Source organism: Lagopus muta, chromosome 7 (genome assembly GCF_023343835.1).
Source record: "Lagopus muta isolate bLagMut1 chromosome 7, bLagMut1 primary, whole genome shotgun sequence".
NCBI lineage: Eukaryota > Metazoa > Chordata > Aves > Galliformes > Phasianidae > Lagopus > Lagopus muta.
In genome coordinates, this window is record NC_064439.1 from 937517 (window position 1) to 1217078 (window position 279562).

At 50.9% G+C, this 279562-nt stretch overlaps 9 protein-coding genes, 2 long non-coding RNA genes and 1 pseudogene across 25 annotated transcripts; 6 read left to right on the forward strand and 6 right to left on the reverse strand.

The window, feature by feature from the left end:
* The first annotated feature begins 1443 nt into the window (after positions 1–1443).
* ELP6 (elongator acetyltransferase complex subunit 6) lies at positions 1444–18469 on the forward strand. 2 transcript variants are annotated; one of them, XM_048951949.1, is made up of 7 exons: positions 2612–2725; positions 6102–6180; positions 7579–7649; positions 13202–13329; positions 14800–14992; positions 17023–17169; positions 17742–18469. In XM_048951949.1, exons 1-7 carry the CDS (start codon positions 2672–2674, stop codon positions 17865–17867), a joined length of 798 nt encoding a protein of 265 aa, XP_048807906.1. In that variant the 5' UTR covers positions 2612–2671; the 3' UTR covers positions 17868–18469. The 2 variants fall into 2 exon arrangements, with proteins under 2 accessions (XP_048807905.1, XP_048807906.1); XM_048951948.1 differs by lacking the exon at positions 17742–18469 and having other exon boundaries at positions 1444–2725; positions 14800–17134.
* A 3990-nt stretch (positions 18470–22459) lies between these two features.
* Positions 22460–71747, forward strand: LOC125696381 (SREBF chaperone). The gene is made up of 23 exons (XM_048951907.1): positions 22460–22562; positions 32236–32449; positions 42319–42448; positions 43522–43679; positions 47451–47671; positions 49063–49168; positions 50103–50275; positions 50982–51108; positions 54998–55110; positions 56095–56189; positions 59301–59399; positions 59798–60016; positions 61313–61746; positions 62205–62399; positions 63400–63601; positions 64440–64555; positions 64843–65413; positions 66239–66324; positions 66719–66801; positions 67841–68007; positions 69500–69580; positions 69821–70027; positions 70477–71747. The coding sequence occupies exons 2-23, from the start codon at positions 32328–32330 to the stop codon at positions 70720–70722; spliced, it is 3951 nt and encodes a 1316-aa protein (XP_048807864.1). The 5' UTR covers positions 22460–22562; positions 32236–32327; the 3' UTR covers positions 70723–71747.
* An 85-nt stretch (positions 71748–71832) lies between these two features.
* PTPN23 (protein tyrosine phosphatase non-receptor type 23) lies at positions 71833–86788 on the reverse strand. Its single transcript, XM_048951354.1, is given in 28 exon segments — positions 71833–72568; positions 72649–72759; positions 72843–72981; positions 73093–73197; positions 73410–73594; positions 73705–74748; positions 74915–75110; positions 75203–75892; positions 76100–76311; positions 76742–76896; positions 77022–77082; positions 77084–77152; positions 77154–77347; positions 77584–77729; positions 78042–78107; positions 78311–78425; positions 78650–78729; positions 78966–79024; positions 79629–79685; positions 79972–80019; positions 80126–80257; positions 80683–80763; positions 81227–81358; positions 81756–81805; positions 82428–82504; positions 83078–83205; positions 83876–83950; positions 86599–86788. Coding segments are annotated over 28 exon segments (5037 nt in total). The 5' UTR covers positions 86683–86788; the 3' UTR covers positions 71833–72022.
* A 4404-nt stretch (positions 86789–91192) lies between these two features.
* On the reverse strand, positions 91193–92338 carry LOC125696102 (GTPase IMAP family member 7-like). Its single transcript, XM_048951356.1, has 2 exons — positions 92318–92338; positions 91193–92175 (listed from the first exon to the last, which is right to left on the reverse strand). The coding sequence occupies exons 1-2, from the start codon at positions 92336–92338 to the stop codon at positions 91420–91422; spliced, it is 777 nt and encodes a 258-aa protein (XP_048807313.1). The 3' UTR covers positions 91193–91419.
* A 6428-nt stretch (positions 92339–98766) lies between these two features.
* LOC125696219 (GTPase IMAP family member 7-like) lies at positions 98767–139563 on the forward strand. Of its 3 annotated transcripts, none has more exons than XM_048951660.1 (3): positions 98767–99053; positions 99341–99392; positions 99744–102222. In XM_048951660.1, exons 2-3 carry the CDS (start codon positions 99371–99373, stop codon positions 100388–100390), a joined length of 669 nt encoding a protein of 222 aa, XP_048807617.1. In that variant the 5' UTR covers positions 98767–99053; positions 99341–99370; the 3' UTR covers positions 100391–102222. The 3 variants fall into 3 exon arrangements, with proteins under 3 accessions (XP_048807617.1, XP_048807618.1, XP_048807616.1); XM_048951661.1 differs by lacking the exons at positions 99341–99392; positions 99744–102222 and adding exons at positions 137754–137805; positions 138755–139563 and having other exon boundaries at positions 99022–99053; XM_048951659.1 differs by lacking the exons at positions 98767–99053; positions 99341–99392; positions 99744–102222 and adding exons at positions 137181–137467; positions 137754–137805; positions 138755–139563.
* Positions 101900–103926, reverse strand: LOC125696224 (GTPase IMAP family member 9-like; annotated as a pseudogene).
* Positions 106254–132062, reverse strand: LOC125696196 (uncharacterized). The gene is made up of 15 exons (XM_048951585.1): positions 131812–132062; positions 131473–131524; positions 129947–130500; positions 120716–120767; positions 119137–119741; positions 117196–117241; positions 116323–116927; positions 114380–114431; positions 113424–114028; positions 111482–111527; positions 110609–111213; positions 108666–108717; positions 107712–108316; positions 107592–107643; positions 106254–107209 (listed from the first exon to the last, which is right to left on the reverse strand). Exons 2-15 carry the CDS (start codon positions 131492–131494, stop codon positions 106590–106592), a joined length of 4521 nt encoding a protein of 1506 aa, XP_048807542.1. The 5' UTR covers positions 131495–131524; positions 131812–132062; the 3' UTR covers positions 106254–106589.
* LOC125696232 (uncharacterized) lies at positions 124728–128857 on the reverse strand. Of its 2 annotated transcripts, none has more exons than XR_007378237.1 (3): positions 128798–128850; positions 128459–128510; positions 124728–124766 (listed from the first exon to the last, which is right to left on the reverse strand). It is a non-coding gene; the product is annotated as an uncharacterized LOC125696232 (long non-coding RNA). The 2 variants fall into 2 exon arrangements; XR_007378238.1 differs by lacking the exon at positions 124728–124766 and adding an exon at positions 127471–127483 and having other exon boundaries at positions 128798–128857.
* A 2822-nt stretch (positions 139564–142385) lies between the features above and the next one.
* On the forward strand, positions 142386–167918 carry LOC125696226 (GTPase IMAP family member 8-like). Of its 7 annotated transcripts, XM_048951681.1 has the most exons (9): positions 146659–146717; positions 147620–147671; positions 153940–154567; positions 155367–155375; positions 155945–155982; positions 160850–161477; positions 162277–162285; positions 166824–166861; positions 167198–167918. In XM_048951681.1, exons 1-9 carry the CDS (start codon positions 146682–146684, stop codon positions 167833–167835), a joined length of 2076 nt encoding a protein of 691 aa, XP_048807638.1. In that variant the 5' UTR covers positions 146659–146681; the 3' UTR covers positions 167836–167918. The 7 variants fall into 7 exon arrangements, 1 of the variants encoding a protein (XP_048807638.1); XR_007378227.1 differs by lacking the exons at positions 146659–146717; positions 147620–147671; positions 153940–154567; ... (3 more) ...; positions 166824–166861; positions 167198–167918 and adding exons at positions 142386–142475; positions 144909–145251; positions 163365–163380 and having other exon boundaries at positions 155931–155982; XR_007378225.1 differs by lacking the exons at positions 146659–146717; positions 147620–147671; positions 153940–154567; ... (3 more) ...; positions 166824–166861; positions 167198–167918 and adding exons at positions 142386–142475; positions 144909–145251; positions 156784–156836 and having other exon boundaries at positions 155931–155982.
* Positions 147691–148976, forward strand: LOC125695703 (GTPase IMAP family member 1-like). Its single transcript, XM_048950532.1, is given in 3 exon segments — positions 147691–147700; positions 147914–148026; positions 148101–148976. Coding segments are annotated over 3 exon segments (999 nt in total).
* LOC125696228 (uncharacterized) lies at positions 161517–178179 on the reverse strand. 2 transcript variants are annotated; one of them, XR_007378232.1, is made up of 3 exons: positions 178077–178179; positions 175696–175801; positions 161517–162248 (listed from the first exon to the last, which is right to left on the reverse strand). It is a non-coding gene; the product is annotated as an uncharacterized LOC125696228 (long non-coding RNA). The 2 variants fall into 2 exon arrangements; XR_007378233.1 differs by having other exon boundaries at positions 175628–175801.
* MINDY4 (MINDY lysine 48 deubiquitinase 4) lies at positions 178121–252470 on the forward strand. Of its 4 annotated transcripts, none has more exons than XM_048951602.1 (18): positions 178121–178331; positions 180783–180902; positions 181991–182199; positions 185231–185489; positions 186652–187067; positions 198869–198927; positions 199333–199442; positions 200534–200650; positions 202426–202514; positions 205584–205685; positions 206852–206915; positions 208308–208373; positions 208963–209030; positions 226827–226890; positions 227056–227217; positions 236900–237080; positions 241826–241892; positions 246226–246496. In XM_048951602.1, exons 1-18 carry the CDS (start codon positions 178269–178271, stop codon positions 246395–246397), a joined length of 2388 nt encoding a protein of 795 aa, XP_048807559.1. In that variant the 5' UTR covers positions 178121–178268; the 3' UTR covers positions 246398–246496. The 4 variants fall into 4 exon arrangements, with proteins under 4 accessions (XP_048807559.1, XP_048807560.1, XP_048807562.1 ...); XM_048951603.1 differs by lacking the exon at positions 246226–246496 and adding an exon at positions 252160–252470 and having other exon boundaries at positions 178122–178331; XM_048951605.1 differs by lacking the exon at positions 246226–246496 and adding an exon at positions 242080–242387 and having other exon boundaries at positions 178122–178331.
* Positions 252471–279562: the final 27092 nt, after the last annotated feature.

The following is a 279562-nucleotide window of genomic DNA, read 5'->3' on the forward strand; positions in this document are numbered from 1 at the left end:
AGTTTTCCACTCACACCAAGAAGCTCACTGCTTTTAGTTATCCTTCCTAGCCACACTCTTGGGAATCACCTCAAACACTGCAAGATTGATTGTTTTATTTAGTTGTGGGTTGTTTTTTTTTCCTGCTGTTGGTCACAAATTGCTTTTTTGCTGGTGGTCTCACGTAGCACACAGCTCAGTTGTCAGCAGCATTGTTACCTATGGATGCCATATGGCTCCTCTGCGCTCCACTCACGAGGTCTGCTGCATTGTAAGTGCTGCAGATAAGCGCGGAGCAGACGGGAGGGAAGGGGCAACAGTTCCAACGGCGAAATCCTCGCTGCCTTTGCGCGGTCATGGAATGTGCGAAGGAATACATTAAGAAGGACAAGAGGTGTTTTGAGAGACACAGCTGCACTTTGCATGCGTCTCTGCTCCTCTTCCCTCTGCAAAGAGAAAAAGATGAGATTTTACATTTCGTTCACATGGCACCGAGGGTTCTGCAGCTCCCGAAGGGAAGTGCTGCGGGGAGAGAAACCGAGACCAGACCAGGTTCCCAGCTCTGGGAAAGGGTTGGAAAATGAAAGCAAAGAGATGGAAGGTTTCAGCTCAAGCTTTTCCTGAAGCAGAGCCATTGGAGGGAAGGGAGAAAGCACTTTCCCAGCTCGGTCACTGGGTGGGAGGCAGGAGGCAGAGGCTGACACAGCAGGGAGGGGTTGCAGGCGGATATCTGGGGCTCTGGGCTCACCTGGTGCATGCCAACATTTTACAGATACTGCATGTGTGAACACTGGAAATAAAGAACAGAGAACAGCTGCAGTGATTCAGTCAGACCTCTGCCAGCCCACCCTCTCACTGCAGCAAATATCCACATCAGAAGATGGGAGAAGCCTGGAGCTAAGGCTGCTCGTGGTCCCAAATCTCCTTTCCTACGCCCCAAAAATGTGCATCTCAGGCACCCCCTGAGCTGGTGACAGCCCTCAGAACACCTCTCTTCCATGGATCCGTTCCCTTCTCCCATCAATCACCCCTCTGAGCCCCTCATAAGCTTTCAATGGGGACAATCTGTGTTTTTTTGAGCACTGTGCTGTGCCGTGTGTTCCCTCACTGCCGTGCAGCATTGCCCATTTATCAGCATCGTTGGATGCCCCCTAATGCTCACAGCAGATGAGGCAGCACGGGGCACACGCTGGGCCTGCACACCTCCCTCAGCCTGCAGTCCTCACTTACAGCACAATAAAGTTACAAAAGCAAAGGCAAGGGAATAACATGGAAAAGTGCTGAAAAAACAATGCAAATTCAGGCAAAAAATAGCTCCACGCAGTTCAGATGTTCATGCTTGCTGGCTGTAAATTAGCTGTTACCACTCAGCAAAGCAGGGAGCTGCCACTGCTCTGTCTTTGAGAGCCAAATGACAGCTCAGCAGTGCCTGGATGTGATGGTAAGCTGGTCAGAAACATTAAGAAACTCAGAGAGCCTTCCCCAAAAAGGCAGCGTGCCACAGAACACCATGGGTAGTGACCACAAGGGTGCTGGTCCATGGCACAGGGTGCTGCTCCATGGTGTGGGGGGCTGCTCCATGACAGGGTGCTGCTCCACGGTGTGGGGTGTTGCTCTGTGATCTGGGGTGCTGCTCTACGGCACAGGCTGCTGCTCCATGACATGGGATGTTGGTCCACGGCACAGGGAGATGCTCCATGGTGCAGTGTGTTGGTCCATGACATGGCATGCTGCTTTATGCTGTGGGGTGCTGCTCTTCTGCACAGGGTGCTCCTCCATGACATGGGATGCTGGTCCACAGCACAGGGCGCTGCCCTACGACACAAGGCACTGTCCCATGGTGTGAGGCACTGGTCCATGGCATGGGGTGCTGCTCCACGGTGTGGGTTGGTGCTATGTGGTGAGGTGCTGCTCTATGGCACAGGGTACTGCTCCATGACATGGGATGCTGGTCCATGGCACGGGATGCTGCTCTGTGACACAAGGCGCTGCCTCATGACGTGAGGCACTGCTCCATGACACAGCTCCATGTTGCTCCATGAAGAGCCCAGCCGGAGGCCCCAGCGCTGAGCCCCAGGAGTGTTGCTGAGTCACAGGACCACAGAATGGTTGGACAGAAAGCACCTCCAAGACCACCCGGTTCCAATCCCTGCTGCAACAAGGCTGGCAGCCCCGAACCCGGGTGCAGCTCAGCTTTCTGAGCAGCCGCAGCCCGCGGGCAAAGGGCGTCCGGGCTGCGGCGCGGACAGCGCTGCCAGCAGGGGGAGGTGGGGATCGCAGAATAAGCGAATGTTTGGGTTGGAACAGAGCGAAGGGCCCTTCCTACAGCAGAGACGTACTCGTGTCCCTGCCCCTCAGCGGGTCCCCTCAGCCTTCCACTGTCTCCTCAGCGTGTCCCCTCAGTACGTCCCTCTGTCCTGAGGGCAGCCCTCAGGATGCCCCTCAAGGGATTCTCTCAGTCCCTCAGTGCGTCCCCTCAGTGTAAGCCTTCACTTTGCCCCTCTGTCCTCAGCGTGTCCCTCAGTGCATCCCCTCAGTCCCTCACAGCGCCTCTCAGCGCGCCCCCTCCGCGCGCCCACCAGGACAACATGGCGGAGGTGTGGGGGGGCTGGCAGCGAGAAGGCGGCCCCTCCCGGCGCATGCGCGGCTCTGGTCGCTCCCCCCACTCACTACGCGCGCACACACAGCCGCCATGCTGCAGGAGTTGAACGAGCTGCTGGACGCCGCCCCGCAGCGCCCGGACACGGTGAGGGCGGGAGGCGGGAAGGCGGCGGGGGCGCGGGGAGGCGGAAAGGGGGCGGTAGGCGGTGGGCTGTGGGGCGGGAAGGCAGGAAGGCGGGAAGTCTGGAAGGTGGGAAGTCTGGAAGGCGGGAAGGCGGGAAGGCGGCGGCGCGGGGCACGCTGGGAGCTGTAGTACGGGCGGGCTGCGGCCGTGGCGCCATGAGGAGGGAACGGCCCTTCACGGAGCTCGTTGGGATCTGTGGGGCGGACGGAGCAAAAGGAGGGGATGTGAAAGCGTTGTCCCTCCGGGGAGAACTTAGAGCTGGATGGGAGCTGTGAGGGCCATCTAGTCCAGCTCCCCTGCCGTGCACAGGGACAGCACAGCTCCATCAGGTTGCTCAAGGCCTGATCCAGCCTTGGAAGTCTGCAGGGTTGGAGCATCCATCGCATCTCTGGGCAGAAAAAGTTTCTGTTCCTTTAGGAGGCTGCATGGAAGTGTTTTGTCCCTGCAGTTTTGGTGCTGAGCTGTGGTTGCTGAGCTCCGTGTGGAGCTGTGGCACGTTTGGGTCAAACGTTAAGAAAACACCTCCACGTGTTACAGAGAATGGGATGTATTTCCTGATACGTGCTATGTTAGGCAATAAAATTGTATATTTGGAGGGGCCATTTTTTTTGTACAGCTGCAGAACCCATGGAGTTCCCCATAGCTGCTATGGGGTGTTTGGGGTCTGTCACCCCACACCCTGAAGGAGTGAAGACTTTGAGGAGAGAACATGTGAGGTCCCTGGGTTTAGAGTCCCACAGTCATTAAGTTTGGAAGAAACCTCTAAGATCATCATGTCCAGCTGTCAGCTCACCTCCACTATGCCCACTGCCCACGTCTCCCAGTGCCACATCCCCACAGTTCTTGAACACCTCTGGGGATGGTGATCTCCCACCCCTGGGCAGCTGTGCCAGCACTCAAATGCTCTTTGGAGAAGAAACTGCTCCCAGCATCCAACCTGATCGTCCCCTGGTGCAGCCTGAGGCCATTACGTCTTGCTTGTTCAGCCCAGAGCAAATGAGGCTGAGGTGAGGCCTCATGGTGCCCTACAGCCCCTCATGGCTCTACAGATCCTCACAGGGAGCAAAGGGGCAGCTTTGCTCTCTATGACAGCAACAGGACCCAAGGAAACAGCATGGAGCTGTCAGGGAGGGTTGGGAAGTGGGGGGTGGGGGGGTATGAGGGAAAGGCTGTGCCCCACAGGATAGTGGGCATGGAGCAGCTCCCCAGGGCAGCAGGCACTGCCCTGAGCTGCTGGAGCTCATGGAGCACTGGGACACTGCTCATAGATATAGGGTTTAATTGTTAGATAATGCTGTGTGACGCCAGCAGATGGACTCAATGAACGCAGGTGCAGGACGGGAATTCAGCAGAGCAGAAGGAGGTTATGCCTCAAAATCCTGAGTTTTGATGTGGCAGCGTGGGCAGAACCTGGAAGCAGTGCTGAACCGAAGACTCAGATTTGTGTTGGCTCTTTCCTCCTTCCATCAGCTGAGAACATGGAATTCCATCCACCCACTTGGACGTCCTGCCACTCTTGGGCTACGAATGCAGGCCAGAAATCCTTCTTAAAAAGCATCAGCCCTTTGCAGGTCTCCTTTTCCCTTCTCTGCCGTATCGTTTCTGCATGTCTGCGGTTAAGCCTGTGCCATTTCACGTTGGGTGTTAGGAAGAATTTCTCCTCCAAAAGAATGCTCAGGCACTGGCACGGTGCCTAGGGAGGTGGTGGAATCACCATCCCTGGAGGTGGTCAGGGACCGTAGAGATGTGGCACTTGGGGGCATGGTCAGCGGGCATGGTGGAGCTGACAGTGGGACACAGCCATCTGAAAGGCCTTTTCCAAACGTGATGATTCTACAGTTCTGTGATTTTTCAAAGAACTGACTGCCGGGCTGGGAGGTGGAAGAAGCTGCTGCCTTTGTGGGTGTACTGACATGTCACCACCAAATGCTGTCACTCCTGCCGCTGCCCTGCCAGTCGATGTTGGCAGTTTCTAACACGTAGCTGCAGCTTCTGCTCTGTAGCCTGCAGGTGGACAGAGTGTGAAAGCAGAGTGCTGGGCAGACAGAAGGAGAAGGCGCTGCAGGAGTCTTTCCCTTGAAGTGCTACAGACATGCTGAGCAGCGTCTTCCTGGGCTCGGGAAGGGTGTGTGGACTGGGTGGAAGGCAGGCAGGACTCTGGTATTTCCAGGAGTCCTGGGTGCAAAGCCAGCAGTGCAGGAGGTGCACGGTTCAGACATTCCTATCACTCGCTAGCTGGGCATGGAAACATCAGAAATGGAGAGTTTTGAGTACTGAGCAGCTGCAGTGCGACAGCAAAGTGAGAATCATTGAGACTGAAGGTCAGTAACTGGAAGTTCTGAAGGAGGTAAATCACATGTGCACTCCATGACAGCATCCCACCGAGTCCCGCACAGCATGCGGTAGCAAAGCGCACAGCCTTCCAAGCAGGCAGGCTTCACTTCACTGTGAGCAAGGAGGGGAAGAGGGGCTGCATTCAGACTCACAGTGTGCAGGAGAGTCCCAGGGGATGAGAGGAGCTCGTGGAGGGGCTGAACACAGAAATGAGGATCTTGTGCTGATCCTGAGACCGCTCTAGGCTTACAATACTGACATCCCTGTGAGCCTCTCACTGGGTGGTGCCTCCACTCTGCTTTGGGTGGAAAAGTGCTCTCTGGCTGGGGCAGAGCAGCATTTCTGTACCCTAAACTTCATTTTGCATTCCCTGCAGACGGACTGAATGTTTGTCATTCTGTTAGCAGCTCTTTACAACACGTTATGCATGGGGGTGTTAACTGATAGATGCCTTACAAATCACCTATGGGCAGATTGCTTGTTGCTGCAAAGAGCTTTTTTTTTTCTTGTAATAAATTGAAAAAAAAAAAAGCAATGATAAGTTTAGTGATTAAAAGCAACCCATTTATGTTTTGTACTGATTAGAGGAAAATCTCAACTGACATTTTAATGGAAACAAATGCCTTGATGAGTCTAGTGCTGATAACAAGTGTGCACTGATGAAGTGAATTCATTTCCTGCCCGATCAGAACAAGGTAGTGTACTTTGTGCAGGGTTCTGCTCCTGTAAACACATTGAGATGCTGAGGCTTCCTGCTCTGAACGTGGCATGTCTCAGTGAGCCTGATGGTGGCTGAGGTGCTGCCTGCGCCCTTCCTCCTCTGGTGCCATAGAACTATGGAATAACCAGAGTTGGAAGAGACCCCTAGGTATCATAGAGTCCAACTTCTGTACCTGCAGAGCCTCCCCTGGCTGCAGGCATCGTCTCCCAAGGCACAGAGCCAGGAGCTGTTCATACCCTCATCTTAACCCGCTTTGAAGTTTCTTTGCTGCTTCTTTTCCAGGGTAAATTCACACTGCTGCGAGACAGCAGAACGGATGGCAGCTTCTTGGTGCACCACTTCCTCTCCTTCTACCTCAGAGGTGGGTGAGCAGCAGGACTCTGCAAGGCAGGGGTTTGTCCTCACCTGCTCCTTGGAAGTTCCTTCTCCACAAAGTGTTTCTGCAAGAGCTGATTCTGAGGGGAGCAGGGCATCCTCCCATCATGCAGGGCTTCTGGCTCCCAGTCCTGACTTGTTCCTAGGCCTTGCTCTCGAGCCCTTCGTCTCTGTGCAGTGATGTCATTGCACAGTGAAGGCCGTAAATCACTTGGGCATCTAAGGGAGAGCTGCCATGTGTGGGTCCTTTGTTACTGAACATTTCACAACGTTTTGTAACTATCAGGAACAACCGGCAGATAGATAAGATAGCAGTGAGTAAACAAACAAACAGAGTTGCTGGCAAGCTGCCTCATTGCTCTGCTGCTGACCTCCCAGCCCCAAATAACCTATCGGCCTCTGTGGAGCAGCCACCCGACTCGCAGACTCCAGTTCTCTGCTGGTAAACCTGTGCAGAGTGAAATTTTGCTCGTGGTGCTGTGTGTGCTCCCCCACAACTGCCACCTCCTCAGCTGCAGCTTCATCATTTCTAAGGTTTGGTTTCCTTGATTTGCTGAACAGAGAGGCACTGCAGGAAGGCATGGGCTGAGCAGGGAGTGAGCAGCGGGAGCCGGATGGGGGGCAGTGCTCCTTTACAGCCTGCCATGCCGAACTTCAGCACCATCCTGCCCTTGACCCAGTGCCCAGCTGGTGCTCAAAACATTTGGGAAGGCCCAGCTGGCACCGCAGACCTTGCTGCTCGTAATCTAAGGCCACAGACCTTGCCACTTGTGATCTGTGTCCTGCACTCTGGCAGGGAGAAGCAGCCGCGCCGCTTTGGGTCTGAACCAAAGCACAAGGCCAGGTTGTCATGCGCTGGGTTTTCCAAAATCATGTTCTAGTGAGATATCTTTGTGAAAATTGCTGGTTCTTTGTGTGTGTTTGCAGATAAGGTCACTTGCCCTGGGAGAGCCAAAACAGGGACTCTTGGCAGGCCTGTGATTTCAGTAATTCGTGTCATGGTCGGCCGTTGGCCTCCTTGCAGTTGTACCAACAAACAATGCAGGGAGATCCCTGGGCAGAATGGAATGGGACAGAAAAGAGGCTTTCTAATTTTTCTTTGTCATCTCTTTCTTGTTCCTTCTGTTTATTTTTAACCTGGCTACAGCTTTCACTAAATTGGAAAGCTCAAAGAAAAGCAAGAATGGAAAACCCATAGAAAGGTAAGAATGGAGAGCCATTCTGTTCCATTTCAAGCTATGAGCAAGTGAGAGGCTGCCTACACCTTCCTCCCTTCAAGGCCTTTGCAGGCAGATTTATGGCCTGGCTGCTGTGATTTATGTGCCGCAATAATGGCAGTTTACAAGTGAAGTAATAACAATGTGTCTTTTGTCTTCTTCCCCAGCTGGCTGTAAGGTTTGCTTCCTGGCCCTGGTCCAGTCCTTCAGTCACTATAACATTGTAGCACAGAAGCTGGTAAGTCTCCTGGCACAGGTTGGTAACTGCGGGCCCTGTAGACAAGCCCACACCTGTGGATGCAGTTTCAGTGGTGCTCTGGGGAGGAAAGCCCTCTGGTATCTGTGTCCAGGTACATTCAGAGGGTGCCTGTGTGCTGCTTCTGGCCTCTGGGCAAAGACATGGGTCTGAGCCATCTGAGAAACCACAAGCACCAATTTCCTTCCCATGGCAAATCAGGGAAGGATTACACGTACCACAGAATGAGGACGCTAAGAACCAAGGCCATTCCCAGTGTCAGAGCACCCCTCTCACCTGTGGGTTGAAATGCATCTCTCAGCTTTTGTGGAGAGCTCTCTTACAGCCATAGAATGCTCTGGGTGCAAAATCCAGGTGACCTCCCAGAGCTGAAGGGATTGCACTCACCCTGCTCTGTTCTGCTCAGCAGTGCTTCAGCTTGCAGAGAAGGTACTGAGGAGCCAGGTGCAGTGATGGTCTGTTCCTCACTCTAATGCTAGACAGCTGGTTTTATTTTTAATACTCAGTTTTCACCTTCTGTCAGGAGGAGATAAATGGCCTGAGGGCTCAGACTTAAGTTAACTAAGATGGACTGAGCAAACAGCATTTTGATGTGAAGCTTTAACTCTCGGTCAGGTACTGAGCGTGCATTTCCCCTGCAGAGCATTTCCCAGAGGAGGAAATGTGGGTTGGAGATTCGGCTGTTCAGTATGGGAACCTTGGCTGCACTAAAAGCAGAATCATATTTGCTGGTGTGTTCCTGAAGATGGTGAAATTTCCCATTACACAGCTCCAGCGTGTGCTTTTAATAGGTGGTGGTGTCATCTCTCTGGTGGGAGAGTCTGAGAAGTGGGAGAACAGAAGGATTAGCTGGAGCCCATGTGCAATGCAAATCAAAGTGCTTTGCTGTCTGATGCTTCCAACACAAAGATTACTCTTGTGAAGGAGTGATAAGAAGAACAATGCAGTTTGCTGGGGGAGTTGAGGGAAGGGATTACATTTGCCTACAGCAGTGAGCTGACCCTGTCCTGTTGGTTTCAGGTCTCTGAATCACTCTTATTATAACTTTGCAGGTCTGTGTGTGTGCGATTGGTGTGAATTCTTTAAAGCAGTCAGTGGTTCTGTTGTCACTTATTTGTATCTGCATTTCTGTAAGAGCTTTGCTTTAACCCTTTTCCCAGATGATCACGGCAGGCTCTGTTACTCTGTTTTAGCAGAGTGGTTTCACTCAGGCCTGTTTACGACTGGAGACTTGATGTTGGGAGCTGTCTCTCTTTACAGTCTGGCTGTGCTGCTGTAGATGCCTGCTGGAGGCAGCTGGGATGTCACTGCTGCAGCAAGCCCTGGTCTCAGGCACTGCTGTGAGCAGAGCCGTGCTGCTACGAGGTGCTGCGTGCTGCAAACACCCAGCTGGTCCCTGCCTAGCGCCTCTTCCTCACTGGGAAGCTGTGGACCTGGGCTCACTGTGTTGGCTGGGTGAGCTGCAGGGGGACAGATCTGTTGGAAAAGGCTGCTGAGCTGCAGCATTGGCTCCATGGGTTCAATCTCCCATAGCATTCCTTTCTAGCAGAAGGTTATGTGCTAATGAAGGGCTGCAGTCAAACAAGCCAGCGATGCCCAAAGCTGGGATGTGAGCTGTGAGCACCTGGGCTGTGGGAGATGTCCCTGCTGGTGGCAAGGACTGAGGCCTGGTGGGCTTTAAGGTGCTTTGCAACCCAAGCCAGTCTGTGGTTCTAGGATTGACTCTTTTCTATCACAGTGCCTACAGATTTCAGTGCAAGCTGAGAACCTGGCTGTCGTTGCCAGGCTGGAAAGCGTGCTCTGACCTCCCCAGAGAGTGTGCTGCTGAAGTATGATGCAGGCTTTACAGTGCTACCTTGCAGTCCTTGTAGCACCTGGTGGTGTTGCTGCTTCCCAGCAGTGCTGCCAGGTCTCATCAGACCCTCACAGCTTAGCTAAATGCAGTTTCCCTGGGATTTTGTGCCTGTGCTGCCTCGCAGTGCTGTCCTCACACTTTCTTTTTTTTCAAATTCCACCCTTCGTTTGTGGATCCACACTTAATTGAAGGGACAGTTAACGTTAATGTTGTTTGTCATGACCTTCTAGAGAACTGCAGCAGGACTAATGACACGAGGGCAGCCTACCAGCTGGTGTTCCCACTCTCACTTGTCCAAGGTTTGATTTGTTTTGAAGGAAAAACATATTTATTTCCATGTGGCCTCCCTCTTGCCTGCTCCCCATTCCCAGCGCTGAGGTTGCAGACCCAAGGACGTTGCCTGCTCGCCCCTGCTGTCCCCTGAGGGTACACATGCTGGAGAGGAGACCTTGGATGAGTGCCTGATCACAGACTCGCACTTTGTACCGCGGTGCCATCCGCCGTTGGAGCTGATGGAGCTTAATGGAGCTGCCTCACGTGCTCCATCATTCCTTCTCTCCTGCGGATAGTTTGCTTTCCATTATGAAGTGGCCGACAGCAAGCAGCAGGTTTGGTTTGGAGGAATGTCATGGCTGCAGGCTGCTGGGACCCTGCAGGTGCTGCCTGCCCAGAAGCATTGCAGGCTCTGCAGCTGTGCCTTGTTGGGAAGCTGTTGGTTCCAATCTCCCCAGACTGCGATCTCGGAGGCATTTCTGGGCTGGATCGATGAGTGACAGATTGCCAGAGATAATGTCTGTGCGTGGTGATGGAGCGCGGTGCTGTGAGATAATGAGGGCTTTCAGGGTTGGTAACGCATGCTGCTCGGCACTGTGGCCCTGCAGCAAGGACGTTTTAGTGCCTCTGATCCTGCTGGCACTCAAGCAGATGCCATTGGCTATTTTGGGTTCATTTTCCATCACCTTTGAGCTCTCCTGGCTCCTTCCTCTGTTGTCCAGGCGGGCCTTGCTGTCCTAGAGCTGAGCTGCCAAGTGTTTCAAGGAGGAGATGATGGTTCCTTGCTGCTCTGCTAGGGAAACAGCTGAACTGGGAGGCTGGAACTATAAATGCTCTTTTGAAGTCCCTTCCGACCTGAGCCATTCTGTTTGAAGTACACAGTTTGCATGTGCACAGAGCAAAGCAAAACTCCATTTCTGGGTGACCAACATGAAGAGTGACTTCAGGTGCTGCTTTGGCAAAGCACTTAACGATGAGCCTGAGTCCTGTGAGCTCCAGACGTCCAACAGGGGATCAGTGAGCCTGTTCCTGCAGCCGCCCTGCAGCACAGCCCTGCTTTGTGGCATGTCAGGTATTTGCCAGCTGATCCACATTCCTGCTGCATAAAGCTCTTGTGTTCTTGGCGAGGGATTGTTCCATGGTGTGGCCTTATTATTGCCTAGGAGGCTAGTGCTAGCTCTGCACTCCTGCCCTGCTTCCCATCAGGGTTTTAGTGGGTAATTATCACCTGCAGAAGCTGAATTCCTGTGCCTGAAGCCCACGTGCCCTGACGGATGCTCCCCTGAGAGCTTCAGCAAAGAGAAGAAATGTGGTGTAAATCTGTCATTCCTATCATCAGCAGCAAACATGTGGCCACTGATAAGCCTTGCAGGGCTGGGGGTTAATCTCCTGGAAGGGGCTTCTTCCTTATCTACTCAGACCTTCTCTCTCTTGGGGTGCTTGTGTGGAAATGCCACGCTCCCAAAGCAGCCTCGTGTTGGTATGTGGCATTGATTAGATGTCTGGGCTGTAGCTTTCCAATCTACTAAGAATTAAAAAAAAAAGGAGGAGGAGGAGGTGAAATGCTGGCTCTTATGGGTTGATGTCAGAGTAACAGGAGGGTCTGGCAGGTGGGATATGGGGTGGGAATCGGGAGGCAGAAGTGGACATGTGGCTTTGTGCATCTCCTTTGTGTGTGAGCAAAGAGCTCATGGGTGTCACTTGGAAAACCTCTATAAAGCAAAGGGGGGAGTTGGGCTGGTACCAACTCTGCCCACCTGCAGGGATCCTTGTCCCAGTGATCTGCTCTCTCAGGATCCTTGTTTCTGGTTAGAATTGTGGAGTCATTTGAGTTGGAAAGGCCACCTAGTCCGGCTCCCCTGCAGTGAGCAGGGATGTGCACAGCTCCATCAGGTGCTCACAGCTGCTTCCCAGCCTCTGTCTCCCTACTTTTGCCTCTTGAGCAACCCTGCGCTGAGCTAAAGCTTCCTGAACTCTTAGTTAACCACGTCTCGCCATTTTGGCCAACTACCTGCTGCCTTGCACAACAGCCCCATTTCCAGAGGCTTTGTGCTAACGCTCCCCAGCTCCATTTGAAGAGATTACAGTCCGTTGTGAAATGTGGGAAGCAGCCCACGCTGCACAGCCAAGCAAACTCATGCTTCTTCCCACAGGGAAACTGGCGGTTTGACCACGGTGAGCTGTGTGATGTATCTTGATGGTTACACAAAGTACTACATTTTCTCCACAAAGCCAAACTGGTGCAGTTACCAGTAAGCTAAGGAACAACAGAATTGCCAAAAGTTGCCCTTGATGATTAAAAAAAAAGAAAAAAGGACGAGGAGCTGTTTTGTGAACTGTGTCTCCAGCTGGGATCTCCATTCAGGATCTTCTGTATGAATCTGCTGCAGCTCTGCCAGGGCTTTCTTTGTCGGTCCTGGAGGTGCTGGATGTGCCCTGTGCTTGGCTCTCAAGGTAGAGCAGGAGATTGGCACAGGATGCCCAGGGAGGTGGTGGAGCTGCTGCCTCTGGAGTGCTTGAGAGCCTTGGAGATGTGGCATGTGATGACAGGGTCAGTGGGCATGGTGGGGATGGGCTGGGGTTGAACTCGGTGACCTCAGAGGTCTTTTCCAACCTGAATGATTGTATGATTCTGGGAGATCTTGGCCCCAGGTGGATGCTGAGGCTGCTTTCCCTGGGAGCTGTGCTGTGTGGGTGTCAGTGCCTGGCCTTGGCTTCTTCCGGACCGCACCTTGCTCGTGTGCGTGGGCTGTGCTGAGGAGCTGCCAGTGCCAGGCTGTCAGTGTTGCCACATCAGTGATGTGAAGATAATAAAAACCATTAGCTTTCACCTGCCAAGAAAGGAAGATGAAGAAATTGCTCCCTGCTAATACCCCATGCCTATATTCTCCCTGACTCTGAGCAAGAATTATTTTCTCATGCTGGGCAGCAGTGATGCTGCTGTTTTCCCAGGAGTGATTCCAGTTCATTTGAGCACCCCAAACCCCACTGCTTGTTTATCATAGAATCACAGAACGGCCTGGGTTGCAAAGCAGCACGATGCTCATCCAGCTCCAAGCCCTGCTGTGTGCAGGTCGCCAACCAGCAGCCCAGGCTGCCCAGAGCCACATCCAGCCTGGCCTTGAATGCCTGCAGGGATGGGGCATCCACAGCCTCCTTGGGCAACCTGTTCCAATGCCTCACCATCCTCTGGCTCAACTTCCTCCTCATATCCAACCTAAACCTCCCCCGTCTCAGTTTTTTCTCCTCCTTTTACAGCCACTGTGCAGGAGTCATTCAGGCAGTGACTTTATTAGCACATTTTGATGGGACTTGATATAAAAATAGTCTGTTGATCTGCTTGGTTCTGTTTGTACCCTTCCTCCAAAGCAGTTTGCTCTGCAACATAATGTTTTCCTCTCTCTAGGGGATCAGTCTAACAGCTGCCAAGGAACAGGGGCAGCTTGTCTTTTTGGAAGGCCTCAAGTCCTGCCTTGACCTCGTGTTTGGGGAGGAGGAGCGGTCAGGACAGCCCAGTCCTCTTCAATTTATAAGGTAAACCCATCCAGCTGGAGGAGGCAGAGGTGGTTCTGTTGGGGCTGAGCATGCTGAGCATTTCAACTCTGGGTTCTCACATCTCCTGCCCCTCCACCCAACATGGAGAGCAGCATGAGCTGAGGCCAGGCCCCTTTTCAGCTTCCCTGCAGGGCCCAAGGGCTCAGCAGGTGTGCACTGCGCTTGGTAAGGGAAATACCAAAACGTGCATGTTGTGCTTGTCCTTCCCTGCCCCTCTCTGCTGCTCAGGGAGGGGTTCTGTCCTCTTCAGCATTTTGGAGCAATTTCTCGCCCCATCCTCATTGCTTAGTGTGCTACAGGGCTACAGAAAATTTATTCCAGCTCTCAGCAGGCTTGTCTCCAATAAAACTCCATCCAAGCCGTTAGAGCACAGTGCTGATCTGGCCGTGTTGGTTTCCTTTTTGTGCCCACTGCACTTTTCCATGTTCCTGACGACTTGATAAAAGTGTACCAAACCCTGCATGGAGGAGAGGAGTCACTCCCTCCTGTCACGGAGGAACAGCAGCACACACAAAGCAAGAGCAGCGAACCTGGTGCCCCTTCAGGCACAGGGACTCCCTGCTATGGGATGGTGGGCATGTGGAAAGTGCTGTGGGGCAGCAAAATGCACTGAGAGCACCTGAAAGGTAACCACCTCGAGGGGAGCATGCTAGAGGAGAGGCTCAGGGCAGGCAGTGAAACCTTGTAAGGCCCTGTGCTGTGGGATCCCATAACTTTTGGGATGTGGCTTGTGGGTGTTGCTGCAGCATGGCATATCCCTTGAGCAAGGTATGAGGATTTCCCTATGCACACAGAAGCGAGGAGCATTGACTGCAGGTAACCTCTGGATCTGGGAGATCGAGGTTGGGCGTTAGGAGAGGTTCTTTAACCAGAGGGCAGTGAGGCCCTGGCATAGGGTGGGTGCCCCATCCCTGGCAGCACTCAAGGCAGGGCTGGATGGGGCCCTGGGCGGCCTGATCTGGTTGGGGACAAGCAGTCCATGGCAGGGTTTGGAAACAGATGGTCTGTCAGGTCCCTTCCAGCCCAACCAGTCTGTGATTCTTTGACCTGAGGGATGTCATGGCAGTAGGGGTGCTGCAGGCTGGCATTGCCTTTGTTGGGTCAGTGATGCTCAGTGGGACATCAGCAGGACAAGGGGAAATGGTTTGGAGCTGAGGGAGGGCAGCTGGAGGTTGGATGTGAGGGGAAGTTGTGTGCTGTGAGAGCAGTGAGGGGCTGGAACAGCTGCCCAGAGAGGCTGTGATGCCCCGTCCATCCCTGGAGGTGTTGGAGGCCAGGTTGGATGGGGCCCTGGGCAGCCTGGGCTGCTGTGAAATGGGGAGGTTGGTGGCCCTGCATTGGTGGGGGGTTGGAGCTTCGTGATCCTTGGGATCCCTCCCAACCCAACCATTCTGTGATGCCGTGATCTGGGTGATGGCAGCCCCTCGAGATCTCCTCTTTCCCTTCCAGTGGGAGCGTTTCCAACCTCAAGGACCTGTTTCACTTTGTCCGGACGTCCCTGACGCCCACTGACAGCGACTGCTGGAAGGGCCGGGTGCTGCTGGTGGATGACCTCAGCGTGCTGCTCAGCCTGGGTGCTGCGCCAGTGGACGTGCTGGACTTCATCCACTACTGCAGAATGGTGGTGTGCTCTCAGCTCAAGGTACTGCTCCCTCTGCACACAGAAGCAAAGCCTGGCTTTCTCTTTGTTCCCCTGTGCACAGTAGAAGTGCAGAAGGCTTTGTCTCTGCGGGAAGTTCAGACCTTCGCTCCATGGCCCTTCCTGGGGAGTTGCATGAGTCCCCGGGGTACCTTTGCAACTGGTTTCCAGGAGGTGCTGTGCAGAGCAGGGCTCTGGGGTGGAACGCACTGCTTTTTTCAAGCTGTGGCACTTCAGAGATGTCTGCTCACAGCCGTGTTTGTGTGCATGCAGGAGGAAACATTTCTAAGGTGACAAGGGGCTGACGAGCTGGGGACGTAGCTGAAGGTCTGCTCGGCTCCTGGGGTGGAGGGGACGTGGCTCTCTGCTTCCAGCAGTTTTGCACCAGCTGCTTTCTGAGGGCATGTGACGATGTGGCAATTCTACAACAATCTCCCTGGCGATGCGCTCGTCCTGGAAGCATCACAGCCAAAAATCATTAATCACATCCATCCTTTGCTGTTTACACTGCAGCATCCACCACCTCAGCCACTTCTCTCTTTGCTTGAGTGAGAAATAAAGTAGATGGTGTCAGGTTTTGTTACCCTGCGCTTCACATGTTGCTGGGGTGTTTGAGCTGTAAATGCTGACAGGGGATGTTCTGCTTGCTGGGAATACTTACCATCAAAGCAGCTGGAAAAAAGGAAAAAAAAGGTAAATTTTGCTAACAGGTTTCTATTTCTGTCCAAGATGTTCTGAAGCTTTAAAGTACATTTTACTTGTTTGAGAATTGGATGTTATTTTAAGTCCACAGTGAGCTGCCTGTGCTGAGGCAGAGGCTCCTGGGATATGGTTAATGGTGGTGGTGTTGCACTGGGGAGCTCTTCAGGAGCTGAGAAGGTTTGGAAGCACAGCTCTGGCTGCAGCCGCTCAGCTGTGTCTTTATTTAGCTGTTCTGAATTCATCCAGAGAGCTGCTGTTTGCATGGCCTGACAGACAGGTTTAGCTAGATAGCTTGTAACAAAGGCTGCATGTATTTTTAGTCTAGATACGTCTGCAGATACTACAGATGTGTGTGTTTGTGTGTATACAGATCTGTACACATGCACACACCAAGCTATTTCAGAGATGTGTGTATGTCTTCAAGAAGGCCAGGTGCAAGGTGCTGCCCTTGGGTCAGGGCAGTCCCAGATATAAGTATGGATGGGAGAAGAACTCAGAGCAGCTCTGTAGAGAAGGACTTGGGGGTTCTGGTGGTACAAAGCTCAACACGAGGCAGCAGTGTGTGCTCACAGCCCAGAGTGCCAACAGTGTCCTGGGCTGCATCAGCAGAGGGGTGGCAGTGGGCAGGGAGGGGATTGGCCTCTGCTCTGCCCTCATGGGACCCCATCTGCGTGCAGAGCTGGGACCCCAACCCAGAAAGATGCAGAGCTGTTGGAGAGGGTCCAAAGGAGGCCACGAGGATGCTCAGAGAATGAGCATCTCCCCTATAAAGACAGGCTGGGGGTGTTCAGCCTGGGGAAGAGCAGGCTCGAGGGAGGACCTCACTGCGGCCTTCCAGTGCTTAAAGGGAGCTTATGAACAGAAGAGAGAGAGACTTTTTACATGGGCAGATAGGGATAAGAAAGGGGAAATGGCTTTAAACTAAAAGAAGGGAGATTTAGATTAGATGTGAGGGGTAAACTACTCAGGGAGCAGTGAGGCCCTGCCACTGCTGCCCAGGGAAGTGTGGGTGTCCCATCCCTGGAGGTGCCTGAGGCCTTGGCTGGGCCCTGAGCAGCCTGAGATGGGAAGGGCAGCCCACTGCAGAGCTGGAAAAGGATGGGCTTTAAGGTCCCTTCTAACCAAAGTCGTTCTGTGATTCTGTGATACATGCCTCATGTTGATTTTCCCAGTGGGTTTCGGTTGAGCACCGGCTGGCATGCTGGCAGATGTTTGAGTGGCTTTACTGGCAGGGCACTTGGACACAAGCTCCTGTTGCTCCCTGCCTGGCCTCACCTGGAGTGACTTGGAGCCAACGAGAGGCTCAGCACTGCCAGCTGTTGTCATTGCAGGGGAACATTGTGGTGCTGGTTCACGGCAGCGAGGATTCAGAGGATGAGGAGAACAAGCTGGTGGTGACCTCCCTGTGTCATCACAGCAACCTGATCCTGTGGGTGGAGGGGCTGGCAACTGGCTTCTGCAAGGATGTTCATGGGGAGGTAAGGCACGACGGGGCACTGGGGGGTGGCACATGGCAATGTCACACAGAATTGACAGTGTGGGGACGTGCTCTGTCTGCCCTGCAGGATGCTCCAGGATTAGCCTGGTCTACAGCATGGCTAAGGACTAACACAGCCTTGCTGCAGTCACTGGGACCTGCTAGGACACCCAGGCTCCTGCAGGATTTGTCTGGGGATGTTTCGGTGACATCCTGCACGCTTCCCATTCCTGGAGGATGGGTGAGGTTTGTGCAGCATCACAGTGCAGGCTGTGTCCTCCACCAAGGTGGTGGCACAGGAATAAGATCTGGTTCTTGGGAAGCTTCCCCAAAGCACCACGTGCACGGATCCTGGCTGTAGCTGTGGTCGTTTCTCCTGGGCTGGGGTCGCAGCTGTGCTGCTGGCTGCTGCTGGCCTCTCGTTAGGGGCTGCCACGAGGGTGAGCTGCCTGCAGCACTGCGTGATGCTTCTGTAACAGTGGTTTTGTAAGGGTAGCATGGAGGGGCAGGGGGTGAGGATGCTGTGACTGTGGCATCCCAAGGGATGACATTCCTGTTTCTTTCCGTTTGCAGATTAAAATAATTAAGAGACTGTCCTTGGAGTCAACAGAGAAGGACGTCATCCAGATCTACCAATACAAGATCCAGGACAAGAACGTCTCCTTTTTTGCTAGAGGGCTGTCAGCTGCTGTCCTGTGATGCAGTGACACCACACAGAGCTGTGAGAGCACTGCAGCATGAGGAGAACCGGTGCTGATGGGTTGGAACCTATAGATTGGTACCTACAGATCGGACACGCTGCAAAACCAGCCTGCTTGCTTCCTCAGCGCCTTCCAGGAGCTGTGCAGCAATGTGGCCTAGGAGGGAAGCCTCAAAGCATCTCGAACTGCATGCAGACAAGGGCATCAGCTTGTCAACAGCTTGTTGATCCCTTTGTCATCCCAGCCGTTCCCAACACACAAGGCCACCGAGAACCAACTGGGCTGGATGTGCCTGGCAGCAGGTCTGCACAGGCAGGGGGCGTGCCCTGAGGGCTGGGCATGCCTCACCTTTTCCGGTTGTGCTTGGCTGCTCCACCCTGCATTTAAAGAGATGACACAGAGAGGGCGGAGGCAGGGATGGCTTGGGAACGTGTTGCAATTCTTACCTTTCTTCCAGCTCTGGCATGGGAGAGATTTGCTCAACTCCCAGTTGACGCAGAATTAAACAATCCGTGGCTCTGTATATAGCTGCTCTCCTTGCTGATGTAAGACTTGGAGGCCGCCTCGTTTGGGTTCCTTGCTTTTTGTTACTTTCCCCCTTTAATATAAAACCCCTGTGCCTATGTGTGTCTCTTCAGTGACTTCTCCAGCTTGTCCTTGTGCAGGCAGCGTTTGCACATCAGCCTGCATCTATCACTGCATCCAGATCACAACCACTGATGCTTTATGACCTACCAGTTCGTGTCATGAAGTGTTATTAGGGGCTCGTGGCCGCTCATTTTAATTAGATAAAGGATACAGGCAGTATGTGGCTGTTACTGTTCTGCAGCAGGTTGTTAGGAACATCCCCGTGATGGTGGTGATGGGGAATAGATGTGTTGGGCTGTGGGATGAACCCTGGGCTCTGTTCTGGAGGCTCCTTCGGTGGCAGGGCTCCTCAGGCTTGGCTGGTGTATGACCGTCTGCTGCAGCACCAACCAAAGGCACGGCCTGAATTCCCCTGCAATGGCCTGCAGTGATGTCTGATTGAAGCAGTGCCCGTGTGACGAGCTTCCCCTCGAACAGAAACCCAGACATCCCTGCTCTAGGGCTCTGTTTCCCTCCTTTCTCTCTTCTGAAATGGTGATATGGTCGGCACACCTCACTGCTGGTGGCTTTTGCTGGCGTGCCACTGAGGTGTGCAGCAAAGCAAGGAGCTGCTGGAGGCTGCACAGAGCTGGTTCAGGGCAGCACAGCCCTGGGACGGGCGCCCTGTGAATGTCGCAGAGCCGTGCCGTGCGTCCCCAGGCTCTGGGCTGTTGTCACAGCAGTGCTGTGCCCAAAGGAGCAAAGCCTTTCCGAACCAGCTTTACTCTGATAGCTGTTTCCTAGCAGCAGCTGCAGCCTGCTATTTCAGCATGCCTCACTTCTGCCACGCAGCAAAAGCGATTGTGGTGATTGCTGACAGCCATGGTGGCTCCTGGTTTGCAGCAAGGTCTGAACCCGGTGTTTCCCAGATCCCCCACCTGCCCTTGGCATGTGGAAGCTGGAGGCCGATCTCGTAGCTTTGCTGAGCCACAAAACTTGGCGCATCCACGGCTGAAGCGAGACCTTGCTGCAGAGCTGACGCTGTGGGAAAGCCAAGAGTACGGATGCAACCGAGGGCAGAACACCGCGGCCTTGTGCAGGGACAGCCAACATCTGCGTGCTCAGGGTCACTGCTGCGAGTGGCTCTTTGTTTGTCAGCCAGGGCCGTGTTTAAGCAGCGCGGTTGATGAACCAGGCGGGGTCCCTCTGGCCTTGGCCGGGCAGCGGCGGTTCCAGCGGGACGCGGGATGCCTGGGCAGCAGCACAGCCAAGCCCAAACATCATCGTGCTGCCCTACCCGTGCCTGATCTGTCTCCAAACCATGGAGCTGCTGCGGGGCCCTTCCCGGTCCCCCTCCCGATCCGCTCTTCCCTTCCCCCCGGAGCTGCCCGCAGCCCCGCGCACTCCGTTCCGCAGCCCCGCTCCACGTGCTCCCGGCGCGCCGCTTCTACGCTCTCACGTGGCTTCCGGCAGCCCCGCCCATAGGGGGCGTGTCCAGGCGGAAGGGGGCGGGGCCAACCGAGGCACAACCGCGCGGCGCGCTGAAGGAGGCGTGGCCACGGGGGTCGCGCATGCGCGATCGAGCCGGGAAACGGCGCCGAGGGGGCGGGCGGAGCGCGGCGGAAAGCGCGAGGGGAGGATTGGGGGAAAGTAAAGGGACGGAACGGCCGGGACGGGGAAGGAAAACCGCGGGTACGGCGCCGGTAAGGAAGGGAGGAAGGAAAGGAAGAAGGAAAGAAGGAAAGAAGGAAGGAAGGAAGGAAGGAAGGAAAGGCGTTCTGCGCGTTCCCGCTGAGAAGCGGCCGGCCGGACCCGCGGCGGAGCAGCGGAGGCCGTGAGGTGCGGAGCGGAGCGGAGGCGCCGCCGCTCCCGGAGCGCCCCGTTACCGCGTGCGGCCCCGCGGCCCCGCCCCGACCGCTTTTATCCCCTCGGAGCGATTTTTCTCCTCTGTTCTCGGGGATCGCAGGGGTTGAGGGCCGCCGCGGTCGGGGCGGGCCCGGGGGTGCGGCCGAGGGGCGATAAATGGCGGCCGAGGGGAGGGGGCGGGCGGGGGGAGAACAAAGGTCCGTGCGGGGCTGCAGCGCATCGTGCCGTGCCGCTCGCTGCTCGGCTCTGCGCGCCGCTGCCCTGCGTGAGGCGCGCGCTGCCCCGCGGCCCCGCTGAGCGCCGATGCGGCGTGGCGGAGCTCCGTGCGGCAGAGCGCTGCGGAGCGCGGGTGTCCCAGCTCCGTGTGTTTAATGGCAGGTGTTCGTAGGGGCTGCGGGAAGAACGTCCTGAGAGAAGGGCTTGGGGGGTCCTGGTGGAACAGAAGCTGGATATGAGGCAGTAGATTGTGATGGCAGCCCGGAAGGCCAGCTGTGTTCTGGGATGCAATGAAAAAGGGGCGGCCAGCAGGGACAGGGAGGTGATCGTCCCCCTCTATCGGCTCTTGTAAGACCGCATCTGCAGCGCTGCATCCAGGCCTGGGGCTCCCAGCACAAGAAAGGCACAGAGCTCTTGGAGCGGGTCCAGAGGGGCACTGAGGTGCTCAGAGGGCTGGAGCAGCTCTGCTTGAGGAAAGGTTGAGGGAACTGGGCTTGTTGAGCTCGGAAAAGAGAAGGCTGTGGGAGACCTCATGGTGGCCTTCAGTGCTTGAAGGGAGCGGATAAACAGGAGGGGGAACGGCTGTTTGTGAGGGTGGATGGTGATGGGACAAGGGGAATGGTTTTAAAGTGAGACAGGGGAGGTTTGGGTTGGATATGAGGAGGAAGTTTTTGAGCCAGAGGGTGGTGAGGCACTGGCACAGGTTGTCCAAGGAGGCTGTGGATGCCCCATCCCTGCAGGCATTCAAGGCCAGGCTGGATGTGGCTCTGGGCAGCCTGGGCTGCTGGTTGGTGACCTGCACACAGCAGGGGTTGGAGCTGGATGAGCATCGTGCTCCTTTGCAACCCAGGCCGTTCTGTGATTCCTGAGGTTGGGCTGAAGCTGAGCAATCTGCATCCTCACACAAGTGTTGGTGTGTTGGTCCTACAGCCAGGACAGAGCTGTGGCCTTAACACCAAAATAACCCTCAGCTCTTTTCTCAGAGCCTCCCTGTAGAAAGTGAAGCTTCCTTTTAGCTGTGCCATGAGCTCTTTGCTGCTGTAACTGCCATAGGTTTCACATACAGCTGTGATACACCCTGGGTTACCTATGCAAGGCAGAGGCCAGGCTGCCATTAGGACAGCTCTGAGCCCACTGACAGTGGTGCTGTGCTGGCTGTCTCTCCAGATGAGAATCAAGCATACAAATGGCACAAAAGAGCAAAGGATCCATAGTGGTTTTTCTTTTTTTCCTCTCAGGAGCATTAAAGTAGTGTTGAAGTGCCAGAGTCTGAGTGATGAGTGAAATGTGACAAGTGTTCTCCGCGGAGAGCTGTGCTTACTTGCTGTTGGTTTATCCGGTGGATTGCTAGGCATGTCAGTTCTTAAAGTTCTTGTAACTGTGCTTAGAGAATTCACCTTAATCTTCTTTCATTAGTAAAGGTATTGAACAGTACAACAGGTACAGGTTGATGAGCAGAAATACTCACCTGTCTACAGTGCAGCTTAATGGAGTGGAGGGGGGGGTGACATAGAATCACAGAACGGCCTGGGTTGCAAAGGAGCACGATGCTCATCCAGCTCCAACCCCTGCTGCGTGCAGGTCGCCAACCAGCAGCCCAGGCTGCCCAGAGCCACATCCAGCCTGGCCTTGAATGCCTGCAGGGCTGGGGCATCCACAGCCACCTTGGGGGTCAGCCCTTCCCACCTGCGGTTACACTGGGGCTGCTGTGCTCTTTCCTCTTGCTGCCCTGTGCTGGCATGGTGCGTTGAAATGAGGGTTTTAAGGAACACGAGGAAGTTCTGCAGCACAGCCCTCAGCTGCCGAGTCGGTGAGATGTTATTTCTCAGCCCAAATTCCAAAAAGGAGGGGAGGGTCAGAGCATGGGGGTGATGTCCTCAGGGTGTGCTTTGTGTCCTCAGGGTGTGCTTTGTGTCCTCAGGGTGTGCTTTGTGTCCTCAGGTGACCACACAGCGCTGACGTTTCGGGATGGCCGCTGCGTTTTCTGCACAACTGGATTCCCTTGGGAAGAGCATGGAATTCTGAGGCTCCTGCCCATTGAACAGTGAGTTACAGCTGATGCGAGGGAGCAGTGATGAATGAAGAGAGGATCCAGGCTGGATGTGGCTCTGGGCAGCCTGGTCTGGTGGTTGGCGACCCTGCACACAGCAGGGGGCTGGAATTACGTGGTTACTGTGGTCCTTTGCAACCCAGGCCATTCTGTGCTTCTGTGAGAGGAGGAGAGTTGAGTTTTGTTGGTAAAAGCTGCATTAATCTTGTATGGAGCATTGTGATAAAGATAGGTGGGGATAATAGCTGGGCTGTTCTCAGAAGACAATGCTGGAGTCAGACTTTGTTATCTAACAGCCTCATTTGGGGATTGTTTCGCTGCTTAATGGTTTGCCAGCCCTGTCTTTTAGTGGTGCCTTATTAGAAAGGAAAATATTTAGTTGTCCATGATGCTGGAGATAACAGAAAGCTCCCTTTGTCCTATGCTGACAGCCCTGCTTGCTTGTTCAGCCTTGCCAAACGTTTCTTCTGTAATCTAGAACCTGTTGAAAATCAATCCCATGCAAATGAGTCACCTTACAGATGCCTGGATTCCCTTGTGCCTCCTCAGCACTGCAGATGTTAAGGAGCTCTCTCGTCTTTCTGTAACGAAAGTGGCTCTGATTAATGTATTTTGTGGCTTTTATTTTTCTGGAGGGAACAACGCAGGGAAATGCATACGGAGTTCTTCATTTCTGCTTCCCGTTTCGCAGGGTATGTGGTCACAGCGGTGTCAGTGGCTCTCATTTCTGTCACTTGGCATCCTGCCTGTGAATAGCTGCTAATTAGCAGGCAGCGCTTCCAGCCCTCCAGGGTTCAGAGTGAGAATGCCACTGAAGCTGTGGGAGTTGGAGGGCGGCTCTGCGTGGAGCAGGATGGGCAGCACCCCACAGAGCCGTGTGGGAGCGCTCCGCTCTCCTGCTCCAGGAACTCCTTGCATGCTTTCCCTGACAGCTGTGGGAGGCAGGAGCCAAACTCCCACCTGAAATGGGAACTCAGAGGGCTGCAGAAGCAATGATGGAGACGTGGTGGTGCTTGGTGTGGGCAGTGGGGAGCTGTGAGGGGAAGGTGCCTGAGGGAGCTCTTCAGCCTTCCTCGCAGCCGGCTGTGCTCTCTGGATGGTGAAGTGTTTCTTATGCCCATATAGCTGAGCCATCTCCAGGTTCTCCTGCTGGCTGTTCTGTGGATTTTACCCTTTATCAGGGAAGTGTTCTTCTGAATGAATCACTTCAGACCCCTCACGCTTCTGCTTTCCTCATTCTTTGTACCTCCTCAAGCTTTCTCTCTGAAGCAGAAGAGCTTTCGAGGGGGAAGACTTACAGATTTCCTGGTAGCAATGGATCGATGCAAATGACTGCTTAAAACTGCTAATCCTCTGCCCAGACTTGTACCTGCAGGTCGTCGTGGGTGCGTGCAGAGAGTCTGCTGAGTGTGCACAGTGCAGGAGGCTGCAGCTGAGCTTTGCCTGGCAGGGCTCTCAATCCATCCCCATCCTCTGTGCCTGCAGGCAAAGTGCTGGCCTTGGAGAGAGCAGTGCTGCAGTGGGCTGTGCATTCTGGTGGATGTGCTGCTCGTTCTGTGCACCTTCTGAAAATGCTGTTCAACTCCCACGTTTCCTCCAGCAGCTCTGTGAGGTGTGGGACGTTAAGCATTCACTGTGGCACAATGTCTTGCAGTATGTGCTGTGGAAGGCCCGTTTAGCTGTGCAGAGCAGTTCTGGGTGGGAAGCAGAGCTGAAGAACATACAGTTCTTCACTTTGTTTTGAATCGCAGAATGGCTTGGGTTGCAGAGGACCACAACGCTCATCTATTTCCAACCCCCTGCTATATGCAGGGTCATCAACAACCAGACCAGGCTGCCCAGAGCCACGTCCAGGGGCCACATCCAAGTAGAGGTCATGAATTCCAATTTCTGTCTTGATTCCTCTGACCCAGGAGATGCATCCTGAGCAGTGGATGGATCCCCAGCCGTAGGGAAGGGATCTTTGTTTGATGATGGCAGTGAGTAACAGCAGCTGCAGAACGTTGCAGAGAAGTGGATGACTGTTGGATAGGTGCATTGGCAGCAAACAGCTGCTGTCAGTATTTCTCAGTTCCATGAACAGTGTCCTAAAAGTGCTGGTTGAGGGTGGGTGGTGATGGGACAAAGGGAATGGTTTTAAAGTGAGACAGGGGAGGTTTGGGTTGGATATGAGGAGGAAGTTTTTGAGCCAGAGGGTGGTGAGGCACTGGCACAGGTTGCCCAAGGAGGCTGTGGATGCCCCATCCCTGCAGGCATTCAAGGCCAGGCTGGATGTGGCTCTGGGCAGCCTGGGCTGCTGGTTGGTGACCTGCACACAGCTGAGGTTGGAGCAGATGAGCATCGTGCTCCTTTGCAACCCAGGCCATGCTGTGATTCTGTTACTGGGAAACGTCTCACACAATGCTGGGGATGGGTTTTGACAAAGCTTGGTCACTTGGACATCCAGCACTACCCTGTGGATTTCATGTTGCAAGCAAAAAGCCTGGGCAAAGTGCTGATCTTGCAGAGAGGTTTAGAAAATGGCATTCGTAGAAACAGCCATCGTGGCAGGAGCACAGATGTGGTGTGGGCCTGTGGAGGCTGAGGGGTGCCTGTGCTCCTGGAGTGCTGTCTGAAGGTTGGGAGTGACTGCTGTGGAAGGATGATGGCTTCCTGAGGAGGAAACAGAAAGGGAGGCACAGCCACTTCACATTGCAGCAGGGGAGCTGTAGGGCCACGGGTGAGGGATAACAACACTTGGAGCTGTGTTGTTTCAGTAGGAATGGCTGATGTCTGCACTTCAGAAATCTCAAAGTAACAGGTTTGATGCCCTGTCAGTGCATTCCTATAGGATATATCCTGAAAATGATGGAAGGTTGTCTGTTGGTTCCTGTCTGCATCCTGCAATCAATGCTGCTCCATCTGGGGTCAGAAGATGGTGGAAGCCTCTGCTGGGCAGGAGCACTTGGCTGAGGTGAAGTGGGTTGGGACCCTGACACGTAATGGTGGAGCACTGCTGTGTAATGGCAGTGGGTGTTGCATCAGTCCTTGATATTTATAGGTGAAAGCAATTCCGTGTCCACTCGAAAAGCAGCCACATCAGTAACAAAAAGCAGCAGATGATTCTAAAAGCAGCCATGTGAGGTGCATGGCACAGGAATGGCTGTGGGTCAGGCTCAGAGGTCTGCTTGGCTTCATTCATAGGATCTCAGAGTCACAGCATGGTTGGGTTGGAAGGGACCTCAAGCATCACGAAGCTCCAACCCCCCACCAATGCAGGGCCACCAACCTCCCCATTTCACAGCAGCCCAGGCTGCCCAGGGCCCCATCCAACCTGGCCTCCAACACCTCCACGGATGGACGGGGCATCACAGCCTCTCTGGGCAGCTGTTCCAGCCCCTCACCGCTCTCACAGCACACAACTTCCCCTCACATCCAACCTCCAGCTGCCCTCCCTCAGCTCCAAACCATTTCCCTCGTCCTGCTGCCATCTCCCCTTTCAGAGTTCCTTGTTCCTGAGTGTGGGTGCAGGGGAAGAGCAGGAACAGAGTGAGTGTGTGCAGGCACAGGGCTCTGGGGAGGTGTGGAGGGGCTTCTCGGGCAGAGGATTGCCTGCCTGCTGTCCCTCATCCCTTTTTTTTCCCTTCCTTTTTTCCTTAAATGCTGGGTAGTTGTTTTTTTTTAACCCATGGGATGTAGTTGATGTCCTGGGGTAAAGATTTCACAGCTGAGCCGTGTGTTCATTCCCAGCTGATGCTTTGTAGTTCTGTTGGATGCCATGTAGTCCTTGTGCTGGGGGAGCAGCCCTTCTCCTCAGTGTCCTCTGCTGCTCTCTGCGAGGTCTGTTGTATCCATTGGCTGATAACAATCTTTCCCACATCGAAAAGCTTTCCCATATTGTTTGTGTTTGGTTTTAAGGAAGCTGCTCTGTATCTTTAATCTCCTGTTCAACTCTTCTGCACCTTTTTCCAGTTCTGCTGTGCTGCTTCTTTGAGAGGAGAAGGAGGAGGGTTGGCCAGCAGGACCCCAGGATCTGATCTATCAGTGGCAGCAGGTAGTTTAGAATCATAATCATGGAATGGCCTGGGTTACAAAGGCCCACAGTGCTCATCCAGCTCCAACCTCCTGCTGTGTGCAGGTCACCAACCAGCAGTCCAGGCTGCCCAGAGCCACATCCAGCCTGGATGCAGCATGAGCCTTCCTTTGCCCATGATGTTACCCATGTCAGTGTTGCACCTGTTTTTCAGGTAACTTGTGTGTTGAACAGCACTGTTCCCTGTGGGACTGATTAGTTCCTTCTGTTAAAAGAATCAGACTCTCGTTGTGATCCTTCAGCCTCTCTTAAATCCATTTCTGTCCATATGCAGCTTACTGACTTCCAGTCTACGTTTTTTTCCCTTTGCTGTTCTGCAAAGCAAGTGGGTTTTTATTTGGGGCTCATATTCCTGGAAAGACATAACTTCAGTTGTCCATTGAGATTTTCATGTGAATGCAGACTCACTGTCCAGGCCTGCTGCTCTGTGCTCAGCTTGCTGGGAGCTCTAAATACAGAGATAATTCCAGTAATGCTTTGATCTGATCCTGTTGGGTTGGTGCCACGTGGGAAGGAAGTCTGACCTCGTGCCATCTGAACAGATGAGAGCCCTCATTTTGTTCTTTATTATGATTCCTGTTGAGCTCTGTAAGGAATCACACTGCAGTGTAGCTGTGTGTGCCCTGCCTGCGCTGGGTTGGTGGGGTGCTGCAGAGCTGTGCAGCAAAGCTGGTGCTGGGAGAAGCTTTAGATGGCTGAGCTGTAGCAAACTGCTGCTGATCCAATTGATGGAGAGATTCAGGGATAAATATGTTGGGCAGTAGTTCTGAATGCTTCACGTTCCCTGCTCGAGTGGATGAACTGAATTGCCACTGCATTCGGTGGAGTCTTAGATTGTGTGTGGTCAGGTATGTTGGAAGAAGTCTTTTGGGAAAGGCTTTCTGGCTCTCATTTGTTGGAGTTCTGCACATTCCTTGTCTTTCCCAAATCTCCTGGCAGTTCTTAGTTAGTTTGTTATAACTGTGGCTTCTGTATCATTGAATTGCTGAATTCCTGACTACAGCAAAACCATGAAAAGCCAATCCCTGCAGTCTGATGAACCAAGCCAGGACTACATAGAGATGCTCAGAGGGCTGCAGCACCTCCCTACAAAGACAGGCTGAGGGAGCTGGGCTTGTTCAGCATGGAGAAGAGAAGCTGCAGGGTGACCTGAGTGCAGCCTGCAGTGCCTGAAGGGAGCCTGCAGCCAGGAGGGGAGTCAGCTCTTGGCAAGGGGAGATGGCAGCAGGACGAGGGAAATGGTTTGGAGCTGAGGGAGGGCAGCTGGAGGTTGGATGTGAGGGGAAGTTGTGTGCTGTGAGAGCGGTGAGGGGCTGGAACAGCTGCCCAGAGAGGCTGTGATGCCCCGTCCATCCGTGGAGGTGTTGGAGGCCAGGTTGGATGGGGCCCTGGGCAGCCTGGGCTGCTGTGAAATGGGGAGGTTGGTGGCCCTGCATTGGTGGGGGGTTGGAGCTTCGTGATCCTTGAGGTCCCTTCCAACCCAAGGCATTCTGTGATTCTGTACTTCAAAAGAAGCTGTTTCCTCCTGTGCAGTGAACAGTGGGGACCAGGGCATTGGTGGCGATCAGTAGGTTGGGCAAGAGCTCTGATGCTGGGAAGGAAAGATTGGGAAACATTTTCTTGTGGTTGGCAAGGTGCTTCCTTTGGTGAGTGCAGGAAGAGGAGTAAGCTTTGCAGTCCTGTTTTCTGAAGTTTTTGTAGTGATTTCTGTAGCATCCCTCTTGTTCTGTGGTTCTTCACAGGGAGCAGCCTATCCCTTCATCTCCAGCAGGAAGGTGCTACCTAATGCACTGCTCTGTAAGTAAGGCAGTGGAAATAAACATTTAATAGGGAATGGATACAGGGAATTGCTGTTCACAGAGCCATAGAATAGCCTGGGTTGCAAAGGAGCACAGTGCTCATCTGGTTCCAACCCCCTGCTATGTGCAGGGTCACCAACTACCCAACCAGGCTGCCAGAGCCACATCCAGCCTGTTTTGGCTGATATCTGTGGCATGGAGGGAAAGTAGCCTGTAGTTCAATTTATTGCAGAGTTTCTCCTTGCTGGATACAGAAAGAAGAGCCCTGGGCTGAGGAGGTGCAGGTTGCCCTGTGCTGGAGGCAGCCCCAGCCTGCAGGGTGAGTGCTTTGTGCTTTTCCCATAGGAAGCCTTCTGTTCCCTGTGACCTCCGTGTCCTCTGGCAGCACAAAGCACGTTATTCTTCTCATGGGAATGCAAATGGAGAATAGGAACTTGTGTGAGAGCTGATTGTGTAGCGTTTCTATGAAGGAGGTTTGTGTCTTGGGCAATGTTTCTTGCTTTCCCATCTCTGAAGTCCTCAGGAGCGTTTGGTTCCTGGCCCTCTCTCTGCAGGAGAACTCACACATCAGTGGTCAGAATCGCTGCAGAGTGTGGAAACCGTGGAGTGTTCCCCTCTTTCTTCCCCTTATCCCTTTGCTGAGACCAGGATGCTTTGGGCTGGGATGTGAGTGCTCCAGCAGCAGCTGCACTGCTCCTTCCACTGAAGGGACCAGAGGCTGACAGCATCCAGCACTGCAGGGAGAGATGGGGAGACCTGTGCAGGTGGAGCGCGGATGGAAGCTCAGGCAATAAACTCTTCTCAGTGATCATCTCTCTGGCTTCGTGTGCTCTGCAGGAGTTCCTGCAGCTGTGTGTGTGTCCCTGGAGGACATACAGGTGCTGCTGTGTGCAGGAGGTGGCACAGGGCTGGTAGAGGGCTTCTCCTCACTGGGTGCTGTTCTGTGGCTCAGGGTCTCGCTGCACCCTGCATCAGGTCTGTTTTCACTCGTGTGCCAGAAGGCTCCTGTTGTGCTCTGGCTGCCTTTAGTCTCAAGCAGCATCAGTGCTGCTGTCTCCTCTTATTTTGTGCAACTTTGAAGTTTATAACTAATGCCTCTGCAGATGGAAGCTGCTTGGAAGTCCATGCTGGATTGATGGATCTGATCTCCTGGATGCCCATCCTGCCTCTGTGTGCTTACAGAACAGCTGTTGGTGGTCTGGTGGCAACAGCCCAGAGCAACCAGGGTACTTCTATGCATCTCTGTTCTTAGTAAACCTTCTTTCATAGGATCACAGAACGGCCTGGGTTGCAAAGGAGCACGATGCTCATCCAGCTCCAACCCCTGCTGTGTGCAGGTCGCCAACCAGCAGCCCAGGCTGCCCAGAGCCACATCCAGCCTGGCCTTGAATGCCTGCAGGGATGGGGCATCCACAGCCTCCTTGGGCAACCTGTGCCAGTGTTGTCTGAGCAAATAAATAGCAATTCAATTCAACTTCAGTTTCCTGTACTCTGTCTCCCTGTGCCCCCATCTCTTGTAACTGAAGGGGACGAGGTGCACAGTGTGCTGTATGGCAAGGCCTTAAGGAATCACAGCATGCTTGGGTTGGAAGGGACCTCAAGGCTCACGAAGCTCCAACCCCCCACCAATGCAGGGCCACCAACCTCCCCATTTCACAGCAGCCCAGGCTGCCCAGGGCCCCATCCAACCTGGCCTCCAACACCTCCACGGATGGACGGGGCATCACAGCCTCTCTGGGCAGCTGTTCCAGCCCCTCACTGCTCTCATAATAAAGAACTTAAGGAGTTGTCCTCTGCTGTTTGCTGCTATTCAGACCTTGTCTTGGATTTGCAGTCATGCAAAAAAACAACACAGAAAGTCTTCAGAACAGGTTCTGTTCTAATAGTTGTCCTTATATCGGGTTTTATTTGAACGATTCCTGCTTTTATCCTTGTGAGCACTGCTGTTGTGCAAAGCTGAAGAGATTTCAAAATGGGGTGTTGGGCTCTCAAACAATCAGTAAGCAAATATTGGATGTGGAACAGCTGAATTTTCTTGTTAATGCTGATGTTTCACAGCAGGTGAGGCAAGTGAATACTGCCTTTTCCTCTTTGCATTTGGTAGAAGCTGTTCCAGTGCAGTGCTGGTAGCCAGAATCGCTGTTGGGAAGCTGTGCATGTGTGATGTTTTTTGTTGCAGGTATGTGTTGGTCCCAAGCTGGGTTAAATGAGCAGCCCAGAGCAGCCAGCCAGCCCTACAGCAAGGCCCTGTTTGCTCTGCCATTTCTTTTTAGGTTACAAAGGCATCCAAACCTTTCTGGATAACCTACCCTGCAATTGGGGCAGGCTCTGTTTGTGAGTCCCAGCATGGTTCCGTGTAGCTCCAGCCACGTTCAGGATGAGAAGGATCCCCAGTGAGATGAAGTTTTGGGTCCAGTTGACTTTTTTGTCATTTCCTTTCCAGTTCCATCAACGCAGACTGAGTTTCCAGTGCAGGTACTGCTGGATATTCAGCAGGCAAACGTGTCTAATAACCCCTTACAGTGTATAAATGACCCTACATGGATTCCCTGCCTGTGGGCCTCCCCAGCCTCTGGTGTTGTTTCCATCGAGGGTGATGAAATGAGTTCGAAATGCTGGATGAGCAGAAGCTTTAAGCCTGCATTAAGGCCTTGCATTGAGCTGTGTGGAGCAGCCACGAATAGCATCTTGGTGTGGTCAGAGTGACTTATCTGCCGTGCTTTGGGTCTCCTGTTGCTCTCAGGAGGCTGGGAAATGTCATCATTTCCTCTCAGATAAAAGTACAGCTCTTGGGTACTCGCAGCTTTGAACTGCAGGAAAATGTGTCCTGCGTTCAGGGCTTCCCTTCTGGGTGCACTGCTGTGAGCCACATGCTTTGCATTCAGCCCCTGCAGAGACAGAGGAAGGAGTTTGAGGACGGCTTTGTTTGCTTCACCTTTTCTAGAAAGCCACTGTTTTTAGGGCTTTTGATGTTGTATGCTTTATTCTTGGTGAATGAGGCAGCTCACTGACCAGTTCTGACACGGCAGTTTGGGTTGCACTTGGTAGACGTGGTCAAAATGCACTGTGACAGGAGGCGTCTGCACTGGGTACCTTGTTGTGCAGTGTACTCTGGCTCAGCCTTATGCACTGTGGCTACTTATGCTTTCCCCTCCTCCCTCCTTCATCTTCCCCCAAGCAAAAATAACTTTCTTTAGATTGTCTGAGCTGTAAAAGCTGTGCTAATCCCTTTGTTGTGTGTCAGAGCCCTGGTGCTGGAGGTGCTCAGTGTCCAGGAGCCCTTCCCTGGGAGTGCTGTCACAGCTATAGCCTCGGTCCTCCTTTTCTCACTGGCATTTTGGCACCTCCTCGGAGTGCTGCTGAATTCTTTCACTGCTAACCTTCCTCTCCTCTCCTCTCCTCTCCTCTCCTCTCCTCTCCTCTCCTCTCCTCTCCTCTCCTCTCCTCTCCTCTCCTCTCCTCTCCTCTCCTCTCCTCTCCTCTCCTCTCCTCTCCTCTCCTCTCCTCTCCTCTCCTCTCCTCCCCTCCCCTCCCCTCCCCTCCCCTCCCCTCCCCTCCCCTCTCCTCCTTGGTTCCTAGCTCTGCTGCTGCAGCTCATGGCAGCTGTGCTCATTCTTAGATTTTCTGCCCTTTCTTCTAGGCAAAGCCCAATAATTTGATCCAGCTGCCTCTGTGCTCATACAAACTCTCCCTTTCTTCTGAGGAGCTGCAAAGGTTTCCAAAGCAGGTAATGTTTATGTCAGTGGTAACGTTTATTTTCATTTTCCTTTTGACCTTTTTCCCTCTCTGTTTGTAGGGGGATACGGTGCCTTGGAGGTGCTGCACATGCTGGATCTGCTTGGCTCCCTGATGTGCCTGGGGATGGCAGCTAGGTGACAGAGGTTGAGGATGACCCTGACTGAAAAGCTGCGTGAGAGGATATCGCGGGCCTTCTACAACCACGGGCTGCTGTGTGCTTCCTACCCCATCCCCATCATCCTCTTCACTGGCCTCTGCATTCTGGCCTGCTGGTGAGTCCTGCTAAGTCCTGCTTGGCCTGGGCTGCTGCTCTGGAGGAGCATTCATAGCCAGGTTTCATCTTTCCGTGTGGGATAAAAGAAGAGAGGGAATGAAGCATCTTCATCTGATTTCCTAACTAAATAGGAAGTGAAGCTGTACCTGCAGTGTTGGGTCCAGCTCTGGATCTGGGCGTACTGAGGAGAATCCAGCACAGGGCCACCAAGGTGCTGCAGGGCCTGGGGCAGCTGTGCCGGGAGGAGAGGCTGAGAGGCTGGGGCTGCCCAGCCTGGAGCAGGGGAGGCTCAGGGGATCCACCATGGCCATAAATCCCTGCAGGAGCTGCAAGGGGACGAGGCTGGGCTCTGCTCACTGGTGCTGGTGCCAGACTCAGAGGTAAACAGGCACATAGTGGAGCACAAATGGTTCTGTTTGAACATAAGAAAATGCTTTTTACTGTGAAGCTATTGAATCATTGGAGCAGGTGTTCCAGATTGCTTGTGGAGTCTCCTTCTTGGAATCATAGAATGGCTTGGGCTGGAAGGAACCCCGAGGATCATCAAGCCCCAACCCCACTGCTGCATGCAGGGCCACCAACCTCCCCATTTCACAGCAGCCCAGGCTGCCCAGGGCCCCATCCAACCTGGCCTCCAAACCTCCAGGGATGGATGGAGCATCACAGCCTCTCTGGGCAGCTGTTCCAGCCCCTCACTGCTCTCACAGCACACAACTTCCCCTGACATCCAACCTTCTGGAAGCAGAAGCTGCCTGCACGTGGCCCTGTGCCTCTGTGGCTGACCTTACTTTTGCTGCTGTAGCCTTGCTGACTACCCTCAGCTCTTAGGGATTGTCTGTGGGCCTTTTTTGATCTATGAAGTTTAGGAAGGAGCTGTGGAATGCTGTGTGATAAACAGGAGTTGTTTTCAGGAGCTCCTTTAGCTTTCTCCAGTGTAAGAGCTGTGTTCATTTATCGAGGTATCTGGAGTGCTTCCCTGTTGTGCTTCCTTTCTGACAGGTCATCTTCTGCATTTTCAAGTTGAAAAAGGAAGTGGTGCTGGAGGAAGCACACATACTCTCATGTCATTTGAGGGCAAGGAACTCCTGTTTTCTTGGGGCTTAGTAGCTTTGCAGGTGCAATCTATGCATTGTTTCTGCACTTAAAACAAGAAATAAAGCTTATATTTACATCCACCTACAATACAATGAGGCCACGTTAACTGCTGTATTGTTTCAGGCTCCTTGGCTTGAGCTAGAATTGGTTTGTATTCTTGCCATAGCTCCAGGTCAGGGGCTCCTCTACAAGGAGCATCTCATAAATACAAGAGGCAGCTCCTCCTTGCTTGCTCTATGTGGAATAATCTGACCTCTGTGGTGTGTGGGTGCACACAGTTAGCTCTGTGGCCATCACAAATGCAGCTGTTGAAAGCTCATTCCCTAGCAAATGGGTAAGGACTGTGAGGGTGAGAACCTGGAGCAAGCTGGTCATTAGCTTTTCAGAATGCCAAACTAAAGACTGTAATTTCTTTTCTTAATCAGAGTGCCTGATTGTAGGAAATGGTGCCAAATAATAGGAGCAAAAGCGGCCAGCAGTCACCTCAGTGGCTGGCTGTCTATGAGAAGGGCAGTGAACTTCAAAAGCATTGTAATAATCATGTAGATGTGTTTCTAGCTAAGATGCTAACTCACTGAAGGCTGAAGTCGAGTCTTGGACCTGTGCTATGTGCTGTGCTTTCCATTCCCTGCACACTTAACTCCATTACTCCATTTATCATCAGGCTGACTGCTGCATTTTAAACTCTGTCCATGCAAACAGCCTTCCAGGATGCAAAAGGAGCAGCTGCTGGGCCTGTTCAGCACACAGTGTGGAGTGAGTACTGTTTTGGGAGCCATTGCGTGCTGCTGTTCACAGGAGTTGGTGTTTGCTTCCTGGGGAAGCTTTCTGTTGGGTGAGGTGAGGCACTTGCTGATGGCTGCGAGTGTCACATCTTCCTTTTGTTCTGCAGTCGTACTGCAGGGCTTTGAGTAGCAGTCCTTGGCACCAACTCATTGCAGAGGCGTCCCGTTTTCTTAGAAGAAATCTCACTGATTCATCCACCTCAGTTTAAAAAAAAACAAAGAGATGTGCTGAAATCTGGAGAAGGAAGGCGGCAGAGCAAATCAGGGCCCAGCATGAAGGTAGAAGCTCATCTAGGCAATGTTTTGGTCCTGCGTGGCTGTTAAGAGGCCCTCAGCACTGTTCACAGTGGATCCGTATCCAAGTCAAAGATGGCACACAGGTGGTGTGCTCCAGTGTTCATCAACAAGGAAGGAGCTATAGCATCTTTGGTTTGTCCCTGAAGAAATAAGGTGGAAAAGGGAAACAGCAGGAACAGAAGGACATAACACGTTCTTCAGTCTCAAATGTGGTTATATAGACACAATCATACTTAAAATGCATCGTATGACTGAAGTAAGAAAGGATGCAACTTGAGATCTTGAAAGAGAGAAATGAGTCTTCTCATCTTCTGTACCTGTATGCATCCAGCATCCCTGCAGGCATTCAAGGCCAGGCTGGATGTGGCTCTGGGCAGCCTGGTCTGGAGGTTGGTGACCCTGCACGTAGCAGGGGGTTGGAGCTGGATGAGCATCGTGCTCCTTTTCAAGGCCAGGCCGTTCTAGGATTCAAGGCAAGCTTGTGAAATTGTGCTGCAGAGGAAATGAGGTCAGTTGGAGCTGCTCCTCCCCAGGGCAGAGCCCTGCAGTTCTCTTCCTTGAACTTTATCCGGCGTCAGTTCTGGTTCTTACTGCTGTGACAACGGTTACCATGCTGGTGTTCCTCCCGTTGGGATCAGGTCTGGAGGATCAGGTAGCACAGTCCCTATCAAGTACGTCAGGGGTTGTTTGATTGTATTCTGGTGAGGCCACTCCTGCAGTACTGCCCCAGTTCTGGGCTCCTCAGTACGAGAGATAAGAGCTATGGGAGAGAGCCTGACTTGGTGCAGCTGGATGGAGAGATGAGGGCAGATGTTGTCTTCCTGGCCTTCAGGGTTTTTGAAACAGTATCCCATGATATCCTCATAGATGAACTCAAGAAGCCTGGACTAGATGAGGGCAGTAAGGTGAGAACTGGCAGTCCTGGGTCCAGTCTCGTTTAACATCTTCGTCAGTGATGTGGGTGAAGGAATGGAGGTGAATGCAGAGCCTCCTTGGCAAGTTTGCTGCTGACAGAAAACTGGGGACGGTGGCTGATGGCCCTGAGTGCTGTGCTGCTGTTTCTAAGGATCTCAACAAGCTGCAGAGATGGGTGGAGAGGAATCGACGAAATCAAGGGCCCTGCAGACGAGGAGGAACAACCCCATGCCCCAGCACAGGCTGTGGGCTGACCGGCGTTCAGAGCAGGGCTGGTGGATGCGAGGGGACAAGAGCCAGCAGGGCGTCTGTGGGCAAGAAGGCCAATGGCATCCTGGGCTGCATTGGGAGCAACGTGGCAGCAGGGTGAGGGAGGGGGTCCTCTGCTGAGCAGCACTGAGGTGGCCTCGCTTGGAGCCCTGGGTTCACTTGTGGGTCCCTGGTACAAGAGAGACCTGGGTGTAGAGTGGAGTGAATCCAGTGAAGGGCTGCTGAGGTGACAGAGAGCCTGGAGCAGCTCTTGAGGAATGTTCAGCTTGGAGGAGACTTGAGGGGGGATGTGAAGGGGGGAGGAGGAGGATGGATGGGGCCAGACTCTTCCCAGAGGCTGTGGAGGTGATCTCCAGAGGTTTCTTCTAACTTCAGCTGCTCTGTGATCTGTGTAGGGAAGGTACTGCAGAGCCTGGGGCAGCTGTGCTGGGAGGGCTGGGGCTGCTCAGCAAGGCTCAGGAGATCCACCATGGCCACAAATTCCTACAGGAGCTGCAAGGGGATGGAGCTGGGCTCTGCTCAGTGGTGCTGAGGCCAGGACGAGGCACTAGGCTCAAACTGGAGCCCATCAAGAGGCACTTCTTTACTGTATGGGTTATGGAGCCCAGGCACAGGCTGCCCAGGTAGGTGATGGAGTCTCTGGATATCCCCAGAGCCATCTGGACGTGCACTTTTTTCAAGGCTTAGTTCTGCTGAGAGGCTTGCACTGTGCTGTGTGATAACCAGAGAGCTGAGTGGCTGACAGCTTCTTCATGCTCCAAAGGCACAGGGAACACAGCCTCCCATGGAGTGCCTGATGGAAGCTCTGTGTAACAGCACCTCTCAGCAGAAAGAAAACTGGGGGCAGGACAGGGACAACCTTCACTTGTGCTGCTCAGATTTTTGAGGGCCCTGGCAGTGGGAGACGATGCAAAGCAAGCATCATTTGATCAGAGGCAGCTATTGGTTATGTGCTTAGTAATGCTAAACAGGGAACTGTTGCTGCCAAAGGCCTGGCTTCCTGTGCCTATTGGCAGAGCCCTTTTCCCAAAATTTCTCCTATTAGCAGTGGGTTTTCAGATTTTCCTATCCTTGCAATAGCTGGGTTAGGCGTGAAACAGTTTAAAAGCTGGTTCTGCAGTGAGCAAAATGGAGGTGGCAGCTATTTTAAGGCAGTGGATCACCACCCTCTGTTATCTAAGAGCTGGCAGCTCTGCTTTCCTTCGTGTTCTCCAGCAGAAGGCTGTTTGGGGGTGGTGGTGATCTCTGCTTTGATGCTGAGAAGGAGGAATACGCAACGGTAGGGCTTGCAGTTCTGTGGTGCTGCCAGCTGCCTCGGGCTGCCCTGGCACCTCTCCCTCTTGGCCCTTTAAGCTGTCTTGAAAATATGTAAAGTAGCTGGATGAACATTTTTGCCTGAATCTACCTTGTGCTTGGCAACTAGCAAGCGCTGGTGCTTGAATTCAGCCATACTGACTCACAGGCAATCTGTTCTCCTTTTGCATTTGCAGAGGATTGGGGTGCATTTATGTGAGCATCTGAAAAGCCCTCCTCAAAACCAATCCTTTTTTTTGTTTCCTTTGAACTTTCCTGTGGCCCATTTTAGATCTCCCTTTCCTCCCCTCCTTGCCCTGTGCTTTCTGGTTGGGTGTTCACCTCCTTCCGTGGTGCTCAAACAAATCTTTAGCACAGGGAAGTGTGAGAGGAGCGAAGCTGAAGGCTGGAAATCGCCATCCTGGAACTTGCTGGCCCTTCTCACGGGGGGTAAGAAGTGCAGAGGGAGCATCCTGCTGTCCTTGTCATGTTCAGGGGCTGTGGGATGCTTCTGACACCTCAGGAGCAGCTTTTAATTTGATTTTACTGTTTTTTGCTGACGTTGGTATCTGAAATAGAAGGCTGGAGGATTTCTTGGTGGCATGGTGTTATTTTTCCACTTTCTGCCTGCTGGTCTCAGGTATCACTGATGAGATCCACTCATGTCAGCATCTGAGGCTAAATACATTGAAGAACTCATCTCCTAAAGTCTTACTGAAACAGCTTGCAGTAAACGTATGCTGGCACGCACATCCTGTGTGTTCTGTCATCAGACATCAAAACTTTGCATAAACAAATGCTCAAATATTCACCGAATCACAAGGGTTGGAATGGCCTTCTGGAGATCACCGAGTCCAAGCCCTGCCCAAGCAGGTTGGCATCCAGGCACGTCTTGAGTATCTGCAAAGACCAGACGGCGCAGTGTCTCTGGGCAGCCTGTTGTGGTGCTGTTATTGTGCTCTTAGTAAATATATACCCCCCCCTGCACCCCGTCCTTTGTTGGGGACCTCCATTTATGCTGCATCTGGCTCAAGAGGAAGAAGCTTTTGGTGCATGCTTACCCAATGTGAGTCTTGTTCCTGAGCCCTGCTGCAAAACAGCAGCATGAGCAACCTAGGCTGCCTAGCTTGTGCTGTGGCAAGCTGTTAGAGCAGAGCTGTGCCCTGTGCTGGTCGCTTGGTGCCTGTGCTGCAGTGCTGGCTGTAAGCACAAGGCAGGCAGTCCTGGCTGAATTGCTCTGTGCTCCTTTAGCAGTGATGGGCATTAGAACCAGGGCTCACTGACCTAAAGGGAGGTGAAGAGGATTATGTGTTACTTGGCATTATGGCTCTGCTTGTCTGGGCAGCCTGGGTGCAAATGGAGGAACCCATCAGTGTGACCTGCACAGAGCTGTGGAGGGGACAGAGAAAATCTGCTTCATGTGAGAAAGAGGCAGCCTGAGTGACCTGCTGTGTTAGATGCTGCCTTCCCCTTCCTTCCCTGCTATAGGGATGGGTTCAAAACATGCACTGGAAGGGGCACGTGGATCTCTTCTTACAGCACCAATCCTGCTCCATAGACTTAATTTAAGCCATGGAGTTGCAGGGAAGAGCTGAGCTCCATTCAGATTGCACTGAGCTCAGGCCTGCAGGGGGTGGAGGCATATGGGAGCTGTGGCTGTGTTGGCTGCCCTGGCAGCTGCAGGAGGATGTGCTCCTTAGCTCCTGGGTGGCTCCAGACCTGGTTGTTCTTTTTTTTTCATATAAAAATTCCCCCTTTGCTCATCCCCTTGTTTTGTTGCAATGATCCTGCCAAAAACCCCCCCCCCACCGTTTGCTCTTTCCTGTGTTGCATTTGTGGGTGCTTCTGATTTGTGTGGACAAATAGGAGAGTCGTAACATGAGGAAAAACAACCAACCAAGAAGAAATTCACCTTTGTTCATTTAAAAATAGCCTTTCAGGAGCTGTGAGTTGCCATGCCCAGCGTTCTGGGAGGTGGCTTGCACTTCAGGATGGGAGTGGTTGGCTTCTTCCCCTGCACAGAAAACAACTTTTGCAGCAGAAAAATAAACCAATGACTGGATTGCCACCAAATCTCTGTACAGGCTGCAGCCGAGCAATCTGTGACGAGTTGCATTTGCTCTGATGCCACTTCATGGCCTCAGCACAGAGGGGGCATGGCAGAATCCAGAACTGCTTGCTGTGATGTGCTCAGTGCTGGAGAGCCCTCAGTGTTGATGACCAGGTTGTTGTTTTGCAGACTGCTGTGGAAATTTGGGTCCTTAAGCCATTTCCCAGCCGTTCTCCTGTCTTGTTGCTGCTTTCATAACTCTGCCAGCAGCTCTTATAAGTGCTCCCCAATCCCCAAAGTTTAACGTTGCTGTTAAGGACCTGGGTGAGGGACCTTCACTCAGTGCTTCTGGAGGCATCCCTTGGCTGTGTGCTGCACAGCCCTGCACAGGGACAGCAGCCCTTGGGGATCTCCCACCCCTCACCATGGGGCTGGGCACCCTGTCCTGAGGGTCCATGCTGGGGTGGGGGGGACCAGAGGGACCCTGAGGTGCCCCCAGCTCAGCCACACCGTAATTCTGTGCACAGTGAGCTCCTACCCACATTGTGAGTGTGCCAGGTTGGGGAGAGCCATCCGTGTGGTGTCTGCTTTTGGAGACATGTGGACAGGTTGGGAAGATTGAGGTGAACCTTGGAAAGCTCAGTGAAGACGAAAAAGCAAATGCAAAGTTCTGCATTGGACAGAATAAGCCTTTGGAACTGTGCAGACCAGATTTTAAGGCCAGATTGGATGGGGCCCTGGGCAGCCTGGTCTGGTATGAGATGGGGTGGTTGGTGGCCCTGCATGTGGCAGGGGGGTTGGAGCTTTGTGATCCTTGAGGTCCCTTCCAACCCTGGCCATTCTGTGAGCTGGAAGGCACCTTTGTAGCCTAGGATGAGTTGGGCAGCGTGGCCCTGCAGCTGAGCAGCCAACTGCATCCTGGGCTGTGCTAGCAGGAGTGCAGCCAGCAGGGCTATGGGGCAGTTCTCCCCTTGTTTGGCCTTGTGAAGCCACAGCTGCTGTCCTGCAGCTGGGCTGGGGCTCGGAAACATTGCTGTGCTGGCATGGATCAAACTGAGCTCAGCGAGGAGGGCATCAAGGTGGGGAGGGGGCTGAGGAACCACAGAGCTTCGTTCCAAGCAGATGCAGGGGTGATCTCCCTGCTGCCCACAGCAGTGGGTAAGAGACATGTGGTGTGGATGTAAGGGAAGATCTGTTAGTTAAGAGAGCAGTCAGTTATCAGAATAGATGCCCAGAGAAGCTGTAGGACCCCGGTCCTTGGAGATATATGTAGCCTGATGGCATGGCCCTGAGCAAAATGCTCTTGCTGGGCTTGGTTTCAGCAGGAGGCTGCAGCAGAGCCCTCAGATCTCTGATCCATGTGGGTCCTGCAGTGCACAAGGTCCCTACTTGCAGCAGGGCTGAGCTTGGGGTCAGGCTTAGAGCCTGTCTGCTTGGCTTCCGAGCATCTCCAGTGATGGAGAATCCACAGGAGGCTTCTTCCCCAGGTCAGGCATCCTCCCAGGAGCTCATTGTGCCCCTTTTAATTGTTTTCATCTTTATACAAAATAGTTCTCACCACCTTCTGGGTGCTGGAGCTTCTCTTGAGTTGCACCACCAGGCTCTGCTCGGTTCTGTTATCTGACAGCATCAGCAGGACCTGTCAGCACGGTCACCTATTGAGCTATTCAGCTTTGTGTATCTCATCTTCTCTATTCTAATTGACAACTGTCATAGCCTGGCTCAGACACGCAGTGCTTGCTCTGTGTATCTCTGCAGCCTCTGCTTTCAGCTGTGACAAGCAGTTGTCTTTTAAAAGGGCCAAAACTGATTTCTGCTTGGGAAAGGAAAAGAGGCTGTGCTACATCTCCAGATTGGGGCTTTTGTTGGGCATTTTCGCCTCTGATGCATTATCACATCATTTTATTTCATTTTTTTCCTCTTCTTTTCCATTGCACAATGGAACGATAATAATTAGATGCTGTGGTTTTGTCAGGCTAATAAAATAGCAAATCTGACAAGCTTTGCTTTTGATTCCATTACTCTTTTTCAGCTTTTGTTGTTCAGTCTGAAGCCTTATCTTTAGCTGCTGCTTATCCGCTCCACGGCCTTTGATGATGCAAGCTAATCCCTAACAGAGCCAGCAGAGCACTGCGTGGAAACAATCCCAAGGCCTTTATATTTATGCCAACAGCGCTGCCAGAAAAGCTTGGCTATGCTGAAAGATGTGCCAGGAGTTCGAGGCCTGATAGGTTGACACGCATCTCACACAAAAGGGCAGGAGCAGCAGAGTCACAAAGCCCTGGAAGCTCTGAGCTCTGCTTTGTGCACCACTGCGGTGGTTGGACGATCCCTGGCGAGCAGCAGGCTTGCTTTTTCCATCAGTTCCATTCTCGGATGGTTTTAATGACTTTAGAGACTCTCCAGAGCTAAATTCTGCTTTTTATCAGAAATGGTGGAGAAACTAAAGGTAATAACTCTCTGAAACCTCAGTATTTCAACTTTCAAATAGTTTCAGGTATTTATTGTGCTGTACTGATCTGAGGATTGCAGCGGCAAAGGAGAAAGAAGATAAATGCTGCCTCGCTGTACTGTTAGCTGATTGCTGCTAGGTCAGGATAGGAGCCATCTAAATACAATAAATGATCTCATTTTTCACCCACAGGGTGGTGAGGCACTGGCACAGGTTGCCCAAGGAGGCTGTGGATGCCCCATCCCTGCAGGCATTCAAGGCCAGGCTGGATGTGGCTCTGGGCAGCCTGGGCTGCTGGTTGGCGACCTGCACACAGCAGGGCTTGGAGCTGGATGAGCATCGTGCTGCTTTGCAACCCAGGCTGTTCTGTGATGTGATGATTTTGTGCAGGCTGTGGAATAGCAGACACAGCTGTTCCCAGCACTACCAACTTTCCTTTTATCCTCCCAGGATTCTTGCCTGTCCCTTTCCAAGGGAGAGAACCTCTCCTGTGTGTTGGAGAGATGTGTAAAACTATTCCCACAAGAGCTGAAGCACTGTTATATTGTGTCTGTCTCTTCTGTCCTGCAGAGATGGGTGTAAGCTGGGGTGGGCTCCTGTTATTCTGCCCTTTGAGCTCTTCTGGGAGACTGTTTAAAAGCCTGGCTTGAAAAAACCAACCAACCAACCACCCCAAATGACAATGTTTCTCACTTGTGTCTTAACCACAGCTACCCGCTGCTCAAGCTGCCCTTACCTGGAACAGGACCTGTGGAGTTCAGCACCCCAGTGAAGGATTACTTTCCACCCTCCCCAGATGTGGGCTCACAGCAGGGAGATCCCAGCGAGCGCCCTGACTGGGTGAGTGTGTGTGGGGGGCTGCGTGGGGCAGCAGCAAGACAGCCCTGCTGTGCTGGGGTAGCTGCCCTGCCTGCAGATCTGTGCTGATCCATGGACAGTGTGCTTTGGTTCGGGTTGCTTTGTGTGGTTGCTGAGGTCAGGCTGTGACACCAGTGGTTTTATCTGATTACAGTCTTAGTCTGGAAGAATAAGAGTTATTCTTACTCCAGGCTGCCCAGAGAGGCTGTGATGCCCCGTCCATCCGTGGAGGTGTTGGAGGCCAGGTTGGATGGGGCCCTGGGCAGCCTGGGCTGCTGTGCAATGGGGAGGTTGGTGGCCCTGCATTGGTGGGGGGTTGGAGCTTCGTGATCCTTGAGGTCCCTTCCAACCCAACCATTCTGTGATTCTAAAAGGAAAAAAAAACAAAAGCATGCTAGGAATTTGGAAGAGTTGAAAGCTCTGAAATGCTGTGTGAGGCCTTGTTCTGCAAGGTTGACATGGATAGCTTTGTTTTAGGGCAACTTAATGATGAGTTCTGGGACGGCTGGGCCCCGTTTCCTCATGCCATAGGAAGGCGTGCAGCCCAGAGCAGCAGCCAGTTGAGTGGTACAAACCACAGAGATAAACTGGGCTGAGATTCTGATGTTCAGGATGAGGAATGAATGTTTCTTTGGCATGAACAAGGAGCAACCCTGATGCTTTCCAACAGGGCTGATAACCTGATCCAGTACATCAGGAAGCCGTTCTGAAATGATTCTTTGCAACCCGTGTTGTTCTTTTTCATTCCAAACTGTGTAAAGGGGAAGTTGCCCATTGGCTTACTATTTCTCTCTCTACTCTCTCCGTGCATGTTCTTATTGTAATCGATATCATTTACCTTCTTGTACCCTTCCTGGTGCAACAGAGAGCTTTTTTCTCATGCGAATGACTCAAGTTGATAATAGGTTGCTACTGCTGTGTTTCCCCTCTAATTTGGGAGAGCAAAATAAAGTCTGGCAAACCCCTTCCTGAAAGCTTGCCAGGCTGTGATCTGATTCTGCTCAGCAGCTTCCTGCTCACCGTGTGCTCCCATTCTCCCTCTGGTTTCCCTGCAGTACGTGGGTGCTCCTGTGGCCTACATCCAGCAGATCTTTGTGAAAGCCACTGTCTCCCCGTGGCAGAAGAACTTCCTTGCTGTGGATGTCTTTCGTTCGCCGCTGTCCCGCGTCTTCCAGCTGGTGGAAGAGATTCGGAACCATGCCCTGAGAGACAGGTAAGCACTGCTTGGGAAGGCTGGTGTGAAAGGCAGGACTGCACACAGCCCTCTTCTCAGTTGTGGCCCGTTGAGTCTGATCATCAGCTTTGAATTTGTTTGATTCTCAAAATGGCTGCCCATGAGGGATGGCACAGCAGTCCTGCAGCTTTTGTGCTGACCTTCAGCCTGTGCTAAATGGCAGGAGCCCTCTGCTTACAGCCTTAGGATGAGAGGTCAGCAATGGTCCTTCAAGGTTACTCCTCCTGTAGCAGATATCAGTGCCATATAATCCTTTCCATAAGCATGCAAGATGTGTATTAAAGCAAGTTCACTTGATGCCACCGTGTCTATTGTGAAACTCTTCTACAATTTCACATGATCAGGATCTTCCTCCTGGCTTTCCACTTCATCTGTGTTCAGGGCCAGTTTATACCTGCTTGTTTTTCTCCTGACACAGCATTTGTGCAAAAATAGCTCTGATATTTGCAGGGAAAACTCATTCTCCCCAACCCAAATCCCTGGTTGTTAAACTAGGCATAGGAAACTTGTGGCTCACACTGGGAAGGTGGCTCTGGTTTCACTTGGTTGCATTGGTTGCTTTTCCCCACACATTCTTCTCAATGTTTCTTCCCTGAACACAGGAGATGAGGACTGCATGCACAGGAGTTGTCAATGAAGTCTCATTTGTTCCTTATTTTCCCTGGAAGTCCCTTTTCTGAATGCAGTTAGGTTGCAGCCCTGGTTGGTCACATCAGCATTGCGTGTTGGCCGGGTGGTTGGTTGGCATCTCCCTGTCCACCATTCTCTCATTTCCAGCTGATGAGCTGGAAATACAGCAGAAACTCATTTTAGTCCTCCAAGTGCATGGGGATTTTGTACTGCCAAGAGAAATGAGATTAAACGTAACCCAGCCCTTGCATTGCCCACTTCAGACATTCTGTTCCCCTCTGTGCTAGCAGTGCACCTTTATTTGGTGTCCTTCACAAATGTTTGTGTATCTTGCTCCAAGGTTAGCAGTAAAAGCACGGAACAACTTTGGTTCTGAGCTGCCTGTGAAAAGTCCCACTCTGCTTCCTCCAACCTCCACCACTGGCTCCCCTTTCAGCAGCCCCACGGCTGCTTTCCTGTTAACTTTGTTCTAAACTACGTTACAGTCTTTGTGCCAGCTTCTGTCTTTCCTATGAACCAAAGCATTTTCTGTAGGTGTCAGGGGGAAGTTTTTCACTGAGAGGGTGGTGAGGTGCTGGAACAGCTGCCCAGAGAGGCTGTGATGCCCCGTCCATCCGTGGAGGTGTTGGAGGCCAGGTTGGATGGGGCCCTGGGCAGCCTGGGCTGCTGTGAAATGGGGAGGTTGGTGGCCCTGCATTGGTGGGGGGTTGGAGCTTCGTGATCCTTGAGCTCCCTTCCAACCCAACCATTCTGTGATGCTGTGATTCTTTAATACATTTCATACCTGTTAATTTGCCTCTTTTTCTTGTAAAATGTTTTCCTCTGAGTTACGAGTTCTTATTTGCTGTCAAGTTCTTGACTAGGTTTGCTTTCTAAGGGCAGAGAGGCTTCCTGACTTTTCCTTCTAAGCTCAATGAGAATAATGACGGTGAGAGCAGGCAGTGTGGTGAGCTTGGAGTCTTTGATCATCTCCTGGCTTCCTTCATTCTTTGTCCTCTAATTCATATGGCTGGTGATCACGTACTCTTTGTTCATTACACATTTCCCTGGCAGCATTCTCCATCGCTTCCTTTCTGAGCATTCACTTTACCACTCTACCTGATGGTTTGTCCTCTTTTAAGAACCAATCCGTGTCAGTTAGCTGTCTGCTTTCTCTCTGATGCTATTTAGAAATGCCACTCATGCTGTTAAATATAGAGCTCTTTGCTTCTGCCTTGGCGTTCTTTCTGTTTCCAGTTCATCTCCATCTCTATCATATGTATAATTTTAGATAGCAATCTTTATGTAGCTGCCAGTTACAAGTCAGAAACTTCCTCCTGCTGTGTGCACTGTCTGCTCGTTATCTCCCCTTTGTGTGCTGCCCTTGGTGAGCCATGAGGCAGATGGGGGCAGAACCAGCCTCGCACAGAAGACAAGGCAGTGGCTTAGGCCTTTGGACCTGAGCCTTGGGATGAGGGCTCCCATTTGGTGGCAGGCTGGGGATTTCCAGAAGCTTTGAGATACATCCTGAAATGACCTCAGAACCCATTGTCCATTTCCTCCTCACCAGCTGTTTTTATCAGTATCAAAGTTAAGCACAGATCATTTTCTTGCTAGGAAATAAAGCATTCTTTGATACTGACACACGAGGTGGGACAGAAGCAGCAGCAGGACGTTGAGAACTGGATAGGAAACACAAAGTGATTCTATTTTCGTTATTCTTGGCATTGATCTCTGCACCTACAGTGCTGGGCACAGGGGCCAGATGCATTCACTTCCTAAAGGAAAACTCACAGGCTTGTGTGCAGTGTGAACTGTTGTCTCCGTTATGTTTCAGAGTTAATTAAAGCCTTAATATAGAACAACAGTCTTCTTCCTTCTGAATCATAGAACGGCCTGGGTTGCAAAGGAGCTCAATGCTCATCCAGCTCCAACCCCTGCTGTGTGCAGGTCACCAACCAGCAGCCCAGGCTGCCCAGAGCCACATCCAGCCTGGCCTTGAATGCCTGCAGGGATGGGGCATCCACAGCCTCCTTGGGCAACCTGTGCCAGTGCAAAAGGCATCACTGCATCAGTTCTTTTGGATTCTCTCTTGGAAAGTTTCTGTTCTTACACACAAGCACAGTATTGTCTGATGTTAATTTGACAGCTGTGGCTTTTCCTGCCCTGCACTGATGGGATATGGATTCTGGAAGGGTTGTTTGCAAAGCCATAGCTTGATCACTGTTGGTTCCATGTGTTCTCCTTGTGTAAAAAGCCCTCAAGGGAAAGCATTTCAAAACAGGACTCTGACTGATTTGTCTTCTAGAGCACTTTCCTCTGTTATCCTTGGGCTGGAGCCAGGCAGGGTTGTTCTCCAGAGCCTTAAATTGGCCTTTGTTAAATAGCCTCTTCTGTGCAAACACCACTGATGGCCCTTATGGTGTTGAGGGAGGTGTTCTCTTCTGGATCAGCAGCTCTGGCTTGTCTGGCCAAACGTTGTGCTGATAGGTTGTAACTGAGCCCTCCCAGTCAGGTGCTGTTGGAAGCCCAAGCTGAGTCTCTCCTGAATTACTGCAGGATAAGGGTTATGTGTCTGTGTCACAACCCCAGGTTCCACGTCACACCAGGTTTTGGTCTTACAGCTCCATTCATATCCAAACCTGTAAGGCATTTGCTAACCCGTGAGCACAGAGCAGTGCTGAAAACAATTTGCACAGCAGCAGATATTGAATCCTTTGTGTGTTTTCAGAGAAGTCTTACCCACCTCAGGCAGGCTAATAGGCATTCCTGTGCAGTGCCCCATTCAACAGATGTGCAAGGAACTGGAGCAGTTTAAGGTCTTTGAGGAGGAATTTCAGGGAGCCAATTTCTCTGTGGCTCGAAGAGCAGTGCCTTAAATGTGGAACTGAAAGCTGTGGCATCTCGGATGGGTGAGCAGGGAAAGCTATGAGGCCAGAGAGTATGCAGAGCAATGATAATGAGGTTCTGCAGATTGCACTCCTGTCACAGTGAGCTCCTGGTCCGTGGCCCAGGGCTCTTGATCCTTGGTCATTAGACAAGGCAGTGCAAGTCCTTGGGTTGTTCATCACAGAGGTTTTGCCTTTTGCTTGTGAGAGCTGCACCTTACGCAGCCGTGTCTGATCTTTGTCCACATTTCAGCTCTGGTGTCAAAAGCCTGGAGGAGGTTTGCCTTCAGGTAACAGACCTTCTTCCTGGCCTCAAGAAGCTGCACAATCTGCTCCCTGAACACGGCTGTCTGCTGCTGTCTCCAGGGAACTTCTGGCAGAATGATCGAGAGCGATTCAATGCTGACCCAGACATCATCAAAACCATCCACCAGCATGAACCAAAGACTCTGCAGACGTCAGCTACTCTCAAAGGTAAGAGGCTGAAGTGCCAAAGAAGCTGTCAGAGATGCCTGCAACTTGCACTGCTGTTTTGTCCTTGCTATTAGATTGCTGCTATTACCAAATTTTGTGGTATTTTGTTACTCACAACATCCAGAATGAAGCTACCAGATATATTTCATCGCTTGCTTCATACCCATGTTTGAAGTCCTTTCTTTATTTGTGGAAAGCAGATCATTCCACTCAGTGAACCCCCTTACTTGGGTTGGAGTAATCCCAGACACTTATACAGACTGGGAGAAGAGCTCCTTGAGGGCAGCCTGGCTGAGAGGGTCCTGGGGGTCCCGAATGTGAGCCAGCAGTGTGTGCACAAAGCCCAGAAAGCCAATGGTGTCCTGGGCTGCATCAGCAGAGGGGAGGCAGCAGGGACAGGGAGGTGATTGTCCCTCTCTGCTCTGCCCTCATGTGTCCCCATCTGCAGTGCTGCGTCCAGGTCTGGAGCCCCCAGCACAAGGAAGACAGGGAGCTGTTGGAGAGGGTGCAGAGGAGCCACAGAGATGCTCAGAGGGCTGCAGCACCTCCCTACAAAGACAGGCTGAGGGAGCTGGGCTTGTTCAGCATGGAGAAGAGAAGCTGCGGGGTGACCTGAGTGCAGCCTGCAGTGCCTGAAGGGAGCCTGCAGCCAGGAGGGGAGTCAGCTCTTGGCAAGGGGAGATGGCAGCAGGACGAGGGAAATGGTTTGGAGCTGAGGGAGGGCAGCTGGAGGTTGGATGTGAGGGGAAGCTGTGTGCTGTGAGAGCGGTGAGGGGCTGGAACAGCTGCCCAGAGAGGCTGTGATGCCCCGTCCATGCATGGAGGTGTTGGAGGCCAGGTTGGATGGGGCCCTGCACAACCTAATCCAGCACTTGATGCAGTGGCAGCAGGGGGTTGGAGCTTTGTGATCCCTGAGGTCCCTTCCCACACAGGGCAGTCTGTGATTCCATGACAGCTGCCTGCATGTATCCCTGTGTGCTGTTCAGGCCATGATCTCAGTGGGATCAGAGACAAGGAGGGGCAGCTCACAGCACTGGAGCACTGCTGGGGATGGATGCAGGCTCTTCAGGAAGGACAGGCTGGGAGATGAGGGGAGCTCTGCTTTGTGTGAGGGAGCATCTGGAACACATGGAGCCTTGCTTAGGAGGAAGTGATGAGCTAGCTGAGATGTCTCTTGGGTTAGGATTAGAGGGCAGACCACTGCCCCCATCATTTATTTCCCTGCATCAGCCATTTGCACACATCAGCAGTATCTCAACAAAGCACTGAGAAGGTGTTTCCTATCAGAGCACTACATCTAACTCAGAATTTTTCACTCCAATTGTTCTCATATCCCATCTTGCGTGCCTGTTTTTCTGTTACCATTCGTGACCCACGCTGTGTTTTTGCAGATCTGTTGTTTGGACTCCCTGGGAAATACAGTGGGGTGAACCTGTACAACAGGAGGCGAGTGGTGTCATACACTGTCACACTGGGTCTCCAGCAGTATGACTCCAGGTAGGGAGCTCTGGCTGTGCTCTTTTAATGTTAGGACACCCGGACTCGTTTCTTGGAAAGCTTGCTCTTGTTTTTTCCTGCTCTTGTTGTTGCTGTGCTGTTGTTTAGTCTCCATTTCCTTACGTTTGGGGGATCTGCTGGAGGTGCTGTAGAAAAGCAGGGTGCTCTTCTGGGGAGAAACGAAATACTGTCAGCACTTGGGTTCCTTCTAAAGAACAGTAGGTATAATACCCAAAGCTGGCACTGGGAGTTCCCCTGATGATGGCTTCATCTGCAGATGGAGCTGTCAGTTGTAGCAGCCAAGGCCCAGCAGGTCTGCTTTGACCCAGTTCCTGCTGCACAGAGCTGCAGTGCTTTGCTTTCCAGCAAGCACTAATTCAGCTGGTACCGACTGTGAAACCCCCCTGGCAGTGTTGGCAAAGCTGGTTTGGCTTGAGCAAACCTGAGCATGAAACAATCTGCTCAGTGCTGCATAGAATTCCCCAGGGAATGCCTGGGACACAACTGGCAGCACAGCAGCCAAACCTGTGCCCATGCAAGAGCCCTTCAGCCTCAAGGACTGTCACGTAGGAGCTGTAATTACTTAAAATGTAGGGGATGTTTGAGCCTGCAGGATGTTCTGCTCCCTAGGGCCAAGGTTTTTGATGACCAGCCCTCGCTTTAAATAGTTTTGCTGAATCTTCACAGTTATCTTTGAAGCTTTACAGAAATCAAGGTGTGGGAGATAGATAGCCACAGTGCAGATGTGCTGGATGTGGTTTGGGCCCCGGAGGAGCAGAGTTAGCAGTCAGACCTGGAGAGAGCCGTGTTTGGTAAATCTCTATGGATCTGCGGAGCTTCTTGTTATTTGAACTCATGGAGCTCCTGCTTGGAATCGCTTGCTGGCTGTTTGGTGCAGTGTGGAGCACAGCCTGCTCACTTCTCTCCCCCCCAGGTTCCTCAGCAGCCTCCGTTCTCGCCTCAAGCTGCTGCATCCCAGTCCAAACTGCACGCTGCGGGAGGACAGCATCGTTCACGTGCACTTCAAGGAGGAGATTGGCATTGCTGAGCTCATCCCCCTCGTCACCACCTACATTATACTCTTCGCTTACATCTACTTCTCCACACGTAGGTTTGTGGGGTGGAGAGCCTGGAGGGGAGAGCAAGCTAGTAAGCCACCTGTATGGCACTGAAGGGACGGGTGGTGGGGTGCACTTCCCCTGTCCATAGCACTGCCACAGCACTGCACACACACACACTTAGCATTTAGCTCCACTGACTCCCATAGCACTTAGGCACCAGCTCCCTCCTGTTTCAGCAGCAGAGCTGATGCTGACATTTGGCCGTGGTCACGTGGAGGATTCACAGCCTTGCTGATGTGGTTTCTACTCATTGGCTCCTTTCAGCCAACGTGTTGTTATTCCCTGTGATATCTTCTGAGCTTTTCAGTGTCTTACATAGTATCTGCCATAGTAGTGATGCTTTTTACAATTTGGACAGACTGATTTCTGGTCATACAAATGAAACACATGTGGTTTTAGGCTTACTAGTCGTATTTAAGTTCCTTTTCTCATGCCCCAGCAGTGCTGTACTGGAACTGGTATAAGCTGCAAGCCAAGTGCTGTCCTGTGTCCCATCCTTGTGAGTGTTCTTACACAGTGGGAGTTTTGGGACCTGTGTTTCACACACTGACCCTGAGCTGCCACCGGCCCTGGGCTGCAGGCTGGTAAATACCTGCTGCCACAGATCAGGATGAGGATCTGTTCTCCTTGATTTGTATTAGCATGTCATTTTCTTCTGCCTGCTAATGGAGACTTTGCATTCTGCTTTTCAGGGAAGATCGACATGGTGAAATCAAAGTGGGGTCTGGCCCTGGCAGCTGTTGTGACAGTGCTCAGCTCTCTGCTGATGTCAGTTGGGCTGTGCACACTGTTTGGTTTGACACCCACTCTCAATGGAGGGTAAGTTTCCAGCACCAAACCTCTTCCTAAACAAGGGCAGATGGAGGTGAAATCCTTTGAAAACAGCTGTCCAATGTTTAGTCATTAAGTATTTTTCACCTGAGGTTACATCGTTTACTGATACTGCTGTGTAAAATTATCAGCAGGCCCCTCCTGAGTTGAAGGGCCGTGTACTTCTGTCTGTCCAGCAGCAAGACCTTGCTAGATCACAGTGTTCCCAGAGCTGCCTCGGTGCTGAGCAGTTGCCTCTTCAGCCTCAAGCAGAAGGAATTGGCTGGGCCAGCTCTCATTCCTGAACGTGATTTCCTGGCAGTGGACTGGGCACCCACATACCTTTCTCCTGCAGTGACTTGTCTTGGCATCCAGAAGGACTCACTGCTTTTTCTCTGGTTGGCTTCACTACATTTTGCTGGGAGAAAGTGTGTCAAGGTGTCAGAACTGACCTGCACTGTCTGCCTGCTGGCCAGCACGAGGGAGCGTGCACCCATTGCTCATCTCTGGCAGCATCTCTTCTGACTGGGGTTCCTGTGGGTGCTCAGACTTTTGATGTGGTTGTTATGGTTGTTACCACTCGTGTTTGTGTTGAGAACACCTGAGAACTCAATTAAAGTTCAATTCAGAATCTTTTGGCTTTCAGACCCCTTCCCTAAGTAGCTGAGGAGTTACCCATCATTTTTCTTCCCATTTCTCCTTCCAGCTGCTGAAACAATTCAGGTCTGACCAGGAGGGAGATCTCTCAGTGCTGGCAATAGTTTACCAGGAGCCAGACCAAGAGAGGGGAATTCCTCCCCAAGAAACCTAAAAGAGCTGTGAAATGACTTCAGAAATGGAAATATTTGTTCCCTTTTTTTTTTACCTCTGTGGTAATGAGGAGACTTAATTACGGATCAGGATGAGCTGTACAAATAGAGCAGATAGGATCCACGGGGAGTTTATGCTTTTAACTCAACCTGCAACACAGTATTTGGATGCAGATGTATGAGTGGAATTCAAGGGGGTTTTAACCTGGTTTTGGTTAGCACAGTGAGCAAGGCCTTTGTGTGCTGTTAGCCTTACAGTTGTCACACTGAAGGGCTAAACTAATCCAGCCATTCCTTAATTAAGGCAGTCCTTATTTCTTAAAGTAGCTTTTCTGCAAAAATTCTTTGCCTTAAAATGATTGCATGGAGGGTTTCCTTTGGAGTTCAAGCTCAACTCTTGGAAGCTTCATTCCTGCAGTGCTTTATAAATGCTGTTTAATTAGATGGAGGATGCTTGGATTCAGTGGTTCTGAGCACATTGGGCTTTCATTGACTTCTGGTGGCTCTGACAGGGTGGCTTTTTGGCAGGCTGGTGCTGCTGGTGTAGGTAAATACCATGCAGCACTGTGGTGGGTGCATTTGGTGTAAGGACTCTTGTAGGGATGGATCCCACAGAGGGGATCTGCTTCCTCTCCTGAGTGAGCATCACCATCCCAAAGTGTGCTGAGCCTGCCCTGTCAGCTCTTAAATGCTCATCATTTCCTGTTCTTGGCAGCTGCCTGAGGTGGGATCGTGCTGAAATGTGAGGTGAAAGTAGGATTGAGGACTGTGTGGAGGATGGGTTGGGAGTGAGGGTGCCAGGAAGATCCTTCGACCTGTCCTGCATTGCCCAGTGTCTGCCAGAGCGCTTTCCCTCTTGCTGTCTGCTTCCAGTGTTTGTGCTGTGTCACTGCACCAGCTGCTATCATGCTAGGGTTTGCCCAGCCTCAGCCTGCAGTCAGACTGCCTTGGCTGGACTTTGATCTGACTTATAGCCTTTTTTATCCATTTTGACTCCAGCAGAGCCTTCTGGATATGGGTGTGTTGGTTTTAATGGCACTGCACTCACGATAAGCCCTTTTCCCTCACCTGTTTTTGTAAGAGAGCAGTATTGACTTTTTACTATCGCATGATACGTAAACCAGACCTTAATCATCATCAGCCTTCTTTTATCTTTCTTTGATGATTTTCCCTTGTCTTACAACATAGCTCAAATATTGATGAAATGAAATAATTACAGGTAAGGTAGACGTTAATCTCATATTGCAGAAAGGGAAATTCAGTGGAGGTCAGTGATGTGATCTGCCCAGGATTTGAGGCTGAGCTGAGGCAGAATGCTTGGAGATCATTGAGAGAGGGCTACGTGAGAGCTGGAGGATGTGAAGGCCTCACCAGCAGCTGCTATCTCACCTAGATTAGAGCAATCACAATCTCAGATAATGACCCACTGCTGCTCCCCGTTCAGTGCTGCTGTTTGCAGGGTGTGACAGCTTGTATCTGACCTGCACAGCCTTGCATTGCTCTGCAGGAGAAGCTCATGTCGGATTGCTCTTAAGCTGCTTGTCGCCTGCAATGAAAACTGCTGACTCTTCGAGGACTATTTCAGCTCGTAATCTGTGCCTAATAATTAATTATCTTCAGCAATTGAAGCGGCTGTCGAAGCAGGGCGTAGTTGAGAGTTGTGGATTTCCTCTGCCAGGTTTGTGCTGCCTTCCAAAGGCTCACTGCAGGCAAGGCAAGGCAGGTCTGCTGTGCCTTGCAGGGCTGTGTGTGAGGGCAGGAGTCTGCAAGGCTGTGCTTTTGGGCAGCCTGCTCTGCATATGTGTGCAGTGCTGTGCTGTGCAGCACCCCTCTCCCTCGTGGCTGTCTCTCATTCCCTTCATTCAGCAGTTTCCATCCCTAAGGATTCCAAAGAGATTTTCTCACATCTGCCTTCTGTCCCGAACCACTGCTTGGAGGAGTGACACAGGTTATGAACTGAAAATGCCTTTAGATAAAGGCAGAACTGAGGGCTTGCTGCATTTTAGGTTCTGTGACACGTCCGAGGAGCCCCTGATGTCCTACGTGTCTTTGTGTTCTGTCACTTGATGTGGGAATTCACCTCCTGTGCAGGTCGTGGACTGGATCTGGAGGGAGTGACACATTGCACAGCCACTGATAGAGCTGGCATTCAGATAGGAATCCTGCAGGTTTCGTGGGTTTTGTGTGTGTTTTTTTCAGTAATCCTTCTTTGAATGGAGCTCTTGCTGTTTCAGCTTGCCATTTGTGCAAGGAATTGAAGGACCTAGCTGAGTTAGCAGTGTTTCCAGGCAGGTGTTTTTTCCCCATTGACTTTGTAAGGTACAAGCTGATGGCAGCTGCCTGCCTGCAAATTCTGCTGAGCTGTAGGCAGCTGGAAACAGCCCTGGGAAGGTGGTTTCTGGTAGTGGCAGGAGGCAGGTGTGCTCCTGAAGCCTGTTGTTCAGCTGTCTGAGCTGTCAGTGAGTTGCACAGGGCTGAGGACACAGGCACAGAGCAGCACAGCACACACCCATTCCCCTCCAGAAGCATTTTTGCTTACATTCAGCTGGAGGGAGATGAAGAGATTGATGATCTGCCTTGTTTCTGGCATGGAACAGCTTTTCCCCCCCCCCCCCCCCCTACTGATCTGAACTGTAAGTAATTAAAAGAGAGAAAAAAAAAGTCACAGTGATGTCCTTGAGCACTTGTTCTCTTCTGAATGTATTCTGAAGGGCAGAACCACAGCAGTATGCATTCCTGAGCAGTGGGTGCCAACGATCCCTGGGAGGATTGGTTGGTGTGCAGTTCCTTTGTGCCCTGCACACTGTGCTGTGTGGTGGCTTCTAAGCAATCAGCTCCTTGGTGGTGGTGGGACAGGGCTCTGACCTTCACACTGCAGTGATGTTCCTAGTCCATCTTTGTCTCTGAACCTCTTTGTCTCTGAACCTCTTTGTCCTACGACTCCTTGAGGGAGAAGAAAGAAGGGATTTGGCCAAGAGTAGTGGGTGGTGTTTCCTGCCTTTGGCTCCGGGGTGTTTGCAGTTTAGCCTGCGTTCTTCCCTTGTTTTCACCAAAGATTTCATTCTCAGTTCTGTTCCTGTGTCCTTTAGAGAGATATTTCCATACTTGGTTGTTGTCATTGGCCTGGAGAACGTGTTGGTCCTCACCAAGTCTGTTGTCTCTACGCCCGTTGACCTGGAAGTGAAGCTCCGCATCGCCCAAGGTATGCAGCCTGCATGGACTCACAGCACCACAGAATGGCTTGGGGTTGCAAGGGACCCCAAAGACCATCAAGATCCAACCCCCCTGCTGCAGGCAGGGCCTCCAACCCCAGCATTTAACACCAAACCAGGAAGGGTGGAAGGCTGCTGAGAGAGAAGAAGTAGGGTAATGCTGGGTCTGGGAGGTGGGGAGTGATCATAGCTGTGCTCTGTAGTGGAAACAAGAGCTGTTTGTGTTGAGTGGGAACTGGGAGTTGAATCCTAATGGTCTGTCTTGGTATTTTTATGATTTCCAAGAACTGATGTAAGCCTGTAATTGCGAGCACTGCTTTTTGCAGCTCTTGGGTGAAGCATTGGCTAAATAGGGTGAAAAAAGTGCTGGTAAGGGAGAGCTGCATCCCCTGGTGAGGATATTTAGTACCTTTTCCTATTGTGTCATGGATACTGTAAGCACAGCTCACAGTTCTTCTTAAGTTCTGCTGAGCATGTGAGAAAATGATCTGCTCTCCAGCAGGATTGCAGTGTGCTCAAACCACGGGTAAATGGGGTTTGCAAACTTCACAACTATTTCTAAGCATTAGAAGTCCTTACGAAGGGACCTCTGAAGGCCATTTAGTCCAGCTGCCCTGCAATGCACAGGGACAGCACAGCTCCATCAGGGCTCAGGGCCTCATCCAGCCTGGCCTTGGAAGTCTGCAGGGATGGGGCATCACTGCATCTCTGACAACCTGTGCCAGTGCCTCAGCACCCTCGTCATCAGGTGGATTAATGATAACCCATCTGAAAAGGACACTGGAACATAGAGGCCAGCTATTTGACTTGTAAGTAGATATCCAAGACAAGTCCCATGAATTTTAGCCTAAAAGTGCCCTTTTTTTGTCTGTTGGGTAAAGATGCTGAATGCAGCAGGCAGTCCTTTAAGCTGTGCTCGTGCCTGTTCACCTGCAAGCAGCCTCCTAACCTCTCTGTGCATGTTATTTCCCCAGGTTTGAGCAATGAGAGCTGGTCAATTATGAAGAATATGGCCACAGAGCTTGGGATCATCCTGATTGGGTATTTCACCCTTGTCCCAGCCATCCAGGTGAGTGTGGCTGATCAGTTTGAGCACGCAGGACAGACTGCAGGCTTGTAGGCAGCACAAGAATGTGGTGTGCAATGCTTTGCATTAGCTGTTCAGGAGCACCCAGCTGCTTCATGGTGAGGAAGGGAGGAATCTGTGCCACAGCAGGAACGTTTCTCTGGGAAGCTGCCATGGGAAAGGCAGTGGTGCCTTTCGTTCAGTCAGTGCCAGGCACCTGCTGCAATCTCCTTGTGGCAGCTGTGTGTAAATAGCATTGTCCTTGGGGCCATCTGAGTGTGGGCTGCCACTTGGGCCACACGTAGTTCTGAGATTGCCCAGCAGATGCCTTCTGCTGGGGGCCTCAGTGCTCACAGACCTTGTGTGGATGTACTGCAGATGTGTCTGTAGTGATGCTGTGCTCCAAGGTTACGTGTGCAGCAGGTTGTATAGAAGGAGGAGTACGATTTTTCAGAGCCAGTTGATACAGCTGGGATCAGGAAGTTTGCCCTTGTTTTGTGTTCATTTCTTGGCCTAATGAAATGCCATCTAACACAGCAACCCTTGTTTCCTGTGGCTTTGCTGACTTTGTGATGCCTGCAGCTACCTGCCCTTAGGTCCCACCAGCAGGGAGGATGAAATGCAGGCACACTCATCCACAACATGCCTATAATGCACTCTGCCACACAGATTAAGACAGAAACACTCAGCACCCCGCAAGGCCAACAGCTGCATCCCACAGTTCCTCAGCCTGCCTCTCAGAAACAGGAGGATGACAAGAGGAGCTATGCTAGAATTCCCCATGCCATCTCTGGCCACACGTTGTGCCTTGATTTTTGTGCGTGAAGCTGATTTGCAGACACTAGCAGGGTTCATCCTTTGGGTCTAAACTGGGCTCATTCATTTGCCATGTCCTTCTTTCCCTTCGCTATGGAGGAGCCTGTGGAGTGCACTGATTACAGGAGACAAATGGGAATGAGGCAGAGGCACGGAGCTGTGTAGAAGCATGGCAAGAAGTGACGCTGTTCCTCACATCCACATGCACTCCTGTCCTTCACAGCATTTTGAACTGGGTGCTGACATCCATTCTTGGCTCTCTTTGCCTTTCCTGGGCTGCTTGTTTTCTCCACAGCAGGAACCTCACAGGGATGCTGGCTGTCTGCTGTGTGCTCTTACCTGAGTCTGTCCCTGGGAATGAAGGATGCTGTGCTCTATGGTGTTGCACAGACCAAGGAATCCTGCAGGAAAAGAGCCAGGCTGCGTACATCCAGCAGGGACCTTTGCTCTGTGCTGTCAGAGAGGATCACCAGGTCCTCTCTGCAGGGAATGGCAGAAGAGCTGGAGGCCCAGGGATTGTAATGAGACCCCCAGTCTCATTGCATTGTGCCAGTGGAGGCGCTGAGCTGCTGCAAGGTGCCCTGAGAGCCCCTGCTGTGTTCTTGTCTTGGCCACTCCTTTGTTCTGAAGCTCACACATTAATCCTGCACTCTCTGAAATCGGTTTGGGTTTTGCCACAGGGTGTGCAGTATCCAAGTGTAAGAAGATTTCTGATTTCCAGGGCTAGCAGTTTCGGATATCTCTAATCCTAAGTGGAGGTATTAACAGAATTAATGTCTCTATATGCAGAGCTTGCCATTTGTGCAAGCTGTTTGCTGAGGTCTGTGTGCAGTCCAGATGGATGTTGCTTTCCCTCTGCTTTTCTCCTTTCCAGAGGAACCTGGGTTGTGTTTTCAGCCCCCCACCCTTCCAAAACTTCATGTCAGATGTTGAAGAAGGGATCAGAGAGAACTCAGAATCCTCCTCATGCTGTTTGTGCTGGAGGCGTGGGGAGGGCTGGGCAGCTGACCTGCTGGGTTCTCTCTTTCATATTGCACTGATTCTCAGATAACAAGCAATTTGATTGCTTACGTTTCAGGAACAGTTTGAACAGAGGCTCCAAGGTTTGTTCAGAAGTTCAGGATGGCTTGTCAGGCTGTTTGCATTTCACTGTGCTTCTGTTGGCCTGCAGCAGGGAGCTGGGGCAGAGCTGGGCAAGAGGAGGGCAACGGAAATGCAATCTGCTGACTGTGGGTGTCTGCAGGGATGGGGCACCACCACCTCTCTGGGCAACCTGTGCAGTGCCTCACCCCCTTACTGTACAAAACTCCTTTCTTCCATCAGTCTAAATCTCCCCTCTTTCGGATTGAAGCCATTTCCCCTTGCCCTGCCACACAGACCCTGCTACAGAATCAGCCCCCTTCCCTCTCACAGCCCCTTTAGGCACTGAAGGCTGCTCTCAGCTCTCCCTTCAGCCTTCAGCCCCAGCTTTGCCAGCCTGTTCTCACTTGTGATACATTCTGTTCTCATGCTCTCTTCACATTTACGAGATCTTGCTTGGGACCTGACAGAAATCTGTACCTCCAAGGGGAACGAAACTCCTCCAAAATGCTTTAATTTGATGTTGTGTGAAGTTTAAAATGGAGAGGGGATGGCAGCACTGGTGGGAACTGGGAACGTGTGTTTGTTTTATAGAGGTGGTTTGGGAGTTGGCTGTTAGTGCTGCTGGGTGAACCTGCTGTGCTTCTCATCCTTACTTCTGCAGAGGCATCTGCTGGGGAAATGGGGCATTGCAGGAGGATTAGAAAACACTTCTGCAGGTGTTTCTCGTGTACTTGGTTTTTAGAGACATCAAATAGTGGGTATGGGACTTCTCCATAGCCTGGTCTGGTATTAAATGTGGAGGTCGGTGGCCCTGCATGTGGCAGGGGGTTGGAGGTGATCCTTGAGGTCCCTTCCAACCCAACCATTCTGTGATTCTCCAGGGCTGTAGGACTGGAACATGTCCATCAGATAAGGATTAACCAAGCACATGCTTTAGCTGGAGCCCTAAGGAATGGCTGCAGGTCATACAGTGCCTTTGGTGGTCTTCCTCTGGGGAGTGACTGTACCCCACTCCTGGGCTCCCCATGTTCCTGGGGGAGTTTTAAATAGGAGGGAAAGCTCACTGGTGATCCTGGCAATAGGATTTGTCAGTAAAATGAACTCAGGCCTGTGCTCTGGGCAGGGCTTTGCTGAGCTGCCTTTTTCTGAAGCTGAAATGTTTAGCATTGCAGCTGTATCTCTCTGCCACAGCTAACGCCTGTGTTCTGCCTGCAGGAGTTCTGCCTCTTCGCTGTGGTCGGCCTGGTGTCTGACTTCTTTCTGCAGATGCTCTTCTTCACCACGGTGCTGTCCATCGACATTCGCCGCATGGAGGTAAGGAAGGGCCTCAGGGTGGCTTTCTGCTTTGGGTCTTGCTGGTGTGGAGAGACTAAAGGAAGCATACCTTGTGGGTTTCGTTCTCTTAGGCATAAAGGATTGGGTGGTAAGAGCTCTGGGGCAGGGCTTGCTGGTTACACACATGGGATTGGGGACGGGACTTGGGGGGCTTGGATGCCCTCAGGTGTATAAACATGCAGAGTTTGGATAAGTGGGCTGGAAGGAGAGCTGGTCACAGACAGGTGACTGCAGGAGCGTGCGTGCCAGGGAGAAACTGGGCCAGACTGAGCAGAGAGCGCGTGTGGGAGCTCAGGGCCAGCACTCACCCTGTCCAGGTGAGTGTGGATGGCTGGCTGCACGCCATGCCCATCGCTCCATCGCTTCTCCCTTGGCAGCTCGCCGACCTGAACAAACGGTTGCCAGCGGAGGCCTGCCTGCCCCCAGCAAAGCCTGCCGGCCGCTCGCAGCGCTACGAGAGGCAGCCAGCCGTGCGACCTGCAACCCCGCACACCATCACCCTGCAGCCGTCGTCCTTCAGGAACCTGCGCCTGCCCAAGAGGCTGAGGGTCATCTACTTCTTTGCCAGGACCCGCCTGGCCCAGAGACTCATCATGGTGAGCTGCAGGGTGGGATTGGATGTCCTGCTGGGCTCTGAGCTGACCCAAATGGGCTTCCAAGGGAAAGGGAAAAGAGAAAAGCTGAGCGTTTGGAGGAGAGAAGGCTGCGGGGAGACCTCATGGTGGCCTTCAGTGCTTGGAGGGAGCGGATAAACAGGGGGGGAATGGCTGTGTGTGAGGGTGGGTGGTGATGGGACAAGGGGAATGGTTTGAAAGTGAGACAGGGGAGGTTTGGGTTGGATATGAGGAGGAAGTTTTTCCCCCAGAGGGTGGTGAGGCACTGGAACAGGTTGCCCAAGGAGGCTGTGGATGCCCCATCCCTGCAGGCATTCAAGGCCAGGCTGGATGTGGCTCTGGGCAGCCTGGGCTGCTGGTTGGTGACCTGCACACAGCAGGGGTTGGAGCTGGATGAGCATCGTGCTCCTTTGCAACCGAGGCTGTTCTGTGATTCTATGATTTTCATGCATCTTTGTTCCCCTGCAAGACTTAGATTTCCCCATGGTAAATAATTCAGGAGCAGCTTCTCTAGGAACATCCCTCTGCATACAGCAGCCTCAGGGCTTTGTGTTTGCACAGAGTGTGCAGGTAGCAGACAAGTTCCTGATATTTGCTTTGAGAGGCTTTTATACGAGCAGATCTTGAAGGACTGTGAAAGTGGAGAGAAAAGGTATTTACAGAGCAAAAGCCCCGTTTGTTCCTGCAGATAGTGTGGAATAAAGGCATGGAGACACTTCTCTCCATGAAAGCCTAATACGTTCCCTTTTACAGGTGTGACTGCAATGGTTGCACAGCACTGCACCTATTTGTCCTCTGCAGCTCAGGTCTGGATGTTTGTAATGCAAACAGTGCAGACTGTGCATTCCTTGGCTCTGCAAAGCACAGCCCAGCCTGTTGCCAGCTAACACTGATGGCAGTTGGTGCATATCTGAGAGGCATGGCTGTGCCACGTGTTGCAGAGTTAAAGCAGAGCCCTGCTCTGAGCCTCCCCAGCACTGTCTGAGGATGGCAGATGTGCTGATCTCAGCCGTCAGTGAGAAATCTCTTCCCTGCTGTGCATTAGAGTGGGCCAAGTGGAGTTCCTACCATCAGGCTGAGTCAGATAGCTCCCAGAAATGCAGCTCACATTCGCTGTGTTCTGTGCAGCCTCTCCCAGTCTTCTTAAAGGATAAATGTCTGGGGTAAGAATGTCACTGAGGGCTGGGATGTGCTGAGCAGCTCAGACGGCTCGCAGGGCAGGAGGGGCTGCATGCAGGGCCATGCACTGAGTGCTGTGTCTCCTTGCTCACGGTGCAGGCTGGGACAGTGATCTGGATTGGAATCCTGGTTTATACGGATCCTGCCGGTCTCCGCACCTACCTCACATCACAGGTCACTGAACAGAGCCCTCTGGGTGAAGCAGGCCTGCCTCCTATGCCCGTTCCTGGAGGGGTCCTTCCTGCTGGAGACCCCAAGATTGATCTCTCAGTCTTCCCATCGGACCCCATACAGCTGTCAGAGAACCAAACCCAGCAGCGCGAGCAGCAGGCGGGGTTGGAGACCCTGGGCAGGCTGGAGACAAACCAGCACACTTGGGCCCAAGGACCAGAAGGCAAAGGGAACGGGCAAACGGATCTGGGAACTGAAGCAGAGGTCACCTGGGGAGCAGAGGATGAAGAGATTTGGAGGAAGCTTTCCTTCAGACACTGGCCATCCCTCTTCAGCTATTACAACATCACTCTGGCCAAGAGGTGGGTGGGCTGGCTCCTCCTGCTGCTGGGCAGTGGCAGCGAGCTGTGCGGGGCTGCCTGTCTGACAACGGGGGTTGTGTTTCTCTCTTGTGCTCTTGGTTGTGTTGCTGGCTCTTTGCCTTCATCCCAGGTGTTGTATTTTTGGGAGAAGACGTTTAGAATTCTGTAAAATGATGTGTGGTTGTGTGTGTGGTGGGGATGGTGCATCAGGAATTGAGTCAGTTGAGTTGAAGAAATGCTGATCGCTTCTGGTCTGTGCTGTAGAGGAAACTGTGATCATTTTCTCTCTACTTAAATCAATGTGATCCATCTGAGGTCAACAGTAGCACACTGCACTGTGGGCAGCCTGCCTTGGCTGCTGAGGAGAAGAGCTGAGGGTAACGAGAAGGAAACCCAGTTGGGTTTTTGTGTCTCTTTGCGCTTGGTGACGCTAAACTCTCCTCATCTCCATCCTTCAGGTACATCAGCATCCTGCCAGCAATCCCAGTCACGCTGTACCTGAACCCACAGGAGGCCTTGGAAGTGAGGCACCCCCAGGAGGCCAACCGCTACCAGCCCTTCTTGTCCTCCAGCGGTGGGAGGTTGAATGCTGAAGCTCAGCCCGACCAGACATCATCCAGGCTGCAAGGACACCGGGATGTCACCCTTTACAAGTAAAAGAGGCCTTGCTGCAGCCTCCTGACCACCCTTAACTCTCTTGAGACACAGGTTGCTCTTTGGCTGTTGGGGAACAAAAAGGAAAATGATGAGATCCATGTCAGGCTTCAGTGCAAAATCCTGTAACGCTCAGGGCACTGCAGCTCTGCTCACACAGCCCTAAATGCATCCTTGCATTGCTTCCCTCTGCTGAGCTCCTCAGCAGGATGTGGTGTGTGTGGCACATAGCACACCTTGCTGCAGGTGGGGTGCAGGGCACTTGGTGCCTGTGTCCGTGGATGGCTGTGGGCAAACAGTGTGCAGACACTCGTGTGCAAGTGTTCACTGCCATATCCTGAGCGTGGTGCAGTGAGTCCTGCACCTTGGAGTTACTGTGATGAGTTTCAACTGGGTGGTTTTAACAGTGAGGTGAGTGGTGTTACTGCTGGCACCGCTCGTTGTGCAGTGTATTGCTGGGGAGCAGGGATACTCAGCTTTGGGGATAGATGCTGGGACTCAGCAGTGCTTTATTGGGTGTTACATCAAGCTCCCATGCAGCAAAGAACTTCCCTTCCTACTGAGAACAAGCTCTCAGAGGAGCCCCCAGCTCTCCATCCCAATCTGTGTTCTCCCTGGGCTTTGTTCAGCATTCCTGGTGTTACTCTGATCCCCACCTCATGTTTTTCTTTCTGTCCTACTGCTCTTCTTCTAGAAAAGTCTGGAAATCTCTTTGAAATCAACGTTTTCCTATAAAAATACCCTTCATTTTCCAGAAATCACTGTCGAATCACAGAATGGCTCAGGTTGGAGGAGCCCTCAGAGCTCACCATGTTCCAGGCCCCTGCTCAGGGAGTGCAGCCAGCTGCTAGACCAAGCACTGGATCAAAGCAGCACATACCTTGCTGCAAATGCTCTCAACAAGAATTTAGACCAGCAGCACGTGTCAATGTATTCCAGCAGAGCAGGAGTGAGCAGCCAGGCCTTCGTCTCACCCGTTTTCTCTTTCTGCCTGCACAGGGTGGCTGCGCTGGGCCTGGCTTCAGGCATTCTCCTGGTCCTGCTGCTCTTCTGCCTCTACCGACTGTTGTGCCCCAAGAACTACGGGCAGAACGGGCTGTCGCACAGCAGGAGGAGGAGGGGGGACCTGCCCTGTGATGACTACGGTTACTCCCCACCCGAGACTGAGATCGTCCCCCTGGTCCTCAGGGGGCACCTCATGGTGCGTTAGCTGGGTGGTTGTCAGCACAAAGGCATCTTAATCTCTGCGGTGTGTTGGAACTGCAGCCTTGCTGGGGGACAGGCCTTGCTGTGATGCAGCCTTGGGGGCTGACAGCAGGGGTGAATTTTATACAGGGAAATCAGGGCGAGTTTTTTTGCCATCGTTGTTATTCCATCCCTTTGTATGAAGCTGCTGACTGACGGGCTGTGCTGATCCAGCCTTCCTTGCTGGGGCAGCTGTAGATCCCCAGTTATGTCATGCCTACTGAATCTTTCTTCTAAATGCTACTTGCATAGGTGTGAGCTGTTAAATATTGTTTCCAGTGCTAAATCCATCCTTGAGCATGCCCAGAATGGTGCTGCTGCTCAGCTCACTCATGTTCCTTGATGGAAGAGCTTTTTCTTCCGCTGTGAGACAAAACAAAGCTCTGAGGCACCCATCCAGATCGAGTCCCATGGAGGCACTGCTGAGTCACTGTGTCCTGCAGAGCCCGCTGTGTTGCCCCTGTTTTCACCATCCCTGCATCTCCTGTCCGTGCTGTGCTCACACTGGGTTGTGTGGCTGCAGACATGACTGATCCTACCATCTTTTTTGGGCTGTACTTTGTCAGGGGAAGGCAGATGGAGCCTGCTTTGCTTGTAGCAGCCTGTGGTGCACAGCTGGGACTTGGACCAGAGCGTGTTTTCCTTCGAACACCCACAGGCTGCTAAGCCAGCTGTGGGGTTTGGACATGAGATGTATCCTCTGCATGGTTTCTTGATCACACACAGAGTGACTGTGAGAGCCCAGAGGCCCTGCTGGTGCCACGTGCTGAGCTGTGCTCCTTTTCCCTTCACAGGACATTGAATGCCTGGCTAGTGATGGGATGCTGCTCGTCAGCTGCTGCCTGGTGGGACAGATCCGTGTGTGGGATGCTCAGACTGGAGACTGCCTCACTGTCATCCCCAAACCCAGGTGAGTGGCTCTGAACCAGCTGCACACATCAGGCTGCTGCAGACCTCTGTGCCAGGAGGCAGCAGTCACTGCCCTCAGTGCAGCCCTGTCACAGAATCATAGAGTCACAAGGTTGGAAACGACCTATAAGATCATCTAGTCCGACCTCATCACCCAGCCCTGCTCCCTGCCATCGCTGTGCTGGTGATTTGTGGAGGGCAGGCTTACTGCCTCGGTGTTCCTATCCACCCCAGCCCCTCTGAGGCAATGAAAACAGAAGAGCTGACCCTTTTACCACCATCTTTCAGGTTACGAAGAGACAGCAGTGGCATTTTTGACTACCAGGAAAGCTGGGATCACAGCCCGGATGGCAAAAACGGTCTGGATGACTCTTTTGAGGGCAGCCATCAGCTGAAGAGGATGCTGAGCCCTCCCCAGCCCCCCCTCTTCTGCGACCAACCAGATCTCACATCCCTCATCGACACCAACTTCTCCGAGCAGGTGAAGGTGGCTGAGTCAGAGCCGCGGCTCCGTGCCGTGGGGAGAGGCCAGAAGGAGGCCGGCTACGATTTCAGCAGCCTGGTTGGGAAGGTGTACGAAGAGCACAGCACTTCCAACTGCATCAACTTCAGCGGCCTCTCAGCCCCACACGGGCAGGCTGGGTTCTGTGTGGGGGGCAGCGCTGCTCGCTCCCTGGGCTGCGGCGGTGAGGAGGGCGGCTGCGGCGGCCGCAGGAGGAGCCTGGGGGATGAGTCCCTAACGGGGTTTGACAAGTCGGCACCTCTTCCCTGCTGGGGAGGAGACTTTGAGAGCTCTGTCTGGAGCCTGGATCTGCAGGGGAACCTCATCGTGGCTGGCCGCAGTAACGGCAAGCTGGAGGTAAGCAGGGCAGCCAGCACCGGGTGAGCAGCGCTGGGCAGGGCTGGGCCAGAACCCCCAGCAGCAGGCAGGGCTATGGGATGGGGCAGAAATCTGCCCTGAAAATCTCGGTGCTTCGGTTCAGTTCTGTTGTATAACGGGGCAGGAGTTGCGGTGTGGTGTCTGCTGTCACCCAGAGCAACTTGGAAAGAGCTTCTCCTTCGTCGGTGCTTGGCTTTATTCCTCAGTCTTCAGTGTAAGGAAAATAATTGCTTCATGTAGTGCGAGGTAAAGCAGTGCTCTTGGAGACTGGGGAAGCTCTGAGGCTGCCGTGCCACTGGGCAATGGCATAAAGGAGGATGGGAAGGGGCTCTGTAGGAAGATTGCTGGCTTAGAAGCAAGCTTGAATTGGGAATTCAAATCTCCAACTTTCAGAATTGGTTTAATCTGAATCTAATTTTTGGTAAGTAAGCCAGATTTTTCCTTCAAATAAACGCAGCAAATGTTCTTCTGATGCACTTCTGAGCTGCTGCCATGAGCTCAGTGCAGGATGCACGTGTAGCACACCAGCATTTGTTGTGACCCCAGTAAGAAAGGCACGCATTGATCACAGATTAAAGCATCATTTATTAGAAGTAATGCTAGAAGGAAGAAGAGGACAGTGTGGCCTTACATCCCTCTGTTCACTGGGATCCCCACGCTGTGCTGCACGGGGCAGTTTGCTGCTCACACAGCACCCCCAGTCGTGTCCATGAAGGGTTTGTGCCTGTAGGATCTCTGGGAGATCAAACTGCTGGGTGATGATGCTGGGCTCAGCATCACAGCACAAAACCTTTCTCCTTCCAGGTGTGGGATGCTATCGAGGGCACCCTGCGCAGCAGTAATGAGGAAAGTCAGTCTGGCATCACAGCCCTCGTGTTCCTGAACAACAGGTAACCTGTGCTCGTGTTTGGTGGTCCCTATAGAGGAGGAGGATGTGGAGGGTGAGCCCAGACCCCCAGTGTGACCCCCTGTGTGCAGGGCACACAGCCCCAGCCTGGCAGGCTCCCTGCAAGGTGTTTGCTCCCTGCTTCCACTCAGTCCCAGCAGTCACTCTTTCACACTCAAGCTTTCTAGTGATGGAGTATCCAGAGTAATTCTGACAGCTGTGTCTTTGGGTGCCACTTTCTGCTCAGACCTGAAGCATTTCCGTCTGCTGCTGGTTGATGCAGTTTCCAAGCACGAGGAGCTGGCACAGTTCGTGCTCTGCCTGGGGAGGTTCACCTCGGGGCTGTCACCCCTGGAGAGCAGGGAGCCCTCTGCTCATGGAGCTCATTTCTCCCCCAGGATCGTTGCTGCTCGGCTGAATGGCTCCTTGGATTTCTTCTCGCTGGAAACACACACATCCTTGAACCACCTGCAGTTTCGAGGTGAGCAGGCATCATCTCACAGCCCCTTCCTGAGCCTTTGCATCAGTGCTTCATTCCAAAAGCGCTGCACGATGCCACATGTGATACTGAGCAGAAGGAGGCCTTCTTTGGGAATTCTTTGAGGAGGGAAAGCATTCTGAGCACTGCACAGCATCACAGAATGGTTGGGTTGGAAGGGACCTCAAGGTTCACGAAGCTCCAACCCCCCACCAATGCAGGGCCACCAACCTCCCCATCTCACAGCAGCCCAGGCTGCCCAGGGCCCCATCCAACCTGGCCTCCAACACCTCCACGGATGGACGGGGCATCACAGCCTCTCTGGGCAGCTGTTCCAGCCCCTCACCGCTCTCACAGCACACAACTTCCCCTCACATCCAACCTCCAGCTGCCCTCCCTCAGCTCCAAACCATTTCCCTCGTCCTGCTGCCATCTCCCCTTGCCAAGAGCTGACTCCCCTCCTGTCTGCAGGCTCCCTTTAGGTACTGTTCTCCAGTGCCTGAGTGTGAAGAGTGGAGCTGTGCTTTAGGGTCAGCTCTGCCCTGCGGCTCTTTCCTCTCCCAGCACTCAGTTACTCCTTCAGCAAGGTCTGCTCCAGGCACTGGCTCCCCACATGGCACTGCTGTGACACACAGGAGTTGAAATACCACTGGTGGTATCTGTTCTGCACTGTGGTGGCTCATTTGCTTCTGGGATGGCTTGGAATGGAGAGAAGCCATTGCAGGGGGATGGTTTCACTCCCTGGGGTCTGCGTGCTGTGGGAAGGAGGAGCAGGCTCTGTGGGAAAGGCCTGGCCATGGAAATGCTGTTTCCCTGCAGGGCGCACAGCTGTGTGCTCTCTTTCACAAGGACAGCCACAGTGCTTTTCAGTTTCACCCTTCTCAGACTCGCCAAGGACTGACTGTGGAAGGCCTGCTGATTTGCTCAGCTCTTTGGTGCCCAGGCTCACATTGGGTTCAGCCCCAGGCATCCTCGTTGTGCCCAGCTGGCTGAGATCACACGCAGAGCTGCAGTGAGGACTTACTGTGCTCTCTCACTGCAGGAGCCCCAAGCAGAAGCAGCATCCCATCCTCCCCAGTGTTCAGCAGCAGCGATGTCATCGTGTGCCAGCTCACCCACACCGTCTCCTGCGCCCACCAGAAACCCATCACAGCACTGAAGGCTGCAGCAGGACGGCTGGTCACGGGCAGCCAGGACCACACTCTGAGGGTGAGCAGCCTCTTGGGTGGGGGTGAGCTCCATTCGTGCACAGTGGGGGCGATGCTGGCACCTGTGTGTGTGCAGGAAGGCAGAGCGTGCCTGGGTGGTGTGGTTGGTGCAGTGCAGTGCAATGCATTCCTGAAGTTGTGCTCATCTGCATGGTGGGGGCTCCTTGGTGGTAGAATGGCAGAGCTCTGTGTAAGGTATCTTAGTGAACAGAGCATGAGATCGTGGAGTCACAGAACTGCAGGAGAATTGAAAGGAACATCTGGAGATCCCCCAAACTCCAACCCCCCCCCCAAAGCAGGTTCCCTGCCATAAGCTGTACGAAAAAGCATCCAGGTGGGTTTGAATATCTTCAGAGAAGGAGATTCCCCACCTCTCTGGGCTCTGTTCCAAGGCTCTGCCCCCCTTATGGGAAAGGTGTTCCTCAGGTTCAGATGGAACTTTCTGTGTTCCAGTCTGTGCCTGCTGCCCCATGTCCTGACATTGGGCAGCACCAAACAGAGCCCAGTGCCTCCCTTCAGATCCCCATCAGCACTGCTCAGATCCCATCAGCCCTGCTCAGATCCCATCAGCACTGCTCAGATCCCCATCAGCACTGCTCAGATCCCATCAGCTCTGCTCAGATCCCCATCAGCCCTGCTCAGATCCCATCAGCACTGCTCAGATCCCCATCAGCACTGCTCAGATCCCATCAGCCCTGCTCAGATCCCCTCAGCACTGCTCAGATCCCCATCAGCCCTGCTCAGATCCCATCAGCTCTGCTCAGATCCCCATCAGCCCTGCTCAGATCCCATCAGCCCTGCTCAGATCCCATCAGCCCTGCTCAGATCCCATCAGCACTGCTCAGATTCCCATCAGCCCTGCTCAGATCCCCATCAGCCCTGCTCAGATCCCATCAGCCCTGCTCAGATCCCCATCAGCACTGCTCAGATCCCATCAGCACTGCTCAGATCCCTCAGCCTTCTTTCCACCATGCACACAGCCCAGGGCTCATCCTGCCCCACCAGGAGGTGCTCCAGGCCCCACCACCCCACAGCTGGGCTCTCTGCAGCAGTTCCCATCTCCTGGAGCCGGGCGGCCCCGCACTGCAGCGCTCCTGATGCGCCCCCCAGGGCAGAGCAGAGGGGAGGAGCAGCTCCCTGCCCTGCTGGCTGTGCTCTGTGCAGTGCATCGCAGGGTGCCTGGGGCCTCCTTGGCTACCAGGGCACGCTGCTGGCTTATGGTCAACCATTGGTCAACTGTTGGTCCACCAGGACCCCCAGGTCCTTCTCTGCAGAACTCCTCCCCAGCAGCTCACCAGGTTCCTTGGTGCCCAGCTCTCAAGCTGTGCAGCTCCTCCTGTGTGGCAGCATCACAGCCTTCTGATATGGGAGACCCTCCTGCCTCTGGGCTGGGTGATTTCTGGGACAGTGTCTGGGTTGGGGGGTGTCCCCATTCTCCCCTGACCCTTCCCTGTGCCCCGCAGCCCCTCACCTCTGCCCCTCGTGTCCCACAGGTGTTCCGCCTGGAGGATTCCTGCTGCCTGTTCACACTGCAGGGCCACTCAGGAGCAATCACTGCTGTGTACATTGATCAGGTGAGCTCAGCCGGGGTGGGAACCAGGAGAGCATCCCTTATGATGGCTGCTGAGCCAGAGGGGCCGTGCTGCGTGTGGAGAAGTTGGCTTGTGCTCCTCTGAGATAGCAGAGGGAGCAACCCCTGCTGTGGGTTTGCTCTATGTCCCTTGGGAAGAGGAATGAGAGCAGGGAGTCCTGGGTGGTCCGGGTGGCTCTGCTGCTCTGCTCTGCGCTTCCTGACCCGGCTCTGCCCCTCACAGACGATGGTGCTGGCGAGTGGAGGGCAGGATGGGGCCATCTGCCTGTGGGATGTGCTGACGGGCAGCAAGGTGAGCCACATGTATGCGCACCGCGGGGACGTCACCTCCCTCACCTGCACCACGTCCTGCGTCATCAGCAGCGGCCTGGATGACGTGATCAGCATCTGGGACCGCAGCTCGGGGATCAAACTCTACTCCATCCAGCAGGTCGGTGGCAGTGGGGGGAAGGAGGGAGGCTGGAGGGTTCCCCAGCAAACCCCACAGAGTGTGTGGATGTGTGGGCTGAGGGGGAACAGCTGGTGTACAAGGATGGGTGGTGATGGGACAAGGGGAATGGTTTTAAAGTGAGACAGGGGAGGTTTGGGTTGGATATGAGGAGGAAGTTTTTGAGCCAGAGGGTGGTGAGGCACTGGCACAGGTTGCCCAAGGAGGCTGTGGATGCCCCATCCCTGCAGGCATTCAAGGCCAGGCTGGATGTGGCTCTGGGCAGCCTGGGCTGCTGGTTGGCGACCTGCACACAGCAGGGGTTGGAGCTGGATGAGCATCGTGCTCCTTTGCAACCCAGGCCGTTCTGTGATTCTATGATACGATTCAACTCCAGCCCCACTCCTGGCACAGTGCTGGGGCTGAGCCTCTTCTGCTTCACTTCCATGCAGGAAATGGGCTGCGGCTCCAGCCTGGGCGTCATCTCCGACAACCTGCTGGTGACGGGCGGGCAGGGCTGCGTCTCCTTCTGGGACATCGGCTACGGCGATCTGCTGCAGACTGTCTACCTGGGGAAGAGCAACGAGTCGCAGCCCGCGCGGCAGATCCTCGTGCTGGAGAACGCCGCCATCGTCTGCAACTTCGGCAGCGAGCTCAGCTTGGTCTACGTGCCCTCAGTGCTGGAGAAACTGGACTGAGGAGGGACGGGTGCTGCAGGCCGGGCGGTGAGCGCCGGGTGGATGCGGCGGTGGGAAGGACCTGGATGTGCAGCTCTGCAGGGCTCTGCTGGCTCTGCTCCGTGTGAACTGCTCTGTGTTGGCCACCAGGCTGCAGGCACTGAGCCCTGCAGCCTCCCTGCGTTTCCTGCACTGCTCCTGGGCTGCATGGGATGGTCAGAGGTTGGTGTGCGTGCTGCTGAGGCAGCATGCTGGAGGCACTGTGGTCTGCTGCAGCACCCTGCGTGGGACAGGAGCTGCAGGGCCGCTGGCTGCAGCAGGAAATGCAGCTGGGGCGTGTTGAGGTGGTTCCCTGAGCCGGGCAGCTGGTGAGGAGACAGAATGAAAGCAGTGGGTGTGGAAGCGTGGAGGTGGGGGGCTCAGGTGCCTGCCTTGCTGCAGCACGGCCGGGGCCCCATTGCCTGCAGTGCTCTGTGGGGCAGGAGGCCGCTGCACGCAGCGCAGCTCTGTGGCTGTAGGCAGGACGGCTCTGTGCTGAGCGGCTCCACGTGCCTTAGCATGCAGGCCGGGCCCGGGCAGCCCTGCTGTGTGTGGGCTCTGTGCTGCAGCAGTTCCTGCCCTATTTATTTATATGCTGTATATATTTATTTATTCTGGCAGGAGAGTGCGGGAGCTGCCCCGGGCCCCATCTGCAGCAGTAGCACCTTCCTCCTCCTTCTCCTTGGACTGGGGGAGAGGGGCCCAGGGCGCACATTCTGCTCCAGGGATGCGGGGCCATTCCCCAGCAATTCCTAATGCTCTTTTTGCTCAAGTAAACGACGCTGTTGTCTGTTCCTCAAACCCCACTGATTGTAGGGGCAGCGCTGCAGCCCGGGAGCAGCTGCAGGGGGGGAGGAGGAGGAGGACAGCCCCGGCCCCAGCGCCCGCCCCTCACCTCGGGTGGCCTTAGCGCTGCTGTACGCTTTGTGCTGTACAGTGGGAGCATTTTTGTACCAGATCGTGTTTTATATGTGTACAGACACCTCCATTAAACACAACTAACCCGAGTGTGGCTGCTGCAAGTGCTGACCCATCGCCCCCTCGCTCAGCCCCACGGCTGCGGCCAAAGCCTGAGCGGAAGATGCGCTTCAGTGCCAGATCAAACTCTCTTTTATTTTAGTAGCAAAGAGCTGAAAAAGTCAGTTCTGCTCAGAGTGAAAGGCTGCGCTGAGCGCCCGTGTGACACTGCACAAAGCAGAGGGTGGGGGGAGGCCGTGCCCCACCGGGCCCCATAGAGCTGGGGGCTGTAGTGCTGCTGGGGGAGGGTGGGCTGAGCCACCCCTCAGCTCTTGTTGAGTGTCCAGAGGGGGTCGAGCATGCTGAGCGGGTCATCGCTGGGCCGGGGTGCCCGCAGCCCTTCTCCTGTCTGTGCCTGCAGGAAGTTCTGTTTGTTCATGCGCTGTTTGCCCTTCAGCGACGCGTCCAACGTGAAAGCCTCAGGAGTGAGCGAGGCGAGGAGCTCCAAGGAGGAGGTGGGCGCCGGGGGGGCAGGGGGGGCTGGCAGGGGGATCTCCTCCACGTGGTTGCTGCTCTCAGTGTCACCCGGCGGCTCTGGCACCAGCTCAGGGTTGGGGGTGCAGACACCATCCACCGCCGTCCCTCCGTCCGTCCCTGTCCCTCCGTCCGTCACAGCATCAGGCAGCACGGGCACAGGCACAGCCTCCACAGCAGCAGCATTGGGCACAGGGGCGATTTCCGGCCCCCAGCACCCCCCTCCTTCCCCCCCGCCCGGCGGTTTGATGCTCAGCTTGGCGATGGTGGCCTGGATGGAGCTGATGGGCACATCGCCACCCAGCACCAGATCCTGCGGGTCCTGCTGGAAGTAGAGCTGCGGGAGAAGCTCCGTCACCCCCCACGCTGTGCCACCCCCACCGCTCCCCCCCCCCCCCCTAAAGCCCCCACACCCACCTTTGGGCACGCGCTGTTGGCTTTGGGGACGGCCGGAGCGCCCACCCCGTGGCGGTGCAGCAGCTGCTCGGCGTGCTGCAGGACAGCCTCATAGCAGAACTTGAGGTGCAGCTGCAAGAGGAAGGTGGGAGCACGGTGAGCACGGCACCGGGCTACGACCACCCCCCTGCCCCCAGCCCAGGGCCCCCCGGTACCTTTTCCTGCAGCATGTGCTTGCGCTGCTGCCGCATGCGTCTCACCAGCTGCGCCAGCTCAGGGATGCCGTTCCCCGCCTCCACCTCCTGCACGGCCGCGTACAGCAGGCAGAACGCACCGGTGCGGCCCACGCCGGAACTGCGGGGATACGGAGATGAGGCCGGAGGGCACAAAACCGGCACGGCACCAAAGAGATTCCCTCCCACCCCTCCGAACCTCCCACCAAGCCGAGCCCGCAGCGCCGCTCACCTGCAGTGCACGACGATGGGGGTGTGCAGCGGGCGCTGGTGCAGGTAGTGGCCGTGCACGTCCTGGATGAAGCGCAGCAGGCTCGCCTTGCTGTCGGGCAGACCCCTGCGGGGAAAGGACGCTCAGTGCGCGCTGGGGACCCCAATTCAACCCCCACCCACCCCCCGGTCAGGGCTGCCCTACGCAGTCTCTCTCCCCACGCTGGAGCTGCACCGGTGGGGAAGGAGCAGCTCCCTCCCTGCTACAAAGCGCCCCCCCTTCCCCCCTCCGTCCTCCTTCATCCCCCTCCCCCCGGCCCCCGAAGCCCTTTGCCGTACAGCTCCGGCCAGGAGGTGAACTGCAGATGGATGACGGTGCGCTTCAGGCTCTGATCGCGATACTGCAGCGTTATCATCCGCTCCACGTGGGTCGGGGCCGCCTTCACGCTGCTGAGGACGAGAGTGATGGGACCCTGCACCACCGGCTGGCCCCGCTCCGTCGGGAAATACCGCAGCACTTTTTGCTGTAGGGATGAGACGGGGGAAAAGGGTCAGGAGTGCCTCGAGATCTCCCCCCGTCCGCGTACCAAGCAGTGCAGGGACAGCCCTCCACTCCCCCATGGAGCAGCCCTACCTTCTCCAGCTCCTGCTCCGACACCAGCATGACAACCACGGACACTTTCTGCTCGTAGATCATGAGCCAAAAGTCGGCGGCGGTGCCGAGCAGCGGCGCCTGCGTGGCGATGATGGTCGGGCAGTACGGGGACAGATCCTCCACCCTGCTGGCGTTGATGTAGTCGTCTTTGCCCGAGCGGAGCACCACGCGGTTCCTGTCGTAGGGCATGATGTCCTGGTGTCGGTTCTTCATGGAATAGCAGCGGGCGATGGCGATGGAGAGCTGTCGGGCGTCGCGCTCCTGGGCGTCCTGCAGCTCCTTCCAGAGCGCGTCCAGCTCCGCGGCGCCGCCGGGCTCCGTCTGCTCCAGGCGCTGCAGCAGCGCTCGGAAGCGCTCCAGCTCAGCCCGCAGCCGCAAAACGCGCTCGGGTTTCTCGTAGGGATCGTTCTCGATCAGCTGCACCGCTTTGGGCTTCTGACCCTCCTTGGCGTCCGCCTTGGTGGGCTGCAATAGGGGTTGCCCCACGGCCGCCTTGGAGCCGCCGTGTTGGCTCTCGGGACTGGAGGACAGGAGGTCGTCGGTGGAGGAGCTCTGGCGCTGGAAGGCGGTCTCGGCTGTGCCCGGCGCGGGGGTCAGCGACGGCGGGGGTCTGTGAGGCACCGCGCCGGGCACCAACGGCTGGGGCTGCACGGGTGGCTGCGGGGATGGGGCCGGGGAAGGGACGAGAGGGCACGGCACCACCACGGGGCCTTGAACCTGGCTGAGGACGGGGCCTGGAGATGGGGCGGGGGAGGGCTGCGGGGGCCTCATGGGGGCGGCGGGGTGGCACGGAGCGGGGCTGGGACAGAAGGGTAGAGCCGGAGAACCGCCGGGCACGGGCTGCAGAGCGCCGTGCATGGGCTGCGCCATAGGGCCGCTCTGACCGGGGGGTCCGGGCACCGCCGTGCCGAACGGGAGGGACCCGCCGTGAGGGGGGAGCCCGGGGGGGCGGCAGTTTGTCCTGCCCGGGGGGCAGCTGGTAGAGCTGGGGCCGCAGCGGGGGCTGCCCGGGAGGCAGCTGCCCTACGGGGCCGGAGAAGGGCTGCTGGGCAAAGGGGCCTTGGGGGGGCAACGGGGGCCGGGCCGGGGGCTGGAAGGGCAGTGAGACCTGCGGGCGGGCCGGGGGGAGGAAGGGAGCAGCTGCTGAGGGAGGGAACGGCTGCGGGGCAGCGACGGCCGGGGGGCGAACCGGGAGGTCCGCGGGGGGAGGGAAGGCGGCGGGGGGCTGCGCCGGAGGGAACGGAGCCGAGTGGCCGAAGGGCGGCTGCAGCCCCGCCTGGGCATAGGGGGGAAAGGAGGCGGCGGGGCCGCCCGGGCGCTGCGGGGCCACGAAGGCCCCCCCGGCGGGCACCGCCGGCCCCGGGAGCCGCGGAGGGGCCGCACAGCTGGAGATGGGCGCCTGCACGCTGTCCACGGTGGTGGTGGCCGGGCGCGCGGGCGGGTTTTGCTCGGGGACGGCCACGGGGGTCGGACCTACGGCCGGGGGTCTGACGGGGCCGGGCGGGGGCAGCCCCGGTTGGCCAAGGCCGTAGGAAGCAGCGGGAGCCGCAGCGGGGGCCGTGCTGCGGGGAGGAGCGCGGGGGGAAGCAGGCGGGGCACCGCGTAACCGGGCTGCGCCAACGGCGGCCCGGGCTGCACCGCACCCCGCAGCAGGGAAGCGGCGGGGAAAAGCTGAGGGGCAGAGGAAGGGGCCGAGCTGGGGGGCGGCCCGCTCACCTGGGGGGCGGAGGGCTGCAGGAGCTGCGCCGGCACTACCGGAGCTCCGGAGACGTGGGGAAAGGGAGCCGGGCCGGCAGCGGGCGCCGGCGGCAGCCCGTAATGCCCGGGGAGGGCGGGGAAGCGCGGCCGGGCGAAGGGCTGGCCGGGCTGCAGCGGTGCGCTCGCCAGCCTGGGGGCGAAGAGGTCGGGGCCGGGGGGCCGCAGCCCCGCAGGCAGGGCGGGATCGAGGGCGAGCGCGGCCAGCGTGGAGGGCGGCAGGCGGGCGAGATGCGCGGCCAGGACGTCGGGGGGGAGGCTGCGCAGGTCCTCGGGCAGGTCGGCCAAGGCCAGGGAGGCCAGTGGGGGGAGGTCGCCCACCTCTGGCCCCTCGGCTTCCAGCTCCAATGGCTTCTTCTGCAGGGAGGGTTTGGGGGCTGTGGGACGAGGGGGTGGGTGCTTCTTCATTTCCCTGCCAGGAGGGAGTAGGGATTAACGTGGGCAGCTCACCCTGAGCCTCCCCCATCTCCACCCAGCAGGGTGCTGACGCTGCCCCTTGGGGTGAGGAGAGTTCACAGGGCTGTGGCACCGAAGCCAGAGCCTCCACCCCACAGCCCAGCGTGCTTCTCTCCCTCCCTGGCTGTCCCACTGCATTCCCTCCAGCCCCAGCACCACCTACTTCTCCAAGATCTGCTGCCTGTTGGCTTCAGCAGCCTGGCAGGCCGCCCGTGCCTTCTCCAGCAGCTTGGCAGCTTTCCCCTCCAGGTCGGTGTAGAAGTCCTTCCCCTCCTGAGATTTCTTCATCAGGTCCTCGTGAAGGACTTCTACACGACCTGGAGGGGAAAGCTGCCAAGCTGCTGGAGCAAACGGCACGGGCGGCCTGCCAGGCTGCTGAAGCCAACAGGCAGCAGATCTTGGAGAAGTAGGTGGTGCTGGGGCTGGAGGGAATGCCAAGTGGGACAGCCAGGGAGGAGAGAGAAGCACGCTGGGCTGTGAGGGTGGAGGCTCTGGCTTCGGTGCCACAGCCCTGTGAACTCTCCTCACCCCAAGGGGCAGCGTCCAGCACCCTGCTGGGTGGAGATGGGGGAGGCTCAGGGTGAGCTGCCCACGTTAATCCCTACTCCCTCCTGGCAGGGAAATGAAGAAGCACCCACCCCTCGTCCCACAGCCCCCAAACCCTCCCTGCCAGAAGAAAGCCATTGGAGCTGGAAGCGAGGGGCCAGAGGTGGGCGACCTCCCCACTGGCCTCCCAAGGGGCTGAAGGCTCTCACTGCGGCCTATACTGGGATACGTGGCACAAGGAAGGGCTGAGGACACCCACCTTCATCTCAGAGCGATCAGTGGTGACCAGTGAGGTGGTGATATCGTCCTTCTGAATCATCTCACGCAGCTGCTGCTCCAGGGACATCCGCTGGTCCCTCATCTCCTGCACCTTGCCCAGGATTCTCTTCAGGTTCTGCAGCACCTGTTTGTCATCTGGGGGATAGGGAACGCTGAGTGACTGCGGTGGAGCCACGCAGCAACCCCAGCCCAAACCCAAAGCAAAGGGAGGGGAGCTGCAGGGGGTGGGATGGGGGGTGGGTCAGCAGTGCGCTTCTCACCTTCGCTCAGTGTGGGTGAGGGCAGCGCAGCCCGGACCTGTTCCAGCGGCCCGCTGAGCAGGCCGCAGGTTGCCAATGTGCAGGTTCATGGCTTTGTGCAGCTCTGTGTTGGTGAAGCTGGCCTTCTCGTTGCAGCTCCATGTACTTGGAACACTCCTTGCTGACCTCGGCCAACCCCTGTGGAGGATGGTGGTGGCGGGGAGCCCTGTGGCACTGAGCCTTCCCCAGCAGCTCCTGCAGCTTGCGTTCCTGAGCCTCGTCCTCCTCAAGCAGGTCTCGGATCTCCTTCAGCGAGGCCTCCACATCAGTGAACACCCCAGAGAGCACTGGAAGAGCAACAAAAAAGCTGGTTTGTGCCCAGGAGGGGCCTGCAGTGCGCTCCAGGAAGCACCAAACCCCTCTGCTGCAGGCAGGACACTGTCACCCCACCACAGCCAATGGGAAGGAAGCTTTGGGGGTAAGGAATTTATACAGGCAAGAAAATGGTGATTGGAGATTCCCCAGCTGCAGCCAGGGGGAAAAACAGACAATCCCAGCCCCTTGCTGGTCCCAGTGAGCTCACCCTGCATGGACTGGACGAGGTTCTTGACGGTGTCGGGGCGCACGCTGAGCGCGGCGCACTTCTCCATCAGGATGGGGGGGATGTGGCTGTACATGTCCTGGTTGTCCACTGTCTCAGGGTCCAGCTGCATGGAGTCCATGAACTGGCTACAGGTGGAAAGAAGCTCCTGAGTGATGGCACCTGACCACCCCCAGCATCCCCATCCCACACCACAGCCACTTCAGGGCATGGTCCTAAGGAATTGTCCCCCAGCAGCAAAGCTGGATGAATTGGGAACTGGTCACTGACCAGAGCTGGGCAAACTGGAACAGACTGTGCTCAGCACGAGGGCAAAGGGCTGAGAGCTCAGAGGTGTCTGTTCCCATCAGCAGCCACCCCATGCCCAGCTCACTGCCCTACACCCGGGTCTGGAGCAGGGGGAGAGGCCAGGGCCCCATTCAGGTACAGCTCACACGTACTCCAGCACTTCATTCTTGGCTTCAATCTTTGCCATTACGTCTCTCAGCAGTTTGGCCTTCTCCTCACTGTAACAAAGAGAAAAATCCTTCAGTGCTGCTGTGAGACTCAGGAAACAATCATTGTAGGGGTTGGAAGGGACCTCTGGAGATGAGCTGCAGCCCAGCCACCCCTAAAGCATGAGGACATGAGGGCTCTCTGGGGACACAGGCTGTTTGTGAGCTCAGTCCTGGAGGTCTGCACACAGCTCCATGGTTGTCCTGGGACACACCTGTACAGTGAAGAAGCCTCGTGGGCAGCCATGGGCACCAGCTTGGCAAAGATATCAGGGCCAGTGACAGCAGGGTCTGTGGGGTTGACAGGGAGGGCTTTCACCAGTGGAGCACCTGCAGTTCAAACACAAAGCACGTGTGGGTCTCGAGCCTCCAGCAGGAAAACTGCTCTGTTCCAAAGTCAAAGCCTCATTCCTAGCAGATTCCACAGAGAGGAGGGCATCTCAGCACAAAGCCCCACAGAGGTTTCCCACATCTCCACAGATCCGCCATGCATCTCTGTGCATGCCCCCGCCTTCCCTTAGCAGCTCACAGGAGGGGGCACTGCCCATCCTTACCTTTCACAGACTGCAGGGTGTCCAAGGCAGGCACAGCTTCATGGTAGATGAAATCATTGTCTTTTTTGGCTGAGTTGTACCTAGAAACAAGAAGTGATGAGAAGCACACATCACCCCTGGCTCCCTGATTGTGGTCCCCACGGGGTCAGGTTCTGCCCCTCCTGGGTTCTGGGAAGAGCCAACAGCCTCAGGCAGCACGGGGGGGACACAAGACACTGCTGTGCTGAGGCTCCTCACTGGCTGCTCAGGCTATGAGGTGTTTGTGGCCCATAGAAAAGCAGGACAGTTATGGCTGGGGCAGCCTGAGCACACTCACTTGCCACCGATCACATCCATAGTGAATCTCAGGGCTTCCTGGACAGTTTCTGGCTGTCCCTGCACAAGTGACAATAAAAGCAAGTTAGCACAGGCAAGGCTAGGGGACTGCTGCCCCAGTGCTGACTGCAGCTGTGTGACTGCAGGTACAGTCAGAGCGTGCCCTGGGAGCAGCAGCAGCACCACCAGCACCACCTCATCACCGTGCCTTCCCTGTGGGGCTGCTGGAAGGTAACAGAGCCTTGGAGAGGGCTGATGGGGGTCCCAGAGGGGAACACTGATGCTCTGGGAAGCCATAATGTCTGCCACTCCAGTCAATGGGCAAGGAAAGCTCTTACATTGGCACCACCAACTCTCATCCTTGGTATCTCACTGCCCACCAGCAGTGCCCAGCCCTCACCCCCCTCACCCTACACCTGTGTGACTCAGTCCCCATTTCAAGGCACTGCACTCCAGACTCACACCAGCAAAGCAAAAGTCCCTTGTGTCACTCTGTCCCTTTCCTCAGGAGTGGACAGCCTTGTGTCAGCCCCAGAGGTTTCCCTGAGCACTGCTCCTAGAGCAGGGATGTGAAAGAATCATGCCCAAGGGTGCTTCCACAAAGCAGTGACACACTGAGGGTTTTACAATCTGGTTACTGTTACCAGAGAAAGAAGGAATGTACCTTTGCCAGCTTGATAGCTTCATTGAGTTTATCCAGTGCACTCTGGAAGTAGATGACCTGCAGAGAGAAAAGGAATTAGCCCCAGGTATGTTAAAAGCACCAGAGTTGGCCCAGAATTACGTGCCTATTCCTTGCACCACAGCCAGCCCCAAGGGCTGCAGCTTTGTTCAGTGCAATAGGGTTTGCCAAGAACACCTGCGTGGCACCAAAACAGCCCCACGAAGCACCAGCACTCTTCATAAACTCTTAATGCAGAAACCCCCATCATTAGCACGACAGTCCCTCCCAGGACTCAATCCTAGCAGGGCAGGAGCTCAGCATGGGTCTGCACAGCCACACTTACCCTTTCCCCAAACTTCTGCTGCTCTTCGGCCTGTTTTCCCATGTGCAGCTGGAACAAAACACAGCAGCAGCGTTAGGGATCCTTCCAATGACAGAAATCTTTCTGGCAAGCAAATCAAGGGCTGGTCTCACATGGTGCCACTCTTCTCACTTACATGGGCCACGGCAGCAAAATAGTAGATCTTCATTTGAACCAGCTTCTTCCAGTCCTTCTGGATCTTTCCCAGCAGTGAGGCTGTCTCTGAGTTCTCCAAGGCCCGGCAGGCCTCTTTGTAGTAATCCACCACCTGTGGGGAGCAGGATGGGCATCTGAAAACTCCACAGACAGATCCCAGTTTGAAAGGAAAGCAGCAATGGAAAGGATTCAGTGAGCTTGGTCTGAGATCACCTGGCCAGCACAGCGAGATGGTGGGCATCTTATTGATGTATTTTGGGTCAGAGCCAGAGACTACAGCCATCCCTGTGCTAAGTTTTCCCCAGAAGGTGTGTTAAAAATACAATTTTCTTTGTGGAAATTTGCTGTTCTTCTGCTTTGAGGAGCTGTGACAGCAGCCCTGTGTGGCTGCACTGATGCTGTACAGGGTCTGGACAAACCCTTCCAAGCTCCTCATCCCAAGCACCACTGCCATGCACAGAGAAAGCGAGGCTGTTTGCTTACAGCAGGTGCTTGTGGAATCAGCAAGCATTCAGCAGAGATCCTCCAGTGCCTCACCTGAGCGCTGATCCGGGCCACAAGGAAGCTCTTCCTGTTGTCCAGCATGGACTTCTCCAGCAGACATTCCTGTGCCTGGCCCTGCCAAAGTAAGAAGGATGTCTGAGTTTTCCTGTACAGGAAACCCTCCTGGACTCACTGGTAGCAGTCCCTTTCTTGACACACAGCCCAAAAAGACAATCCCCACAGCCCCTGGGCCCAGCAGTGTGGCACAGAGCTCTTCTTTACAGTTTCTCTAATAGTGGTCAGGCACTGGAAGAGTTGGAGTCCCCATCCTTGGAGGTGGAGATGTGACCCTTAGGGACATGCTGAGGATGGTTTGATGGTCGGGCTCGGTGATCTTAGAGGTCTTTTTCAACCTTCATGATTCTATCTTTCACATCCCTGCTCCTAGGAGCAGTGCTCAGGGAAACCCCTGGGGCTGACACCACGCATTGCTTCCTCCCAGCTCCACTTCCAATCACACAGCAGCTGCCCCAGGGCCTGCAAGGAGCCATTCCCACTGCCCCACTGCTTCCCCACCGCCCCAGAGCCCACTTCATACCAGCATGAGGTTGATGTTGAGGTTGAGGATCTGGTGGCTCATGTCCACGCTGTAGGAGTGGGGGAAGTGGTCCCGCAGGTAGGTAAAGGCACCGGCAGCACACTGGAAATGGGTGCACGAAACCTTCATGCCCTGAGCAGACAGGAGAACACGTGTCATGCATGCACACAAGCCAAGCCAGTGGATGCAGGGAGGTTGTGGAAGACTGGAGAGGCAGCATCCTCCCTTCACACCAATGGTTGGGGTGATAAAATCCAGCTCAGCAGGGCTTAGATGTTTCCTGTGCTGTTTGTGCCTCCCTTGAGACTCCCAAAAGCAGCTGCCACAGCCTGCTCTTAGGGCCAGCTTCAATCTAGAAAGCTCTCAATGCATTTAATGGTGGTTTTAATGCAGGCTGTGCATGCACTAAATTGTGGCTGGGTGATCTCTCCCCTCCCGATCCTATGTGCTGAGAAAACAGCAGACATCCAGAGCTGCTGTGTGACATGGATGCTTTTAACAACCCACACTGAAGAGAAGGGACTGTTACCTCCTCAGACACTCTCTTGTCCATGGCGCCCAGCATGGAGTGCAGCGCACCTGGGGAAAGAGGAGCACAGCTCAGTGGAGTGATTTGCAGCTGGTCAGCCCCCACGCAGCCCCACATGCAGTGCCAAGGCCAGAAGCTGGGTGCCCCTCGCCAGTGAAGCCCAGATCTGGGTGAAGTTTCACTAAAGCCCTTTGTTGCTGAACAGAAAGCAGTCTGCAATGCAAGGGGCAGCCCCAGGCACAGGGATGTGAGTAACTTCAGCTGCATTGGAATGAGCGTGACCTTTCCTTTGGGTTCACAACAAAATCCAAGGCAGGAGAGCAAGAGGGCAACAAGTGTTGCATCTGTTGTTTTTAAACATATTCTGAGGGATGCTGCATGACACACAAAGTCTGACTGGGTCACTGAGCTAGAAAGAGCCTTCTTCCTGCAGCAAGGAACCTGCAGCCCAGCTGTGACTCAGATGCAGGGCAATGTACAACTGGGGTGCTCTCAGATAAAGAGGAAAGGGAAAGAAGTTTCTGGCAAAACCCAAAGTCAGCTTCCTGTGCTTCTGCCGGGCTGCTCCAAGGAGGGAACACAGACTGAAGGCAGGGCAGAGAGGAGGGATATCCCTCATGCCCAGTGAAATGAAGGATGGACCAGCAGGGCAGCTGGTCTCTCAGGACTCACCCAGGTTGTACAGGATGCAAGCCTGCTCATACTTGATGTCCTCATGAGTCACCGTCTTGCCTGAAAAGATCTCTGTCCTGCAAAGAAAGAAGGCTGTTCACCAGCTATAGGTGGAGCTACAGGCTCTGTCTTGCATCTCCTTAGAGCCAGCCTCTGTCTCAGCTCAGCCTTCCTGCCAGCTTCCCAGGGCAGGATGCCATTTCCACAGGGCTCCCAGGAGCCCCCTGTGCCAGACACAGCTGTGCTTCAGCAGCAGGGGAAGCTGGCCTAAAAGTGCCATCACAAAGAGACCAGTGACTGCACTGCCCTCCTAGAGCTTCTGGGAAGCAGATTCTCCCCACCAGCCTCCAACCCCAGGGATCTCTCTGCTATCTGGAGGCACGTAGGGCACTGTGCCTAAAGGGTCTTTCACATAGATTAAGGGGAAAGGTGCAGTGCAGGGTGGAACGTATCAGATGCCTGTAAAGGACGTGCAAAGTGACGAGGGGGCAGCTGTTCTGGTTTGGGGCAACCTCCCCATTTCACAAAGTGCAGCAGTCAATTGCAGCTCTCAATCCTCCCATCCTTAATGCCCCAGCCTTGAACGTACAGGAAAACTGTGCACGAAGAGGAGGCCCCTTTTCCCCTACCGCAGCACAGCAGCACCTCACCATGCAATGGGGACTGCAGCCTCCTGCTCGGCGCCCATGGGGATCCTGCTTTGCAGGTAGTGGAGCTGGCCAAAGTATTTCCTCAGTGTGCTGCAGCCCTCGAAGTCCCTGGGCACGTTCACGGCGCTCTGGGGGAGACAGAGAAAGAGGAATCACCTGCCCATGGCTGGGCAGCACACTGGGTGCGATGGCAAAGGGCCCAGTGCCTGCCTGGCTTGCAGCAAGGTGTGCAGATGGGAGCAGGTGCCTTTCTGCAGGGGAAAGCTGGGCTCACACATTTGTTGGCACCCCCACGATAAGCACGCTGAGAAAAAGATGTCTGTCTGCCCCCAGATTATGCTTTATGGAACCAATTTACGGATCCAGAGCAATGAGATCAAGAAGGAAGAACCCGTGTTCTCCCTGTCACAGAGTGAAACAAGAAAAAGGAGGAATTTGAGAGCAATTGGAAACATCTCATGTCCCTGATCGGATGCAGTGGGGGGTTTCTGCAGCCTGCAGGGCTGTTAGAGCTGTTCCTTTACTCCTGAAGGAAAAGACAGGCTGCCCTGCCAGCACTTGTACACACACAAAGCCCTCTGGCTGCCAGGCCAACAGCTCTGCCTCAGCCCCGTGTGCCTCTCACCATCCCTTTTCTTGGAGGCTCTCAGTGAGGCTGTGGCTGTCATGCTACAGAGCCCTAACATCCAACCTCCTCAAGCTCTCAGGGAGCCCAAATCACCTGAGGGGTGCAGGACACAGCCTGGCTGCTGAAAGCACTGCCATTGGGTGATGCTGAGGCCAGCAGTGCTGACTTACCTGCCGCAGCACCTCCAGCTTCCGCAGCTCCTCGTTGTAGTTCTCTGGGTTCTCCCCATAGTTCTTCAGGACAAACTGGAAGGGAGAAAGAACAGGTGAGAGCCCAGCCCCATCTGAGAGCAATACCACAACCACTGCCTGCCCCACATCAGGCAGGGCCTGCAAGAATTCCCTGTGTTGTTTCTGAAGGACACTTTGCCATGGAGCTTGTTCAGAGGGCAGCCAGGGGATGGTGGGAGGGATGTACTCCTACCCCAGGGTTCTGCCAGGAGTGGGGAAGGCACTACTGGGGAGGATTCACATTTTCATACTCATCTGTGCCTAACTCACGTGCATTAAGGAAAAGCCTCTGCTGAGCACCCAAGGGTGAGGCAGCTCATAGTGTCGGCCCAAAGGGGACACAGGACAGCTGGGGAGGGACTCTTTGTCAGGAGCACAGAGGTAGGACAACAGTAATGGCTTTAAACTACAGCAGGGTGGATTTAGTAACACAACACGCAGCCCAGAGCAGCTGTGAGTGCCCCGGCCCTGCAGCACCCAGGGCCAGACTGGATTGGAGCTGCTCCTACCCATGGGAGGGGTTGGGTCTGGGTGGGCTGGGTTCCTTCCAACCCAAACCATGCTATGATTCTTTTGGGTTACACTTTCAGCAAGCTTGGCACTTCCAGACTGAAGAGAGCTCTTGTGACTTTGTATACTACACTCCTCCAAGCACTTCTCTGCCAGGATAAAGCAGTTCAGTACATCTGAAGCACTGCTAGCCCCCCTTGCCACTGAAATAATCTAAATCTCCCACTATGCAATGAATAAAATATAAAAATAAATCCATACATAAAACTCTCAGCCAGGCCAGAGCTGCACAATGCCCAGGGCTGCGGGGCATGACTCAGCTGCATGGTGACAAAGCCACTCCCGGTGTCACCCTGTGTCCCCTCCCACCCCACTCCTTTGTTATCAACATCCCAAATTTCAGCAGACAAGCAGGTGGTGGCACCAGAGGAACACCTCTCTCCATGCACGTAAATAAACGAATTTGTAAACCAACAAGGTTGTAAATCGAGGTTTCCCTCTATAGGTAGCACTGCAAAGTGCCAGCTGGAGGTGGGGCTTCTTGTTCATAGCTGATAATTAAGTCCTGAATCTCCCTCCACTTCATAAAAACAAACTGAAGGACAGAGAGGTGACAGCCCTGCCAGGACAGCCCACTTATGCAGCAGGTAAAGCTGTATGCTCACCGTAACATCATTCTTTTCAGTCAGAAATCTTAAATAATAGGCAAGAGCTTTCACAGAAGCAAACATCACAAAGGCCTAAAACCACATTCAGATGAAGGTGGGGATGGAGCACCCAAAGCACAGCGCAAACAAGTTTGAAGGGAGAGGGGCTCAGCTCCCCTGCAGTCAGAGTGACAGGCAGGGTCTGCAGGAACTTTTCCTCCCTCCATGTTTTGCTTTGGACAGGGAACACATTGATCACGATGCCCTTTACAGGCACAACAGATGCTTGCTAATCTTTCACATTTCAGCTCCAAGGTTGGCAAATATCTTTCTTTTCCATCAGGGCAAATACCACGTTGCTCCCTCAGAGGAAAACACACATCCCATGGGCAGGGGATGAACAGGAATGGTTTGGGTTGACCTCGACACAGGGCAGCAGCCCTCAGCCCATCAGTTGGCTCTCGGCCCATCTGTTGGCTATGGTTTCTGCATGTTTCTATCCCAGGACAGGACTCCAGTTCTGGCTGTCCCACTGAAGGAGCCTTTCACTAGCAACAGAAGCACTCACAAGCACAATCCCACTTCTCTTTTCAACTCCTGATGGGTGCTGGGCAGCTCCTTTTGAAGGTCACTACAACTCTGCCATACTTGTAGCTTCCCTCAATCCTTACTGCTGCACATCAGGTTAACAGAGCTTTGCCAGCAGTGGGGCTGTCAGAAATGGGAGCACCAGCACACTCTTCCTGAGTGTCGTCCTCCGCCCAAAATCCCCAGCAACAGACAGAGATGAGGAGAAATTCATCTGCACACAGCACTGGGCTTCTGACACACACTTCTTGATGACAGCAGTGCCCATCACAGTTATGAACCACGAGTGCAGTGCTGGAGAACACTGGGTCTGAGGAAGAACACGGTGCTGGGAGCTGGTCACGTGCTGCAGGGACAGAGCTGCCAACTCACCCCATAGCTCTGGATGGCTCCTACTGGGTACTGCAGGGCTTGAGGAAGTACTAAAGCTTCCTCGCATCTCAAACTCTGCCCCCAAGCACCTGCAATAGTTACCCACTGCCCCAGTGATGAGAGCCATGGAGAGTCCCAAAGTGGGCACAAAGCCCTGGGGTGACAGGGCTGGGACATGCCAACAGCCTCACTTCCAGCCCAACACCCCACACCACACCGATAAGGCGTGGTAGCCAGGATAAGGTGAGCTGACCCACAGAGCCCCACAAACCCTCCCAGCCCCACACCTACCGCAGCCCTAGGGACAGCCCAGGACCTCTGCGAGGTCCTGAGCCCACAGGGCCTCCCCACACCGCGCACAGAGCCCCGGCGCTCCTCTCTCTCACAGGCCCCTAGCCTTCTCCCAGCTCCCACAGACACCCGACTGATCCCTCATTGGCCCCTCAATCCACCCACGGGCCCGTAGGCCCCACACGGTGACCCGGGAGCGAACCCGGAAGGGGCCTCGCCGCCTCCAGCAGGCCTCACGCAGGCCCCGACCCCCACCTTCTTAACAGCAGCGTTGAAAGCGAACTCCCCGGCCTCCTTGAGATCCAGCCAGATCATGGGCATGCGGGGCACGGCCTCCATCCCGGCCCAGCCGCCGCCGCCCCGCCGGAAGCGAGCGCGGGGGCTCACGGGAAGCAGAGTCTTCCAGCCCGGCCGTGCCGGGGCGGAGCCAGCTTCCTCTTCCGGTCAGCTGAGACGCCCCGCCCCCCTGTGCGTGCCTGGCGTAGTTTCCATGGCGACGCCCCGCTTACCCAGAGGGGCGGGGAGCGTTGTTGCCATGACGACGCCTCGCTCGCGGATTGGCGGAAGTGACGGTTGCTATGACGACGCTCCGCCTCTTGACAACGCGGAGCGGTTCCTATGGCAACGCCCTGGGCCTGCTCAAGGCTGCGGCCTGGCCTACCTGCAGGACCCAGCAGCCCCCGCTCCACACCTCGAAGCCTCCTTGTTTCCGGATGGTTTCTGCCTCCCTCAGCTGAGCTGGGCCTGAGTGTCCTTTTAGTAGGGCTGCAGGTGGCTTCCATCCTCCCCGAGCAAGCTGTCCTGCCGTGAGCCCTCACAATCATTCCTGCGCCACACGTGGATCCACACATATTTGTTGTAGTATAAGTCATACCAAAGGGTTGATCCTCATGGCTCCCTTCCAACCCAGGTTATACTATGAATCTCTTCTTCATAACACACCAACTACTCTGTGTTGTCACGCGGAGGTAGCATGCGTGCACACACAGCTTCCAGAAAGCTTCTTCCTCTTCTGCATAAAGCAGAAATACTGCAGTGCCAATATTCATTGCCTAAATATATACATATGGAAGTTCCCAGCTCCTTTTCCTCAATATTTAGCACAGAGTGGGCAGATAAGTCCTTAATTAGGAAACTAGCTAAGTACCCCCCTACAGACCCAAAACCTTCCTCAGCAGCTGTCTTTGCAGCATCTGTGGTCCATTCCTCTATTACTCTTCCCCCAGAAACACGCTTTCCACTTTGGAACTTTCTTCCAGACATTTTTTGAGATAGCAGGCTGGTATCAAGGTTATAATAAAGAACAATGTGGAGATTACATTGGCCACGGTAATACTTTGGTGAGCAGCCTTTGAAGCTGCCATAGCAGTAGTGCTCAGCGAGGAAACTGATGCTCAAATTTCCACTTCTGCCAACTGAATCAGACCCTTGCTATCACACACACTATCCAATTCAATTCAAGCATATTTATATTTCAAATGTGTGTATTTTTTTGGAAAATTGATCGATGGCCACCAAACTACCTAAACTTGCCTGACTAAGTGCCCCAGTGCCGGCTGTGCCTGCGGGGATGGGATGTGGAGGGCTGGTGCCCGTGGCTGTGGGCATGCAGGCTGCTCTGGAGGATGGCGGGGATGTGGAAGGGGAGCTGCCCTTGGTGCGAGAGCTGAGGTTCTCCAGCAGCCTTTGCTCCGAGATGTGTTGTGTGCACTGCTGGAATGGAGCACGCTTACGGGAAAGGCGTCTGTGGGACCTCGGGCCTCAGCTGGCGTGTGCAGGTGATGTGGGCGCTCTGCAGCTCGGAGGCAGCAGCAGGACGGGCAGCACATTGCTGGCAGAATGGTCAGGATGAAACGTTCAGCACACAGCTACACACGCACACAGTGCTGGGGGTGAAGACCGGGGCTCCGGGATCTGGGACAGGGGGGCACTGTGCTGGTGGCAGTCATGGGGGGTTCCGCTGGGCTCCGTGTCAGGGCTGATTCTCTTCAGTCTTCTCTCCATGACTGGAAACTGTCACTGAGGTGCACTGAGGAAGGTTGTGGAAGACACTGCACTGCCATGAGCTGCTGACTCTGTCAGGGGTGAAGAGGCCTGGCAGAGAGAGCCTTAGTGATGGCAGGACCAGGCAGTGTCCAACAGAATGGAGGTGACCAGAGCAAGAGCTGCATTCTGCACGTGGGATGGGGCTGTCCTGGGTGTATGTAAAGAAACAGAGGCTGGACGGCAGCCCTACAGAAGGGATCTGGGGGCTCTTGGTCAGCCAGGTGGATGTGTGCATGCAGTGCCCTGCAGACAAAAGATCCCATCCCCTTTGCCCAGCAGTGTTGTTGAGGGAAGGAACCGTCCCCTCTGCTCTGTGCTTCAGCCCGACCTCGAGCACGGGGTGCAGGTTGTGTGCTGTTGTGTCAGCATCCAAAGGAGGGCTGTGGAGATGGTTCTTCAGGGCAAGGGGTGTGAGGAGTGCTAGGGCCCTGGGTTTGTTGGGCACAGAGCTGAGGGGAAGGCTCACGGCTCTGCAGCTCCTCATGGCCATGCAGACCCTCGTGGCCCTGTAGCTCCTCACAGGGAGTGGAGGGGCATTGGTGAGCTCTGTGACAGCGACAGTGCCTGAAGAAATGTGATGGAGCTGTGTCCAAGGAAGTTTGCGTGGTGGTGAGGGAAACGCTTTGCCGCAGAGGGCAGTGGGCATAGTGCAGCCCCCCAGAGCAGTGGGTATGGCCAAGTGCCCCAGTGCTGCCTCAGGAAGGGTAGAGCATCGGTCTGCACTACTATATAGGTGTGTAGAGCTAAATTCAGAGTTCTTGAGGCCAAAGAAAAGCACCAGAACATCACCATGGCGAGCAAGTTCCTGCTGTCCATCTGCTAATGTCTGGAAAAGCCAGTTTGCCAGCAACAAGGCAGTTTGCTGTGGTACCACAATGACTTTGGCCACCTTTACAGCCTCTATGGCTCTTCCCCCAGATATCTGCTTTTCTTTCAGGAACTTTCTTGATGCCAGTATCAATGTTACAATAAAAAACAATGTGAGGATTATATTGTCCACAACACATTAATACTTTGGTGAGCAGCCTTTGAAGGTTCTGTAGCAGCACTGCCCTGTAAGGCAACTGATGCTCAGTTTCCACTGAATTCACCCACTCAACCACTTCCTTCTCTTCCTGAGTGATTCGTCCCAGCTGCATCACAAGGATGATGGCACGAAGCCCTGATGAGAGCTATTGAACACCCTCCTTGATCTTTTCAGCTGTTTCGTGTTGGCTTCTCTAGTGTCAAAAAGGCCAGGGGTGTCGACAACAACAATTGGTCGTCCAAAGAGTTGGCTCACGGCTTTGTTGTAGTCGGAGGTTACTGAGCATTCTGACAGCTTAGATTCAAATGCCTTTGTCCCAAGGATGCTGTTCCCTGTCGCACAATTCCCACTCCCCGTCTTCCCCACCAGGATGATGCTCAGCTGGGATCCTGCGGACCAAGCAGAGACGAGTGTGAGCCCCGCGGTGCCGGGACACCCCCTGCTGGCCACGGAGTGCCGGGGCCACGAGGACCTTTATGAACCTCCAGTCCTCAGATATGAGGCTGTGCCCCCTGCTCTGGCATGTGCATATGTAATGCGTGTTAATGGCTGTTTGTAAACAGCCGTATGTTAAGCACGACGTGGTGATGTGGAATAAGGGATGGAATGTTGTGGTTCTGTGGTGAAATTTAGTAATGCCCACTTCCATGGGCTGCTGATGTTCTGGTACCTGGTTGTCAGAAGAGAAGAAAAACTACGTACCCTGGAGGACTTTGCATTCTGAGGAAAAGATAAAACTGGCATCTCATGAGACTCTTTTTCTGCTGTCATCCTGGCAATGCATCCCCCAGCTGTTTTGCCTTCAGTTCAGAGTAAGACCTTTGGTTTCAGACTCTCTCTCTCTCATTTTATTTAATTTATTATTCTCGATTCCACTTATATTGTTAATATATGGATTTATCTTGCATTCCAATATCGTATTCAGTAAATTAGCTTTCCTCAGATCACTGCTGCTGTTCTGTTTTCAGGCCCACCTCCCATCTCCCTACTGTTTCCTTTTTATTTTTCCCCCTTTCCCAGGGCATGGGTCCGTGGATCCCCTGCCCCATCAGTTGCAGAACCAGGCCTACCTGGCCCATAAACCACAACACCCCCCCATTTTTATTTCGAGTCAGTGGATCTATGGGCCTGCTGTTCCCCTGTCACGGACACAGACAGATCCCGAGGTTACTCAGTGACAGTGGCATCCTGGCTTGCATTAGGAATAGCATTGCCAGCAGGAGTAGGGAAGTCATCGTCCCTCTGTACTCAGCACTGGTGAATCCACACCTCGAGTACTGCGTTTTGGGCTCCTCACTGCAAGACATTCAGGCCCTGGAATGTGACCACAGAAGGGCGACAAAGCCAGTGAGGGGTCTGGAGCACAGGGCTGATGAGGAGCAGCTGAGGGAGCTGGGATTGTTCAGTGTGGAGAAGAGGAGCTCAGGGCAGACCTGACTGCTCTGCATAATTTCCTGATGGGAGGCTGTAGGGGGCTGGGGGTCGGCCCTCTTCTCTCGTGTAACTGGTGATAGGATCACAGGGAATGGCCTCAAGGTGTGCCAGGGGATTCCTAACATCAGACTGGATGTTAGGAAATGCTACTTCTCTGAAAGGCACTGGAATGGGCTGCCCAGGTGGTGATGGAGTCGCCGACACTGGAGGTGTTCGAGGAAAGCTTGGATGTTGAGTTGAATCACAGAATCACAGAATCACAGAATGGTAGGGGTTGGAAGGGACCTCCAAAGATCATCGAGTCCAACCCCCTGCCAAAGCAGTTCCCTACAGCAGGTTGCACAGGTCAGCATCCAGGCAGGTCTTGAACATCTCCAGAGCAGGAGACTCCACCACCTCCCTGGGCAAAGGGCATGCTTTAGTGAGAACTATTGGTGATTAGTGGATGTTAGGACTGGATGATCTTGTAAATCTTTTCCAACCTAGGTAATTGTATGATTGTATGATCCCATGATTCTAGAAATGGCACGATTGAAGAGACATCTCCTCTCTGACCAACCCCTTCCTGCCTACAGGATGGTACCAAATTTATTAGGATATGTCTTAGGTTTCTCCAACATTTTTTGTGTGTAACGCGGAGCATCACGATTCTGCTCTACCATGGCATCAATCATGCTGATGAGCTCTGCAACCTGCCGATCCCTCGCCTCCCCAGTGGCTCTGTTGCTGAAACCGAGGTACCGATTTCCACACTTGGCTGCCAGCTCCTTGAGGTATTTGTTGTCTTTGATTAAACCTTTCAGATCTTCAGGCTTCTCAAGATCTTCAGCTCTGGTGAATAACAGGATTGTGTACCTCTGTGCTTCAGGATGGAAAATCTTGGTCACCCACTCAGCCACTTGCTGGCATTCTTCAGTGACTTGGCCCAGCTGCATCACCAGGACGATGGCATGGACCCCACCATAGAAATTGCAAAGGGCATTTCCAATCTTTTCAGCTGTTTCTTGTACAGTGACACCTCCAGTGTTAAAAAGACCAGGAGTGTCAACAACAGTAATTGGTCTTCCCTGGATGACACTCTCAGCTTTTTCATAGTCCGGGGTTATTGAACATAGTGAAACCATAGATTCAAATGCATTTCTTCCAAGGATGGTGTTCCCTGTCGCACTCTTCCCACTTCCTGTCTTGCCCACCAGCAGGATGCTCAGCTGGGACCCTGCGGACCAAGCAGAGACGAGAGTGAGCCCCGCGGTGCCGGGACACCCCCTGCTGGCCACGGAGTGCCGGGGCCACGAGGAAAGGTGTCCCCGAGCCACCGCTGTGCCCTGCGGGGACGGGACGGGGCACGGGCTGGAGCCGGCTGCCAGCAGGCACGCAGGGCTCGCTCGGCCCCGTCCGCCCTCAGCCTCGCTCTGTGAGCTCTCAGGGCAGAGATGGGAGGCAGCCTCAGGACGCCGCCGAGGCCACGGCCTCCCACAAAGCCCACATGAACTCCCCGTGCTTCCCAGCACTCAGCCAGGAGCCCGGCTGGGCTGCGCCTGCCTGAGTGCGGAGCTGAGCGGCTCACCTGTGCTGTGATGTCCTGCCATCGGGAGAGCGCTCACACTCACATGGGGAGCCTGGGAGGAGAGAGATTTTAAGTGAGAGTGGCACAAACCTGCCCTGCTTCCCTCCCTGTGCCAATGAAGGTGACACAGATGATCTCTGGGGACTCAGGTCCGTCCCACAGCCGGGTGTGCATGGAGAAAGCCAAATGGCATCAAAGTTACCCATCAACATTGACTTTGCCTTTGGAAAGAGATACTGGTTGACCCTCATTCATGGAAGTCAGAACCCACTCCCTGAAAGCAGATTCTGCTGCCTTGGAATTTGTTCCGGCAGTGGCAGCAGAGCTGCAGCAACTCACCAAAGCAGCGCTGCGCTGTGTCCCAGCTCTGACTGCTGCACTCGTGCTGTTGCTGCTCTCGTCCCGCACAGCAGCGCCGGGGCTGGAAGCGCTGTGCAGCTCAGCAGCGCTTTTAGAGGCGGCGTCGGGAGGAGGGCAGTGCTGGGATCACACGTAGCGCTGCTCCACCATTGGCCCCATCTGAGCTGCCCCAGTGCGGGGACACCGCCCGCTGTGCAAAGCCACATCCAGCCTGGACTCGGGCGCTGCCAGGGATGGGGCATCAGCAGCTCTTCCGGGAAACTTAGTTATGGCCTCACCACCCTTGTCTTGAAGAATTGTTTCATGATACCTAATCTAAACCTGTCCTCTTTTACATTCAAGCCATTCACCTTTGTCCTGTTGGTACATTCTCAGATAAAGGAATTGTTGTGCCGTGCAGTGCTGCTGCCGTGGTACAAGGACCCAGACAATGTAGGGTCTCCTCTTTTGAGACCTCCATTGCCGCACACATGAGGCTGTGCCCCCTGCTCTGGGTGTCCCTGTGCAGGCAGGGCAGACCAAATCCCACATCCCCAAACCACAGCTCACCTGGGCTCAGGCATTTCTGCACACCGCCCGCTCCATTTATCCCCGCCCATCGGTCCCCCATCGCCCGCTGCCCAGGGCTGTGTCCCTTTGGCTGTGGAACCTCTGCAGGGACGGAGACCCACCTGCACAGATGGCAAAGGGAGTGCTGATGTTTCCTGCAGAGTTCCTGTGCTTCCAGTCATGCAAATTGCCTCAGCTCCTTCTTCCTCGAACTGGCTGTGGCACCAAGGAAGCTGTGGCTGTGCTTTGGTGATTGTGGGTCATGTTTGGCAGACCTTGCTCTGAGGTGCACAGCTGTTCAGCACATTGCAGGCCTGGGCGTGGGGACTCATGGCTGGCCATGGGCACACTGGACTGGCCCTGGAGACACATTGCTGTGAGTACACACGAGGGCATGGGCTGCTTCATGGCAAGGACAGCAGCCGTGCAGACCACTGCCTGGGCCTGGGAATGGAGGCAATGCTGCTGGTGCGTGGATGGATGCCCATGAAAAGCCCAGTGCCCATCACACTGCTGCCATCCCTGGCCCTGAGCAGTGGGGAGCGGCCCCAGCGCCCCGAGCCACAGCCTGCACTTTCCATATTGCACTGCCTGGAGCTGGGAGCATTTCTGGGAAATGCCTCTTTGTGGGACCTTTGGACCACGGCTCACAGCCTGTACTGGGATGGCACTGTAGTCATAGCAGCATTGCTAAGGCACGGCCTGCCCAGGGTGGGGGCATGGAGCATCCCTGTGCTCCTTCTTGGTGCCACACTGTGTGAGGCACAAGGTCCACAAACAGCCACTTCCTGTAAATGCACTCACCTCTGTGAAGTGCGGATCTTGGAACTAAGAGCAAAGGGGAGATGAGGCCCTCAGTTCTTGCACCTAAGGCAGCTCCCCAACCCACACAGCCGCCATCCCCAGAACAGCTTGAACGACCTTGTGTGCTGTCTCCCCCCATCCCATCCCTACAAACCCCATTTAAGAGAAGGGTGCATGGAGTAATGCATGGAGAGGTACAGAGTGCGTGGGGAAAGAAGGCCATTTTTCAACTGTAAATCATACAAGAGAGATCTCCCAGGCACTGGCAGCTCTTCCTGTCACTGCAGTGATTTTCATGTTTTTTTTTTATCTGGTAAGAGATACGAATCCCACCATCCCACAGTCCACAAATCACTCAGTCCTTGGGGCTGCAGGCACACTTCCATCCCTGCCCATGCTTCTTCCACTGCCCACTGCCCAGGCCTTTGTCCCTTTGGCTGTGTAGCCTCTCCGGGGATAGAGACCCTAGCGCATCCAGATTCTGCATCCAGATGAAGGAAGTGGAACTGTTGTAGGGGATCCAAAGGAGGCCAGGAAGAAGCCCAGAGGGCTGGAGCACCTCTTCTGCGAAGACAGGCCGAGGGAGCTGGGGGTGTTCAGCCTGGAGAAGAGAAGGCTCTGATGAGACCTCACTGCAGTCATCTGGTACCTGGAGGGACCTTATAAAGTGGAGGGGGGCCGACTTTTTCCATGGGCAGATTGTGGGCAAGGGGGAATGGATTTAAACTAAAAGAGGAGAGATTTGAAGTCAATGTCAAGGGGAAATCCTTCACTAAGAGGGATGCCCCAATCCTGGAGGTGCTCATGACCAGGCTGGCTAGAGCTGTGGGCACCTGAGGCGGTGCCTGATTTCAGGGCTAGCTGTTATGGGACAAACGGTGTCAAAAGTAATTTTGGAAAAGAGCATTCCAGATTGTATTTTGACTCACTGGAGAAACGTCACCAATGAGCCAGGGAGGAAACTGACTAAGAAACCGAGAACATACGTGAAGTAACAGAGCCAGTTTTTACAACTGTGAGTTCTAATCATGAGACCAAGTACTGTGCTTGTGGAAACTGAAGAACTTTGCAGATGATACCAAGCTGGGAGGTGGTGTTGATCTGCCTGAGGGTAGGGAGGCCCTTCAGAGGGATTTAGACTGAACCACTGGGCTGAGGTGAATGGGATGAGGTTCAACAAGGCCAAGTGTCGGGTCCTCCATTTTGGCCATAACAACCCCATGCAGCGTTACAGGCTTGGGGATGAGTGGCTGGATGAGTGTGAAGAAGAGAAGGACCTGGGGGTGTTGGTTGATGCTGGGCTGAACATGAGCCCACAGTGTGCCCAGGTGGCCAAGAGGGCCAACGGCATCCTGGCCTGCATTAGAAACAGTGTGGCCAGCAGGAGCAGGGAGGTGATCATCCCCTGTACTCAGCACTGGTGAGGCCGCATCTTGAGTGCTGTGTTCAGTTTTGGGCTCCTCACTACAGGAAGGATGTTGAGATCCTGGAGCGTGTGCAGAGAAGGGCAACAAAACTGGTGAGGGGTCTGGAGCACAAATATGAGGAGTGGCTGAGGGAGCTGGGATTGTTCAGTGTGGAGAAGAGGAGCTCAGGGCAGAGCTCATTGCACTGTACAACTTCCTGAAGGGAGGCTGTGGTGAAGAGGGATTTGGCCTCTTCTCCCAGGCAACGAGCAGCACACGCAATGGCCGCAAGTTGTATCAGAGGAGGTTCAGGTTGGACATAAGGAAGAACTTCTTCTCTCAGAGAGTGGTCAGGCACTGCAATGGCTGCACAGGGAGGTGGTGGAGTCGCCGTCCCTGGTGGTGTTCAAAAGGCGTCTGGATGAGGAGCTGCGAGAGATGGTTTAGTGCTTGTGGTGGCAATGGTGATGAGGAGACGGTTGGACTGGATGATCTTATAGGTCGTTTCCAACCTTGTGATTCTTGTGATTCTTGTGATTATGTAATGATGAGAGTTTGGAAAGTAAATAAAAGGCTGGGAAAGATACAGGGTGAGGAAGGAAAAGACGAGCAGGGTGTAACAGGGACATCAGGAGTGAAGAGAGGTGAACAATATGGAAAAACTGATTGGGAACAGGGATAGTAAGGAAACTGTGAAGAACAGCAGCAGCTGCTGGTGTTGTTGCACTAGGGTAGAGCCATAGGACCCAGAGATCCCCTCAGGAAGAGTTTAGGGGGGGGGGCTGGAAGAGCCCACGGATGGTTCCACCCCTGCTGGGCTGAAAGCAGTGTGCAATGCAGGGAAATGGGACACTGGTGGAGAAATCCTACCGAGCTGAGTGAGAGGGAACCATCTCTGATAGCAAAGGCTGAATGGTGGGAACCTGGGAAGTTTACCCTAGGAGATGCTCTGGTTAAATTGCAGTAGAAAGATGTTTATTTTCTGGTGGACATGGGTGCCTCTTACTACCCACAGATGATTTTTGTAACAGTAGTAGGAGCTACTGGCCAACAAGAAGAACAGCTTACTTTGTGGGATGAATTGAACACAGGCTGGGAGAACAAGTAGGAATACATAAATTCTTGTACATGCCAGGTTCTCCAAAACCGTTACTCGAAAAAGACTTCTTAGCACAAACAGATGCAGAGATCAAATTCAATAAAACTGGAGCGAAGGGTCAATCAATTTCAATCACTGATTGAAGATTTTAAGTCCGGCTTTAACACAAACTGGGGAAAAAAATGCTGTCCCCCAGAAGTCACAAAAATCTTCAGTTGGATATACTTGGGTATCAGAGATGCCTGGCAGAGCCAAAAATGCAGCCAATAGAAGTTAAAAGCAGGAGCCAGCCCAGTCGGGGTAAAGAAATGCCCTTGGAGGATACGAGACTGTAGGAGCTGCTGCTCTCCCCTGCACTTTTGCCTTGGATCATCAGAACAGCATGCAACAGGACGCTGCTGGGGCTTGGTGGTGACTATCCCCTCTTTACGTCACTCTTGCTTCTTTTCTATCTTTCCTATGTCCCTCCTTCCTTAAGTTCTTTACTAGGAGAGTGGTTAGGCCCTGGAACGGGCTGCCCAGGGAGGTTGTGGATGCCCCGTCCTTGGACGTGTTTAAGGCCAGGTTGGACGGGGTCCTGGGCAACCTGATCTGAATGTGGATGTTTGGTGGCCCTGCCAGGCAGGGGGGTTGGAACTACATGATCCTTGGGGTCCCTTCCAACCCGGGTGATTCTGTGATTCTGTGATTCTGTGATTCTGTGATTCCCTTTCCCATCGCCCTAATTCGTAATGGTCACTGGCCTCCCCTTCCCCATCTCCCTGATTCATTAAGATTTATAACAAACTGACTGGATCGACATTTGAACCGTGGTATCTTAATCTTAATAAATATATCAAAGACCTCCTCCTGCTCCTGTAAATTGGAGAGAGACACTCAGTCACTTGCAGGAGGAAGTACTCATCAATTCCAGTGACCTATTGGATTGCATACGGCAAGCTGTGATGTCCCTACAAGAAATATAGGGGCGGGTGATGTCCATCATGTAAACATTTGGGAATATGAAGCTACTGTTGTCTGTTGGTAGAGGCCATAGCCATGCAACAGCATGCACATCTCTGCCTCATCCAATTCCAATAAATCAGTGTACAGCACTATGCCCCAGCTGCTGGAGGGGTGAACTCCTCTGTGATTCTCAGGAACCCCTCAATTGGGGTGATCCTGCTCCCTCCTCTTGTCCAGTGCTGGACATGAAACCCACCAAGCTGCCAGAGCTCAGAGCGCTGGAACACCACTCCCTGACATAGGATTTGGGTTTGGCACGTCCAACTCGGAGCCAGGGGCCCCTTCCAACATGGGACATTCTGGGATCCCAACATTCTCATAGAACCCAGGAGGAGCACAGGGATGCTCCATGCCCCCACCCTGGGCAGGCCGTGCCTTAGCAATGCTGCTGCCACTATGGTTCCACCCAGTACAGGCTGTGAGCCGTGGTCCAAAGGTCCCACAAAGAGGCATTTCCCAGAAATGCTCCCAGCTCCAGGCAGTGCAATATGGAAAGTGCAGGCTGTGGCTTGGGGCTCTGGGGCCACTCCCCACTGCTCAGGGCCGGGGATGGCAGCAGTGTGATGGGCACTGGGCTTTTCATGGGCATCCATCCACGCACCATGAGGTTTGCTCTGACTCTCAGCCCTGGGCAGGGGTCTGCACGGCTGCTGTCCCTGTCATGCAGCTGCCCATGCTCTTGTGTGTCCTCGCAGCATTGTGTCACCAAGGTGGGTCCACCATCCCCACAGCCGGCCATGAGTCCCCAGGGCCAGGCCAGCAGGGAGCTGCACAGCCCTGCTCCTCAGAGCAAGGCCTGCCAAACATGACCCACAATCACCACGGAGGTGCCTGTGGCCCCAGGTGAGCTGTGGTTTGGGGATGTGGGATTTGGTCTGCCCTGCCTGCACAGGGACACCCAGAGCAGGGGGCACAGCCTCATGTGTGCGGCAATGGAGGTCCTCATAGAGGAGAGGGGTCTCTGTGTCCTTGTGCCAGGGCTGCAGCACTGCACAGCATAATAATGATTCCTTTATTTGGGAGTGTACCAACAGGACAAGGGTGAATAGCTTGAATGTTAAAGAGGGCAAGTTTATATTGGGTATCAGAAAGATATTCTTCAAGACAAGGGTGGTGAGGCCGTAAATCAAGTTACCTGGAAGAGCTGCTGATGCCCCATCCCTGGCAGCGCCCGAGTCCAGGCTGGATGTGGCTTTGCACAGCGGGCGGTGTCCCCGCACTGGGGCAGCTCAGATGTGGCCAATGGTGGAGCAGCGCTACGTGTGATCCCAGCACTGCCCTCCTCCCGACGCCGCCTCTAAAAGCGCTGCTGAGCTGCACAGCGCTTCCAGCCCCGGCGCTGCTGTGCGGGACGAGAGCAGCAACAGCACGAGAGCAGCAGTCAGAGCTGGGACACAGCGCAGCGCTGCTTTGGTGAGTTGCTGCAGCTCTGCTGCCACTGCCGGAACAAATTCCAAGGCAGCAGAATCTGCTTTCAGGGAGTGGGTTCTGACTTCCATGGATGATGGTCAACCAGTATCTCTTTCCAAAGGCAAAGTCAATGTTGATGGGTAACTTTGATGCCATTTGGCTTTCTCCATGCACACGCAGCTGTGGGACTGACCTGAGTCCCCAGCGATCATCTGTGTCACCTTCATTGGCACAGGGAGGGAAGCAGGGCAGGTTTGTGCCACTCTCACTCAACATCTCTCTCCTTCCAGGCTCCCCGTGTGAGTGTGAGCGCTCTCCCGATGGCAGGACATCACAGCAGAGGTGAGCTGCTCAGCTCCGCACTCAGGCAGGCGCAGCCCAGCCGGGCTCCTGGCTGAGTGCTGGGAAGCACGGGGAGTTCATGTGGGCTTTGTGGGAGGCCGTGGCCTCGGGGGCGTCCTGAGGCTGCCTCCCATCTCCGCCCTGAGAGCTCACAGAGCGAGGCTGAGGGCGGACGGGGCCGAGCGAGCCCTGCGTGCCTGCTGGCAGCCGGCTCCAGCCCGTGCCCCGTCCCGTCCCCGCAGGGCACAGCGGTGGCTCGGGGACACCTTTCCTCGTGGCCCCGGCACTCCGTGGCCAGCAGGGGGTGTCCCGGCACCGCGGGGCTCACACTCGTCTCTGCTTGGTCCGCAGGGTCCCAGCTGAGCATCGTCCTGGTGGGCAAGACGGGGAGTGGCAAGAGTGCGACAGGGAACACCATCCTTGGGACAAAGAAGTTTCGCTCCACTGTGTCAGCAGAGTCGGTAACCAAAGAGTCCCAGAAAACTGAAGGCCATTTTGCTGGAAGAGCAATTACTGTTGTTGACACTCCTGGCCTTTTTGACACTAAGGAAGTCAATGAAAAAACAGCTGAAAAGATTAAGAATGCGTTTCAGGATTTCTCTGCAGGTGTCCATGCCATCGTGCTTGTGATGCAGCTGGGACGAATCACACAGGAGGAGCAGGAAGTGGCTGAGTGGGTGACCAAGATGTTTCATGTGAAAGCAGAGAGATACACAATCCTGTTATTCACCCGAGCAGAGGAGCTGGAGGATCCAAAAGGTCTGAAGGGCATCATAGAAGAGAGCCCATACCTCAAGGGCCTGGCAGCCAAGTGTGGAAATCGGTACATTGGTTTCAACAACAGAGCCACTGGGGAGGCGAGGAATCGGCAGGTTGCAGAGCTCATCGACATGATTGATGTCATGGTAGAGCAAAATCATGATGCTACGCATTACACACGAGAAATGCTGGAGGAAGACACACGGACATTCCGTGAAAAATATTGTACCATCCTGTAGGCAGCGAGGGGTCGGTCCCAGAACAGGGACCTCCTCTGCTGTGCTGTTCCTGCTGTCTGTATGGGGTGATGTGAGGCAGGGTGTGTGGTGATGGGCCTGAAGGAGCTGTCAATAAACACTGAGCATTGCTGTGTGGAGGAGCATCCGTCTGTGCCCTGGGTTCTGGGGTGCTGAGCAGTGCTGGCAGGAGGTGGTCGCACACACGGTGCAGTGGGGACGAGGCCCAGTGCCGGCTGTGCCTGCGGGGATGGGATGTGGAGGGCTGGTGCCCGTGGCTGTGGGCATGCAGGCTGCTCTGGAGGATGGCGGGGATGTGGAAGGGGAGCTGCCCTCGGTGCGAGAGCTGAGGTTCTCCAGCAGCCTTTGCTCCGAGATGTGTTGTGTGCACTGCTGGAATGGAGCACGCTTACGGGAAAGGCGTCTGTGGGACCTCGGGCCTCAGCTGGCGTGTGCAGGTGATGTGGGCGCTCTGCAGCTCGGAGGCAGCAGCAGGACGGGCAGCACATTGCTGGCAGAATGGTCAGGATGAAACGTTCAGCACACAGCTACACACGCACACAGTGCTGGGGGTGAAGACCGGGGCTCCGGGATCTGGGACAGGGGGGCACTGTGCTGGTGGCAGTCATGGGGGGTTCCGCTGGGCTCCGTGTCAGGGCTGATTCTCTTCAGTCTTCTCTCCATGACTGGAAACTGTCACTGAGGTGCACTGAGGAAGGTTGTGGATGACACTGCACTGCCATGAGCTGCTGACTCTGTCAGGGGCAGAAAAGCCTTGCAGTGAGACCCTGAGCGATGGGAGGACCAGGCAGTGCCCAATGGAACGGAGATGACCAAGAGCAAGAGCTGCATTCTGCACGTGGGATGGGGCTGTCCTGGGTGTATGTAAAGAAACAGAGGCTGGACGGCAGCCCTACAGAAGGGATCTGGGGGCTCTTGGTCAGCCAGGTGGATGTGTGCATGCAGTGCCCTGCAGACAAAAGGTCCCATCCCCTTTGCCCAGCAGTGTTGTTGAGGGAAGGGACTGTTCCCTGTGCTCTGTGCTTCAGCGTGACCTCGAGCACGGGGTGCAGGTTGTGTGCTGTTGTGTCAGCATCCAAAGGAGGGCTGTGGAGATGGTTCTTCAGGGCAAGGGGTGTGAGGAGTGCTAGGGCCCTGGGTTTGTTGGGCACAGAGCTGAGGGGAAGGCTCACGGCTCTGCAGCTCCTCATGGCCATGCAGACCCTCGTGGCCCTGTAGCTCCTCACAGGGAGTGGAGGGGCATTGGTGAGCTCTGTGACAGCGACAGTGCCTGAAGAAATGTGATGGAGCTGTGTCCAAGGAAGTTTGCGTGGTGGTGAGGGAAACGCTTTGCCGCAGAGGGCAGTGGGCATAGTGCAGCCCCCCAGAGCAGTGGGTATGGCCAAGTGCCCCAGTGCTGCCTCAGGAAGGGTAGAGCATCGGTCTGCACTACTATATAGGTGTGTAGAGCTAAATTCAGCGTTCTTGAGGCCAAAGAAAAGCACCAGAACATCACCATGGCGAGCAAGTTCCTGCTCTCCACCTGCTAATGTCTGGAAAAGCCAGTTTGCCAGCAACAAGGCAGTTTGCTGTGGTACCACAATGACTTTGGCCACCTTTACAGCCTCTATGGCTCTTCCCCCAGACATCTGCTTTTCTTTCAGAAACTTTCTTGATGCCAGTATCAATGTTACAATAAAAAACAACGTGAGGATTATATTGTCCACAACACATTAATACTTTGGTGAGCAGCCTTTGAAGGTTCTGTAGCAGCACTGCCCTGTAAGGCAACTGATGCTCAGTTTCCACTGAATTCACCCACTCAACCACTTCCTTCTCTTCCTGAGTGATTCGTCCCAGCTGCATCACAAGGATGATGGCACGAAGCCCTGATGAGAGCTATTGAACACCCTCCTTGATCTTTTCAGCTGTTTCGTGTTGGCTTCTCTAGTGTCAAAAAGGCCAGGGGTGTTGACAACAACAATTGGTCGTCCAAAGAGTTGGCTCACGGCTTTGTTGTAGTCGGAGGTTACTGAACATTCTGACAGCTTCGATTCAAATGCCTTTGCCCGAAGGATGGTGTTCCCTGTCGCACAATTCCCATTCCCCGTCTTGCCCACCAGCAGGATCCTCAGCTCGAACCCTGTGGACCAAGCAGAGACGAGTGTGAGCCCCGCGGGGCCGGGACACCCCCTGCTGGCCACGGAGTGCCGGGGCCACGAGGAAAGGTGTCCCCGAGCCACCGCTGTGCCCTGCGGGGACGGGACGGGGCACGGGCTGGAGCCGGCTGCCAGCAGGCACGCAGGGCTCGCTCAGCTCTTCCTGGCCCCATCCCCTCTCTCAGCTCTCCCACGGGAAAACTGATCGTGCCCAGCAGGAAGCCAAGCCCAAACTGAAGGTTCTGACCAAAGGATCCTCTGCAAAAGGGACACAAAGCCCCACGGCTGCACTGAAATGGGCACAGCACGGCTCCCACCGCCACCTTCCCCACTCCATGGAGAAGCAGCTGGGGACTGCGGCCAGTGCAGCAGCTCCTCTGGCTTTGGTGCCACACAGACAACAGCGTCTCCTCACTGCCACAAGATCGGCTCCAGCTTCAGCCCAGCGCCAACAACACGCTGTGGGCAGCCCAGCTCCCCCCCTTCCGGTGGCCTCCGGCTCCATCAGGAGGAACGCGTGGCCCTGAGGCTGCCCAGGAATGTCCGTCCCTTGGATTCCTCAGAGGGCTGCACCCAGTGCTCCTCCAAAAGCAGGAACAGAAAGTGAAAGTGATCTCACAGCAACCCGAGTCCCAGCACTGCGTGGAGTAAGAAAAAGCCCAGGCTGAACTGCTCCACTTCCGAGAATTCAGGTGCTCAGCAGAAAACGCAGCAGCGTTTGTGCAAGGTTGTTTTTTCAGCCCCTCCCTGCCCTGCACGGCTTCAGTGAGGCATGGCAACAGCCACAGAGACAGCAAGGCTTGCCGTATGCCTTTCCACGCCCTCAGCCGTGCTCTGTGCGGCTCTCAGAGCGGGGAGATGGGAGGCAGCCTCAGGAGATGCAAGAGCGCGCAGGGGGGGAGCAGCTCACCTCTGCTGTGATGTCCTGCCATCGGGAGAGCGCTCACACTCACACGGGGAGCCTGGGAGGAGAGAGATGTTGAGTGAGAGTGGCACAAACCTGCCCTGCTTCCCTCCCTGTGCCCATGAAGGAGACACAGATGATCTCTGGGGACTCAGGTCAGTCCCACAGCCGGGTGTGCATGGAGAAAGCCAAATGGCATCAAAGTTACCCATCTGCATTGACTTTGCCTTTGGAAAGAAATGATGACTGTCCCTCATTCATGGAAGTCAGAACCCACTCCCTGAAAGCAGATTCTGCTGCCTTGGAATTTGTTCCGGCAGTGGCAGCAGAGCTGCAGCAACTCACCAAAGCAGCGCTGCGCTGTGTCCCAGCTCTGACTGCTGCACTCGTGCTGTTGCTGCTCTCGTCCCGCACAGCAGCGCCGGGGCTGGAAGCGCTGTGCAGCTCAGCAGCGCTTTTAGAGGCGGCGTCGGGAGGAGGGCAGTGCTGGGATCACACGTAGCGCTGCTCCACCATTGGCCACATCTGAGCTGCCCCAGTGCGGGGACACCGCCCGCTGTGCAAAGCCACATCCAGCCTGGACTCGGGCGCTGCCAGGGATGGGGCATCAGCAGCTCTTCCGGGAAACTTGATTTACGGCCTCAACACCCTTGTCTTGAAGAATTGTTTCATGATGCCTAATCTAAACCTGTCCTCTTTTCCATTAGGGCCATTCACCTTGGTCCTATTGGTACACTCTCACTGAACAGAAGCACAGCCGTGCCGTGCAGTGCTGCAGCCCTGGCACAAGGACCCAGAGGCTGTGGGGTTTTTTCCTTGTGCACATTCAGCCCTCACACATGAGGCTGTGCCACCTGCTCTGGGTGTCCCTATGCAGGCAGGGGAGACCAAATCCCACCATCCCCAAACCACAGCTCACTTGGGGCCTCAGGCACCTCTGCAGACCACCCACTCTAACAGCTCCATGCCCTTCTCACGCAGCAGCACCCCATGTTCGAGGTCAGGCTGCAGCACAGAGCAGAGGGCACAGTCCTTCCCTCAGCAGCACTGCTGGGCTGCTGCACCCAGCTGCTGGGGCTCTTTTGGCTGCAGGGCATACTAAGGGCTCACATGCACCGGGCCGTCCCACAGCCCCCAGAGCCCTTCTGTGTAGCTGCTGTCCGACCTCTGCTCCCCCCCGCCCCGTACTGAGAACCCAACCCCAGTCTCTGAAGGGAACACTGGAGAGAATCAGCCCTGAGATGGAGCCCTGTGGAGCCCCCAGTGACTGCCACCAGCACATCTCCCCCCGTGTCTCAACACCGCCAGCCCACCATTCACCCATCACACCGTGCCCGTGTGCAGCTGTGTGCCAGGCGTTGTGCCTGCAGCTTCCTGGGAGCAATGCTATGGAGGCACTGCAGCAGCCGAAACAGCTCTGCATCCAACCAGCTGGATCCCCATGAGCAGCTCAGTGGGTGACTGCTGGACCTGCACACCGAGTTCCCAGGACAGGTTTTGCCCCTCACCAGCCCGCGTTGGCTGCTGACAATGACTGCGTTGTCTCTCAGCTCGGTGTGCAGCTGAGGGCAGCGGTCCCGGGGCTGCAGAGACCCCCCACAAGGGGAAGCCCCCATCCCCGGCCGTCCCTTTGCCTGCTGCACAGGAGCAGCAGGAATGCTTTCACTTTCGGTTGTCACACAGCCCACAGCTCAGCGCCCTGCGCTCCCTTGGGGGCTCGAGTTCCCCCTGACGGCTTCAAGGAACAACAGCTGCACTTTCTCCTCCCTTTTCCAGAGGCCCCTCGTGGGGATGGGCTCTGTCCGGGCTGTGATTCCCGCTGGTTTCAGAACAGTGCTGATGCTGCTGACAGCGCCCTGGACCGCTGGGAGCAGAAGGAAGCAATGCTGCATGCAGAGCGCTAATTAAAACACAAATATTACACTAATTACCGTAATTCTCCTTTAGTCCCTCCACGTGCCATGCTCAGGGATCTGCCCAAACCCTGCGCCCACCCCGCGCAGCGCGCAGCGGGCGACCTCGCGGCGGCACCGGGCGCTGCGCTCCGGCGAGTCGAAGGCGTCGGGCGCGTCCACCGCGTGCACGCCGTAAGCCCTCCACGAGCCGCTCCGCCGCTCGCTCCTCCGCGCCACCGCGGCAGCCCGGCCGGCTTTTATGTGGGGTCGCGGGGTCGGAGCACGACGGGCCGTTCGGGGGCAGCCCGGGGCGCAGAGTCACGGGGAGCAGCCGGGGGTTGCCTGTCGCTCCGCGGGGAGCGGCCGCCCCGCCGGCAGCCGGGCCGAAGGTGGCGCATTCCTTAAGCGCCTTTCCCGTCAACGCGCCCGTTTCCTGTCAACGCGCTCGGTTCCCTCAGCGCCGTCCCTGGCAGCGGAGCCGCGCGGTACCGCCGCCCCGCCGAGCGCGAACGGACGCCCCGCCTCCCCGCGCTCCCGCAGCGCCGCGTCCCCCAGCCGGGCTCCTCTGCGCCGCGCGGCCCCGGGGGTCGCCGCCCGCCCTGCCGTCTCCGCCCTCGCCCCGCACCCGGGCCGAGCTCCCGGGGGCTCCGGGGTGGCCGGGCGCTTCCCGACCCGCCGCGACGCTACGCGCTCCGCTGAGGGCTGCCGGCCCGACGGGGAGCGGGGCGGCGGACGGCTGCGGGCACGGAGCGGCACGCGGGGCGCCGCCGGCACCGGGGCTGCTCGCGGGGCGGTTCCTCGGTGCCCGCACTCACCCCGCTCCGCTCGGCCCCGGCCGCTGCAGCGCAACCGTTGATGGGAGTCAACGAGGCGACGCGGCGGCTCCGAAGAATGAGCTACAACTCCCAGAAAGGCACGGCGCTCCCACAACGCTTTATTTTGTTATTTCCATCTTCCAGGGGGAGGCAATGACAGCAGAACCCAAAGCTCACAGCTGCGCTCTCCTTTGCTCCCTGTGTGTCCCAGCTGCTGCAGCATCGGCACAAGAGCTTTGCGTTTTGGAAACTCTCGTTTGTTCAGTAGCTTCAATTCCAATTACATTTCACTCCTACAATTAGAAAACTAAGTCCTTCTTTCCTTAGCTCATTGCCACCGCTTCCCTTGTCCGGATCCACCTTCCTTCCCTTCCCCTCCCCTTTTTTGGGCATGGACCCGTGGGTCTCGTCACGCTGATTAGATCTTAATTACGGCAAACACAACCAAGACCACCCCCCTCGCTCCTCGCTCTGCCTGAGGGCGATGCTCTCAGCCCTGTGCAGCACCTCATCAGCCTGCACATCCCGGTCCCGCCTCGGCGCTCTGTTGCTCACAGCACAGCACTGCTTCCCGCACGCCTTCACCAGCTCCCGCAGCGCTCCGTTCTCGGCCGTCTTCACGTATTCATCCAGCGAGCCGCCCCCCAGGTCTTCCTTCCTTGTGAACACCACCATCATGCGCTGCTTAGCGCCCTTCCCAAAGAGCTTCTGCACGCTCTCCTGCACCTCGCGGTCCTCCTGCGTGTAACGGCCCAGCTGTGTCACCAGCAGCAGCACGCAGGGCTCATTGGCAGCGAATCTGAGGCAGCGCTGGCGCTCCTCGGCCAAATGCTGCTTGTCGCACTGAGAGCCCCCGAAAATCGCCGGGGTGTCCATGACCACCACGCACCACTTGTCCCAATCCCGCCTGCCGTCTTTGCACGTGGTGGTGACGGGTTGGGATGCCAGCCGGGACTCGAAGCGCTCCTCGCCCAGCAACGTGTTGCCGGTGGCGCTGCGCCCCGCTCCGCTCCGCCCCAGCAGCACAACGCGCAGCTCCGGCCGCCGACCTGCGGGGACAGCGGGACACGGGTCGGACGGGACGGACAGCTTCTCCTCCAGGGACTGCCGAGCCCACGCCGAGCTGCCATGGACCCCGTCCCGTTACAGACAACACCCTCAGAGCCAGGACCCCGCAACCGGACAAGGAGACTGGGCCCCAACCCAGCAGGCACACAGGGCTCGTGGGCCCCATCCACCCTCAGCCTCGATCTGGGCGGCTCTGAAAGCAGAGATGGGAGGCAGCCTCAGTACGCCCCCGAGGCCACGGCCTCCCACAAAGCCCACGCGTGCACGAGGCTGCACCAGGATGCGAACCCCCCGTGCTCCCCAGCACTCAGCCAGGAGCCCGGCTGGGCTGCGCCTGCCTGCATGTAGAGCTGAGCAGCTCACCTGTGCTGTGATGTCCTGCCATCGGGAGAGCGATCACACTCACACGGAAAGCCTGGGAGGACAGAGATGTTGAGTGAGAGTGGCACAAACCTTCCCTGCTTCCTACACGATGGTACCGACCTTCTCCAGCATTTCTCGCGTGTAACACGGAGCATCACGATTCTGCTCTACCATGGCATCAATCATGCTGATGAGCTCTGCAACCTGCCGATCCCTCGCCTCCCCAGTGGCTCTGTTGCTGAAACCGAGGTACCGATTTCCACACTTGGCTGCCAGCTCCGTGAGGCATCCGCTCCTTTCTATGAAGCTCTTCAGATCTTTGGGATGCTTCAGCTCCTCTACTCGGGTGAATAACAGGATTGTGTACTTGTGTGCTTCAGTATGGGACATCTTGGACAGCCACTCAGCCTCTTTCTGCTCTTCCTGTGTCATTTGGCCCAGCTGCATCACCAGGACGATGGCATGGACCCCTCCGGACAGGCACTGAAAGGCTTTTTTAATCTTCTCAGCTGTTTTCAGGTTGTCTTCCACAGTGACATGAAAGCCAGGAGTGTCGACAACAACCAGTGACCGTCCAGCAGAGCAGCCTTTGACTTCCTTGCACTCTTGGGTTACTGACTGTGGTGACAGACAAGATTCAAATTCCTCCTTCCCAAGGATGGTGTTCCCTGTCGCACTCTTGCCACTCCCCGTCTTGCCTACCAGCAGGATCCTCAGCTCGGACCCTGTGGACCAGCAGAGACGAGTGTGAGCCCCGCGGTGCCGGGACACCCCCTGCTGGCCACGGAGTGCCGGGGCCACGAGGAAAGGTGTCCCCGAGCCACCGCTGTGCCCTGCGGGGACGGGACGGGGCACGGGCTGGAGCCGGCTGCCAGCAGGCACGCAGGGCTCGCTCGGCCCCGTCCGCCCTCAGCCTCGCTCTGTGAGCTCTCAGGGCGGAGATGGGAGGCAGCCTCAGGAGGCCCCGAGGCCACGGCCTCCCACAAAGCCCACATGAACTCCCCGTGCTCCCCAGCACTCAGCCAGGAGCCCGGCTGGGCTGCACCTGCCTGCATGTAGAGCTGAGCAGCTCACCTGTGCTGTGACGTCCTGCCATCGGGAGAGCGCTCACACTCACACAGGGAGCCTGGGAGGAGAGAGATTTTGAGTGAGAGTGGCACAAACCTGCCCTGCTTCCCTCCCTGTGCTAATGTAAATGATACAAAGGATCAATGGACTGTCCCTGGGGATGCATCAGTGTGAGAACGCACGAGGACATGGGCAGCTGCATGACAAGGACAGCAGCCCTGCACACCCCTGCCCAGGGCTGAGAATGGAGGCAGTGCTGCTGGTGCGTGGATGGATGCCCATGAAAAGCCCAGTGCCCATCACACTGCTGCTGTCCTTGGCTGTGAGCAGAGGGGTGCAGCCCCAGCGCCCCGAGCCACAGCCTGCACTTTCCATATTGCACTGCCTGGAGCTGGGAGCATTTCTGGGAAATGCCTCTTTGTGGGACCTTTGGACCACGGCTCACAGCCTGTACTGGGCCGGCACTGCAGTAGCAGCAGCACTGCCAAGGCACAGCCTGCCTAAGATGGGGACATGGAGCATCCCTCCATTCTTCCTGGGTGCCGCGAGAGAGGTGGGATCACAGAATGTCCTGAGTTGGAAGGCACTCCTGCTTCCACGTTAGACTAGCCTAACCCAAACCCTACGTCTGAGAACGGTGTCCCAGTGCTCCAGCAGCTCAGCCCATGCCACTGCCCAGGGGAGCTGCTTCATGCCCACCACCCTCTAGGGTACAGATTTTCCCTCAGAAGCACCCTACACTCTTCTAACAGCTCCATGCCATTACACTGTGGCCTGTCAGTGGTGGAGAGAGCTGAGCTCGGCGCTGCCCATCCGCAGCCTTTGAGGAGCTGTAGGTCCATGAGGAGCTGCAGCTGCAGTGAGCCCTCCCCTCAGCCTCCTCTGCTTTGGGCCCAATAAACACAGGGCCCTCAGCTCTCCTCACACCCCTTGCCCTGCACACCCTTCCCCATCTCCGCAGCCATCCTTTGCATGCTCTCTCACAGCTCCGTGTCCTTCTGACACAGCAGCACCCAACCTGCACCCTGTGCTCCAGGTCAGACCGCAGCACAGAGCAGACAGGACGGTCCCTGTCCTCACCAGCACTGCTGGGCATTCTCCTCCCCCAAAACGGGAAGGGGCCCTTGTGGCTGCAGGACACTGTGGGCTCATGTCCACCGGGCCGTCCCAGAGCCCCCAGAGCCCTTCTGTGGAGCTGTCAGCCACCCTCTGCTCCCACACTCCATACTGAGAAGCCATATCCAGTCACTGAAGGGAACACTGAACAGAACCAGCCCTGAAATGGAGCCCTTCAGAACCCCCAGGGACTGCCACCAGTGCATGCCACCCATGTCCCAGTGCATGGGCAAGAGGCATCAGCCCAGCTTTCACCAATCTCACGGTGTCTGTGCCTGTCTGTGTGCCGGGCGCTTTGTCTGCAATGTTCTGTGAGCAATGGTATGGAAGGAAATGGTATGGAACAGAAATACGAGCAAAAGGAGGGAGAGAGCACCTCAGCACTTGCATCATGGGCCGCTCCCCCTCCCCACCAAGGGCTTGCCTCATTCTTGCACTCAGGACCAGGGCGGATGGCCCCACAGGGACAGGGCTGCTCATTGGGCTGCCCACAGAGCTCTTCTGCTGGCTGCTCTCAACAAGTGAGGCGCGAAGCCTCGCATCCACGCACTGCTCAGCACTGCATCCGTGTGCCCCAGCATGAGGCTGTCAGCACTGGGCCTGGTCCTGACCACATCAAATGCGCAGCCACCCCCTCCCAGCACTGCCCAGCACAGCAGAACCCAGGGCATGCGCAGGTGCTCAACCAGACAGCGGGGCTCAAGCACTCCTTGAGAGCTCCTTCAGGCACCACACTCCGTGCCCCACATGTACCGCGAAGGCGGGGAACGGCACGGCTGAGGAGGCTGTTTCCTCTCTGACTGAGCCCTTGCTTCCTACACGATGGTACCGACCTTCTCCAGCATTTCTCGCGTGTAACACGGAGCATCACGATTCTGCTCTACCATGGCATCAATCATGCTGATGAGCTCTGCAACCTGCCGATCCCTCGCCTCCCCAGTGGCTCTGTTGCTGAAACCGAGGTACCGATTTCCACACTTGGCTGCCAGCTCCGTGAGGCATCCGCTCCTTTCTATGAAGCTCTTCAGATCTTCGGGATGCTTCACCTCCTCTACTCGGGTGAATAACAGGATTGTGTACTTGTGTGCTTCAGTATGGGACATCTTGGACAGCCACTCAGCCTCTTTCTGCTCTTCCTGTGTCATTTGGCCCAGCTGCATCACCAGGACGATGGCATGGACCCCTCCGGACAGGCACTGAAAGGCTTTCTTAATCTTCTCAGCTGTTTTCAGGTTGTCTTCCACAGTGACATGAAAGCCAGGAGTGTCGACAACAACCAGTGACCGTCCAGCAGAGCAGCCTTTGACTTCCTTGCACTCTTGGGTTACTGACTGTGGTGACAGACAAGATTCAAATTCCTCCTTCCCAAGGATGGTGTTCCCTGTGGCACTCTTGCCACTCCCCATCTTGCCCACCAGCAGGATCCTCAGCTCGGACCCTGTGGACCAAGCAGAGACGAGTGTGAGCCCCGCGGGGCCGGGACACCCCCTGCTGGCCACGGAGCGCCGGGGCCACGAGGAAAGGTGTCCCCGAGCCACCGCTGTGCCCTGCGGGGACGGGACGGGGCACGGGCTGGAGCCGGCTGCCAGCAGGCACGCAGGGCTCGCTCGGCCCCGTCCGCCCTCAGCCTCGCTCTGTGAGCTCTCAGGGCGGAGATGGGAGGCAGCCTCAGGACGCACACGACCAGTAGCAGGGGAGGCACTCACCTGTGCTGTGACGTCCTGCCATCGGGAGAGCGCTCAAAGAGGGAGCCTGGGAGGAGAGAGATTTTAAGTGAGAATAGCACAAACCTCCTGTGCTTCCCTCCCTGTGCTTATGAAAGTGATGCAAACGATCAATGCACCGTCCCTGGGACACATCACTGTGAGGACAGACGAGGACATGGGCAGCTGCATGACAAGGAAAGCAGCCCTGCACACCCCTGCCCAGGGCTGAGAATGGGGGCAGTGCTGCTGGTATGGGCATGGACTCCCACGAAAAGCCTTCTGCCCATCACACTCCTGCCATCCCCGGCCCTGAGCAGTGGGGATCAACCTCAGCACCCCGAGTCACAGCCTGAACTTTCCATTCTGCACTGCCTGGAGCTGAGAGCATTTCTGGGAAATGCCTCTTTGTGGGACTTCTGGCCCATGGCTCAGTCTGTACGGGGATGGCACCACAGTGGCAGCACTGCTGCCAGGGCATGGCCTGCAAAAGCTGGGAACCTGGAGCATCACTGCACGCCTCTTGGGGCCCTGAGACCGGCAGGATCACAGAATGCCCTGAGTTGGAAGGCACTCCTGGCTTCCACACTGAACATTCCAAACCCAAACGCTATGTCTGAGAACGGTGTTTCAGTGCTCCAGCAGCTCAGCCTGTGCTCACTTCCCAGGGGACCTGCTCCATGCCCTCTGCCCTCGGGCGAAGCCTTTCCCTCACCCGCAAACAACACTCCTCTAACAGCTCCATTCCGATGGGGCCTGTCACTGTCAGAGTGGAGCTCAGTGCTGCCCCTCTGCTCCTTCTCAGCAGCCATAGGGCCATTAGGAGCTGTAGGTCCATGAGGAGCTGCAGCTGCAGTGAGCCCTCCCCTCAGCCTCCTCTGCTTTGGGCCCAATAAACACAGGGCCCTCAGCTCTCCTCACACCCCTTGCCCTGCACACCCTTCCCCATCTCCGCAGCCATCCTTTGCATGCTCTCTCACAGCTCCGTGTCCTTCTGACACAGCAGCACCCAACCTGCACCCTGTGCTCCAGGTCAGACCGCAGCACAGAGCAGACAGGACGGTCCCTGTCCTCGCCGGCACTGCTGGGCATTCTCCTCCCCCAAAACGGGAAGGGGCCCTTGTGGCTGCAGGACACTGCAGGCTCATGTCCACCGGGCCGTCCCAGAGCCCCCAGAGCCCTTCTGTGGAGCTGTCAGCCACCCTCTGCTCCCACACTCCATACTGAGAAGCCATATCCAGTCACTGAAGGGAACACTGAACAGAACCAGCCCTGAAATGGAGCCCTTCAGAACCCCCAGGGACTGCCACCAGTGCATGCCACCCATGTCCCAGTGCATGGGCAAGAGGCATCAGCCCAGCTTTCACCAATCTCATGGTGTCTGTGCCTGTCTGTGTGCCGGGCGCTTTGTCTGCAATGTTCTGTGAGCAATGGTATGGAAGGAAATAGTACGGAACAGAAATACGAGCAAAAGGAGGGAGAGAGCACCTCAGCACTTGCATCATGGGCCGCTCCCCCTCCCCACCAAGGGCTTGCCTCATTCTTGCACTCAGGACCAGGGCGGATGGCCCCACAGGGACAGGGCTGCTCACTGGGCTGCCCACAGAGCTCTTCTGCTGGCTGCTCTCAACAAGTGAGGCGCGAAGCCTCGCATCCACGCACTGCTCAGCACTGCATCCGTGTGCCCCAGCATGAGGCTGTCAGCACTGGGCCTGGTCCTGACCACATCAAATGCGCAACCACCCCCTCCCAGCACTGCCCAGCACAGCAGAACCCAGGGCATGCGCAGGTGCTCAACCAGACAGCGGGGCTCAAGCACTCCTTGAGAGCTCCTTCAGGCACCACACTCCGTGCCCCACATGTACCGCGAAGGCGGGGAACGGCACGGCTGAGGAGGCTGTTTCCTCTCTGACTGAGCCCTTGCTTCCTACACGATGGTACCGACCTTCTCCAGCATTTCTCGCGTGTAACACGGAGCATCACGATTCTGCTCTACCATGGCATCAATCATGCTGATGAGCTCTGCAACCTGCTGATCCCTCGCCTCCCCAGCGGCTCTGTTGCTGAAACCGAGGTACCGATTTCCACACTTGGCTGCCAGCTCCTTGAGGCATCCGCTCCTTTCTATGAAGCTCTTCAGATCTTCGGGATGCTTCAGCTCCTCTGCTCGGGTGAATAACAGGATTGTGTACTTGTGTGCTTCAGTATGGGACATCTTGGACAGCCACTCAGCCTCTTTCTGCTCGTCCAGTGCGTTTGGGCCCAGCTGCATCACCAGGACGATGGCATGGACCCCTCCGGACAGGCACTGAAAGGCTTTCTTAATCTTCTCAGCTGTTTTCAGGTTGTCTTCCACAGTGACATGAAAGCCAGGAGTGTCGACAACAACCAGTGACCGTCCAGCAGAGCAGCCTTTGACTTCCTTGCACTCTTGGGTTACTGACTGTGGTGACAGACAAGATTCAAATTCCTCCTTCCCAAGGATGGTGTTCCCTGTCGCACTCTTGCCACTCCCCGTCTTGCCCACCAGCAGGATCCTCAGCTGGGACCCTGTGGACCAAGCAGAGACGAGTGTGAGCCCCGCGGTGCCGGGACACCCCCTGCTGGCCACGGAGTGCCGGGGCCACGAGGAAAGGTGTCCCCGAGCCACCGCTGTGCCCTGCGGGGACGGGACGGGGCACGGGCTGGAGCCGGCTGCCAGCAGGCACGCAGGGCTCGCTCGGCCCCGTCCGCCCTCAGCCTCGCTCTGTGAGCTCTCAGGGCAGAGATGGGAGGCAGCCTCAGGACGCCCCCGAGGCCACGGCCTCCCACAAAGCCCACATGAACTCCCCGTGCTCCCCAGCACTCAGCCAGGAGCCCGGCTGGGCTGCGCCTGCCTGCATGTAGAGCTGAGCGGCTCACCTGTGCTGTGACGTCCTGCCATCGGGAGAGCGCTCACACTCACACGGGGAGCCTGGAAGGAGAGAGATTTTGAGTGAGAGTGGCACAAACCTCCTGTGCTTTCCTCCCTGTGCTAATGTAAATGATACAAAGGATCAATGGACTGTCCCTGGGGATGCATCAGTGTGAGAACGCACAAGGACATGGGCAGCTGCATGACAAGGACAGCAGCCCTGCACACCCCTGCCCAGGGCTGAGAATGGAGGCAGTGCTGCTGGTGCGTGGATGGATGCCCATGAAAAGCCCAGTGCCCATCACACTGCTGCTGTCCTTGGCTGTGAGCAGTGGGGTGCAGCCCCAGCGCCCCGAGCCACAGCCTGCACTTTCCATATTGCACTGCCTGGAGCTGGGAGCATTTCTGGGAAATGCCTCTTTGTGGGACCTTTGGACCACGGCTCACAGCCTGTACTGGGCCGGCACTGCAGTAGCAGCAGCACTGCCAAGGCACAGCCTGCCTAAGATGGGGACATGGAGCATCCCTCCATTCTTCCTGGGTGCCGCGAGAGAGGTGGGATCACAGAATGTCCTGAGCTGCAAGGCACTCCTGCTTCCACGTTAGACTAGCCTAACCCAAACCCTACGTCTGAGAACGGTGTCCCAGTGCTCCAGCAGCTCAGCCCATGCCACTGCCCAGGGGAGCTGCTTCATGCCCACCACCCTCTAGGGTACAGATTTTCCCTCAGAAGCACCCTACACTCTTCTAACAGCTCCATGCCATTACACTGTGGCCTGTCAGTGGTGGAGAGAGCTGAGCTCGGCGCTGCCCATCCGCACCCTTTGAGGAGCTGTAGGTCCATGAGGAGCTGCAGCTGCAGTGAGCCCTCCCCTCAGCCTCCTCTGCTTTGGGCCCAATAAACACAGGGCCCTCAGCTCTCCTCACACCCCTTGCCCTGCACACCCTTCCCCATCTCCGCAGCCATCCTTTGCATGCTCTCTCACAGCTCCGTGTCCTTCTGACACAGCAGCACCCAACCTGCACCCTGTGCTCCAGGTCAGACCGCAGCACAGAGCAGACAGGACGGTCCCTGTCCTCGCCGGCACTGCTGGGCATTCTCCTCCCCCAAAACGGGAAGGGGCCCTTGTGGCTGCAGGACGCTGCAGGCTCATGTCCACTGGGCCGTCCCAGAGCCCCCAGAGCCCTTCTGTGGAGCTGTCAGCCACCCTCTGCTCCCACACTCCATACTGAGAAGCCATATCCAGTCACTGAAGGGAACACTGAACAGAACCAGCCCTGAAATGGAGCCCTTCAGAACCCCCAGGGACTGCCACCAGTGCATGCCACCCATGTCCCAGTGCATGGGCAAGAGGCATCAGCCCAGCTTTCACCAATCTCACGGTGTCTGTGCCTGTCTGTGTGCCGGGCGCTTTGTCTGCAATGTTCTGTGAGCAATGGTATGGAAGGAAATGGTATGGAACAGAAATACGAGCAAAAGGAGGGAGAGAGCACCTCAGCACTTGCATCATGGGCCGCTCCCCCTCCCCACCAAGGGCTTGCCTCATTCTTGCACTCAGGACCAGGGCGGATGGCCCCACAGGGACAGGGCTGCTCATTGGGCTGCCCACAGAGCTCTTCTGCTGGCTGCTCTCAACAAGTGAGGCGCGAAGCCTCGCATCCACGCACTGCTCAGCACTGCATCCGTGTGCCCCAGCATGAGGCTGTCAGCACTGGGCCTGGTCCTGACCACATCAAATGCGCAACCACCCCCTCCCAGCACTGCCCAGCACAGCAGAACCCAGGGCATGCGCAGGTGCTCAACCAGACAGCGGGGCTCAAGCACTCCTTGAGAGCTCCTTCAGGCACCACACTCCGTGCCCCACATGTACCGCGAAGGCGGGGAACGGCACGGCTGAGGAGGCTGTTTCCTCTCTGACTGAGCCCTTGCTTCCTACACGATGGTACCGACCTTCTCCAGCATTTCTCGCGTGTAACACGGAGCATCACGATTCTGCTCTACCATGGCATCAATCATGCTGATGAGCTCTGCAACCTGCCGATCCCTCGCCTCCCCAGTGGCTCTGTTGCTGAAACCGAGGTACCGATTTCCACACTTGGCTGCCAGCTCCGTAAGGCATCCGCTCCTTTCTATGAAGCTCTTCAGATCTTCGGGATGCTTCAGCTCCTCTGCTCGGGTGAATAACAGGATTGTGTACTTGTGTGCTTCAGTATGGGACATCTTGGACAGCCACTCAGCCTCTTTCTGCTCTTCCTGTGTCATTTGGCCCAGCTGCATCACCAGGACGATGGCATGGACCCCTCCGGACAGGCACTGAAAGGCTTTCTTAATCTTCTCAGCTGTTTTCAGGTTGTCTTCCACAGTGACATGAAAGCCAGGAGTGTCGACAACAACCAGTGACCGTCCAGCAGAGCAGCATTTGACTTCCTTGCACTCTTGGGTTACTGACTGTGGTGACAGACAAGATTCAAATTCCTCCTTCCCAAGGATGGTGTTCCCTGTCGCACTCTTGCCACTCCCCGTCTTGCCCACCAGCAGGATCCTCAGCTGGGACCCTGTGGACCAAGCAGAGACGAGTGTGAGCCCCGCGGTGCCGGGACACCCCCTGCTGGCCACGGAGTGCCGGGGCCACGAGGAAAGGTGTCCCCGAGCCACCGCTGTGCCCTGCGGGGACGGGACGGGGCACGGGCTGGAGCCGGCTGCCAGCAGGCACGCAGGGCTCGCTTGGCCCCGTCCGCCCTCAGCCTCGCTCTGTGAGCTCTCAGGGCGGAGATGGGAGGCAGCCTCAGGACGCACACGACCAGTAGCAGGGGAGGCACTCACCTGTGCTGTGACGTCCTGCCATCGGGAGAGCGCTCATAGAGGGAGCCTGGAAGGAGAGAGATTTTAAGTGAGAATAGCACAAACCTCCTGTGCTTCCCTCCCTGTGCTTATGAAAGTGATGCAAACGATCAATGCACTGTCCCTGGGACACATCACTGTGAGGACAGACGAGGACATGGGCAGCTGCATGACAAGGAAAGCAGCCCTGCACACCCCTGCCCAGGGCTGAGAATGGGGGCAGTGCTGCTGGTATGGGCATGGACTCCCACGAAAAGCCTTCTGCCCATCACACTCCTGCCATCCCCGGCCCTGAGCAGTGGGGAGCAACCTCAGCACCCCGAGTCACAGCCTGAACTTTCCATACTGCACTGCCTGGAGCTGAGAGCATTTCTGGGAAATGCCTCTTTGTGGGACTTCTGGCCCATGGCTCAGTCTGTACGGGGATGGCACCACAGTGGCAGCACTGCTGCCAGGGCATGGCCTGCAAAAGCTGGGAACCTGGAGCATCACTGCACGCCTCTTGGGGCCCTGAGACCGGCAGGATCACAGAATGCCCTGAGTTGGAAGGCACTCCTGGCTTCCACACTGAACATTCCAAACCGAAACGCTATGTCTGAGAACAGTGTCCCAGTGCTCCAGCAGCTCAGCCTGTGCTCACTTCCCAGGGGACCTGCTCCATGCCCTCTGCCCTCGGGCGCAGCCTTTCCCTCACCCGCAAACAACACTCCTCTAACAGCTCCATTCCGATGGGGCCTGTCACTGTCAGAGTGGAGCTCAGTGCTGCCCCTCTGCTCCTTCTCAGCAGCCATAGGGCCACTAGGGGCTGTAGGTCCATGAGGAGCTGCAGCTGCAGTGAGCCCTCCCCTCAGCCTCCTCTGCTTTGGGCCCAATAAACACAGGGCCCTCAGCTCTCCTCACACCCCTTGCCCTGCACACCCTTCCCCATCTCCGCAGCCATCCTTTGCATGCTCTCTAACAGCTCCGTGTCCTTCTGACACAGCAGCACCCAACCTGCACCCTGTGCTCCAGGTCAGACCGCAGCACAGAGCAGACAGGACGGTCCCTGTCCTCGCCGGCACTGCTGGGCTTTCTCCTCCCCCAAAACGGGAAGGGGCCCTTGTGCTGCAGGACACTGCAGGCTCATGTCCACCGGGCCGTCCCAGAGCCCCCAGAGCCCTTCTGTGGAGCTGTCAGCCACCCTCTGCTCCCACACTCCGTACTGAGAAGCCATATCCAGTCACTGAAGGGAACACTGAACAGAACCAGCCCTGAAATGGAGCCCTTCAGAACCCCCAGGGACTGCCACCAGTGCATGCCACCCATGTCCCAGTGCATGGGCAAGAGGCATCAGCCCAGCTTTCACCAATCTCACGGTGTCTGTGCCTGTCTGTGTGCCGGGCGCTTTGTCTGCAATGTTCTGTGAGCAATGGTATGGAAGGAAATAGTACGGAACAGAAATACGAGCAAAAGGAGGGAGAGAGCACCTCAGCACTTGCATCATGGGCCGCTCCCCCTCCCCACCAAGGGCTTGCCTCATTCTTGCACTCAGGACCAGGGCGGATGGCCCCACAGGGACAGGGCTGCTCATTGGGCTGCCCACAGAGCTCTTCTGCTGGCTGCTCTCAACAAGTGAGGCGCGAAGCCTCGCATCCACGCACTGCTCAGCACTGCATCCATGTGCCCCAGCATGAGGCTGTCAGCACTGGGCCTGGTCCTGACCACATCAAATGCGCAACCACCCCCTCCCAGCACTGCCCAGCACAGCAGAACCCAGGGCATGCGCAGGTGCTCAACCAGACAGCGGGGCTCAAGCACTCCTTGAGAGCTCCTTCAGGCACCACACTCCGTGCCCCACATGTACCGCGAAGGCGGGGAACGGCACGGCTGAGGAGGCTGTTTCCTCTCTGACTGAGCCCTTGCTTCCTACACGATGGTACCGACCTTCTCCAGCATTTCTCGCGTGTAACACGGAGCATCACGATTCTGCTCTACCATGGCATCAATCATGCTGATGAGCTCTGCAACCTGCCGATCCCTCGCCTCCCCAGCGGCTCTGTTGCTGAAACCGAGGTACCGATTTCCACACTTGGCTGCCAGCTCCGTAAGGCATCCGCTCCTTTCTATGAAGCTCTTCAGATCTTCGGGATGCTTCAGCTCCTCTGCTCGGGTGAATAACAGGATTGTGTACTTGTGTGCTTCAGTATGGGACATCTTGGACAGCCACTCAGCCTCTTTCTGCTCGTCCAGTGCGTTTGGGCCCAGCTGCATCACCAGGACGATGGCATGGACCCCTCCGGACAGGCACTGAAAGGCTTTCTTAATCTTCTCAGCTGTTTTCAGGTTGTCTTCCACAGTGACATGAAAGCCAGGAGTGTCGACAACAACCAGTGACCGTCCAGCAGAGCAGCCTTTGACTTCCTTGCACTCTTGGGTTACTGACTGTGGTGACAGATAAGATTCAAATTCCTCCCTCCCAAGGATGGTGTTCCCTGTCGCACTCTTCCCACTCCCCGTCTTGCCCACCAGCAGGATCCTCAGCTCGGACCCTGCGGACCAAGCAGAGACGAGTGTGAGCCCCGCGGTGCCGGGACACCCCCTGCTGGCCACGGAGTGCCGGGGCCACGAGGAAAGGTGTCCCCGAGCCACCGCTGTGCCCTGCGGGGACGGGACGGGGCACGGGCTGGAGCCGGCTGCCAGCAGGCACGCAGGGCTCGCTCAGCTCTTCCTGGCCCCATCCCCTCTCTCAGCTCTCCCACGGGAAAACTGATCGTGCCCAGCAGGAAGCCAAGCCCAAACTGAAGGTTCTGACCAAAGGATCCTCTGCAAAAGGGACACAAAGCCCCACGGCTGCACTGAAATGGGCACAGCACGGCTCCCACCGCCACCTTCCCCACTCCATGGAGAAGCAGCTGGGGACTGCGGCCAGTGCAGCAGCTCCTCTGGCTTTGGTGCCACACAGACAACAGCGTCTCCTCACTGCCACAAGATCGGCTCCAGCTTCAGCCCAGCGCCAACAACACGCTGTGGGCAGCCCAGCTCCCCCCCTCCGGTGGCCTCAGGCTCCATCAGGAGGAACGCGTGGCCCTGAGGCTGCCCAGGAATGTCCGTCCCTTGGATTCCTCAGAGGGCTGCACCCAGTGCTCCTCCAAAAGCAGGAACAGAAAGTGAACGCGATCTCACAGCAACCTGAGTCCCAGCACTGCGTGGAGTAAGCAAAAGCCCAGGCTGAACTGCTCCACTTCCGAGAATTCAGGCGCTCAGCAGAAAACGCAGCAGCAGCGTTTGTGCAGGGTTGTTTTTTCAGCCCCTCCCTGCCCTGCACGGCTTCAGTGAGGCATGGCAACAGCCACAGAGACAGCAAGGCTTGCCGTATGCCTTTCCCCCTGCGCTGTGTCTCAGGCTGCACCCACCGCACACCGCTGTCCCATCCGCCCTCAGCCGTGCTCTGTGCGGCTCTCAGAGCGGGGAGATGGGAGGCAGCCTCAGGAGATGCAACAGCGCGCAGGGGGGAGCAGCTTACCTTTGCTGTGACGTCCTGCCATCGGGAGAGCGCTCACACTCACACGGGGAGCCTGGGAGGAGAGAGATGTTGAGTGAGAGTGGCACAAACCTGCCCTGCTTCCCTCCCTGTGCCAATGAAGATGACACAGATGTTCCCTGGGGACTCAGGTCCATCCCACAGCCGCGTGTGCATGGAGAAAGCCAAATGGCATCAAAGTTACCCATCAACATTGACTTTGCCTTTGGAAAGAGATACTGGTTGACCCTCATTCATGGAAGTCAGAACCCACTCCCTGAAAGCAGATTCTGCTGCCTTGGAATTTGTTCCGGCAGTGGCAGCAGAGCTGCAGCAACTCACCAAAGCAGCGCTGCGCTGTGTCCCAGCTCTGACTGCTGCACTCGTGCTGTTGCTGCTCTCGTCCCGCACAGCAGCGCCGGGGCTGGAAGCGCTGTGCAGCTCAGCAGCGCTTTTAGAGGCGGCGTCGGGAGGAGGGCAGTGCTGCGATCACACGTAGCGCTGCTCCACCATTGGCCACATCTGAGCTGCCCCAGTGCGGGGACACCGCCCGCTGTGCAAAGCCACATCCAGCCTGGACTCGGGCGCTGCCAGGGATGGGGCATCAGCAGCTCTTCCGGGAAACTTAGTTATGGCCTCACCACCCTTGTCTTGAAGAATTGTTTCATCATGCCTAATCTAAACCTGTCCTCTTTTCCATTAGGGCCATTCACCTTGGTCCTATTGGTACACTCTCACTGAACAGAAGCACAGCCGTGCCGTGCAGTGCTGCAGCCCTGGCACAAGGACCTAGAGGCTGTGGGGTTTTCTCCTTGTGCACATTCAGCCCTCACACATGAGGCTGTGCCACCTGCTCTGGGTGTCCCTGTGCGGGCAGGGGAGACCAAATCCCACCATCCCCAAACCACAGCTCACTTGGGGCCTCAGGCACCTCTGCAGACCACCCACTCTAACAGCTCCATGCCCTTCTCACGCAGCAGCACCCCATGCTCGAGGTCAGGCTGCAGCACAGAGCAGAGGGCACAGTCCCTTCCCTCAGCAGCACTGCTGGGCTGCTGCACCCAGCGCTTGGGGCTCTTTTGGCTGCAGGGCATACTAAGGGCTCACATGCACCGGGCCGTCCCACAGCCCCCAGAGCCCTTCTGTGCAGCTGCTGTCCGACCTCTGCTCCTCCCCCCCCCCCGTACTGGGAACCCAACCCCAGTCACTGAAGGGAACACTGGAGAGAATCAGCCCTGAGATGGAGCCCTGTGGAGCCCCCAGTGACTGCCACCAGCACATCTCCCCCCGTGTCTCAACACCGCCAGCCCAGCATTCACCCATCACACCGTGCCCGTGTGCAGCTGTGTGCCAGGCGTTGTGCCTGCAGCTTCCTGGGAGCAATGCTATGGAGGCACTGCAGGAGCCGAAACAGCTCTGCATCCAACCAGCTGGATCCCCATGAGCAGCTCAGTGGTGACTGCTGGACCTGCACACCGAGTTCCCAGGACAGGTTTTGCCCCTCACCAGCCTGCGTTGGCTGCTGACAATGACTGCGTTGTCTCTCAGCTCGGTGTGCAGCTGAGGGCAGCGGTCCCGGGGGTGCAGAGACCCCCCACAAGGGGAGCCCCCCACCCCCGGCCGTCCCTTTGCCTGCTGCACGGAACGGGACGGGGCCCAGAGGGTCCGTGTGCTTTCTGCTCAGCGTGTGACTTTCGGGAATGGGAGCGGCTCAGCCCGGGCTTTGGTTCAGCCGAGGGCAGCAGGAGCAGCAGGAATGCTTTCACTTTCGGTTGTCACACAGCCCACAGCTCAGCGCCCTGCGCTCCCTTGGGGGCTCGAGTTCCCCCTGACGGCTTCAAGGAACAACAGCTGCACTTTCTCCTCCCTTTTCCAGAGGCCCCTCGTGGGGATGGGCTCTGTCCGGGCTGTGATTCCCGCTGGTTTCAGAACAGTGCTGATGCTGCTGACAGCGCCCTGGACCGCTGGGAGCAGTAGGAAGCAATGCTGCATGCAGAGCACTAACTAAAACACAAATATTACACTAATTACCGTAATTCTCCTTTAGTCCCTCCACGTGCCATGCTCAGGGATCTCCCCAAACCCTGCGCCCACCCCGCGCAGCGCGCAGCGGGCGACCTCGCGGCGGCACCGGGCGCTGCGCTCCGGCGAGTCGAAGGCGTCGGGCGCGGCCACCGCGTGCACGCCGTAAGCCCTCCACGAGCCGCACCGCCGCTCGCTCCTCCGCGCCACCGCGGCAGCCCGGCCGGCTTTTATGTGGGGTCGCGGGGTCGGAGCACGACGGGCCGTTCGGGGGCAGCCCGGGGCGCAGAGTCACGGGGAGCAGCCGGGGGTTGCCTGTCGCTCCACGGGGAGCGGCCGCCCCTCCGGCAGCCGGGCCGAAGGTGGCGCATTCCGTAATCGCCTTTCCCGTCAACGCGCCCGTTTCCCGTCAACGGGCTCGGTTCCCTCAGCGCCGTCCCTGGCAGCGGAGCCGCGCGGTACCGCCGCCCCGCCGAGCGCGAACGGACGCGCCGCCCCGCCTCCCCGCGCTCCCGCAGCGCCGCGTCCCCCAGCCGGGCTCCTCTGCGCCGCGCGGCCCCGGGGGTCGCCGCCCTCCCTGCCGGCCCCGGCCTCGCCCCGCACCCTGTCCGATCTTCCGGGGGCTCCGGGGTGGCCGGGCGTTTCCCGACCCGCCGCGACGCGACGCGCTCCGCTGGGGGCTGCCGGCCCGACGGGGAGCGGGGCGGCGGACGGCCGCGGGCACTGAGCGGGGCGCCGCCGGCACCGGGGCTGCTCGCGGGGCGGCTCCTCGGTGCCCGCACTCACCCCGCTCCGTTCGGCCCCGGCCGCGGCAGCGCAACCGTTGATGGGAGTCAACGAGGCGACGCGGCGGCTCCGAAGAATGAGCTACAACTCCCAGAAAGGCACGGCGCTCCCACAACGCTTTATTTTGTTATTTCCATCTTCCAGGGGAAGGCAATGACAGCAGAACCCAAAGCTCACAGCAGCGCTCTCCTTTGCTGCCTGTGTGTCACATCGGCACGAGAGCTTTGCGTTTTGGAAACTCGTTTGTTCAGTAGCTTCAATTCCAATAACATTTCACTACTACAATTAGAAAACTAAGTCCTTCTTTCCTTAGCTCATTGCCACCGCTTCCCTTGTCCGGATGCAACTCCTTCCCTTCCCCTCCCCTTTTTTGGGCATGGACCCGTGGGTCTCATCACGCTGATTAGATCTTAATTACGGCAAACACAACCAAGACCACTCCCCTCGCCCCTCGCTCTGCCTGAGGGCGATGCTCTCAGCCCTGTGCAGCACCTCATCAGCCTGCACATCCCGGTCCCGCCTCGGCGCTCTGTTGCTCACAGCACAGCACTGCTTCCCGCACGCCTTCACCAGCTAACGCAGCGCTCCGTTCTCGGCCGTCTTCACGTATTCATCCAGCGAGCCGCCCCCCAGGTCTTCCTTCCTTGTGAACACCACCATCATGCGCTGCTTAGCGCCCTTCCCAAAGAGCTTCTGCACGCTCTCCTGCACCTCGCGGTCCTCCCGCGTGTAACGGCCCAGCTGTGTCACCAGCAGCAGCACGCAGGGCTCACGGGCAGCGAATCTGAGGCAGCGCTGGCGCTCCTCGGCCAAATGCTGCTTGTCGCACTGAGAGCCCCCGAAAATCGCCGGGGTGTCCATGACCACCACGCACCACTCGCCCCAATCCCGCCTGCCGTCTTTGCACGTGGTGGTGACGGGTTGGGACGCCAGCCGGGACTCGAAGCGCTCCTCGCCCAGCAACGTGTTGCCGGTGGCGCTGCGCCCCGCTCCGCTCCGCCCCAGCAGCACAACGCGCAGCTCCGGCCGCCGACCTGCGGGGACAGCGGGACACGGGTCGGACGGGACGGACAGCTTCTCCTCCAGGGACTGCCGAGCCCACGCCGAGCTGCCATGGACCCCGTCCCGTTACAGACAACACCCTCAGAGCTCGGACCCCGCGACCGGACAAGGAGACCGGGCCCCAAACCAGCAGGCACACAGGGCTCGTGGGCCCCATCCACCCTCAGCCTCGATCTGGGCGGCTCTGAAAGCAGAGATGGGAGGCAGCCTCAGGACGCACCCGAGGCCACGGCCTCCCACAAAGCCCACGCGTGCACGAGGCTGCACCAGGATGCGAACCCCCCGTGCTCCCCAGCACTCAGCCAGGAGCCCGGCTGGGCTGCGCCTGCCTGCATGCAGCTGGGAGTGGCTCACCTGTGCTGTGACGTCCTGCCATCGGGAGAGCGCTCACACTCACACGGGGAGCCTGGGAGGAGAGAGATTTTAAGTGAGAATGGCACAAACCTGCCCTGCTTCCCTCCCTGTGCTAATGTAAATGATACAAAGGATCAATGGACTGTCCCTGGGATGCATCAGTGTGAGAACGCACGAGGACATGGGCAGCTGCATGACAAGGACAGCAGCCCTGCACACCCCTGCCCAGGGCTGAGAATGGAGGCAGTGCTGCTGGTGCGTGGATGGATGCCCATGAAAAGCCCAGTGCCCATCACACTGCTGCTGTCCTTGGCTGTGAGCAGTGGGGTGCAGCCCCAGCGCCCCGAGCCACAGCCTGCACTTTCCATATTGCACTGCCTGGAGCTGGGAGCATTTCTTGGAAATGCCTCTTTGTGGGACCTTTGGACCACGGCTCACAGCCTGTACTGGGCCGGCACTGCAGTAGCAGCAGCACTGCCAAGGCACAGCCTGCCTAAGATGGGGACATGGAGCATCCCTCCATTCTTCCTGGGTGCCGCGAGAGTGGTGGGATCACAGAATGTCCTGAGCTGCAAGGCACTCCTGCTTCCACGTTAGACTAGCCTAACCCAAACCCTACGTCTGAGAACGGTGTCCCAGTGCTCCAGCAGCTCAGCCCATGCCACTGCCCAGGGGAGCTGCTTCATGCCCACCACCCTCTAGGGTACAGATTTTCCCTCAGAAGCACCCTACACTCTTCTAACAGCTCCATGCCATTACACTGTGGCCTGTCAGTGGTGGAGAGAGCTGAGCTCGGCGCTGCCCATCCGCACCCTTTGAGGAGCTGTAGGTCCATGAGGAGCTGCAGCTGCAGTGAGCCCTCCCCTCAGCCTCCTCTGCTTTGGGCTCAATAAACACAGGGCCCTCAGCTCTCCTCACACCTCTTGCCCTGCAGACCCTTCCCCATCTCCGCAGCCATCCTTTGCATGCTCTCTCACAGCTCCGTGTCCTTCTGACACAGCAGCACCCAACCTGCACCCTGTGCTCCAGGTCAGACCGCAGCACAGAGCAGACAGGACGGTCCCTGTCCTCGCCGGCACTGCTGGGCCTTCTCCTCCCCCAAAACGGGAAGGGGCCCTTGTGGCTGCAGAACGCTGCAGGCTCATGTCCACCGGGCCGTCCCAGAGCCCCCAGAGCCCTTCTGTGGAGCTGTCAGCCGCCCTCTGCTCCCACACTCCGTACTGAGAAGCCATATCCAGTCACTGAAGGGAACACTGAACAGAACCAGCCCTGAAATGGAGCCCTTCAGAACCCCCAGGGACTGCCACCAGTGCATGCCACCCATGTCCCAATGCATGGGCAAGAGGCATCAGCCCAGCTTTCACCAATCTCACTGTGTCTGTGCCTGTCTGTGTGCCGGGCGCTTTGTCTGCAATGTTCTGTGAGCAATGGTATGGAAGGAAATGGTATGGAACAGAAATACGAGCAAAAGGAGGGAGAGAGCACCTCAGCACTTGCATCATGGGCCGCTCCCCCTCCCCACCAAGGGCTTGCCTCATTCTTGCACTCAGGACCAGGGCGGATGGCCCCACAGGGACAGGGCTGCTCATTGGGCTGCCCACAGAGCTCTTCTGCTGGCTGCTCTCAACAAGTGAGGCGCGAAGCCTCGCATCCACGCACTGCTCAGCACTGCATCCGTGTGCCCCAGCATGAGGCTGTCAGCACTGGGCCTGGTCCTGACCACATCAAATGCGCAACCACCCCCTCCCAGCACTGCCCAGCACAGCAGAACCCAGGGCATGCGCAGGTGCTCAACCAGACAGCGGGGCTCAAGCACTCCTTGAGAGCTCCTTCAGGCACCACACTCCGTGCCCCACATGTACCGCGAAGGCGGGGAACGGCACGGCTGAGGAGGCTGTTTCCTCTCTGACTGAGCCCTTGCTTCCTACACGATGGTACCGACCTTCTCCAGCATTTCTCGCGTGTAACACGGAGCATCACGATTCTGCTCTACCATGGCATCAATCATGCTGATGAGCTCTGCAACCTGCCGATCCCTCGCCTCCCCAGCGGCTCTGTTGCTGAAACCGAGGTACCGATTTCCACACTTGGCTGCCAGCTCCGTAAGGCATCCGCTCCTTTCTATGAAGCTCTTCAGATCTTCGGGATGCTTCAGCTCCTCTGCTCGGGTGAATAACAGGATTGTGTACTTGTGTGCTTCAGTATGGGACATCTTGGACAGCCACTCAGCCTCTTTCTGCTCTTCCTGTGCGTTTGGGCCCAGCTGCATCACCAGGACGATGGCATGGACCCCTCCGGACAGGCACTGAAAGGCTTTCTTAATCTTCTCAGCTGCTTTCAGGTTGTCTTCCACAGTGACATGAAAGCCAGGAGTGTTGACAACAACCAGTGACCGTCCAGCAGAGCAGCCTTTGACTTCCTTGCACTCTTGGGTTACTGACTGTGGTGACAGATAAGATTCAAATTCCTCCCTCCCAAGGATGGTGTTCCCTGTCGCACTCTTCCCACTCCCCGTCTTGCCCACCAGCAGGATCCTCAGCTCGGACCCTGTGGACCAAGCAGAGACGAGTGTGAGCCCCGCGGTGCCGGGACACCCCCTGCTGGCCACGGAGCGCCGGGGCCACGAGGAAAGGTGTCCCCGAGCCACCGCTGTGCCCTGCGGGGACGGGACGGGGCACGGGCTGGAGCCGGCTGCCAGCAGGCACGCAGGGCTCGCTCAGCTCTTCCTGGCCCCATCCCCTCTCTCAGCTCTCCCACGGGAAAACTGATCGTGCCCAGCAGGAAGCCAAGCCCAAACTGAAGGTTCTGACCAAAGGATCCTCTGCAAAAGGGACACAAAGCCCCACGGCTGCACTGAAATGGGCACAGCACGGCTCCCACCGCCACCTTCCCCACTCCGTGGAGAAGCAGCTGGGGACTGCGGCCAGTGCAGCAGCTCCTCTGGCTTTGGTGCCACACAGCCAACAGCGTCTCCTCACTGCCACAAGATCGGCTCCAGCTTCAGCCCAGCGCCAACAACACGCTGTGGGCAGCCCAGCTCCCCCCCTCCGGTGGCCTCAGGCTCCATCAGGAGGAACGCGTGGCCCTCAGGCTGCCCAGGAATGTCCGTCCCTTGGATTCCTCAGAGGGCTGCACCCAGTGCTCCTCCAAAAGCAGGAACAGAAAGTGAAAGCGATCTCACAGCAACCTGAGTCCCAGCACTGCGTGGAGTAAGAAAAAGCCCAGGCTGAACTGCTCCACTTCCGAGAATTCAGGCGCTCAGCAGAAAACGCAGCAGCAGCGTTTGTGCAGGGTTGTTTTTTCAGCCCCTCCCTGCCCTGCACGGCTTCAGTGAGGCATGGCAACAGCCACAGAGACAGCAAGGCTTGCCGTATGCCTTTCCCCCTGCGCTGTGTCTCAGGCTGCACCCACCGCACACCGCTGTCCCATCCGCCCTCAGCCGTGCTCTGTGCGGCTCTCAGAGGGGGGAGATGGGAGGCAGCCTCAGGAGATGCAACAGCGCGCAGGGGGGGAGCAGCTCACCTGTGCTGTGATGTCCTGCCATCGGGAGAGCGCTCACACTCACACGGGGAGCCTGGGAGGAGAGAGATGTTGAGTGAGAGTGGCACAAACCTGCCCTGCTTCCCTCCCTGTGCCAATGAAGGAGACACAGATGATCTCTGGGGACTCAGGTCAGTCCCACAGCCGCGTGTGCATGGAGAAAGCCAAATGGCATCAAAGTTACCCATTAACATTGACTCTGTCTTTGGAAAGAGATACTGGTTGACCCTCATTCATGGAAGTCAGAACCCACTCCCTGAAAGCAGATTCTGCTGCCTTGGAATTTGTTCCGGCAGTGGCAGCAGAGCTGCAGCAACTCACCAAAGCAGCGCTGCGCTGTGTCCCAGCTCTGACTGCTGCACTCGTGCTGTTGCTGCTCTCCTCCTGCACTGAGCATTGCTGCTACAGCAGGGCACTGTGGGCTCACGTCCACCAGGATGACCAAAAGCCCCCAGACCCCTTCTGTGGGGCTGCCGTCCAGCCTCTGTTTCTTTACATACACCCAGGACAGCCCCATCCCACGTGCAGAATGCAGCTCTTGCTCTGGTCACCTCCATTCCGTTGGGCACTGCCTGGTCCTGCCATCACTAAGGCTCTCTCTGCCAGGCCTCTTCACCCCTGACAGAGTCAGCAGCTCATGGCAGTGCAGTGTCTTCCACAACCTTCCTCACTGCACCTCAGTGACAGTTTCCAGTCATGGAGAGAAGACTGAAGAGAATCAGCCCTGACACGGAGCCCAGCGGAACCCCCCATGACTGCCACCAGCACAGTGCCCCCCTGTCCCAGATCCCGGAGCCCCGGTCTTCACCCCCAGCACTGTGTGCGTGTGTAGCTGTGTGCTGAACGTTTCATCCTGACCATTCTGCCAGCAATGTGCTGCCCGTCCTGCTGCTGCCTCCGAGCTGCAGAGCGCCCACATCACCTGCACACGCCAGCTGAGGCCCGAGGTCCCACAGACGCCTTTCCCGTAAGCGTGCTCCATTCCAGCAGTGCACACAACACATCTCGGAGCAAAGGCTGCTGGAGAACCTCAGCTCTCGCACCGAGGGCAGCTCCCCTTCCACATCCCCGCCATCCTCCAGAGCAGCCTGCATGCCCACAGCCACGGGCACCAGCCCTCCACATCCCATCCCCGCAGGCACAGCCGGCACTGGGCCTCGTCCCCACTGCACCGTGTGTGCGACCACCTCCTGCCAGCACTGCTCAGCACCCCAGAACCCAGGGCACAGACGGATGCTCCTCCACACAGCAATGCTCAGTGTTTATTGACAGCTCCTTCAGGCCCATCACCACACACCCTGCCTCACATCACCCCATACAGACAGCAGGAACGGTGCAGCAGAGGAGATCCCTGTTCTGGGACCGACCCCTGGCTGCCTACAGGATGGTACAAAACTTCTGAAAGAATGTCCGTGTGTCTTCCTCCAGCATTTCTCGTGTGTAATGCGTAGCATCATGATTTTGCTTTACCATGGCATCAATCATGCTGATGAGCTCTGCAACCTGCCGATCCCTTTCCTCCCCAGTGGCTTTGTTGTTGAAACCAATGTACCGATTTCCACACTTGGCTGCCAGGCCCTTGAGGTATGGGCTCTGTTCTATGAAGCCCTTCAGACCTTTTGGATCCTCCAACTCCTCTGCTCGGGTGAATAACAGGATTGTGTATCTCTCTGCTTTCACATGAAACATCTTGGTCACCCACTCAGCCACTTCCTGCTCCTCCTGTGTGATTCGTCCCAGCTGCATCACAAGCACGATGGCATGGACACCTGCAGAGAAATCCTGAAACGCATTCTTAATCTTTTCAGCTGTTTTTTCATTGACTTCCTTAGTGTCAAAAAGGCCAGGAGTGTCAACAACAGTAATTGCTCTTCCAGCAAAACGGCCTTCACTTTTATGGGGCTCTTTGGTTACCGACTCTGCTGACACAGTGGAGTGAAACTTCTTTGTCCCAAGGATGGTGTTCCCTGTCGCACTCTTCCCACTCCCCGTCTTGCCCACCAGGATGATGCTCAGCTGGGATCCTGTGGACCAAGCAGAGACGAGTGTGAGCCCCGCGGTGCCGGGACACCCCCTGCTGGCCACGGAGTGCCGGGGCCACGAGGAAAGGTGTCCCCGAGCCACCGCTGTGCCCTGCGGGGACGGGACGGGGCACGGGCTGGAGCCGGCTGCCAGCAGGCACGCAGGGCTCGCTCAGCTCTTCCTGGCCCCATCCCCTCTCTCAGCTCTCCCACGGGAAAACTGATCGTGCCCAGCAGGAAGCCAAGCCCAAACTGAAGGTTCTGACCAAAGGATCCTCTGCAAAAGGGACACAAAGCCCCACGGCTGCACTGAAATGGGCACAGCACGCCTCCCACCGCCACCTTCCCCACTCCGTGGAGAAGCAGCTGGGGACTGCGGCCAGTGCAGCAGCTCCTCTGGCTTTGGTGCCACACAGCCAACGGCGTCTCCTCACTGCCACAAGATCGGCTCCAGCTTCAGCCCAGCGCCAACAACACGCTGTGGGCAGCCCAGCTCCCCCCCTCCGGTGGCCTCAGGCTCCATCAGGAGGAACGCGTGGCCCTCAGGCTGCCCAGGAACGTCCGTCCCTTGGATTCCTCAGAGGGCTGCACCCAGTGCTCCTCCAAAAGCAGGAACAGAAAGTGAAAGCGATCTCACAGCAGCCTGAGTCCCAGCACTGCGTGGAGTAAGCAAAAACCCAGGCTGAACTGCTCCACTTCCGAGAATTCAGGCGCTCAGCAGAAAACGCGGCAGCGTTTGTGCAAGGTTGTTTTTTCAGCCCCTCCCTGCCCTGCACGGCTTCAGTGAGGCATGGCAACAGCCACAGAGACAGCAAGGCTTGCCGTATGCCTTTCCCCCTGCGCTGTGTCTCAGGCTGCACCCACCGCACACCGCTGTCCCATCCGCCCTCAGCCTCGCTCTGTGCGGCTCTCAGAGCGGAGAGATGGGAGGCAGCCTCAGGAGATGCAACAGCGCGCAGGGGGGGAGCAGCTCACCTGTGCTGTGACGTCCTGCCATCGGGAGAGCGCTCACACTCACACGGGGAGCCTGGGAGGAGAGAGATGTTGAGTGAGAGTGGCACAAACCTGCCCTGCTTCCCTCCCTGTGCCAATGAAGGAGACACAGATGATCTCTGGGGACTCAGGTCAGTCCCACAGCCGCGTGTGCATGGAGAAAGCCAAGTGGCATCAAAGTTACCCATCAACATTGACTTTGCCTTTGGAAAGAGATACTGGTTGACCCTCATTCATGGAAGTCAGAACCCACTCCCTGAAAGCAGATTTTGCTGCCTTGGAATTTGTTCCGGCAGTGGCAGCAGAGCTGCAGCAACTCACCAAAGCAGCGCTGCGCTGTGTCCCAGCTCTGACTGCTGCACTCGTGCTGTTGCTGCTCTCGTCCCGCACAGCAGCGCCGGGGCTGGAAGCGCTGTGCAGCTCAGCAGCGCTTTTAGAGGCGGCGTCGGGAGGAGGGCAGTGCTGGGATCACACGTAGCGCTGCTCCACCATTGGCCACATCTGAGCTGCCCCAGTGCGGGGACACCGCCCGCTGTGCAAAGCCACATCCAGCCTGGACTCGGGCGCTGCCAGGGATGGGGCATCAGCAGCTCTTCCAGGTAACTTGATTTACGGCCTCAACACCCTTGTCTTGAAGAATATCTTTCTGATACCCAATATAAACTTGCCCTCTTTAACATTCAAGCTATTCACCCTTGTCCTGTTGGTACACTCCCAAATAAAGGAATCATTATTATGCTGTGCAGTGCTGCAGCCCTGGCACAAGGACACAGAGACCCCGCCTCCTCTATGAGGACCTCCATTGCCCAGCCATGAGGCTGTGCCTCCTGCTCTGGGTGTCCCTGTGCAGGCAGGGGAGACCAAATCCCACATCCCCAAACCACAGCTCACCTGGGGCCACAGGCACCTCCGTGGCGATTGTGGGTCATGTTTGGCAGGCCTTGCTCTGAGGCGCAGGGCTGTGCAGCTCCCTGCAGGCCTGGCCCTGGGGACTCATGGCTGGCCGTGGGGATGGTGGACCCACCTTGGTGACACAATGCTGCGAGGACACACAAGAGCATGGGCAGCTGCATGACAGGGACAGCAGCCGTGCAGACCCCTGCCCAGGGCTGAGAGTCAGAGCAAACCTCATGGTGCGTGGATGGATGCCCACGAAAAGCCCAGTGCCCATCACACTGCTGCCATCCCTGGCCCTGAGCAGTGGGGAGTGGCCCCAGAGCCCCGAGCCACAGCCTGCACTTTCCATATTGCACTGCCTGGAGCTGGGAGCATTTCTGGGAAATGCCTCTTTGTGGGACCTTTGGACCACGGCTCACAGCCTGTACTGGGTGGCACCATGGTGGCAGCAGCATTGCTAAGGCACGGCCTGCCCAGGGTGGGGGCTTGGAGCATCCCTGTGCTCCTCCTGGGTTCTATGAGAATGTTGGGATCCCAGAATGTCCCAAGTTGAAAGGGGCCCCTGGCTCCGAGTTGGACGTGCCAAACCCAAATCCTATGTCAGGGAGCGGTGTTCCAGCGCTCTGAGCTCTGGCAGCTTGGTGGGTTTCATGTCCAGCACTGGACAAGAGGAGGGAGCAGGATCACCCCAATTGAGGGGTTCCTGAGAATCACAGAGGAGTTCACCCCTCCAGCAGCTGGGGCATAGTGCTGTACACTGATTTATTGGAATTGGATGAGGCAGAGATGTGCATGCTGTTGCATGGCTATGGCCTCTACCAACAGACAACAGTAGCTTCATATTCCCAAATGTTTACATGATGGACATCACCCGCCCCTATATTTCTTGTAGGGACATCACAGCTTGCCGTATGCAATCCAATAGGTCACTGGAATTGATGAGTACTTCCTCCTCCAAGTGACTGAGTGTCTCTCTCCAATTTACAGGAGCAGGAGGAGGTCTTTGATATATTTATTAAGATTAAGATACCACGGTTCAAATGTCGATCCAGCCAGTTTGTTATAAATCTTAATGAATCAGGGAGATGGGGAAGGGGAGGCCAGTGACCATTACGAATTAGGGCGATGGGAAAGGGAAGGAGGGACATAGGAAAGATAGAAAAGAAGCAAGAGTGACATAATGAGGGGATAGTCACCACCAAGCCCCAGCAGCGTCCTGTTGCATGCTGTTCTGATGGTCCAAGGCAAAAGCACAGGGGAGAGCAGCAGCTCCTACAGTCTCGTATCCTCAAAGGGCATTTCTTTACCTCTTTTTACTGCAATTTAACCAGAGCATCTCCTAGGGTAAACTTCCCAGGTTCCCACCATTCAGCCTTTGCTATCAGAGATGGTTCCCTCTCACTCAGCTCGGTAGGATTTCTCCACCAGTGTCCCATTTCCCTGCATTGCACACTGCTTTCAGCCCAGCAGGGGTGGAACCATCCGTGGGCTCTTCCAGCCCCTCCCCCAAACTCTTCCTGAGGGGATCTCTGGGTCCTATGGCTCTACTCTAGTGCAACAACACCAGCAGCTGCTGCTGTTCTTCACAGTTTCCTTACTATCCCTGTTCCCAATCAGTTTTTCCATATTGTTCACCTCTCTTCACTCCTGATGTCCCTGTTATACCCTGCTCGTCTTTTCCTTCCTCACCCTGTATCTTTCCCAGCCTTTTATTTACTTTCCAAACTCTCATCATTACATAATCACAAGAATCACAAGAATCACAAGAATCACAAGGTTGGAAACGACCTATAAGATCATCCAGTCCAACCGTCTCCTCATCACCATTGCCACCACAAGCACTAAACCATCTCTCATAGCTCCTCATCCAGACGCCTCTTGAACACCACCAGGGACGGCGACTCCACCACCTCCCTGTGCAGCCATTGCAGTGCCTGACCACTCTCTGAGAGAAGAAGTTCTTCCTTATGTCCAACCCGAACCTCCTCTGATACAACTTGCGGCCATTGCGTGTGCTGCTCGTTGCCTGGGAGAAGAGGCCAAATCCCTCTTCACCACAGCCTCCCTTCAGGAAGTTGTACAGTGCAATGAGCTCTGCCCTGAGCTCCTCTTCTCCACACTGAACAATCCCAGCTCCCTCAGCCGCTCCTCATATTTGTGCTCCAGACCGCTCACCATTTCGTTGCCCTTCTCTGCACACGCTCCAGGATCTCAACATCCTTCCTGTAGTGAGGAGCCCAAAACTGAACACAGCACTCAAGATGCGGCCTCACCAGTGCTGAGTACAGGGGATGCTCACCTCCCTGCTCCTGCTGGCCACACCATTTCTAATGCAGGCCAGGATGCTGTTGGCCCTCTTGGCCACCTGAGCACTGTAGGCTCAGGTGAGTTCAGGCTCTGGACTGTAGGCTCTTGTTCAGCCCAGCATCAACCAACACCCCCAGGTCCTTCTCTTCTTCACACTCATCCAGCCACTCATCCCCAAGCCTGTAACGCTGCATGGGGTTGTTATGGCCAAAATGGAGGACCCGAGACTTGGCCTTGTTGAACCTCATCCCATTCACCTCAACCCAGCGGTTCAGCCTGTCTAAATCCCTCTGAAGGGCCTCCCTACCCTCAGGCAGATCAACACCACCTCCCAGCTCGGTATCATCTGCAGAGTTCTTCAGTTTCCACAAGCACACAGTACTTGGTCTCATGATTAGAACTCACAGTTGTAAAAACTGGCTCTGTTACTTCACGTATGTTCTCGGTTTCTTAGTCAGTTTCCTCCCTGGCTCATTGGTGACGTTTCTCCAGTGAGTCAAAATACAATCTGGAATGCTCTTTTCCAAAATTACTTTTGACACCATTTGTCCCATAACAGCTAGCCCTGAAATCAGGCACCGCCTCAGGTGCCCACAGCTCTAGCCAGCCTGGTCATGAGCACCTCCAGGATTGGGGCATCCCTCTTAGTGAAGGATTTCCCCTTGACATTGATTTCAAATCTCTCCTCTTTTAGTTTAAATCCATTCCCCCTTGCCCACAATCTGCCCATGGAAAAAGTCGGCCCCCCTCCACTTTATAAGGTCTCTTCAGGTACCTGCAGTGAGGTCTCCCTGCAGCCTTCTCTTCCATAGGCTGAACACCCCCAGCTCCCTCGGCCTGTCTTCACAGAAGAGGTGCTCCAGCCCTCTGGGCTTCTTCCTGGCCTCCTTTGGATCCCCTACAACAGTTCCACTTCCTTCATCTGGATGCAGAATCTGGATGTGCTAGGGTCTCTATCCCCGGAGAGGCTACACAGCCAAAGGGACAAAGCCCTGAGCAGTGGGCAGTGGGGGAAGCATGGGCAGGGATGGAGGTGTGCCTGCAGCCCCAAGGACTGAGTGATTTGTGGACTGTGGGATGGTGGGATTCGTATCTCTTACCAGATAAAAAAAAAACATGAAAATCACTGCAGTGACAGGAAGAGCTGCCAGTGCCTGGGAGATCTCTCTTGTATGATTTACAGTTGAAAAATGGCCTTCTTTCCTCACGTACTCTGTACCTCTCCATGCATTACTCCATGCACCCTTCTCTTAAATGGGGTTTGTAGGGATGGGATGGGGGGAGACAGCACACATGGTCGTTCAGGCTGTTCTGGGGATGGCGGCTGTGTGGGTTGGGGAGCTGCCTTAGGTGCAAGAACTGAGGGCCTCAGCTCCCCTTTGCTCTTAGTTCCAAGATCCGCACTTCACAGAGGTGAGTGCATTTACAGGAAGTGGCTGTTTGTGGACCTTGTGCCTCACACAGTGTGGCACCAAGGAGGAGCACAGGGATGCTCCAAGCCCCCACCCTGGGCAGGCCGTGCCTTAGCAATGCTGCTATGACTGCGGTGCCATCCCAGTACAGGCTGTGAGCCGTGGTCCAAAGGTCCCACAAAGAGGCATTTTTGAGAAATGCTCCCAGCTCCAGGCAGTGCAATATGGAAAGTGCAGGCTGTGGCTCGGGGCGCTGGGGCTGCACCCCTCTGCTCACAGCCAAGGACAGCAGCGGTGTGATGGGCACTTGGCTTTTCATGGGCATCCATCCACGCACCAGCAGCACTGCCTCCATTCCCAGGCCCAGGCAGTGGTCTGCACGGCTGCTGTCCTTGCCATGAAGCAGCCCATGCCCTCGTGTGTACTCACAGCAATGTGTCTCCAGGGCCAGTCCAGTGTGCCCATGGCCAGCCAAGAATCCCCACGCCCAGGCCTGCAGGGAGCTGCACGGCACTGCACCTCAGAGCAAGGCCTGCAAAACATGACCTGCAGTCACCACAGTGCACCCACATCTTCCTTGGTGCCACAGCCGGTCTGAGCAAGAAGAGCTGAGGCAATGGACACGACTGGAAGCACAGGAACTCTGCAGGAAACATCAGCACTCCCTTTGCCATCTGTGCAGGTGGGTGAGCACCAGCACTGCCATGGGGTCTCCGTCGTTGCAGAGGTTCCACAGCCAAAGGGACACAGCCCTGGGCAGCGGGCGATGGGGGACCGATGGGCGGGGATAAATGGAGCGGGCGGTGTGCAGAAATGCCTGAGCCCAGGAGAGCTGTGGTTTGGGGATGTGGGATTTGGTCTGCCCTGCCTGCACAGGGACACCCAGAGCAGGGGGCACAGCCTCATGTGTGCGGCAATGGAGGTTCATAAGGAGGAAACCCCACAGCCTCTGTGTCCTTGTGCCAGGGCTGCAGCACTGCAAGGCACAGCAGTGCTTCCCTTGACTCAGTGTATACCAATAGGACAAAGGTGAATGGCTCACACGTAAAAGAGGGCAGGTGTGGAGGCCGTAAATCAAGTTACCTGGAAGAGCTGCTGATGCCCCATCCCTGGCAGCGCCCGAGTCCAGGCTGGATGTGGCTTTGCACAGCGGGCGGTGTCCCCGCACTGGGGCAGCTCAGATGTGGCCAATGGTGGAGCAGCGCTACGTGTGATCCCAGCACTGCCCTCCTCCCGACGCCGCCTCTAAAAGCGCTGCTGAGCTGCACAGCGCTTCCAGCCCCGGCGCTGCTGTGCGGGACGAGAGCAGCAACAGCACGAGTGCAGCAGTCAGAGCTGGGACACAGCGCAGCGCTGCTTTGGTGAGTTGCTGCAGCTCTGCTGCCACTGCCGGAACAAATTCCAAGGCAGCAGAATCTGCTTTCAGGGAGTGGGTTCTGACTTCATGAATGAGGGACAGCCAACATTTCTTTCCAAAGACAAAGTCAATGCAGATGGGTAACTTTGATGCCATTTGGCTTTCTCCATGCACACGCGGCTGTGGGACTGACCTGAGTCCCCAGAGATCATCTGTGTCTCCTTCATTGGCACAGGGAGGGAAGCAGGGCAGGTTTGTGCCACTCTCACTCAACATCTCTCTCCTTCCAGGCTCCCCGTGTGAGTGTGAGCGCTCTCCCGATGGCAGGACATCACAGCACAGGTGAGCTGCTCCCCCCCTGCGCGCTGTTGCATCTCCTGAGGCTGCCTCCCATCTCCCCGCTCTGAGAGCCGCACAGAGCACGGCTGAGGGCGGATGGGACAGCGGTGTGCGGTGGGTGCAGCCTGAGACACAGCGCAGGGGGAAAGGCATACGGCAAGCCTTGCTGTCTCTGTGGCTGTTGCCATGCCTCACTGAAGCCGTGCAGGGCAGGGAGGGACTGAAAAAACAACCTTGCACAAACGCTGCTGCGTTTTCTGCTGAGCGCCTGAATTCTCGGAAGTGGAGCAGTTCAGCCTGGGATTTGCTTACTCCACCCAGTCCTGGGACTCAGGTTGCTGTGAGATCGCTTTCACTTTCTGTTCCTGCTTTTGGAGGAGCACTGGGTGCAGCCCCCTGAGGAATCCAAGGGACGGACATTCCTGGGCAGCCTCAGGGCCACGCGTTCCTCCTGATGGAGCCTGAGGCCACTGGAGGGGGGGAGCTGGGCTGCCCACAGCGTGTTGTTGGCGCTGGGCTGAAGCTGGAGCAGACCTTGATGCTGTGAGGTCACACATTCAGCTGTCTGATACCAAAGCCAGAGGAGCTGCTGCACTGGCCGCAGTCCCCAGCTGCTTCTCCACGGAGTGGGGAAGGTGGCGGTGGGAGCCGTGCTGTGGCCATTTCAGTGCAGCCGTGGGGCTTTGTGTCCCTTTTGCAGAGGATCCTTTGGTCAGAACCTTCAGTTTGGGCTTGGCTTCCTGCTGGGCACGATCCGTTTTCCCGTGGGAGAGCTGAGAGAGGGGATGGGGCCAGGAAGAGCTGAGCGAGCCCTGCGTGCCTGCTGGCAGCCGGCTCCAGCCCGTGCCCCGTCTCGTCCCCGCAGGGCACAGCGGTGGCTCGGGGACACCTTTCCTCGTGGCCCCAGGCACCTCCGCCATGACGCTCACACACTTCTCTGCTTGTTCCCCAGGATTCGCGCGCAGAATCCTGCTGGTGGGGAAGACGGGGAGTGGCAAGAGTGCGACAGGGAACACCATCCTTGGAGAGAACAAATTTAAATCTGGCAGTTCAGCACAGTCGTTAACCCAAGTGTCCGAGATCCAGGAATGCATCTTTCGTGGTAGAAAAATTTCTGTTATCGACACTCCTGGTGTTTTTGACATGAGATATTTCAGCAGAGAAACAGCTAATAACATTAGGTATGGTCTTCGACACGTGAATGCAGGTGTCCATGCCATCCTGCTGGTGATAAAGCTGGGCCCAATCACTAAAGAGGTAGAGAAAGCGGTTGAGTATGTTACCGAGGTTCTCCAAACTGAAGCACAGAGGTACACAATCCTGTTATTCACCCGGCTAGATGAGCTGGAGTACCCAAACGATGTGACAGATTTTATACAACAGAGCCCATTCCTCAGAGCTTTGGTAAGAAAGTACGGAAATCGGTTCATCGCTTTCAACAACAAAGCCAGGGGAGATGCGAGGGATCTGCAGGTTGCAGAGCTCATCGGCATGATAGATGTCATGGTAGAAGAGAATGGCGATGCTCCGTGTTACACAAAAGAAATGCTGGATAAAGGCTTATGGCACTTTCTATTGAGTCTCTGTCATATCCAATAGTCAAGGGTTTGGTCAGAGGGCAGACTTCTCATCTGTTGTGCCACTCCTGGCACATACCGTACCATACTTCAATGCTCTCACACTTGCCTGCATTACTCACAACCTCGATATTTGTTTCTCCTCTGCAGACTATGTAGCAATCACTGTCAATTCAAGAGAATCTGTCAGCTGTTGTTTCAATAAAGAGCACTATTCCACAGGTAGTTGTAAGAGTTGTCATTGAGCACAGCCAACCTCCTTCAGGGTGCTCACAGAAGCATGGATCACAGAATGGTTGGGCAGGAAATCACCGCAAAGACCATCTGCTTCAATTCCCAGTGCTGTGGGCAGGGTTGTTAGCCCCAAAATCGGGCACCAGCTGAGGTGCCCAGGGCCCCATCCAGCCTGGCCATGAGCACCTCCAGGACTGGGGCATCTCTCAGTGAAAAATTTCCCTTTCACATCGAAAGCAAATCTTCCCTCTTTTAGTTTAAATCCATTCCCCCTTGCCCACAGTCTGATCCCATGTTGGTTGTGTTTGCCGTAATTAAGATCTAATCACCGTGACGAGACCCACGGGTCCATGCTCAAAAAAGGGTGGGGGAAGGCGGGGTGGGGAGGGGGAGGGGGGGAAGGGAGATGGATTTAGACAAGGGAAGCGGTGGCAATGAGCTAAGGAAAGAAAGACTTAGTTTCCTAATTGTAGAAGTGAAATGTAATTGGAATTGAAGCTACTGAACAAACGAGAGTTTCCAAAACGCAAAGCTCTCGTGTCGATGCTGCAGCAGCTGGGACACACAGGGAGCAAAGGAGAGCGCTGCTGTGAGCTTTCGGTTCTGCTGTCATTGCCTCCCCCTGGAAGATGGAAATAACAAAATAAAGCGTTGTGGGAGCGCCGTGCCTTTCTGGGAGTTGTAGCTCATTCTTCGGAGCCGCCGCGTCGCCTCGTTGACTCCCATCGCTGCGTGACGCAGGGAAAGTGGAATAACGAGGAAAAAGCCACGAAACCGCGACGGCTGCGCTGCTGCGGCCGGGGCCGAACGGAGCGGGGTGAGAGCGGGCACCGAGGAGCCGCCCCGCGAGCAGCCCCGGTGCCGGCGGCGCCCCGCGTGCCGCTCCGTTCCTGCGGCCGTCGGCCACCCCGCTCCCCGTCGGGCGGGCAGCCCCCAGCGGAGCTCCCCAGCGTCGCGGCGGGTCGGGAACCTCCGGCCACCCCGGAGCCCCCGGGAGCTCGGCCCGGGTGCGGGGCGAGGGCGGAGCCGGCAGGGAGGGCGGCGACCACCGGGGCCGCGCGGCGCGGAGGAGCTCGGCTGGGGGACGCGGCGCTGCGGGAGCGCGGGGAGGCGGCGCGTCCGTTCGAGCTCGGCGGGGCGGCGGTACCGCGCGGCTCCGCTGCCAGGGACGGCGCTGAGGGAACCGAGCGCGTTGACGGGAAAGGCGCTTACGGAATGCGCCACCTTCGGCCCGGCTGCCGGCGGGGCGGCCGCTCCCCGCGGAGCGACAGGCAACCCCCGGCTGCTCCCCGCGACTCACCCTACGCGCGCGGTGACGCGGAGGAGCGAGCGGCGGAGCGGCTCGTGGAGGGCTTACGGCGTGCACGCGGTGGACGCGCCCGACGCCTTCGACTCGCCGGAGCGCAGCGCCCGGTGCCGCCGCGAGGTCGCCCGCTGCGCGCTGCGCGGGGTGGGCGCAGGGTTTGGGCAGATCCCTGAGCATGGCACGTGGAGGGACTAAAGGATAATTACGGTAATTAGTGTAATATTTGTGTTTTAATTAGCGCTCTGCATGCAGCATTGCTTCCTACTGCTCCCAGCGGTCCAGGGCGCTGTCAGCAGCATCAGCACTGTTCTGAAACCAGCGGGAATCACAGCCCGGACAGAGCCCATCCCCACGAGGGGCCTCTGGAAAAGGGAGGAGAAAGTGCAGCTGTTGTTCCTTGAAGCCGTCAGGGGGAACTCGAGCCCCCAAGGGAGCGCAGGGCGCTGAGCTCTGGGCTGTGTGACAACCGAAAGTGAAAGCATTCCTGCTGCTCCTGCTGCCCTCGGCTGAACCAAAGCCCGGGCTGAGCCGCTCCCATTCCCGAAAGTCACACGCTGAGCAGAAAGCACACGGCCCCTCTGGGCCCCGTCCCGTTCCGTGCAGCAGGCAAAGGGACGGCCGGGGGTGGGGGGCTCCCCTTGTGGGGGGTCTCTGCAACCCCGGGACCGCTGCCCTCAGCTGCACACCGAGCTGAGAGACAACGCAGTCATTGTCAGCAGCCAGCGCGGGCTGGTGAGGGGCAAAACCTGTCCTGGGAACTCGGTGTGCAGGTCCAGCAGTCACCCACTGAGCTGCTCATGGGGATCCAGCTGGTTGGATGCAGAGCTGTTTCGGTTGCTGCAGTGCCTCCATAGCATTGCTCCCAGGAAGCTGCAGGCACAACGCCTGGCACACAGCTGCACACAGGCACGGTGTGATGGGTGAATGCTGGGCTGGCGGTGTTGAGACACGGGGGGAGATGTGCTGGTGGCAGTCACTGGGGGCTCCACAGGGCTCCATCTCAGGGCTGATTCTCTCCAGTGTTCCCTTCAGTGACTGGAGTTGGGTTCCCAGTATGGGGGGGGGGGGAGGAGCAGAGGTCGGACAGCAGCCGCACAGAAGGGCTCTGGGGGCTGTGGGACGGCCCGGTGCATGTGAGCCCTTAGTATGCCCTGCAGCCAAAAGAGCCCCAAGCGCTGGGTGCAGCAGCCCAGCAGTGCTGCTGAGGGAAGGGACTGTGCCCTCTGCTCTGTGCTGCAGCCTGACCTCGAGCATGGGGTGCTGCTGCATGAGAAGGGCATGGAGCTGTTAGAGTGGGTGGTCTGCAGAGGTGCCTGAGGCCCCAAGTGAGCTGTGGTTTGGGGATGGTGGGGTTTGGTCTCCCCTGCCCGCACAGGGACACCCAGAACAGGTGGCACAGCCTCATGTGTGAGGGCTGAATGTGCACAAGGAGAAAACCCCACAGCCTCTGGGTCGTCGTGCCAGGGCTGCAGCACTGCACGGCACGGCTGTGCTTCTGTTCAGTGAGAGTGTACCAATAGGACCAAGGTGAATGGCCCTAATGGAAAAGAGGACAGGTTTAGATTAGGCATGATGAAACAATTCTTCAAGACAAGGGTGGTGAGGCCATAACTAAGTTTCCCGGAAGAGCTGCTGATGCCCCATCCCTGGCAGCGCCCGAGTCCAGGCTGGATGTGGCTTTGCACAGCGGGCGGTGTCCCCGCACTGGGGCAGCTCAGATGTGGCCAATGGTGGAGCAGCGCTACGTGTGATCGCAGCACTGCCCTCCTCCCGACGCCGCCTCTAAAAGCGCTGCTGAGCTGCACAGCGCTTCCAGCCCCGGCGCTGCTGTGCGGGACGAGAGCAGCAACAGCACGAGTGCAGCAGTCAGAGCTGGGACACAGCGCAGCGCTGCTTTGGTGAGTTGCTGCAGCTCTGCTGCCACTGCCGGAACAAATTCCAAGGCAGCAGAATCTGCTTTCAGGGAGTGGGTTCTGACTTCCATGAATGAGGGTCAACCAGTATCTCTTTCCAAAGGCAAAGTCAATGTTAATGGGTAACTTTGATGCCACTTGGCTTTCTCCATGCTGTGGGACTGACCTGAGTCCCCAGAGATCATCTGTGTCACCTTCATTGGCACAGGGAGGGAAGCAGGGCAGGTTTGTGCCACTCTCACTCAACATCTCTCTCCTCCCAGGCTCCCCGTGTGAGTGTGAGCGCTCTCCCGATGGCAGGACATCACAGCACAGGTGAGCTGCTCCCCCCCTGCGCGCTGTTGCATCTCCTGAGGCTGCCTCCCATCTCCCCGCTCTGAGAGCCGCACAGAGCACGGCTGAGGGCAGATGGGGCAGCGCTGTACAGCCTGACATACAGCACAGGGGTCAAGCTGCACCCCAAAACTCACTGCCTCGGTGCCCGTTGCGTAGAGCTGTGCCCCGCTGGTGACATGAAGGGCAGGCAATGGCCCAAGGGCCAATGCTGCACGAACCCTGCTGCGTTATCTGCTCAGTGTGTGACTGCTTGGAAAGGGAGAGTCCGCCCCGAGCAGTGCTGGGGCTCAGGTTGCTGTCAGATCGCTGTCACTTTCTGTTTCTGCTCTCAGGAGAGCACTGGGTGCAGCCATTTAGAAAGCCTGGAGCCCAACAGCCCTGGGCGCCCTCAGGGCCACACGTTCCTCTGACGGACCCCGAGGAGCACAGCTGGGCCGAGGGGAGCTGCGCACTGGGGGCTCACGCACATCTCTGCTTGTTCCCCAGGGTCCCAGCTGAGGATCCTGCTGGTGGGCAAGACGGGGAGTGGGAAGAGCGCGACAGGGAACACCATCCTTGGGAAGGAGGCGTTTGAATCGAAGCTGTCAGAAAGTTCAGTAACCTCTGACTACAGCAGTGCCCAGAGCCACCTCTGTGGAAGGGCAGTGGAGGTTGTGGACACTCCAGGCCTCTTTGACACAAGAGAAACCAACCTGAAAACGGCTGAAAAGATCAAGAACGGCCTTCGATACCTCTCTACAGGGGTCCATGCCATCGTCCTGGTGATGCAGCTGGGTCGAATCACTCAGGAAGAGAAGGAAGTGGTTGAGTGGGTGACCAAGATATTCAATATTGAAGCACAGAGGTACACAATCCTGTTATTCACCCGAGCAGAACAGCTGCAGAAACCAGGAGGTCTGAAGAGTTTCATAGAAGGGAGTTCATACCTCAAGGCCTTGGCAGCCAAGTGTGGAAATCGGTGCATTGGATTCAGCAACAGAGCCACCGGGGAGGAGAGGGATCGGCAGGTTGCAGAGCTCATCAGCATGATTGATGCCATGGTAGAGCAGAACGGCGCTGCTCCGTGTTACACGCGAGAGATGCTGGAGAAGGACAAACGGACCTTTTTGCAGAAGGTTGGTACCATCCTGCAGGCGGCGAGGGGTCGGTCAGGCAGGAGGTGTCTCTGCTGTCGTGCCGTTCCTGCTGCCTTTCAGGGCGAGGCGGGGCATGGTTGTATGGGCTGTGATCACAGCCCGAGCTGCAGCAGATCGTGCAGCGTTTGGACAGCAGTGTGAGACACAGCGTTTGGATTGGAGTGGTCCTGGGCAGAGCCAGGGGTCGGATCCCTGTGGGTCCCTTCCAACCCAGCATATTCTGTGATCCTCTGATGGAGAGGCCATGGATGTCCAGTGTGGGGGTGCAAAGAGCTGGTGGGGCGCAGCGGGGTGCAGAGCCAGGACAGGAGACAGGGAGCACAACTGGAAGCACAGGAACTCTGAGGAAACATCAGCACTCCCTTTGCCGTCTGTGCAGGTGGGTGAGCACCACTACGGCTGCCCAGCACTGCCGTGGGGTCTCCGTCCCTGCAGAGGTTCCACAGCCAAAGGGACACAGCCCTGGGCAGCGGGCGATGGGGGACCGATGGGCGGGGATAAATGGAGCGGGCGGTGTGCAGAAATGCCTGAGCCCAGGTGAGCTGTGGTTTGGGGATGTGGGATTTGCTGACATGGTGAATGGCTGACATGTAAAAGAGGACAGGTTTAGATTAGGCACCATGAAACAATTCTTCAAGACAAGGGTGGTGAGGCCGTAAATCAAGTTACCTGGAAGAGCTGCTGATGCCCCATCCCTGGCAGCGCCCGAGTCCAGGCTGGATGTGGCTTTGCACAGCGGGCGGTGTCCCCGCACTGGGGCAGCTCAGATGTGGCCAATGGTGGAGCAGCGCTACGTGTGATCCCAGCACTGCCCTCCTCCCGACGCCGCCTCTAAAAGCGCTGCTGAGCTGCACAGCGCTTCCAGCCCCGGCGCTGCTGTGCGGGACGAGAGCAGCAACAGCACGAGTGCAGCAGTCAGAGCTGGGACACAGCGCAGCGCTGCTTTGGTGAGTTGCTGCAGCTCTGCTGCCACTGCCGGAACAAATTCCAAGGCAGCAGAATCTGCTTTCAGGGAGTGGGTTCTGACTTCCATGAATGAGGGTCAACCAGTATCTCTTTCCAAAGGCAAAGTCAATGTTAATGGGTAACTTTGATGCCACTTGGCTTTCTCCATGCTGTGGGACTGACCTGAGTCCCCAGAGATCATCTGTGTCACCTTCATTGGCACAGGGAGGGAAGCAGGGCAGGTTTGTGCCACTCTCATTCAACATCTCTCTCCTCCCAGGCTCCCTGTGTGAGTGTGAGCGCTCTCCCGATGGCAGGACATCACAGCACAGGTGAGCTGCTCCCCCCCTGCGCGCTGTTGCATCTCCTGAGGCTGCCTCCCATCTCCCCGCTCTGAGAGCCGCACAGAGCACGGCTGAGGGCAGATGGGGCAGCGCTGTACAGCCTGACATACAGCACAGGGGTCAAGCTGCACCCCAAAACTCACTGCCTCGGTGCCCGTTGCGTAGAGCTGTGCCCCGCTGGTGACATGAAGGGCAGGCAATGGCCCAAGGGCCAATGCTGCACGAACCCTGCTGCGTTATCTGCTCAGTGTGTGACTGCTTGGAAAGGGAGAGTCCGCCCCGAGCAGTGCTGGGGCTCAGGTTGCTGTCAGATCGCTGTCACTTTCTGTTTCTGCTCTCAGGAGAGCACTGGGTGCAGCCATTTAGAAAGCCTGGAGCCCAACAGCCCTGGGCGCCCTCAGGGCCACACGTTCCTCTGACGGACCCCGAGGAGCACAGCTGGGCCGAGGGGAGCTGCGCACTGGGGGCTCACGCACATCTCTGCTTGTTCCCCAGGGTCCCAGCTGAGGATCCTGCTGGTGGGCAAGACGGGGAGTGGGAAGAGCGCGACAGGGAACACCATCCTTGGGAAGGAGGCGTTTGAATCGAAGCTGTCAGAAAGTTCCGTAACCTCTGACTACAGCAGTGCCCAGAGCCACCTCTGTGGAAGGGCAGTGGAGGTTGTGGACACTCCAGGCCTCTTTGACACAAGAGAAACCAACCTGAAAACGTCTGAAAAGATCAAGAACGGCCTTCGATACCTCTCTACAGGGGTCCATGCCATCGTCCTGGTGATGCAGCTGGGTCGAATCACTCAGGAAGAGAAGGAAGTGGTTGAGTGGGTGACCAAGATATTCAATATTGAAGCACAGAGGTACACAATCCTGTTATTCACCCGAGCAGAACAGCTGCAGAAACCAGGAGGTCTGAAGAGTTTCATAGAAGGGAGTTCATACCTCAAGGCCTTGGCAGCCAAGTGTGGAAATCGGTGCATTGGATTCAGCAACAGAGCCACCGGGGAGGAGAGGGATCGGCAGGTTGCAGAGCTCATCAGCATGATTGATGCCATGGTAGAGCAGAACGGCGCTGCTCCGTGTTACACGCGAGAGATGCTGGAGAAGGACAAACGGACCTTTTTGCAGAAGGTTGGTACCATCCTGCAGGCGGCGAGGGGTCGGTCAGGCAGGAGGTGTCTCTGCTGTCGTGCCGTTCCTGCTGCCTTTCAGGGCGAGGCGGGGCATGGTTGTATGGGCTGTGATCACAGCCCGAGCTGCAGCAGATCGTGCAGCGTTTGGACAGCAGTGTGAGACACAGCGTTTGGATTGGAGTGGTCCTGGGCAGAGCCAGGGGTCGGATCCCTGTGGGTCCCTTCCAACCCAGCATATTCTGTGATCCTCTGATGGAGAGGCCATGGATGTCCAGTGTGGGGGTGCAAAGAGCTGGTGGGGCGCAGCGGGGTGCAGAGCCAGGACAGGAGACAGGGGGCACAACTGGAAGCACAGGAACTCTGAGGAAACATCAGCACTCCCTTTGCCATCTGTGCAGGTGGGTGAGCACCACTGCGGCTGCCCAGCACTGCCGTGGGGTCTCCGTCCCTGCAGAGGTTCCACAGCCAAAGGGACACAGCCCTGGGCAGCGGGCGATGGGGAACCGATGGGCGGGGATAAATGGAGCGGGCGGTGTGCAGAAATGCCTGAGCCCAGGTGAGCTGTGGTTTGGGGATGTGGGATTTGGTCTGCCCTGCCTGCACAGGGACACCCAGAGCAGGGGGCACAGCCTCATGTGTGCGGCAATGGAGGTTCATAAGGAGGAAACCCCACAGCCTCTGTGTCCTTGTGCCAGGGCTGCAGCACTGCACGGCACAGCAATGCTTCCTTTATCCTAGAGTACAGCAATAGGACAAAGGTGAACGGCTCGTTCCTGTGTGACCTAACCTACGTGTTCCTGCTTCAGCAGGGGGATTGCGATGGACGATCCTTGAGGTCCCTTCCAACCCCTGATATTCTGTGATTTCTGCAGCTCTCACTTAAAATCTCTCTCCTTCCAGACTCCCCATGTGAGTGTGAGCGCTCTCCCGATGGCAGGACGTCACAGCACAGGTGAGCCGCTCAGCTCTACATGCAGGCAGGCGCAGCCCAGCCGGGCTCCTGGCTGAGTGCTGGGAAGCACGGGGAGTTCATGTGGGCTTTGTGGGAGGCCGTGGCCTCGGGGGCGTCCTGAGGCTGCCTCCCATCTCCGCCCTGAGAGCTCACAGAGCGAGGCTGAGGGCGGACGGGGCCGAGCGAGCCCTGCGTGCCTGCTGGCAGCCGGCTCCAGCCCGTGCCCCGTCCCGTCCCCGCAGGACACAGCGGTGGCTCGGGGACACCTTTCCTCGTGGCCCTAGAACGGGCCCTCGGTGCCCAGAACGGGACGGGGTCCGCGGGAGCGCGGCGCGGGGCGGGCGGCCCCAGGGGCGTGCGGCCAGCTCCGGAGGACGCCTCACGCCCCTCCGCTCCCCCGCAGAGCCCTTCCGGCAGCCGGAGCCGAAGGGCCGCTGGATGCGGGACGACGAAGCGCCACCGGAGCTGCGGCTGCTGCTCGTCGGGAAGAGCGGCGGCGGGAGGAGCGCGACGGGGAACAGCATCCTGGGGCGGGCGGCCTTCGAGTCGCGGCTGTCCACGCGCGCGGTGACGCAGAGGAGCGAGCGGCAGAGCGGCTCGTGGAAGGGTTACCGCGTGCACGTGGTGGACACGCCGGACGCCTTCGACTCGCCGGAGCGCAGCGCCCGGTGCCTCCGCGAGGTCGCCCGCTGCGCGCTGCTGTCGGCGCCGGGGCCGCACGCGCTGCTGCTGGTGACTCAGCTGGGCCACTTCACGCAGGAGGACGAGGCGGCCGTCCGGCAAGTGTGGCGGCTGTTCGGGCGCGGAGCCGCCGAGCGCACCGTCGTGGTCTTCACGCACGGGGACGAGCTGACGGGCGGCTCCCTTGTGCGGCACGTGGAGGACACCGGCACCGCCGCGCTGCGGGAGCTGCTGTGGGACTGCGGGGGACGGTGCTGCGCCTTCGACAACAGGGCAGTCGGGGGGGCGGGAGAGAAGCGGGTCGGGGAGCTGCTGGAGACGGTGCTGCGCATGCTGGGGGGAGACCTGAGCGCCCACTACCGGAACGAGCTCTTCGACGGCGCCGTGCAGCTCCTGAAGCGCCGGGACGTCGACTTCGAGGAGAAATGCGATATCCTGGCCGAAAACATGGAGCGGCAGCTGCGGGGCTGGTGGCACACGTGGCTCCTGGAGTGGCTGCGGTCCATCCCGGCTGTGCGACGGCTGTGCCGCACGCCGTGAGCGCGGTGCGTCTGCTGCTGCTTCTCCTGCGTCCTTTCAGCGCTGCTGGCCCTCTGGCGCGCCCTGCGGTCTGTGCACTCCTGAGGCTGTCAGAGCGTTATCTCGGTGTACCGGCGCTTTGTGCGTTAGCCAGCAGAGCTGTGCCGTGCTCCCTTTCCCTGGTAGGCGCACTGCAGCGCTGGCCCATAAAACACGAAGCTGCTTTTCCTCCCAACAGCGCTGCAGCTCCGTGCGGGCTGCACACCTCGGTGTGAATACAGCGTCACAAAGTGCGAGCCTGCCGTGTTGTGTTGTGGTTTTGTCCCCATTTGTAGCCAGCGGGGTGGCCTGGCTGTGTTGGGGCGGTCAGGGACTGTCGCCCAATGCCCTCGTGCTGCTGGGAGAGCATGGAGTGTCCAGGCAGAGGAAGCAGCACTCGTGGGATGGGAACAGTGCCCACGGGACGGGGACTACAGCCACGGGAAGGGATCCATCCCAAGTCAGCTCTGGTGGCACAGGGTGGGGATGGGGTCGGTCACAGGGCCTTCAGTGCCGTGGTCTGAGGGCTCCTCACATCCCCACAGGAGGCGGGGTGGGCGCAGGGTTTGGGGAGATCCCTGAGCATGGCTTATGGAGGGACTAAAGGATAATTACGGTAATTAGTGTAATATTTGTGTTTTAATTAGCGCTCTGCATGCAGCATTGCTTCCTACTGCTCCCAGGGGCGCAGGGCGCTGTCAGCAGCATCAGCACTGTTCTGAAACCAGCGGGAATCACAGCCCGGACAGAGCCCATCCCCACGAGGGGCCTCTGGAAAAGGGAGGAGAAAGTGCAGCTGTTGTTCCTTGAAGCCGTCAGGGGGAACTCGAGCCCCCAAGGGAGCGCAGGGCGCTGAGCTGTGGGCTGTGTGACAACCGAAAGTGAAAGCATTCCTGCTGCTCCTGCTGCCCTCGGCTGAACCAAAGCCCGGGCTGAGCCGCTCCCATTCCCGAAAGTCACACGCTGAGCAGAAAGCACACGGCCCCTCTGGGCCCCGTCCCGTTCCGTGCAGCAGGCAAAGGGACGGCCGGGGGTGGGGGGGCTCCCCTTGTGGGGGGTCTCTGCAGCCCCGGGACCGCTGCCCTCAGCTGCACACTGAGCTGAGAGACAACGCAGTCATTGTCAGCAGCCAACGCGGGCTGGTGAGGGGCAAAACGTGTCCTGGGAACTCGGTGTGCAGGTCCAGCAGTCACCACTGAGCTGCTCATGGGGATCCAGCTGGTTGGATGCAGAGCTGTTTCAGTTGCTGCAGTGCCTCCATAGCATTGCTCCCAGGAAGCTGCAGGCACAACGCCTGGCACACAGCTGCACACGGGCACGGTGTGATGGGTGAATGCTGGGCTGGCGGTGTTGAGACACGGGGGGAGATCACAGAATCACAGAATCACCCGGGTTGGAAGGGACCCCAAGGATCATGTAGTTCCAACCCCCCTGCCTAGCAGGGCCACCAAACATTCACATTCAGATCAGGTTGCCCAGGACCCCGTCCAACCTGGCCTTAAACACGTCCAAGGACGGGGCATCCACAACCTCCCTGGGCAGCCCGTTCCAGGGCCCAACCACTCTCCTAGTAAAGAACTTCCCCCTAACATCCAACCTAAGTCTTCCCTCCTTCAACTTAAAACCATTTCCCCTAGTCCTGCTGTTGTCAGCCCTTTTGAAGAGTTTACTCCCCTCCTGGGTGTAGGTTCCCTTCAGGTATTGATAGGCTGCAATGAGGTCACCCCGCAGCCTTCTCTTCTCCAGGCTGAACAAGCCCAACTCCCTCAGCCTGTCCTCATAGGGGAGGTGCTCCAGCCCCTTGATCATCTTAGTCGCCCTCCTCTGGACCCTTTCCAAAATCTCAATGTCTTTCTTGTACTGAGGGCTCCACACCTGGACACAGGACTCCAGATGGGGCCTCACAAGAGCCGTGTAGAGAGGGACAATCACCTCCCTGTCCCTGCTGGCCACCCCTCTCCTGATGGAGCCCAGGATCCCATTTGCCTTTCGAGCTGCCAGAGCGCACTGCTGGCTCATGTTCAGTCTCTCGTCCATCAGGACCCCCAGGTCCTTCTCTGCCGAGCTGCTCTCAAGGACCACTCCTCCCAGCCTGTACAGGTGCCTGGGGTTCTTCCGGCCCAAATGCAAAACCTTGCACTTTGCCGTGTTGAACCTCATCAGGTTCACCTGAGCCCAGCCCTCCAGCCTGTCGAGGTCCCTCTGAATGGCATCCCTTCCTTCCACCGTATCAACCGCACCACTCAGCTTGGTGTCGTCAGCAAACTTGCTGAGGGTGCACTCAATTCCCTCATCGATGTCATTAATAAAGATGTTAAAGAGCACCGGTCCCAAGACAGACCCTTGGGGGACACCACTTGTTACCGGCCTCCACCTGGACATAGAGCCATTGACCACCACCCTCTGTCTGCGGCCTTTCAACCAATTGCTTATCCATCGGGTCGTCCACCCATCAAATCCACTTCCCTCCAATTTGGAGATGAGGATGTGGTGGGGGACCATGTCAAAGGCCTTGCTCAGGTCCAGGTAAATGACATCGGTCGCCTTCCCTTCGTCCACCAATGCCGTCACTCCATCATAGAAGGCCACAAGATTAGTTAGGCATGACCTTCCTTTGGTGAAGCCGTGCTGGCTGTCTCGGATCACATGCTCATTCTTTATGTGACCGAGCATGTTGTCCAGGAGGATCTGTTCCATCATCTTCCCAGGCACGGAGGTGAGACTCACCGGCCTGTAGTTCCCCGGGTCCTCCCTGCTCCCCTTCTTGTATATGGGAGTGACGTGACCCTTCCTCCAGTCGTCCGGGACCTCACCTGACAGCCACGGCTTCTCAAATATGATGGAGAGCGGCTCGGCAACCACCTCGGCCAGCTCCTTCAGGACCCTGGGATGCACGCCATCCGGCCCCATAGACTTGTATTCATTCAGTCTAAGGAGGCACTCTCGGACTTGCTCTGCCCTTACAGTGGGGAGGGATTTACCTCCTTGGTCCCCACATAGAGGTTTGGGGATGCAGGGTTCAGGGACGTGAAAAAGACTAGAATCCTGGCCACCAGTGAAGATCGAGGTGAAGAACTCATTCAGCACCTCAGCTTTCTCTTCATCTGTTGAAGCCAGTTCTCCTTTTAAATTTACCAAAGTAGGTACGCCCGTTTTGGCCTGTCTCTTCTGGCCAATGTACCTGTAGAAGGTTTTCTTATTGTTTTTCACGTCCCTTGCCAAGTTCAGTTCTGCCTGCGCCTTGGCTTCCCTGATCCCACGTCTGCAAGTCCGGACGGCATTCCTGTACTCTTCCCAGGTGACACAGCCTTGTTTCCAGAGCTTGTACACCCCTTTCTTCGCCCTCAGTTCTCTCAGCAGGTCCTTGCTGAGCCATGCCGGTTTCCTACCTCGCCTGCCCACTTTCTTATTCAGAGGAATGGAGACCTCTTGTGCTTCCAGGAGATGTGCTGGTGGCAGTCACTGGGGGCTCCACAGGGCTCCATCTCAGGGCTGATTCTCTCCAGTGTTCCCTTCAGTGACTGGGGTTGGGTTCCCATTATGGGGGGGGGGAGGAGCAGAGGTCAGACAGCAGCTGCACAGAAGGGCTCTGGGGGCTGTGGGACGGCCCGGTGCATGTGAGCCCTTAGTATGCCCTGCAGCCAAAAGAGCCCCAAGCGCTGGGTGCAGCAGCCCAGCAGTGCTGGTGAGGGAAGGGACTGTGCCCTCTGCTCTGTGCTGCAGCCTGACCTCGAGCATGGGGTGCTGCTGCGTGAGAAGGGCATGGAGCTGTTAGAGCATCCAAAGGAGGGCTGTGGAGATGGGGAAGGGTCTGCAGAGCAAGGGCTGTGAGGAGAGCTGAGGGCCCTGGGTTTGCTGTGCCCAGAGCAGAGGAGGCTGAGGGGAGGGCTCATGGCCCTGCAGCTCCTCATGGCCCTACAGACCCTCATGTCCCAGGGAGGAGGACCCACAGCCTCTGGGTCCAGGGCTGCAGCAGTGCACAGAACAAGAATACAGCTTCCTGGATCCAAGAGTGCCTTGGAAGGACAGAGGTGAATGTGTTGAATGCAAAAGAGGGAAGGGCCTGTGAGCCTTCAATCAAGTTTCCAGGAAGAGCTGCTGATGCCCCATCCCTGGCAGTGCCCAAGTCCAGGCTGGATGTGGCAGCTGAGGGCACAGCGGTGTGCGGTGGGTGCAGCCTGAGACACAGCGCAGGGGGAAAGGCATACGGCAAGCCTTGCTGTCTCTGTGGCTGTTGCCATGCCTCACTGAAGCCGTGCAGGGCAGGGAGGGGCTGAAAAAACAACCCTGCACAAACGCTGCTGCTGCGTTTTCTGCTGAGCGCCTGAATTCTCGAAGTGGAGCAGTTCAGCCTGGGATTTGCTTACTCCACGCAGTGCTGGGACTCAGGTTGCTGTGAGATCACTTTCACTTTCTGTTCCTGCTTTTGGAGGAGCACTGGGTGCAGCCCTCTGAGGAATCCAAGGGACGGACGTTCCTGGGCAGCCTCAGGGCCACGCGTTCCTCCTGATGGAGCCTGAGGCCACCGGAGGGGGGGAGCTGGGCTGCCCACAGCGTGTTGTTGGCGCTGGGCTGAAGCTGGAGCCGATCTTGTGGCAGTGAGGAGACGCTGTTGTCTGTGTGGCACCAAAGCCAGAGGAGCTGCTGCACTGGCCGCAGTCCCCAGCTGCTTCTCCACGGAGTGGGGAAGGTGGCGGTGGGAGCCGTGCTGTGCCCATTTCAGTGCAGCCGTGGGGCTTTGTGTCCCTTTTGCAGAGGATCCTTTGGTCAGAACCTTCAGTTTGGGCTTGGCTTCCTGCTGGGCACGATCCGTTTTCCCGTGGGAGAGCTGAGAGAGGGGATGGGGCCAGGAAGAGCTGAGCGAGCCCTGCGTGCCTGCTGGCAGCCGGCTCCAGCCCGTGCCCCGTCCCGTCCCCGCAGGGCACAGCGGTGGCTCGGGGACACCTTTCCTCGTGGCCCCGGCACTCCGTGGCCAGCAGGGGGTGTCCCGGCACCGCGGGGCTCACACTCGTCTCTGCTTGGTCCACAGGGTCCCAGCTGAGCCTCATCCTGGTGGGCAAGACAGGGAATGGGAAGAGTGCGACAGGGAACACCATCCTTGGGAGGGAAGCATTTACTTCTAATTTGTCAGCTGAGTCGTTAACACAAGTGTGTGAAAAAGAAGAATGCTTCTTCGGTGACAGATTAATTGAAGTTGTCGACACGCCCGGCCTTTTTGACACTAAGGAAGTCAATGAGAAAAGAGCTGAAATGATTCAGAAAGCCTTTAAGAAACTCTATTCAGGGGTCCACGCCATCATCCTGGTGATGCAGCTGGCCCGAATCAGTAAGGAAGAGCAGGAAGTGGCTGAGTGGGTGACCAGAATCTTCCATTCTAAAGCAGAGAGATACACAATCCTCTTATTCACCCGAGCAGAGGAGCTGGAGGATCCAAAAGGTCTGAAGGGCTTCATAGACAAGAGCCCATACCTCAAGGGCCTGGCAGCCAAGTGTGGAAATCGGTACATTGGTTTCAGCAATGGAGTCACTGGAGAGAAAAGGGATCAGCAGGTTACAGAGCTCATCAACATGATTGATGCCATGATCGAGAAGAATGGCAGGGCTCCGCGTTACACACGAGAAATGCTGGAGGAAGACACACGGACATTCCGTGAAAAGTTTTGTACCATCCTGTAGGCAGCGAGGGGTCGGTCCCAGAACAGGGACCTCCTCTGCTGTGCTGTTCCTGCTGTCTGTATGGGGTGATGTGAGGCAGGGTGTGTGGTGATGGGCCTGAAGGAGCTGTCAATAAACACTGAGCATTGCTGTGTGGAGGAGCATCCGTCTGTGCCCTGGGTTCTGGGGTGCTGAGCAGTGCTGGCAGGAGGTGGTCGCACACACGGTGCAGTGGGGACGAGGCCCAGTGCCGGCTGTGCCTGCGGGGATGGGATGTGGAGGGCTGGTGCCCGTGGCTGTGGGCATGCAGGCTGCTCTGGAGGATGGCGGGGATGTGGAAGGGGAGCTGCCCTCGGTGCGAGAGCTGAGGTTCTCCAGCAGCCTTTGCTCCGAGATGTGTTGTGTGCACTGCTGGAATGGAGCACGCTTACGGGAAAGGCGTCTGTGGGACCTCGGGCCTCAGCTGGCGTGTGCAGGTGATGTGGGCGCTCTGCAGCTCGGAGGCAGCAGCAGGACGGGCAGCACATTGCTGGCAGAATGGTCAGGATGAAACGTTCAGCACACAGCTACACACGCACACAGTGCTGGGGGTGAAGACCGGGGCTCCGGGATCTGGGACAGGGGGGCACTGTGCTGGTGGCAGTCATGGGGGGTTCCGCTGGGCTCCGTGTCAGGGCTGATTCTCTTCAGTCTTCTCTCCATGACTGGAAACTGTCACTGAGGTGCACTGAGGAAGGTTGTGGAAGACACTGCACTGCCATGAGCTGCTGACTCTGTCAGGGGCGAAGAGGCCTGGCAGAGAGAGCCTTAGTGATGGCAGGACCAGGGAGTGCCCAACGGAATGGAGGTGACCAGAGCAAGAGCTGCATTCTGCACGTGGGATGAGGCTGTCCTGGGTGTATGTAAAGAAACAGAGGCTGGACGGCAGCCCCACAGAAGGGGTCTGGGGGCTTTTGGTCATCCTGGTGGACGTGAGCCCAGAGTGCCCTGCTGTAGCAGCAATGCTCTGTGCAGGAGGAGAGCAGCAACAGCAGACAGTGCAGCAGTCAGAGCTGGGACACAGCGCAGCGCTGCTTTGGTGAGTTGCTGCAGCTCTGCTGCCACTGCCGGAACAAATTCCAAGGCAGCAGAATCTGCTTTCAGGGAGAGGGTTCTGACTTCCATGAATGAGGGTCAACCACTATCTCTTTCCAAAGGCAAAGTCAATGTTGATGGGTAACTTTGATGCCATTTGGCTTTCTCCATGCACACGCGGCTGTGGGACTGACCTGAGTCCCCAGAGATCATCTGTGTCTCCTTCTTTGGCACAGGGAGGGAAGCAGGGCAGGTTTGTGCCACTCTCACTCAACATCTCTCTCCTCCCAGGCTCCCCGTGTGAGTGTGAGCGCTCTCCCGATGGCAGGACATCACAGCACAGGTGAGCCACTCCCAGCTGCATGCAGGCAGGTGCAGCCCAGCGGGGCTCCTGGCTGAGTGCTGGGGAGCACGGGGGGTTCGCATCCTGGTGCAGCCTCGTGCACGCGTGGGCTTTGTGGGAGGCCGTGGCCTCGGGGGCGTCCTGAGGCTGCCTCCCATCTCTGCTTTCAGAGCCGCCCAGATCGAGGCTGAGGGTGGATGGGGCCCACGAGCCCTGTGTGCCTGCTGGTTTGGGGCCCGGTCTCCTTGTCCGGTCGCGGGGTCCGGGCTCTGAGGGTGTTGTCTGTAACGGGACGGGGTCCATGGCAGCTCGGCGTGGGCTCGGCAGTCCCTGGAGGAGAAGCTGTCCCTCCTGTCCGACCCGTGTCCCGCTGTCCCCGCAGGTCGGCGGCCGGAGCTGCGCGTTGTGCTGCTGGGGCGGAGCGGAGCGGGGCGCAGCGCCACCGGCAACACGTTGCTGGGCGAGGAGCGCTTCGAGTCCCGGCTGGCGTCCCAACCCGTCACCACCACGTGCAAAGACGGCAGGCGGGATTGGGGCGAGTGGTGCGTGGTGGTCATGGACACCCCGGCGATTTTCGGGGGGTCTCAGTGCGACAAGCAGCATTTGGCCGAGGAGCGCCAGCGCTGCCTCAGATTCGCTGCCAATGAGCCCTGCGTGCTGCTGCTGGTGACACAGCTGGGCCGTTACACGCGGGAGGACCGCGAGGTGCAGGAGAGCGTGCAGAAGCTCTTTGGGAAGGGCGCTAAGCAGCGCATGATGGCAATGAGCTAAGGAAAGAAGGACTTAGTTTTCTAATTGTAGTAGTGAAATGTAATTGGAATTGAAGCTACTGAACAAACGAGAGTTTCCAAAACGCAAAGCTCTTGTGCCGATGCTGCAGCAGCTGTGACACACAGGGAGCAAAGGAGAGCGCTGCTGTGAGCATTGGGTTCTGCTGTCATTGCCTCCCCCTGGAAGATGGAAATAACAAAATAAAGCGTTGTGGGAGCGCCGTGTCTTTCTGGGAGTTGTAGCTCATTCTTCGGAGCCGCCGCGTCGCCTCGTTGACTCCCACCAACGGTTGCGCTGCAGCGGCCGGGGCCGAGGGGAGCGGGGTGAGTGCGGGCACCGAGGAGCCGCCCCGCGAGCAGCCCCGGTGCCGGCGGCGCCCCGCGTGCCGCTCCGTGCCCGCGGCCGTCCGCCGCCCCGCTCCCCGTCGGGCCGGCAGCCCCCAGCGGAGCGCGTCGCGTCGCGGCGGGTCGGGAAACGCCCGGCCACCCCGGAGCCCCCGGCGTGGGGTGCGGGCGGAGCCGGCAGGGAGGGCGGCGACCACCGGCGCCGCGCGGCGCGGAGGAGCCCGGCTGGGGGACGTGGCGCTGCGGGAGCGCGGGGCGGCGGGGCGGCGCGTCCGTTCGAGCTCGCAGGGGCGGCGGTACCGCGCGACTCCGCTGCCAGGGACGGCGCTGAGGTAACCAAGCGCGTTGACGGGAAACGGGCGCGTTGACGGGAAAGGCGCTTACGGAATGCGCCACCTTCGGCCCGGCTGCCGGCGGGGCGGCCGCTCCCCGCGGAGCGACAGGCAACCCCCGGCTGCTCCCCGTGACTCTGCGCCCCGGGCTGCCCCCGAACGGCCCGTCGTGCTCCGACCCCGCGACCCCACATAAAAGCCGGCCGGGCTGCCGCGGTGGCGCGGAGGAGCGAGCGGCGGAGCGGCTCGTGGAGGGCTTACGGCGTGCACGCGGTGGACGCGCCCGACGCCTTCGACTCGCCGGAGCGCAGCGCCCGGTGCCGCCGCGAGGTCGCCCGCTGCGCGCTGCGCGGGGTGGGCGCAGGGTTTGGGCAGATCCCTGAGCATGGCACGTGGAGGGACTAAAGGAGAATTACGGTAATTAGTGTAATATTTGTGTTTTAATTAGCGCTCTGCATGCAGCATTGCTTCCTACTGCTCCCAGCGGTCCAGGGCGCTGTCAGCAGCATCAGCACTGTTCTGAAACCAGCGGGAATCACAGCCCGGACAGAGCCCATCCCCACGAGGGGCCTCTGGAAAAGGGAGGAGAAAGTGCAGCTGTTGTTCCTTGAAGCCGTCAGGGGGAACTCGAGCCCCCAAGGGAGTGTAGGGCGCTGAGCTGTGGGCTGTGTGACAACCGAAAGTGAAAGCATTCCTGCTGCTCCTGCTGCCCTCGGCTGAACCAAAGCCCGGGCTGAGCCGCTCCCATTCCCGAAAGTCACACGCTGAGCAGAAAGCACACGGCCCCTCTGGGCCCCGTCCCGTTCCGTGCAGCAGGCAAAGGGACGGCCGGGGGTGGGGGGGCTCCCCTTGTGGGGGGTCTCTGCACCCCCGGGACCGCTGCCCTCAGCTGCACACCGAGCTGAGAGACAACGCAGTCATTGTCAGCAGCCAACGCGGGCTGGTGAGGGGCAAAACGTGTCCTGGGAACTCGGTGTGCAGGTCCAGCAGTCACCCACTGAGCTGCTCATGGGGATCCAGCTGGTTGGATGCAGAGCTGTTTCGGTTGCTGCAGTGCCTCCATAGCATTGCTCCCAGGAAGCTGCAGGCACAACGCCTGGCACACAGCTGCACACGGGCACGGTGTGATGGGTGAATGCTGGGCTGGCGGTGTTGAGACACGGGGGGAGATGTGCTGGTGGCAGTCACTGGGGGCTCCACAGGGCTCCATCTCAGGGCTGATTCTCTCCAGTGTTCCCTTCAGTGACTGGGTTCGGGTTCTCAGTACAGGGCGGGGGGGAACAGAGGTCGGACAGCAGCCGCACAGAAGGGCTCTGGGGGCTGTGGGACGGCCCGGTGCATGTGAGCCCTTAGTATGCCCTGCAGCCAAAAGAGCCCCAAGCGCTGGGTGCAGCAGCCCAGCAGTGCTGCTGAGGGAAGGGACTGTGCCCTCTGCTCTGTGCTGCAGCCTGACCTCGAGCATGGGGTGCTGCTGCGTGAGAAGGGCACGGAGCTGTTAGAGTGGGTGGTCTGCAGAGGTGCCTGAGGCCCCAAGTGAGCTGTGGTTTGGGGATGGTGGGATTTGGTCTGCCCTGCCTGCACAGGGACACCCAGAGCAGGTGGCACAGCCTCATGTGTGAGGGCTGAATGTGCACAAGGAGAAAACCCCACAGCCTCTGGGTCCTTGTGCCAGGGCTGCAGCACTGCACGGCACGGCTGTGCTTCTGTTCAGTGAGAGTGTACCAATAGGACCAAGGTGAATGGCCCTAATGGAAAAGAGGACAGGTTTAGATTAGGCATGATGAAACAATTCTTCAAGACAAGGGTGGTGAGGCCGTAAATCAAGTTACCTGGAAGAGCTGCTGATGCCCCATCCCTGGCAGCGCCCGAGTCCAGGCTGGATGTGGCTTTGCACAGCGGGCGGTGTCCCCGCACTGGGGCTGCTCAGATGTGGCCAATGGTGGAGCAGCGCTACGTGTGATCCCAGCACTGCCCTCCCCCCGACGCCGCCTCTAAAAGCGCTGCTGAGCTGCACAGCGCTTCCAGCCCCGGCGCTGCTGTGCGGGACGAGAGCAGCAACAGCACGAGTGCAGCAGTCAGAGCTGGGACACAGCGCAGCGCTGCTTTGGTGAGTTGCTGCAGCTCTGCTGCCACTGCCGGAACAAATTCCAAGGCAGCAGAATCTGCTTTCAGGGAGTGGGTTCTGACTTCCATGGATGATGGTCAACCAGTATCTCTTTCCAAAGACAGAGTCAATGCAGATGGGTAACTTTGATGCCATTTGGCTTTCTCCATGCACACGCGGCTGTGGGACGGACCTGAGTCCCCAGAGATCATCTGTGTCACCTTCATTGGCACAGGGAGGGAAGCAGGGCAGGTTTGTGCCACTCTCACTCAACATCTCTCTCCTCCCAGGCTCCCCGTGTGAGTGTGAGCGCTCTCCCGATGGCAGGACGTCACAGCACAGGTGAGCTGCTCCCCCCCCCTGCGCGCTGTTGCATCTCCTGAGGCTGCCTCCCATCTCCCCGCTCTGAGAGCCGCACAGAGCACGGCTGAGGGCGGATGGGACAGCGGTGTGCGGTGGGTACAGCCTGAGACACAGCGCAGGGGGAAAGGCATACGGCAAGCCTTGCTGTCTCTGTGGCTGTTGCCATGCCTCACTGAAGCCGTGCAGGGCAGGGAGGGGCTGAAAAAACAACCCTGCACAAACGCTGCTGCGTTTTCTGCTGAGCGCCTGAATTCTCGGAAGTGGAGCAGTTCAGCCTGGGCTTTTGCTTACTCCACGCAGTGCTGGGACTCAGGTTGCTGTGAGATCGCTTTCACTTTCTGTTCCTGCTTTTGGAGGAGCACTGGGTGCAGCCCTCTGAGGAATCCAAGGGACGGACGTTCCTGGGCAGCCTGAGGGCCACGCGTTCCTCCTGATGGAGCCTGAGGCCACCGGAGGGGGGGAGCTGGGCTGCCCACAGCGTGTTGTTGGCGCTGGGCTGAAGCTGGAGCCGATCTTGTGGCAGTGAGGAGACGCTGTTGGCTGTGTGGCACCAAAGCCAGAGGAGCTGCTGCACTGGCCGCAGTCCCCAGCTGCTTCTCCACGGAGTGGGGAAGGTGGCGGTGGGAGCCGTGCTGTGCCCATTTCAGTGCAGCCGTGGGGCTTTGTGTCCCTTTTGCAGAGGATCCTTTGGTCAGAACCTTCAGTTTGGGCTTGGCTTCCTGCTGGGCACGATCCGTTTTCCCGTGGGAGAGCTGAGAGAGGGGATGGGGCCAGGAAGAGCTGAGCGAGCCCTGCGTGCCTGCTGGCAGCCGGCTCCAGCCCGTGCCCCGTCCCGTCCCCGCAGGGCACAGCGGTGGCTCGGGGACACCTTTCCTCGTGGCCCCGGCACTCCGTGGCCAGCAGGGGGTGTCCCGGCACCGCGGGGCTCACACTCGTCTCTGCTTGGTCCACAGGGTCCCAGCTGAGCCTCATCCTGGTGGGCAAGACGGGGAATGGGAAGAGTGCGACAGGGAACACCATCCTTGGGAGGGAAGCATTTACTTCTAATTTGTCAGCTGAGTCGTTAACACAAGTGTGTGAAAAAGAAGAATGCTTCTTCGGTGACAGATTAATTGAAGTTGTCGACACGCCCGGCCTTTTTGACACTAAGGAAGTCAACGAGAAAACAGCTGAAAAGATTCAGAAAGCCTTTAAGAAACTCTATTCAGGGGTCCACGCCATCATCCTGGTGATGCAGCTGGCCCGAATCAGTAAGGAAGAGCAGGAAGTGGCTGAGTGGGTGACCAGAATCTTCCATTCTAAAGCAGAGAGATACACAATCCTCTTATTCACCCGAGCAGAGGAGCTGGAGGATCCAAAAGGTCTGAAGGGCTTCATAGACAAGAGCCCATACCTCAAGGGCCTGGCAGCCAAGTGTGGAAATCGGTACATTGGTTTCAGCAATGGAGTCACTGGAGAGAAAAGGGATCAGCAGGTTGCAGAGCTCATCAACATGATTGATGCCATGGTCGAGCAGAATGGCAGTGCTCCGCGTTACACACGAGAAATGCTGGAGGAAGACACACGGACATTCTTTGAGAAGTTTTGTACCATCCTGTAGGCAGCGAGGGGTCGGTCCCAGAACAGGGACCTCCTCTGCTGTGCTGTTCCTGCTGTCTGTATGGGGTGATGTGAGGCAGGGTGTGTGGTGATGGGCCTGAAGGAGCTGTCAATAAACACTGAGCATTGCTGTGTGGAGGAGCATCCGTCTGTGCCCTGGGTTCTGGGGTGCTGAGCAGTGCTGGCAGGAGGTGGTCGCACACACGGTGCAGTGGGGACGAGGCCCAGTGCCGGCTGTGCCTGCGGGGATGGGATGTGGAGGGCTGGTGCCCGTGGCTGTGGGCATGCAGGCTGCTCTGGAGGATGGCGGGGATGTGGAAGGGGAGCTGCCCTCGGTGCGAGAGCTGAGGTTCTCCAGCAGCCTTTGCTCCGAGATGTGTTGTGTGCACTGCTGGAATGGAGCACGCTTACGGGAAAGGCGTCTGTGGGACCTCGGGCCTCAGCTGGCGTGTGCAGGTGATGTGGGCGCTCTGCAGCTCGGAGGCAGCAGCAGGACAGGCAGCACATTGCTGGCAGAATGGTCAGGATGAAACGTTCAGCACACAGCTACACACGCACACAGTGCTGGGGGTGAAGACCGGGGCTCCGGGATCTGGGACAGGGGGGCACTGTGCTGGTGGCAGTCATGGGGGGTTCCGCTGGGCTCCGTGTCAGGGCTGATTCTCTTCAGTCTTCTCTCCATGACTGGAAACTGTCACTAAGGTGCACTGAGGAAGGTTGTGGAAGACACTGCACTGCCATGAGCTGCTGACTCTGTCAGGGGTGAAGAGGCCTGGCAGAGAGAGCCTTAGTGATGGCAGGACCAGGCAGTGCCCAACGGAATGGAGGTGACCAGAGCAAGAGCTGCATTCTGCACGTGGGATGGGGCTGTCCTGGGTGTATGTAAAGAAACAGAGGCTGGACGGCAGCCCCACAGAAGGGGTCTGGGGGCTTTTGGTCATCCTGGTGGACGTGAGCCCAGAGTGCCCTGCTGTAGCAGCAATGCTCAGTGAGGAAACTGATGCTCAATTTCCACTTCTGCAAACTGAATCAAAACCTTGTTATCAAATACACTATCCAATTCTCTTTCCTGTGAGCATATTTATATCTCAAAAGTGAGTTTTTCTTAGGAAAAGTGCCCGAGTCCAGGCTGGATGTGGCTTTGCACAGCGGGCGGTGTCCCCGCACTGGGGCAGCTCAGATGTGGCCAATGGTGGAGCAGCGCTACGTGTGATCCCAGCACTGCCCTCCTCCCGACGCCGCCTCTAAAAGCGCTGCTGAGCTGCACAGCGCTTCCAGCCCCGGCGCTGCTGTGCGGGACGAGAGCAGCAACAGCACGAGTGCAGCAGTCAGAGCTGGGACACAGCGCAGCGCTGCTTTGGTGAGTTGCTGCAGCTCTGCTGCCACTGCCGGAACAAATTCCAAGGCAGCAGAATCTGCTTTCAGGGAGTGGGTTCTGACTTCCATGAATGAGGGTCAACCAGTTTCACTTTCCAAAGGCAAAGTCAATGTTGATGGGTAACTTTGATGCCATTTGGCTTTCTCCATGCACACCCGGCTGTGGGACTGACCTGAGTCCCCAGAGATCATCTGTGTCTCCTTCTTTGGCACAGGGAGGGAAGCAGGGCAGGTTTGTGCCACTCTCACTCAACATCTCTCTCCTCCCAGGCTCCCCGTGTGAGTGTGAGCGCTCTCCCGATGGCAGGACGTCACAGCACAGGTGAGCCACTCCCAGCTGCATGCAGGCAGGCGCAGCCCAGCCGGGCTCCTGGCTGAGTGCTGGGGTGCACGGGGGGTTCGCATCCTGGTGCAGCCTCGTGCACGCGTGGGCTTTGTGGGAGGCCGTGGCCTCGGGGGCGTCCTGAGGCTGCCTCCCATCTCTGCTTTCAGAGCCGCCCAGATCGAGGCTGAGGGTGGATGGGGCCCACGAGCCCTGTGTGCCTGCTGCTTTGGGGCCCGGTCTTCTTGTCCGGTTGCGGGGTCCGGGCTCTGAGGGTGTTGTCTGTAACGGGACGGGGTCCATGGCAGCTCGGCGTGGGCTCGGCAGTCCCTGGAGGAGAAGCTGTCCGTCCCGTCCGACCCGTGTCCCGCTGTCCCCGCAGGTCGGCGGCCGGAGCTGCGCATTGTGCAGCGTTGACTTAGTTTTCTAATTGTAGTAGTGAAATGTAATTGGAATTGAAGCTACTGAACAAACGAGAGTTTCCAAAACGCAAAGCTCTTGTGCTGATTCTGCAGCAGCTGGGACACACAGGCAGCAAAGGAGAGCGCTGCTGTGAGCTTTGGGTTCTGCTGTCATTGCCTCCCCCTGGAAGATGGAAATAACAAAATAAAGCGTTGTGGGAGCGCCGTGCCTTTCTGGGAGTTGTAGCTCATTCTTCGGAGCCGCCGCGTCGCCTCGTTGACTCCCATCGCTGCGTGACGCAGGGAAAGTGGAATAACGAGGAAAAAACCACGAAACCGCGACGGCTGCGCTGCCGCGGCCGGGGCCGAACGGCTCCGGCTGAGTGCGGGCACCGAGGAGCCGCCCCGGCTCGGAGCCGCCCCGCGAGCAGCCCCGGTGCCGGCGGCGCCCCGCTCCGTCTCCGCGGCCGTCCGCCGCCCCGCTCCCCGTCGGGCCGGCAGCCCCCAGCGGAGCGCGTCGCGTCAGGGCGGGTCGGGAAACGCCCGGCCACCCCGGAGCCCCCGGGAGCTCGGCCCGGGTGCGGGGCGAGGGCGGAGCCGGCAGGGAGGGCGGCGACCCCCGGGGCCGCGCGGCGCAGAGGAGCCCGGCTGGGGGACGTGGCGCTGCGGGAGCGCGGGGAGGCGGGGCGGCGCGTCCGTTTGCGCTCGGCGGGGCGGCGGTACCGCGCGGCTCCGCTGCCAGGGCCGGCGCTGAGGGAACCGACCTCGTTGACGGGAAACGGGCGCGTTGACGGGAAAGGCGCTTACGGAATGCGCCACCTTCGGCCCGGCTGCCGGCGGGGCGGCCGCTCCCCGCGGAGCGACAGGCAACCCCCGGCTGCTCCCCGTGACTCTGCGCCCCGGGCTGCCCCCGAACGGCCCGTCGTGCTCCGACCCCGCGACCTTACATAAAAGCCGGCCGGGCTCCCGCGGTGGCGCGGAGGAGCGAGCGGCGGAGCGGCTCGTGGAGGGCTTACGGCGTGCACGCGGTGGACGCGCCCGACGCCTTCGACTCGCCGGAGCGCAGCGCCCGGTGCCGCCGCGAGGTCGCCCGCTGCGCGCTGCGCGGGGTGGGCGCAGGGTTTGGGCAGATCCCTGAGCATGGCACGTGGAGGGACTAAAGGAGAATTACGGTAATTAGTGTACTATTTGTGTTTTAATTAGCGCTCTGCATGCAGCATTGCTTCCTACTGCTCCCAGCGGTCCAGGGCGCTGTCAGCAGCATCAGCACGGTTCTGAAACCAGCGGGAATCACAGCCCGGACAGAGCCCATCCCCACGAGGGGCCACTGGAAAAGGGAGGAGAAAGTGCAGCTGTTGTTCCTTGAAGCCGTCAGGGGGAACTCGAGCCCCCAAGGGAGCGCAGGGCGCTGAGCTGTGGGCTGTGTGACAACCGAAAGTGAAAGCATTCCTGCTGCTCCTGCTGCCCTCGGCTGAACCAAAGCCCGGGCTGAGCCGCTCCCATTCCCGAAAGTCACACGCTGAGCAGAAAGCACACGGCCCCTCTGGGCCCCGTCCCGTTCCGTGCAGCAGGCAAAGGGACGGCCGGGGGTGGGGGGGCTCCCCTTGTGGGGGGTCTCTGCAGCCCCGGGACCGCTGCCCTCAGCTGCACACCGAGCTGAGAGACAACGCAGTCATTGTCAGCAGCCAACGCGGGCTGGTGAGGGGCAAAACCTGTCCTGGGAACTCGGTGTGCAGGTCCAGCAGTCACCCACTGAGCTGCTCATGGGGATCCAGCTGGTTGGATGCAGAGCTGTTTCGGTTGCTGCAGTGCCTCCATAGCATTGCTCCCAGGAAGCTGCAGGCACAACGCCTGGCACACAGCTGCACACGGGCACGGTGTGATGGGTGAATGCTGGGCTGGCGGTGTTGAGACACGGGGGGAGATGTGCTGGTGGCAGTCACTGGGGGCTCCACAGGGCTCCATCTCAGGGCTGATTCTCTCCAGTGTTCCCTTCAGTGACTGGGGTTGGGTTCTCAGTACAGGGCGGGGGGGAGCAGAGGTCAGACAGCAGCTACACAGAAGGGCTCTGGGGGCTGTGGGACGGCCCGGTGCATGTGAGCCCTTAGTATGCCCTGCAGCCAAAAGAGCCCCAAGCGCTGGGTGCAGCAGCCCAGCAGTGCTGCTGAGGGAAGGGACTGTGCCCTCTGCTCTGTGCTGCAGCCTGACCTCGAGCATGGGGTGCTGCTGCGTGAGAAGGGCATGGAGCTGTTAGAGTGGGTGGTCTGCAGAGGTGCCTGAGGCCCCAAGTGAGCTGTGGTTTGGGGATGGTGGGATTTGGTCTGCCCTGCCTCCACAGGGACACGCAGAACAGGTGGCACAGCCTCATGTGTGAGGGCTGAATGTGCACAAGGAGAAAACCCCACAGCCTCTGGGTCCTTGTGCCAGGGCTGCAGCACTGCAAGGCACAGCTGTGCTTCTGTTCAGTGAGAGTGTACCAATAGGACCAAGGTGAATGGCCCTAATGGAAAAGAATACAGTTTTAGATTAGGCATGATGAAACAATTCTTCAAGACAAGGGTGGTGAGGCCGTAAATCAAGTTACCTGGAAGAGCTGCTGATGCCCCATCCCTGGCAGCGCCCGAGTCCAGGCTGGATGTGGCTTTGCACAGCGGGCGGTGTCCCCGCACTGGGGCTGCTCAGATGGGGCCAATGGTGGAGCAGCGCTACGTGTGATCCCAGCACTGCCCTCCTCCCGACGCCGCCTCTAAAAGCGCTGCTGAGCTGCACAGCGCTTCCAGCCCCGGCGCTGCTGTGCGGGACGAGAGCAGCAACAGCACGAGTGCAGCAGTCAGAGCTGGGACACAGCGCAGCGCTGCTTTGGTGAGTTGCTGCAGCTCTGCTGCCACTGCCGGAACAAATTCCAAGGCAGCAGAATCTGCTTTCAGGGAGTGGGTTCTGGCTTCCATGAATGAGGAACAGTCCATATTCCTTACCTAAGGTGCTGACAAAGTCAATGCAGTTGGGTAACTTTGAATGAGGGACAGTCATCATTTCTTTCCAAAGGCAAAGTCAATGCAGATGGGTAACTTTGATGCCATTTGGCTTTCTCCATGCACACCCGGCTGTGGGACTGACCTGAGTCCCCAAGGATCATCTGTGTCTCCTTCATTGGCACAGGGAGGGAAGCAGGGCAGGTTTGTGCCACTCTCACTTAAAATCTCTCTCCTCCCAGGCTCCCCATGTGAGTGTGAGCGCTCTCCCGATGGCAGGACATCACAGCACAGGTGAGCTGCTCAGCTCCGCACACAGGCAGGCTCCTGGCTGAGTGCTGGGAAGCACGGGGAGTTCATGTGGGCTTTGTGGGAGGCCGCGGCCTCGGGGGCGTCCTGAGGCTGCCTCCCATCTCTGCCCTGAGAGCTCACAGAGCGAGGCTGAGGGCGGACGGGGCCGAGCGAGCCCTGCGTGCCTGCTGGCAGCCGGCTCCAGCCCGTGCCCCGTCCCGTCCCCGCAGGGCACAGCGGTGGCTCGGGGACACCTTTCCTCGTGGCCCCGGCACTCCGTGGCCAGCAGGGGGTGTCCCGGCACCGCGGGGCTCACACTCGTCTCTGCTTGGTCCACAGGGTCCCAGCTGAGGATCCTGCTGGTAGGGAAGACGGGGAGTGGCAAGAGTGCGACAGGGAACACCATCCTTGGAAGAAATGTATTTTTATCGGGTTCGTCATCACATGCGGTAACAAGATGCTTCAATATAGAGGAGAACAACTTTGCTGGAAGACCAATTGTTGTTGTTGACACTCCTGGCCTTTTTCATGGAAGAGAAGCCAATGTGAGAACAGCTGAAAACATTAAGGAAAGCCTTCAGGTCCTCTCTTCAGGGTTCCACGCCATCATCATGGTGATGCAGATCACTGAAGAGGCGGAAAAAGTGGCTAAACGGGTGAACGATGTTTTTGATACTAAAGCAGACAAGTACACAATCCTGGGATTCACCCAGGCAGAACAGCTGGAGCATCCAGATGATCTGAAGGGTTTCATAGAAGGGAGGCCATACCTCAAGGAGCTGGCAGCAAGGTGTGGAAAACGATGCATTGCTTTTAGCAACAAGGACTCCAAAGCGATGAGGAATGTTCAGTCTGCAAAGCTCATCAACATGATTGATGCCATGGTAGAGGAGAATTGCAGTGCTCCGTGCTACACACAGGAAATGCTGGAGGACGACACATGGAAATTCCTTGAGAACTTTTGTACCATCCTGTAGGCAGCCAGGGGTCGGTCCCAGAACAGGGACCTCCTCTGCTGTGCTGTTCCTGCTGTCTCAACACGGCGATGTGAGGCAGGGTGTGTGGTGATGGGCCTGAAGGAGTTGTCAATAAACACTGAGCATTGCTGTGTGGAGGAGCATCCGTCTGTGCCCTGGGTTCTGGGGTGCTGAGCAGTGCTGGCAGGAGGTGGTCGCACACACGGTGCAGTGGGGACGAGGCCCAGTGCCGGCTGTGCCTGCGGGGATGGGATGTGGAGGGCTGGTGCCCGTGGCTGTGGGCATGCAGGCTGCTCTGGAGGATGGCGGGGATGTGGAAGGGGAGCTGCCCTCGGTGCGAGAGCTGAGGTTCTCCAGCAGCCTTTGCTCCGAGATGTGTTGTGTGCACTGCTGGAATGGAGCACGCTTACGGGAAAGGCGTCTGTGGGACCTCGGGCCTCAGCTGGCGTGTGCAGGTGATGTGGGCGCTCTGCAGCTCGGAGGCAGCAGCAGGACGGGCAGCACATTGCTGGCAGAATGGTCAGGATGAAACGTTCAGCACACAGCTACACACGCACACAGTGCTGGGGCTGAAGACCGGGGCTCCGGGATCTGGGACAGGGGGGCACTGTGCTGGTGGCAGTCATGGGGGGTTCCGCTGGGCTCTGTGTCAGGGCTGATTCTCTTCAGTCTTCTCTCCATGACTGGAAACTGTCTCTGAGGTGCAGTGAGGATGGTTGTGGATGACACTGCACTGCCATGAGCTGCTGACTCTGTCAGGGGCAGAAAGGTTTACAGAGCGATGGGAGGGCCAGGCAGTGCCCAACGGAATGGAGGTGAATGGGAGTGAGAGCTGCATTCTGCACCTGAGACAGGACTGCCCTGGATACATCATGTACAGAGTGGGGGATGAGAGACCAGACAGCAGCCTCACAGAAGAGCTCTGGGAGAGATGACACTGATGGCTGTGGGGCATTCAGGTGGTTCTGGGGATGGAGGTTGTTTGGGAAGTGCCCTCAGTGCAAGAATTGTGGCTCTCTGCCTTCCTTCACTCTTAGTTTCAATATCTGCACTTCCCGGAGCTGAGAGCAGTGACAGGATGTGTCTGTGCACTTTGTGCCTCACGCAGTGTGTCTGCAGGTGGGGCCAGGCACTCCCTGGCACGGGGCACCCCCAGGGCAACACAGGGCAAGGCCAGGCTGCATCACCGCACAGCCCAGGGCTCTGCCTTCCTGCTCCCTGCAGGCAGCGCAGCACCACGCTGCTGCTCAATGCTTCTGCTCTTGTGGGGTGGAGAGCGGTGGGAACAGCAGCAGTGCAAGGCCTCGTGGGCTGGGACGAGGACAGTTCAGTTGGTAAAGCAAAAGCTGTGCCTTCAGCTGAGCAGCGATCTTCTTCTAGAGGTTAGACAGACAAAGAAAGTGCCTGGCCACTGGGGTTGGGATCGGATGATATGGGAGAAACAGAGATGCTGTTCAACATTGCAGGGAAAAACTGGATGTGACCAAAGCTCAATTAGATGTGAAGCTGTCCAGTGCTGCTGGGGACAGCAAAGTGTGTTTAAATAGGTGAAGAATAAAGAGAGGACCAGAGATTACATCAGCCCACTACATTACCCTGGAGAAAAGAAGGCTGCGGGGTGACCTCAGTGCAGCCTTTCAGTACCTAAAGGGAGCCTGCAGACAGGAGGGGAATCAACTCTTTGAAAGGGTTGATATGTGTAGGAAGAGGGGAAATGGTTTTAAGTTGAGGGAGGGGAGATTTAGGTCGGACATCAGGGGGAAATTCTTTACCCAGAGAGTGGTGAGGTGCTGGAACAGCTGCCCAGAGAGGTTGTGATGCCCCGTCCTTGGAGGTGTTCAAGGCCAGGTTGGATGGGGCCCTGGGCAGCCTGGTTTAGCATTAAACGTGGAGGTTGGTGGCCCTGCATGTTGCAGGGGGGTTGGAGATTCGTGATCCTTGAGGTCTCTTCCAACCCAGGCCATTCTGTTATTCTGTGATTACAGTCACCTCTCCTTAGCAATGCACACAAAGGCTCTGCACCTCTGACTTCAATAGCAGTGATGCTGCAGAGATGGGGAAGGGGCATGAGCAGAACTGAGGGCCCTCGTGCAAGTAGGTTCTAGAAGAAGCTGTATAGGAAACCACATGAGAGACTGAAGTCGTGCATGGGAAGCGGTTCTGTGGCATCAGTGGAAGAGCTGCTCTTTAGCAGTGATAGCAACACAATGAAGTTGCTAGAGAAAAAAGCTTGAGATTGAGGAGAGCACTTGGTAAAAATGGTGAAGAAACAGAACAATGTAAGAAAAACACTGTTAGCCAAGAAAAAGCTGAAAAGAATAGCCTCAAGAGCAGGAAGCCTATGGGAGTCTTGAAGCTACACAGGCTTAGAAACAGAGACCAAAAGGATAAATAGGAAACAAGCAAAACACCCCGCACCAATTAATTCCCATATGGCTCAATAAGGAGTTGAGGAGGTGGTCAGAAAGAAAAGGCTGGAATTTAAAGAAATGGAAGGGGTGTCCACATACAGAAAACAGAGACCTCTCAGATGTGAAACAGTGGAGCTGCTGGCACACGTGTGCTACCCATCTCACAAAGGGCTGCCCTGCAGTGCTGCTAATGTAATTCCCACCTACAAGACAGGCTCTATAAAGTATCCACCAATTAGGGGCCTGCAAATGGCCTCCTTGGCAATGTGACAGAGCCTATGGTACACAATAAACACACTGTGAACATGGAATAACACAGCCTGTATGGAAAAAACAAGGCACAGGTTTGTAAAGTGAAATGAAGCTTCAGTGGGCCGCTGGATTTACACATGAAGCAGCTGGCTCGGAGGAATTCAGGTGACTTTTGGGTAAAGAGAATTAGGGGGCACTTCAAAAACCCTCCGAGGTTCAACACTGTGCAATATTGTTTCCTACTGAGTATTTTAACACGTTTCCAGTCTGTCAGTAATTTCCTGTGTTCCCACAGGGGCTCAAACACCAGTTCTATGCAGTCAAGTGAGTGTCACAACCTTCAAGAGCTCTAGTGCTACTTTAAAAGCATCTGTCAATTACTTAATAGAAATCCTCCTTAATACAATGTTGCTATCTATGTTTCACATCCAAGGTTAATTTAATGCTTAAGACGTAATGTTTCAAGAACAACTGCATGAAATGATTTGTCTTGGAAGAGCACAAGGAACGGCAGTGAATACGTGAATAAGACAACACAAATCACACAAGAGAGAAAATTATATCTATAGAATGCAAATATGCAGAGCTGAACCATTATGTCAGGCAAAGCAGAGGAAGATTTAAGATCCAGGGTAAAATTACAGCTGTAAGCAGTACTTTTGTTTTTTATTGTTAAGCAAAAGGGAATGTGGTTCACCTCAAACTCAGTTAAGGTGCCACTGTGCCATCTGGAAAGCCTTTTAACAGCCATCCCAGTACAACAGAACTTTGAGCACACAGGCTTCCTTCCAAAGGTGTTGGACAAAAGGAATGATCACAAACACTTCACAGCTGCACACAAGCTACCAGCACCATTAGGACAAAACTTGGTCCCATGGTAAAACCAAGGAGGGTAAGTTTCAGTGATGGGATCTGTTTGCTCAGCAGGAAGTGGAGCGGACACTTGACTTTTACTGCATCACTAAGTCTGGTTGATGATAAGAAGTAGACAGACAGACAGATAGACATGTCTATCACAGGAGAGTCATCACCATGAAAGAAGTTCAGTGCCCCAAATATCCCTCAGCCAAGTGCAGTCTGGTACAAACTGATCGCTGTACCAAACTCTTACAAAATCTCCTTTCAAAAAATGAAGTATGAGCTTCGCTGTCCATTTCTTGTTCACAAAACATTTGTGCATTTTACAATTAGGAAATCTTTTCTATGTTCCACTTCTTTTCCTACGGCAAATAAGGAAATGTTCTGCATTTTGTTCACTAAAAACATCCAGAAAGCTGTGGCTGCTGTACTCCAGACTTTCCAGTAAGGTTTGGAGAAACACAATAAGTTCACATTTTAAAGCAATACCCTGGTGTAGCATTTGGGAACAGGACTCCTAATGTCTGGATTGTCCCTGTAGAAACAGTGCTTTCTCAGATACGTCTGAGCAAGGCAATGCAGTATGGATTCACAGGGCTGGAGAAGTGGCAGCAGATAACCAACTGCAGAGAGAGAAGGGCAGTATTTACAGTGTCACTGAACTGCTTGTCCCTGTGGCTTCAGCACCATGAAGAACCCAGGCACTGCTGGCTCTAGGAACCAATGCTTTCACTGATAAAGAGAGCAGCCATCAGGCTCTGACTGCTGACCAGCAGGGGCACCTCGATTCTGCTGACAAGCCCACTGATGGGAACTTGCTGTGGATATTTCGGATCTAAGATGCATCCATGGGGTGTAGGGAACTGCCTCTACCACATCTATCTTGACCGGCTCCACCTCGGCCCTCCCCCCACATCCCCTGCACTCGGCAGAGGCTCCTCACTGGAGCACTTCTTCCTAGACTTCGAGAAATCTTTTGTCTTGTACTTGAATATCAAACTGCATTTGTGCTGTAAAGACTCGTGCACAGCTGTGGCGCTGGTCAGTACAGTGTTCACTGCAAGGCAGCTGGACTCGATGGCCTTTAAAGGTCCTCTTCCAACTCCAAGGATTTTATGGTACCGAGGTCTGCTCTCCACGCCAATGCCAGCAGCTGAGCTCGAGCGCTTCTCCCACTGCTGCAATACTGAACGATAATCGCGAGAGGGCACCCCTGGCACGTCCACTGTAGTACGGGGAAAGAACTGAGAGCTGTTCCCTCTCCCATCAGTAAACACAGTATCGAAAGCTGATCTCAGGTTAACAGTGCTGCTGCTGTGCACACGCGTAACAACAGCAACCTTTCCGAAGCACTGTTGGACGTTTCATCCTTTAAAAGTATAAGCTCTTAAGGCCTGTGCTCCAACTATTCCTACTCAAAGAAATACTCCAACTCTTTCCCCCTCCTGCCTTTTTCAAGTTCCTAATGACTGTTCATTTGCTGTGGAAATAGGCACCTTCTGCAAGCCCAGTTCTCTCCAACAAGTTCCCCTATACTCTACAGCTCTCCCTGCAGTGCTTGTTCCACCAATACCTGTTTAAAAGCTACTTTTGAATATGCTTACCAGCACTGCACTACTCATTCCTGTCTTGCAGCTTTCCTACCCAGCACCAGGCTTTTCTAAAGTCTGTGTTGCAGAACGCTCCTGCCTATCAATTCCTGCCTCAGGCACTGCACTGGGTTTTCACATTCCCTTCTACCTCCCAACATCCAGCGTCCCACCGCTCTGACACCCAGAGCTCCTCCTCCTGCTGTCTCTTCCTCTCATCTGCTCAATGCTGGTAGCAGCACTGCGATAGGATTCAGGAATTCTCTGATGCCCGACCACACATCCATACTGCATCCTGCTGCTCAAGCAGGTGGGTTGGCCAAACTGACCTGCAGAAATTCCACTGAACCTCAGCCTATGAAGAGGAAGGAGCAGCAGAGAGAGGCTGCTATGAGCTGACATGACCACTCATCTGCCATTCCCACTGTGCCGCCTGGTGGGGAGGAGGCAGAAGAGCCACGAATGAAAGACTGAAGTGGAACTCAGGAATAAGGAAGAACAGGGAGAAGCTGTGCTGGTTTTTGCTTCTCACCATCCTGCTCTATTTTTCTTTTTTTAATTGGTGTGAGAACTGAATGTTGTTTCTGCATCAGAAACATCAGAATTTTGTTAATTTCATGGCCTCTCTACTATTTGGGTCATTTATTAGAACTAATAGTTCTTTTCAGGGGCCTTTCTGCATTATTGGGGGTTCTCTGATAAAATTTTATTGGTAATCCCCTAGATAAATCTTCCCCAACAACACATATTTGGTATATAAGTAAAGTAATATGTATGAATATATATATAAGCTAGTAACAACTTATGTATAGCAAGTATTGAGAATATGTCACACACACTGCAACAGTATCCTGTGTAATTTAAAAGGACAATTCATTACATGCCTCGGGAGTGCCTGAAGAAGGTAAAATTGGGCACCTCCCTTCCATACTCTTTGTTAAACAAGGACTCTGAACAGAATCACCATATCAGTATGAACAAGGAGACATCTTGGAGACAACAGGACTGACACCAGATCACAAACAAATTAACAAGTAAACAACAAATGTAAACCTTCTGATAAGATTGTGAACCTGGAGTACCCAGCCAGAGGGGAAACAGGGGAGGGGGAGAAGGCAAGGGGGGGGAAGAAAATGGTATAAAGGCTGTCATGTTGTGTCCATAGGCTCTCCTGCTTGCGGGACACCCGCCATTGCAATCGCGAATAAATTCTGCTTTTATCAGAGATACCATGCTGACAAAATGGCTTGGATATTTCCAACATTGGCAATAAATGAAATTAATCAGAGAATTGTTGGAAGGGACCTTTAAAGGCCACCTGGTCCCACTCCTTGCAGTGCACAGGGACACCCACAGCTCCATCAGGGCTCACAGCCCATCCCCTGACCATGGGTGTCTGCAGGGATGGGGCACCACCACCTCTCTGGGCAACCTGTGCAGCGCCTCACCACCCTTATTATAAACTTCTTCCCAATATCCAAATCTCCCCTTCTTTTGTTTGAATCATAGAATCATAGAATCATAGAATCACCAAGGTTGGAAAAGACCTAAAAGATCATCCAGTCCAACCATTCACCTATTCCCAATAGCTCCTACTAAACCATGTCCCTCAACACAACATCCAGCCTTTCCTTGAACACCCCCAGGCTCGGTGATTCCACCACCTCCCTGGGCATCCATTCCAGTGCCTGACCACCCTTTCTGAAAAGTAATACTTCCTCATGTCCAGCCTGAATCTCCCCTGCCGTAGCTTTCCCTCTGCTCCCATCACTGATGACACGAGAGAAGAGGCCGACCCCCAGCTCACTACAACCTCCCTTCAGGAAGTTACAGAGAGCAATAAGGTCTCCCCTGAGCCTCCTCTTCTCCAGGCTGAACATTCCCAGCTCCTTCAGCCTCTCCTCACCAGCCCTGTGTTCCAGACCCCTCACCAGCTTCGTTGCCCTTCTTTGAACACGTTCCAGGGCCTCAATATCTTTCTTGCAGTGAGGGGCCCAAAACTGGACACAGCACTCGAGGTGCGGCCTGATGAGTGCTGAATATAGGGGAACAATCACCTCTCTGCTCCTGCTTGCAACACTGTTTCTGATGCAAGCCAGGATGCCATTGGCCTTCTTGGCCACCTGGGCACACTGTCGGCTCATGTTCAGCTGAGCATCAATCAATACCCCCAGGTCCATTTCCTCTACGCAGTCCTCCAGCCACACCGCCCCAAGCCTGTAGCGTCGCCTGGGGTTGTTGTGGCCGAAGTGCAGGACCCGGCATTTGGCCTTGTTGAAACTCATCCCATTGGCTCCAGCCCAGCTCTCCAGCCTGTCCAGATCCCTCTGTAGGGCCTCGCTACCCCCAGGCAGATCCACACTTCCAGCCAATTTGGTGTCACCTGCGAATTTACTGAGGGTGCACTCGATGCCCTCATCCAGGTCATCAATAAAGATATAAAGATATTGAAGAGGACGTTTGAAACCGTTTCTCCTTGTCCTATCACAACAGACCCTGTTAAAGATTCAGTCCCCTGCTTTCTTACAACTCCCCTTTAATGTCCCTCTAGCCAAGCCTGATTTATCAGCGATGGCACTTGGTAAGTGATCTCCCTGTCTTTGTCTTTTTCAGCCTATTTCCTCCCCCTGTTCTGCTGAGGGCTTTCCAAATTCTTGGTCCCAGTGTCACCTATTTTCTCACCTGTCAGTACTGGAGATACCAAAGAAACACCACATCTTGCACTAATAAACAACACAGGGAATTATTACCAGTGATTTCTGATCAGGGAGAATCCAGCTGTATCAGATCCAAGTTCTGCAGCTCCCAGGTCGTGCATCTGCGCTTGCAGCATCCCAAAGAGGAGCAGAGCATTGCCTGCAGAAGCAGTACATAAACCAGCATTAACGTACACGTGTACATGCAGCTTTTACTTCACTGCATCAGGCACAAAGCTTCCAAAAAGCAATGCTGTCTTCTTGTTACAGCTGTCAGCAGGGATGCAGAATATCTTAATATATTTCATTTCTTTTTCCCCCTGAACAATTTTGGGATTGGCAAATTCCTTTGCAATTTTGGCCAGGTCAGAAGCTGTAGTTCTGCTACCTCTTAGAGAAAAACACTTCCTTGCAAAGGCATTTATCAATATGCTGCTGTATAAATCTACTTTGTTGACACCAGACACGAAGCTAAGCACCTGAATGCCTTCTGGACATAGCAAACTGGTTTTGTGAAATCACTGGAAGTCAATGGAGGCTTGGCAGCATGACAGCCCCTCTCACGTGCCCCATGATGCACAGTCGTGCAGCAGTTCTCTCTGGAATACATGCATTGAAATGACACCTTCCAAGTGGCCACGTTATTAAAACCGTGCCCCACTTTCATTTTGGAATATCATTCCCAGAATGTTGGGGGAGACAGGGATACTGTGTAATACCAAGCATTCTTTTGCATGCTGCATCATGTCTTAGCTAAAGCTAAGCTAATGAATGCACATCAGACTGCTTGCACTGATAACATTAATGAAGTAGTCAGACCCTTTGCATGTCTTATTTATTACATGGATTGCAAATTACCCCCCCTGCTATCCTGTAGGCACATGCAAATTATGTTTCACTGAAAGTCAATCTTCATTTATCCAAATGTTTCCAAGATGGAAGCCAAACTGATCACGGAAGAAATACAGGGGGGAAAGAATCACAGAATCACAAGGTTGGAAACGACCTGCAAGATCATCCAGTCCAACCCCCCTCCCATTCCTATCAGTACCACAAGCACTAAACCATCTCTCATAGCTCCTCATCCAGGCGCCTCTTGAACACCACCAGGGACGGCGACTCCACCACCTCCCTGTGCAGCCATTCCAGTGCCTGACCACCCTCTGAGAGAAGAAGTTTCTCCTCATATCCAACCTAAACCTCCTCTGGTACAACTTCTGGCCGTTTCCTCGGGTCCTACTATTTGCCTGGGAGAAGAGGCCAGACCCTTTTGCACCACAGCCTCCCTTCAGGAAGTTGTACAGTGCAATGAGGTCTGCCCTGAGCTCCTCTTCTCCACACTGAACAATCCCAGCTCCCTCAGCCGCTCCTCATAAGGTTTGTGCTCCAGACCCCTCACCAGTTACCAGTTACCAGTTTCGGATGAATTGTCAGCAGAAGAAACTTTAACTGGGTAACAAGGTTGGTTATTAGGAAAAAGTTCTCTGAACGAGCAATCAGGCATTGGAATGGGCTGCCCAGAGGGAATGGTGGGGTCACCAACCGTGGAGGTGTTGAAGAAATGGCAGATGTATTTAGGGACATGGTTCAGTGAGTAGGACTGGGGGTAGGTGGTCAGTTGGACTGGATGATCTCAGAGGTCTTTTCCAACTGTAATGATTCTGTGATTCTATGAACTTTCTATGAACTGGACAGCTAACAGTGGTCAAATACTTAAAGAGTTTGTCCAGAATGCAAAATCTCCATCCCTGGACACTGCTACCCTAAGCTATCTCATCTAATTTAATCCTCACACTCCATGTCCTCTGCAGGTCCTCCCCTCTCTCTCAACCTACATCAGGTCCCCAGGCTCAAAGCATGACTCAACACAATCCCTCCTGTTAGTATATTGTAGTAGTGTCTATAATGTAGCTTCAACCTGAAAGGAAAGACTGCACTCATAGAATCTCAGAATAGTTGGGTTGGAAGGGATCTCAAAGACCACCTGGCTCCAAGCCCTGTGCTGTGGGTAGGGTTGCCAGCCCTTAAAGCAGGCACCAGGTCAGTTGCCCATGAATGGATGGGTGTTCCCACTTTAGTCATTGCCAGTAGGAGAGATGAAGTATAATACAAGAGAAATGCAGCAGTATTTAACAAAAGTGCAATCTTACCAAATAAACAAACATGATTGAAAGTAGCATTCATACAGGAGTGATAGCTTGCACATAACTGTGCTTCTCTCAGCAATTTAGGAGTTGGACTCTGTGACCCCTGTGGGTCCCCTCCAACTCAAGCCATTCTACGATTTAAAAACAAACAAACAACCAAAACAACCCCAAATCAGAAAATCCTTCACTGATTGTGATTCTGTGATTCTGTGATTCAGCTTCTCAACTTCCAACATTCATTTCCCGAACGTTATCCCCGAGCAGCTCTCGGGTTTTGCATGCAGTTACCAGGGCGCCCGCTGCTGAGCGGCCAGCTCGGCTCTCGTCCCACGGGGAGGAGTTCTGCTGCTCTGCTGTTGCTGGGATCCGGCGGCACGCAGGACGAGCTGCTCCAGGGGCCGCATCGCCCGGCCGGGCTGCCATGGGGGATCGGTCAAACCGAGCCAAGGAAACCCCCCCCGAGCAGAGTGCGGGCTAAAAATGGACAATTCCTTCGTGGAAGAAGTGGCCGCATCTCTGGTGAGAGAATTTCTCAGTAGAAAGGTAAATGAGTCTTGATTTTCTGGCTGGGATGAGCGGGAAGGGCGCAGGAGAAACGCCTGTCGTTAAAAGGCGAAGGGGGGGGGAGGGGGGGGGGGGACGCCGGCTGGGGGCTGTAAGGCAGATAGCCGTGCGGAGCAGCGAGCTGCGGGGCACGGATCTGCACTACATCTCCCACAATGCCCGCCGGTTTCCGAACGTGGAAGGCGGCTGCCGGCCTGCCTGCGAAAACCTGATTCATTCCTGCACGTGCCTGCGGAAAAAAAAAAAGCTTAAGCCAAGAAATGCAGTTTTAAGCTTTTTTTTGTCACCCCTCGTTCATCGACTATCTTGTTTTTTACAAGTGATGCACACTAATACGAAAACAAAACAAAAGGAAGGGGTCCTGATAGATGAAAAACTTAGTATGAGCCAGCAGTGTGCTCTTGTGGCTAGGAGGGCAAATGGAATCCTGGGCTCCATCAGCAGAGGGGTGGCCAGCAGGGACAGGGAGGTGATTGTCCCCCCTCTACTCTGCTCTTGTGAGGCCCCATCTGCAGCACTGCATCCAAGTGTGGAGCCCACAGTACAAAAAAGACAGGGAGCTGTTGGACAGGGTCCAGAGTAGAGCAACAAAGATGATCAGGGGACTGGAGCACCTCCACTATGAGGACAGGCTGAGGGAGCTGGGCTTGTTCAGCCTGGAGAAAAGAAGGCTGCGGGGTGACCTCAGTGCAGCCTATCAGTACCTAAAGGGAGCCTGCAGACAGGAGGGGAATCAACTCTTTGAAAGGGTTGATATGTGTAGGAAGAGGGGAAATGGTTTTAAGTTGAAGGAGGGGAGATTTAGGTCGGACATCAGGGGGAAATTCTTTACCTAGAGAGTGGTGAGGTGCTGGAACAGCTGCCCAGAGAGGTTGTGGATGCTCTGTCTTTGGAAGTGTTCAAGGCCAGGTTGGATGGGGCCCTGGGCAGCTTGGTTTAGCATTAAACGTGGAGGTTGGTGGCCCTGCATGTTGCAGGGTGGTTGGAGATTCATGATCCTTGAGGTCCCTTCCAACCCTGGCCATTCTGTGATGCTGTGAAGCGGTCATAGAGAAAACAGACGTTTTTTACTGGGGCTCTGCAGGCAGCAGATTTGCTTGGGGGGGGGAAGGAGAAGAAAGTGACCGCTGTATTTGTTACAGAACTGATGTAAAGGAAAGAAATGGGATGTGGGCTGTGAGCTGGGGAAAAGACACCTTCATGCTTCCAGGTGAAATCGCCTCCTACTTTGTATTCATGCAGAATCCAAAGGATATATTGCACGTGTCCCCCCAGCTCAGGAATAGTTGCCTCATACAGAACACAAGACACAGTTGTGCTAAGAAGCATTGTGCCAGCCTCACTTTCTCTCACCTGTCCTGCATCCAGCTTTTAAATGCCTATTTTCAGTGTTGAAATCTTGCTGACATGATTTCCAACGCAGAATTAATCACTTGCCTTTAAGTTCCAGCATTAGCAGAGCAATGCCTCAGTACCTGACTGCAGAGGTTTCTCAAATGAAACACCTTCACATTTCTGACTTAAATAAACACAATGCTGACTGAAAGCATAAAAGGAAAGGGATGCTCTGCTGGTAAAACCGACCGTGCAGCTTATCATTCCTTGCACTTTAATTGCAGCACTGCCTCATTCTCTGTACCGAGCTGCAGGAAGAGCCTAAACCAGTTGATGCTATGAGGATCCAGCTGATTTCCAACCTGGTCAGGTTACCCTGATAACAGGGTGAAGAGCAGGATGAGGGTTCTCAGAAACCTGCCAACAAACAAAGTGCACCTGAAATTCAGAGTTTGTAATTACGTAGCTCAGATGCAATTAATTGCACAGGCCAATCTTATGGAGCTGTTAAGTAGCCGCACGGAGTAGCCCTGTTTTGTTTGTTCTCCCAAGTTTAGTAAGTTCTGCACAGGCAGCATTTCCACCAGAACTCCTTTTACATCTCCAGGCTGTAGAAATGCAAAACTGTATAATTAAAGTGCAGGTTTTAAGGCTTAGCTTGTAATTACTTCCATTTTAATGTATCCAGAAGCTTCAGCTTGCATCCAACAAAGTCAGCACTAAAAACTTTTGTTAGCTGTTCTGTTTCCTTCTCCTCCCAAATCCAAGCAGGAATCATAGAACGGCCTGGGTTGAAAAGGACCTTAAACATCATCCAGTTCCAACCCCTGCTGTGTGCAGGTCGCCAACCAGCAGCCCAGGCTGCCCAGAGCCACATCCAGCCTGGCCTTGAATGCCTGCAGGGCTGGGGCATCCACAGCCTCCTTGGGCAACCTGTGCCAGTGGAAGCACTAGGAATCTAGCATGTCCAGGCTGCACTATCAGTGACTGTGGAGAAGTGGCACTGGGAGTCATGGTAGGGATAGGTTGGTGTCCTAGGGGTGATTTACGCCCTTTAATGATTCTGTGACTCTACAATCTCCTGCTTGTCCTCAGGGTCTGAAGAAAACCATCAGCACCATGGACCGGGAGCTGCCACGTTCTGCACTCAGCATCAATAACAGGAACGAGCTTCGAAACGTCCTGCATTTGCACTCCCTGTACAAACAGAACAAGGTAAAGGAAGAGGTGCTTCTCCTCACAGCCTGGTCTCAGATCACGTAGAACTGGGTCAAACAAATCGAGGCAGCAGTGTGTGTGCACAGTACAGAGAACTGGAGCCTGGGTCTGGTGCTGCACTGCTGTGGATACGCTTAGAAGTCTCCATCTCACCTCCATGGTGAGACTGCATTACAGCTCACAGGACTAAGCTGAGAACCTGGCAGTGAGCCCTCGTTACTAAAGGCAGCTTCCAATAAACCAGGAGCACTTATTCACTTTAACATCTTTTACATCATTACATCTAGAACATTCCATTTTGGAAATAGCTCTGCATTTCCATTTCTATTTACAACTTTATGTATGAGCTGACAGACAGAACTGCACTCAGCATTTATCATTCCTTGACATGTAATACAGGCCACAATATTTTATGTCAAAGCCATCAGTAGCTGAATTCCAACTATTGCTTAGATCCAATCCTAACCATTCACAGCTTAAGGCAGGAATGTCTAGCCAACAGCCTGCAGGATGATGCAATTGACTCCAGCAACTCGTGTTTGATGAATACACTGCATGTGCAAACTCGCAGCAGAGCCATGAATTTCATGAGGTCCAAGGGATTGAATCCTTGCCAACTCCAGGAGTTCCAGGACTTCCTTCACAATCACACCTTATTACTTCATTTAACACACCTTTAAGCTCTCGGCATTTCCTAGCTGACATCTCCTTCCCTGGAGGTGGAGCCACTGTCCCTGGAGGTGTTTAAGGAACATCCAGATGTTGTATTGAAGGATGTGGTTTAGTGGGTATATTGGTGGAAGGTGGGTGGTTGGACCGGATGATGTTGGAGGTGTCATCCAACCAACCTCAAGTGCTGGTCTCTCTCAAGAGAGAACTCCAAGATCATCCAATCCAACCTCAGTGATTCTGTGGTTCTGTGATTCCTTCCTGCGTTGTTTGCACAGCCATGTCATTTATAACCACCAGACTCTAGGAAACTGTGAACATGTTCAGCCACTGTACAGTATAATGACTCCTTCTTAGATTGCAGACTAACAAGTTTTCAGCAGCAACCAAAAACTTTTATTTTCCTTCTCAAACAGGCCAAGGAGAACCCTCTGAAAACACTCCTTGAAATCATTACTAATTATTTCCTTGAGCACCGTGGAACCTCCAGGAGCACCAGTTCAAGTTCTGCACTGGCAGCTTCTCAATGTAAGAGCTCAGCATCCCATCCACCTGACCTCTCAGATGAAGAACGTGCATGTGGAAATGCCAGCCTGCCTCATGACAGCAAAACTCAAACCTTCAGGTACTCCCTTACTCCTCACTGCTTTGGCCAGTCTTCTTCCCATTAAGTGAAATAGCGTTGAATGGTTTGTATGGTATATATGGTCTGATTTTGGGGTGGTCCTGTGCAGAGGCAGGAATTGGACTCAATGATTCTTAATCCTCTTGTCAGACATTAGGAGGAAGTTTTTGAGCCAGAGGGTGGTGAGGCACTGGCACAGGTTGCCCAAGGAGGCTGTGGATGCCCCATCCCTGCAGGCATTCAAGGCCAGGCTGGATGTGGCTCTGGGCAGCCTGGGCTGCTGGTTGGTGACCTGCACACAGCAGGGGTTGGAGCTGGATGAGCATCGTGCTCCTTTGCAACACAGGCCGTTCTGTGATTCTCTGACCCTTACTGGTCCCTTCCAGCTTAGGATATTCTGTGATTCTACAACATCCTCAGCAACACCATCTTGGGTGAGCTGTCACAAAGTTTGCATTACTGCCATCTTCTTTAAAAAATGCTCTTTTATGCTCCCTGGCAATTAGAAAGACTTGCATGTTCTTCAGTAGCTGAAAGATGGAATTAAGATGAACAAACCTGAGCTTTTATGCCTGGTAAACTGGAAAGTATTCAGTATAGTCTGATAAGAAACGAACCACCTGCGCTCAAACTACAGATACATCAATGCTTAGAGCCTAAACCAAGCCCTACCATCTTACATTCAGCATTACTGCCAATAGTGTAAATTATTTCCATCAACAAAAGCATATGGAAGCAGCATGCAGCCAAGTCTTCCAGTACCATTTATTAGCATCTCAGAGCAACAGTACCAGCTGTGCTTCAACAGAAAGCCTTTAAAATGGGCACAGCACAGAAATTCGACTTCCCAGCTTTGACTCTCAGGGAATACACCTAATTTTATTCCCCGTTGTAAAAGCAGCTCAAACCCACTGCTCCTAAGCGTTAGCACTTGCAGAACTCCACAAGTCCTTGCTCAGTGGGGAAGGGAAACAAGAACTGACACAACCAGCTAAGAACTGAGCAGACGCTGCAGGGGCTGGAAGGGACCTGTGGAGATCATCGAGTCCAACCACCCCAAAGCAGGTTCCTTACAATGTGCAGTGCAGGAAGGTGCCCAGACAGATCCTGAATATAAGGAGACCCAGCTCTCTGGGCAGCCAGTTGCAGCGCTCCATCACTCTGATAGTTCTTCCCCTGTGTTTGTAACGCCCTCTTTTCCAGCTTCTGCCCTTGTCCCTTTTTCTACTGCTTCCTAGGACGCCCCTAACACGTCTCTCTTATATCGAATAGCAGCAACGCAGCCCTTTCCCACCCCCAACAAAATGGCGGAACTCCCCCGCCCCTCACAGCTACTGAGAGCCCGGAGGGCGCATGCGCATTGCCAGCCCTGCCCATAAGGCCAGAGTGGGAGGGAGAGACCACAGAGAGAGCGCTGCGGCCGGGCCAGAGAGGCCTTCATTGTTCCGGAAGTGATGCGTTGAGGGGCCGCTCTGCCTTTTGCTGGAGAGCACTCTATGGTTTTAGTCCCCCAGTGGTTTCCCTTCGGGGTGGGAACTGTTGGTGTTGCGGTATTTGAGTTAATCGCACACAGCCCCACACTGGCACCTTTTCCCCAAAAAGATGCGTGCTGTATACTTACAGATAAACGCAGGAAAAGCTGCATGTGCAAACGTAACACAAATGAGTGAGGGGCGGGGGGACAGCACATGTATGTGAGGAAGGGCTGCTGCCATCATGGCTTGTGGGGCTGGTGCTCATGAGGGGAGTCCCTGCTATTTGCTACTTCATGCCTTTGTGGTCATGTCTTTTCCTCTACCTACAAAAAGAATCAGGAGGATAAATAGTGTGGCAGAAGCAGGGTTCTGTGATCCCCTAAGCTGTTTCCCTCTGGCCATGGAGAAATCAGACCACAGTCAAGCAGCCAGAGCCTGAAAATAATTTTAATTTTAATGTTAATAGTTATGATAATTCTAATCATAACTGCCTGGTTAAGTTTTAACAAGGCAAGCAGGAGTGGAGATTATAATCAGACAAATTCCTTATGTAAGAGTTCAGCTTCAAACTCTTTCCTTTTAAATGACCTCAAGAATATATTTTTTTAATGTCTACAACTGTTAAAATGATTCCTACTTTGTGCCCTTTGGCAATGACAAATGGTCCTAGGTAAGGAGTAGCAGTCCTCAGATTTCCTAATGCTCTCAGAGACTGATCCTGCACCCTTCTGTTTAAATATGAAGGATGTCTTTGCAGTATAAGGCATAACTAACTACAGAAAAGACCCAACAGTTTTAACTGGTTAGGTGAAATGAATGTTTATGTGGTACAAGATGCTTCTGCTCACGAAATTGCTTAGCTATGAAATACGATGGAGAAAAACATCCTGGAGTTAAACACAAAAGCTAAAGGGCAGGTTTGTAAAAGAAGGCTAGCATTTTCAGGTTACCCAGATTATCACAGAAACACAGAGTCACAGAATCACCAAAGTTGGAAGAGCCCTCCAAGAAGATCCACTCCATCATCCACCAATATTTCCCCACAAAACCATGTCCTTTAGTACCACATCTAAACACTTCTTGAAGACCCTTAGGGACGGTGACTCCCCACCTGCCTGCAGAGCCCATTCCAGTGCCTGACCACTCGTTCAGAGAAGGAATTGTTCCTAATATCCAACCTGAACCTCCTCTAGTGCAACTTGAAGCCATTCCCCCGAAGTGTGAAGGAAGTCAGTTCAAAAGATGCTGACAAAAACATGATCAAATTTTCTAAGGGCTGTTCAAAGCGGATGGGAAAGGAGTGGGAACTGTTTGTGGTAGCTCCAGACCCATCTGACTTGACAAAAGTGGTATTGTCACGAACTGTCATGCATGCTAATGATATTGAAATGATCTCTTGAAGACCTACCTATATTCCAATTCCAAGTAATTGTATTTGAGTGCCAGTTCCATGTAACAAGTGGCTTGAAAGCAGTGCTTTAATTAGCCGAGGTGCTGTTTTCATTGATTTCATCATTCATCATTTCGTTGTTTATAACGTTGTTTCTTTATTGTAGACACGATGTTGAGAATCCGCCTGATAAAATCCTTCAATTCAGAAAACATCAACACAGAAGTGAAAAATGCCAGGCGGGGACAATATGCAACAGCCACTTAACCTCTGATGGGGATAAGAAGTTAAAGGGTAGTCAAGAGGATTTAAAATCAGCAGTGATTTCTGAAGAGCTGCAAGCCACAGTGAAGGACAAGCAGAGGCCCAGGTCTGGTCTCATTGTCAGAGGCACGATGGCTGGACCAGGAGCAAGTTCTCCAGAGGTGATTTTTAACCCTTCCAAATCATAAACCATAGAATCACCAAGGTTGGAAAAGACCTCCAAGATCATCCAGTGCAACCATCCGCCTGCCACCAGCATTTCACCACTAAACCACGTCCCTCAGCACAACATCTAGCAGCTTCTTGAACATGACCAAGTACTGGGAATGACCAGAGATTTTGAATATGACCTTCTGAGATGAAGTAATTTGTGAAGAATATTAGCATTGCTTCTTCGTGCTGATTCATTAAATCTGCAGTATGAAAAGATGGGCTGATTTAGGGCAGTGCTTCTGCTTAATTCAGAAATTCAAGCTGTTTGAGGAACAGCCGCTGCACACAGAGCTGCCATCTTTCATTACAGCATTTCTTTATTAAGTCTTCTCCATTTTTGATATCTCATCTCTCTTGAGAGCTGAGATTTTCCATTTTCCTCAGGAAATTGCTTCTTTACCTCAGAAGTGTCTACAGCTCCTCAATTGGGAGCACCTGATTTCCTCAGGCTTTTTTTTTTACCCCACATTTAATCATTAGCTTTGGACTTTGAAAATTGCTTTCAGTAAAGCAGTGTTTCTAAGCTTGTCCAAACGAGATGTATTTCATCAGTAGGTGTTTTTAAATCACAATTCCAAAAATATTCTCTCTTTTGTTTTTCTTTCACACTTCTTTCCCAGAGCCAGGAGCTTCCCCTGTGTCCAATGAAGCTCATAAAAGTGAGAAATTGAAGTATTTTAAGCATTCTATTTGGCTAATACTGAAGCAAATGTTGGAAGCTAAATGAATTGCATTTTTCTAAAGAGTTTTGGTTCAGGAAAAAAGGACTAGATACCTTTAACAGCCAATTTTGGCAGTAAAATATCATATACGTCTTGACTTTCTCTGAATACAACCCCAAATAATGTTTTTATGAGGTCTTTTTGTTGATGTCCTTGGGTAAAAGAAAGTCTTTACAGTATGTAGCATCCGTAGTAGCATTCAGATTTTAAGTAAAAATGTGTATCTGCTCCTATTTATTATCCAAAAGAGTTACCTAATTTACTCTTTAGCCTGATTCCTAATAACAAAGGAATCGTTTAGCCCCTTAGCTACTTGATAGAGTCTTGTTTTTTAGCTTTCCATTTATGCAAAGGTAGTCAAATGTTAACATATGGCATTTCTTTGCAGGATCAGCAGAGAAGGAGGTCAAAACGCTCCACCAGCATCAGTAGCACAGCACTGCTCAAGGGTGAAAAACATGAGGAAAATGAGCCGAGTGCCCCAAAAGTCGATTCCCAAGACAATAAAGGATGCTCAGCACAAGTAAACCCAGAGATTGCCTCAAGGACTTTGTCAAGTTCGCATGTGAGTTCAGCTTCTGAAAAGCTAAGGAGCATCTCCAAGGATACGTGTGACTCTTTTATCAAACTGCTGTCCGAAAGAGGGAGGACCAAGATGGAGGAAAGGAAATCACTGCCAAGCTTTTGTACAGACAGCGGTGAGAAAAGCCTTAAAGTCAGTGCCCTGCACAGACATTCAGGGACTGGAAGGGAGAAGAGAGAAAGGGCCCTCAAGAAAAGCGAGAGCTGGTTATCAGGCCACAGGTAAGAATATGTGTAAGAAAGTGGTACTAAAAAGGTAGAAGAAAATATGATGAAGGGCTAAAAGAGGTCAAGATTCTGTTTTTGTTGAGGGGAATCAAAGGGAAGAGGTGAAGAGACTGGAAGGGAGAAGATTTTTTTCAGAGTTAACTTGCTAATTTTGACATCCCAAACCAGTCAGGACTCCTTTCCTTGTCACTGGAGAGACCCCATCGCCGCTGGTTTCTCTTTGCTGCACGTGAGGAGAGCTGAGGGCTACCAGCTCAAACTCAGACCCTGAGATGTGTAACACAAGAGGTTTGCTCCCACCTGCTCAGATCATCTGCATCTTAAGAAACAGTGTTAATTACCACTGCAGTACTGTGCCCTCTTGCTGTTCTAATAGCTTGCAATAGATTCCTTCAGAGGACTTGGTCTCAACAAGAGCAGAAGAGGGAGCTATTTCCTAAGCAGAGTCCATTTGAATCGTTCTCAAGGCAAAAGTGGGACAGCCCTGCCAGATGACTTAGCCAGCAAAGGGTTTGAATTCATGCTGAGCTTTGGGCTCCTGAAAAACCTCACTGGAATCAGCAGGACTGCTGACACTCCTGAAGTTAAGTGGAAGTAACAGAGAGTGGAAGTGAGACTCCAAATAAACACCATTACAAAGTAAGGACTGGCTCTTGCAAAGCTTCTGTCCCTTTGGCAAAGTCCTGCACTGCTTCAGAGCTCTTTGAGCATTTTGAGGCATCAACATATGCAATATAAGAGCATGCATTTATCTTGAGAGCATGCATTTATCCTCTTCCGTTCTCTGTTACTGCTCCCTGACTCCAATGACAGAAGTGCTAATCTAAATGCTGAAAATCTATTTAGGTTTAAACCTTGCTTGTTCATTTGCAGGCATCTGAAATTCCATTCCTGTTCCCCATAGATAAAGCCAGACAAATCCTTCCGTTTTGCTCTTCTTATTCATTTCTTTTGGTTCTGTGCAAAATGTGCTGCTGTTGCATACAGGCTGCAGGCATCCCTTGGCTCCTTAGGGAGCAAACAAACTAACCCACCAGCAAAAAGCCCAAAGCGAGATGCTGCCGTCCTTCAAAAGTCAAGCTGAATGGGACTGAATGCATGCTTACAAGCAGAGTGGGCAGAAACCCAGATCCCACAGCATTTTGACTCACACGTTTTAACAGAAAGAAATGATGGGCATCAAACTGTGCTTCTTGTTCCATCAACACTCTGATTCTTGGCTGCTGCCTGAAGTGTGTGTGGGAGGGGGTGGCAGTGTTGAAAGCCCAGCTTTGGGACTTTGTTTTTTGATCTTAAGCTACTGACGTGAAATTAGACCTCTGAGTACCAGAGTCCTCAGCTTTGTCCTCAATAAGATTTGGAGGATCTTTGGTTTTGGTTCTAATAGATGAAATTTCGCTATTTTGTCAGTAAGGTGGCATCAAACATGGAGCTTTCCAAAATGGCAGACCAACACACCAACACAGATATGGAAATGAATAAACAAGAGGAAAAAAGAAAAAAGAAAAAAAGCCCTCTTGCCTTTTTCTGTGTTTCTTTTTAGAATAAAATGGAAAAAAATGTAGTCAAGTCAATTAGAGACTGATGATACAGGTTCAGTCTCTGCCTGTGTTTTGAACTGCTTCAGCTGGGAGCATCTACTTTCAAATTCAGGTACCTCTAAGGATGGCTTAGAAGAACAGTGTTTCACTGCAGATATTACCTAATTGCTATTAGCTGGGATAAAATACTGGCTTTTTATATGAAAGCACGTATTACCTTTTCAGATGTGCTCTGAACTTAATGCTGATCTCTGTGCAGACGTGTTCCCATTAGGCAGCGAGTGTACCACATGCCTTTAACTGTGCAAAGACAGATGTGAAGAGCAATTTGTTCATCTTCCTCTTCACTTGTGTACCTCACAAGATATCTGAGTCCCTCCTCATCAAAGGGAGAATAATGTTTGCAAATAATTAAAAGCAAAGGGTCTGTTTTCTTCCTTGTTTTGTAGGGGAGCAGAAGCTTCCGTGCTGTTGGGTTGGTGATGTTCCTCTGTGTCATTACTGGATTCTGTTTCATGTCAGTAGGAGTTCCCTAAAGGCATTTTGTTGTATGGTTATAGTACTTAGCAATACCTACTAATAGTTAACAGTGCTTACTTTAATTAGCAATATGCTTGAATACATACCAGTTACAATTGTAGTAAATGCCTTTATTTCAGAAGCCCTTATTTTTAATTAACCCAGAAGGGAGCAGTATGTAGGTGGCAGCAAATCATCAGGCATCCTTTGCTGTAAGCAAACAGCAGCAAACGTGGTCTCTCAATTCATCCTGCTCTGATGATTGTGTTGTTTGCAGAGCTGTTGGGAGGCACTGGGGGTTATTAGGAGGGCAGTATTTCAATATTAGTTTCAAACTGATTTTCCTCAGGAGTCAGATGTCTCGATTTTCATATGCTGAGGCTTTTGCTTTTAATAGCTTAGGTGTAATGCTTCGGTGGCCACGGTGTGTTTGTGTTCCTGCTTTTCTGTCTGTACTACAAAAATACATGAATTAAATCTGCAGAGGTAATGGTTTGCTTTAACGGAGAAGTAATTAACAGTGAATCAGATTGCAATGCTTGGCCATGCAAGGGCAGAGTTTTATAAAGTCATATACAGTGTGCAGAACTGTTATTTGAAGGTAGAGCCTTCTATTGTAAGGACTTAACAGATTGAAAATGGTGTTTTGTTTCAGATCCACTTCAGTGAGGAATCTGAAACCCCGTCCATCCTTTCGGGTGGTTTTGATGCATTCTCAAAGCAGGATTTCTTACTGCTCTCCAGTTCCTTGAGTCCTTGTTCCTCTCTAAAGTGTGAGCTGTGCACAAGTAGAATTTGGACGACCCATCACTTTTTATTTTTTGACATTGAGGTTTTCGTGGGACTAAAAAAACATGTTTAAAAAATACGTAATGCTAATGAACAATCCAAGAATCCAGCTGAAAAATTGTTCTACCCATAGTTATTATTCTGATCTTACCAGTTCCATGGGAATGGATGAGGTTGAAGGAACACATTCAGATAAAAGGCAGCAAATGGAGTCTTTCCAGCTGGGCAGAACATTGAATGGCTGTGAGGAATCTCTGCCACCTCAAATATCCTCTGCTTAATGCTGAATCACCTCCAGCAGGGAAATCTGTATCACCAAACGGAGCGCACAGAATGAGGAATGAGGACCTATGGTGGAATGGAATTTGTGATCTTTGGGAACTGTGGAAAAAAAAGAATAGCTGTTGAATTTAACGCTTGGCCTTGGATTAAAATCATTCTCTCGCTTTTCTAGGAAAAGCCTGATGAATAATGAGTTCTTTGTGAAGGTTAAATGGTGTCAGAAGATTTTCCTGTGTTTCACAGCTTGAGCAAGCAAAATTGGTCAAAAAGAACTTCATAGCAGTCGAGGAACAAATCTTTTGTCTCAACTACAGACATACTACTCCTATTGCTCACATGGCCTCTGAATCTGAAGTGCACTTCTAGTTTTCCATTCTCTTTAGCTATACGAATGTAAGGCTTGGTGGTGATGTGGAAACCCTCCCGTTCTCAGCTGAACAGTTTCTAAACAGGTAGATGTGGGCTGGCCAGCTGTGTTCTTACTGGGTACTGGTGGCACCACCTTATGCTGAGTGGATGGGCAGATACTGTCAATGACCTCTGTTTCACTTCTGGAAGTTAAGGGCTGCATATTGAGGTGTCTGGACTTCTAGTTGCCATGTACAAAGCAAACCATTCTCCTTTTCTCAGTGTCAAGGCAAATGGCATAGAAATTAAAATCAGAAATGAAAGAAGAAAATAAAATGTAAACTTGGAATCAAAGACTCGGGATGAAAAAAGCAATCTAGACCGAAAGTTAAAGACGTGGTTAATTTCATAAAATCATGGTAGAATGGTAGAATGGCTGAGGTTAGAGGAGACCTTAAAGATCATTGAGCTCCAAGCCTCTTGCTGTGGGCTGGGTTGCAGGTGAGCCCTCTGGCTGCCCTCACTTCATAGAAACAAAGAAGGAATGGCTGTCAGAAAGGCAAATAAATGGAAATACCTTACAGTAGTAGATCTCATTGTCCAAAACCAGAGATTTATAAAGCACTTTCAGGAGTGAGGACGACAATTGATTCTCCACTCAACCTTTGTTTGTGAACGGTCCCCTTCGTTATCCAATTCTTCTAATTGCTTCTGCTCTACTCTCCATCGCCTTGCCCCTAGGCTTGGCTGCAAACTGAATGTGAGCTAGTGGTTTCCTTTCCAAAGCCTGCCAGTGCAGATGGATATTTCTGACAGTAGGGACTTTTTATTACTGTGTGGCTTGGCCTCAAGATGCCTTTTCCAACCAAAACCTAAGGAACTCAGATGCACTTCATTTCGACCACCAGGAGATCAAGTACCTGTGAGTCCAGAGCCAGAATTTCACTTCCTGCCGTGGTCTCTCAACTAACTTTGCTTTAGGGGGCAATCTTCAATGATTCCCAAAATATCACTCATTGTTTAGTAAAAAAAAGCCCTTTTCTAGCAATGCTGTGCTTGCTAACACAAATAGAGTGGGGTTAGTGCATTGCCATAGATACCAAGTTCTTTAGTGGAACATTACTCATATTTCATAGAACCGTAGAAACTACAGATGGAAAAGACCTTTCAAGGTCATTTGCTTCTGTGACAGATTATTCATTACTATATATAAAATTTGATGTAATACTTTCTTCCAAGACTTCGTCTAGTCCACTCTTAAATGGCTCGAGTGACACCTCTCCTCTGAGAATGCATTTCAGTGTCTAGTAGCGTTAATCTAGGGGATTTTTCCTTTATATTCCTCCAGGATTTGCTTTCTTCCCTGTTATCCAGATTAAAGTTGCTTTTCTGACTGTTGTTTCTGCTACAGATATTCACCACTGTTAAAGTACTTCTAAATACTGTTTGTTCTCTTTCAGGCTTTTTTTTTTGTATTGTCTGCTTGCACTTTTATCTGTTCTGCTCTGAATTTTTGGCCGTTGTTTTTCCGTGAGGATTTAGGATTTAGCACTAACCTGCTTTTAGCAGAAGGCTTGGACCAAGTGAGCTCTGCAGGTGCCTTCTCAGCTATTCTCTGTTGCAGGCTCATGACAGAAACAAGAGAGCCAGAGCAGCGCCCTTCTTTTAAATAGATAAAGAATACTAATCAATATTTCAGTTTTATTTGTATTTTTAAAATTAAATTGACTTTCCATCTCAAGAAATCTAGTTCCAGCAAAGTTGTTAACTGCACATTTACCCAATAGTTGTGACTGGCTCCAGTCTTCTCTGCTGGCTTTTTTCTGCTCCCCACCTTAGACTTCCAGGTCAGGAGACACAGTACCCTGAGGATACCTGGTCTGACTATAAAAAGCAGATGTAAAGAAGGCATTGAGAACCTCAGCCTTTTCCTTATCCTCAGTGGTCGTGGTTCTCTGCCTCGTCCTGTAAAGGATGGAGATTCTCCTTGGACGTCCTCTTAATGTATGCCTCCCAAGGGACCCTTTCTATGAGCATCCTGAACAGGTCAAAAATTTGGTGCAAAAATAGCTTTTCTGGGCATAATCAAGTTTTAATTCTGTTCTGTTTGCCCAGTGGGCTGTAATGCTTCATTGCTACTCATAGAATTGGAGAACTGGATGAGATTACTTTGTCTAAAATGGCATCTGGCATTTTGTTAAGTAATTGAGTTTTGGTCCTAAGAGATTCCTAAAAGTGCTCATCACCTTGAGAGCCAGTTCTGTGAAATGTGGACTGAGTTCAAGTCACCATGTTTTTATAAGCTAGAGGAGTCATAAAGTGCCAATGGATTTGGTGTGGCATTTCATGTATTACCAACATTGGGGACATGTGACGTGTATGAGCAATGTCTGAGGAATTAATTTCTCCCACTATAAGAGGAAGAGGATGTAATGGGCAATGGTGACACTTCTAGGAAATGCAGGCTTAGTCAGAATGCAGTATTTCACACAAAAGAATGGGAAGGAATGCAAAGCTGGAGCAATCTAATAGCAAATCACCTTTGCATGTTTCCTTCCATTTTGTCTGTGATCTGTGCATAGCACTGGGCATTGCCTTAAGCCCCACGAAGAAGGACATGGCGTCATCCCAAGCCTTTGTCAGTACTTTGGTGTTGCTGTGTAGCCAGGAAGCACAGTGAGAACAGTGTGGTCAATGAGAGATGAAGCACAGTCCTCATTGAGACATGCTCTACCACCAGTGGGGAATGTCTGATCCTTGCAACTGGCAATCAGGAGAACCACTGTAAAAAACAAATGGGGTCGTATTTAGGGGCAGTGGGTTGAATTAGCCCATATACGAAGATGGAGACAGAGAAACTGCACTTGTCAAACCACTCCGTGGTGAAAACCTTCAAGAATCTGGAGTTGCATAACGCTTCTTATAACATAATGCTTGGACAGGAAAAAAGAGCCTAAAATAAAAGTAATGAACTATTGTGATTCTTGTTTTGTGCCAATGGATTTATGGCATCAGAGCCTCCGACATAACATCTGTGTGTACTGCCATTTGCCCTTTTAGTATTTTTCCAGCACTCCATGGGAAGAGGCTCTGTGCAATTACTGGAAATGGCAAATGGCTTCTGTATCATTTTTTTTTTGTTTTGTTTTATTTAGTTTTTGGAAAGGACGTCAAATTGGAAGTGTCCGGCCTGTGCCTAAAATGCATTCAGTCATTGAGAAGTTGCCTGGCTCGTATGTACATACCAGGGCTTTAGATCTTCTCGGATTTAAACCAAGAGCAAACAGCATGCATCCCCTTTTAATGGGCAGAACATCACACTGCTGGAAGAAGCACAAGGAATTTCCTCCTCCTTAAAAACAACACTGATTGCAAGAATCAGAAGGAATTTATTTTCACCTCTGCGTTACTCCCCTAAGATTGCTGTAATAGAACAGTGCACGCGTTTGCCAGTAGGCTGTTCTCTATGTTTGAGTTTTCGTAGTAAAATGAGTTCTAAGATGAAGTCCAGCCTTTAGTGCAAGCTGTTGTCTTCTTCCAGTTGACATCTGACATCAGCTTTCAGGAAGAGAATTTACTTTGCTGAAGTCTGTCAGTTTACTCTTAAAAATGGAAGGTTTCTAACATGAAATGGAAGGCCAAGAACTTTCCACATCTTTAAAACTAAATGGCCTGAAAGTTGAAGGCCAAAAGCAAAAGGAATGTGTACTTCATAGGGCAAACTCAATGGTGCTCACCTCCAGTGGTGTGAATTAATTGAGTGTGGAGCACTGGGAGCCCATCTCTGTGCTTTGTGTTGTATCTCTTTGCTGATGTCTTGGATCATCTGTATTTAAAGGAATTTTAGCCCTCTTGTTTCACTGATAAGTGTTTCTTTTGCTGCTGTTTGATCTGGGGGGTTGTAATGATCAGTTAAAATGTGTTGTTGTGTGCCTTTATAATGCTGTGTGGGGCTGCCATGCCAAGAAATCTTTCATGGGTGTGTGAATGGTCAAGCTACACTTTCATTATCCTACTTTTTCTATACTTTGGTTGAAGTGTAGTGCACAGGACAGTATAGCTGTGACTTCCAGGCATCCTTCTGGCACTGTAAATTGCCATGCAGTAAAGGCAACGTGTCCAGTAGAAAAAGCTGTTTTCATCAAGCAGTGAAAACAAGTTTTCCCAACACAGAAGCCTTAAAGCTACTGGTAATCAATGTTTTTATTTTAAGCCAGTTTGTTTCTCTACCTATACATACAGTAATCTAAATAGGAAACAGTGGAATGCAGATGCGTTATTGTGAAGATAACAGCTTTTTCTGCATGTTCAGCTCTTCTGTGTAAATTGTTTTCTACCATACCCGAAAATCAGATAGGAATGTTCAAATATTTAGAGAAAGTACTGTATAGGATGTTTATAATGAAACATATTTTCTTCCTGTCCCATTTTTCTGCCCTGGCAGACGACTTCCTAAGCATTCTAACTGTACGCTTTTACATGTACAATAAATTTTCCTGGAGCTGTAACCATCTGCTGAAATGGAAATTGCAATAAATGTCCCGACAGTGTTTTGAGAAACCTTAAGGAGAGAACTTTTGACTAACCTCCATCTGCAAAAATACCCCACTTAACCAGAAAACACCCGACATCAATCTTTGATGTCAACGCTTTCCTCAGCCTGATAGGAATTTCCTTCTGCCTTGAGAAATCAAAGCACTTTGCATTCAGGGCTTGGTTCTTCCAGGAACGGGTGTATAACCAACGTCTCTTATCCTCACCAGAAAGCAGTAGTGTTACCAAAAATGGTCCTTGGGCCATAGTCAGCTTTATTTTCATTTACCCATTTTTCGGATGAAACGCGAGTGAGAAGTGCTTGGGACAAAAATTAATCAAGAATGCCAACTTAATGTCAGCAATTCTAGATATGCTTAAACATATGCATTTAGTGCCCTTTGGGCTTCTGAGCTACCCAAGGCATCTGATGATGCTGGCAGAAAACCCAAGTCCTGCTGAAGCAGCGGTTGAGGCCAGGTAGGATGAGGTACCTAAGGGACCTTATGTAAATCCAGATGCCTGAGTTCCTACTTGTTGCAAGTTATCTGAAGGGCTTTTGAACCTCTTGGCTTGAGCCTCCTGAGTGCTGACTCAGCCATGAATCAATTGCCATGGGAATGTTGACACCCAACTATGCAGGCAATTAAATTTAGGTTAATAATCTGCAGATTGAATCCTGTGCCCTTTGTGATGCTGTGACAATCACTCAGATCTAAACACTGTCTGTTTCAAGCACATGGGTATTGACATGATGTCCTATTAACTGCTTAATGTGCCAGGGTTTAAGTTTGCAGAAAGATGTGTGAGTTGCTTGTGACTCTTTTGAACTGTGACAAGATAATTATAGCAACACCTAGGCTGATTAATGCTGTGAAAATCATCCTCTCAAGTTAATCAGCCTCAATTTTTTCCATGTATGAAGTGGGATACCTGTGCTTTAGGGAGCTGGGTACCATCAAAATGACAGAGAGCTGAGGGACAAATATATAAGAATATGTAGGAGAAGCAAGAGCACTAAAAGGTAGATCCTGTCCTTGTATTTGTGATTGCCAGACAACATCAGCACTTGTTTTCAACACCCAAGACTAAATTCGTATTTAAATCCTGAGCTTTCTATGTAGCAAGGTGCAATAAAATATAAATGGAGACTAATAACTTCTGAGAACTCATTGACTTCCTCGATCGTGGTGTTGATGTAGTGGGAATGGGTTCCTGATGGAAAAGGATTATTAACCACACTTTGCTTGGCCTCCTTCTGTCCTGAAAGTCTGTACTTAAATCTGTGCTGCTAAGTGAAACAGATCCAGGTACAGCTCTCTGGCTTTGACTCTTCTTGCTGTATCCGGGCTGTGTTCGTATTACGTAGCATCTGACTTTAGATCTCTTCCAGGTCTCCTGTTATGGCTGTCAAATATAATTTTGTTTCCTTTTTTTTTTGAGCTGCTTTGTTAAGCTGGAGAGAATTGGCTCTGAAATAATGTCAATTTGTTGATGCACCCTCAGGTGGAGTGCTTTCGTCAAGTGAAAATAAAGGGCAGTATGGCACGGTGGGATGTTTGAGGACATGAAGCCTACTGGAGTGGTTTTGGTAGAGCCAGTCCTGCTGTTAAATGGCAGCATGCCATTCTGTGAGCTCTCTTTGGGCACTGCTTGGGAGAATCTTGGATGGCGTGGGTCACAGCCATGTTAGGAAACACGGAAACTAGAAACTGTGTTCTAAATCCTGTCTCCTTCCAGACCTGGTCAATAGCTGTAAATGATAGTGCTGTGTTCTTTAGCATTAATAGCTCTGTTTTGAAAACCAGATCCAAATGGGTTGACCTAGGAGGAAACACATTATTCTCTAGGAAACAAGAGACAATGGTTTGCAAACTCAGACAAAACAAGAATGTGGATTCTGTTTGTGTCTAAGTGCAGCTCAGTGGCATCAGTACTTGGCTGAAAAACAGTTTATTTGCAAATTTAGTGTCATTGAGACTCCTCTGACCAGGAGAGATGAAAATAAAACAGCAAGTGAGAGAAAGAAGTCTGAGTTGGAATCCAGTATAGCAAAAAGTACTGTTTGTTCAGTGGGAATCCAGTACAAATAGCACTGTATGTGTTTGCTCTAGGTTCTCTTGTCTATGCTTACATGTTAGACATCTGATTTATTTTTACCTTGAATCCTTAGTAATGTGGTGGTTTTCATTTGTGTTCTGTATTTTCTTAGTTATGGATGTGCACATGAAATCCTTTTTATCATATATATACACAGAAAGAAAGGCATTTCTATTATTTCAATATCAAAGACTGCCAATGTACCAAAAAGATCTTAAAGTGGAAGAATCTTGAGTGTGATATGTGTGTGTGTTCTGTTTTCATTCATTTTTCACATACTGAAAAAGGAAATTAAGTTAATGGAAAGTATGTGATATGACAGCAGTTGTTGCTATAATAATATCATGCACACAAAGGATGTTGCTGAGGAAATTATCCCATACTATTTCTGAAAGGTCTGTCAGTGCAATACCATTTTTTCCAAAGCAAAGGCCAGTGGTACAGCGCTGCTACTGTGAAAAAAAAAAAAGATCATCTTTTTACAACAGTTATTTGAGACTTTTCCTGAGTTCTGAATTCATTTTGGTACGAATTCTACAGGAAGAGGAAACCCATCTCGCCTCTCAAAATACAACTTTCTATTTAACTTCTGTTTTCACAGCCAAGCTGAACTGCTTAGTCTCTTCAGTGTTTCTGTTTGTGAAGTTTTAACTTGTCATTTGTGTAATAGAGAAATTACAAGAGCATGTAGTAGAATCTTAGAATCATAGAATCATTTGGATGTTGTGTTGAGGGACATGGTTTAGTGGGAGCTATTGGTGATAGGTGAATGGTTGGACTGGATGATCTTTTAGGTCTTTTCCAACCTTGGTGATTCTATGATTCTATGATGATTCTATAGAGTTGTAGAATCACCAAGGTTGGAAAAGACCTCCGAGATCGTCTGCCCAACCGTGCACCAACCACCAAGATTCCCACTAAACCACGTCCCTTTTGAGCAACTGTTACCTATGAGTGGATGAAAAATTACCCTGGTAGAGGCACCTAATCGAACACTGATTCTCACTTGCATGTTTTGGATATCTAAAGTAGCTTAATAACCAGTTTCAACCTCATCCTGGTCCCCATCAGGGGTATCAGCTCATGTTGTAACCTTCTGAACTCAGGTAGTCCCACGTACTTGAATTCCCACACAAAATTCAAGGAAAGGCTGGATGTTGTGTTGAGGGACATGGTTTGGTGGGAGCTATTGGCAATGGGTGAACAGTTGGACTGGATGAGCTTTGAGGTCTTTTCCAACCTTGGTGATTCTATGATTCTATGATTCTATGATTCTAAATTGAGGGCTGTACTTATCTGCTTCTGTTGATGAGCAGGCAAGGTCTGACCTCTACTGAAATCATGCAGATGAAATTAAGTCAGCGTTGAGGTAGGACTGAAATCCTGGACCATTTGCATTGTGCTGCTCTTTGCAGACTGCCTTTCCAGATGAACTCCTCAAGTTCAGCTCTTTTCCAGTAAAGAAATTTTTGTTCTAACACCGTTTATTTGGACACAGATGTTGATAAACCTGTGCTCTTCTATACAGAACGCATTAAAACCTAAGATAAAAGACATTGAATAATTTTATATATTTTTATTTTTGCCTGATTTTACCACTTTTTTTTTTTCCTCATTTATTCAAGAAACATTTCTCATTAAAGCAAGCATTCACTTATTTGTTTTTCGATTATTTTAATGCAGGAAGTCCCCAACATCCACTTGGAATAAAGAAGAGCAGATGAAAGATACCCTAGAATTAGGTAAGTTTGCTCAGAGTCAGTTTGGCTTTCACCAACATATTCTATAGAGAAACTGTGGTCACAGATGTTTGAATCTTTTCTTTGGCGACGCTTAGTTGATTTGGAGTAATTGCATTTGCTATTCTCTGGTGAGACTGTGGAGAAATTATTTAGAAATAATCAAAGAAAAGGTGGCTTATCATAGAATTATGAAGTGATTTGGGCTGGAAGGGACCTCAGAGAACATCTTGTTTCAACCTCACTGCTATGGGCAGGGACACCTCCCACCAGACAAGGTTGGTCAAAGCCCCATTGCATCCCTTGCCTTATTTATTTTCTGACTAAGTCTGTCATTTCCCCTACTGGTGGGAGCAAACATACCTTTTTTTTCCTCCAAATCCTTCTATGTTCTTTCTTTACTTTCAGTTGATGTTGAAGATGAAGCAACAACTGGAGAAGTCAGTAGGAACCTGAATCTTTCAGCACTGCACATGCTTCAAGAAGCGTCAAAGGCGATCGATATTTCTCTTGCAAAAGTAAGGCTATGATGGAACATAGAAATGGAAGTGTGAAATGGTCATTTCTGTTCAGTCAGAGCAGCAATGGATTGTTCTGTGTTGTGTGTTTGTTTGTGCTTTAACTCTTGCTGTGCATACTCTTGTATATCGTCCTTATTTGGGATCCATATATAAAGGTAATGTAGGGACACCAAACAGAATTCAGAAGAATACCAGAAGAGCATATGGGAAATTATCAGCCACTTGAACCACAGATTAGGGCTTTAAGTGAAGAAGCACATATTATTTTATTAATAGCTCTTGTCAGTTTTGCATGTGCTTGTCTACCTGTCCTCACATTGACTGATTCACCACTGCTTCTCCTTTGCTCACCTTCCTTGCTTCGAGCAGAGATGTAAATATTAAGTGCTTTTAATTTTTAATTCCAATTCAGACAACAACAACAAAAAATCATTAAAAAAGCCACGGGGAAAAGATAATGAGGATTTCTTCTGACTTAATTCTCTGTCAAAGACATATCAAAGTGATGGTGCAAACCCTGAGCAGTCAGTCCTTATTTGCTCAGCCTTACTTTAGACTGAAAGCAATTCTTCAGCTTAGCTATTCCTTAGTAGCAGAGTCTGCAGTCACTCAGGGCCAAGATCTGAATCTGAATTTTGCCAGCAGACATAGGTAAATCTCTGAACATTTGTCTTATACCAGCAACTTTGACAAGCAAAATGGGCTTCTGCCTTTTCTGTGTCCAGCAGGGTCCTCTTCTCACTTTTGCCAGCCATCGCCCTTTTGCTGTAGCTTTGAGGCACTATTTTGTAATGCTTCCATGGGAAACTGCCCCAGCCAATCTGCCTAGACAGTTTCCTAGTGCTGAGCAATGCACGGCATTATGAGCTGAAGTAATATTGCAGGAAAAGGAAAAAATTATTCCATCCCATTTGGGTGTTGCTATTTACAGTAAGTATAAAAGAGAAAAGGGTGGCTATAGTGAGTTAGTCATTACCCTGCCACACTCCGCCTTTCTTTCTACAAATGACTGCTAGAAAACATTAGTGCATGTATATATATTTCTTATTTACTTTTAAAATCATACATCTTCTTTTTTTTTTTAATAGGAATTAAAAAATCTTCTGTTTGGCTCCAGTCTTTGTTGCTTCAGTGAAGAATGGAAAATACAGAGTTTCACTTTTAATAACATACCTCAGTTAAAATATGGCATTGTACAAAAAAAGGTACTGTAAGTGAGCTTCTTAAAAAAAAAAAGGGGGATCTTTGCTTTTTACATGAAGTTTACAGTGTTTCAGCAGTGAAAAAATAAGTCTTCTAAAGAGTCTTTGCTTTTCTTGGTGTTACTGCTTTCCACTGGATGATGTTACCTTGGAAAGTCTGCTAGGAGATTTGAGATGGAAGGAATCTACTGAAGATTATAGAATCACAGAATGGCTTAGGTTGGAGGGAACCTTCATCATCATCTAGTTCCAACCCTTCTGACATGGTCTGGTTGCCAACCAGCTCAGGTGCCCAGGGCTCCATCCATCCTGGCCTTGAGCACCTCCAGGGCTGGGACATCCACTGCCACACCACACTCTGAGTAAAGAATTCCCCCCTCACATCTCAGCTCAATCTCCCTTCTTTTAGTTTAAATCCATTTCCCCTTGTTCTATCACTATCAGACCATATAAAAAGTCGATCCCATTCTGGTCCCTTCCAACCACAGCCATTCTCTCACTCAAGGAAATCAGGTGCAAAATTGTCTATCTGCCATCTAGTTAACGCACAGAAGTGAGTCTTGGTCATTCAATGGAATCAGATGGGCTGGGTGGTTGGGAATAAGGGAGGAGAAGGAAATTCAATGCTATGCCATCCCACAGTCTCTTACAGCAGCCATTAATCTGTTTTCCACTACATTCAATGTTGTATTAGTATGATACGTGTTGGCATTGTGATATTTCCAACATGAAGGATTTGAGGATTCAAGTTTCCTTTATTTTCTCCCTTCTGCAGTGGAATAACTTCCCAGTGCAGAGAGGTATACATAAAACTGAAATCTTTCATTAATGATAGAAGAGGGAATTTGAGGGAAGGCATGGTGCTCAGAGGGATTTAAAGGGCAAGGTTAAATTCTGTCCTTCAGAAAAGTCAAGTTTGTTATTCCTCTAGAAATGAAGGTAGTTCTTGTCTCATAGGGATCATAGGGATCAATCTCCCTATGAGATTGGAGCATCTTTTGTTTGTTTGCATGAGCACAGAGCAGGCTTAAAAAAGCAACTTTCCTTTCGCAGAATCATAGAATCACCAAGGTTGGAAAAGACCTACAAGATCATCCAGTCCAACTATCCACCTATCACCAATAGTTCTCACTAAAATATTCTCTTTGACATTATACTGACTTTGATATTATAGAATCGTATAGAATCACAGAATTGTTAAGGTTGGAAAAGACAGAATCACAGCATCACAGAATGGCCAGGGTTGGAAGGGACCTCAAGGGTCATGAATCACCAACCCCCCTGCAACATGCAGGGCCACCAACCTCCACGTTTAATGCTAAACCAGGCTGCCCAGGGCCCCATCCAACCTGGCCTTGAACACCTCCAAGGACGAGGCATCCACAACCTCTCTGGGCAGCCTGTTCCAATACCTCACTACTCTCTGGGTAAAGAATTTCCCCCTGATGAAGAGGGGGAGAGAGAAAAGACCTCTAAGCCCATCTAGTCCAACCATCCACCTACTGCCCATACTACCCACTGACCCATGCCAGTGTGGCAAGTTCTAGGTATGATCTGGGAAAATGGATGTGAAACACATTACCAGTCAGTAATTCTGATTTTCAGTGGCTTGCAAAAAACAGAGAGCAACAGAGAGCATTGCAAAGTCATGGATGGAAAGAGAGAGACTAAAGGATGGATGAAGCCTGAAAGGACTCACTTGGCTTGCAGACTAGTTTTGTCCGGCGTCAAACAGAGCAAAGTGTTTTGTTAATGGAGTGTCCAATTGTTCCTCTCAGGGTGGCCCATGTGGAGTGCTGGCAGCAGTTCAAGCTTGTGTTCTACAGCAGCTTATCTTTGGAGACAGTAACAGGAATAAGGATGCTCGGTAAGTCAGCAACTGACACAAGTAATTTCCGTACAGAAGCGTAAGAGAATTTTGTGTTGCAGCCCCTCAGGAACCTTTTGGAGTTTGGACTTCACAGAGCTTTTCTTTATCTCTGGTAGAGAAAGAAAGTAGAGTATGAATTTTGTATTTAGTTTTCTTCTAAGTGTAGTGGTGTCATTGAACCTCGAGATTCCATGGCGGTATGATTTCAAAGCAAATGCAATCAGGATTTGGAAGACCATGAAATTCATACAATTTTTGACATCAAGAATCTCCAGAAGGGTGGAATTTAAGAGTTAGAGCTTTCTCTTTTCTTCTTGTTTGATCTTTCACGTCAGTATGAGTTAGTTGTTTGGGCTGAGTTCATCAATAATGGAAAGAAATGGGTGCATTTGTCATCATCTCTCTACAGCACATGGGATGGGAGGTGACAATTAATCAAAGCTTATCAAAGGCCTGAGGGGTCTGCACAGGTTTCCAAACCCAGGAGTGGTTGTGGGCAGGCAGACCTGCAGTGAGATGCTTAGTAAGGCATTGGAGACATTAAAAACCAGATTTACAGACTTAGAATAAAACATTTACTATCATAGAATCATAGAATGACTGAGTTGGAAGGGACTATGACTGTTAGTATTGTTGTTGCTGGGTAATAATGGCTCTGATTGCTTTCAGACCCCCAAACAAAGGTCCAAATGAATGAGATACTGTGAATTAATCACCTGAAGATCACCTGCTTCTTGATCCCACCTGAAGTTAGTTACACTGGTAAACCCATTGAGTCAATGGTATAATGCATGAGCAGAGGGTTATGTCAGCTCATGGTTAGGCTTAGGTTAGCTGACCCTACGTTGGCTTAGTTCTATGGTGTTACATAGTTTAATTCTTTCTTCTTCCAGTCATTTCTTTCAGAACATCACACCTTTCTGTAATTCATCTAACAGAGTGTGCTTTTTAAATTAACCACCATTGCTTCCCAAATGCATTAAAAGCAACGCCAGTACTTGGGGCGCTTTCTCTAGACTTCAGTCAATGAAATTTTGACAAAATTTATACACACTTTGTTTTTTTCTTTTTTTAAAGAGGATACAGAGATCATCCCTGAGAGGTATTGAGGAAAACTTTGCTGCTGGTACAGGGAGAAGCTTTTCAGACTTTACAGCTGGTAATATATCAGCTCAGACAACACTTGCTGGTTGGTGCACAAATCTGTAGAGCAGCAGTTTTTATTCCAATTCAGTAGAGTTTTCAAGGCAGAATCATGGTCACGTCCATGAGAAAACTCATGGAAGAAAATCAATCTGTATTTCTGATAGTTCAGAGTTCATTTCAGTTTGGAGGGCAGCCGTTGGCCATCTGCTCCTCGATCTGCCTGAGCCTCACACTGCCCTCAGTAACACCCTGAGAGCTGTTCACTGTTTGCTCTTTCATCACAACAAAGTGATGTTAGATGCTGGAGAGTCGTGTAGCACCCAGATAAGTGGGCTGAAGCTAGATTGCTTTATTTGACCATGAGTGTCCCAGCTACAACCTGCCCTGTGTACTTGGCAATATTTGCCTCCCTTTTTTCTTTCCTCTTGTCACGCACGTGGTTTTAAAGTACTTTGTTTTTACATATTTTGTATATGAAAAATGCTGCTGAGGTATGATGAAAGTCCCCAAGGGACTTCGAGTTGGCAGCTGAGATCTTGGTCTTGGTGTGCAGAAATGCTAAAAGTCTCCAGGTCTTAAAAATGAACAGCAAGACAGGCTGTTTTATTCATGGGATAAACAGATCTTCCTTATGATGAGTTTGCCATGGGCAGAAACTCTTAGGCAGGCAGAAAGACAGGGCAGACTCAGAGCTTGAAATCAGAGGATCTATATTCCTTTCTAATTCTAGCCTACATTTTCCATCCTTGATGATTCTATGATTCTATGATTTTCAAAGTATTGGCTGCTTCAAGGTAAGTGTTTCAATTGAGAGTTCTTCATGGTTCAGGAGGTAATTACCACACATCCTTATTATTCTGCTGCCTCTTCTGCTACAAATCAGTTATAAATGGATTGAGTTGAAATAACTTCCTATGCTTTCCATATTTTGGATGTCTGTGCCAGAACACAGGCTGAAATAATAGAAAATGGTGATTTATTTTTTTGCTTGAAAACCATCACTGTCATTATTTCCCAAATCTCACATCCTTCAGATATGGAAATATTTTCTAAATGAGCATCATATTCAGGCTTGAAAAGATGTTTTTGTTTGTTTGTTTGGTTGGTTGGTTGGTGTTTCTTGTACGTTCCTTTCATTACAGGATCTTTTTACTCATGTGCTGGGAACGGGTTCTGACATCATCTCTCATCCTCGTAAAACCCTGGGACTGATAATATCTGAATTTCAAGAATGGCCGTTCTGGAAGTCAGCAGAGAAAAATCCATTTCTGCAAAGCACAGTGTTTATTGTCAATGGCATTGTAGTTAAGTTTTAGTAGTAGGTAGGAACACCACAGTGTAGACTTGAAGACAGTAGTTAAGAAGTCAGAGCTCAAGGATGTGATTAAATATGAAGGCCTTTATCACCTAGAATTCAGATATTAATGTATAAAACAATCCTAATAGAGTTGCATCTCCCTCCTTAGAGGCCTTGAGGAGCTGAAAGGCAGCGCCAAGCCCAGTCCACTGCTAGCTAGTCGTGCTGCTGCATGCACAGGGAGTGCTCTCATGGCATCTCATTGAGCCCTAAGGGTGGGATGCAACTGCTCCTGGTGTGTCTTCTCAGGAACTGCAGTGGCTTGCTGCTCAACTCAAAGGATTTTTGGAATTTAGAACTTGGAGCTGTTACAACTATCTTGGCGATAGAAGCAATTGAAATACTTAGATGACAATTTTCCAAGGCAGCTTGCTAGATCCTCATTAGCATTAGCATTACAACACCTGGATGGTCTCTAAAAAAGTGCTTTTGTTCGTATATCAATTGCTAAAAACCTGTTGTAAACCTGTGCATGCTGTGGCTGGGGCATTTTGCCCTCACATGATAAGCTCTGTGATACACACTTCGGTGCTTTTCTGTTTCTTGCTTTTCCTGGACTACAGCTGTCTCCAGCCCTCAGAAGCTCACAGGACCAAATGCCTCACCATGGCTATTGCAGACATCTTGTGGCGTGCAGGAAGCAATGAGAAAGCAGTTGTGGCACTGTAAGTAAGAGAAGCAGCTTCAGTTACGTGATGCTCTTATAATTGTGTCTGTTAAGTATGTACAGAGTTCACAAAATGGAAGCTCATAAAGGTCACAGAATCATCGAATGGTTTGAGTTGGATGGGATCTCTAAAGGGCATCTGGTCCAAATCCCTGCAGTGCACAGGGATGCCCACAGCTCCATCAGTGCTCCTTTGACTGTGGGTGTCTGCAGGGATGGGGCACCACCGCCTCTCAGTGCAACCTGTGCAGTGCCTCACTGCCCTCAGTGTATGAAATTCTTCCTTACATCCACCTAAATCTCCCCTCTTTTAGACTGAAGCCATTTTCCCTTGTCCTGTCACACAGACCCTCCTATAGAGTCTTTCCCCTTCCTTCTTACAGCCCCTTCAGATACTGAAGGCTGCTCTCAGCTCTCCCTGCAGCCTTCCCCCCTCCACCTGCACAGCCCCAGCTCTCATCCTCTCCTCATTTCATTGTTCCATCCCTGGGATCATTTCTGTGGTCCTCAAAATGTATTCATGCAGCGTGAAATGGATGAGGAAGAAATGCAAGAGGCCATTTTTGCTGTTCCAATAGCTACTGAAGGGAGTTACTGAATCCTGCAATATATTTATGATTTTGTGAGAAGAGATCATTTATTTTATTAGAACAACTAAGACTGATGATAAAGTGAGAGCAGACAGCCTTCTGGAGGCTTCTGGGCACTGAAGCTCTTCAAACCTGAAACAGAAGCCAGCAAATTCAGAGACATTTCCAGTGATATTTTGAGTGTTTTCTGCCTATGAAATATTTCCTCTGATGCTACTCTACATCTGTTCTGCTGCTTCTCTTTTAATGTCACTGCTCTCATATTCCTTCCCAACAAAAATTGGCGTTAATATCTTCAACCTATATTTATCCTCCTTCTTGACAGAGAAACTTGTAATTTATATTAAATAGAGGGAGCACAGCTAAAGATGTTTCATCAATAAAAGCTCACGGAATGCCCAACATGCACTCATTTTGCATAAGGCTGTCTTTAAAAAAGCCAAAAATTAGTCACTGAAGTAATAATACCAAATCTTTGGTTTGTGATTCAGTTCATGTGAGGTTTTGGTTTCTCTGTAATGTGATTTTGGTCCTTTTAACATGAACTTTGGTTTTGTTTGCATGTTCTCTTTAGGCCGTCAGGAAGACAGCAGTTCACTCCCATAGGAAAATATAAGGCAGATGGAATCTTAGAAACTGTAAGGCTCTGTGTAACTCGTGCTCACATTTTCCCTATATCCTTTTTGTAGCTTTTCTTGCTTTAGTACAATGAATCCCATTTCTGTGTATCCCTTAAGTGTTTTAAAACCTCTAATATTACAGTAGCCAGTTGTGATCTAAAAACCAATAGGAAATCACAGAACCTGGTAGTTTATCTGGCTCTGAACCATCCCACTGCCTGGGGACAACTGGGCTCTCTGAAGTCCTTTTTGGTGCATCTACCTTCCAAGCTTGTAAACTCTGCCTAATTTTGCTGGTATGCAGTAAAAATTGAAAGTGGATCCATGAACATCAAGAGACAGTATTTTCTTCTCGTGTTTTATACAGAATTCCTTGCTTTTTTTTCACCCCCCAGTTGCTCCAAATGGCAAAATACTTTCCAGTAGTGTCTTTGTTTCCATCTGAAGCCTTCAAATGGCTTTGTAAACATTGATGACACAAGCCAGGCTTCAGTGGCTTAAGGAAATATTACTGGCCTCCTAAATGGAGGAGCAAAGGTACCAGCTCCATTTCAGAACCAGTTTTGAAACAACTGGAAGTGAAAACCTGATGCAGCACAAAACCTCAGCTATAATGTGCTCTTACAAAAGAAAAGCAGTATTCTTTAATACATTAAAATGATCTTGTGCTGCTGGTCATTTCAGAGTGCAAATAATAGCATGGTGCTGCATCAAAATACTGCTTATCAAAGCTCATGTGGGCACAGCCAGGGTGAAATAGTGGTGGAAAGGGAACTCCAGGTATAGCCATGGATATGGTCAGCCATGTACCATGGAATCACAGAGTGGCTTAGGTTGGAAGGTACCTTATGGATCCTTGAGCTCCAGCCTCAGCTGTGGGCAGGGCTGCCAACCCTATTTCATCTTTACTGCATAAATCCATCATTGCTGACAAAATGGGAAGATGCAAAAACAAAGAGCTTGGAAGGAAGGGCTGGGAGCTGTAAACTCTCCTGAAGTTCATGTGATGTTTGAGTATTCGTGGGGGTATTCTCTTATTCTCTGAGCAATAAGAAGGGCTCGGATAGAGATCTGCTATAGACAGCTCACCCCGTGGGTACAGCCTCCTAGGCTGCCTTCTGCTTCTGAGGCTTCATGGTTGTTCTAAGAATCATTTTGCATTGCATGGAATTGAAGCAAGCTGATGGCTTGAGAACTTAAAAACAGCAAGAGGCAGCATTTAACCACCATACAGCATTTAACCAAGTCACAGCAGTAAGAGATGGACTTCCTTAGATTTTTATAGCACGTTATGCTAGTTACAAACCTTCTAGTCAGATCTAAAGTTTTGCCTGCTTTCCCTCAGCTGTTGTGTTTCAGAGTGAATTGCTCTTATTTCAGATGTTTGTTTTTTCTTCTGTTTCCTCCCAGCTAATCCTGCATAGTGCCACAAGATATGAGGATCTGATTGTACTTCTTCAGCAGAATATTCACCAGGTATCACGTGTTCAGCTGCCAATCTTCATGTATTTAACAATCTCATGATGGCTTCTGAATATAATTTCTAACACCGTTTCTGTCAGCCAACTGAAGGTAGAACCATAGAATCATAGAACCACCAATGTTGGAGAAGATCTCCAAGATCATCCAGTCCAACCATCCACCGGTCATCAATAGTTCCTACTAAACCACGTCCCTCACTGCAACATCTGAACATTTCTTGAACACCTCCAGGGCCAATGACTCCACCACCTCCCTGTGCAGCCCATTCCAGTACCTGACCACTCCTTCTGAGAAGAAATTGTTCCTAATATCCAACTTGAACATCCCCTGGTGCAATCTGAGGCCTTTCACTCTCATCGTGTCACAAGTTACACAGGAGAAGAGATCGATCCCCAACTCCTTTCAGGCAGTTGTAGAGAACAATAATGTCTCCCCAGCACAGATCTCACATTTTAACAAGTAGAGCAAAAAAGAAAAGCAATTTTAGCATAATTGAAAACAATTCTTTCCACTTTCAGTTTGATTCATGTTTCTCTAGGATTGGAATCAAGCAACAAAGTAAATACAATTCTTTCTTTTTCAGTTTGAAATTGGTCCCTGTGGGTGCATCCTTCTGACCGTGTCCGTCATCTTATCGAGATCCATCAATCTGTGAGTGCCTTTGTGTCTAATTTCATTAACTGCAAAGAAACTGAGATGTGCAAAGTGAAAAAGCAGCCACGGTGTACTTAAATCTCTGTCTTTTTTCAGTGTCTTGCTGTTTATTCTGATAAATACACAGACGTTACAGCTGTGATTTGCACAGTTAATCTTGGCTTTTGCTGTTGTGAGTTTGAGATCAGATTTCAGATAGATCTTTACTGTGACTCCAGTATGGAGGGAATTAGGCACACAGGGCATAAACACGAGGGAAGGAGAAAATGTATCTATCAGCTCATCTACTCTTGTCTTCTGCTATCAGAGTGATATTTTACAGGAACAAAGCTTATCTCATGCCACTTTAATGATGGAAGATTTTATTTTTTTGCCACTCTAAAATCTCTTTAAGAATCTCACTATTAATGAGTAGAAATTGTTTCAATGCCACGTTCAGTTTCTCCATGACTAAATTTATGTCCTATTTGCTGTTCAGACAGCATCTCTGCAAATTATTTCTCCACATCCTGCTGTTCTTGTCAACACAGGAACAGCCACATTTGGTCAGACTGAAGGTCCATCTGCCCAACAGCTCATGGTAGTTGCGTATAAAAAAGATTATGAGTAACAGGAGGAGCATAGAGGGATCTCTACTACCTGTGACATTTCTGCCTATGTGCTTACCTTTGGTAATTTCCTTTCTTTTTCAAGTTTGAATGAACACAGCTCTGGAATTGTTTGTCAGTCTACAAATGGGTTGCATGTGATGATTAGTACTCTCCCATCTTTAGCAGAGCATCTTTTTGTCTGATATACTGCAGTACTGTTTAACTTCTTGCTGCCCTGAAATCTACAAAGAATTGTTGCTCTTGTTTCTTCTCTACAATGTCCAGATAATGTTTTTTGCTTCTGCCAAACCAAATGTTAATCAGTGAAGCTGAACCAATGTTTTTTCCTGTCCCTTATGCTTCTTACATACTGTCTTGAATGAGTTCTGTCAAGAAAATATTGTGCACAGAATGAATCCATTCAGATTACAGAATGGACTGGTGCTTCCAGATGTTATCCGTTCTAACGTTTCTCCACACCACAGTCAAAAACCAGCAGACTTCAGAGATCTTTAATATTTTCCTCTTCATCCATTCAGGAAACAACATGATTGATGGGGCCCTGGGCAGTCGGATCTGATGGTTGGCAGCCCTGCCCACAGCAAGGGGGGGTTGGAAATCCATGATCTTGGAGGCCCCTTCCAACACAACCATTCTACGGTTCTATGATTCTGTGGTGCTATGATTCTGTTCCTGGTTCTTTAGCAGAGACTGTCCCATAACCTGTGGGGTTTCTGATACTCTAGGTAGCCTTGGTTAATTTTTATTGTGAATGTTGTAGTTGTACTATAGATTTTCTCTCTCCATCTCCCTGTTCCCTCTATGTGTGTACACACACAGCCATATACATCAAAGTAGTATTGACTCTGTTGAAGTGGCAGTGATCACTCCACTCCTGATGTGACTCCACCTTAGGCACCAGCTCTCAGGTAGCAGCCAATGCTCTGTCTTAGCAGCTGAAAGCAAACTGCTTCAGGTATCTGTCTTTTGGCAAGGCTGAACCACTCACTTGTGATGCCCCAGTTTCTCCATTGATGATGATGGTAAAGGCCATGGTGTGAAATTCCTCAGGAAGATATTTCTAGTGATGATTATAAGTAAATCTGGTCTGAATTGACTGATGTAGATACGCTGGGCTCTAAGGGGTAGTCGTTAAAGCAGCCTCTTTCATTCCCTGAGGTTTCCTCTAGGACAGTTGTGTTTCCTTGCTAGTTTGTTTGGTTGTTTTTTTACATATTGAATGGATTTCTTTGGTGCAGTGAATCTCAGGGTGGAGCAGAATCTGAAAGTTTCCTTCATTTTGTCAAATTCTACTTCTGTAGCAATCTTGTAGAATTATCTGCAGGTGAAAAGAGCTGTTCTTTGACACCTTGTGTTGATAACTGTCATGAAAAGAGCAGCTGCACTTGAAAGCAGCACAGGTTTGCTGTGTGTAAATTGAATGATGCTTTGATTTCTTGCATCATATCTTGAAAATAAATAACCATTTAGTCCAAGTTTGATTTGATTTTGCTTATACAGTTGCTCACCCACGGAGCCTCCTAAAAGCATTCACAGATATATTATTGCTGTTTTTTGTTTTGCTGACATTTCTTCCTTTCTTTTGCTTACAATAACACTGCATGTCAGTGGCTTAGCTCCTTTTTTGATGTGGAAATTTTATAAAACATGTAATTACTCTCATTTTTCTAAGCTAGTTGGAGCAGAGAGGTATACATCAGTGAAGGGATTTGAGCAAGGAACGGTGTTTGTCACCTAGGAGAGTTCTCAACAGCAGCAGTGTTCCTAATGGCTACTGATTGCATTGCTTTACTCGTTTCAAAATGGTCAATGTTTTTTATTATATAAGCAAAGAGGTTGTTTTTCCCATCACCTCTCCATTGTTAAGAGGTTCATTATGACAAGGCCGGCCAGTCATCTGCGATTACATTTCACATCTAAACTAAACTAATTTAAGAAAGACATTGAGATTTTGGAAAGGGTCCAGAGGAGGGCGACTAAGATGATCAGGGGGCTGGGGAGCTCTCCTATGAGGACAGGCTGAGGGAGTTGGGCTTGTTCAGCCTGGAGAAGAGAAGGCTGCGGGGTGACCTCATTGCAGCCTATCAATACCTGAAGGGAACCTACACCCAGGAGGGGAGTAAACCCTTCAAAAGGGCTGACAACAGCAGGACTAGGGGAAATGGTTTTAAGTTGAAGGAGGGAAGATTTAGGTTGGATGTTAGGGGGAAGTTCTTTACTAGGAGAGTGGTTGGGCCCTGGAACGGGCTGCCCAGGGAGGTTGTGGATGCCCCGTCCTTGGACGTGTTCAAGGCCAGGTTGGACGGGGTCCTGGGCAACCTGATCTGAATGTGGATGTTTGGTGGCCCTGCTAGGCAGGGGGGTTGGAACTACATGATCCTTGGGGTCCCTTCCAACCCGGGGGATTCTGTGATTCTGTGATTCTGTAAACATGGAAATCTGCATTTTTGGGTATCTAAATATTTTTGAAAGTCTGGTTGTTTAGAAGTTGTTTAGAAAGTCTTCTCTTTTGAGTACGAATCGTGACTTTCTTACAGAAATTTGTCTTGAAGACCCATTCCTCTTCTTGCTTGGAACACCACATCGGTGCCTATCTGTTGTTTACATGAAACAGGGATTTTTCTCTGTTCCTAGATACAGTGGAATGTGTCTGCAGCCTTTGTGTCAGACTTATTTAGAAGTGCAAACCAAGCTTCACTTACGTAATCTGCAGTAATAGATTTGAATAGCTGTGTCATGGTACTTCTCTTTGGATACTGCAAGTATTGAGACAGATAAATCTGCTCATATCATCCAAAAATATGTACCATTTAGTGGGTGTTACAGGCATTGTGAGTAACTATTTACATACCTGGCATAGCTCTGGATGAGTATCTGAAGACAAGTACAGTTGGTTTAAGTAATGGAATTTTCACCCAGCAGTTGATCTTTCTGGGACGTTTTTCATTTCAGCCTTTCAAGAGAAGAAACATTTCTAAAACAATCAGAAATGCCAAGTTGTGATTTTCCCTATTTTTGCATGCACGTTCAAATGAAAATGCCAGACCCTTCATTTCATTTTTGTTTGGAAATTGGCATATTTCAGATTTCTCGAATCAAGATGAAATGCTTCAGTTTGTCCCTTCAGTGTTGGTAATCAAGGTCCTCTGTAATCGCTCTTGTGTAATTAATTGGCATTCTTATAAGAAAATGGAAGGTTAATGACAAAATTGTATTAAACCATGGTTATCATAAAACAGTATTGTTTAAGAGGCAGAGATGTTTCCAACCAAAACTAAGCAAAGATGTGCGCTTGGTTCAACAAAAAGAAGATGGGCATTTTAATTAAGGGATATTGAAATGTTTCTTTCTGACAGCAATACTCTTCCTAATATTTTCCACTCCATGAATATTTTCTTGAGCTTTCAGTCTAAAACGTAATTAGAAGGAAAAAATAATACATTATTTTTCATGGTGAGGAAGCATTTATGGTGGCTTGAAAGACAGAGCGCTGAATGATGAGTTGTGTCAAATGGAAGAGGAGGACCAAGTGCTGTTCAGCCCATCAAGAACTGAGCTGAAAAGGGGTTGCAGGATCATGGAGCCTCAAAGCTTTTAGGTGATGGAGCACCTTCCTTAGAGCAGCCAGATCTGAGGGCAGGTGCTTCCCACATCTGTGCAGATGGCAGACAGTGTGCACTTGTGATCCTGCCAAATGGAAGGATGGGGTGAATTGCTGATAGGCAGTTCCTATCGTTTTGCTTTGGCTGACTGGCTTTGACTCCTATTTCTTGGATCCTTGATATTCTCAATGTAATGATCTGTCTTGCTTATCTTCATTTACATTCTATGGACGTATTTACTTTTAGGCACCTTTCATGCTCCAACAAAAAAAAAAGAAAGAAAAAAGAAAAGAAAAAGATTGTAATTCATTTACTTGCATCCCATGTCTACCTTAGGATGAGACAAATAATCTCTTATAATGCTGTTCTCTCCTTTACTAACAAGACAGTTTAAATGACCTACTCAAGTAGAGGCTCTACACTATGAAAGTTGTGTAGTCAAACAAATTCAATAAATGGGAGGTGAAATGCAGTGTTAATAAAGCAAAGCATTATTTATGATGAAAAAAGTGTCTCAACTATCCTAACCAAGCGATGGGCTTTAGATATGCTGTTATGTAAAATGGGAGAAATTCTGGCACCATTACTACTAATTCTCTGAAAATATCACTCTCCTTTTCTATGATAGCAAAAAAAAAGAAGGAATGCATTGGGAGTTGAGGTGATATGAGAACATCATAAAATCTCTGTAGGGTAGAATCATAGAATCATAGAATCACTAAGGTTGGAAAAGACCCAAAAGCTCATCCAGTCCAACCGTTCACCTATTCCCAATAGCTCCCACTAAACCATGTCCCTCAACACAACATCCAGCCTTTCCTTGAACACCCCCAGGCTCGGTGCCTCCCCCACCTCCCTGGGCATCCATTCCAGTGCCTGACCACCCTTTCTGAAAAGTAATACTTCCTCATGTCCAGCCTGAATCTCCCCTGCCATAGCTTGAAACCATTCCCCCTGGTCCTATCACTAATGACACGAGAGAAGAGGCCGACCCCCAGCTCACTACAGCCTCCCTTCAGGAAGTTATAGAGAGCAATAAGGTCTCCCCTGAGCCTCCTCTTCTCCAGGCTGAACATTCCCAGCTCCTTCAGCCTCTCCTCATATGGCCTGTGTTCCAGACCCCTCATCAGCTTTGTTGCCCTTCTTTGAACACGTTCCAGGGCCTCAATATCTTTCTTGCAGTGAGGGGTATTTGCGGAAATGTAGTCTTGTCTCACCAGGTTGCTCACCAAGCAACACAGTGGAACTCAAACACATTGGAAGACATGAACTAGAAAATTTCCCTTTCTTCTGGAGTCACCATCCTGGAAGCGTTCAGGAAATGTTTGGATGTGATGCTGAGGGACACGGTTTAGTGTGGAAATATTGGTGGTAGGTGGATGGTTGATCTTGGAGATCTCTACCAACATTGGAGATTCTGTGATTCTGTGAGTAGCTTTTGTGAGAGCACAGATTAATTCTTTTCTCTACAGTATTGGAAAGGGACAGCTTGGATGTGATAAAAGTGTAGAGATCCTTGATAAGGTTGGACAAGGAATAACATGATTTTTTTGCAGAGTCCAGATGTTTGACTGTCGTGGAAATGATCACAGCTCGTATTTAAAGCAAACTGTGCTACTTCTTCATCCGCAGCATAAGTAGCTTCCAGTGCTGGGAGATGAGGAAGCTGGCAGTATGAAGAGGCTCACATAAATTTAGACAAGTGCTGGGAAGGTGCACGCTTCCCTTAAGCCCTCCCTGTGCTCTAGTTTTCTGTTCTGCCTTGGTGCTTGCTGCTGCTGGCTGGGTGCTGGGTTAGCCTGGCTTTGGCCTGGCTCTGTGCTTTTTACATTGCTGCTGATTTATTTCTTGCAAATGGAAATTCCAGACTTCAGCCAGCTCTGTCGGGCAGTTGCTCTAAATCACTGAAACTCAAAGTATTTTTATGGAAGGGGCACAGACAGCCAGGAAAGGCAGAGTTTTGCACTGCTTTGTAGATTTTGTTAATGAGTTTGTCATACTCTGCACGCTAATGATCAGCATTGGTAGAACTGATAACGAATGGCCAAAGAGGAGTGAGAATTCCTGAGGAAGTTGCTCAGAACGTGCTGTTGTTTCTGGTACAGGAAGGAATGCTGGTCACTAACAATTGTAATTGTAATTATTTTTTTTTTAAACAACCAGTGATGAAATAAAAAACATTGGAGTTGTTATACGAGCTCCAGGAGCTGATCTTTCTGAACGTGAAAGATACTTACATCTCCATCTTAAGAGCCGCAAGATATTTTCCATGCAGCTGGGAAGGACTGAGCCAGAGCATGCAGTGAGCTTACATGGATACCATCCCATCACATCTAGCCCCCTGCACCTTCTGAATGTGCTGATCAGTAAAAAAAGCTTTGGTATATTGGGATGTGGCTGTTTTTTATCTGCTCATCCGAAAGCCCTTAAATGTCTGCCTCTTACCAACCAGAAACGTTGCTCATTATCATTGCCATAATTTGCTTGATCGATGCAATAACTTCATTGAATAAAATTCTCTTTACTAGAAGCTACTAGAGCTAAGGAAATGCCTTAAATTCCCCTGTGGAAAAACAGTGTATTGCCATTTTCAAGCTACCTTCATGAAACTAAGTAGAGCCTTTGCTGAAGCGCAAACCTGTGCTAAGCACAAATATGCTGACCACTACAGTCAGAGCAGTGTTTGCAGTCTGTTTCGTTGCCTCCTGCATGGATACTTTATCATTTGCTGATAGAAGAAGGCAAATGCAGTGCTGAGGTCAGCACTGGTCACTTGGTTATCTTTTCACTTTTTTCTCTCAAGTGTTTGCATGAGAATAAAGAAAACAAAGGCGCTATCTGTAAAGAAAAGAAAATGCAGTTGTGCAAGTTGAGAGGCATTCGAGTGCTTTATTAATATTAGCCACTAATAAACCTAAGAAAATATGCACCAATGCATATTTTCTTTTTTTGTGATTCCGTAGCTCTGTTAACTACCCTGCTGTAGCCTTTTCTCTTCCAGAAGTACATACAGACCCATTTCAAAATGATATGTGCTGTTCTCCATTTGTGAACTTAGCAAGTTTTGGTGTTGTCTCTTTTTTTTTTTCCCTTTCTTTTTCGTGTTGTTCATTTTTTGGGTTGTTTTCTCTTTGTTTGCTTTGGGTTTTCTTTTCAAAGGCTGATGCCTTTTTATTTAACAGGATAATGATTTGATTGCTAGGCCTTGTGGCATCTAGTAATTCTGCTCTTAATTATTAGCAATTAATCTTATCTATACATTAACAAATCTTTTACTTACATACAGTTTACACACATACATGCTAATCCTTTACATGCATACAACTTTACATACAGTCCAAGCTATGTTCTCTGTTCTTGAGTGCTGAGTTGTCCTTCCTGTGATGCCATGGGCTGCAGTCCCTCTCTGGCTATGCAGAGCCTCTCTCTCCAGCATTTGCAGAACTACAGAGCCTTCCTAAATGTATGTTGCTCATCTTAAGAATCTAATTTTTAATTGCTCAGAGGATCTTGGAAGAGTTTTGCACAGTTGTCATTATTATGCCATGCAATGTGCTCAAACTCACGGTGTGCCAACTTGGCTTCGCTTCTGTAAGTATTTGGTTGTGAGTTGCATGCCAATAATCTTCCTGCTTTGGTACATTGGCAAATTGTATATGTATGTAAGTATTTAAATGCAGCAATTTTGTCTCCACTTTTCCTGTCTCTGTAGTACAGCATTTCCTTGTGAGTTGCACTGTTATATGTGCATATCTACACAATTTATTTATAGTATGGCAATACCTATGAATTTTAATAAAGATCAAAAGCCCTCTGTCAAACAGGGAGAAAGGCTGAGGCCCACAAAGTAAGGCTGTCTTTGCTCCGTTAGACACTTTTTTATTGAGAGAGGAATAAGATAAGCATCGTTGTAATGATATGAATGAGACATTTTCTTCTGTATCCTTGCCCAGCTCTATCATTGTGAAATAACCCAGATTCTGGTATGTTACTTTACACTCAGCCTCTTCCAATCACATAGGGCATAAAAAATAAAGCGATTCTGTGTTGGCACTGTGGGTGGAACAATAATCCTCCGCCCTCGATCCGTTTTCTTTAACAGACACCTTTTCCTGTCGCTGAGCCGATCTCTAATTTAGAGTTCCCTTAAATTGCACCTATTCCCATTTTAAAATCTTCTCATTTAGTTTTGCTGGTGACGAAAGGCTGTCTGTGAAATCACCATTGGCTTGCCCAATGGCAAAAGCAATTCCAAGTTCACATAAAAGATGTAGTCGCATAGGTGTACTCTGTTCTTGCTGGAAATAGGTATTTTTTATGAACCTATTGAAAAAGAACCAGTTTTCCCCCACTTGAGAATGCCTGGAAGACCATCAACAAGGGGAAATTACGTGTGTGACCAGTTTTCATTCACTGCTTGCTGTTGTGTAACATAAGTACATGTCATCGTGCATTTCACCACTTAGACTTTTGGTGTCGGAAAAAGATAAGCAGTTCTGTTTAAGGGAAAATAGCTATTAATTATGTTGCAGTGCAAAATACTAAGCAACTTGACCTCTCTGAAAAATACACATTGGACATGTGACTGTTTGTGGCTTTACAATATGGAGGAAGCATGAGAGTAGATTTACCAAAGCAGGCGAGTTTGTTGGGATCCAGTCCTTGCTAGGGAAGACACCAGTCCTTGTTTCTCTGGGTAAGTGAACTTCTGTGGCTGCTGCTAGAGAGATTGCATGCAATTGATGATCACTAGGATCTTTCATGCCTTTGGTGTTCTGTTGTGTGAATTGGACAGAGGTCTTTCAAGCTGAGCATTCACTGGACAAATATTGGCTTTATTTATGTGGAATCTTAATGAAGCACAGATTTCAGCTCCATCTGCTGAGAAGCAATAAGCTAGGGAATGTGCTTGATAGAAGTTCCTATTTCTTCTTCAAAGAGACAAGAAGGGCAGTGTAGTAAGTAAGACAGCCTTAACAATGTTGGAAGGAGGGAGAGGGACTGAGATCTGAAGCTCAGAGGTGAATATGCAGTGGAATATATTGATAAATGAACTGTCACCTTGCAACACTTGGGAGAGGGACTAAGAGATAAAGCCAGACATGATGGTAGAATGGGATTTTGCAGACAAGCTAAAAGAGAGTAGGGTGAGACTAAACACAAACATGCACATGTGTCAAATAAGATCTGGAGATAAGGAAGATTTATATCTGCTAGATATGGAACGTATCCCAAGTGGCAACACAACCACTAAGGCAAGAAGGATTTGAATTAGGCTGGAAGAAGTTTGCTGCACTGAAGAAGAGAGAACAAAAGTTACTGATAGGAAAACAACAGCAACAAGAAACTGAATTCACCAAAAATGGAAGAACTGAGAAAACAAAGCAAATGTTCTGGGTCTGCACATTCATTCTGTCTGACATCTCACTGTGTAAGAGCCTGATATATTGGGAAAAAAATTAAGGAAAAGAACTGGAATATGCACAAATAATGAAGAGACATTTGACTCTTCACTTCCTGTTTAGAAAATTTGGGAAGACTGTAAACAGCTTGGGTCCATAAAACAGAAAGGTGGACACTGCAGAGAGGGAGGATGTTTGGTGTGGATATGCAACAGAAAGAGTTCTTATGGTAACAGGGGAAAAGTCAAAGAGAATTATTAGCTAAATTGAAAAAAACCACACCTTAGCACCATCAGAATAAAATCAGTTACTGGTGAGATGATGAGCTTTTTGCATTTGGTGTCACGCCATATGAGAAGTCATTTACTAATGTGATGACAGGAGATATTTGAGGAATGGTATGGATGATAACCAAAGGTACTCAGAAGAGACTTATCAACGTGGAGAAAGTTACTGATAACATCCATCAGTGATCAGTCTGGAATTAAATTTCCTTCATATTCCTTCAGTGATGTTGGGAAAAGGGAGTGGTGTGCTATTGAAATGTACTGATCACTCAAGGCTGAGAGATGCTGGCAGTACAGAGAAGGAATCAGGTTCTGAAGAAAAGTTGGCTCAGCTTTGTGAATAGCAGAAGAGTTTATTTTAAGTGCAGAAATTACACGGTCGTGCAAACAGGGGACTGCTGTTCTGTGGGGGTTCATCAGTTGTAAATGGGAGGATAAGGAGTTGAGGAGAGTCATGGAGCGACTGGAGAATGACGTTGATCCAGTAATAAGAAATAGCCTTGGATTTGCTCTTAGGCGGTTTCAGTGTAAATAGTTTGAGGAGGAGGAGGAGTAAAAGGTTGTGCAAGGTATTTACATGTCCTCGCTGGAACACCATCCACCCATAGATGCTGGAAGAAGTGTAGGTGAAGAGAAGAGCAGGGGAAGGAGAAATCTGTCTTATAAAAGAAAAAGTTTATCTGTTGTGGCCTGAAAAACAAGTTTTGAGACAGGACGTGGCTATCTTCTGCAATATGGGAGACAACTGGAGCTAAGGGAACAAGAAGGACTGAGAAGCATTATTTGATTCAAAGAACAGCATTAAGACAATGTGAAAAAGCATCCGTAACTTCATAAACCTAGTCAGATTACAAGCAGATTTCAGATTCCTAAGCTACCCCTGTGAAAAGTATGGGAAGCCAAGAAAGCCACCAAGGAATGTTATCTGTGAAAGAGTCTGAGATGGCCAGAGTTTATCAGACAGATACAGAGAACATCATTTTCCTTTCTTCCCCGTGTCTGCAACTCTGCTTTATCCCAGCTGTAGTCCATACCACAGCTAATATAAATTGCTCTGGCAAGTTTCTGAGATGTGCATTTAATAAGACTGTCTATTTAGGATTAAAGGTCCATCTAGCTTGTTACTCCATCTTTGAGAGTGGAAAGCTGTGGCTGCTGAGGGTGACTATGTAAGACACGGGGTGAATAGAGGGCAGTAATTGTGCTGGTGTTTTCTCCATCTTTCTGATGGTAGGTAATTCAGAGACTTCCAAAGCTGGCAGTTGTATCCAGACTGTGTATTATCTCTTGATGAACCTATGCCCTATGAACACAGCTAAACTATTTGGAACCCTTTGATTCTTTTGGCCTCCGTGGCACTCTGTGGCAATGAGTTCCCCAGTGTTGTGTGCCCTGTGAAAGTGTTCTTCCTTTTTTTGTTCTTGAACTGCTTGCCTGGTAGTTGTACAGATCATTGCCTGGTTCACGTTATGAACAGCGCTGTGTAAATGGCCCTTCTTCATTTCCTAATCACTGAGAAATTGTTGGTCCTCTGTTGTACATCAGTTGTCTCCTTTCTTAGTAGAGTGGTCTGTGCAGTCACTTCTTGTAAGAAAGCCGCTCCATTTCTTGGCAGGGATTTCTTGCCTGCATTAGAAATAGTGTGGCCAGCAGGAGCAGGGAGGTGATCATCCCCTGTACTCAGCACTGGTGAGGCCGCACCTCGAGTACTGTGTTCAGTTTTGGGCTCCTCACTACAAGAAAGACATTGAGGCCCTGGAATGTGTTCAGAGAAGGGCAACGAAATGGTGAGGGGTCTGGAGCACAAATATGAGGAGCGGCTGAGGGAGCTGGGATTGTTCAATGTGGAGAAGAGGAGCTCAGGGCAGAGCTCACTGCACTGTACAACTTCCTGAAGGGAGGCTGTGGTGAAGAGGGATTTGGCCTCTTCTCCCAGGCAAATAGTAGGACCTGAGGAAATGGCCAGAAGTTGTACCAGAGGAGGTTTGGGTTGGACATGAGGAGAAACTTTTTCTCTCAAAGGGTGGTCAGGCACTGGAATGGCTGCCCAGGGAGGTGGTGGAGTTGCCGTCCCTGATGGTGTTCAAGAGGCGCCTGGATGAGGAGCTGCGAGAGATGGTTTGGTGCTTGTGGTACAGATAGGAATGGGAGGGGGGTTGGACTGGATGATCTTGCAGGTCGTTTCCAACCTTGTGATTCTGTGATTCTTCTGGACCTCTGAACTTTCCTGTTCTGCTCTGTCTTTGTGCAGCCTGACCCGCCATGAGATCGACTCACCTATGCTGTCCTTGAAGTCCTCTTCTGCATTCTTCCAAAGTAACATTTTCTCCTATAAAAAAAAGTACTGCCGAGAAAAGCAAGAGAGGGAAAATGTAAACTAGGGAAACCAAATGCTTAATTTCTCTTGAATCACTGATTTTATGACTTAATGTGGGAGCGTTTGTGCATTGCTTTTAGTTGGCTTGTCTGAGCAAGGACAGTCTCTTGTTAAAGCTGGCTATGGAATGTTCTTATTTCTATAGCAACTGTATTTCTCAGCTTGTAAACTAAAAATATATACTCAGTCTGCCCACACTACTGGTGTATTTGTGAGCATGACTTATCTTTCCAAACTTTGGTATGCAATGACAGGATGGCCAAACCCAAGCCATAGGAGGCTCCTTTACACTCACCAAACAGAAAACACGTTTCCCAGTATTTTCCTGTGCTCTACAAATGATCTGAGGTTCTGTAAGTTATTATCAGGACATACTAGTTTCTCCCCCTGTACTGAAATGTAAAGAAGAGTGGTTGGATGAAGACTGTGCATCCACCTTCAGGTATAAAAAATTGGCTGGTCCCTATCTAAGAGGCACATTAGCTTTGTCATCTTCCCAGTCTTGTCCGTTCCCTTTCCTTCAGGAAATCACAGCAGTTCAGAAATGAATGGTTTTGATTTTAGGGGCATAATGTGTGCTCCTAAATACAAACTTGAGGGAATGGCCTCAAGTTGTGCCAGAAGAGGTTCAGGTTGGATATTAGGAACAGTTTCTGCTCTGAAAAAGTGGCCAGGCACTGGAATGGGCTGCCCAGGGAGGTGGTGGGGTCACCCACATGGGAAGTGTTTCAGAAATGTTTAGATGTTGTACTGAAGGATGTGGTTTAGTGGGCAAATGCTGGTGGTAAGTGGATGGTTGGACTGGATGATCTTGGAAGTCTTTTCCAACCTTGGTGATTCTGTGATTCTATCTTTGAAAAAGTCTCCAAAGAGATGAAAGAAAGTCAGTGTGATTCTACTACAAAATAAGGCAGTAATAAAAACACAGTCGTGTTTTTGCCAAATTGAAGCCAGTGCCCTCTTGTACTGCATACTGTCCAGCTCCATTTGCTAAACATAAGCTCATTGTGGTCAAAAAGATCCTGGTTTAAAATCTTTGCTCCATGTGTTCATCTCAGAGGGATGTATTACCTTCAAGATAAAGATAATTTGCTTCAGAAAATGGAGCAGAGCGTTGAGTGCTCTGATGGCTTAATTGCTTTTCACATCAGATCTGCCCCCTGAAACACAAGCACTTGCTATACGGCGTTAATGCCCTGTATCAGCACATCTGATGGCTCTTACCTGCATTTCTACCTGAGTACATTTTGCATTTCAAGAACTTTGTGAAATTGCCAGGTAAGTGAAGAAGGTGACAAAGACAGAATGGATGCCACCTCCTTCATTTTGTTTTTTTTCTTAACAGAGGGGCTCTTCCCTTCTTTTTTAAACACTCGTTTATAGCCTTTGCAGTGTGCCAGTATTAGAAAAAAAAAGAAAGAGGAACACTTACACAATAAACCCGTCGCCCATCCTGTCATTTTTCCACATCCCCATTGTAATTATTTGAAATCCTTGTGCTTGAAGAGGAGTTTTTCTCCCTCCCAGCCCAAATTCTATTTTGGGAGTAGACTTGTAATTGTGTGTTTGTTAATATAGCTGTCTGTTGCCATGAACAAAGTGAGGTCACCAGTTTTCAACTACAGCTTTGCCACAGAGTTAAGGGCTTTCAAACACTTCCTTAAATGTACCATTTTTTTTTACTTCACATCATTTCATTTTGTTCTGCTCTTAAGGTGCTGTCAATCAAAATGATATCAAGGAAAAATGTCTATCATTAAAATAGCATATTTTGATGGGCTGGGAGTTGTACTGCTGTCACATCTGTCTGTGACTTTTCTGTTTAATACACAGCGTTCAGATGTTCTCCTTTAGAGACTTGGCAAGGGTTTTCCTGGAACTATATTGAGAATTAATGCATATGTACCATTTTAAAATGTTTTATTTACCTAACTCAGTGTTATTTTTTTTAAAGCTCATTGGTCGCATGTTATGTTGTATTGTAGCATCCAGAGCTCAAAATGTTTATATTTTGAATCTGTATTTATGCACTTTTAATACTTGAGTAGAGTCCAGCATACCACTGTAATTTAGTTTATCAGTGCTAAGGCTCATACTGCCTTTACAATATCCTCTGATTGTAACCGTGCTGCTTTCTCCCATCTACCCTAAACTCCTGAAGGCTTTTTTAATAGTTTGTATGTTCTGAATTAGATGAATGGATTGAAAATGTGAGGCAAATTTCTGATGAATACGAATTGCCACAGTTACCTGGAGATCAGCAGGTTGTGCCACCCACCTTGCTGGTGATAGGAGGACGTTTGGGTGGCCTTGGAGGTTCTTTTCCAACCTTGATGATTCTATGATTGTATGGTTTTAAGCTGAGACAGGGGAGGTTCAGGTTGGATATGAGGAGGAAGTTTTTCAGCCAGAGGGTGGTGAGGCACTGGCACAGGTTGCCCAAGGAGGCTGTGGATGCCCCATCCCTGCAGGCATTCAAGGCCAGGCTGGATGTGGCTCTGGGCAGCCTGGGCTGCTGGTTGGTGACCTGCACACAGCAGGGGTTGGAGCTGGATGAGCATCGTGCTCCTTTGCAACCCAGGCCGTTCTGTGATTTGATGATCTGTACATCTCCAGTACTTGAAACTCTAATGAATTGCATTACCTTCTAATGACTCCAAGCCATCAGTTTCTACAAGGCTGAAGACAAGCACAGAAACGTAAACAGGGCCATGGAGGAAATGAAATTAATAATACAGAATCACCTTTTTTTTTTTTGGAAAAACTATTTCAGATATTCCTACCCTAAAGCCACCAGCATTAAAAACAATGGAAATAAGCAGACGTTTAGCACTGTGTGTTTTTGGTTGATTTCTGTCATAGCAATATCTCCTCTCTTGCTGTAAAGCAGGCAGTGGTTCCAAAGACAGATTTGATTGCAATGAAAAAAAGGTTTAAGCCTTATTATGGAAGCACCTCGTTTCAATTTAATAAAAGGAAAGAAAATTTAAGAAGAGATATTTTTAAAAAAGCAGTACAGCATTAATAGATGAGAGGGAGATGAGTTTTGCCATATCAGTTAGGTTCTTTGAGCCTAAAAATATGTCCACTCATTGGTCAAGACATTAGAAAAGCTGGAGAATGGAATTCTGGCACAGCTGAATGGAGAATTCAGCCATTGAAGGCATCTTTGCAAGAAGTGAAACACAGCAAAGGTTGAAACCAAGTCTTCATGGCCATTGAGAAGTGTGTTAATCTGTGTATGTTAAACTGATGTGAGCTCTAACGGAGTGATCTGAAATTCAGCAAATATCAGTGTCCACTTTTTGGTTCTGAAAGATCTGGCTCAAGAACTGATGATTCCTATTGAAGATACTGCCTTAGTGTATTTGAACACATTTAATTTTAAGTATTTGTCCAGGAGATGTTCAAAATCAGCATTTTTATCTGTCTAATTGAGTGGTTTCAGACTGCAATCCTATGATGATATGGAGTCCTATGATATAATGGAGGCAAAGGCCACCATTGGGAGCCAGCAGTCAGCATTTTTCCACCTCACTCCAGTTAGATCCACGTACCAATGCTGACTTAAAAGTCTCATGGCTTAAGTTTAAGTTTTTCTCTATGAATGTAATTTAAAAATTAGAGATGGAAAATTCCACACAGGGACAACACAGAATGAGCAGCACCCAATAGCCAGGATACCAGAACGAACAAACGCTTCCTCTTTTCTCGTCATCAGTGGATCTCTTCACAGCCTAGCAGAAAACAAAACACGCTGTTGTAGTTATCTGATGTCTTTACAATGCACGAAGATCACTTATGCTTTTGGTAAGCTGATGCCTTTTGTCAGAACAACAAATACACCTGCAGTGATGTTGGTAAGTCTTTGGGGGGAATGAATCATAATCTTGAAACGATTCAGAATGGATGTAAATCACCCAGCTATATGCCTGATGTTTGTTTCCTCATCAGCAGAGATGATTTGAAAGGCAGATGTGCTTCTCCTTAAAAACCTGAGATACACCTCTAATCTCCCATATTGTTTGTACCTACAGATGAAATTAGAACTTCCTCCTATTGTCCTTCTCTTGTGTCCCATCGTCCCTAACTGACGCATATTGTATAGTCTGCTCATTTCAAATGAGGCAACGGCATTTTCAAGATGAAACTGTTTCTCAAACTGAGAAATGGCTGAAATCCAAAGATTATTATCGCCCCATCCATTCCTCACAGTGTTGCATGGGAGAATTTTCTGTATCGTGGACGCACTTTCTGAGGTCTTTGCTTTGATTCCCCACTAGCAGGAGAGATGATCGTGACACTTTTTTTTTTGTAATGAGGCTAACCTGTAAATTATCATGAAAATTAAAAATAAAATGAGAATTGATGGCTAAGACAAATTTGTCTTTAATCTTCTTTTCAAATTTCTTCATAGAGCATCTATAGCAATATTGAAGGGAAAATCCAAGCTAGCTCTAGCGTAACCAGATAAAATTAACTGTTGCTTTATAGCAAGCAATGCATTTTCTTTTTTTTTTTAAATAATCATGCTAATTAGAAAGGACCGTGGCTATTGATGTGCACAGGAGACTTTGCAAGACAAACAAGAGGCGGAAGGCTGTATGTATGGAGAATAAACCAGTTTTAATTGATGACCATTCAGGCATTCTTTCTACTTTTATATCCCAAATAGGGATATGTGAAAGCAATTGAGATCAACAAAAGAAATAACTTTTTTATGAAGCACAGAATTAATATGTGTTGTTTTGGGTTTTTTTTTTTGCCATAACTGAGAATTTAGTAGACTGTTTGTTCTCCAGACCAGATTAGAAATTTATTTATGTATAGCATAATTTTTGCAATTACATTCTATCTGTATGATAAAAATGGTCACACTTACAATCTGCATGTTTTTGAGCATTGGCCAATAACGAATCTAATAATTCCAGCAGTTATGGGAGAGAGAAACTGGTTTGGTTTGGGTAGATACTACTACTCCTTAAGGATCAGTACTGCAATTTCACTGAGTTCTCTCTTTGGTTTCAGAAAGCAGAAGATGGGATGAGGTGACAGGATTATAAATTTGTACACCCGCAGACTTTTTCTTTCTTCTTTTCATGGAGAATATAGTGCATAGATAATAATATCATCTTCAGTGTGTGGGTTTATCCCAAGGGTTAACGGCAGGAATGACAAATACACTCATTTTTCAGAGCGTTGTGTCTTGCTTGTAATATAAGGCAAACTGCCCAGTAGTTTTTAGCTGCTTAAGTTCTAGTTTGTAGTGATAATGGCTTTTCTTTTCCTATACAGCTGTTTTCTTTGTTCTAGATCTCAGTAAATACTGCTAGCTACGGCTTTAATTGAGATCTATCCTTTTACTCTATGGAAAAAAAGCCATCTTGAGAAATGTTCCAAAATCTCAAGTTGTATTCCTATTGGAGAAAAAGTATTTTTCCTCCCCAGGATTTAGACATATTAAATCTTATGAGAAGAAGCAACCATGTCTGAATATCCGCCGTTCCTTTCCAGGGTGCGCAATGACTTCGACGTCCTCACGAACCGGCTGATCGGCAGCCACGGCTACTGCACTCAGGTAAGGGAAACACGGAGCCCTGGAGGTGTTGTGTGCCTCTGAGAGCTGTGCCACAGAAAGCTGTTGCTCACCTATGGGAGGAGATGGCATTTCTCACACGCGCACACGTGCACCTTTGCGCCCGCGTTGGAAGAACTCAGCTTATTTTAATTACGTCGCCAACAGGAATTGGTGAACTTGCTGTTGACTGGCAAAGCTGTGTCCAATGTTTTCAACGATGTGATAGAGCTGAATTCTGGAAATGGAAACATCACCATTCTGAAAGGCATCACGAGCCGCAGTGACATTGGGTTGCTGTCTCTTTTTGAGCACTATGACGTCTGCCAGGTATGTTTTCCATTCTTCTGATTTTTATCCAAAAGGGAACAATTAATAACTTTAAAATTGGCTTGGAATGAGTATAGAAAGTAAGAAATTATGAGCTTCATTCTGCTGCCCACTCAGATGGTTCCGGTGCAATTTCCAGATGCCCCAAGGCAAAGTGTGGTGAACTTCTTTTAGTGCTGGTGGTGGCAATGGTGATGAGGAGATGGTTGGACTAGATGATCTTGTAGGTCGTTTCCAACCTTGTGATTCTGTGATTCTGGATGCAGGTCCTGTGTCATGCAGCCCTCTGTAAATGGCTTGGGCAATCTCTGAGCATCTCAAACATTCATTGCTTACATGTTTTTCTAGCTGATCTCTTGCAGTGGCAGTCAGCTTGCTGGCTAACACATTTCTGTTTCAGTATCTGCTGTTCCCTTGATTGTATTCACCAAATCTCCGCTGATTACAGAGGAGTTGAGGTGCCCAGCTCACACGTGGGTGCTTATATTCTGGTCATGTAAACATAACAGGCTGTATCTGGAGCTGATGCTTACCTTAAGTGTTGGTTTTCCATTAGTTTGTGTGACTAGGAGCCAGACTGATTGCATCATCTAATTCATGCTGGAATGCTGGAGGTTGTCATATTGTGTTAGAAATAATAACAGACAATGGATGTAGCTGGCAACAGAATGGGAACGTTCCCTTTAATATGTTTTTGAAATTAATATTTTAATTGTGTTTATCATGAACTGAGAAAGATTAAAATTTAAAAGAAGTGACAGCCATTAATTTACCTCTGGAAAAACATGCGTGAGGATTTCTCTGATTTCTCCATCAGCAGATCTTATCATCACAGTGGACATCTTTCCTAATGACATATTCTATCTAAAACAGTCTTGTGTCTGATGCTGGGATTTTCTTTGAAGCCTGTGTTAGATGCTAGATGAGATAACTGTAATGGTCCCATCTGGATTTGCCATCAGTGCCTCCATACAAATTGGAAGGTGATTAGCACAGAGTCTGTTTGTACTTGTCTAATATAAATATGTGTCTGAAAACAGAGTTAGATTTTCACTATGTTTCCCATATGGCTGAAAGCAGTTCCATTTTCCTACTACTGAGAATTCTAATTCCTCTTACTTTTAATTAATGCAATGCTTTACATCATTTACAAGGTTATAATCAGGCTTAAATTCGGTACATAAAGCATATCTCAACGTTTCCAATTCGGACTAATTTGGAGCAAACTGAAGTAAAAATAAATTAGCTTCAGTGGCTATTTCAAGCTCGCTGTCCTTTCCTATAAAGAATGTAACACTTAAAACCTCAAATAAAAAGGTTTGCAGTAGCATTTTTTCCACTCTCCAGTGAGCGAAGCGACTTCTAAATAGCAAGATGGTCATTGAGGTCAGTGCAGCTAAGAGCTATTTCTTTCTCATCTAAGAGCAAAATAAAAAGTTGCTCAGAGAATCAGACACTGTCTTCCACTCGCTCTGCAAATTACACAGTGGAGAGGGGTCCGTCCTTCCGTCTGGACTTGGGAGCAGGGATCTGTTTTCCAAGCCAGAGACTCTTAATCAGCTACAGAAGCCCCAGTACATGTTGTCTTCCCTTTTTGTTGTTGTTGTTGAGTCTACACCAGTTAGGCATCTGATGCCAGTTGTCACGCTTATTATTAAGAACATCTGTGAGCATTGCAGTTCGTACATCTGGGTGCACATTGCATGGCCTGACTAAGGGCTGGGCACTCCAGTTCCTGCTGGAGTTTAGCTTCAAGTCTGGGCAGTCCCTATCACAGCTTTGGTGCAGGGGGCCACATTCTGCTTTCTGTTTCAAACCTGCTTGTTTCCGAAATCAAATGGCACTGATAGCTTGCTGTGTTGGAACTGGGAAGAGAATTTGCCTGCAAGTCTTTCGAGTGGACTGTTTTCTTCCTCTTTGTATTTCAGTAAGTAGCTCCAGCCTCCAATTACATTGTGGCTGTGAGGATGGCTGAAACCAGAAATGGAAAAGAACTGTAATTTATCTTTTTTTTTTCCCCCAGGAGTAAGAAAATCCTGAGCGTGATATATGGTGAATCATAGACATTGGAGTAGGAAAACTCCCTCTAGGTCAAACCCAGCCGATTTCTCAGGGGATGATGCAGGATATTTTTGTGTCCTGTCGCAAAGCAGGCTCTCTTTAAAAAACCCCTATTCATTCTAGTGGTTGGCAGCCCTGCACATAGCAGGGGGGGTTGAAACTAGATGATCTTGTTGTCCTTTTCAACCCAGGCCCTTCTATGATTCTATGATTCCATAAACTCTTGCCATCAGATAGCCACTTATTGGTTGATTGTAGTGCATCTAATTATGATTTTGCCTTTTTTCTCACGTGTCTACTTTAGAATATGAGGAAGTACAAAAAAGGATTGTACCTCTGTATGTGGAGATTGTGGTGTTATCTACCATACAGCTTGTGCTTTGGACATACTTCCACATGTTAAACCTGATGGTCCATTTACTTAGTTTCCTCTGATTATCTTTCCTCCTTCTAATCCAGCCTTCCCCCAGAACAACTAATGGCCATCTGCTAGACATTTGTGAGCTGATGCAACAGTCGCAACAGCTTTTTCAACAGCTCATCTTGTCCAGAGCTTGTTTTTATTGCTCTCCTGTAGACTTCTTCCTACTTACCAATGCAGTCATTAAGAGATACACAAGATTCCAGGCAGTAAATCCACACAGGAAAATATTCTTATATATTTCATCTCTCTGGTCTAAAATATGGGGTATTCATATATAAGGCACAGTTTTCTTGGCATATCTTTGGAGCTGAGAACACTGTGAGGGCATGAGAACGGAGTTAATTCTTCTGTCAAATGTCAACAGTAGCAAATAAGAACAAAATGATCTGTCCCTTTTTCACCCATGATTCCTGAAGAATCCCTCTGTTGCTGATCCAGCAGTCTCTTTCAGTGAATCATGCTGAATGTGTTATCTTTGCTGATTGGAAAAACGTGTGCTTCATGTCATTTGTCTGGAACTGTTCATGTCCAGTCATCACTCCTAGTCCTACCATTACCATGTTCATTTTAGTCTTTGTAGTGTAATTACTTGTTGTGCATTTTTTTTTGACAATGACAGATGGATTTATTCAATGCAATTCATATGCAAACATTTAGTTTCATAGTGAAATTCCACATTTTTATGCAAAAAAGCTAAAAATCCGCACTGTTCCTTCTCTGTAGGCAAGTCACAGATGTTTGGATTTGTTCCTTTGTGACAAGCCTGTACTCAAGCTACGTATCTTAGTTCCACCTGATCCTACACATTGAACTGGGAAGACTTCATTAAAATTTTGGGCTTTCTGGTATTTTTTTAATGCTTTATAAATTGCTGAAATGTTTTTAAAAGCTGGTCAACCTGCCTAAACCTGGGCTGGCTTCCCTCTGTCTGCTGGCTGGCAGCATGCAGCGGGTCCGTAATAGTCTGAGGAGCTGTGTGGTTTCTGCAGTGGGACAAGACCTCGGGTAAAGAAGCCAGGTGCAGAAGTGTGCAGGACCAATGCAGAGGTGACCTGAGAGAAAGTCCCTGCTTTTTGCTCAGTCCTTGGCTTTGCAATAACGTTTTACAAGGGAGGTGATGGATGAGCAAAAGGCAAAGCGCTTTTCTCCGGCTCATGCAGTGAGCTAGCGGTTCAACTTGAGGAAGGTACAGCTATTCTGAATGTCTGCTTTCATGGTTTGTACAATACTGGCTGATTTGGCCTTCTGAAATGCTTTCTGAAAGCACTACAGTATGCACTGTTACACCTCCTAAGGTAAGTATTCGAGGCTGCTCAGGATGAGGACTCTGATTCTTCTAGGAGTTGGACTAAATGCTCCTTATGGGTCCCTTGTAATTCAGGATATTCTGTGATTTTTGGTCTTCCCTGCTCCTAGGCAGTCCTGCTATCACAGAGAAGCCAGCTATCTATAGGTGACCTCCCAGGCTCACCATATTCTGATTCCTGACAGCATCCAAATCCATGCATCAGCTGTCAGCATTTCGAAAGAGTCTGCTTTTTAGTGTTCATGTTTCTGAAAACGAAGAGAAAACAGTGTTGACAAAGAAATTACAGTCATTTTTCCTGTGTCTTTTCAGAAGGAGAAGGAAACATAAAAGAACAGAATTTATCCATTAAAATTCCACATATGGGAAATATTATCTTTGGTCCTTTTGATGAAACCAGCACAAGCTGTGCTATAACAAGACCTACTTGAATTATTAAATTCAGCACACATGGTTTGTCTTCTGGCACCTCACCTGTTTATTTGCCCTGTGGAACGTCCTTCCTATAACCTCCTGTGCTGGGAAGTATGTCTGCTAAGCAGGAGCCTCTCTCAGTCAGATGGACTGGATTCAAGTCAGGTCATTGGTGAGGTTGTGGAGGGGGAGGGATAGAAAGAGTTTTTTAACCACCTTGTTTAAGAAAACATCAAAAAAGTAGGCATTTGCAAAATGGAAACCAATGGTTGGTTGTATTTTCTGCTTATTTTTCAGTAATGGGTAGGCAATAGACGTTGTACATCAATGGATGCATTCTGCAGGTGGCTGCTATTTATGCAAGGCATTCATGAGTGCCACCGTGGGCAAAAATATGTGATACATTCAGTTTGATTGAAGCAAACCTGACAAAGCATTGACCGTATTTAAAGTGTATTCTTCATTCCTTTCTTTTAAATCCCTCTTTCTGTCTTGGAAATGAAATTTTCTTTAATGAAGTCCTATTGTCCTCCTCATGGACATCTTTTTTCCCAGTAGCCAGTCACTGTTGCTGAAATATTGGCATTGATTTCTTGTCAAAGCTGCCAAATAAGAAACAATCACAGCAATTTTTCGTAAGACTATAAGACAAACTTCACATTTAAAAGAGCTTTGCATCGTTTGTTAAAATGCAAAACAGAAAATGTTAAGTCAAATATTGTCCTCCTATCTGTTCATATTGTAGATATCTGTATTTTGGTCTGGACTGATCCCATCAAACTTTATCTCTTCTTCCTTGATTTTTACAGAGAGCCAAAGCCTAGAGGCCAACCCAAATTAGGGGGCCAACAAATAGATGTTAGAGTTAAGTGGACTGAATCTTGACCCATCTTTGCCATTGCAGTAAAGCAACAGATTGAAATTAGTATAAATCCCTCCACTTGGCCTGAAGGAATGGCAAAGTCCTGAAGTCTGAATGAGGGGGTGATTTTCCCTCAATATTACTTCACTTGGTGGGACATACAAGAAAAGCAACAGAATGGGGCAAGGATAAAGGAACAATCTTGAGGCTACCTGGCACCTTTTTGCCTTACTACAATTGCTGTGTTCTCCTATAGACCTAAGTGAAAAAACATCAGTGCTGCCCAAGTCTTTTCTTCCCTTTGGTCATCCTGGGACTGAGCACACATCTCTTTCAGTTCTTCTCCATTAGTTATGTACTTTTTTCCTCCAAATTCACCATCAGAAAGGACTCAAAGCTATGGAAAATATCTATGACTCCCATGTATCTGTATTTTTTTCTTACTACTGCTAATAAATATCTGGCTAAAAAAATGCTTCAATCTCTGCCTGACCTGGCATAGCCACTAAGTTTTGCACAGTCTGAATATCAGAAGTTGTGAACATTAATTTTATGTCTTAATCTAAAATTAAAAGTAAGTGCATATTTAATGAACATAAACTTGACACCGTCCCTTAATAACATGCAATGATAGCATGTAAGTGCAAATGGAGATGTAGCAGTAATATGGTTGACCTGCTGTTCTATTAATGGTGGTGGAATGGGTCATCTGAGTTAATTGTGTCCTCGATCACCCAAGCACTGTTATAAGGGTGTCTGTTTTTACATCATTGACTTCAACACTGTTGGAACATTGTTTAATGTTAATTCAACCCAGCAGAGGCCCTGGCAACTGGGGGAAAAGAGCTGTCAGAACAAACGATAGGCTGCTTGTTTGTTCCACTTGGTATACGTGTGGCAAAAGCCTTGCTCAGTGAGGAAATCATGTCTGAATGGGGCAGTACCATGCATTCATGTTGGCAGCTACATAGGAGTAATTCTCCTGTAGTAAATATTTGTCTGATTTAATTTCAGCATTGTGCAAATACACACTGAAGTCATATGTGGAAAAAGACCACCCGTAGTGTTGAAAACGAGCCTTCTGAAAGGGCTTGCTTTAGAAAGGTTGACATTTTCCAAAGATGAGGATTGTGGCTCTGAAATTTATGAGCATTCTTACAGGATTTGTAAGGGATATGATTACTGTTCAGTGAAGTCTCCTTAGGAATTGGAAACATGCAATACAAAAAGTCATCTTATGCATTCCCCCTCTTAATTTTTTTTGCCTTGGCAAAGATTAATGAGCAAGCTTGAAAATAAATATCGAATAGCAATGCGTTATTATTCTGTAATGCTTTATGATACTACAAGAAGCTTCTTCTGTTCTTCAAACTATAAGACAGCTGATGAGCCCTTGACAAAAATAATGATATTTGATTAAACAGATTCATGCCATGTACTCCTGATTTGCCTTTGGAAATCAGTGCTGCCAGTACATTTGCAGGGCACTTGCTGGAAGGTGCATGCTCAAAGTCAGCTTAAGTGGTTTTGATTCAGATCACGAGATGCTCATTCTTGTCCTTCAGTGTCCTGTGTCAAGGTCCTGGTACACTCCAGGTTTGTTATCACCCAACAACCTGGCCAGGCAACTGAAGAAGCACTCACCACTGATCAGGTGGGTCAGTTAAAAGGAGACATTCTTTTTGTCCACTCAGCAAGTGATGCTTGAAAAAGTAGGCAAGAGAATCCTCACAGTGAGGGTGGGGGCTGTTTTGTCCACCCCGATGCTCATAAACGTAAGTGCAATGTTGCTGCACAGCATGATCACTACGTGCATGTATCAAAGGCTACAGGACATGTATAATTTACTTATCACCTCATTAAATGGAGATATGTTTAAGGGAAACTGCTCCCACCTGCCTGGAGTTCATGGGCTGTTTCTCAGATTATTGTGTATTTTTCTGAGTTTTGTTTGAACTATTTTGCTGATGTAACAGAGAGCTTGGGGAACTGATAGAAGATGTCTGTAGTTGTCATAAGGCCAAGGAGAGCCTGCAGAAAACATGGCACATACTTGTATGGAGAAGGATGAAGAGGCATGGGAGTGTTTAGATAGAGCAAAGGGAACATGTGACACTGTTAGTGGTTGGGCTTGGGTGTTTGTTTCTGCGTGGCAGATGCACATCAGGAGATAAAAGGCAATAAGAGAAGGGAGTAAATGTGTTTGAAGGATGTAATTCCTTGGATATGGGCTGCTATTAGACTTCACTATGGACTCTTTGCTCATTAAGTCTTACAGTTCTACTCAGCACACTGTTGTGTGGGAAGAAAAGTCATCTCAGAACTGAATTTTCTGTACAGTTAAATTGGAAGTGAGATTAGAAACAGATTGAAGTAGCCAGCTGCTGGGTGGACCGCTGCAGTGATGGCTGGGATTGCTGCAGGCCGTGTCTGGATGCAAAACTAACCAAGACCAAGGCGTGGATCTGAGAACAAATGGTTGTGAATCCATGGTTGTATGTATTTCCTGAAAGTTTGGAAGCATGTTTCTCAATTTCATTGTATTGCTTTTTGTAGAAAGAAATACGCATGTAGCTTGAGGAATGCTGTAAGATAGGGATGCTGCTTATAGCCATGTGGATACAAACCATTCTGTGCCAAGTGGACTTAAGGCTGTGAACAAAACCTGAACTTGTTTTCTCTACTGGAGTAGGAATAGCTTGACTTAGCTGGAGGCCCCTAGAAGCTGATGGCAGTAAAACAAAGTGGTAGAGGTGTGGGGGAGAAGCACATCAGGAGGCACTGGCCACTGCTGGTACACAGTGTGATGTTAACAGCAGCATCTGATTCTGAGCTAAAAGTTCAGAGTGAAAGCGATGCAACTGAAATGGAGACTTCTCGTTTCTTATGGGAAATGAGGTTTGACATGCAACATTTTGATGTTCTCATTGTTGCCCTCAAGTTGAGGGCCTTGCCTTCTTCCGCTAGCGTTGTGATTGAAAACTGTGCATATTTGGAAGGTGTTCCTGCAAGACCTTACTCATCTGAACAGCTTGTCCTGACTTCAGTGGGATTGTTCATGTGAGTAAGAGTTGGGGTGGACGTCTGCTTGGAAACAGTTCTGTATCTCTCTAATCCTTTTTTGTCGAACGTTGTTTGATGAAGCTTACAAGTTACTTTAGCAGACATATATGGGAAGAAAACATGTTATTTTTTTAAGAGAAGAGTGACTGTTCCCTTTTGGCTTTGATTTATCAGGATACTAGAATGTGGATGTTTGTGCAACTGAATCTTTTCATCCATTGCCCTCTAATTTGCCGTCTTTTGTTGCATCTGTGTATTTCCCTTCTTGATAACTTGTGTTATGAGTGTTTTTGTAAGCTTGTAAAAAAATGCAGTACATGGAAGCCAAGAATTAAAAAACAAAACTGTTGCATAAAAGCCTGTTTTAAATAGATACAGACAGAGCAATGAATCAGGCAGGAGTTACTTAAGTAGTGAGTAACTGTTATCCGGCATCAGAAGAAATTATCATTTGGGAAGATAATTTTGTAACACTTCAGATTTGAGTTCTAAATCTTAATAATAAGAAGGATATGTTCCTTATGCCTTAGAATACTCTTTAGGCTTTTCATTGCAACTGCATATTTATTGGCTTCTGCTTTTTAGTGCTGTACTGTACTGTACCTGTATTACAGAGGCAGAAACTGATGCTGCATTTTCCTGCATGTACACTTGGACGCTTGGCTGCCATCCCTTGAGTTGCAGATCTACATCATCCCAACAGTGCCACGTCTGTTTAGGAGATAAAACACAAAACTTCAGGTAGAATAAAGATGGTTGTACACAACAACCAGCATGGCAGTGATTCTGTCATGGATTAAGACAGCGGCACGCAAAGGAGAGTGGTAGCTATCTCAGAACACAGTAGTGTCAGGTGAAGAAAATACTGCATTTTACTGACTGACTTCAGGGGAGGCAGAAATCTCCCTGACTCTTTTTATATCAGCATCTACCGTGTTTCAGAGCAATAGATGCATCCCTGTAGGTATTCAAGCATGTATACGTATGTCTGCCTTAAAACATAGAATCATAGAATCACCAAGGTTGGAAAAGACCTAAAAGCTCATCCAGTCCAACCGTTCACCTATTCCCAATAGCTCCTACTAAACCATATCCCTCAACACAGCATCCAGCCTTTCCTTGAACACCCCCAGGCTCGGTGATTCCACCACCTCCCTGTGCATCCATTCCAGTGCCTGACCACCCTTTCTGAAAAGTAATACTTCCTCATGTCCAGCCTGAATCTCCCCTGCCGTAGCTTGAAGCCATTCCCTCTGCTCCCATCACTGATGACACGAGAGAAGAGGCCGACCCCCAGCTCACTACAACCTCCCTTCAGGAAGTTATAGAGAGCAATGAGGAACATAAATCCCATGGGGAGTGATAGAGATGAGTCTTACAGCTATTTCAGAGGACAGTTTCGTCTTGTTCTGATCATTTGGGATGTGATCTTGTTTGCTTGGTACTACAGCTGGATTTTGTCACCTATAATCAAGGCCAGATACTTGCTTTGAACCTCTAAATGACTTACCAGGTCTTTCCTGGTCTGTAATCTTCTAAATCTTTCTTTTAGGTCGGTTGTTACCTGAAGACTCCTAAATACCCAATTTGGTTGGTATGCAGTGAAAGCCACTTCAGTGTGCTTTTTTGTCTGGAAAAGGATTTACAAGGCGACTGGAAAACCGAGCGGAGGTTTGATCTCTATTATTACGATGGCTTGGCCAACCAAGAAGAAGAAATACGATTAACAGTTGGTACGTACAGTGCAGTGACTGCATCTCACCCCTTGCGGTGGTGACATCGAAAAGAAGCATCCAAAATTGCATGAAAAGTGAACAAATTGATGATGGTATCTGGCATTACGAGAGCATTTGTGAGCCTGTTTTCTAATTTCCAGAATTAGTCTTGATGTTTCATTTGAAAGCAGATTTCTCAAGGCAGTCATGAGGACAAGCCCTTGGAAGGGCATTTTCCTCCAGCTGTTGCTGTGTGTTTTCTGCAGGCAGAAAGTGCAAACCTTCTGTTCCTCAGCACTACACACATGGTAGTGTGAGCAGAGCAGGTGAGCAAGGATTGAATCCTTGCTTCCAAATCCAGCTGCTTCACAAGATGGCCATAACATCTAGCAAGGACAGGCCTGCTTGTGAGCACGCTTGGAAATACGAGAATGTGAAAGATCTGACTTGTTAAACACATTCTTTCAGGAAACCATGTCAAATTATGGGGTTGCTTTTACAGAAGTTGTGCTTCTTGAACTGGAAGACAGTTGGACAAGCAGTATTCTGATGCTAAGAAAGCTTCATTTCCATATTAAGATATTCTTGAGCACTAAATTCATATTTGCTTATGATAGCCTCCTTATCCTTTGCTTTCCATCCATCGCTGCATGTATACAACCTAATCAAACTCCATCTTTATCTGAAGGAGACACTCTGCTGAAGTCCTCTCTTAAAAACAGCCTGTTGCTGTTCCTTGTTTGCACTGACATTCTGATTCTTGGACAGGATGAGTTACACACGAGGGCTGCATGTTCTAATTAAGGCCCTGTGGCAAAGCAGTTGGTATGATGGTGGCTCTGGAGGCCTTTAACGTCTCATAAGGTTTGGTAGTGAATGCTGTAGCCTTTCTTTGCTCTTATTTTGATTAAAGTCCGTGACTTTCAATTGTAGCCATTGCATTATATGTTATTTCTGCACATTTCTCAACCTCCACAGCACACTGCTGCAAAATGGTTCCCACACAGTCTGTCCCAGATACAGGAAGATTTATTGAAACAGATTGTACAAAAAAATCCCTATATCTTCACTTGGAGACAACATATTGTAAACGTTAACAAGTTATCATCAGAACAATAACGATTACCAACAGTCTCACTATTTTCATAGGCTAATACTTTTTTTATTCAGCCTTTTTAGGCCGAATGTCTTCCGTGATTTATTTATTTGGCTGTTATATGTTGTCTGTATAAAAGAAGTAATCTCTTTTGATTTTGGTCTGTGGATGTGTCCCTAGGCTTGCTGTTTTCAGACGGTCCAAGGGAATTGCTACATGCTCGTGACCGTAAGCAGAGGATTTCTCCTTCAGGTAGAAGGATTCTTTCCAAGTGGTGCAGAGGATTCTGAAAAGGAATGGGAGATGGAGACGTGTTCATTGTATTCTGCTGCATTGTGCATCATACGGTCCAAAACAGGCATCCTTCTTTTTCTCTTTGATAAATCAGAGACATCTCCAAGCTCCAAATGTACCCAACACTCTGAGAGCCCTGGAAGAGAAAGTGTTCAGAGGCAGAATTGTCTATTTCTCCTCAAAGATGAGACTTGCTCTGAGAGGTAGATGTCTTTTTGTTGCAGCCGTAGCCCCTTCCATGGATCCAGCCTCTTCTTTTGTTATCTGTGACATTCTGCAGAAGGCTGTAAACTGCAAATAGTTTCATCATTCCAGGCAAAGGCTTTTGTAGCTCTGGCAGTGCAGTAATCCTGCACTTGGTCTGGAGAAAAACTGGAGTTGTTTTACTTCTTAAAGGTGACACTGAACATAAATCTAAGCTGTGCATGCAGTACCAGGTAGAAATACCATGATGGCAAGTATGACTGGTATTTCCACCATGGAAATATCAACAAGCTGTGATGATAAGGCAGCATTATGCAGAGATATAGCATGAAGTCCTGGATGTTGCACAGCCACATCTCACAGATCTGAGTTTGGGAGGTTGCTTGCTTCTCGCTAGCAATAAAGGGAATTCCTTGAAATGTAGATCTTACATACAGTTATGAAGATTACAATCAAGATCACATTTAGAAAATCCTGAAGAAATTATACTGGGCAAGAATTGCATAGAAGCCAGAAAGTAGGAGCAGAATTAATTTTGGGGTTAACAGCAAATACTGTTTTGCATTAAATGACCATCAATATTACATGGGATTGAGACTCTGCCCTGCTTCTCACACGGATTACCCCTTTGCAAAACATTGACAAGAAATATGAAGTTCCTTCCTAAAAGCAGGCTGCAGCTACTAGCGAGTTCAACACTCAATCCTAAATAAAGGTTCATCAGTCCTTTCCATTTGGTAGAATTTTCTGATAGTCATAGAGAGAAAACAAGCCAGTGGATCTAAATTAATTGCTCATGTGCTTTCGTCAGTTGTTTAGGGACTCAGTGAGATTGTTGTTACAGGTCACGCAGAGCTCTTGTATGAAAGAGCTTCTTGTTCTGCTTGGAGAAATACTACTGTTTTCTAATATACACCATTAATACCTATCTATGCCAACATTCACAATATATTGTCTCCAAAGTTAAGGTGAGATTGTTCCAACGTGCAAAAGTCTTCTGGAAAAGCAATTAATAAAACATCACTTCCTAAGGTGGACATTTAAATAATGAGCATTATGTCTTGTCTGTTCCAGTTCCACTCTCCTGAACCTGTCCTCACATATCTCTTGAATAACAAGTTTGTAACTCATCTGACGCTCAGTTTCTCATCATCTTTAGCTTAGGTATAAGTATAAATGATGATCACATAGGTAGATCAGGTCCTTCTTGCTCTTGGTGACTCCTAGGTGGAAAAGTTTAACACTGAGGCTCTTTGCTCCTAAATGAGTTATGTGAAACATTTTAATGCAGTCATTAGTTGAATAACATATTGCCTGATTTGGTAAGGTATACTTTTAGTGATACTTTCCTATTCCTTTCTATGAAGAACAGCAGTTCAAAATCCAGTTGGAAGAACTCAAGTCTAAAACTGAGAAAACTTTGCAAGTTGGCAATGACTATGAAAGGCAGCTGTGCTGGATGCCTATTTTCTGCTGATTTTGTGATTAGGACAGCAAATGCTGCTTCTCAGTAAGGGATCCTCAGATCCTAAATGTCCGTGTCAGGAATTCCTGGAGTGCACAAACACTATTCATAGGGATCATAGAACCACCAAGGTTGGTAAAAACCTCTGAGATCACCCAGTCCAACCACCCACCTACCACCAATATTTCCCCACTGACCCATGCCCCTTAGTAAAAGGTCTGAGTGCCTCTGGAATACCTGAGAGAAAGAGGTGTTCATTGCTCTGAGAGCGGTGAGGTGCTGGAACAGCTGCCCAGAGAGGCTGTGATGCCCCGTCCATCCGTGGAGGTGTTGGAGGCCAGGTTGGATGGGGCCCTGGGCAGCCTGGGCTGCTGTGAAATGGGGAGGTTGGTGGCCCTGCATTGGTGGGGGGTTGGAGCTTCGTGATCCTTGAGGTCCCTTCCAACCCAAGCTATTCTATGATTCTGTGATGTGCCATTGGAGACCTGTAACAAACTCTTATAAACTCTTAAATATTAGGATGAGAGAGGGCCATTGAATCTTGAAAGATTCCAGTGTATCCCTTCAGTTCCTGAGGTTCCAGGATAAAACTGCCACTACTTTAAGTAATTTTAAATTTTGACTGTTTTCTGTTACTCTGCCCCTGCAGTCGCTCAGAGCATTCTGCAGGCATTTGTACTGACAGGAGGAAGTCAGATATAGCTGAGACGGGCAGCAGTGAATATAGGAGCATTTGCCTCCCATCCTGTCTCCATCAGTCTCACTGCGTCAGCTCCATATCCTGCACCCTGGCTTGGTACCATCAGTTGCTCACAACATTCCCGTGGGCTGAAAGAAAACTGCCAAAAACCAGCTCCAGTGTACAGCAGTTTAAGATGTTTTACTCCAAAACAGGAAACAGCTGAGCAGACTGACATCCAAGCTGGCTGCAGGATGTTTTCTCCCTGGGAAATTCAGCAACTACTTTCACTGTTGACAGATCCAGGCTCTGAGACACTGACCTCTCTGTTTTCCCCGGAACAATGCAATTGCCTCTCCATCCCAAAGGAATGCTCAGAGACTGTGGTAGCTCTCTTCCATCTCACACGATGCTGTCTTCTCCCATCTGTGCTCTCTTTCCACAGTGAAGGGACAGTTTTCCTTTCAGGGGTGAAGGAATGTTAATTTACTTTTGGCTGGACTTGGGATTTGTTATTCACGTGTAGGACTCTTACTGTCCTCAGTGTGTGATTAAACTGCTTTCTTAATAATCCATTCATGGACTGCAAAACAGATCCTCACAGTAGCCCTCCAGCACATCCTTTCACCTTCTGGCCTTCTAGTTTTCCTTGAGACCATCTCTGTATTGATCAGGTAACCTGGGTCAGGTTATGGTCCAAACACTGTCCCACAGTTATCCTTATTGCTAAGTAGTCAGTACAATTCTGGGCAAGATTCTAGACAAATCAGCTAACACTGGGCCCAACTTAGGGATTGTTCCCAACAGCAAGCTTACATGTAGTCACCTCCTTTCATCCTTTGAGCAGCCACCACAGGAATAGGCAATAGACCAGGAGCTGAAATGCTATGAGGTTTACAGTGTGAGTAGCAGGGATTCTTGTCTATGCTGTCACATCCATGGGTGGACTTCCTAGAAACCACTGCAGTGTAGAAATTAATAGATATATACCTCAGCCTCTAATTATGTCTGATATGTGTTTTTAGACACGACTCAGATGTGCACGGAAGAAAACGATCTTACTCCTCCACTTGAGCACTGCATTAGGACAAAGTAAGTGAAAATGGCATTTAACATGCAAATATTTTTACAGAATTATGTAAATAATATATGTAAAGCTTGAGTGTGGCTAAAAGGTTAATATTGTGGCAGTTACTCTTGCAAAATTACTGGTTAAGAGTTAGAAAAGATCACTCTCCATTGTGCATCAAATTGTCCAAGGCATTTGTTTCCCTCTTAGAGGAACTGTCATTATGTCACCAGAAGCTGACTGAGCCATAATTCGAGAGCTCAACTTGATTTCAAAAGATCAAAATGTGGATTCATTGGTTCCTACTGTAGAGGTATAATGAGAAAAGAAGAAATTCTCTTCCATCTCTATCAGTCTTTCCTGAAAAATATCCAAGCACAGAAGCACTTGGGTACCACCTTCAGTACCTGAAGACCTCAGTGGTCTCATTTCTCTCAAACTGCCCATGGAAGCACTGACTTCTCCAGGCAAACATGATGTGAAATGATGGACTTTTAATTATTTATCCAAATTGTGATGATTGTGTTAACGAGAACATTTTCAGTTTACTGAGTTATGGAAGAAGCAAAATCAGGCTGAAAGTATCAGCTTTATATCACTCCTTCAACAGGACTTTGAAAGCTGCTATCTGAGTATCTCTGGAGCAAGAATTAAAAGCCTCATTGTCAAAGCCCATAACAGCCTTGCAGCTTCAGATTTCCCTTGTCATTTCCCTCCTTTCTCTGCCACATTTTTTTTTTCCTGCTAAGAAAAAAAAAAAAGGCAAAACAAATAAGGACAGTGGCTGCCAACCAGTGTGTTCCTGCAGGGCTGGCTTTATGGAGTTACAGGAAACAAATGAGGCATCCTTCAGCGTGACAGCACCGTTGGTTCAGGCTCCCTGCACATATAGGTTGTATGGATTCTACTGTTCAAGGGAAACATCAGCATGACTGCAAACAAAGACAGATAATCCTTAGCCTCAGAAACCCACAGAGTGGGGAGAACACTGCATGCAACTATTTAAAGTCACTCTTAAAATGTCTTCAATTCCTGGCGTTGCATCAAAGTTACACAAAGCTTTGGTAATGATGATGTTTGTTTATTCTGAATTCCTTACTTTAATCTATTGTGGAAGTAAATTACCACCAAATTCCAGTGTCAATTAATTGTGTTTGTACCATTCCTGGGACGATCTGATTTACCCCGATCAGTCTCTCTCCTTGTTTTCTGTATTCTCCAATTGCTTTGAACGTATTTATTCAAGCATGGCCTTGCTGCTAAAGGTCCTTCATGCCATGTTATTCCTTTTTGCTCGAAGAAATTTTTCTCCAACTCTATAAACAGTATATGGGGAAAAGTAAAAACAAAACAAACCAACGAGCGTTTAACAAATTGAGAGATACAAAAACAAATATTTAGTATCATACAACTGTGGAAAACACCAATAAAATAATTGTTACTGAAGCAAGCCAAACAAACAAACAAGCAAGCAAACAAACTAACAGGGCTGCTACTCCTTTTTCACCTAGCATTACAGCAATAAAGCTCATTATCAGATCTTTCTCATCAAAAAAAGTAGAGTAGTTTCTCAGTGTGGACAATTTAATAGTGTAACAGAATAGAACTGAATCGACCATTGTTTCCAAATTTCCATTAGGGGTTTTTCTTTTCATTTGCACGACTTAGTGCTGTTTCAGTCCATAGGAAGTCTTACCAGAGGGTTGCCCCATACCTGAACATCAGCACCGTGCAGGGTGTTGAGTCCTATGGTGGCCACCTGTCTGCTGTTTGTTCTCTTACCATCTGCCAATGGAAAGATCTGCATCTGTAATAGATAGTCTCTGTTTTTAGCTTTTTCATTATTATTAACAGAGGAGTTGTTTTGCTTCTGCAGGAGGAGGCTTATGCTTTTATTCCCTATTTTTGCAAAATGTCAGAAAAGGAGGGCTTGAGTTTAAAGCAGTTAACCCTTTCCATGACTAGGACAAATGGTCCTCAGCTGGGATCGATTTAACCTGCAGACTCCCAGCTGAAGAGTCACTGTTGTGCAACTTCTGTTGGGATTTTCAGCCTAAGACATCCATAGAAGTAGTCAGGTTTGTATCGACAGGCGTCTGTAATGGGCAACCTTGGGGGAGTTTCTGGGAGATGCCATGCAGATGCCTGATCCCATTTTCCCCTGAAGAATACTCTCATTTCACAGTCATCATCCTCAGCATCTCTCTGGGCTGGTGCTAATAGAATCATAGAATCACAGAATGGCTGGGTTGGGACCTCAAGGATCACGAAGCTCCAACCCCCCACCAATGCAGGGCCACCAACCTCCCCATTTCACAGCAGCCCAGGCTGCCCAGGGCCCCATCCAACCTTGAACACCTGCAGGTAACATCTGTTAGCTCTACCTAAGGGGAAGAAAACTTTGATCTGATATTATAATCTGAATCTAGTTTTAGATTTTGTTAGCCCACAACATTCAGCTTTCTTTTGTGGTTCTGGAACGGCGTGGCACAGTGTTCCTTCAAAGTGAGACATTTGGTAGAAATATGATAGATAAGAAGAAGGGGTGGGCACTTAATCCTAAATTATTGGTGCCAGATGATCAATGCAAGAGATATTCTCTGAAAGTTACTCCAGAGGGAGCATTGCTCAGGGCTCGAACCAGTTCTTCCAAGGTTCAGTGGAACTGCTCCATTTAACTTCCATGACCCTCAAATGAGGTCGTAGTCAAACCAGATGAGACCAGTGTTGTTTCCATATTGCTAATCTGATAAATTGTAATTCCATCTGAGTTCCATTTAGGTTACACTGTGGTGAGTCAGTTGGAGAAATGAGAGCTCTGAATTTTTTGGATCGTGTTTTTTTCATTAAGGAATGACCAGTTCAGCACCTGTGAAAGAGCTTCTCACTATCTGACACCTTTTCTTGTGCAGATGCAATGGGTAAGAAAGTTTCAAAGCTGTCTCTGCATGAGCAAATTGGCAAATTGCTTTTCGTTCTACAGATAGCTCAAGAAAAATAGCTGGAAAATAAATAGAGGAGATAAGACCTGTAGGGAAAGTTACACAGAGTCCTGCTTCAGAATACGCTGTGCTGGTTAAGCTCTTTATTGAAAGCCTGTTTCAAAAAAGGCCAGTTCTGCACCATTGATTACCAGTGATTAGCCATATTTTAAGCCAGAAACTTAAAAATGGTGTCAGAGCATTAATATTTTCACTGAGTAACCTCAGAGCAGATGAAATTTGCGTCATGTGGCCTCTGTAGATCCCTCTTGATGCTGTAATCACCTCGGAGAGGTAGAATTTATATGCAAAGACAAAGGAAGAGCTGATGGTGTTCCTAGAACTATCCAATAGGATCAGAAGGTGGCAACTGTTCTTCCTATTTGTGTTTGGGTTTTTTTCTGGGGGAAAATGAACCTCTGGCAGAGGCATCTGTCTGCCCTGACAAATGCTAGACTAGGTCAGCTATTCCCAGCAAGGACACATTCTGCCATCAGCTCAATGCGAGAGGCATCACTCCTGTGTATTCCTGTTAAACCCTGGGAGGAGGACACCCATCCTGCAATATTTTTCTTTTAATTTTCTTGGCAAAATCAAAAAAAAAAAAAAAAGGAAGGAAACAAATTCGCAGTCCCGATTTTCCACACTTGTTTACTTGTGCTTTCATTGGGGATGGTTGAAAAAGTCCCACAGGTGGTCACTTCCCTTGAGACCCTGCACTGAATGCGACAGGGATTCAGATTTTGGATTTGTTTTACATGTAACTGACTGCTCAGTGAAAGGACTGAGCTGTTGTATTTGTGCTGACGTATCCTTTCCTCCGTGACAGACTGAATGTGGCTTGCAGTCTGGCAAGTCAACACTGTCCCCACCAGATCTATGTCAGATCTGTGTATTTGATAGGAGTTCCATTCTTAGAAGCTCTGGACCATGAATTTGAAAAATTGGCATGGACAAGGATGCCAGGCACCTAATGAATGACTCTGGTGGTAGGAAGAGTTGACCCATTTCAGCCTGGTGAAGCCACTGGGGAGCCAACTGGCAACAAGTGCAGGTTTGATGTTCCTGGAGTGGGCAGCTGAGCAATAGTGGCCAATACACGGCCAGAAATTCAGAAGGTGGAAAATTTTGTGCATATACATGTTTTTTTTCAGTATGTATCTTTAATGTTATTCTGAAGAAAGGGTAAGACAGAGAAAAAACAAAGCCTCCCCATAGAAAAAGCAAAAGATTACCTTTAGGGTGAGCCAGTGAATATTTCAAAGGAGCCAAGGGCAAGAGCGAGGATAGCTGCTAATGAAGTTATTTGGTCTCATTTGGGCTACACACGGGTAATTCTCTTACCCATCTTGGAAATTGCCCATGGTCTTTGCAGAGCCAATGCTCTTGTTCTGAATCAGCTGCTGCTGAGAACTCTATTGCCTGGAGGAGGCTGTGTGAAGCATAAGGAAAACGATCTCCAAATGTGGGACCCTAAAATTAGGAGTGCAAATACTTCATTTTGCTTCCTTTTCGTTGGAGAAGGTGTGGTAAGTTACCCTAACTGAGTCCATCCTACACTCTGTAGGAGTGGTTGGGTGGTTGAGAATGCTGAGCTGACCTTTCCAACAACCCGATAAACTCACGGATGTAAAATGGTTGCTTTTATTTCTAGGTGGCAAGGAGCTGTTATTGACTGGAATGGCACAGAACCAATCTTGTGACTGACCCGACCTGCACTTTATTTGCAAGAAAAAAAAAAAGGAAATGACAGAATTAGCACATTCCTATTCCCACCAATACAGGAAATAGGGCAGGAGTTCTGTGCCACTTATGGTGAGGAAGAATGACATGGCTGTGTGCAGGCTGGAAGAGCGTCACCTTGTTCGCCTCATGCTTTGGATATCTTGCTTATAATGCAAACAACACTTAGATAAATTCTTTGTTGATGCCTTTAATGTACAGTTTCAATGTGTAGACTGAGAGTCTCCAATGTCCAGTGACGGTTACGGGTAAAGCAGTGGAGTTGCCTATGTCCCCTCGAGGTCCCTTTCTGGATCAACTCTGTATCCTGCAATTGTTCCCAAAAATCTGATGAAAGGAGCCGAGCTGCTATTTCTGTCCCTGTTTTGCCTTCCTGTACTGCCTCGTTCTTCACCTGCAACACTCCAGTGCCAGGATGAAACACCATCCAAGAAATAAATATTCACTTCATTGCCATATATTACTAAGTCCAAATCTAAGGCTGAACCTACTGGTAACCATATGGGCTACAGTTTACTTACTAGGCTTTATTTACACCAAAGTGACCAATAAGTTCTGTGATTTGCTGCTTGAAAACAGAAGTGATGTTAGATTGGAAATGTGAAGGGCACTTGTCTGTGATATTTACTGTTATACATGATTAAATAAAGTGCGTGTGAGAAAATGGTGTACAGTGCAGATGTACCACGAGGTACCAGAACAGCAGTTTGTATTCTGAAATGAACTTTTTAAGTGACATATTTTGGCAAAAATTTACCAAAATTGGAACGAGTTGTACTGTACTGAAGATTGGAAAAAAAGGCTTTGGAAAATATTAATTGCTAATGGACAAGTTGCAGAGAAACAGTGTTTCTAGAATTATTTTTATCTTTTGGGAGTGCAATTATCATGGGAGTTTCATAACAGACTTTTAATTTTATCACAGCACTCTCTTACTGCTCAGTATGCAAACCTCGCTGAGCCCAAATGAACCACTTGCTGTTTTCAAAATCAATTTCCATCAGAAATTCAGTGTTCTACTCCGTGTAGCTGGCAGATACCAAGCTGCCTCTGCAGATACAAATCTCAGGGCACGTGAGCTAGATTTGGAAACCAACCTGTGCATGCTACCAGAAAACATGAGATAGTCTGTGAGTAAGCACCAGGCCCTGCTTTGCTTCCTGCACTCATCAAACTGTCTACACGTGGTAAAATATCTCAGCGCTGCCGTCGTTTTCATTTTATGTGATGCTGTGTAATGTAATTTGTTTGTTTTAGGTCAGGTAGGCAAACTTCTTTCTGTGAACTTGGTGAGATGAATATCTCCCTTTCAGCCTTGGCATCATGGAGAGCATCAGATCTGAGCCCATTCCCAATTCCCTGTGGGCACACTACGTGACCTTTGCCAGCTCCCTACGTTTCACTGTACGTAGGGGGATGTTTGCACAGCCAGCTGCAGGTGGACTCAAGGCTGCCTTTACGATGCACACCTCACCTGACCTTTAAGATCTCCATTTTCTGGATCCCAAACATTCAAAGATCCCAGTTTGGCACGGCTTGGACCTTGGAGTCAGCCAGGCCACCAGATTGAATTAAACACCTTTTTGTCTTGAATTTTCCTATCAACTACAGTCCCCCTGTGCTCAATGGAGCAAACAGTCCAAGAGGGCAGCAAGATCATAAAATAAGATTTCTCAGAATGCATTTGGACAGAAAATAGTGAAGAGATGAAAAACGATGGAAGATTTTTGGAACCAGGTGTACCAAAAATCCTCCTTTCTGGAAGTGTTCCTCTGGGAAGGAAGGGAGCTGCTGTGTTACTGCCCTGATTTCATCTGACTGGAATATGGATGTCTCCAACGCAGATATGTGATGATGAGGAGCTCTTGCTCTGGGCTCCCTTCAGAGTAGGGTGTGATTTATCTTTTCTTATGGACAAGAAGAAATGTGCTCCTGACTGGAGGATTATAAACTGAGTATAGATGGAGCCCAAGGGGATTGCCTCAGATGAACTCCATCCCTCAAGATGTAATAATTTTTCAGGTTTTAAGAAAGAGTTAAGATTAATGAGTAAGGCTTGGAAACTGATAATGTTTTATGGTTTATCTTGAAAGATTAATGAAGGTGGGAGGGAGCCCTGTACTCTGATCCTCTTTTTAAAACAGCCTGCAAAGCCTTTAAGGCTCCATTCTTACTGATTATGAATAATAGTTCAATTGAACCTTAAATTTTATTATAACAGAATACCATTGAGCCAGGTCTTCCTTACTCATTATCTGTAATTACTTCTACACACATTTTTCTGTAAAGCCCATTGTCTGCCATCTGTTTAAAATTGAACTAACTCAAGATTCACCTGTGCCAAGAAGTACAACACTTGGACCACATTACTGAAGCATTGCCTCTGCAGGGCAATCCCACCAAGCTGGAGCACTGCATCGCTGAGCTGCTGCCACCAGCTTTGCTCTTGAGGTTTCCTGTGGCTTCCTTCAATAAAGAGGCAATGAAAATACTCACTTAGATCTACCTCTTCAGCAGAAAAGCAACCAACCGAACCTCTGTCTATTTCTGCATCGAGAAAAAGCTCACATATTTTAATTTGATGATAAAAGACATGAAGCAATTCGCCTTCAGGCATCACGTATCTTTTGGAATCGAACGATCAGACAAACCGATACAAAACGTTATGCAGCGATGCAGAAACCTTTGCACAGACCTGTGCAGAAGCATATCCTGTTGTAGGAGCCTACATCTAGCTTGTTGATTATGTTTTCCTTCTCATTGTTTCCCGATTTCATTTTCACTGCCCGATGAACGTGACTTCCTGAGGTGAACAAAGCAACTGTTTGCGAATAGCGCAGTACAAGACACTGGCACTGGGCCTCTATGTGTATCTTAAAATCATCCTCTTCCCTTCTGTGCTATGAAAAACACACCCTCTCACCCTCTGCTGAGACATGACGCCTTAGCTTACAACAGACATCACCTATTGTAAATCTGAGCAGAAGTGCTATTTTGGTAAAGTGTCAGGAATATTGCCCTTGTGCAAAATGTACAGTTAGCTTTGTTTTGTACAGAATGCTGCCTACAAATAAAGCCTTTAAAGAAAAGAAAGTAGCATCATCTCATAATTTTCACTTTTTTTTTTTTTTTTAATAATTAATTTGCCAAGGGAAATTAATCTGAGAGAATAGATTATAACAGCTTCATGGGCCTCCTCCTGTCAGTGGAATAATAACAAGAAGTTGAGCTTCCCTCTCCTCTGAGCAGAACCACAGTGCAGTTGGGGATGCAGGGCAGGGGGTGTCATCCTGAGCCTGGCAGTTTCACATCTGAGCAGCTATGGGTGTTGAAACCAACCATTCTGGGGCTGGTTGGAAACGTGAGTTACAACTGTCTGCCTGCATCAGTGCACGTCCACCATGTCCTATTTGAACCTACCCAGTGTAAACTGGGTAGTGAGTGTAAACTGCAAGGCTCTCATTACCCCTCTTAGCTTAGTGTGAGATCATAGGATCATAGAATCACTGCAAAAGACCAGTAAGGTCCTCTAAGGTCACCCAATCCCACCTTACCCCTACCATGCCCACTGACCATGTCCTACATCTCCATAAACACCTCCAGGGATGGTGACCCCACTGCCTCCCTGGGCAGCCTGTTCCACTGCCTCACCACTCTTGGGGAGAATAAATTGTTCCTAATGTCCAACCTGAGCTTCTCCTGAAGGAACTTGAGGCCATCACCTCTCATCCTGTAAATGAATTGCATCATCCTGATCAAAACCTGGGGAATCATTGGCAATCAAGTGTTTTTAAGGAATTTTGTGCAAGGTGGACCTGTACACATGAAGTTTCTTGTCCATCTGAAGGCCACCATGCGTAGACCTCGCACTGGAGTTGATGAAGCTGCTGGAGTTGTTTTTGTTTTTGTGCATATCTGCCCTATTGTATTGTCAAATCTAGGAGCAGTCTGAGATCTGATGACAGACCCGTGAGCAAATCTGTACAGCCACTGTGTGGTTTGTTCCCAGGGAGTTCAAAGATGAAAGCTTGCGCCTGTTTCCAGTTCTTGACTTTTTGGAGGCAGATTGCTGTTTTGTTTCTGTGGTTTATGCGTAGAACGGGGTAATTTGGAACGACAGGAAAAGGTCACTTTAAAAATCAGAGGAAAGTCGAAGAGCTTGGGAAAATGACACGTGTGTAAGCCAAGTTTTAACAGAAGTGATAAGTGGGTTGGGGCTCCAAAGATTCCATCGCTGTACCTGAGGTACTTCAAAGAAGCTCAGCTTTCTGTTGGTATCTGGGAGCTCCCTTGAAATACAAAGGTCCCAGGTCACAGTTTTTAAGACTTTTCCTTAGAATGCTGCTGCCAATTTTGTAAAGGAGTGTAATATTCCTTCAGAGTGCCTCCATGATTCGAGATACGACCACACAAAATGCAGACACGTGTTTTGCTGCTGTATCTGTCAGTCCTGCCTCAGGGTGCGTTCACTATTGAGGACCCTGCCTTGAATTGTGTCACATTCACCAAATTCAGTATTGCAGGAGGTGCTGAAAACCAAATTAGAACCAAAGCCTGTGCTTTAATCAATCATTCATCCGTTCAGGACATAGCTGTAGAAACCTTAATCTTTAAAATCAAACACCATCGGACAGATCGATGCTGTATCAGGTTGGATGTTAGGAACAATTTCTTCTCCAAAAGAGCAGAATGGGCTGCACAGGGAGGTGGTGGTCACCATCCCAAGACGTGTTCCAGAAACATTTAGATGTACTGAGGGACGTGGTTTAGTGGGGAAATATTGGTGGTAGGTGGATGGTTGGACTGGATGATCTTGGAGGTCTTTTCCAACTTTGGTGATTCTATGGTTCGATGTTTTTCTCTTAACAAATAAGCTCATAAAAGAAATAGAATTTTACTTGCAGAAAGAAGATGATTGCTCCTGATTGCTGCTTTTCATCTGCACAACCAGTCCGCTGCATAACCTAAGGAAACTGCATCCCATTAAGAACACTCTGGATATACTAGTACTCTTCTTTTATTTGTTTTCATTGGCTAAAAGATAATAAGCTCGACAGCAGTTCTGAAATAAGGAATCAGTTTCTCCTTAGCTGCTTTGTTTATAAAACTAGAGAAGGAAAAAGGGCATTTTCAATCAGATACTTTATTTGTTATTTCAACCAGGGTGGGAAGGGGTTGTTGTTAAGTTAGAAAGCCACATAGCTCAGTGATGTCTCTCATTAACAATAGTTTTCGTCTAAATTGACACAGAAGCAAGCTTAGATTTTAGAAAGAAAAACCCTTTCAAAAAAGCAAAAGGATTTTAAAATAAGATTTATCAGCAATTCCAAACCTTTCTCATTGTTGTTGTTTTCCTCTTCTTGAAGGAATTATGTTAAACTGAAGCAGTTGACTCTTCATAGCAGTTGTGCTTAAAGGCACAACTGGGTTCACACAGACTGAGATGTCTTATAGCATCCAGCAGAACGAAAGTGAAGGACCCCAGCAGATACATGGACAAAGGGGACACTTAAATAAATTACCGTAAGAAGCAATAGTCCTTACGGCTTTGTCTTCTCCTCAACAGACGCTCTGGATGCCGACCTGTGCGACCTGCTGTAGGAACCTGCTTTGGCAGTGGGGTTGGACACGATGGTCTCTGAAGGTCCCTTCCAACCCCTACAATTCTGTGATTCTGTGACTCTGTGACACGTTGCTACTCCAAACGGACAGAAGATTTTGGAATATGCATGAGCTTGAACACTTTTCTCTTACCAAGGAGCCACGTACCAAATTGTCTTTGAAAAAAACAAAAGTGTTGGATGTTAGGAACAATTCATTCTCCAAAGACTGTTAAAGCACTGGCAGAGGCTGCCCAGGGAGTGTTGGGGTCACTGCCCCTAAAGGTATTCCGAAACAGTGGAGATGTGGTACTTGGGGACATGATGAGTGGGCATGGTGGGTTGGGGTGGGGTTGGATTGGATGATCTTAAAGGTCTTTTCCAACCTCAGTGATTCTGTGAGTCTATGAATTATTCTTGGCAATATTCTCCTGCTGCAAGTGTAGTCCGACCTGGGAATATTAGGCATGATGCATCTGGTGTGCTCAGGTGATCATAGGGTGGATATAAAGTAGGGCCTTAGGATGACATCACAGACACTGGTGGGGCACAGGCATTACATGAGCATGAGTCGTCTGACCTGTCCGAGGGGTCTATGTGGGACGAAGTTAATTGCCTTTTTCATTTCCCTGCCTGCTTCTGGTGGGCTCTCAGTGGATTAAACTGAGTGTATGCAGAGTACTATGAATAGTCCAGGTGAATCCCAGTGTGGCAATGACAAAGAAAAGAAGTAGAATGTGTTTACAGGCCCCATAGAATTGGTAAAATGAGGGAATAAAATGGATTGTTTAGAGATGCCTCCTGGCTGCTGTGTGCTAGGGAAGCATCCATTCAGGAAAGAAATCTCAGGGCTTAGCAGCCAAAATTTGCCAGTGCTTGGAGAAGGAGCTGCTGATAAAGGTTACTCACATGAAAACATGGGAGGTGTATCAAAGTTGAGACCTGGAAGGTGTCCTGGACATGAGGTTTTGTGAGCAGAGATTTTGTTGTATAAGAGAACTAGGATGGTGTCACAATCCTGATAAAACACCCAAAGTATCTGTGCCTCATGTGGGTGTTCTGCTTGTTTTCTTATCACTTTCTTATCATTTGGCAAGGACTTCCAAATTACTGTAAGAGGTATTCTGGGCATTTGTAAGAATACTCCACGCTCTGGAATTCAGCAAATATTTATTCATGGAGAAAACACCGGCAAAGAATGTGTAACAAAAAAGAAAAAGCAAAACACCAAATGCCTATTTAGCTCCTCTCTGGAAAACTCACAGAGAATATGAGTTTGAAAACTACGTTCTGCAAAGATACCTTTCACTGAGATGTACTTGGTTTGGTAAGTGCTGTGGATGTGAGCCAAGGTCTCCAGACCTTGAACTGAGGATCCTCATTTGTCATTTTGAGATAGTGTGACAAATGAGCAACGCTTTGTGCTGGTGCTGCATGGCGTGTGAAGAAAGGAGGTCTTTTACGAGCACTTCAATACAGAGCAGTGTTATTACAACTGACATCCTTCTCAGGGCTCAATTCCTATCACGCACAATATCCTTCCTGAGCCACTCTTGGTCGGGTCACTTCTGTAAGAAACAATCCACTCTCATTAAAGTAATGGTTCAGCTTTGCAAATGGGACAAACACAAATTCAAGTGTGTGCTACGATCTGATCTGCTTTTACTGATGTCCTTTTTCAGGACCTTTCAGGGTCAGTAACAGGTGAGTATATAAACACAGAGAGAACCTGAAATTCAAGCTGCTTTTATTATGGTAAGAGGTGCAGCTATGGGTACCCGTATGTTTACTCATCTGAGAGCAGTCCTATGGCTGCATACCATGCACTTTGACAAATATACATGTGCATGAATAGCAGAACATACAGAAAAATAAATTGGAATGATTATTTTTCATGTTGGATGCCATTTATTGGGTTACATAGGGCAGTTTTAAGGCACAAACTTTACTTTTATCAAAACCAAGTGAAAACTACAAGAGTGAGACTAAACAGCTATCACACCATGGTAGGAGTTGCTAGTCTCCTCTAATTGAACCAACCCTGATGAAAATTCTCCTGGTGCTCCATAGATACCCATTGCCTATAGCCTTTCTCCTTTTAATTCCCTCACCTGCTAAGAGCCATGGAAGGTGCTCTGCAACTTATGATATAAGCACAGCAAACATTTTTGCTCCGTTTACTTGTTTTGTCCAATTTACATGACGTATGTCTGATGTGTAGCAGTGAATTAGAAAACCTCTTTTATTTTGTGGACTCGGATGGAAAAATGCCAGTATGGCTTGAGAAGACAGGGTGATTGGTGAGGTTACCGGGGCACACAGGACAGGTGACTTTTCATAAAATCACAGAATCACAGAATGGCCTGGGTTGCAAAGGAGCACGATGCTCATCCAGTCCCAACCCCTGCTGTGTGCAGGTTGCCAACCAGCAGCCCAGGCTGCCCAGAGCCACATCCAGCCTGGCCTTGAATGCCTGCAGGGATGGGGCATCCACAGCCTCCTTGAGCAGCCTGTTCCAGTGCTTCACCAAAGGAAAAATTATGTTCTTTGCTTAAAAAAATAATTAAGTAAAAGTAAATCCATGTTGGAGAATATACGTTATCTACAATCGTTCCAGAAAGAGTTTCCTACAGAACAACCATTACAAGTCATTGTAAGTCTCTCGGGAACGCCAGTCAAAAACATCAGCAGATAATTACTCGAACTTCCTAAATCAACCTCCTTTGGCATGACATGAAGTGAACAAGAGCAATAAAAGCAAGGAAGTGCATTGTGCTTTGTCCTGTCCAACTCCTGTTCAGACAGGCGTAGGTCACAAGCACAAATGTAACCAGGCATGAATTGTTTTTTATTTTAATTCATGGCCTTGGGTTAAATTAAATGAACACACTGGAAAGGCCAAGGTGAAACACAGGGCCAGGACCTCAGACTGCGTAAATCCTCTGACTTCAGTTGAGTTTTGTCATTTCCACACCTTCAGAGCACAGCCTCTCCACTAAAAAGCATCAAAGAGTTTAGAATGTATTGCTATCTAATCACACCCTACAGTCTTCATCTCCAGGCATGGAAATGGAAAAAAAAAAGCCCTAGATACGCTGGTAAATTCGAGAGACTGAACAAACTGTCTTTACCAGGGTCTTCAGAACATTGGCTTTGGGGAACGCATGTTGGACTTCTGATAAATTTTACTGTGCACTGTGGGAGATGGAGCTGTTATCTGCCTATGGATCTGACTGTCATCAGTGCTGGGGCAGCAGAATGGTTCTGTGGCTGCTGGAACAGAAGGAAAAGATTACATACCCTCTTGTTTGACTTGGAAAGGAAAAATATTTTGGGTAGACTCTGCTTGAAAATAATATTATTTTTTACTATGAAACTAATCTGCAATATCTAGAATGCTGACTTGATAAAGTAGTGGTGCTTCTCTTTCTCTGATCTGTCTCTTTTTGCCCTTGTATCTCACAGCTGGGTTGGTGTGTTTTCCAGGAGAAGGAGTTGCAAGAAAGGATGTGAATGGGGCAGTTGCAGGTTGTCTATCGCACATCTCTGACTGAGAGTGAATGGGAAGGAAATCCAGAGGAAAGGCTAGTGTCTTAATAGGAGGGAAGGAGCCAAAGGGAAAAGCTCACAATAGCAAATAGAAATTGTATATCAGGAAGAGTTTGATAGGGTCGCAAAACCTTCAGAGCTGTGAGTGAGTAGGAACTGGCGATTGATGTCCTGTGGCTGAAAGGAGGAATGTACAGTGAGATGTTGGCTTGACAGGATTCCCCGGCCTTGGCAGCTTGGTGAAGTCTGGGCAGTGGGAAGCAAAAGGCAATGGTGTTTCCAGATCAGCAAGTGGGAAAACTAGGCTGGTGCTATGCAGGTTGTGGTCTTAATCTGTTAGTGTATGCAATTAAGGGCTAATCACAAAGGCTCCTCAAGAAGTCAAGGAACCAAAACAAGTGGAGGAAGCTCAATAACATAATTAATGCCAACCTGACCCAGCTGCTCCTGGGCCGGCCCAAGGGGAGGGATCAGGCCACATGGCTCAGCTCAGCCAGAGCCCCTCTTCCCAGAAGGTCTTACAGGAAGTTATGGTGTGGGGTGGTGATGTGGGGAAGACTAGGAGAAACCTTTGCAATTTGTATAAAGTGCATTGTGGGGTGTTTTTAAGTTGACTGTAAGAACGTGGAAGACATGGCATGTTTAAGTGAAGGACTGATAAACGTGTCTTGGGAGGAACAAGTGAAGAACAGTAGAAATGTAAGAGGATGAAAGGGGATAGTTGGGAGTAGGGTATGGGGTCTGGGAACTGGGGAAGGGGCAGACCATGGTCTAGAGACCAAATATTGGAGGGGCCAGAGGGTCTGTGAGTTGGCTACTGGAGGACCTGCAGGCTGTATTTTAAGGTATTGGAGGGATGGGAAAGAGAGAGATTTGAAGTTAAGACTTTTGGGGGATTTTGGCAGTGCCACTGGATGAATGTGATCTCCTCAGGCCTTCTTTACTCTGAATCCTTGGGTTTCTGATTTACTAATTCCTAGTAGAGGGGAGCAGTTAAGAAATGGCATATTGATAGGCTGAATCTCGTTCAGTGTTAATCACAAATGCAAAGTTAAACACCAGATGTCTGAACTAGAATTTTTCTGATTCTTACCTTCACGCCAACCCGATGAACCAATACTGCCAACCTCTGACCAATACTGGGTTCTATTTTGCTGAGCTTTTTAGTGGTAACAATAAAACATATCCTGCTTACCTAAAAGCATTCCATATCTAAATGGATTCTAGCTATAAGACTTTATGTACTGCATAATCTCAGTCTGTGATCAAAATCCAAAGTGAAGACACTACCCGCAATCTTACTGTAAATGAATGTCTCCTCTCTTCTATTCAAGTTCAGAAATAGCTTCTGCTTTGATATTCTCATCTGATTTTGATCATCTTAAGACCTTGATTTGCATCTGTAGTTCGTGCTTTCCAGTCATAGCCATCTCTCTGCACTGAGTTTGCTCTGCAGTTCAGATTCTCCACAATATCACTTTGAGCTGCCCAAGGAACAGAGCATGGGAGCATCTGGTGAGAGAGAGGAAAAGAACGGATTGGAATTGGATCACATCTGGATGAGGAGCTACGAGATCAGGTTTATTGCTTGTGGTAGCAGTGGTGATGGGAGGACAGGTGGATGATCTTGTAGGCCCTTTCCAACCCTGTGACTCAATGATTCTATGAATAAAACAGTTCCACGCTGCTGCTTCAGGAATCCATTTGAAATAAACAGAGTGGGTTCTGATTGCCACTGGTCTGAAACTCACAGCAAATATAGCAGTACAAGCAGAGCTGAATCCACGTGGAATGTTTGGGTAAATATGGCTATATGTAAAAATAAATGAGCAATACTGAAAGTGAATAACAAAAAAATCCTGCTTTCACTTCAGTAATCTGAAAAGAAAACCAAAATTTAATGTGTATATATAAATATATGCATATATGTATATATATATATATACATATACGTATACATTACATATACATTATATATACATATTATGTATATATATGTATATATATATATATATATAAAACTACGTACATAAATAAAACAGCAATGCATGTGATTAGAATGGGATAGAAGAAAACTCAAAGAGGAAAGAATGCAACTTCAAATTAAGGGCAGATACCAGGACCACCATCCAGTTGCTGTGTACATGTACTGCTATCTGGATATACTTAAGGATATTTAGGACAGTTTTGTTGAATAAGTTATATTTTTCCTTTCCTAAATCTTAACAGTACAGAGTTTGAAAATAAAGCTGATATCTTCATACATTATTTGCAAAATAAATTCCTATGTGAATTTGAGTGGATATTGCAAAATTAGAAGCCAAATGTTTGTATGTAATCAGAGGAATCACCTCTAACTACTCCTAGATCAGTATCATTATGTCTTAAACACCTGTTAATACTGGCATAAGCCTTCTGGAGTCATTAATAACAGACTCTTATAGTACCACACGTTTCTAATGATCCACTTAATGAGGTTGATTTTATCACTACCCATATGCTTCCTTGAGAAAAAACACAATTGTGAGACGAAATGAAGCAAAGTAGCTCAGTTTTGAAGTTTAATGCCTCATCAAAAAGATTTAAAGGTGATATTATGTTCCTGTTGACATCAACACGATTTGATTTCAAAATGAACAGTGCAGAACTGCAAAAAAAAAAGAACAAACAACAACCAAAGGCGTAATGAACACTGAATAAATGAATACTGTGTGAGCTAATTGAAGTCAAAGGGCTCTGTGTGGTTGGCTAATCCACAGGGCTGCATCCACTTCTATGGTCATACTACACTCTCAGTGCCAAGATGAGGATCATCGTCAATGCCATGCAGTTACCCAGCCAAATGGTTCTATGGGCAGATGGATTAACAGGGTGACTGCTTTATTTATGTTGTTTGTGGGGTTGTGTAGGTTTGTATGGGGTTGTGTGGGGTTGTATGGGGTTATATGAGGTTGTATGGCATGGTTGTATGGTTATGGTGCGGGTCTTTGTCACGGTAGTGTGGGGTTTGTAGGGGATTTATGGGGTTGTATGGGGTTCTATGGGGTGGTTATAGGGTTATGGTGTGGGTGTTCATCACGGTCTGTGGAGTTTGTAGGGGATTTATGCTGTCATTATGGGATTGTGGGGTTGTATGGGGTTGTGTGGGGTTGTGTGGGGTTATACAAATTCCAAGACAATGCAGATCTGTGACTGAAACAGAAAAAGAAAATATATATATATATATATGTATTCTTTTGAAAAGCTATATCCATTTGACTAACAAATAAGGCATGGGAAGGCAATCTTTATGTCATTTAATTAGGACAGAAATTTGTGAGGAATAAATTGGTGCATTGGTGTAGTTTATAGAAAAGGAGGAAAGATGGCGAGTCATCAACCAGGTGTCGTTTGTGAGAGTGATCAGCCAGGACCTGGGCCGTGGGCACAAATAAAAGACTCTTTACCAAATGCTCATAGAAATAAGGAAAAAAGAAAAACAAAACAACAACACCAACAAAACAGCATTAAGAAAACTTGGAACTGAAACAACCACATCAGTGATTTGACAGAAAAAAGGCAGTGCTTCTCCTAAAACAAATGTGCTGAAAAATGAGTCCAGGATAGAGCAAATGGGACCTTTCCTTGCCCAAGGAGGCAGAAGAGAATCACTGCTGTGTGAATGCTCACTTCATATTCCCTGAGCAGCAATTGACGGGTGCACTGCGTGCTGCCTGTCTCTCCTTTTAGGGAAGTTGTGTGGAGTGGAGAATTTTGGAGCCCTTTTGTGCCAAGGAGCAAACAGCACCGTTAGTTTGTCCGTACTGTATTTAGGCAACCTCTCTCTTGGATTAGGCTGTAAGAATAACGACTTGGAAGAGAAATCAATCACGCCATTCTTTTCAACACCAGAACCCCCATCTCCTTTCTAACCACGTTTCTGGAATATTGACAACTTTTAATGGTTTTCAGAACTGTCAGGGCAGTGAGGGCAATGGGGATTGGTGTTAAAATGGCAGCCTGTATTCATGGTTGGGAATGATGGACCAGATTGATACTGCTTCCATCTAAGCATGACCAAGATGTCTAACTTATGATGTTCTCTCATGTTTTTGATGCTACCCGGAGAGAAGGCTGCCTTTAAATATATACGTGTCCAAATTTCATATTATCCCCTGATGGTTGGGGGTAATTAACAAGTTTGTAGGCACTGGATTGTAAACTGTAAGGAGAAACATGTATATACTGTTTTTCCAAAGAAGATTCCCCATGTAAAATGTAAAATGTATGTAAAATACCCATGACTACATTTGGGCTCCTGGAGTTTGATGCTTTATTCCAAAATCAAACATCTAACTAAAAGCAATCTAATTTTCAGAGGTATTTTTCTTCCCGAAGGCTTACCTACCTTTACAGATAAGCATCTCCCTTGAGATACATGGGTGTGGAAGTATGGAAACCTGCTTTCACATTTGGAGTTATCAGGTAGGTACTCATTAAATTCATGGCTGTTACAACTATAAATAAATCTGGAAACTCAGGGTATAGCAAGCCCAGAAGATACCTTATAACCATTCCTTCGCTGTGTCTTTCCACTGATACTATAAAATATTCAGCAACCAAGATCTGAATTTTACACTGCCACGTCTGGTAGAAATCACTGTTGTCCCTTATTAGTTCCACAATGGTTGGGAAATCAAATAAATATGATTTTCTTCTTTCGCTTCTCATAAACTTATGCTAAATTCGTATTAGGTTCTATCTTATGAGACTCTAGGGCACACTCAGTCCCAGGCAGCAGTTCAGTTTGATTTAAATTATTTGCATCTGTTCAGACTCACATGAAGCTTACTTGATTTTTTTTTAATTTTTTTTAAATTATTTTGTTTTTCTGTTCCTTCCAAAAATCCTAGCACTGCACCGAGGTGATGGAATGTTGAGTTATGACCCTTAAGACCCCTGTCAGCAAACTGAAGATGTAATTTATTTTGGGAATATTTGAGCTCCGAAAAGGCTGAGTTATATTTATCCTGATATGTTTCAATGAATTTACAATCTAATAAAAGCAAAGAGTCTTTTTTTTTTTTTTTTAATATAGGAGGCCTTTGTTGATTATTTTCATTTGCTAAATAATCTTGGACTCAGTTATTGAAGCTTATAGGTCTACGTCTTCCACAGAGGGGTCAGATTCTACTGAAAGCATCGATCTTGTGATAGAATAAAGGTCTTACAGCAAGCCCTGAGGTTTCAGAGAGCTCTGCACCCAATCTGCTCAATGGGCAAGTCCTGTTACGAATTCAAAAGTTCTTATTTGGGTTTAAAACTCATGTGTTCTGGAAATCAGCCTGCAAAGAGCACTGGTTTAAGAACAAAATAAAACAAAACTTTCTGGAAGTCACTTCTAAGGTGATGGATGTGTTCTATGAATTCAAAATAGAACAAAGCTTGCTTAGTTGTGTTGACTGGGTCTGAAATATCACGAGCCCTACGCCTTCCGCATAATTCTGGCAGATGGACAGACTGTCCCAGCCAAATCTGCGTTGTGCCAAAGAAAGAAAACATGTCAGAGGGCATTCTTTCAACTTTGTCAATATTTCAATCTTCAGAAAACCTACAGATGAAAATTCAACTGCGTTTTCATTTGCTCAAAAGTAATTTATTGTCAAGGGGAACAGAGAGAAAGGTAGGCCCTTGTGAATAAACCTTTGATGACGTTTCAGTTTTGAGATCCATGCTCTGCAATACTTGGAATCCAGGAAGAGAATGAGAGTGCAAAGTATATCAGCAGACAAACCAAAGATTGCACGTAGAAGAACAGAAGGTTTTTTCTTGTGAGTCCTGTCAAAGCAGCTTATGGAGTTGCTGCTGTAAGGACCGTGCTACTTGTGTGTAATTACAGGAATTTGTGGCTGAATTAATGCATGAAGAATTCTGATGATTTCATTCAGGCTTGGGGAAGAGTGCTCTTTCAGGCAGCTTAGAACCAATAATTAAAGACAACAAAGCATCAAAAATGGAACAGATTGTGTGTCTGTACTTGTGCTGCTTTCCTGGAGCTGCAAAATCAGCAGAGAATGGATGGGAGTGCAGAACAATCTCTGCTGGAAGAGTGGTGGTGGAAAACAGATATCTGCAATGTGCCCCAAAAAAGCTCCAGCAAGGAGTGCTACGGACAAGTCTTCAGCCAGACTGCCTGTGTCAAAACTCTTTCCCAACCATTCAGCAACTATGTGCTTTTCTGCCAAGGCGCATGAAGTACTTCATTATAAATAAGTGCCTTTATCTATTGGCAAAGCAATTGGAACTGTAGGAGGGGTTATGGCACTGTGTCCAACAAGTCAGAAGGGTCCAAACCCCCACAAGAGGTGAGGCTGAAGTTGTATGGATGCCCCTTCTTATTCCTTCCACTTGAGAACCAACCTCCTCAGCCTCTCTTGCCCATCTCCCTTTGGGAGTCACCTCCAGCTTCGTCTCTCCTATAATACAATCTTCTTTTCTTATCGCCTCATGCTACACAACAGCATTTTATCAAAACGTGTTTCTAATTAATCCGTTCTGGATATGATCCCACCTTAGAGAAAAAGTACAACTGACTGAAGTGGGAGGAGGATCAGTGCTTGTCATGTTCTTTTCAGTTAAGAATGTACCAAGATCTTGTGAAGCAGAATCAAAGAAAGTGATTTGTCTCTGACAATCTGTCTCTCCTGAGCCTCCAAGAGGCCGTTCAGCTCATTAAGAGCACCTTACAAAATATTGTTCTTGGAGACAAAAAAAGAAAAGGCACAAACGCGATTAGCCACAGATGAGCAATTTCTTCTCTAAGGGCAGGAAATTACAATCAAGATTTGGAAATATTTTTTTTGCTGTGTTGCACCAGCAGATCCTTCTCACTGCCCTTGGGAAGAATTACACGTGTGGTGTTATTTCAGAGTTGAGTGTTTCAAAGATGACAACTGAACACTCCATAACCAATCCAAGCAACACATACTATGGCTCTGTCAAGGGAGTCGTGCTCTTTAACAACATTTTCCTCTCAAGCAGTGGTGCAACATGATGGAAAACCAGCAGAGAATGGCTGGGTGTGCACAGGAACGACTGCTGGAGGAATGGTTGTGTAGGGACTGTGTGCTGCCTTTGGGTCAGTATTTTCCCTTGGGGAGATGTCCATGACATTTGAATCAAGAGAAGTAAAATCAGAAAGAAAATTGAAAAATATGTTGCTGTTGTTGATTTAAAGTTTGTTTTATCCTAAAACCTACAGTCCATTCAGAGTCCAGTTTAGCCTGGCTCTATCTACTAAACTAATGAAGGCCAGGTCTGTGCCTGCATTTGTCCATACTGCTGCATTGCTCAGCAACAGTTTTACCCCACATCATTTTTCTCCTTCCAAGGCAACTCTTAGAAATGGTTCAAGTAACACCCCAGGTCAGAGACTGTTCCCAGGATAGGATATGGATGGGATCCCACTTTTTTCCATGGAAGAAAGATTGTACCCTTCCAAGCATGAGATGAATCACACCACTTGCCTTCAGGGCCGTGGAGCAGGTCCTGGCCTGTTTATTACAATTGTGTTGTTGTGTCTTTGAGCAATAAGAGAAGGGGCTTAATACTTATCAACAGGAAAAAAAAAGTCAGAAGGGAAAAGCAAAAGAAATACTGCTATTTTCCAGATGGCACAGGGAGATTAAAGACATGTTTACTTAGTGCAATGGAGCGTTATGCAGATATCCAAGCTAGTGCTGGTCTGTTTTGGTACATGTTTACCACAATAATGGATAGAATATCTTTGTTGGTCTGTCAGACTTCAGAAATTGGCTCAAACCCCATAAAATCCAAAGTCTACTTAGAAAAAATGTCACTAAAGGCAGCAACAAGACGTTGGACAACAGATGTAAAAGGGGAGGGATTCACTCTAGTCATATTAAGTCTGGAGTGTGGCAATACTGTTTGGCTCCAAAGTTTGCTTTGAGATGTTAGAGGACATCTCCTTTCAGGCCTTCCTAAGATTACAGGTTTATGCTCAATGTCAGTCCTCTTGCAGGAGGACATCACCATCCCAGATATGCTGGGGCATCTTGATTCTCTGTCCAGTGACTGGACGTGTGGGATTCCAGCCTTCCAGGAGGCATGGAGAAAGTTTGTCTTTGTCTTCCTATGCTCTGGAAGCAAATCTCTTTGTCTACAGGACCAGATAGCAGGATTCACATGTTTTAGACCATATTGATTAGTTAGAAACTTGGAAGATGAATTGGAAAACAACAAGAACACCTGAGGTCATCAAAGAAATCCTCTGTTCTTTTTGCTTAGGATATTACAGGCCTCTTAAGAGTAGCATGGAACTTCTCATTCTGTGATGGTAACTTAGCATAGTTCATAGCCATTCATACACTGATCCTAGTCATGCTGACATTATTATCTTACAAGTAAAGAGCTGTGGCACAGAAAAGCTGTGGTGACTTGGTTGAAGTCACAGAGGAAGGCTAGACTGGAGCAGGAGACCTGAGCAAAGGGAAAAGCTGAACTCCAGCACCATAACTTCTGCATCACCTTTTCTCTAAAGACTTTATGACCTGGCCCTGTGGTAGCATTGAATATGAACAGATTTTCTTTGGTTTTGCCCCTTTGCCACATGACCGAAGGTAGTTTTTCCTAAAAAAATGTATGACTTGTTCCATCTTGCAGTTGCCCACCCAGAGGAATAATTGTGACTAAATTTATCAGCCTTTTAAGTTGCTTTTAAATTGCTTTTTAAATTGTGATGTTTCCTTATCTTGGACAAGAGAAAGGAAAAAGGAAGGAGGCTATTTCTACCATCTCTTTCCTCCTTCAAGAAAACCCCCTCCCCCTTCCCCTCTCCTTGCCCTCCAAAGCTTTTGTTAATTTAAAATTAGCCCTTTTGAGATGGTCTTGGGAAAATCAGGCAAGCAAGTCCCAGTGGAGAGGGCTGCTGCAGTAAACACGGGGCAGGAGCTCGGTGAGTCACCTGGCCGGCGTTCCTCCTCTGCGTGAGGGACAGCAGCGTAGGAAGCCCATAAAGAAACATGCCACCACCACTGGGAAATCCACGCGGGATCCTTCGACGAAATCATTTCCCATCTTATCTGGGCCTCCTACCAGCCATTCACTGCAAGCGTCCGTCCAAATAAGTAATCAGAGGGCACTGGATGCCTGACTCTGATCTCACTCCATTGTTTGGCCAAAGGAAAGACTCGAAACGAGGCTCGGGGCCAAAACATAAGTCCTGAAATGCCTTTTTTTTTTTTGGTTTGTTCTCCCTTTTTTGTTTGTTTGTTTTTATATATTCAGGCCATCTTGTCTCCTCCTCCCCCCCTCCTTTTTTTTTTTTTAAATAAATTTCCCTTACAGCTAATTTTTAGTGACACCCACTGGCAAAAACTCAACTGTAACAAACTGGTGGTAGCTCTGGTTTTCTTGTAGAGTGGGTACTCACTTGCAAAACATTGAATGACTTGAGTTGGAAAAGACCTGAAAGATCATTGAGTTCCCAACCCTGCTGTGGGTTGCCTGTCCCCACCAGCTCAGGTTGCCCAGGGCCCAACAGACAGATGGTTTTTTCTCAGCCTTTTGATGTAGCACAGAAAGCACGTAGGATGTTTTATCCAAACCACCTGCAGTGTTTTTCCTCACAGTAGCTGTGTGAAGCAGGAAGAAAAAAATGTACAGACAAGAACCTTCTTGGCATCTTTGCTATCCGTTTTGTTGGTGTGCAGTGGGACACCTGGATGGAGGGTTTGTTTTGCAGGAGGAGGAGGATGACAGATGAGAACAGCCTGCTGCAGGGGTTCTGTGAGATGGGAGATTTGTATAAGCTTCTGACTTGTTCTCCTTGGTGGGGGAGGAGAATGCCCCATAAACAGGGAGGTCAGGTATGTCTGTCAGGTGGTGATATGTGGCAGCTTGGGAGGTAAACATTTCTCCTGTTCTCTTTCTCCATAGAATGGTTTGAGTTGGAAGGCACACATAAAGGCTGTGTGGTCCCACTCCCTGCAGTACACAGGGGCACCACATCTCCATCAGTGCTCACAGCCCATCTCCTGACCATGGGTATCTGCAGGGATGCGGCACCACCACCTCTCTTGTCAGTCTGTGCAGTGCCTCATCACCCTCACTGCTAACATTTTTTTCCTTATATCCAGTCTAAATCTCCCCCTTTCCCTCTGTCTGTGTATCAAGCATCAGATTTTACAAATCCCAAACCTCACCTTTCTAACGCTCCACTCTGCCTCTTTCCAACCCCTGCCACGGATGCATGGGAACAAACATCTTCCTTACATTCATAAAGTTCTCTTTGCAACAAATAAGTTGAAACTGAACTCGAAAGCAGCGTTGTGATCTGTGAATGTGGCACATGTGAGGTCATGGCAGTCATTTGCAGAAAGCACACCTGGAGCTTGTTTCAGGTTGTGGAAGAAATAGGTGCATGTTTTTTCCTCCTCACAAAGAGAAAGCTTTTCTTGAGCTAAGGTTGGATATTTGCTCCATGTTCAGTGTTTTCGTGGTCTGGACACAGATATCACAAAGGAAAAAATACACAAAGCCAATGATATTGCATCTAAACGAGAACAGTGGCACAGGACATGTACATCATTTATCATTGTTTTTTTTCATCTTATGTTTCATAGGCTTCTTTTATATTTTCATTTTTAACACATCCATCATTGAATCCTAGAATCATTAATTTTGGAGAAGGCCTCTGAGATCGTCTAGTTAGAAACAAAAGCAATTAAAAAATGGCACCTGACAAAATTGTACTGATACACTTTTTCAAATTAAAGTCTTTTACCAAAATGAGTAAGTAATGGTCTTTAGAATTGGAGCAGATACGTACGCAGCCTGGATGGCATTTTCTGCTATTTTAAAATATTACTTGATTTCTTACAGAAATGATTTTAAAAAAAGTAACACAACTCAGAAAAGCAATGAAATCTGAGGAAGTGCTATGAATTAATAAAAACCTGCCTGAAATTAGAGAACACTGAAGAAGGAAAAGGAAGTGAATCACGGGCATGAAGTAACAAAATAGGTGAATGAACACAGAAACCCAATGGATTCTGAAGGCTGGACCTCATAGCCATGAGGTCTCAATGTTTCACTCCTGCTTGGCTTGAGTGACCTTCATATCCTTCTGTGCTTAACTGGATTGCAACGGATTCAGATATGGGCAGAGATGAGTGCAGGATTCAGCAGAGTGTGTCTCAATGATACCATATTTGCGTTGTGATGGATAACAGAAGGTGGACCTTAATGAGAAAGTTGACAATATTCACTTGTCAGTTAAATGAAATTAAAATGGAAGAGCAGTTTACAGCCATTATGCTGGTGGTCTTGATATTTTGTGCTGTAAAATTTAAAGCTGTTTAGGAGCTTCAAAGGGAGAATCTTATCTTTCTAAAGGGACAGTTTGCTCAGTGTGGAAGGCCATTGTCACTAGAACAGCACTGCTTGGTGTAAAGAAACAGTTCTTTATTCCCTTCACTATCTTCCCTTAGATGTACATTGAGGGGAAAGAAAAACCCAGAACTCAGCCTCCCTGAGCCGGTTTCACATTTTGCTCAGGGTACAGTTTCCATAATTTCTTCATTTCAGAATGCCAAGACAGGCCATATATTTATGATCATATTTTTTCCTTGAAGGCTGTAGGAATCTGTGTCTCGGTCTTCGTATTCGGTAATTTTATGTGATGAATATTGTGGTTTTGAGGTTTTGAGCAAGGAATGAGCAGACTGCTGTTGTCATCTAGATAGGAAAAACTAAATTATGACCCATGATTGGATTCCCCATGGCATCACTAAATCTTAGTAACAGTCCTTGGGCATTTTTACGGTTGCTTTGAACCACTGGTCTCTGGCCCTAGCACAACTGCTGTTTAGTGTTCTCAATGCAAACACTTTCCTCAGGCCATCATCTTGTTTTTGGGAAAGAGAATGGTCATGCTTGGGTCTTGACAGCCATGTTGGTAAGCACACTGAGCTCTCTGACATCTTTCTTGCTCCTGCCCCACTGGTTTGTATTCCTTGGAAGAACTTTCAGGCTGCAGGAGCATTGAATGTGTGACAGTTCAATGAACTACGAGCCACCCACTTAGACTGCACTGAGTACACAGCTTTCAGAACACATCTCTGACAATTTCATTGCAGTGTTTTTCTAAGGAGAGCAGAGTTTAACCAGCCTTTAGAGGATAATACCTTATCCAGCAACGTCCAGCAACAACTTGGTTCTGAAGTTAAGTAAACACAGGTGCATGTTGGAAGCTAGTTGCAATGGTACATGATCTTGGGATCCTACCAAAAAACACGGAGGGAAAAGGAGCTCAACATTTCATAGGGACCCAAGATATGCCATCTTCATGAATGTCTCTAATGTTATCAATAATATGCTGTGAACATGGGGTATTTGCTAAAACGAACCAACAGCTGCCACTTTCATTCTCTATCTTTTAGGATTCCTCAGGACACTTTACCATATATGTGAAACAGGGAGAAAAAAAAAGACCAGCACATTTCTAGAAACATCATGAGAACTGTTGGGAAAAAATCAGATGGGACACAAAATCCAACCCTCAAGATAAAAACAAAGGTGATCTCTTTATTTTTCAAAAACTATTATGGATGTTCAACCAAACAGAACAAACCTCAGCAGCGGCTTTTGGAATGAAATGATGAATTCTGTTAATGAAGCATGTTTGACCTTTTTCTTTTTTTTTTTTTTTCCTTCTTTTTTGTCCTCAGGGAGCATTTTTAAATACTTTAAATTGCTTCCTTGACTGAAGATGAGATTAATGAAGTTTTCCTTGGCTACAACTGGGCATGCCCAGAATCTGTGGGATGATGAATCTGATCCAAAAGTGTCTAGGGGAGGTATGTAGGCTTGCAGTGCATGCAACTGACAAGGCACATGGTGGATGCCTCCATATTGTACTACTGACTTGAATAATACTAAGCAAAAGGGGAATCATCTTCTGTTGATGCTTTTAAACTTTTCTCTGCAAAGTCTTTTCTGAAAAAAATGATATGATATTGCCACATGAATTCCAGAATGGAAGAGTTGCAACTTGCTGGAACCTGATGGTCCTTGGGATCCATTTCCACCCAAGCCATTCTATGATTCTAAGTTGCAATGATACGTGGATTTCAAAGGTAAAAAAGCCAACCCTGTTTTAATCGTGTGGCTTCAAGGCTTGCCTAACACAAACCAGAATATTTAAGCTGGTAAGTCCTCTGGTGAGTTTAATAACATCTGTTTGAGGTAACCCAAAGGTTTCTTAGCTGAGTTTCAAAATCAGCGTTTTCATCTCAGCCTTCCTGTCTTACCACGTACGTTACAATATGAAATGTTCCTGTTCCATCTGAGGAATAAGGGAAGGAATGTCAGGGATGTCTCAGGCATGGAAGCCCCTCAGCACTTCTTAAGACATTGATCTCAAACTGGAGCCTCATGAAAAGCTTTGCTAAATTTTTATCAAAGGATTTCTCCCCACGACCTCGCGGATGAGAAGGCGGATAAGGAACATCTCTGAAGCTTTCCAAACTTGCCTAGGGTGCTCATTTCTCATTCCTTGCAAAACCCAGTGCGTGGTGAGAGTGTCAGACTGGCTTGCAAAGCAGGAACAATTTGTTCCGAGCTGTTCAACACGCTGCTCCCTGTTTGCTTCATCTTATCAGCACACCAGCTTCGGTTTTCATACACCCAAAATCAATCATTCTGTAGACCAGCAGGCTGGCTTCAGTGGTTTTTGCTGTGGTTGTTTTTTTGTTAGCTTTTTTTTTTTTTTTCCAGAGGGTGGATTTATTTTGGAACCAAGGGAAGAGTTGCCAAGCAGCTGCCAGAGCTGATGGATAGAAGGCAATTGCAGGAACATCCAGAAATGTTCCATTGTTCTTTAGCTGTTTAAACAAATGCATACAGGATGAACTCCAGGTTGCATTGGGTGCGGTTGTTGGCCAAAAGGGGGGAGTTTGTGAATGTTTATGCCTTTTTTTTTTTTTTTTTTAAAGTAATTGGGTTTTATTTCCTGTGTTTCTGCATTATTGATGGTTGGAGAATACTACAAGTACGATTCCTCTCCTTTTCTGTTGTTGGTGAAATAAATGGTCCCAATTCAGAAATTATTTTGAGAAAGGGTTTGCATCAAATTCTCACAAATTAGCACAAATTACTTCCTTCTGTAATGGTGATGGCAGAAAGTACCAGTGATACCATCAGCAAAGCAAAGGCTGCTGCTGCCACCAAACGGGAACTACACCTGTAGTGATGTCTTCCACATTTGGAGATAGAACTGATAAACAAGGATGTAACTTAAGCACTTCTTATAGATATCAGCCTTTTCCAGTCTCAGCCAATGGGATAAATGGGTTTCATGGAACAAATGCCCTTTCTGGTAGGAATGCTGAGTTGGAGACAAAGTGGAAGCAAAGGGAGTAAACGTGGATTTTTCTCCCCATATCTCATAGAGATTTTTTTTTCTTCTGTTGTGCCTTGGGAATTAGTTATTTCATTAATATTCATTCACAGAAAGAAGAAAAGTAATGATAACAAAGGGTCACCAGAATACCAGGCATCTAAACCTTTACATGGCCTTTACACAGACTAGTACCAGCAGGCTAAAGGATGCCTTGCTAAAAGAGTATTGCTTATAGGTACCATGTAGTACAATTTTAGCTCGGTTGAGAGTTCCCTCAATAGGATGGTATGATCCTATGTAAGGCAACTAATTCCCCGTTATCTTAAATGGTATTTGCAAGCTTTCTGATGTGGTTCTGGTGAAAAAGGAATGCAATGACTCCACATTCTGCAATATCAAATATCATTTGTCATTGTGACCTTTTGAGAGGCACTTCCTCCACTCCCCTCTTCCCTCTGGGTTAATCTGTAGAAAGAGATTAAAAAAAATCAGAGTAAGTAACAGTGATTATGAAAAATGATGTTCCTTGAAGTACTTACCATGTTAGAGACAGGAATCCCTTCTAGCTTCACATTTTGTGAAACACTTTTTTCCAGCTGCTTGGCTAAGAACCTCAGATCCCTGGGATCTCAGGAAAGGTGCTTGTAGCAGAGACGCAATGGGAAGAGAGAAATTTGTGTCACCTAACTTTGGGCACCTAAGTTTGACCAATCTAGGCTAGGTGACCAAGTTAAAAATCTAGGCTCCACATCAGCGGAGAGGGCTGAGAGTTTGGAGACAGCCCTTGATGAAGCTTCTGTCTTCACAGATGGTCTAGGAGGAAAATCACCCAGCCAAAGTACCCTCTTTCTATTACAATCATTCCTTGGGACCTGTGGTTCAGAGATTTCTAGCCTGACACAGCCAAATCCTGAGGACCAGATGAGTAAAGAAATGTCATGCCTCTGTGAATCTGGAGTAAATCCATGTGCTTAATATATAGGGGCTGGTTATACACATTGTGGTGCTGAGACCATTTTTTTTCTATTCTGAAACCAGGTTATTTGGTTGTACAGAGTGAAGAAAGCTTTAGTAAGCAGAAACTTTACATTCTCTGGCTTCATGTAGTTCATTTGGGCCAATGCTGATGTCCAAAGAGCCCTGATACTTCCCCTTTGCTACAACCTCTGGCAAAAATATTATGTCTCTCAAATAACTGGTCTGTCTTTAGCTATCCAGTAGGAGTGGCTTCCTTTGAGATTTATCCCCCTTCACATCTGCATCAATGACCATTGCAGTCCCATCTGGCCCAACTTCTGGTAAAGCCAGCAGGATCCATTCTGTCTGTGGTCTTCAGCGGTCAGATTTGATTAGCCTCTGAAGGATAAAAGACAAACAAGACTAAAAACACTGAGCTCCCACACCGTTAGCAACACGCTGTGAGCATCAGGAAAGCATTTATTTCACATTAAGGATAAAACTGTCAGAGAGGCCAGAGTCATTAAATCTGACAGGATGATAACAGCTAGAAATGATTTGGAGAAGCTTGTCAAGGAAATCCCAAGACTGAAATATAAATTATGTGAAAACTGTGCCTAGTCAGTGATAAATTAATGCTCAGAAATGCACCATATGTGTGCAGTTTCCTCAGACCTGTCCTGACCAAATCCTGAAGCAATTCCATACAAAAATACAACTCTTTCACCAAGACATCTTTTGTCCAATGTCCATCCCACTCTTGGAATGTTTTGAAAATGCACAGAAAAGTCTTGGAACAACATCAGAAGTGATTCATTAGCAAAACCCATATGCAACACATAGACAAGCTTGTCTGTTGAGCAAACCTGCTGCACTTGGCTAGTTCCATGCAAACCAGAGCCTGGAGATTGGTGGGTCAACAGGGATGCACTGGAAAGAAGGCTTGGAAAAATGTTATTCCTCTACCTCATCAGTTGTGATTGTTTTCATTCTTATTTTTTTTTCTTGAACTTTCCTCATTAATGGATGATGTATTTGTCAATGACAGGCATAGCTCTTCATGGCAGATCAGTATGGAAAGCACAGCTAGATGTTACGCAGTATTAATCCCTGCCAGTCTTGGATCTGCCATGTATGATGGTGACAGGTTGTTTAGTCTGACCAGATCTGGGAAACTGCATGGACTGATGGAGCAACTCCCCAAGTATTTTCTCACTGTTGATTGATTACAAAGCAATGGAAAGTATTGTTGAAATCCCTGTAGCTTGTTTAGACCCCACAGATCTACATAGAATCAGAAGCTGTGGAGATAGAAGAGTGCTATTGAACGGTCCAGTTCCTTGCCAGTAGGGGATTTCTCTTTGGTGTGCACTTCAGCCATAAGTTTTTGAGAAAGCTTATGTTCAGTATTTCAGAAAATAACGCAGTCATCACTTCCTCAGGGAAGTATTATACAATAGGCTCTCTTGTTGGTAAAGTTTCCCCTCCACCTCAATGGTTTATCATAGATTTTCTCTTCCCAAGTTTATATATAACTCTCTACACACAGGTATATACGTTTTCCTAGTTCTGTTGCTGCTTTTTTTTCTTTCTTCATTTTTTTCTTTTGAGTTGGTATTTATCTATTTTTTTTTCCATTGCAAATCTACATTTCAGTGGCAGTATTAATGGGAAACGAAGAAAAGAAATATTGTATTCCACTTTCTAAAGTTAATAGAAAATTGTCAGCAAGCTACAAATGACTTCTAGAAAATTATGGCAGTAGAAGGAAAGGAGGTCTAAAACAACCTGAATGCTAATGACACAATTTATACCTCATTTGTATAACTCTTCATAATGGCTTCATATTCCTCACAGATTTAAGTTCAGTATAAATGCTTAAAAATGTGTGATGGCTGGGAAGATTTAATCAACATGGTTTCCTCTGTGGTGACTTGCATGAAATGCCAAAGGGCTTAAGATATAATGAAACTTGAATTTAAGTAAAAAATACCTTAGTTCTTTGAGCAGTGGAATAAATGGAGACTGATTTGTACTGAGCATGTGCCTGTATATTTTCCTTCTCTCACGTTTTCTCTTAATAGGCAGATATGCTGATATCTTGTAAAGCTGATTGATGCTCACTAGCAGGATTTTCCTGTTCTAATAAGTGCTTTGAGAATTTGCCATCTCTGAGTTCTCCTCCTTTTAAATGTAGTTGAAACTAGCTCTGGACTGTTTTGATGAACAAAAACACATGCAGAGAAAAATTACACACAGTCTAATACGTCAGTGAATCCATCCAAAGGACAAAGAGGAGTCAGTTGAGCTTCAAGACTGTTTTATACACCTTGTGGCACAACAGAGAGCATGAACTGGAAATGGAGCTGAACTGAAGAAGCAGTTCGTAGAATCGTGGAATCACAGAGTCATAGAATCACTGAGTCTTAAAAAGACTTTTAAAGATCATCCAGTCCAATCCCAGCACACCACTCCCACTGACCATGTCCCCACACAGCACATCTAAACAGTTCTTGAGGTGCTCAAGATGCACCCCTGCTCCCTGGGCAGCCTTTGCTAGCTCCCAATTGCTCTTTGGAGAAAAAATTGTTCCTAATATCCAACTTGAACCTCCCCTGGCAAAACCTGAGACCATTACCTCTCACCTTACCATCAGTTACCTGGGACTAGTGTTGTAAAGAATAATCTTGTGTATCTTTTAATTAAGCTTGTCTCATAGCATTCATGAAAACCATGGTAGAAAATGTGGGAACAAAGCAATTTGCTAGGATGAAAGCATTCAAGCTCATGCATATTCCAAAATCCTCTGTCCATTTCGTGTTCTTCTCATACCTTGTCTGCTGAGGAGAAGACATGGTGTAAGGACTACTGCTTCTTGTGGTGGTTTACTTAAATGTCCCCTTTGTCCTGGTATCTGCTGGTATCCTTCACTCTTGCTCTGCTGGATGTCTAATTTCTAAGCTATACATACTCTGTATAAACAAAATGGGACAAGAACCTGCTAACAGTAGCCCACAATGTAATTTGCCAGCATGAAATTTGCTGGGCTTGTTTAGCTTGTAGAAGAGAAGGCTGTGGGGAGACCTCATTGTGGCCTTCCAATATTGAAGGTAGTGTATAAACAGGAGGAGGAACAGCTGTTTATGAGGATGGATGGTGATGGGACAAGGGGGAATGGTGTTAAACTGAGACAGGGCAGGTTTAGGTTGGATATGAGGAGGAAGTTTTTGAGCCAGAGGGTGGTGAGGCACTGGCACAGGTTGCCCAAGGAGGCTGTGGATGCCCCATCCCTGCAGGCATTCAAGGCCAGGCTGGATGTGGCTCTGGGCAGCCTGGGCTGCTGGTTGGTGACCTGCACACAGCAGGGGGTTGGAACTGGATGAGCACTGTGCTCCTTTGCAACCCAGGCCATTCTATGGTTCTGTGATTCTATGATTCTACGATCCCTAATCGTTTCTTAGACAGAGATGAGCAGCACTTTCCTAGGAAAGGCCTGGATGTACTGTGTGTGGGTAACAAAGATGCATTGCCAATGGGGGGAGCAGATACAGGGGAGCAGAAAGGCAATTAAAGGTTTAGTTGGGTGGCTTAACAATTTGGCCATATCTTGTCCTGAGAATGGTCTCTAAACTCTTTTATTCTCTAGTGTGCATGTGGCCAATAAAGACTTCCAGGGTATTGTGATCTAGATAAATTCATGGCCACTTGCAGCTTACATTGGGTTATCTTGAGAAAAATTTGTAAAAATGTGAATGATTTAGATAAGTTCCCAATTTTTTAATTTTTTTTTTAAAACACACCATTAGGTGATATGAAACCCCAAAGACCTACACTGCCCAAAGACTGGATGAACGAATGTCTCCAAATTCATTATCATCCTGGTTCATTAATTTCCCCAGCTTGCTATAGCCATTTCTCCAAAAGCTACAGCAACAACCTGCTGTGAGAAGACCAGCATTCACTTCTTTACTCTGCCATGATCTTTCCATCAGACCCCGACCTTTCATCATTAGTTCTCTTGTTTCCATGCCGGTGCAAATATTTTAGATGCTTTTCCTAACTCTCGGGTTTACTAAGATTGAATCTCTCAGTCTTCTTTTCCCATCTATTTTCTTGTCCCTGTTCAGAGCAAGTACTTCCAGGATTTTCTTTTTTTTTTGTCATCAGCATTGTAGCCTTGCTCAGATTAGTCTCCCCCATACCCACAACTGCATTCTTTGAGTTTGTTTTTGCTTCTCTGACTCTTCGGAGTGATGTTTTTGCTCAGAATATCTGGAGTCTCTGGCCAACGTGTGCTCCTCTAGAGGGAAGCAAAAATTTCTCATCTTTATTTGTAGCATGTTTTTGGACACAGGAAGTACCCCACTCCCTTCTTCTTGATCTGATTCATCAGCGGTTTAAAAAAAAAAATAACAGCAGATGATTTGAAAGGAATGATGGCAATTTCTGCTTTGTGTGCTTGAGAAATTTTGCAGTACCTTTCTCTTATTTTTAATGAAAAGTCTGGAGGTTTCTGCGTAGGGAGAGATTGGCAGGTTGTTTTTGTTGTTAAGATGAGATAGCAATGTGTGGGTGGAAGAAGGTTTTATTTGATTCAGTGTTGGAGGTTGGGGGGAATGAATCCAGACTCCAATATCCTCCCGCACAGCTCAGTGGAAAACACTGATTCCAACTGAACTGCTCTGAAAGGTCTCTGAGAGCGCAGAGATGCATAACAGTCTTGGTTAGTAACCAAGGACAATGCCCAGAGCATCTCTAAAAACGATGTTTTAAGGCCAGGGAGAGAAAAGGTCCGAAAGCTGTAGCTGTGAAATTTCAAGATCGTATCATTCCCATCATTCAGTTATCTAAATCACACCTGGATGAGGACATTTTAACCAGGAATGAGTTATCACCTTCCCCTCTACCGTGCTCAGTGTGACCACACTGCGTAAGTACCAAACCCAAGACCTGGCTGGAACCATCTGTGCTTCTGCATCCCTCTCTTGTTGCTATCAGACACGTGAAAGTTAATTGAATTTTCATCTCAGCAAACACTAAGAGGTGAGACCTGATTCAAACAGCCTGATTTTCATACTTAAGGGACAGAAAAGGCAATGGTGGTAATTTGGTCCAATTAGCTAAAGGAAAGAAACAAAAAGGAAGAAACAACATCAGCAAAGCAATATACCTTTACCAAACAGCAAAGAGGGACTAGTCAGGACCCAATGGCTTCCTGTTATAACTGAGCACAGAAAGAAAAAAGTAAGAAGGTGTTTCCCATTCAGTGTACTAACCAAGGGTTGATTTCTTTCTATAAAGAATAATCCAAACAGCACAAGGACGTTGTCAGGATAACATGATACCAAAAGGGTGCTCTGTATGACAGCAATCAAGACCTGAGAAACTGGTTGGACTAGCGAAGTTCAATGCCAAAATACTTGACAACCATAGGACTTATGATAATCACAGAGATGACTAGAATGGATATCTCAGTAGACAGAATGAACTTTAGCAGAAATAGAATTTGAGTCTGAGGTCGCCTTTGTAACTTTTACAATCATACATATGTGGAAGCTTCCTCTGTGGAGGGGTTCTGGTTCTGCAGAAGTCTTAAGAACTTGGCTGACAGTAATGACTGTCTGTGGCTTTAGATGTTCTTGGAAATTACTTTGAGGGAAGATGAAGGACATAAAGAATTGTTTAAAGTAAAATGTGGCACAGGAACGGTGGGGATTAGCTGATAAGGATTGTATGTTCTTTGATATTAGAAGTTTCCATGCACAGTTTCACTGAAATTTAGGAACATTATCCTAATGGGACAAACAGAGGAAGGAGAGAAAGAGCTAACTACTTGTAATACAGAGTTTTTATGTGTTTACTGAAGCAAGAATATTATATGGACAGTTGTGAACTAGATGTGGTAATGGAAGAGGCCATGCAGCTCACTTCATTTCCAAGAAACAGATGCCAACAAGACCAAATGTCCTGTTTGCACATGGGCTGTCTAAAATATTGCAAACTCTGTTCACATCTAAGCACATAGAAGCACATGAAATGAAAAATATCTCCCCTTTTTTTTTTTAATATTTGTGCTCCAGGGTTGATATGACTTAGGAGATTAGGGACAGGATATGGAAGATTTCAGAAGTCAGCCTTATGAGATCAGGTCCTAGTTCTCAGCATATGAAGAAGCTGTTTTTATGTTCAATAAAATTATGTAGATACCTCAGCCAGTTTTTGGGGTGAATACATAACAAAAGTCCTCCATGGTCCAATTTATTGCATTCAACAGGATCAGAATCCATTTTTCTTCAGTCAGCTCATGAATTTGAAATAAAGGAATCAGAACTGGAAGCAAGTTATAATTCATCCCATTGGAAAACCACGCTTGTGATCCCTATGCTGATCTTTTCTTTTATAGATTGCCAGTAGCTTTTAAGTTCAGTTTAATACAGCTGTAGCTCTGAAATTCTTTGTTCAGTGTGCCTGGGGGATTTCAACTTGCATTAGACTGCGCTGGCATTTGAGGCGAGAAAATACTCTTAAGATTTATTCCTATTTCCTGTATTCTACAAACCCTCTGCTGCCATCCTGGGAATTTTTCTACTCCTTGCAAATAACTTTTCTACTTCTGCTGTTTACTAGTAGGTGACATGCTATATTAATCCAATGTTTAAGAAAAGACAGAAGTAAAGCAATTTGGTCTGCCCTTTACAAAGTGGAGAGAGAGTTGTATGGTTCTTTTTTTCAGAATACTGAATATAAAAGATGAAGAACTTAGACTTCAGCCCTCCAAGCTCCTTGGAAGAAACACTGAAACTAGGAAGCTTGTTTCAATGGGTCCTATACATAGCCAGTTGTGAGAGTGGGGATATTGTTTTCATTGGATAATTATTTGTGTTGATGGACAGACATCTAGCTAAATATCTAGTGATACCTGGGTCCAGGTTTCCTCACTGTGTGTATAGAAAAGCTGAGTCTACGTGGTTGTGGACCATGTGTTGCTGTTGGGTACAGCACGTGCTGTTCGGGGCACTTGTATAGGCACCACAGCATTTGATTTTAGTGTGGCCCCTTAGACCCACAGTCCCAAAGTCCCTGTTGAGTATGGAGGAGAATGCAATGGCTTATGAAGGAGAAAATTAAAAGTATACTCTACTACCACTTAGGGCCATGCTAAGTTGAATACTTGTTGTTACTGATGCACAGTACAATCTGAATAACATGTTTTCCAGATGCACTGAAAATAACAACCTATTATATATCATGCTTTTCTTCCCTTGTTGACATTTAGTGTATTAAAAGCCAATCCGAATGATTATTAACATGTGTCATTGCATGCCATCTGTCCCTTGGCACTGATAACACAACAAAGGCTTATTATCTTATTATCTGCAGTACCTATCTTCATTTCCCCTCCCTTTTTTTTTTTTTTTTTTAATTTGTTTAAGGGATTCTCTTTTTAAGAACAATTTTCAGGCTTTAGTTCTCTAACATCTCATCTGGGTGGGAGATAGGAATATGCCTTTTCTTGGCCTTCACAGAACCCCAGTGGTTTGTGAAACCAATTGTATTTTCTTCTAAATCACAAGAACTAATCAGTCCATGACTACTGGAAGTCTTCCAAATACCAGTTAAAGCCCAGCCTGAAATATGTTACTTTTTTTCCACTTTGAAACCTTCAAAACAATGCAAGAAGTCTGCTTTCACTCTGTGTCCTCAACAAGGCCACGTATCACTGATGAATTTCTGCTTCTTATTTTCTAGGACTCCTTTTTGGTCTCTTTTCTCATACTCTGTTTCCCTGCATTGTCATCACAGAAAGTGCTATTGAGAATATTTTGCTGTAACAGCTTTTTATGGGCACATCTTAGGAAGCGAAGCAAAAGCCAAGAATCTGGTTTTCAACCTCTGTTATTTGTCACAGAGATAACAAAAATGGGGGAAAATATCATCTTTGCAAATGGAAGGTTTGGTTCCCAGACCACTTTTTTTATGACCATGCACGAGAGAGTCAAGAGACTGTTCTGCTATAATAGATGACTTAAAGCAGAGGGTAGGTTTGCTGTGTAGTGAGGAAGGACTTAGTATATATTATATAGTCTATGTTATTTTCATCATGTGATACTGCCATGAAGAAAACTTATCTGTGATTTAATATCTTTGAGTGTAGGTTTTGTTGTAGACCATGGCCTGTAGACCATGCCTCAAATATGCAATTGGTTGTGTATGGGAGGACTGCATTGGCAAGGAACACCTTTGAAGAATAATTTAGGCTTCAGTCAAGGGCCCAGGGCCAACTTGTTCACACCACAAGGAAGGTTAAGCACACAGGGGTTTGGAAAAGAACTGGGCCTTGTAGTAAAGTAACTGCATAAAAACCCATTCATTATGTCTATTTCTCAAATAATTGCTTACAGGACCACAAACACATTACAAGAAGGGTAGCCTTAAAACTCTGGCTGCTTTCTTCAAAACCC

Excerpts from the sequence above, each read along its gene's own strand:
- LOC125696102 (XM_048951356.1), bottom strand. The coding sequence starts at position 92,338 with ATGTGGGCTTTGTGGGAGGCC. Across the intron at positions 92,176-92,317 it reads TGTGGGCTTTGTGGGAGGCC|GGCACAGCGGTGGCTCGGGG; the intron begins GTGGCCTCGGCG and ends CCGTCCCCGCAG.
- LOC125696226 (XM_048951681.1), top strand. The coding sequence starts at position 146,682 with ATGCTGGAGAAGGACAAACGGACCTTTTTGCAGAAG. Across the intron at positions 147,672-153,939 it reads GGCAGGACGTCACAGCACAG|GGTCCCAGCTGAGCCTCATC; the intron begins GTGAGCCGCTCA and ends CTTGGTCCACAG. Across the intron at positions 166,862-167,197 it reads GGCAGGACATCACAGCACAG|GGTCCCAGCTGAGGATCCTG; the intron begins GTGAGCTGCTCA and ends CTTGGTCCACAG.
- LOC125696381 (XM_048951907.1), top strand. The coding sequence starts at position 32,328 with ATGACCCTGACTGAAAAGCTGCGTGAGAGGATATCGCGGGCCTTCTAC. Across the intron at positions 32,450-42,318 it reads CTCTGCATTCTGGCCTGCTG|CTACCCGCTGCTCAAGCTGC; the intron begins GTGAGTCCTGCT and ends TCTTAACCACAG. Across the intron at positions 51,109-54,997 it reads ACACCCACTCTCAATGGAGG|AGAGATATTTCCATACTTGG; the intron begins GTAAGTTTCCAG and ends TGTGTCCTTTAG.
- MINDY4 (XM_048951602.1), top strand. The coding sequence starts at position 178,269 with ATGGACAATTCCTTCGTGGAAGAAGTGGCCGCATCTCTGGTGAGAGAA. Across the intron at positions 226,891-227,055 it reads GCCACGGCTACTGCACTCAG|GAATTGGTGAACTTGCTGTT; the intron begins GTAAGGGAAACA and ends CGTCGCCAACAG. Across the intron at positions 227,218-236,899 it reads AGCACTATGACGTCTGCCAG|GTCGGTTGTTACCTGAAGAC; the intron begins GTATGTTTTCCA and ends TCTTTCTTTTAG.
- LOC125696219 (XM_048951660.1), top strand. The coding sequence starts at position 99,371 with ATGGCAGGACATCACAGCAGAG. Across the intron at positions 99,393-99,743 it reads GGCAGGACATCACAGCAGAG|GGTCCCAGCTGAGCATCGTC; the intron begins GTGAGCTGCTCA and ends CTTGGTCCGCAG.
- LOC125696196 (XM_048951585.1), bottom strand. The coding sequence starts at position 131,494 with ATGGCAGGACGTCACAGCACAG. Across the intron at positions 119,742-120,715 it reads GGCAGGACGTCACAGCAAAG|GGTCCGAGCTGAGGATCCTG; the intron begins GTAAGCTGCTCC and ends CTTGGTCCGCAG. Across the intron at positions 117,242-119,136 it reads CGCGAGAAATGCTGGAGAAG|GCTCCCTCTATGAGCGCTCT; the intron begins GTCGGTACCATC and ends CTCTCCTTCCAG.
- ELP6 (XM_048951948.1), top strand. The coding sequence starts at position 2,672 with ATGCTGCAGGAGTTGAACGAGCTGCTGGACGCCGCCCCGCAGCGCCCG. Across the intron at positions 2,726-6,101 it reads CCCCGCAGCGCCCGGACACG|GGTAAATTCACACTGCTGCG; the intron begins GTGAGGGCGGGA and ends CTTCTTTTCCAG. Across the intron at positions 7,650-13,201 it reads ACATTGTAGCACAGAAGCTG|GGGATCAGTCTAACAGCTGC; the intron begins GTAAGTCTCCTG and ends TCCTCTCTCTAG.